At 40.7% G+C, this 277,408-nt stretch overlaps 7 protein-coding genes and 2 long non-coding RNA genes across 42 annotated transcripts; 4 read left to right on the top strand and 5 right to left on the bottom strand.

Moving 5' to 3' along the window:
• Positions 1–7,427: 7,427 nt before the first annotated feature.
• On the bottom strand, positions 7,428–14,527 carry ABRACL (ABRA C-terminal like). The gene is made up of 3 exons (XM_083607864.1): positions 14,324–14,527; positions 10,258–10,324; positions 7,428–8,896 (listed from the first exon to the last, which is right to left on the bottom strand). The coding sequence occupies exons 2-3, from the start codon at positions 10,316–10,318 to the stop codon at positions 8,712–8,714; spliced, it is 246 nt and encodes an 81-aa protein (XP_083463990.1). The 5' UTR covers positions 10,319–10,324; positions 14,324–14,527; the 3' UTR covers positions 7,428–8,711.
• Positions 14,528–20,821: 6,294 nt separating this feature from the next.
• REPS1 (RALBP1 associated Eps domain containing 1) lies at positions 20,822–56,712 on the top strand. Of its 15 annotated transcripts, none has more exons than XM_083607676.1 (20): positions 20,911–21,612; positions 28,563–28,686; positions 30,759–30,955; positions 32,482–32,623; positions 36,994–37,058; positions 37,605–37,767; positions 38,297–38,360; positions 39,281–39,435; positions 40,395–40,531; positions 44,446–44,526; positions 46,194–46,281; positions 47,493–47,594; positions 48,247–48,319; positions 50,043–50,161; positions 50,883–50,947; positions 52,291–52,473; positions 52,850–52,945; positions 53,091–53,196; positions 54,828–54,933; positions 55,450–56,712. In XM_083607676.1, the coding sequence occupies exons 1-19, from the start codon at positions 21,460–21,462 to the stop codon at positions 54,905–54,907; spliced, it is 2,193 nt and encodes a 730-aa protein (XP_083463802.1). In that variant the 5' UTR covers positions 20,911–21,459; the 3' UTR covers positions 54,908–54,933; positions 55,450–56,712. The 15 variants fall into 15 exon arrangements, with proteins under 15 accessions (XP_083463805.1, XP_083463804.1, XP_083463803.1 ...); XM_083607687.1 differs by having other exon boundaries at positions 20,913–21,612; positions 36,994–37,121; XM_083607684.1 differs by having other exon boundaries at positions 20,926–21,612; positions 44,449–44,526; positions 48,250–48,319; positions 53,091–53,239.
• Positions 54,665–85,249, bottom strand: ECT2L (epithelial cell transforming 2 like). Of its 2 annotated transcripts, XM_083607637.1 has the most exons (22): positions 84,826–85,249; positions 83,650–83,909; positions 81,071–81,183; positions 79,357–79,519; positions 78,250–78,502; positions 77,093–77,214; positions 75,527–75,627; positions 74,866–75,004; positions 74,398–74,566; positions 73,250–73,375; positions 71,922–72,014; positions 70,392–70,577; positions 68,886–68,989; positions 68,089–68,211; positions 67,073–67,284; positions 63,394–63,541; positions 62,279–62,352; positions 61,576–61,732; positions 60,644–60,709; positions 60,107–60,195; positions 59,254–59,426; positions 54,665–57,880 (listed from the first exon to the last, which is right to left on the bottom strand). In XM_083607637.1, exons 2-22 carry the CDS (start codon positions 83,866–83,868, stop codon positions 57,741–57,743), a joined length of 2,970 nt encoding a protein of 989 aa, XP_083463763.1. In that variant the 5' UTR covers positions 83,869–83,909; positions 84,826–85,249; the 3' UTR covers positions 54,665–57,740. The 2 variants fall into 2 exon arrangements, with proteins under 2 accessions (XP_083463763.1, XP_083463764.1); XM_083607638.1 differs by lacking the exon at positions 83,650–83,909.
• LOC310760012 lies at positions 57,890–63,371 on the top strand. The gene is made up of 3 exons (XR_014546682.1): positions 57,890–59,137; positions 59,237–59,318; positions 61,623–63,371. It is a non-coding gene; the product is annotated as an uncharacterized lncRNA (long non-coding RNA).
• A 1,245-nt stretch (positions 85,250–86,494) lies between the features above and the next one.
• On the bottom strand, positions 86,495–92,447 carry CCDC28A (coiled-coil domain containing 28A). 3 transcript variants are annotated; one of them, XM_083607856.1, is made up of 6 exons: positions 92,265–92,447; positions 90,160–90,361; positions 88,887–89,050; positions 87,935–88,089; positions 87,366–87,388; positions 86,495–87,017 (listed from the first exon to the last, which is right to left on the bottom strand). In XM_083607856.1, exons 2-6 carry the CDS (start codon positions 90,315–90,317, stop codon positions 86,963–86,965), a joined length of 555 nt encoding a protein of 184 aa, XP_083463982.1. In that variant the 5' UTR covers positions 90,318–90,361; positions 92,265–92,447; the 3' UTR covers positions 86,495–86,962. The 3 variants fall into 3 exon arrangements, with proteins under 3 accessions (XP_083463982.1, XP_083463981.1, XP_083463983.1); XM_083607855.1 differs by having other exon boundaries at positions 90,160–90,354; positions 92,265–92,441; XM_083607857.1 differs by lacking the exon at positions 92,265–92,447 and adding an exon at positions 91,315–91,460 and having other exon boundaries at positions 90,160–90,354.
• Positions 92,448–101,041: 8,594 nt separating this feature from the next.
• Positions 101,042–241,615, top strand: NHSL1 (NHS like 1). 15 transcript variants are annotated; one of them, XM_083607550.1, is made up of 10 exons: positions 101,057–101,146; positions 101,822–102,176; positions 199,361–199,513; positions 213,829–213,956; positions 216,398–216,469; positions 220,574–220,766; positions 226,159–226,290; positions 231,582–234,953; positions 235,469–235,598; positions 239,425–241,615. In XM_083607550.1, the coding sequence occupies exons 2-10, from the start codon at positions 101,849–101,851 to the stop codon at positions 240,074–240,076; spliced, it is 5,160 nt and encodes a 1,719-aa protein (XP_083463676.1). In that variant the 5' UTR covers positions 101,057–101,146; positions 101,822–101,848; the 3' UTR covers positions 240,077–241,615. The 15 variants fall into 15 exon arrangements, 14 of the variants coding, with proteins under 14 accessions (XP_083463682.1, XP_083463686.1, XP_083463676.1 ...); XM_083607554.1 differs by lacking the exon at positions 101,057–101,146 and adding an exon at positions 236,011–236,062 and having other exon boundaries at positions 101,581–102,176; XM_083607555.1 differs by lacking the exons at positions 101,057–101,146; positions 101,822–102,176 and adding exons at positions 148,647–149,534; positions 236,011–236,062.
• LOC310760038 lies at positions 199,617–203,397 on the top strand. Its single transcript, XR_014546712.1, has 2 exons — positions 199,617–200,307; positions 200,748–203,397. It is a non-coding gene; the product is annotated as an uncharacterized lncRNA (long non-coding RNA).
• An 875-nt stretch (positions 241,616–242,490) lies between the features above and the next one.
• Positions 242,491–250,214, bottom strand: HEBP2 (heme binding protein 2). Of its 3 annotated transcripts, none has more exons than XM_083607834.1 (5): positions 250,001–250,214; positions 249,615–249,690; positions 246,347–246,482; positions 245,765–245,945; positions 242,491–244,527 (listed from the first exon to the last, which is right to left on the bottom strand). In XM_083607834.1, exons 1-5 carry the CDS (start codon positions 250,048–250,050, stop codon positions 244,350–244,352), a joined length of 621 nt encoding a protein of 206 aa, XP_083463960.1. In that variant the 5' UTR covers positions 250,051–250,214; the 3' UTR covers positions 242,491–244,349. The 3 variants fall into 3 exon arrangements, with proteins under 3 accessions (XP_083463960.1, XP_083463961.1, XP_083463962.1); XM_083607835.1 differs by having other exon boundaries at positions 250,022–250,161; XM_083607836.1 differs by having other exon boundaries at positions 249,615–249,692; positions 249,996–250,157.
• A 6,620-nt stretch (positions 250,215–256,834) lies between these two features.
• SMIM28 (small integral membrane protein 28) lies at positions 256,835–264,722 on the bottom strand. Its single transcript, XM_083607858.1, has 3 exons — positions 264,696–264,722; positions 264,155–264,399; positions 256,835–258,018 (listed from the first exon to the last, which is right to left on the bottom strand). Exons 2-3 carry the CDS (start codon positions 264,263–264,265, stop codon positions 257,635–257,637), a joined length of 495 nt encoding a protein of 164 aa, XP_083463984.1. The 5' UTR covers positions 264,266–264,399; positions 264,696–264,722; the 3' UTR covers positions 256,835–257,634.
• Positions 264,723–277,408: the final 12,686 nt, after the last annotated feature.

The following is a 277,408-nucleotide window of genomic DNA, read 5'->3' as shown; positions in this document are numbered from 1 at the left end:
TTGTTGCTGTTGTTCTTATTGGTGCTTGCTGGCAAAGGCAGTGAACAAAACACAATTATCATGAAGCCAATAAAATATGCAGCTCAAAATGTGTTATAACCTGAAATGCAAGAAGATTCTATGTCTTCTCTTTGATCTACATGTTTATAATTTGCTTTTTCAATAAAAGATTATTTTTGCTGTTTCACCTGAGCCATACGTGGACTCAAAATCTTTTGAAATTAGTAGAGGAGTTGGTTGTACAATACAGCTCAATATATTTTTCATTACACCTTAAAATATATGTACTGTGGTTTTCAGCTAGAATAATTAGTTTTATGTGCAGGTATTAAACAACAACCTACTCTTGTTTACCCCTGCGATTGTCTTTTTTCAATTATCTGTTTAAAACCGCTGCCCAGTTGTAATGCCAATAAAGAAGTTTTATTTCTTTAGCACTGCTACTCTGTGTTTTTTATATCCAGACAACGCCACCTGTACCCTATCGATGGCAGGAAAAAAGCAGTTCTAGCTGCTGCTGAGAAATGATCTTTGAGAACTAATCCAGGCTAATCTTTCTGAAAATGCACAACACATTTAGGGGCCTACATGTCTGTGCAGATACTCAGCTAAAGCCTTAAATCTGTTGCAGACAAGCTTGCAAAGCATTTTTGACATATTTCCATATTAGAAGACCAGGGAAGAGATCTAGAAGATAGAGGCCCATTTTTTACTGTGTGTATGCAGTGGCAGAGACTTGCATTATTGCGAGCATACAATAATTGAGTTTAAAATAAATCCTTGCGTCCCTGATCCTATGAATCTACTTCAGCTGTATATCCACTGTTAGGGCTTGTACAAATCTTATCTTTCTAGAGATGTGGAAGCACTAATCCTTTGAAGCAGGCTTTTCTTTCACTAAACTCACTAGGGCTTACATCTGAGTAGACACTCACAGCAGGGAATGGCTAACGGGTGGTCCTCTAAATGTTAGGTTTCAACTCCCAAGAATGGGATGTGTGAAAGCAGTTCCAGATCTTAAAAAAAATTGCCATAGGGGGCAAAAGTCTACACTGCCAACACACACACACACCACCTCTCTTGGTGAACGCCAAGGCTCTAAAGTCTTTCTATTTATCTGAATATTTATAATCTGTAAAATATATATTCCCAAATCCTCCTTTCCCACTCCCACTCCCACACCCCCACCCCAACCATCCAAGCTGCAGCAGCAAATTAGCCATGTCAGGGATAATGGAAAAGAACGGGGACTTTGAGGATGAACACACACATGAACAAAATGATCCTTGACAAGTTGCAAAAATGTTTCAAAGGAGAAAGACATGAAAGAATCCTACTGAACCTGGTCAATTCAGTTCAAGGGCTGAGGAGTAAATAAAGATGATTACCTGAAAAATAGTTTTGCCATTTGCAGGCTGGCGCGAGTGGGCTGTGTTGAAAAGCACCTGGAGAACCAAGCCACCTGCCTTCGCCATTTGGAAGAAGTCTCACCCTAATCAAACCAGCAAGGAACGATTTTGTGAAAACTTCCATCCAGTGGTAAAGTTGCCTTTGTATCTCCTTTCACGTTTTGATCTGTCATCCTGCAATGTATATGAAAGTTCTGCAACATCTGTGTCATGTAAATCTCAGCAATCAAATAAACTTGTTTTTGTTTTTAAAAAAGATACTTTGGTGTATGCTCTGTAGTCTCTCCCTGGTGGAAGGCAGGGGAAAGAAAGGTTCCAGGCTAGTCATTTTTAAAGACAAGCCTCTCCAGTGCTCAATTTTTTAAAAAAAGATGAAAAGCGAAGTCAAGACTTACTGATTTGAAGGCTCATCTCTTTCCCGTCAACCAACCCAGCTACCTCAGCAGCAAGAAAGAGGCATTCTGCACATGCTCAAAGGCACTATTTTTATATTGACATCACACATTTCAGGGCTGAACATTTAACACAGGTTGTGGAGGAGCTGGTCTTTAACAGGTGTCCCACAATCACCCACTCAGTCTATAAATTAGATGAATGGGTCATAATTAAATTGAACGGTCATGGCTAGTTTGGCCTCTCTTATCAAAAGGCTTTTTTTTTCATTCCCTGGCACAGTGTTAATGATTAAAGTGCAGTAAAGACCACCCCTAACCTGCTGTCCAGGGCAAATGCCCTTACAACAACAACTCCTATCCTATCCAGGCCTGCATGAAGGAACAATACTATTGCAAAATGTAAAGTTTTCTTCTGGAAAAACATTAAATATTAAGTGTAAACAAACTAAGAAATAAAAATGTAATTATATTTGTCCTTGCATACATCAATTTCAGATCTTAAAATGTCCTCCTTTCTATTTATTAGACATACTCCCAATTAAAAGCTGCCTATTAAATACACACCTTGTACAACATAGAATTATATTATATTAGTCACTACAGTTAATAATGATGATGAAAGGGATAAAACCTTTTTTCCCCTCTGGTCTAATTTTGGCTAATGTATTCTCAAGAGGAATTCCCATATTTATTGTATGCGTCCCTGAAAATTCAGTTCACTTCCTTCCTGCTGTGGAAGGAAATATAAGCCTCTGAATTCCAAGAGAGTGATTGTTTTTAACATTCCCTAATGTGGCTGTTTATTTCTGCTTTCTATAACACCAGACTGTGCACCCCTCTTGTTAACAAAACAGCAATAGAGAAACCTTGCACATTTTTTCAGGTGACATTGCTGGATGAGATTTTGGAGATACATACCTCTCCCACAAATGTTTCTCAGAGTCGTCTACTAGGAGCTCGATATTTATTCTGCCCACCCAAAACTGGCACCACAGGGAAATTTAGAGCACCTGTCATGTCATAATACATAGTTGGTGTGTCACATATTGTGCAGAGTTGTGTAGCAGGGAAGAGCGGTGCTATAGATCTAGCACCCCAATGGTGGTGTCACTGCTGCATATCAGGACAGTGTAGGAGCAGAGCACGGCAACAACAAGCCAATCCAGAATTTCCACTGCTGTACCTGAACTGTCCCAACCTCACCAGTGCCCTGCCACGTCCCTGCACCATCTTGGTCTGGGGCAGCAATGCTGCTGCTCAGAGGACAGGTCCATGGTGGCGCCATTCCCTGCCAGCTGCTCCTGTTCAGATACCACTGAGGGAAGAACTAGATTCTATGAAGGTATCAGGGCTGGGATGTGGGTAGCAGTCTGAGGCAAACTAGGAGCCATGGGTTGAGCCAGGAGTCAGGAATGACGAGTAAGTCAGAACCAACAGGCAACCCAAGAGGCAGAATCAAAGAACAAAACAGAAGTTGGGGATACACCAAAGCTCAGGAAGACCACATGGCTCAAGCAAGGTTCAGCTTGGAACAGGAAGCACTTTATACTACTTCCTGCCTGCCCCGGATGATCCGTTTGGCCAGGCTGGGTGGGCAGAGTCAGACCATAACCTGCAGGTATTTCTCCAACAATCTGCCACCTGCTGTTTGGCAGTTCACCACACCAAGGAGAGCACACAAATTCAGCAGCTCCTGGCGGAAGGAAACAAGGGGTCCCTGTGTCTCTTTTCATGATGTCATGCAAAGGCTGGGGAGCATTTACAGGGATGAAACTGAGCCAAGCTCATTGGCTGTGGGGGTGGGGAGGTGGTTTGTGGCCAGTGCTATTTTTATAGAAAAAGAGGTGCCGGAACTCACCATGAATGCCTTCCTTTTTCTTTTATAATGGCCGTGGCACCCACCTGAAAGATGCCGGAACTGAGTTCTGGCTGAAAAAAAACCCTGTTTGTGGCCCAAGAATGGACAGGCATGGAAGGGGTTCAGTGGCCATACTGCTTGCTTGCTTGTGAATGTTACCCTGGAAGAGCATCCTACTCCTGCATTAACAACAACAACAACAACATAATATATAAAGAAATGTGGGTTGAGGCTGTATGTTTGTTTGTGTAATGACTTGTGACAGAAATATGACAGAAATAACTGAAGGGATTCTTGGTTTGGCAGAAGAATGGGCAAAACAGTATAAGGTGAATACAATGGAAATCAACATTCTTGGAAGCTAACTGTGAAAAGGCCAGATAAAACACTTCCTGGGATTGTCAACTGTGAAACAGCACCATTCAGGAAATGTAAGCAGAGACTACAGAGCACAGGACATTACAGCAGCAGCACCATCTGCATTATTTTATTTATTTATTTATTTCAACAAAGTATATACCATTTAACACCATAGTTTCTGAAACCATGTACAATGTGGTTACAAAAGAGATACAAAGAATAAAATCACTTAAAATTAAATTTCTTAAATGAGAAACGTTTACCTATAATCCCTGCTGAAATAAAGTAAAAGGCATATTTCATGAAGTCTTTGATTAAGGCAGGTAAATTTTATTCCATTTGAGTCATCCCCAGCACTGACAGGGGGGCTTTTCTTAGCCAAAAATGAGGGAGGCAGGCAGAATAAATGCTCTTGGCTGGTTTCAAAGCAGCATTTAAGAATGTAGGGGGTTATTCGTTAACCACTATTTTAAAACACACAAAATCTTTCCTGTGCTCAGAAATTTTCCAAATAGATTCTATTAACCACATTTCCTGTGCTCGGAATTTTTCCAAACAGATTTCAGCGGACCTCCAAGAGCATTTTTCAGATCTTAGCTGAGGCTTGAATCGATTGAAATGAGCACGGCTTTAGCCTCATGTGTGAAAACACCCCAAGTCTCCACTGTGCCTACTTCCTTCAGTAATTTCATTGCATTTATGTTCTCCAGGGACTACCTGCCAACCCACAAGACTGCTAGCAGTGAAACAATAAGAGAACACAGGGATGGGGGAACAAACATTGCATATACCAGCTAAAACAAGATGTTTCAGACAACTAAAGGCCTCTCAAGGGACTGCAATTGATTTACCCTACATGCGCACCGATAGCTCCTTGCTTTCTGGCAGTTCTTCTTATTTGCTCCCGCGGGTTTTCTACTAGCAAGGTTCAGCTCAACAAGATTTGAAGTCAAGTTATTGTTTATTTATGGAATAGGGAACTTGAATTTATGAAGGCTTCTTTAGAGCAACTCTGACAAACACATGACTAACACCATAGCCTTCCCCACCCCTGCAATTACACCTTCGCAATATCTATACTTTCTGCCTGCTTCTCAAGGATGGAACATTGTCTATGTGTTCCACTTCCATTGCACATGTTTATTCAATCCAGAAGGCAATAGCTGATTAAAAACTGCTAATCATAGGACATACATATCCTTGTTACCCTGCTCATGTCATCCTTACCACCATGCACCTTTCCCTTTTTCCTTCTCTTCTTATTTCTCTTTCTCAGCAGAGAGATGGAGCCTTTGAAAGTCTGTAACAGATCAGATGAAACTCAGGGCAGATCCACACCATACATTCAAAGCACATCCAACACATGTTTGACACCCATGACTTCCCCCAAAGACTCCTGGAAGCTGTAGTTTGTTGTGGGGGCTGAGAATTGTAGCTCTGTGGGTGGGAAACTACAGTTCCCAGGATGCTTTGGGGGAAGTCATGGGCTTGAAGTGTGCACTGGATGTGCTTTAAATGTATTGTTATGAGTTTGGGGGGGATTAGGCTGGATGCCTGGGCCCCCTTCTCATTACTGGACTACCCAGGCTAACTTCCTGGTGAGTTGATAGTCTGAGTGAACAAAGGGGAACAAAATAAAGGGCAACAAAGGTCTGTGTGAGACAGCAAATGGGTGCAGCTCCTCTCCCTCAATTTGCAAGTAGCTGGAAGGACAACGGCAGAGTTGGAAGCAGAGAATTGGAGTGATGTGAGCTAAAAGCAAAGCATAAAACTGGGAAGAAAGAGAGAGATAGAGCAAAGTATGACTGATGTTTGAATCCAAGGCTGTGGCTGTGGGGGAAGCAAGGCCCCCTTGGGGTGTTAATGCTGTTAACCATCGTAGGCTCAGTTTGTATATATTATATATACTATATATGCATAAATAAACCATATATCCTAAAGACACCACAGTCTCCGCTGTACCTCATTTCCAAAAGAAACACAAACCCTGAGTAATGTATATACCAGAAAATGCCTAGAATCCCTGGACTCTTGTACTGCTCAGAGACTGGGGTTGTATTCAACAGTGTGGTGTAGATCTGCTATTTGGGAGTACTTGCTAGCTCCCAGTGACCAGCTCAAGTTCCTGCCAGCCACAGGTCTAGCCTTTCTTGCGTTCCAGACTTGAGATCTCATTCCCACCTGTGGGCAGGTACCCACAGTACAGATCTGGGGCTGGAAGCACCACAAAAAACACTGACCCAAGGCACAGATCCTCATGGATCTTCATTATTCTTACACAGGATGGCAACAAATCAGAGGAAACATGTAGGCCATGGAGGTAGCCTATGATCAAATTATGGTTTTGATGGTATTTCTTATAACAACTACAACAAGCCACACCAGGGATCCTCCCCCCCCGCCATCCCAGTGTTGTAACATACTAGATCTGTGGTTTTTACAGTTCAGTTAATGAAAACTCATGTGTCTTGTTATTTAATTGGAGGGCGACACTTTTAAAAAATTTATTTTTATGTGAATGTTTTACCAGATTCAGCCTTCACTCTGGTGCTCCAGCCCCTCCCTGTCTCTGACACTTCCATATGCTCTATCTCCCCTGACTTCTGAAGCAGCCCTTTTTCTTCCCTCTACCTGCCACCCTTGGTAGCTCCATTTCTCTCCCCCTTATTTTTCCCGCTGCTCCACTCACGTCACCTAACATGGAGAGACAATATTCCTCAAAGGAAGGAAACGGCATTTTCAACTGCATGTGTGAATCAGCCCTGAGGCTGTTAATATGTGTGTAGAATAGGAGAGGAGGATCTATATAAAACAGAACAAGGTTCCTGTGCTCAAGTGTCTTCCAGTACTGAAAGAAATACATGAATACTGCTGAGATTTGAAGACTTGAAAATATTTATCGTAGAGCAGGGGGAAAGTTGAAACTTTTATTGAACCAAATTCTGCTGGTGCAAACATACAAAGTAAAGTCTCTCGAGTCAAAGCTAATTTATTTACACAGAGAAAGGATGGCAAAAATAACTATCATGTGTTTTTGTTTTTTTTTACTATTTTAGCTGGAGCTTTCAGGACTGTTGGCAAGCTTTCACAGAAGACCACTTTGCCACTGATTCAGTAGAGAAAGAAAGTGCAAAACCAACAGACTCATCAGTGCATTTCAAGTTCGTGACTGAACTATGGAGAGAAGTTCACCACAGACTTAGAAGGTAAGTAGCAAAATATGGGTGGTTACTGTACTGCCACTTCCTTAAAACTATTGGATATTCCCCCTGAATGTTTATTGGGACAGAAATGTCATATTAGTTCTCTGAACAAATGACACATGTTTGAAGAACAGTTCAGTTATCCTGAGCAGAGAAGTGGAAGATCATGGAATGTGCTTATAGAACAGTTTGGTTTGGTTTGTTTGTTTTGGCTGATTCTCCAGTACAACACTTTCTTCTTTCATGAGATGCTCCTCCCATCATTCAAAGCACATTTAAAGCGCACACACCCTCCCCAAGAATCACATAGCATATCCCTCTCAGATCTACAATTCTATGCACCCTTAAGAAACTACAATCTCCACAGAGGCTTCAGGTTAGAAAGAGGGAGCCCTTTCTCCCTTATACACTCATTGGTGTTCTCAAACAGACCAAGGGCAGGACCTCCAGCAGCCTCCAGCCTATAAGAGTCCACTCAATTTCCCTGGGGCAAAACAGGTGTGAGTTGCCCATTTTCCCAGATGGGCAGCACCGTCAAGTTCTATAGAGGAATCAGGCTCTCTAATAATTGTCCTACACAGCGGTCATTCAAAATGAAAGCATTGTGCAGTTATCTTGTTTATCGGGCCTCTAAGACATTTTCTATCCCTTGCACAATCCCTCTGAAGTGCTACAGGTCAGAAAGAGATACATCACATAAGACTACTGTGTTGTGCCTCTCAGATGTCACATGGGAAGAGTCTATTAAATACAGACTTTTTCAAGCTTCTTTGTGTGTGTCTGTCCTTCTGTTCTATTACTTTGTTTTGCCCAGAGTAATTGATGCTGGTTTGAAGGCCTCCTCCATTTGAAGGGTTGCCTTGTCCAAGCCTGGCTTCAAGATAAAGAACAGTAAGTGCCCTGAAGTTGCCCTTCAGGGCTTAGCACCTAGATAACAGACTGAGCGGTCTTCACTCCCCACTATGGTGAGAGGTATTGTATTTCTACTTAAATTACAGTAATTATTTCTAAATCTGCAGCTTTATTTATTTACTTGCTCATACACATCTGTGTCCTGGGGGGGGGGGGAACACGACAATATCTTAGTGGCTACCCTAGTTACAAAGATAAAAAAATAAAAGCAAAACAAAAAAAGAAACCAACATAAGCATGGCCACTGAGGATTCGTGCCTTTAGCTAGTAAACACAGCTAAATTATTTGTAAAATCTCCCGTTCAAACATTAATAACCATTTGGACAGCTCAAAAATGCAATACCTGAGACAAAAGAAAAAGGGAGATCATTATATCATTTTATCCAACACTCATTTGCAGTAATGCATTCACAAAATGATAGAAGGGAAAGGAAAGGCTTAGGTCCCCAAAGAAGTACATTCATTTTCATTATAAAGATATATAACAAAATACACGTTCATGCAAACTTGGCCTTGGTCTGAGAATTCTGTATATTCATTTGTCTGAAAAAATAACGAATGTAGAAAGCTATGCTATTCTTGCAGTAACAAAATGTCAACATTGTCATGAACACCTTGCAGAAGCAGCTCTCCAGGGTAACTAACAATCTTCCTTCGTTTTGCAGCTTTAAGAGTCCCCACCAAAGCTTCAAAAAGGTTGGCACATTTGTCATCAGCAAAGAGCACACCAAACTTCACACTCAGTGTTCCATCAGGATCTAGACAAAAGAAATATTTACATTGTGATTATAGACAATATTTTTATTTCATCAGGCATTAATTCATTGTGTTTTACATGATTTTCATACATGATTTTACACTTTTGGTCTTATTATTTTAGTTGTCCTGGTTTTTTGTGCTTTGTATGAATTGCTTTTACTTACGTTTTTGGAATTGCTGTAAAGTGCCTTGTGAACAGTTTTCATTTAAAAGCAGACCTGAAAAATACTTTTATGACTTTGGGATGTTAGACTACATACAGAGACCTTTCTAAGGATACAGCAAGTGTTAAAATCCAATCAAGGCTTCTAATTATTGGAATAGTCAGTCCAGCCTCCTGATGAGGTGATCACCTGGGTGATGGGCCATTAAGGGGAACAAAAAAAGTGGATCTGTGTGAGATGGCAAATTGGTGAAGCCTTTCCCCCCTCAACTCACAGGAAGTTAGAAGGATAAAAGCAGATTCGAACTCATGGTCCCTTCCAACACTTCAATTCTATGATTCTATATTGAGTACTATTAATACAACCCAAAATTTAGGCCTAGTTAAGCTAAAGTAACTCAGGAGTAACTGTAAAAACTCTTGTGACACCTTAAAAACTAAAAAGAAGTTATTATGGCATAAAGCAGGCATGGCCAAACTTGGCCCTCCAGATGTTTTGGGACTACAACTCCCATCATCCCTAGCTAACAGGACCAGTGGTCAGGGATGATGGGAATTGTAGTCCAAAACATCTGGAGGGCCGAAGGTTGAGGGTGCCTGGTGTATATCATCAATCAGAGTTGAAGGACTTTTGTCTTCTGGGTTTATGGGGGTTTTCTTGTTGTTATTCTGTCTCTCACAGCTACAATAAACCTACCATTAAAATTATGGACTGGTCATTTCTTCGTCAGAGGGCAAACGGGCAAATTTAGCAGGGGATCAAATACTTTTTCCCCTCACTGTAAACTCCACATTTAGGTAGCACAGAAGCCAATGCAGAACAGAGCTGCCATTGCCAGTGAAAGCCAAACACACATACTCTGCTCGTCTTGTTAGCATAGCTAGCTAGGAATTTGCTAGATCAGAACCCAGGAAAATGGCAACTGGATAAACATTTACTGGAAATGGGAGTTCTGAAGACACTTCCTACAGTACCTAAGTCATAGGTGAACCCCAAAACAGAGGTGCTAAAGAGAATTCTCCAGACTGGAACAAATTTTGTAACCGTATCCTATCACATTTGAGTTGTTCTCAGAAAGTTAAGTGCAGAAATCTTGACTGATGTGCATCCAGTCTCCCACGGTTTGAGAGTGAGGTGGATGCCTGAACCGTTACCGTCTTTCTTTCTTTCTTAACCACTAAGTTCCAGGTACTTACTTTTGGTCCCCAGTCTCCGAATCTCTTCAACTAAAAGGCCGATTTCATGTTCAATGTTCATTGTTGCCTACAAATGAATTATTTAATGAGTTACAACTTGTTCCATTCAGTTTTCTTTCTTTTCTTTTCCAGATCACACCACACTGGATTATTGTGGACTCAGCGCCAACGGCGGAGAGTGTCTCCATGCCACGAGGGTGCATGTGTGCATGGGTGCGTGTGTCCACAAACAGAGTCCACTGTGCCCGCCCAGCCCCTACCACCACTGGAGAAACAACAGTGCTGAGTGGCATGGCTGCTGTGCCCTCTTCGTGCCACCCTCTGTGGATCCGAGCTTTGCAAGGCTTCTTGGAGAGGGCAGTGTGGGAATGCAGCAGCCATGCTTCCCTCAATCCCAGTCTCATGCACAGCCTCAATTACAGCTGCATATTCCTGCATTGCAGGGGGTTGTTCAGGCTTCCTCAATGTTTTTGGCCTACAACTAGGGATTGTAGGAACTCCCTATAGCTAGGGATCCCATGATCCCTAGCTAGCAGGACCAGTGGTCAGGGATGATGGGAATTGTAGTCTCAACACATCTGGAGGGCCGAGGTTCAGGAAGCCTGGAGTAGTTGATCCTCAAGGTCCCTTCAAATGCTATGATTCTGTGATTCACCATCTTTTTACATTATTTTTTTTTAATTGGCCACCATTAACTCACTTAAATCCATTAATATCAGTGGGTCTACTTGGAGTATGACTTGAGCTGGATACAACCCACAGGATTTAAATCACTACTTTCCTAGACAAAACACAAGGAAAAACTGGCAGTCTTCTCTGATTACTGGTTCTAGATATTTTATGGTCCATGTGCATTTTGTGCTCAGGTTATTGGAATAAGCATTGTTAATTATGAGACCACAGGTGGTTTATTCCTGCAGCTCTGGTCTAAAATGGAGAGAAGTGCCATATTTAATTCCAGCATGGCTAATTAAACGATTGTATTCCATATGCTTTCAGAAAGGGCATGTGTGTGTGAACATGCATGTGTGGCACCCAAAGTGCAACAGGTTGTAATACATAGAACAGAATAGCTGTAATACTGTAACAGAATATCTGCCCATAGGCTGAGAAAAGGTTTAAGCGTTGCTGCTGAAACATTACTGTCACTTTAACGTGCTCCACACAGCACATAAAACAGCACTAGAGGAGCTTACCATGTGCATCAGGCAGTGCTTATCATGCTACCACATCAAACTTTGATGATAATTTGCTCTGCGTTAGAGAAATGACCCAATCTGTGTAGTAAGCCCTGAACACAAATGTTTCATTATATAGTAACGGCAGTCACATGAAGCAATGCAAAGTGAACATGTGGAGGCCAGCCATTAGTTTTATCTTTTTTGTTCCTCTGGTAGGAAAAGAGAAGTTGTTGTTTTTCCAAAAACAATGAAGTTACAGTTGATGGTGGAATTGTGTAAGCTGGTAGCGTGCCATGAGGATTATGCCACACATTACACAGCAGTAAACTAGGATTTGCCACTGAGAGTACAATCAGCAAAGAACTGCAATCAATGCTGTCTCTCTGATTTGTATACTTGTGGAATATAAGTGTTTCCATACATATTTGTCTCATTAGGTGTACATTTTAAAAAGAAACATTGCACACGAAGTGGTTTCACAGTTCCTCTGAAAAAAAGTGGAAGAGTAAAATGGCCAAACACCAAAAACATGATTTTATCATAGATAGGCAGGTGGTCACAGACCACAGCATCCTGACAGTGTATGCTGTAACATCACCACCTCTTCAAAATGTGCTGTGTTGCACTCCAATGATACTGACCCGCTGAAGCAAATTACTTCTTTGGCCAACCAATGGCATTTTTACTGGATAAAATTGTTGTTTGTGTATATGAACCGCATATCTGGATACAGCCCTAACATGTCCAGTCAGCACAAGGATTTCTGCTTACACAACAGAACTTTCCCTGTCTTCTCTCCTGCCCACATACCCCACACCCATCCAAAATCTGTTCTGGAGAGCTGGGGGAAATCCCAAAACAGATTTAGGGGCTGGGGGATTGAGTTTCATTGTGCCAGCAGAAATCCTTGTGCTGATGGAACAAATTAGTTGGATATCTCCCATAAAATTTCCAGAACTAAACCCTTGAACAGGAGTTGACAGACATGCAAGTTCTTCAAGAATCAGTCCACAAACTATTACTGCCCCCAGATGATGTTTCAATAGAGACATTCACCTTATCACTTTAACACTGAACACAGAACGTATTAGAAGCAGGACGGAGACTTTAGCAGACTGTCTCTTAATTTCCTGTCTGTTCACCATAACCACAATGGCTAAGAAACTGCAATATTTTCAGTTAAGAAGTAGAATCCTAAACATGTCTACTCAGAAGAGCCATTGAGTTCAATGAGACTTACTGCCCAGCAAGTGAGTAAACGACTGTAGCCGCTACACACACATGTATCCCTGTCATGATCCTGCTTCCACAATTACATGAAATGCAATAACAACTTGGAACAAGTATATTCCCAGCTGAAGACTGAAATACTTGAAATAGCATAAATGTGGCGGGAAGTGGCCAATGTCTACTTGAATATGTTTCTGTTCACACATTATCCCAAGGTGTTGAAAGGATATATTTATCTGAAAATTTTCACAGAATGCTATGGCATGAAGTTGGATCCCAATAGATCAGGAGGCTGTAGAATTGCAACTCCCATCTCCCCTGACCAGTGGCCATGCTATCTGGAAAAAGTGGAAACTGGAGCCTGGGGAACCAGAGATTCCTCACCCCTGCAACAGCTAAATGTTAGTGGGGGAGTTGACTTAGCATGCTGGTCCTAGGAGTGCAGGAGAGGCAGGAAATGGGTTGGTTGTGTTTAGGACCACAAATTCCTTTCGTGTGGGTTCAGCGCTCTGCAAACCAGCCGCTGAGTAACTTCCTTCCTGATGCTTTGCACACCCTAATTTGGCAATGTTGCCTCTGGGTTCAGATCACGCCAAGGGAGCCTTCCTCGCTGCTGCTGCTGCTGCTGCTGCTGCTGCTGCTGCTGCTTCCCTGGGCTCCCACAAACCCTCCTTTCCCAGGCTACCTCGGCAAAACAGCTCTTTGCCTCTTTGACCCCACAGGTCACACGCTGCTTTCTTTGTCATTTGCTTCCAAGAGCAGCAGCAGCAGCAGCAGCAAGCCCAGAAGGCGCGCCGCGCGTCAGCTCTTCCGTGAGGAAACCTGTGCTGGAGACTCAATGAGGAGACGGAGGCGGGGCGGACACGGGGAAGTGGGAACTGTTGGCGTGGAAACAACTCGCAGGCGCCGATTGGAGGAAAGCAGACGGCGGCGCACGTGCCGCCCCGGGAGCGAGCCTTGCAGCCCCGACCCCAGGCTTTTTTGCTTGGAAGCCGGCCCCACTCCGCCCACCCCAAATAAGCTTGCTTAGGAATGGCACCCTGGTGCTGCCATTATGCCGAGCATTAAGTCCCGCAAAGCATGTTGATTTATTTTATTTTACTAGGGAGAAGATCAGCCCTGATTCCGTATGAAACCAGCGCGCCCTTCCGAGTGCTGCTGTTGCATTACTGTATAGGGGTGAGAGCCCATCACAAACCCTTAGCAGTAGCAGAGAGGGTTTCAAAATCCTGATTTTTTTAATTATTTAATTTAAGGAAAGAGGGGAAGGAGTCTTCAGAGCCCTTCCCCACCCCTTTTTCTTAAAATAAAAAATAATATGTGCCGCTCACCGGCGGCTTCTTCCTTTCAGTCCCCAACCGCGTGCAGGTCACGTGGGGGACCCCGGTGCGGAAGTACTGCAGGTTGACACGCCGCCTCCTTCCTAAGCAGGGCCGGGGCGGGAGATCCCCGGGCTCCCCAAAATCGCCACTGGCTGTGATCTCAGCGCCAAAAACGCAGGTTTTACTTAATGGCTGCATGCACTCGCTTGTTCCCCCCATCCATGAGCCCCAGCTCTGAGTCGGCTGGCCAACCACCGAGCCCCTCCATGCTCCGCTGCCGCCGCCCACCACCAGTTGCCCACCCTCGTGGTGCGCCCTCATCTCCACGCTCACCTTGATCAGATTCCCCTGCGCAGGATTCCTTCTCCTCCGGTTTCTTTGAATGGTTAGAAAGGAGCCGCCTTCGGAAGCAAGGTACAGGAGGAAGTGTGGCTCTCGGAGGGAGTGTCAGAAGGAGGGAAGCTGCTGCCCCCCCCAAAAAAAGGCACGAGAATAGGGTAGGTGCCGCCCACAGGAAGGAACAGAAGCTCTCTCGGGAGAGGGAGAGAAGGGGGGGGCGAGCGAAACAGGTACAGAAGCCCTGTCCTCTGTTGTTAGTGTTGCGTGGGCAGACTCCATACCTGCGGGATCTGTTTTGGCCCCGCCAGAACCTGGAGATGCCCCAACCTGATTCAAAAGAATTTAAAGATTTGTAAGCCCAGGAATTCATTTTGAATACCAGAACACTGAACTAAGTCCACAGTCCTTCCACTCCTGCTTAACCCATATATATATAGAGAGAGAGAGAGAAAGAGAGAGAATATATATATATTCTCTATATATCTCTATACAGTATAGTGTAAGGCGGAGGGGGGGAGTCATTTTGTTGCTGCCATCCTTAAACTGGTGAGAGTCACATAGAGACCTACTGGTTGATCCAGATCAGCCTTCTGCCCAATGTAAAAGAAGGGATTTCAGCAGAAAAGCTGCTTCTACACAACTGTTCAGCGAACAGAAACCCTGTCATGGTTTGCCTCTGGCCACTCTGCTTCTATAATGGGCTTTGGTACAGGATTCACTTCTGCATAGTTCTGGGGAAAGGGTTTATTGAGTTTTCACAAGTAATGTGTAGACCTACGGTACTTTAGGTAAGGTGGGGAACCATCAATCCTGCAGATGTTACTGAACTACAACTGTGTTAGCCCCAGTAAGCATGGTCAGTGGCCAGGGATGATGGGAGCTGTAGTTCAGCAACATGGGGGGGGGGGCGCGGGTGGCAAAGGTTCTCCACACTTGAGATAACGGCTGGTTTGCACCTGTATGTTCATTATATGCTATGGCAGCATCAGTCAATGGTTTGCATGTACAAATAAAGAACTTTATACATCCAAAAATCATCATCAGCCTGGTGGAGTAGCCCCCCTCCCACTTTCCCAGGGCAGGGGTTCCAACTTGAATAAAATATTGGGGGGATAGGTAGGCCCCACCCTGCATAACTGATCACATGATGTGGTGTGCACACACCATTTGAATGGCAATGGAAGGTGAAGACCCCTTGGGCTCCAGGAGTTGGCTCCTATGTCCAGCGACTTCAGAAGTTACTGTGTGCTCTGAGAGAAGGTAGAAGTGTGGAACCCCAGACCAGGAAGCCTGTGCCGCCAGCTCTTGAAGTTGGCCTAAGAATATTTTGTACTATTTGTTTATTCCAGAAGTTTAAATTGTAATTATAATATTTTAAATTAGTGATGCATGCCACCCCAATCTCTGAGCAGTGTGGGATTCCAAGGGTTCGGTTTCCTTGGAATGAGGCAGAGACTGAGGTGTCTTTCTGATATATGATTTATTTACACATATATGCAACCTGAGCCTATGGTGGAGGGGCTCACAGCATTAACAACCTAGAAGGTCTTGCTTCTCCTGTAGTCACAGCATTGGATTCAAGCAGAAATCAAGCATGGCTGTCACTTGCTGGATTCTGACAGTAGCCTGCTTTTAACCCAGCTCTAGCTCACACACAATTTGGTTTTTGTCTTTCTCACTATCAGTCAGGTAGGGGAGAGGTCCCTTCCATTTGCAAATTCCTTTCTTATACCAATGACCAATACTTAGGGCCATTATCTCACCAAGAAATCCGTCTGGTTTCATCAACAATGGAATCCCCCAAACTCACAACATCTTAGGTGCCTTAGAAGAAAGGCAACAAATAGATAAATTAACCCAGGCAGACTTTTGATATTGTCTCAGCTACAATACTTTTCAAAAGGCTATTCCCAGGTTCAGCTATGACTTAACAGTTGCTGGACCTTCCTGTGGCAGCGAGCAAGTTATTGTCATCCAGAGGAGGAAAAAACTTAAACACATTGCAGAGTTCCCAAAAATAGACCAGAGGCAATTGTACTTCATCCAGCAGAGCTTTACTGCTACTGAAGGCAAATGAGCATAATGGTCATACATTCAGGTTTGGCACAGTCCATAAGAAATCCAGTTGCAGCAGACTTAACCTTTACCTTAACAACTTATAATATGACTAAACCTTAACACCATAGCATACAGAACAGAACACCACACTAGAACAGATAGATAGAAAGAGAAAGTGAAACCCAGGCTTCTTCTGGCTGTATTTTTATAGTCAGCATGACCTTGACAGAAAGAGATAAGAGAACCAGTTTAAACCAGCTGAAGCTATAACCCAAACATCATGAACTTTCTGTCACACAGAGAAGCTTCCAAAACCCTCTTGAATTAATGATGATGATATAATAATAATAATAATAATAATAATAATAATAATAATAATAATAATTTATTTATACCCTGCCCATCTGGACGCGGGTGGCGCTGTGGGTAAAACCTCAGCGCCTAGGACTTGCCGATCGCATGGTCGGCGGTTCGAATCCCCACGGCGGGGTGCGCTCCCGTCGTTCGGTCCCAGCGCCTGCCAACCTAGCAGTTCAAAAGCACCCCCGGGTGCAAGTAGATAAATAGGGACCGCTTACCAGCGGGAAGGTAAACGGTGTTTCCGTGTGCCATGCTGGCTCGCCAGATGCAGCTTGTCATGCTGGCCACGTGACCCGGAAGTGTCTGCGGACAGCGCTGGCTCCCGGCCTCTAGACTGAGATGAGTGCACAACCCTAGAGTCTGTCAAGACTGGCCCGTACGGGCAGGGGTACCTTTACCTTTACCTTTTGCCCATCTGGCAGGGCTTCCACAGCCACTTTGGGCGGCTTCCAACAAAATATTAAAATACAGTAATTCATCAAACATTAAAAGCTTCCCTAAACAGGGCTGCAGAACAGGAAAGATCACTACACATCAGATCAATACTTTCTGTACTAAGAAATGCAAACTGACAGTTATAGCCCACTTAAATTATAAATGCAGTTGAGACTAACCATGAACTCCTGTGTAAGCTAACTCAGAAGTAAGCCCCACTGAGTTCAATTAGACTTACTCCCAAGTAAGAGGGTATGGCATTGCCACCTAAGCCCCACTGATTCCAGGACTACTGATATAGACATCCCTAGGACTGCATTGGAAGTGTGTTTTCTGTAGCTCATTCTTCATCATATCACTTAAAACTTCTTACCCATTTTCCCTCCTCTTCTGTTTGGCCAAAATAGTACATTTAGGATCAGGGAAGTGGAGGGAGGCCTTTGGGTTGACTCTTAACAGCTTTCAGTCTACAGAGAAACATACAGTGGTACCTCGGGTTACAGACGCTTCAGGTTACAGACTCCGCTAACCCAGAAATAGTACCTCGGGTTAAGAACTTTGCTTCAGGATGAGAACAGAAATCGTGCGGCGGCAGCAAGAGGCCCCATTAGCTAAAGTGGTACCTCAGGTTAAGAACAGTTTCAGGTTAAGAACGGACCTCCAGAACGAATTGAGTCCTTAACCTGAGGTACCACTGTACATGTCCGAGTGAGGGATTTACACTATCATAGTTTCGTCTCCTAACATTCAAGCATGCAGGTTGGAGGAGTGATACGGTCCACAAAAATCTCTGTCATGTGATTATTCCTGACACATAGATTGGCTCTAAAAACATCTTGTGCTTCTATTCTGCTATTCGTGCACATGTGTTGTTGTATTTAATGAAGGCATGAATAGATATAAATCTCTTTTTCAAGCTAACTTAGGGCCGCACAGGGATGTGGATTTACATTACCATTTCAACCTTTACATGCACTTTTCCCTGTTGTATTAACATATGTGCTCTTCATGAAGTATTAGCTCTGTTTATGAGGAGTGATTGTAAAGGCTGATCTCAAGAATAGCCCCAACTCACACAATGGGGCTTCCTTTAGCACATATGATTGAGTTGTCAGGAGTCCATGAGCTACTCCTAGCCTAACTAGCATTCAGCATCTTCCCCAGTCCAAAAACCTCTCTCGTTTTTCATCTCACCTGCTTTGCCTTATTCTGAGCATGCCAGGCAAAGCAGCCTGCTCAGTTTCGGAAAAAGCCATGTGTGTTGAATCCCCATCCAAAAGGTGATCAAAGTGTCTTCCTTCCTTTTTGATTTGACCAGTGAAGGATCTTTGGTGCCTGAAGTGTGAGTCATCATTTTTAAGTTTATATTATATATTACCATTGCATTTGGGGAATGGAGCATAGGGGTGGGGGTGACTCTGGGTTTAGACAGCTTTCTCTGTTTACTTACTCATACTTAGTATAAGGCAGCTTCCTATGTTCTTTTGCAGAGCTCTTTGTACTGCAGCTTAGTAATCAATGGCCTTTTCTAATTCTTTATTTCTACATTCTGCAGGATTAGATCAGGACAGTAAAAGAGATGAAATGCTGTGATCCCTTTTAACAAGACTGGTAAACTGACAGCCCAAAAGGCAGATATCACCCCCAAAACACATTTAACATCTTCGCTCAGTTTCATTTGTAAGAAAAATAGGCAATGAATCTCCATATGCATTTTACTGCCAATCTGCTGCTTGAAGATACAGTGGTGCCTCTACTTACGGACGCGATCCGTTCCGGGGTGCTCTTCGCACCTCAAAAAGTCCATAAGTAGAGCATCACTTCTGCACGTGTGCATGACACGATAGTGCGCTCCTGCGCATGCACGAAGCACGCAGACTGGGTTTGCCGCATTCGTAACCTGAAAAAAACGCAACGTGAAGCAAATGCAACTCGAGGTATGACTGTATATGTTTTAAGGAAGCATATACCCCCCTCCTTCGTTCCTTCCATGTCCTCATGCCATCAAAGTGCAGGGGCTTCATAGTTATAAAGCCTTGATCATAGGTTGTGGTAAGTTGGTTTGTTCAAACTTCTGGAACAATATAATGTCTGGACAATATAATGGCTGCCTGGAATATAGTAGCTGGATTCCCTTGGGAGGAAAGGCAGGATATAAATTTAATAAATAAATCTGCCTTGTAGAAAGAGATGTAGCTTTTAGTAGTCTGAAGCTGCATTCCTGTACACGCTTACATAGGAGGAAACCTCACTGAACACCACAGAACTTACTTCCAAGGAAATATGTATATGATTGTGCTGTCAGAAGTTTATGTTAAAAATAAATAAATAGGGAGAAACACTGTAACAGTGTCTTAACTCAATGAAGCTACACAGTATGGCTAACAGTTTTTAGTTTCTTTCTCACACATCAAACCTTACTGTGAAGGAAGTTTGCAGTGCATTTTTCAGAAAACAATAGTTAGAAGTCAACAAGAAAGTTTCTTCCACAGCCCAATGCAACATTTACACTTTGGCTGCAATAAATGGCTGGAGGAAAATATTTCACAAGAGTCCAAGAGGGCTTCCACCTATGTACGTTATTGACAATGGGTTATATGGGCGGATGTTTTGCTTAAAACAGGAGCACAAATCCTAAATGATAGGGTCTAGACATGGGTGTAGCCAAGGGGGACCAGGGGGGCAGGTGCCCCCCTAAAGCAAGTAAATCAATAAAAATAATTAACTGAGGTTCTGGCCCCCAAACATAAACCCTGGCTATGCACATGGGTCTAGACCAGGGGTCAGCAAACTTTTTCAGCAGGGGGCCACTCCACTGTCCCTCAGACCTTGTGGGGGGCTGGACTATATTTTTTGGGGGGTGAACGAATTCCTATGCCCCACAAATAACCCAGAGATGCATTTTAAATAAAAGCACACATTCTACTCCTGTAAAAACACCAGGCAGGCCCCACAAATAACCCATAGATGAATTTTAAATAAAAGGACACATTCTACTCATGTAAAAACATGCTGATTCCCAGACCACCTGCGGGCTGGATTTAGAAGGCGATTGGGCTGGATCCGGCCCCCAGGCCTTAGTTTGCCTACCCATGGTCTAGACAAGAACAATAATACAGTAGCTTCTAAATCTGCATGTTGTTTCCCCAAATGTAAATAGGAGCCAACTAGTATTAAAAGGGCGGCAATGGGGATTTTGAGTTCACTGCAGTGGAATTCATGAAAGGCAATTCCTAAGTGACAATCCAGAGAAAACAAACAGAAACGAATTTGCGTTTTGTTTTCCCCAAATGTGAACCAGGGCCAAGCAGAATTTAAAGGGAGGGGGCGGGAATTTGAGTTCGCTGGGGACAAATTCACAAGGGGCAGGAATTTCCTCCACACTTTATATGTTCAAAGGATGCGCGGGTCACAGGCTTGCAAATAAGCTACATTCCCGCACTTTGCTCTGCTCTCTTGGCTTCAAAAATCACCAGGGCTCCAGCGCTGCTTCCGCTTATCAAACGGGACGGCGGCAAAAAAAAAACACCGGCCCCTATCGGTGTTAGGGAAAGTGAAAAGAGGCTGCAGTTGTCCCTCCACACCGCCAGGTGGGGTGGGGGAGAGGGAAACGCAGGAGCAGATTAATCAGCAAGCTGCGGGGGGGGGGGGGGACCATGCGTGACACACTACGCGCGTCAGCCTATTTTCGCATCCGGGTCCCACGGGCGGCTTCTGGAGGCGTTTCCTTCCCCCCCCCCCTTTTTTTTTTGCAGGAACAGAGTTAAGTCGGGGCCGTAGTTGCGCGCGAGTTCCGCCAGGCCGAGAGGGCGTGGCTACGTCCAAGGAGAGACGTCCGTAAAACTTTTTTTATCGGGAGTCCCTCACATACACACATGCGCGCGCGCACACCCCTTCTCTTCTTCTTCCTCCCTTTCGAACGCCACGCCCCCTTCCCCCTGGTGTCGCGGCGCTTCCTCCGCCTTCCCCTCCCCAACTCCTTTAAGGAAGGCTCCGCGAGATCAACAAGCAACAGCTGAGGCGGCGCGCGCGCGCAAGCGAGAGAGAGAGCGCACGCGCCCCCTTCTCTTTCCTTCCGACCCCCTCCCGACCCCTCCCCCTCACGGCCGTTTCCTCACGGAGCCGCCGCCGCCTCCAGCGGTGGCTCCCGCGCGTGTGAGCGCGGCCCCGCGTCCGTCCGTTTGTTTCCCCTGCCGTCCGTCGTCCGTCCCTCCGCCCCGCCCAGTGGCAGGATCGATTCCCGGGGCAGGGCCGGGGCCGGGCCGGGCTGGCGTAAGATGGAGGGTCTGACGCTGAGCGAGACCGAGCAGCGCTACTACTGCGACCTCTTCTCGTACTGCGACACCGAGAGCACCAAGAAAGTGGCGTCCAACGGGAGGGTCCTCGAGCTCTTCCGCGCCGCGCAGCTGCCCAGCGAGGTGGTCCTGCAGGTAAACCCGCCGCCGTTGCCGCCTCTCCCTCCCGAGACCCCCTCGATCCCAGGGGCAGCAGGCTCCGTACTCAAGGGGGCGGCGAAGGGGGTGGGTGGGGGTGGAGAACGCGGTACGTGCCCAGCTCCCCCCACACCACCGTCTTGCTCCGTCCCCCACCCTTCCCACGTTCACACGCCCACCCTGGGCCCCCTACTCGGGGGTGGCTGCGGAGGGTTTCCTGCCCCGCGATGGGTTGAGCTGAGGGTATTAGCTGTGGCGGAATACGAGGGAATGTTTTTTTTAAAAAACAAGAGGCATACAGAAAAACGTGGTGTTGGTGTTCGTGGGGGCTTAGATAGACTCTGGCACCCCCGGATGCAGGGGATGTTCCCCTTGGAGTATTCCTTTTTTCACTTATTACAACGCATAGCATAGTTACATACATAACACAGTGTATCCAAGAGGGTTTTGTCAATGGGCTGTGTGTGTGTGTGTGTGTGTATCCCATATTTTAAAATAGCAACGGAGAAAATGAGTGGTAAAACTTGTAAAGTTCAAGGTACGTGATTGCTGCTTGGTTTGTTCTTGGGAAATTTAGATTCCTGCACTGCAGTGGGTGGACTAGATGGCCCTTGTGGTCCCTTCCAGCTCTACAATTCTAGGTAGTTTGGGGACTGCACAGGAAACAACCTTGTTTGTACATCTTGGGAGGAAGTATTGAAGTGACCCTGGCCTGAAGAAAGTATGGAAATTTGCTTTTACGTACATGTGCTGCTAGGTGAATTTAATATTATTACTGTACTGCCCAATTTGGACAACACTAATTTTGTTGTATCAGTTCTCTGAATTGCAGAGCCTTGACACTTTGCTGTTGTGAAATTAAGTTTAGTGCAGCAGTTCTGTTTCCTGTTTTCTAGGAGCTTCCCTGATGGCCCAAAGAACTATGTGGTGCATGCTGAACTATAGTTGCTTCTTATTTTCACTTATGTGACTGATTCACTTTAATGACTTGGACCAGAGTGCTCAGTTGCAATAGCCGCTGTGGTTTCATGGTTAGAGGGTTGGACTATGGCCTATGAGCCCAGGGTTCGAAACCCCACTTGGCCCTGAAGCTCACAGGGTGACCTTGGGCCAGCCACTGTCTTTCAGCCTAACCTATCTCACACAGTTGTTAGGATAAAATGCAGAGGGGAAAGCCATGTACACCAGCTCAAGCTCCTTAAAAAAAGGATGATGTAGGAAATAAATAATAAGAATCATAATATAAGTTATTGGGGTAGTCCATGACTCACATAAGTGTCCAGACACAGAAATGTGTGACTTGGTTACCATGCTAATATTAGACACTAAATTGCAACAAGCAGGTTATTCTGAGACACTGGCCCCTCTCAAATGTTTCAGTTTGTCATTAATTTGCAATACACATGTTAACAGACATTTAGTAAAGTTCTTTAAAATGTATAGATTTAAAATGTGCACATGTAGTGGCAGGGTTCTCATGAGGAATACTGAGTTCTAGCTGGGAAGTAATGGCTGTGTTACATTGTTTGAGTATCGTTAAGTCTGCCCTGTGTATTACAAAGCTGTTGGCGAAAAGCACATACAGAGAAGCTATCATGTTTGTAGTGCTTCAGCTTGTAAAATATGGAGAAGGCCTTGAAGCTTGACGTAATTGGAGTTCATCTAATAGATAACTTATCTGGCAAACTATTGCCTGTTTGTCTCTGGACACAGATGCTATGTCCAAAGGGAGTCAGTCTTTAGTTACAGTTCAATGAGACCCACAACTACTATAGTCTGCAAAATGAGTACACTTGTGTATAATCTTCGTATAAAGCGCTTCACGTTCATTAGGAGCATTAAGTGCTTTGCTGTCTGGCTAAAAACAATATGCTGGAGGTGGAATTAAAAATCTTTATATTATTAAAACTAGCAGCACCCACTTGGCATGTTCATCACTGTTCTTTATAAGCTTTCATTTGTCAGTGTCTTGAAATGACAATTGTCAACATGGTCTATGGAGAGGTTTTACTAGAATAACTACTTTAGATCATACTGCTAACACCATCTCCTATGTTTCCTGATAATGATAAAACTGTTCACCCAGTGCTCCCAGCTGCCACACTGCTCTATGGAGCCTTAAAAGTTAATATTTCTGTGATGCACTACTCGTACATTAGAGAATCTTGGTCTGGATATACATAAAAAGAAATTCATGGGTCCGTAGAGGGTGTAACTCCATGCTGTACATCTTACAACACAATCCTGAGCATATTTACTAGAAAGAAAATTCTACTGACATAAATAGGTCTTATTTCAAAGCATGTGTACATAGGATTGCAGCCTTGGCAAAACTTTAAGATCTCTATGTCAGATTAAACGTGGTTTCCAGTATCTGGCCAAGTATCCCTGTATCTTTCCTTTCTCTAGTTTAAAAAAAATAAGACAAGGAATAGCTAACATGGAATGTTAAAAACATCCTATCAGTTTAACCATGTGTACAAGAAAGTAACTACTTTGCAATGTATACACATATATGAACATTCTTGTATTAGAGCTGTGCATTTACAGCAAAACTTACACTGCCATCAATTTTAAGCTGTATATGCAGCTTAAAACCTGTTGTAAAAGGTCATGTGTGCAGTGACCCTTAAAAGTGTGTGGAGGGTAATAACCTTGTCTTATAGGAAACAGAAGTAGAACATCATAGGATGATTTGTGTGCCCGGCAACAGGATTGCATCAGCAGTTGTACTAGTTTTAAGTCAAGACATTCTGGTTCAGCCTCTCTGCAGTCTGGTGTATGTTGTGAAGCTCATCTGAGTAGAATAGCAAATTAAACAGCTAATATCCAACTGCCCCACCAATTTTAGCAGGCCCAAGTGCTGCCTTAGTGACTGTGAGGATCCGTGTCCTAACTTAGCTGGTTGATAACTTTAGTCTCTCTGTATTTCTCTATATTTTTCTCTGAATAGCAAATGCTGTTTTGCATTTTGCTGTTAAATGCATGTGTGATGATGTTCCGTTCTTTGTATTTTTGTTGTTGGTTAAGCTATTTTAAATGTTAAGTGATTTTAAAATGCTGTTAAATAAATAGGCAAAATGTTCAGTTATCTGTCAGGATCAAGCTCCAAAGGAGGAAGCCCATTATCAGTACAAATGTAAATCAAATTAAGTTGAGAGACAATTGATGCATAAGATGTAAGTAGAATAATCTAGGAAAACTTCGGCCATGATTCTGTTCAACAGGAGTTGTAGGAAGATGGTAGGTAAGAAAGTTAAGAAAATAAGAAGAATCCTGCTGGATCGGGCCAAGGAGAGATGATTAAAAACCTACTTAGGCTGCTACTCTGGGCTTTGATCAGGCAGTTGAGCACATTCCCATAGAGCTCAAGAGCTGGTTGTGCCTGCAATTGCTTGACATGTAACAGTGAATTGTAAATAGGGTAACTAGAAAAGAAATACCAAATACTACGTATTTTTAAATGAGTACAAATAAGTTCTGAATTTCAGTAAGTTCAGTAGGTGAGCTCTTCCTTAATTTTTAACTTTTGAACCAGCTTATCTTTGACAGTATTTTTAGAAAACTATGTTACTTGTAGAAAGGTGGAATGCAGGTACATCTGGTGCAGCAAGTTTGTTTTGTTTTTAAAGGTGGGTCATGTTTAGCTGCTATTCATTGAACTGGAACGTTGATCCATATGTAAATGTATGTGGGTTATCTGCTATTGTAAGCAATAGTTCAAGCATTCTACTAATTCAAGCGACTCAATAAGCATTTTTAAAAAGTCTAGAAAACATTTGCATTATAGTGGATGGCTGTTAGCATGCATGCTTTACACACCTACAAAACAAAATCCAGAATGTGGAAAATCAAGTTGTCTCAAAGTTTATTCTCCTAAAGGAACTAGGATTACCATAACTAATGGACCCTAGACCCGGGCTATATCAATATATCGTTAAGAATCAGTTATGAAGTCCACATAACGATAACGTTTTGATAAAAAGGGAGAGGATGGGGGATTTGGGGGGGCCGGCTTCTGTGTCATAATAGGGAGAAATAAAGTGGGGAAGATTTAACAGTTGCTGCCTTATGCTGAAATGGGAGATTGGGTGGTTGTTGTGAGGTGAGAGTGATGGGGAGGGTGGGTGCTTGTCGTTAAGCAGTGCAAGCAAATACGTGTCTACTCAGAAGTAAGCCCTACTGAATTCAGTGGGGCTTATTCCCAAGAAAGTAGAAGTAGGTTTAGTTGAACTGAGTGGGGCTTGCTTACTCATGCATAGAATTGCAGTTGGCCCTCTGAGTGGAGGAGATGCAACTTGACATTAGTAGATTACATAAATTAGTCTTAAATTAGTAGAAAACAGATTAAATTGTTAATCATATGTAAGCTTAATTAATATTTTTACTAAACCTACTACTTTTGTAAATTTTAAATTTGCCCCTAAAACTGCCTAGAACATTAATATATTCTCCAGAAATATTTCATGGTTTAGTTGAAGCATGCCATCATTGAGTTAATTTTCATATAATTATATATATCAAATTTATTTTTGTTGTTGTTTTCTCATATTTGTATTCTCTGTGACTCACCACTGTATTTTGGATTGGCCTGGACTTGAATACCACCATTTGGCATCCAAACTCAAAACCAAAGTCTTGTTTGGATGCATTTTGGCTTGCCTGCTGATGAAAGTGATGGTTTCATCAGTATGTGGTGATTTAGACCTGTAACTTAGTAGCAGTTGCCAGGACATTACCGTGTTCGCCTCTGTGTAGCTCCATCTTATTTCATATATCGTGATATATTGGTATATGACAATGTTAGCTGGTGATATATCGCAATATTGAAAACCAAATATTGCCCAGCCCTAATGGACACCATAGATGGTACCTGTCATGCTTTATCTATGTCCTGCTGGGGTATTGCTAAGGCTGTCAAAATAATAGGGAAATGTACTGTAGTACCTTTCACAGAACAACATGCTCATTGTGTTTGTAGAAAACTATGGGAGGTATCTGGTTGGTAGTGTATTGATAGAATGTATCCATCTGCAGAAGAAGGCACACACACACCCAAATACCCTTCCAAAATCTGCTCCAGATGATCACTCTCACAGTGCAGCTTTCAGTCAGCAAATATTGGGGAAAGTTGTGACTGGTTGGTTGCTCATTCTTGATTGCTTCTCCTGTCAAATCCAATAAAACCAGATCCTACATATGTCCTTCCAGTGTTGTTACACTTGCTTATAGCATCAATAAAGATTGATATAGGTGCTAGTGCTAGCAGTAGAATAAAATTAGTTGTAGGTTTACAGTCATACCTTGGAAGTCGAATGGAATCCGTTCCGGAAGTCTTTCCAAAATGTTCGGAAACCAAAATGCGTCTTCCGATTGGCTGCAGGAAGCTTCTGCAGCCAGTCGGAAGCCATGCCAGACGTTCGGCTTCCAAAAATCATTCATATACCAGAACACCCACTTCTGGAATTTGATCATTCGGGATCCAATTTGTTCAGGAGCCAAGGTGTTTGGGAGCCAAGGTAGACTGTATTTTAATTTACTGCTCTATGGTTGGTAGAGAAGGCAGTATTCAGAGGTACAGTTATGGTTGTGGAACTTCCTAATGCTATTGCAGTTCTAGAGAGTGTGGTACACAGACCCAAAAAATCCTTTATTTCATGCCACAGCATACACTTAACTAATTTGCATGGTTACTGTTGCACACAATAGCTTTGTGAAGTGTAAGTTTTGTAGTATAAGCTATAGTTTGTGTACGTGACAATGTAATAAAATACTGTTGTGTGTGTTGTCAAAAATACATCTTCCCATTTACACTGTGGTATGTTATGTAGGTACAACAAATGGTAATTGGGTGGCATTTTTAACGTGTGTTTTTTTAAAAAAATCAGTCTTCTAATATTGTGTCTGGGATACCATTTTCCTGTCATATTGCATTAAATTTAACTTTTTTGTACCTTACATAGCAGGGGTTTCGTTAGTTATGTTTATATTAAACAGACAATGGCTACAGTCACATATAATGATGCCAGCAAACTATGAGTTGCATGCTGGTGCAGACAGCTTAAGCAGTCCCTGATTTGCTCCTCCACCTCTAGGAGTGAAGGGTTGCTTGAGTTGTGTGTACAGCCTAATTTAATTCACCATGATTTGTTGGCAGTATTTTGTATGGCTTATGACCCTTTCGTTTCAATATTCCAGTGGGGCAGCTCAGCACTGAGAACACTCTACAGTATATAGTTGAGTTGATGCTGACTTTTTAAGAGCCTCATCAAGCTACATTTGTCCCTAGCAAACATCATTATGCTACATACAGACATACATTTAACATTGTAAATAAAAAAAACCTCTTCCTCCCCCCCCCCCCCATTTTTAAAAAAATAAAAGCAGAATTGATTCTTAGGAGTTGAACTTTGCACAAGTCATACTTTGATTACAGTTGGGTAGAGCAGTAAGATAAATTTGTTCTGAGGAGCAGTTATGGGTTGCTGACTGAAACAAATATTCATATTGGTATCGGGATAGTGTCAGGAAGGAAAAAACAAAATTTAAGAGGAATATGTGAACAAGGACATGGAAAGCTAGGTGTTCAGTTTAATTTAAATATTGGCCACAGATTGCAATTAAAATGTAATAATACAGTACATCAGATGTTTAATAAGGGAACTGGTATTTGTTATAATGGGCAAGAGAGAGATCAATCAAAATTATTTGCCATTGTAGCAAACATAGTGAAGGTATTGAGAATGAGACCAGTGAAATTGAAGTGAATCACTGTGCAGGAGAATGAGAACATTTTTTTCCTACCATAGTTTAATAGAAAACTACTGCACTTATGATATTATAGCAATGGTATTTATTGGCAAGCATATATAGAGTACAGTGAACTACTGTTTCTACTTCACCAAATTTATTATATTCATTTTGCTGGATGTTTCGGTTTTCTCTAGATCATGGAACTTTGTGGTGCAACAAGACTTGGATACTTTGGAAGAAGCCAATTCTACATTGCTTTGAAACTAGTTGCAGTGGCTCAGTCTGGGTTTCCACTACGAATGGAAAGCTTGAATTCTGGTAAGCCTTGAAATAAGTATTGAAATATAATTGACTAGGTTATTAAAATATGGCTCTTGTCTGATACCCCTCTACCAGCATATACCACTGACATGATTCCTCTGATGTTTTCTTAAACATCTCTTCCTTTAAAGGAAGTTTCCTCTAATAAGAACTTTTCTTGCATGACTGTTTTTAATGCTGTTGCAAGCAGCTCTACTCTAAGGATAAAAAAATGATATTCCCAAAGTGGAAAAAACACCAATGTCCCAATTCATTGACAATTTTGTACTTTAGATGTCAGACTATATGCTTTCCTTCAAATAATAGTTAGGTTTTAAACCTATGGTTATATTCTAGGAGGTTTAGACTTCTGATTGAAAGTTAGAAATGAGAAGCTCTGAGATGGATGTCATCAGAAATTTCGGCTACTTAGGTCTGCCTATTATTTTCACTTGATCCAGTCTGCAGACTGTGTTAACTTAGTGTCTTTATGTCATGTGTAAAGGTAAAAATGAGATAAAGGAACTGAGGCAGAAATAAAGTAATGATGGCTGATGGCCTTTATACTCATTTTTTGTATCTGTTGGGACAGAAAAAATGAACTGGGTAATACCCAGGTTAGCACTCATAACACACTCTTTTTTATTGGTGTCAAAAATGTGGCTATTTACCAGAACAAAGAGTTTTGCGATAGGTAGCGTATACCAAGGGGCATTTGTGTTTCCTCAACAACAGGACTTAAGTCTGAGTAGCTAACTGCTTTTGAAACTTGAGAAGATGGCAAGAAGGTCTGCTATTCTACTAAGTTTTTTTTAAAAAAAAACCCAGTTAGCGTAAACAAGCTCTTTTCTTTGCTTAGAATGATCTTTTTTTAATCCTCCTCATGAGGAATAGTATGCTTTTACAACTCTGTATCTGTTGTTTAGAGATGTAAGTCTTCTGTTTGTCAAACAGAGTTGGCGTTCCTCTCTTTGTTACCTCACAATTAAGTTATTATAGTATTTGATGTTGAGGTACCACATATTAGTAGAAGCAGGTGCTGAAAACTGCTGCCTTCTCTTAGAGAAGTTGCCCACCTTGAACCTCTTAGTGCATTTGACCCATAGAACTTCAAGTGGTTTGGAGCTTGACATATATAAGATGAGCTGCAATTCAGAGCAGTACATAACTTTTATTTACTTACTATTTCAGTAATTTCTAACTGACACTTGCTTTTCAGAACTTTCTCCACAACTGTTAAGATAATTTTTTTAAAGTGAAAACAAGCTGTCAGCATTGCCATGGTCCTGTTGATCGCATAAAACAAGTTTTTTTGGGGGGAGGGCAGCTTCAGGTTGTATGCTCTCATTGCTTGGAGAGAGGTGAATATAAATATAAAAGAAATATAAAAGGTTCCTGTGGGTGTTGAAAAATATCTGTCTATGAAATATTTAACATGCTAATGTCCATCTGTAGTCACTAAGGTGAAAAATTCAAGTTGGCTTCAAAGTTTGAGCTGTTAAATTCCTGTTCTGGCGAGAATTCTTTCTTCAACTGAATTGTCACAATCTTGATTGCAATTTTGAATTATTTGAATACTCTATTGGTTTTATATGGTTAATACAGGGGTGGGTAATCTTTTTGTTTTCAGGGACCAAGCCTTTAGCTGGCCCCACCCCATAGGCCAACTTTGACAAATGGGTGTGGCAAGCTACCTGTCAATCACACAACATTGTTATGTTGTCACATGATTGGCAGGTGGGTTACCCTGCCCACCTGTCAAAACCCTTTGCCACTTAAAAAGCCTGCCATGCAATCAGAGCTTGAAAGGATGGGCAGGGAGGCTTGGAAATGCAGGAAAGCATTTTCCAAGCCTTTAAAGATCGCTCCGGCAGAATAAGCACCTGTTTCTTCATCACTGTGTGATGGAGCAGCTCCTGTCAAAGCCAGTGCCTGCATAGAACAGACATTGGCTGTAGCAGGAACTGTTCCAGCTTGCCACAACTCTCAAGAAAATAGCAACTCTCAAGAAAATAATATTTTAATGGGGAATCAAAACATTTTGTAACTTAAGTGTCTTATAATAATCATGTGTGGTGTTGTTTTAACAGTCAAGGACCTCCCCCTGCCCAGATTTGTCATGTCAAAGAATGAGCAGGAACTGAGGCATTCATCGTTGTATTCTTCAGATCCTGATAACCCATCCTCCTATTCAGGTGCGATTCCTCCCCCACCAGGTAGAATACAAGTTAAAAAAGGCTCTGTGAGCCATGATGTCGTCCAGCAACGTCCAACGACAGATCAACAGGTAATGAAATATAAAGACTGACTAATGTTTTTAAGTATCCTTAATGGTTTTTATATTGTGGTTCTGTAATTATGTTAAAATACAAAGGGCAGTGCAAGTTTAGCAGTGATTTATTTGTTTTATAAATCTGGCTCTGAAATCTTAGGGGAAGAACCTCCAGAACAGATTTATGGTGTGTGCGGAGGGAGGGAGAAGCCCCATTGTACAAATGAAGCTCATTCCACACGTCCGTACCCCATTTAGTGCTACGTTGAATTCCATCCCTGGTGCCAAACAGAATAGAATTACTTATTACCTTGTAACTTTGCATGTAGGTCAAAAACTAAATTTGCTGCTACGGAGTGCGTTGTCAAACTAGTCTTACAATTTTGGCTGCAAGCTGATTTCACAAGCCCACTAGTTTGAGTGTATTTCTTTTTTTATTATTTATTTAAGAGAAATTACACTATATTGCTTCATACTATTGCAGTTAAGTTACAACTAAAGCTCCTTGAGAGGTCTTGGTTAGTGCTTTAGGTCTTTGTACATCTTTTTTTCTTTACATGACGCACCCATATTCTAGAAAAAGGCTAGGATAAGCCAGTCTGGCCACTGCATTATGGACCAATTGAAGTTTCCAAGTCATCTTCAAAGGCATCCCCATGTAGGGGATAAGAAACATCCTTGCAAGAGTGGCCTTCTTTGGATTCAACCCTCTATCCTGTCATTTTTTTTCCAGACACTTGCATGTAATTCTGTCTAGGTACTCTTATTTGGAGAGCGAGATGTGATTTCGTTACAATCTTCATGATCATTTTTATAACCAGTACTATATTTTACCAGTAGCATTTTTGTTTGGTGGCAGCCATGGGTAGGTACAGTCGTACCTCGGGTTGAAGTTGCTTCACGTTGAGCCTTTTCAGGTTGCGCTCTGCGGTGACGGTTTCGCCGCTCGCGCATGCGCAAGTGGTCAAAATGACGTCTCGCGCATGCGCAGAAGCGGCGAATCGTGACCTGTGCAGACGTGGGTTGCGTTTGCTTCAGGATGTGAACGGGGCTCCGGAACAGATCCCGTTTGTATCCAGAGGTACCACTGTGTTGACTAACAATTTACCATGGCATCCAAAGTCTGCAAGTAAGGCCTGTCTTTCTAAATCTTTTATTTGTTTCCTAGTAATAGGAGCTTTAGAAATAATGAAATGGTTTCACTTTTGGAGATGATATAACAAGCGGAAAGTGAAACCAGTGAATGATACAACTGGGTTCTGATAACATACCATGTAAAAATAAGTGGCAAAACCTAATATGGCTAAATTACAAGAACTGGGTATTCATGCTGTCCCTATTTATTTTCAAGATTCATTTGAATGCATGACAAGTTTTAATGTGCCCACTAAGTTTTATTATTTGCCTTGCCCTTGATCTTTTTGTTAGTATTAAAATCCCACCTGTTCTTAAGAAAGAATTTGTTCTTAAAGAAAGTGGTTTTTAAAAGATTGTTTTAGGTACATAGTATAACATTTTTAAAACTTCCTTTGTTTTATTAGGAGTCCACATCTCCCGTTGTTTCACCGCAGCAATCTCCACCAACCTCTCCACACACATGGAGGAAGCACAGCCGCCATCCCAGCGGAGGAAATAATGAGCGACCAGGGCCTTTTTGGGCTCCCTTTAGTGAAGCACAAGCAGGTATAAATAAATGTCTTCTGTTACGCTTCAAGTGTTGCCTGAGATTGTGGGTTTCTTAATATAGCCTAGTAGTGCCCCATGTATGAGGCAGGCCACTCTAGGGAGGTACAGACTTGAATCAGGGAGACAAAAGTAATCCTCTGGCCCACCTCAGTATGTCCTGATCAGTGACAAGAGCAGCTTCCTTTCACGCTAGTAAAAAGTCAACTAGGAATGTGCACCCTTGCCTTTTACCTACCATCTTGCCCCAGTACCACATCCCATCCTTTATTTTGGTCTAAAGAATCATTGGTAGAATCCTGTTTTTTGAAAACTCTTAATTTCCATAAGATTTATCTTTGTGAGAATGCATCTGGCCCTGCAATATTATTTTGATCAGTTTTTGTTTGCTTTTGAGGGAGATACCTGAAGTGTTTCAGCTTCACACAAGACTGTTTTCTTTCTGGTCACTTGTGCACTAGAGGAGGCCCAAACATTTTATTGTGATAAGGAAATTCAGTAGTAAAAAGTTGCAAAGGCTTGTTAGAATATTTCAGGCAACAACAAGAAGGACATAAAATAGAATGTGTATTCTGTTTAATGGCGCTTCACATTAAAGCTTTGAACTGTGAATTTCATTGAAGAAGGCAATTTCAGGCTAACATTCTAAAGTTGGAATCTTAACCACATTTTTATAGCATCCAATGCTGTAGGTCACACATGATCTGTTTGGAGGAGACAAGCCCTAAGCCCAACTTCCCATGACTTAGCAGCAGCAGGACCAGGGGAAGAGTGAAGCAGCCACAGTTTTTGCTCTGTGTATCCGCCTGCTTGCTCACTTGTGGTTAACGATAATTTGACTTAATGTTACATGCTAGATGTGCTTATATGAACACTATTTGGTTTAGACAGTGACCAGAGGAGTAAGAGAGATGTTAAAATAGAGTGTAAACGCTATACTAAAAATAGCACACTATGTAGCGTTTTCAAAAATAGCTGAACCTTGAAAAAGAAAAGTAGCTAAGTGTTCAAAGCATTAGAAAATAAAGGGTATTTCAATAGACTTTTTAATGGAACCCAAATCAATAAAAACTACTTCTTAGACTGTCTTGTGATGTTGGACAATGTCAGGGAATATAGCACCACAGCCAGGAAGCACAAACTGACTAGCATCTAATGTGGTGAGCATCTTTGAGGAGGCCCAGAAGAAAACCAAACCTCCAAATAAAACTATTTTTGGTAGGCAGATACCAAGCAAGACCACGTAAATTCTGCACTAAAAATAAATCTGCAACCTGCCTAAATTATGTACTGTTAGTAAGCAATTTTGTCTTATTTTGTGTATTTTTTGCACATTTTCTCTTTGCATTATTTTTATCCATATTTTCCTAGCCTGGGTATGGGCAAGTACATTGAAAACTTGCATCTAGCCTCCTAAAAAGCTTATTCTGTCACATTGTGTGCTTCCGAGTTTTCAGCAGATATTGCCCATACGTTGTCAGGTCTAGCTTATGGGCACAAGAGCTGCATTTTATTTTATTTTTTTAAAAAAGGAGGTTGAACCTCTGTGCTTAGTACTATGTTTCATTAAATTATGTCATACTTATATCCCTCATACTGCTTCCGTATTTGCCAACGTTAGTATAAACCTTGGAGGCTTGATCACAATTGTTTCTTGATTTCTGCTTGAGAGTCCAGCTCTCCTGTTCCAAAGTATCTTTGCTCAGTTTTCCAGTCTTTGCATGCCTCACTTTTTATTTCAATTAGGCCTAAGTCTTAGGCAAGACCACCTTGAACTCTGATAACTTTATGGACAAATTTAATAATCCAGCTTTTTGTTGTTGACTGTTGTAGGATAATGAGGTTTTTATTTCTGCCAGAAAGTGTATATAGTTTCAGTAATCAGTTGCTATTTGGTTGTACCGAGAAAGCCAAAAATAGCAGACAGTTGAGAACTGCAGCTTGCTTGTGCTCCTGTTCAAATTTGCATTGAATAATTGTTGGGTTGATTTCTTAGGGCAGGATTCAACTAATGGGTCCCATCAGCGCAAGTGCTGTGCAAGGACTCCTCCCTCACTTATCCCCTGAAATTGACTTGGCACGGGGGTCAGGAGAACCTCCAGAACAGCACACAGCGAGAGCAGAGGAGAGTGGGAGATTGTTCCACCTGGCAAGCCAATGCTTGCCCTGACAGAACAGTCGCCTTATTGCAACATTGAATTCCCCATTTTAGGGTGATTTATCATTTGTGACATTCAAATTAGACAGTTTGGCTACGTGTTATACAAATATTCTAGAAAGTTCAAAGAAAGGTATTTAAGGCAGCCAGAACAAGGCTATAAAGCATTCTAATAAAGTGTTCCTTGTTGGAAATAGAACTTCTGGGGCATATTGGGGCATCAGTTGTTAACAGGGAATCAAAGGGCATTGCTTGTCTTGAGAGCTGGCAGTGAATCATGTCACCTCATCATTTGTCCATCGCTACTACTTCACCACTTGCTCCATCTGAACCGTCATTATTTCCATACTACTTAGATAGAAGCCAGAGCTTTTTCAGGTGTGGGTGGGTGTGTTGGGGATTATTGTTTATACATAAACTACACAGGCCCTACAGATTGGCAGCCATTTCAAAGTTTCAGATCAGCTGTGGTAAAGAGAGAGAAAAGTTAGCAAATAGCAGGGAAGCTGGACAGTAGTGACCATAAGGAAGACTACTATTAGGCCATACTTGAAGTAGTAGGGGGAAAGGCTTTTTCTGAGGAAGAAGTCTCCTTTGTCCACTTAGCAGCTGTTGCTGCTTTGCTACAGACTAGAGCATTTATAAACAGAGCCATTTTGAAAAGAATGGACAAGGTCAACTGTCAAATTTTGAGGTAGCGCTTCAGCTTTATTAAACACTTTAAACAATCTAATTACTTCAATATAGCGAGTTCATTTGCAAAAAGGTGTTATCATTAAATAGTCCATCCTACCTCCCCTCTCCTGAAAAACTTCAGTAGAACAGGATTTACTTTTGTTAGATTTATTAATAGCACTCTTCTGAATTTAATAATAAAAACTGTTCCAATTCTTCCTGTGCTGGTTCTAAAGAGGAAAAGGAGCTTCACATCTTTCCTTCCTCTACCAAAATAGACTCGTATTTATTAAAGAGGGATTAATTTTCCTTTGCACTGAAAAGCGTGACCTTTCCTAGCAAAATAATAGTAATCTGTAAGGTATTAATCTAGTAGAATTCTGCTTTTCAAAGCCTTTCCCCCATTAAAATACTTTTGGTGCTCTGTGTATAGTCCTGCTAAGTATATTCATGAGAATGCTAAACTTTTACTTGTGATACACAGAGATTTAAGTTCCTGATTTTTTGATATACTACAGTTAGTATTTGTCATCCTTTTCTGGGAAGCGCACAAGAATTCCAAAGTGCAGTGCTCTTTTAGTGTGGTAGTGGCCTCCTGAATTAAGGAGCAGGCAACAATGCAGCATAGAACAAGAGGCAGACCATAGTCAGGTTCCAGCTCCAATCTAGAATTGTGAAAATCCACTTTAGAGGTCTTTTATTGCATAAGCGGTATATGATATTTGTTATATAAAAATTTTCTGTGATATCCTGTAGATATTGGTCTGTTACAGGGCATCATAGCCACACCATGGTTTGACCATTAGAACCATGCCTTTTGCTCAGTTGCTCATTCCTCAAATGCTTGTATCAAATTCCTTGCATCGTAGTGTGATGGCCAGTTTGTTGCATTCAGATCAGGCAAACAAGTTTATCACATGGAGTAGTTTGTTTACTGAGTGAAAAGAAAACTGTCATTTGAACTGGGTTTCCAATCCTTCTTTGGAGATAAACTTTGCTTTGTGATAACCGTAATTTACCTAATTAAGTTGCAACTTCAATGGGTTACCATAAACCAGGGAGTAAGAAGGGTAATGGGAGCATTTATGCCTGATTCATTTCGCAGTTTACCAAGCCCTCGTTTGGCCTCATTGTCAGAATTAAATTATAGACCAGGGACCAAAGGGATGCATAGCTTCCTGCGTGGACCTTGTTCTGGGCTGCGGAATTTGTTTTCCTAGGTAAAGGTAAAAGCAACCACAGGATGGTTAAGTTCAGCCAAAGGCTACTATGGGGGCGTGGCGCTCATCTCACTTCAGGCTGAGGGAGCCAGCATTTGTCCACAGACAGCTTTCCGGGTACTGCTTCTGTCCCATTTTCCTAGGAATAGCACCCCACTCACATTAGCATCCCTCAGTTTTAGGAACATTTTGAAATGTGGCACTGCATTGAATCTAGAATCATGTGATCTCACAGAATTTGTCCCATGGTACCTGGTTATGACTTTTCTTGAATAGACTGTGTGGCAGTCTTGAAATTGAACTGTTTTGGTTTTCAGGCTCCTGTAATACTGGTGATCCCATGTGGTCTGGCCATTCACCACCACCGCACCAAGAAAACTGGGTCAGTTTTGCTGATAACACACCAACCAGTACTATTTTAGCCATGCATCCTGCTTCTGTCCAGGTGTGACATTTTATTGGTATTCTTTTGATTTGCTTCATTCCAATTAATGTCAGTCATTTTCATATTGTCACCAAAGATTCATGCCGTGACTCTAAATGTGAGTGTGTTTAAGATCAGTCTCTGATCTATTCTTCTTTACATAAAATAACCCCTGTCACTAAAGATTCTTGATCAAGCAAACCTTTTAAGTTAACCTGCCAGCATATGCAAAACTAACTTTCAGCTTTTCTTTGTCCTTATAATTATTTTAAACTATTCTTTGCATAGTTTTCATAGCTTTGTGTTGCTTACATGAATGTTGCTACTTCTATCTTAAGTATATTTTCAAAATACTTTCTTTAGAATCCCACCTAACCAGCACAAACTGGAAGACTTCTAAAGCTACTTCAATAAATAACTTTCATTTCCTTTCTTAGGTCAATATACAAAATGGTAGGCTATTGATACATTTATATAATGCTGAAGAAAAATGTTTCCTTTCAGGACCAGACAACAGTCCGAACTGTAGCATCAGTTACTACAACAAATGAAATTCGTAGGCAATCAAGTAGTTATGATGATCCTTGGAAAATAACAGATGAACAAAGGCAATATTACATAAATCAGTTTAAAACCATTCAACCTGATCTAAACGGATATATTCCAGGTGAGTTCTTTTAAACACATAAGTTACAAGAGTACATATTTTAGTTTCTTACTAGTAAAGACACTGGGTTGATTTCTAAGATTCTATAAGCAGAGTTGCATTCCTGGTTCTTGCTAATGGAAGGGAGAGGCAGGTTTTGCTGATTTCCCATGTGCCCTCCAAAATCTGTTCTAGTGGGTCGAAAGATCCTCTGGAACAGTGAGGCAAGCAGTGTAAGGAATCCGCTAATTTATAGAATCCTCTGATTTATAGAAAGGAATCTTAGGCACCAACCTCGTATTTTCTTGGACTTTATATACCATTTATATGCCATTATAGTTTTGTGATGAGTGCTACAATTATATTATTGCATACAGTATGATTCCAGATAATTTTTAAAGCTAACGTTAGAAGATAGAAATCTCTTTAGAACCTCACTATTTTCAGTGTTTCTGCAATACACTTATATTTTTTTCCTGCAATACACTTATAATCCTTCCAAGTTATAATTTTAGAATCAAAGTTAAACGTCATTGTTTTAATATTTCAGGTTCTGCAGCTAAAGAATTTTTTACAAAATCAAAACTTCCTATTCTTGAACTTTCGCACATTTGGTAAGTGTGAAATATAGCTAGGTTGGGGAAGTTCCTTTGTTTCAAATCACATTTCTTTGGTTGTGGAGCTGAAATGCCCAGCATTTAAATTATGTTTCATAATTTACATTAAAACATATCCCCTGCACTGTCAGTGTAACTTTTGCTGCAATCCTATACATGCATACTTGGCAGGCGGTATCACTGAACTTGTTTGCTTACATCTGAGTAGATGTGTAGGCTTGAACAGTTAGAAGTTAAATCAAATAATAAACTTTCATCTGACCTAATTTTGAAATAAAGCTTCCCTTTTGTAATATGGCTGTGCTATAAATCGCCATATTGCTGAATACCATATTGAAATAATATCATGATAAGTTTCAGCAAGGCAATATACCAGTGAACAGAAGGTGAACACTTAACAGCTTCCCAAGGGGTAGCTCAGCTGAACCGATACTTTGCAGATAATTTGCATTCAAATATTTTGAATGATTCCTCATGTTTTACTTAAAAGGACATTTAAGAAGTCTAGGCTTAACCCACCTCTCAATAAACTCACTTTTCTTGTATAGAATAGCAGCCAAACATTTGATTCAGCAACATTGTATGTAGTATCTTTGATCCCATGTTGCTCGCTCTTTCTTTTTTGTAACAGAAGGCTCCCATTGGCTGAAATGGGAAGAAGTGATTTTTGCCAATTCCACCTTCCCCTCTAGTCCCTTGTGCCGACCACCCATGCTATTACCTATGGTACTCCAGTTTTCTGGAGCAGATATTCAGGAAGCATAGTGGACCGTAGTGGGAAGGTGAAATTGCTGAACTTTGACCTCGTTTTAGAAGCAGAGTGCCAGACTGTGTGATGTGAGCTTAAAGCTTTCTCAGTAAAAGTGAAGTTCAATAGAAACATAGTTTAGAAGTAATACTTTCCCTCGCCTTTTCAGGGAGCTGTCGGATTTTGATAAAGATGGTGCATTAACACTGGATGAATTCTGTGCTGCTTTCCATCTAGTAGTTGCTAGGAAGAATGGCTATGACTTGCCTGAGAAACTGCCTGAAAGTTTAATGCCCAAACTGATTGATTTGGAGGACTCAGCAGGTATTTCATTTCTTCTGTAGAGTTTTGTTCCTTTAAAACTACTGTTAAAAGTAGGATGCCATTAGGCAACATTAAATTTACAGTGTAAATTGTACTAATTTAAGGTTGACTCAGAGTAGATTCATTGAAATTAATGGACTTAAACTAGTCATGATCATTCATTTCAGTGGGTCTGCACTGAGTAAAATTTAGCTGAGTGCAACACAAAGGCCTGTTAATAAGGAAGCAATTTCTTATTCTTGGGGTGGTTTTGTGTATTGTGAGTCACGGTTTTAGAGTCACGATTGAAAATGTGGTGAGAGATGGTGAGAAAAGTTAGAATGGACTGAACTTGCAGTATGATGCCTCAAGCTAGCAACTACATTTTTGTAGTCAAGGACAGACAGCTCTGTTCTTTGGAAACTATAAGTAAACAGATTCGAGGGTGTTTGATCTTAGCAAACTCATGTACCCAAAAGCAATATATGAAATCCCTATGATTCCACAAATAAGTTAATGAAAATTATATTAATGTTCCTGTCTGAGACTTTAGTATGATTGCTGATATCCCAAGGGCTGCCCTTGAAGGTTGGGACCTTTTGGAATAGAATTTCCATGAGGGTCTATTACTAATAGAGACTCTAGCACCTCTCCCAACCTCTGTAGGAGAAGAGAGATTGGAACTTTCTCCAGTTTGTAAATCCCGTTTTCAAGCTTATTTCAGTATCTGTCTTATTAATTTAAATTGCAAGAGTGTTGCTAGAAAAACCTTTTAAAATAGAATACTGTTACATTCCTTGAGCCCTGTAATTTTTAAATTATCACTGCTGCAGTGTATATATTTTGTAATGTGCATAGATAACCTTGCGTTACAAGCAAGCTTCTGTATTGATTGATACACAGAACAAATTATGGTTAGTAAAGCTTTGAATTGAAACCTAATTAAGACGTTAACACACAATTGTGCTTGACTTTCATAGTGGTTCCTGTTTCAGAAGCAGGGGATCAGTCTGGTGAGGTAGGTTATGCAAGTTCACCAGCAGAAGCACCTCCAAGCAAATCACCGTCAATGCCATCACTAAATCAAACATGGCCTGAGCTGAATCAAAGCAGTGAGGTTAGCAAACAGTATCTTACTTTGAAAGTTTCTTATTTTAAAATCTAATGTATGGCACAATATGAACTAGATGCCACTGTGCCATAAAAGCTGGCTTATGTACCTCATTTTGAGTGTTCACTGCATAAACTGAGCAGAAATATATGGCCTTGATCCTAAGCCATAATACATAAGGGTATATTTTGAGATTGTCAATAGGTGCTCAAACATTTAATTATTAATCTATACTTACTCGTAATCATGAAAGGTGGACTGTTCCATCGGTGATATGTCTTCTACTCAGCGTTAGGCCTATTGTTACCTCGGTGGCATAATTTCTTGACAGTAACATTGCCTGTGCAGAAGACCAAGATTGGAACAGGTCTTTCAGGAGGATCTCAAGTTCTCCAAACTATCCTCCTGAACGTCCTGAAAGCATAGGCAAGTTTTGCACTGTCAAGATCTGTTGTAAGCCAGGCTGCTGTTTAGGCTGCGAGAAGTAAAGCTACAGGGAGCCAGGCAGAGGGCCTTCTCGGTAGTGGCACCCACCCTATAGAATGCCCTCCCATCACATAGTAAGGAGATGAGTAATTATATAACATTTAGGAGACTTGAGTAAAATCCACTAGGTAAGAAATACATATTCTAACAGCAGAAATATCAGTTACCATTTACTATGCTATGCTGGCTCAATTAATAAGCATAATTATAGGGAAATTTTGATTCAAAGAAGGGCCAAAAATTACTATTGATTTGCCTAGTATGCATAATTATGGCATTGCTTATTGCAAAGGGTAATAATTAACAATAACAGGTGAAATTTTTAAAGAGTTGCCATATTACTGGACGGGTAGATGTCTTAATGGCTATTAGGCAAAATAGTTGCTTTTGGAATGTATGTGAGGTAGTATGCCTCGTGACTGCAAGTTACTGGTGTCAAACTAGAGATGGCCGTTATTTTCACACTGCAGTTGTGAGTTTTCAGAGGCTCCTGTTGTTCCAGCAGACCCTAAACTACTTTCTTGGTTGGAACCTACAGGGCAATTCCTAAATTGTTGTATATGTAAATCTTCAGGCATCCAATAGTAATTGGCATGTCAAGGTTCCTCCGAAGTTAGAAGCCTAGAGGTGAGGAATGAGTAAAAATACCCAGGCATATGATTTTTATTTAGTTATTTATTTCACACAATTGATATACTATAAGAAAATGAATTGAAAGGTGTTGCCTTGTAATCAAGAGATCAGAGGTATGTGAATGAGAAAACCAACAAAAAAGGGATAGTGTATTTTTTTTAACTGAAAGTAATACAGAATGCTTGACAAATACTACTAAGACTAATGTGTATTGGGTTATATTTCCAAAAGTTCTAGGACAGCATTTAGCACTCTGATTCTTTTGAATTATTAATCCTATATACTGCCAAATCAAAGTGTAAACAATTATGTAGGAAATTCAACATGTTTGCATTTCATGGCAGGCTTGAGGCCAGTTGAGTTTTTATGGACAAACGTATCTGGTTCAAATACTTGCTAAATCATGTTTAATCTTCTTGGAATGAACTTTTGCATTGTTTTGCTTATTTGGGAAACCTATCCAATTTTCAGATTACGATTTCACTTGCCTTTCTTTGAATTGTTTGGTTTGTTGGGGGGTTATGTGGAGATTGTATTTAAAGATGCTGTCATCCCCACACTCACCTACCTACTTAGAAAGTTAACTTATGTCAAATTCTTACACTGTTTTTAACAGTTAGGTCTTCTTGAGGAGTCTTGATTCTTCATTTTGGAACTGCCTCTAGGGTTGTCAAATTGATTTACTTTTTATTTTATTTAAAATATATCTACTGTCCAACATGCTAATCTGTCTGGCATTTTTAGGATAACAGATTGTGCTACTGTCTCACTTATAATTCATAATGCGCAGTAACTTACTCTTCATTTAACTAGATCAAATTGTTGTGAAATACAATGCTCTAAAACATCTAGCAAAGCAAGTTGAAGCAGTGTGAGAATATTTTCAGTAACATTACAATTTAATGTTCCTTTATAAACTATTTTATTGTCCACTTAAAAAGGTGTAGCAGTTAATGACCAGAACTTATTAATTGTTACTCTACAAGTATCACCAGTATCAGACAGGGTTAGGGCCTGAAAATGTAATACTGTACATACTGGAAGTCAGTACAATATCCAGAACCAGGGTCAACAAGGGATGATGATGAGTGACAGAAGTGGCCCCACAGGTAATTCAAGTAACAGAGCTCCCCACTAGATTTCTCTTCTTAGGTAGGAAACATTCTGTTTGTTGTTTTTTAGGTTCCTGATTTGATTGCCAGGTACTGACATACGTCACAAGCAGGATGATGATGTGGCATTTAGCAGCCATCAACAGAAAGCATTAAGATTTAAATCCCTGATACATCAGGCATTATCTTGGGTAGAATCTAAACAGCTGCTTAAGGTTCATTCCAATGAATTCTGCTGGCCTGGTGGGAACTTCTAATCTCCATGCCGTATCACAAACAGCCCACATGCATTCATGTGGCCCAAAAACAGCCCAAAAGCAGGGGAACTGCTTTTGAGGAAACATGTCTAGTTATAATGGATTATTATATCTAACATTCATATTCTTAGGGTATACAAGTTTTCATGAAGTATGTTTTTCTAAATGGACCATAATATTTCTGTATCTGGAAATATTATTTCTTATGATAGGAAGTTTTTGATTTTCAGAGCTAAGCAATATGTATGGCAAATCAATGCGTATTAATTATTTCATGTGCCCCTTATACATTTTCCCAGCCACATGTGATCTGTTTATCCCTGAGCAGCTGTTTATAGATAAGTGGGCCCATATTACTGGGAAAAGATATAAAGACCACCTGAAAGAGGTTGCTGAAGTGTTTTGGTTTGACTAATAAGTTACTCACCATTCCACTAATGTGAGATACATTAACACTGATCTTCTACGACGTAATCTGCCTTTCAAATCCTAGATCAAATCTTAATTTCTTTGATGCCTGGTTATTGCTATTGTGTCCATGTCTTTTTTTCCCTTTTCTTAGCATGAAAAACTGACTTGGCAGTTGTGTATTATGCCAGAGCATGTCCTGTATCTTGTTGAAATGATTGCCAAGGTGGACTTCCCTGTTGATTTACCGAGTTTGAACTTCTAATCCTTAGCATTGTTTCAATTATAAATTAAATATTTCTACACTGGTATAAAATGTACTCCGATTAGAAACATTTTTGAGGATTGCTTCAGGGATTGCATTGGCAAGTTGTTGGTAATTTTGTAAATGTGTTATCTGTAGCTTTTATTCCTGATTCATTTTGAGGTGAAAATTAATACAAAAATCCAGGAAAAATTGGAGTACACAGGGTTGTATCGAAAGTAAGTAGCACTATGTGAATATTCCATCAGTGCAAGGATTTTTGTTTGTGCAATGAAACATTCTCCCCCATCCCTCCACCAACTTGCCCCCCACATTTCCCAACCTTCTGTTGAAATTTTTAGGGTGGCATGGGATGGGGAAGGGGGAGGGAATTCCCATTGCCCAAGTGGAAATCATTGCACTGACATGGATATGTTAGCTAAATGCTGCCCACTGTAGTTACAGATGCAGCATGATCAGACATTATAAGAGGTTTCCATTGTCAGTAGCTTGATTTTGTTGTTAAAACATATACACTTACTTTCACAGAAGGGAAATCTCTTGATTTGCTCATACCCTATGCAATATTTAACAGTTAACTTCTTGGTAGCATTGAGAAGCCGAAAGGATGAAGCTCAAAATACATTTTTAAAAATGTGTGTGTTGACAGTTTTTGCAAATAAAACAACTGCCATTGCAACCTCTGAACTACCTTAAATCTTCTCCAGGAAACCTTTACTCCATCTCTCATGCTGACTTGTCTCTCCTCTGTCTGTTCAGCAGTGGGAGACATTTAGCGAACGCTCCTCAAGCTCACAAACTCTGACCCAATTTGATTCTAACATTGCACCAGCTGATCCTGTAAGTCAATCACTTAGCTTGCTTGTTTGAAATTAATTTTATTAACTCTGAATTTTCATTAATTGTATCTTGCCTGTTAATGCATGATTCTACAAAGCTTGGTGGGAAATGGTGGCAGAAGTCATAAATTTTATCTGCTTTAAAATTTATTGGAGGAATCATATGTATGCAGTATGATTCAAGTTTAATTATAGAACATTTTATGAGTTCAAGAAATAAAATGCAGTCTGTTCATTTTTTTTGAAGTATCTTCAGTGTACAGAGTGTGTTGAAATTCTTATTCATTATGGCTGTGACACTTTTTAGCTGCCTTGTGCTGAAAAACAGGATTGAAATTAGAAAATAAGTATGGTAACTTGCCAAAGACCAGTTTGAACAAGGACAGCCAAAGTCACATGCAGATCCAGTCCTTTCACCCCAAAGCCCACACATAAAGCCCTTTTTTATAGATACCATGTAATAGCATTTGCTAATCTTCATTTTTCTACTTCTCCTAAGTACATGCCACTGCTTTCATGAACACAACCACTGTCCTCTATGGACAACACCAAGGCAACAGGCGTTCCTTGTCTGTATAATGGCCCATATGTGACAGTTTGCCCAAGTCATATATACATCCTTCATTCTCCATAGTGTGGTGTTTCTCGCAGTTTTTAATTTCAGGTCCTCTAACAAACATACTCTGCCCTCATGTACCCCATCTCACTGAGAGCCATGTATTGGGCATGTGATGGTGCATAATCTTCATTCACTGCTTTGTGAATGACTCCCACACTGCCAGAGCAAAGCACTAGAAAGGAACATCTCTGGCTCCTGTATATTCTCTTGCTGTCTGCAGTTTCCGTAGTTGGTAAGTTAAATCTGATGAGAGGAAAATCAGTGTGTGCTGTAGTGTCTCCCTCAGTAGAACTGCATTCTCCCATGTGACTTGTCATACTGTTTTAGAAAAACGGTACTAAAGGCACAGACTTTTTTCTTTGCGAATGCAAAAGCTGAGCAGTAGGTAATGTGGGGTGGGCTGTGAAGCATCTTGGCAGGTGGAATGCAGCAAGTGGGTGGGATGACAGCTTTTGTAGATCCATAGTTTTTCTTGGAGGGCCAGAAGTGAAGGGCTGTTGCACTTGCATCCTGCTTGCCAGTTTTTTATGGACATCTGGCTGGCCATAGTGCGAGTAGGATGATGGACCTTTGGCTTGATCCAGCAGAATCTTAACCAGCCCTGTGTTACACGTACTGCTGTACAACAGAAGCAGTGTGCAGCACAATGTGGTCTAGCTGCCACTGTGCCGTGACTATATACTTTCATATATACTTCACCGTGTAAATTGCTACAAATTAAGGCACATGAGCTCCTGAACAACTTATTTAGAAACACATATAACCTTGTGCAAGCAGAATATTGTGTGCAAACTGCTTAAAGTGTTTGTTTAACGGGCAGCCAGTAAGCTTTGCTTCAGTGATGATTTGCCCAATGCAGATAAGCAAATGATAGGCTTCCATGTACTTTGCTAGTGAAAGAGCTGTCATGTACTGTTTTGAGTATCACAACAAAGTTGAAACAGTTTATTTTAGTATTCAAGCTTTTTAATGAAACTTTTGATTAAGCTATCAACTTTAGACCAATTAATTTTACTAAGCTAAGTTCAATTTATACCTCTTTGTCTTAGGATACTGCTATTGTTCATCCTGTTCCTATTAGAATGACTCCAAGCAAAATTCATTTGCAAGAAATGGAACTTAAAAGAACTGGAAATGGTAAGTTGTTAGGTGGTGACTTTAGAACAACCTCTACGTAGCTAAACATTAATTTTCACAAACATAATTAGTTATTGAAAGCCTATCAAACAATGTATTCATTTTTGTATCCATTGATATTGTCACTATGGGGTTCTTGAAGCCATTAATAGTTTTATTCTATTCCATTATTACAATGTCACATTCACATGAAATGCTAAACCGAGAAACAAGCGATTCATTAGCCACATTTAATTGTGTGAATGACGCTAGGGCTCCTCAGCTCCCCCAGCTTCTTCTCTGGTATGGCCATGAGATCATAAGGTTCAGCTTCTGGTTTTGACTATCTGCAATTTGTTACATTGGAATTGGGAAAAACTAGCTTGTTGAAACAAACCATCTTCAATCCGTGGTTTGTGAATCTGGCTTTCATAGTCAAAATTAAGCACAGTATAGGGACCCTACTTGAGGAGGAAAAGGGAGCAGGTTGTTGACAGGATCAAGTCTTTTTCATGTGCATCTGAACCAGGCCACACTTTTCTAGCCTGATTTAGCTTGCACATTTGTTGAGAAGCTAAAATTGCAAAGGGGGGTGGCATTGAGTAGAGCTCTATATAGAAGTGGCAGTATAAAAATACAGTAAGACAATGCAGACAACAAGTACATGGATTAATGAGGGTGCTTGAATAAAAAAAAATGTAATTGTGGCTTCTTATGCCATTTTTCTATAATACAGACTTTAAAACCCCTACAAATAAAAGACTTGAATGATACCATTTTATGTTGCATTTGAGCAGTTTTGATGTTCTTAAAATTATTGTCTTGTATTTTAATATTGTGTATTATTTATTCTTTTGTAAGCCACTCAAAAGCATGTTTTGATGAGTGGCCATTAATCTAGTAATAAAATAAAAAATGCTTTTTCTTTCTCTAAAAGGAACAGAGATTCTGTTCATGTAATTTGGCTTTTCAGTCTTCCCTTCCCTTTGCATTCCCCCAAAATCTGTTCCTGGGGATTGGTGTGTGATATGATGCACATGGATAGGGGAGTTGATATCCACATATACACATGTGTGGCCAGAAATGCAAGTTATGATCTTAGTTGTTCAAAATTTTTAATTTTGACATATTACTATGGTGTCAGACTTTGAGCATTAGGTGAAATTTGCCATAAGAAGAGAGGTAGACTAACTTATTGTTACTAATTAAATATATACTTTATTCCTTTTTAGATCACACAAATCCCACGAGTCCTTTACTTGTAAAATCACCTGATCTTGTAGAAGAAAGTAAAATGAGTTCATCTGCAAAATTTGTAGGAGGAAATACAGTTGGCAAGTATCAATGTTTTCTTTCCTAGTAGGGTGCCAGCCTATTTCATTTCACTGCAAATAGTTAAATGACTGTAACCCAATACCAAGTTCAAGATTTGGGGAAGTAGTACATTCAGCAGCTACCCTGTCCATCTATGTGCAGTGGAAAACCCTTTAAAATGCACATTTATTTTGTGTTTGAAAAAGGATGTGAAGCATCCTTCAGAGTTGGGGATTGAGAAGTCTTATTCTTTAACACACTCTAGCCACTCTGATGCCCTCTTAGACCTCTTTACACATACTTTAAGGATTGTGTCTGGTAGCTGCTAGCCAGTTGGAATCCATTCAGACCTATATAATTTCTCAGATCTTCAGTCAAAGTAGTGGAAATAGTAAAGTACATTTTTGCAGTACAAACCCATGGGTTAGTAGGTATTGTTGATTATTCCAGAGTAAAGGGATATGATCTAATATATGTGAAGAGGCCAGATCCATTGTAGGAAGATTCTGGTATGGAAACTTGTTTTGCTTATCAATTTTGAGTCACTTGTGACCAATATACCTTATTTATAGAAAAGTCACTTGTAAGTTTTATTCTGTAAGATTATTCTGTGGAATAATCAAAACATGATTAATCAACAAGCAATGTATGATTTTCTTTTTCTTATATCAGCAGATGGTTACAGCAGCTCAGATTCCTTTACTTCTGAACCAGAACATATTGGAAGCACTGTAACAAGACAAAGGTAATTAGATGCTTAAATATGAATGATGTTAAAGTAGCAACTCCTTTCCAAGGGTAAAGTACCCAGCTCCTACTCCACAATTTGTCCCCTCAGACACACAGCCTGGTAATCTCTAAAAGAAATTCATAATTCTAGAAGGAGTCAATTTCCTGATTGGTCTTTTTGTGTGTGTTTGTGTTGACATAAGAGCTGCTGCGTCACTTCCTAAGTCAGGCATGCCCAAACTTGGCTCTCCAGATGTTTTGGGACTACAACTCCCATCATCACTAGCTAACAGGACCAGTGGTCAGGGATGATGAGAATTGTAGTCCCAAAACATCTGGAGGGCCAAGTTTGGCTATGCCTGTCCTAAGTGTTTATTTGGTGGTATAGCAGTCTATAAGTTTAACAAGCACTTAGTGTTAAAACACTCACAGAAAAGTGCACTGAGTTCCAGAATAAAAAGGGTGCAGGGTGGTGCTTCAGTGATGGTCTCATTCAGTGGTGGTGTTCTGTTATACATAATTATTGACTACAATGCCTCTTGACACAACTGTTTTTGTCTTGTGTCTTTTCCTGGCTCCAAGAATATATTCTTAAAGAATTTAAGCACTCCTGCAAGCTGTATTCACTTACCACCATTGTTTAACTGTCTATTTGTCAGTCATAGAATAAGATTTCCTTTCCTCCATTCTGCAGCCTGAAGTGAGGATGGGCAACATAAAGCCCTCAGGTCAGATCCATGATCCATAGGGTGCTATTAGAACATTGGAAATATGTGTGTGTGCTGTTTAGCAAACTTCTAGCTTCCAGCATTGTGATGCAAACCTGTAAATTGCAAGGGCAGTGGAGCTGAGTTTTCCAGAATGCAGAAAGATCTAATGATATAAAACTATTTCCCGGTATTGCCACATGTACACATTCTTAAGTATTTATACAAGGATGACTATATTCTTTCTATTCTTTTGGTGAAAAAGGAGCTTGTCTCATTTTAGAGTAGAAATTGTTCTCTGGAAACAATAGGCTATCCATTTTCAAGCTGGTTTGATAGATCCATGCAGAAAACAGGCCCTATAATTTGAACAAGGTGACTTCCCCAGTCTAAACAAAATGAAAAAATTCCTTCCAGTAGCACCTTAGAGACCAACTAAGTTAGTTATTGGTATGAGCTTTCGTGTGCATGCACGCTTCTTCAGATACGCTGAAACAGAAGTCACCAGACCCTTATATATAGTGAGAGGGTGGGGAGGGGTATTACTCAGAAGGGTGGTAGGAATGGGTGATTGGCTGATAGGTGTGGTAAACCTGTTGACGACCGTGACTGCAATTGGGCTTACAGGAAAAAGCAAGGGGTAAGATGGCTAAAAATAGCTTTCTCATGTATAATGAGATCAGAATCCAATGTCTCTATTCAGACCAGATCTCTCCATGGTTTTAAGTTTGGTAATAAGTTGCAAATCAGCAACTTCTCTTTCCAGTCTATTTCTGAAATTCTTTTGTAATAAGACAGCTACTTTGAGATCTAGCTGATCTTAATCTACAAGTGCAGGTATCTTCATTGTATCATGGCTGGCAGATCACAACTCAGTACTTTTCAGTTATCTTCAGTAGTTAAAGTCTAGATGTCCACCTTCTTAAAGAGCAAATTTTACTGGTAAGGAAACAGTTGCTGTGTTCTGATGACTATATGGGACTCATGAACTACAGTTTGCAATAGACTTTCTGTAGTTCCATTGTTTTTCAGATCACATTCAGGGACGTCCCCCGACAATACAGCTCCACCACCACCACCACCAAGGCCTCACCCTTCGCACTCAAGATCATCATCTTTAGATATGAACAGAACCTTCACTATTACTCCAGGTGGGCATAGTTCAGATTCTTTTATAAAGTCAGTTTATTTTATCCTTTCTTAAGTTCAGGGTCACTTGGGTAGTTCTCCTTTCTGTTTAGAATGGTACTGAATGCTCATGATGTTGAGACATTTGGGAGGAAAGGTTGCTTGTTTCGGTCATGTTTGCAATCTTGGGTGGAGGACGGTGTTAATATTGTGTCCTAAAATATAATTATTAATGGGAACATGTTACACAAGAGAAATTTTCACAGTATGTTTCAGCAGAAAGCCTACCTGAAGATTTAGATCTCTCTCCTGTCAGCTCCTGTCTCGCTATTTTTTGTGGGAATCATCTGGAGCTGCAGCCAGTTTGTTGAAGTGTGCCTTACTTTCTCCTTCTTTCTGCTTGAGGCACGCCATCCTATACATGTTTGCTCATAAGTGAGACCCCTTAAGTTCAGTGGGGTTTACTGCTGAGTAAGCGTTCATAGGATTGCATTCTGCGTGATCAAGATTACATAGGCTAATCTGTAGGAATTTTTTGAGTCAGTAAACTTGCCCGAAGGCCTAGGTTTGGAACTTGCTGAGCCCCTTAAACCATGTAACAATTAAAATACAGCAGCAAGTGACTGCTGACGCTTGACCCTGCTTACATCCAAACAACTGCTTGTTTTAAAGTACTTAGCCAAAAGTTGTTAACACAGCTGAAAACATATTTAGTGTTCTCTTCTAAATATTACTGCCTTGTAGGTCAACAGCAAACTGGAGCGATTGCCTACCCCCCTGCAGTGCCTCCAAGACCTCCACCCACACAGGTTATTCTTCGATTTCTGTTGAAATTGTAAATTAATTGCATCTTTTTAGTGGTGGTACCGATTTCTGTTAATAATATTGTAATAATCTCTTCATTGAATAGTTCCATCTCAGAACAGGGAAAAATGAAATGAAATAAATGTACAGGAAAATGATAATAAACAAAAACTACAGAATCCATAAAAATAAGTCCAATAAATATCCTGAACAATTCCATCATAAAACAGGGTAAGCTAAGCTGCAGTGAGGACAATTTTCAGTTTAACCAAATATCTGGCTAAAGAAAATGGAACATCCAGGCATGTAAAATAACCTAATGGCATTTTGGGACGAGGTGATTGGCAAAATTGACAAAATCATCCACCAACACATTACAAAGATCCGAGAATTAGCCATAGTGAATTTGTTTATGAACCTGGACTTGATCACAAACCTTTCTTTAATAAAGGAGCAAATTTAACATCTTGGTACAAGATATGGCAAATATCTCTCACTGAAAAAATAACCGATAAATTGAGAATGGTGAGAGGAATTAAATGCACAGATACTTTTGTGAGAGAATGGTAGAAATGTATTGCTTTCACAAACATGCCAGAAAACAAAAGAAAGGTCTCTAGCGTATATGCTAATTTATGGATATCATCATAATTAGATTTTATTTGTAGTAATACTGTCAACATTTTATGGGAATTGTCATCTAGAAATCATAAGCAGGGACCTGTCACTTATTGAATTCTTAGTTTCTATTCATCTACATCCGTCATGTTTTTGTATTTCACAGGACATTATGTTCCAGGTATTCTGGAAAAAGGATTTTAATAATTACTTTAATAGTAATAAGTATTAAACAATCATATAACCTTCCCACCACAGTTTGCATCTGGGGCACCCCTTTCCTACCTCTTTGTGTGAGAGACAATGATGGCCTCACTCTGTGCCAACAGACTCTCTCACTCTGTGGCTTCTGAGCAGCTTAACAACTTTTACCCCTGTTCTCCACCCTACCCAAGTTGTCACACTGAGTGGCATGAATCATTGTCTACATGCACCCACAGCAATAAAATATATATAAAAAATGTTTTTCTCTTATATGTTTATATGGAAGAAAACAACTAGCAAAATAAACATATGTCACATACATGGTGACAAATTATCCGGAATGTCTCCCCCTGTCATCTTATAAATATTTGCCTTAATTCAAATATGCATTGAATATTTAGGTCAGAAAAGAACTCTGTTTACTTGGTTAGTATCCAAGCAAACTTTCTTATCTGAGCGAGTTTTTACATTAGTAAACTTTTTAAAAGTACCAACATAATCTGTGACATTGGTTCTCTTCCTGTAGGCTGGAGCTCATGTTCACCGTTCATCAGATGCTGAAAGTCTAATAGCACACACAAGTACCTCACCTCAGCAAATACCAGAACAGCCAAACTTTGCAGATTTTAGCCAGTTTGAGGTTTTTGCTGCATCAGGTGTAAATGAAGAAGAGGATGATGAAACTGAGAAACAACCAGAGGTTTTGCAGGTTAGCATAGACATTATATCTTCTGGCTATATTATCTGAGTATCTGTTAATTGCTGTCCAGTTATATTCATGTGGTAATGTTGAATGCCATTGCCCAGTAGACACTTGATAGTGTCCAGATCTGTTTTATCTGGGAAAGAGTGTAGCTGGCACTTGAAGAAATATAAAAGCCTCATACAATAGCGTTTCTGAGGATTCTGGTACTTCTCAGTGTGATCAGGCTGTTAAAGGCTTCACTTTTAGTAGTTATATGTGAGCTTCCAGAGTGTGGATTTGGCTTCAGTTTAAGTGTCTGATCTCATACCCATCCCCAAACCTGAAGATTATTTGAATCATTGCTTGCCATGATGCATTTTTGAGTTATTTCTGTCTGCAGGTAGAAAAAACACCTGATTCTGCTGGGCCTCTTAGAGTTGCCAAAGGTGATGGAAGACTTGAAGACAAAACAGTTTCTAGTACGCCTGCAAATACGGTATGTAAAATGTGCAACACGAGGACAGGTATTTCTCAACACGAGAACTGGGGTTTTTAATTAACTAATCATTAGTAATGATTAAAACTGAGTGCTGGTGAAGTTTATTGCTGCATGTATTAAGACACCCTCTATAATCTTTCAGGGCAAAGGTACCACGCCTCTGGCACCGCCACCAAAGCCTATACGCAGAAGGCCAAAATCAGAAGATGAGCTGAGACCGGAAGCTGAGGAGCAAACACAGAAAACAGGTGTCATAGCTGCTGTTCTTGCTTCACAGCCATCTATTCCTAGGTAACCCAAGATGTGTATAAGTACCTCTGATAACAAGGCATTTTCATTTTAAATAGAAAATATAGCCATTAGTAGCAAAGTATCTATGATATTTGAACCATTGAAATGCTAAGTAAAGCCACTGTGAACAAACTTGAATCCTAAACACAGTATAGAGTTTTAGAAAACTCTGATGCACAGCGTTTTGCATTATGTTACAATCTGCAAGAAATGTCTTTCCATGCATTTATTAAAATAGCATCAATAATCTAATTTCAATATTAGGTGTACCATTCAGTCTGTCACACTCTTGTTATAAACATGGCTGCATGCACTTGACAGTTTCATGGGTTTTCACTAAGCAAGAGAATTTAGCATTCTGCAATGTTCGTCAGAGACCCAAGGGGGACTAGTGAGGCTACTTTGCTGACCAAGGGCTTTGGATTTAATTCCTTATAAAGATCCCTCTCCCTTCCCAAAGGCTGCTATTTATTGTTCTACTCCCAGGCTAGTCACCATGTCCTTCTCTTTTCCCTCTTTGCTTCATAACCAGTCCATGCTAAAAATATTCAGAAGCCATGCGTTTTAGCAATTGAAGAAACCAGTGGCTACATTGCAGCAAAGAGGTTGGTTGCAATGTACCCCTGGTATGTGTATGATTCCTGAGCCTATGGCTGATGGGAATGAAAAACATGAAAGCATCAAGTGAAAAAAAATGTTGTTTTAGTTCTTGAAGGCTTAAAAGTCCAACTAAATTCTATGCAATCAGTGAAGGCTGAGATTTCTGTATGCAGTGAGTATTTCATTTGACCTGGGAGGTGTTCTAAGGGGGTAATTTAAGTAGATGGAACTTTGCTGTATCATGAGAAGTGTGGTGCATTTTTGACTTGGAGTTTAAACCAGCCTCAGCTTCATCTTTGACCTGCAGTATTAACATTGGACTACATGTGCAGGGCTGTTGTAAACCTAGCATCTCAGCACAGCTCTGCAAACTGTAGGAGGCATATATTACAGATCTAGTGACACCCCTTTTGTGTGCATGGCTGTTTTGGCTCAGAAATAAAATAGAATATTATGCAAACTAAATAGATGGTTATGCATTGCACACAAATTGAGTATTAGCACTTTTTGTGAGGCCTGGGTTGCTTGGCAGAAAGAAATGTACAAATCTGGATACAAGCTTGAATTTGCAAGACAGCTTAATTCAGTTCAACCTGCGGTACAGGAAACATGCTAATTGATTCTAAGCTAGTAAAGAAAGCCATGGACCTGCATAAAAGCATAGTCTTTGTATGCACTGCCTTAGTTTCAAATAGCTTTGAAGCACAAGGAAACTTCAAAGGGAGTTTTGAGATGCAATGCAAGGGAAAACCTGGGAAGTGTCACCAGGTTCATGCAACGTTTGTTGTAGCTCTGTAGGCTGTGGCCACTGACAGGAAAGGATGCCAGAATTCACATTTTTATTAATTGACGTGCAACTAAATAATACATTAAAGAAACTAAGGCATTGAGTAAAGTAATTAACTGATTTCAGAACAACTTTCTTGAGCCATTTGTCTACAAATAATAAGCACTTTCTGAATGTTGTTTCATGAACTTATCTCTTCAGATCGGTGGGAAAGGACAAGAAGGCTATTCAGGCATCAATCAGACGCAATAAAGAGACCAATACCGTTTTGGCCAGACTGAATAGTGAATTACAGCAGCAATTAAAGGTAAATGACATTTTTTTAAAAATTAAACACACCTTTTTTCTGACCAAATCTTTTGATTGGTTACCTTTTGAAGGCCGTAATCTTCAAGTTTTCCAAAGTAAAAAACCTTTTATCCCAGCTTTCAACATAGGCCATATTTCTGATCACACCCCACCCCAATCTTTTGGCGATTCTGCAGCTTCCTTCATGAAGCAAAGGCAGGGTTTTTGTTTTGGTTGCTGATATGAGCCAAGTGTCTGCTATTTTAGTCTTCTCCCCCAGCCCCCAGACACATGTGCACACTTCTCCCCTTAAAAACAGCAGAAAATAAGTTGATTTAGATTTAGAAGAATTCTCCATGGCTGTTTATATAAAATTATTACATAGTTTTGAGGATGTAATAGAGTTTTAACGTATTACAAACATTTGTGCTAGCCTATAGTAAAGATTACTGTAACCATTGCAACTAAATGTATGTTTGTTTATCGTGATATCTCTTCATTTGTTTTATATAAATGGCAAATCTTTCCTTTGTAGGATGTTCTTGAAGAGAGAATTTCGCTGGAAGTTCAACTGGAGCAGCTTCGACCCTTCTCTCACTTATAAGCCAATTGCCATTAACTGTGAATTAATTAACTCTGAAAGGGGAAATTGGGTAAAAGGCCTAATTAAAGACCCATATGTTCAGCTCAGTGCACTCTTAACATTTTTTTGTGATTGTTTTGTCCTCTGTCCACAGTTGTATTTAAGTAACTTTTATAATTTTAATACAAAGAATGGAATAATTGTTTCCTTGAATGTTCTATATATTGGCACTGCCAACCTTCCCATTTTGTTGGGAGGGCACATTTTTAATTTGGAGCGAAGTTTGTACAGCTTCAGTGGCCTAGATCCCAAACTGAACTTGATTACCTTATGAATTTTCTATATTTCATGTCAAAGATCATGACTAAAAAACATCCCAGATATCTACTTTTTAAACACAGAAGCACATGCTTTTACACACCTTTCTTTTGATTGTGTAAGAGAAGGTTAACCAGCTGTGGTCATCAGTTTTTTCTTTCCCGAGTCACACTTTGCAACCCATCTGAAATTTCAGGCAGCCATTTTGATTCATCTTGCGCCTTCCAAGTGCCACAAATTTCCTTTTTTTTGTTTTCATACTACCTTGCCATACCAAATGCATTTGGTTGTCTTTTCCTCTTTATGTACTTTGTATGTGGCCACAGCTTGACATTTGTTTCAATGTTTCCATTCATGACTGTCATTTTTCAGCATGCACGTAAGTGCATACCTTCTGTGAAAGGATTGGGTGTTGATCTCTCTGCCATGCACATTTCCTGAACACCACCCGTAGTTGCATGCTTTGCACATTTACCCTTTTATTAACTGGCACATCCAACAGACTTTACTGTAACACACTATGGTCAATAAATGTGTCAGTACCTCAACTCTTCTTTCCCAGTCCCCTGAAAACTATTTTTGTTCCTCAGAAGGTTCGCTTCATCTCTCCAAGCCTTATTCTTCTGGCTTGCAGACAGGCTTCATTAACACAGTTTCCTGAGTGTATCCTGCTATTCAGGTTGATGTACTGTATTAGGATTTGTTGTATATTGTATAATACACACCTTTTGATCTCATATGTAAATTTGCATTAATGCTGACTAACAGCAGATATTCTATTTAATGGCTTATTCTGGCTGTGGGATCATAGATGTTAAACTGCATGGATGTATCTCAGCAGAATCAGAACTAGCAATTGTGTGATTTTTACACCAATAAAACAGCACAATATTTTAACTTGGGTGAATCCTTTTAGTTTGGCTTAACACACTGAATTAGGTTGCTTTTCATGAGCCTGCAAATAGGATTTTGCACTGAGTATTTGGTTGTGAAGAAACCATAATGCTAAGACTACTTTGGCCACCATGTTGGCCAATTGGCTTGCCCAGCCAGCAGAACAAACTTAACACTCACACAACAGGATTCCTCCCCTTCCCCTCCAGAGTAGATTTTGGTAGCATGTGGAGCTGAGTAGAAAGGGAAGTCCACTCATGTGTATATGGGAGATTTATCACCCTAAATCAAACATTAGGGAAAAGTCAAACAAAATAAAAAATTCATGGTATGTGTCAAAGCAGGAAAGAGACTCAAAGCAAAGAGTGAGAAAGAATAAACGTTTGTAACTACATGCATTAATAGACATCTAACAACACACTAACAATTTCTATCTACTGTACAGCAAGAAAAAATACTAAGTCACAGCAAATGTACTTTACTGTAGACAGGGGCAGGGAACTAGGTCTAGCCATCTGGATCTCTGGCTTCCCCCATGCTACAGAGGAAAATTCAAGCCTAAACAGGGTTTGAAGTTTCCACCAATCATCTGATCAGTGCTGACTTCAAGCTCCACTTTCTGCAAGGGGCAGCTACACAGCTGATCCCAGCAACTTTGAAGTCATCACCTATCAGCTCTGTTTTCTACTGATGTACTACTATCTACAAAATTCTCAATGGGGGGAACTCAGTAGCACAAGCAATCCCAGCTGGCTTGCTATTGGCAAGCTTCCCTTACCAAGGTGCAATCAGGAGTGCACTATTAAGGCTCCGGATTGTGTGTTGGCAGTTTTGTGTCCATTTGGCCCTCACCAGACATCACCCATGACATGAAGTGTCATGGAAACAGCCTCACTGGCCAAATGAGGCCCTTGGCCAGCCTGATTTCCCCATGTCTGTTGTAGACACTGAACAGTTACCTTTTTCTTTTCGGAGCTGCATGACAGTTACAAGCGGCGGGAAGGTGAGGTAGTAAATAAAGCTGGGAAATTTCAAGAACAATTTACATTATCTTCAATATTGCAGATAATTGCCCTTTGCAGTGCAGAAAGCCATATAAACTTGTCATGGTCCTCTGTAGAACAAATCATTTGACACCTGGGACTTTGCAGAAGAAAAGCATTCTTGATATCTGTAAAAATAATAATAATCTGATTTCTGAAAGATTATAAATGAGGATCAGTTTTCAACCTAAGACAGAAGATCATGTAGCAATATGTGCAGTGGTGAAAGCTTGACCCATTTATGGCGTTCCATGCATTGCATTCCCTACAGAAATGGTGACCTGTAAAGCAGGCCTTGTTACCATTCAGTAATACCTTTCTTATTCCACTACTCAATTAGTATTGCACTTTTTCTCACCCCTGGTTTTAGTCTGCATGCAGATACTGAAAAAGGGAAGTTTGTACAAAGTGGTTTGTTTTTCAAAGTGAATCATTCATTGACCAGCAAATGCATCTTTCCACTGCAGCGAATAATGTGGAGATTTACAGCATTCTGTGTTATTTCTGACAGGCATTGTTATGTTACCTGTGTTAACACAGTTTGTATTCTTGCATTGCCCTGAGTTGTTCTGATGGAAGGGTAATTTACCAGAGGCTCCTGGAGGGCACAGAGCACCTTTGGAATGGAGACCCCAACCATAGTCCACAGGCAGAGCCATGCAAACTTCCTTCCTCCTGCAGGAGGAGCCAACACCATCTCCCAGACCAGCTGTACCAGTGAGCCAGGGTCTGTTCACTTATTAAGAAAAAATTAAGCCCCTAATCATTTTGCTAGCCCCTTCTGTCCTTTAAATATAGGGATTACTGGGGCTGCTCAGCATCCGTTAGAAGAGCAATATCCTGTCCTTGCACAGAGTTTTGAGAAGTTTGCCTGGAGCAGCAGCTTCCACAGATTTCGAGGCATTCAGAAAAGTTGTTGTCTATACTTGCTGGTATAATAGTTCTTTCCCCTTGGATCTAAGGATACTGAGCAGCTATCTTTCCTAAACATGCATTCGGATTGTGGACCTCACCATGCAACATTCTTAGGTATTTATTTTCTTGGTTTTAAAGTAAGCAAGCACTTGGAAAGCCTTAAGACAGTAATGGAGACTTTCCAGCAAAGGCATTCTGGAGCTTCTGTGGATCTCCTAGAAGAAGCATATGATAGATTTTTTCCATCTCCAGAAAACTATGATGGATTTCTGAGGGCAACTGTCATTAACACAAGCTCCTATTGCAGAATTCACCTGCTGTTAGGCAATCAGCTTTGGCAGAAAAAGAATACCATCTCATCTGCACTTGATACAAATTAACCTCTATTTCCCTAACTATTGCAACTGGTTTTAATTTTAACAGAAGCTCAAGAATATCCAGGTGACCCTGCAATGCTAGCTAAGTATTTGGTATGAGGAGTCATTTTGTTACAATATTACAATTTTAATTTGAAATACTTTTTTTTAAAATATCCTAACAGATTTTGTGCCATGTTTATATCATTTTAGGGTAGGAGAAAACTCACATTTGGAATCTGGAATATCTTCAACCAGGAGTTGATGAAGCGTTACCACTGCCAAGAATTGGTGAGTAACATGTGAGATGCGTTCGAATGGCTTGTAAGAGATGCTGCGCTGTGAGATAACAAGTATATCGTTGAAAAGGAAGAGGCTAAGATCATGGGTGTGCTCATACAGCCTGCCAAAATTGAAAACAAAGGATTAGTCTTCCATGTTAGACTTCAGAGAAACTAACACAGATATTAATCAGTAGTATATTAAGCTTTTGAAAACGTTTAATTGGAAAAAAAATAAAAAAAATCAGTAACCCTGTACTTGTTAAAGTGTAACTCTTAATTCAGTGTGCTTATTTAAGTCTCAAGCTAATTTTTCTGCTAATTTTTCAGTTTTAAGCATTAGAACTTGTCCTGCAACACATTCCTGAAAGTAATGGCTCTTTCTTAGGGGATCAATCAATAAGCCAATGGCTAATAAAAATATATATTTTTTCTGTTAGAAGGAATGATCTCTGGGCCACTGATACAATTAAAGTAATACCCAGAGGTAATTAGAAGGCATTAACCACAGAGTGTCCTGTCCCACCCAAAAGCTTAGACTTGATTGCCGGTTAGTTCATCATTAGCACTGTTCATTTCTGCGGAAAGAATTCACCCAGTTTTGTGCAAAGAAAGAAAGAAATCAATGCATCTAAGCGGTAGGTTCTCCTTTATTAACTGAATAATTCATGTGCAAACAATTCATAAACATAACAGTCCTCAGCTACAAATAATAAACTATGCAAAACAGATTTAGCAACCAGTCATTGAAAGGCACCCCTCATTTTTCTTCCTCTACCCTCCTATTATTTTATCTATTTACCTGAACGACATATGGACTCTCTCTGAGCAGCAGATTAGCTGGGCTACATCTTGCATCGCAATTAGATACCTATTGGCTTTCAGTAACTTCTGTGGATTAAACATGAAAAGATTTAAAAATATTTGGATAAATTTGGATTATTTTTGTTTAGTTGTCCTCGGCTGCTGATGTATGTTAAATCACACACTTCTGTTAAACATCGGGAGGAAGGTTATACATGTCCCTTTACCCCAATGATGTGCTTTGTATCCACGAAGGCACACAGTTTCACAGACAAAAATTGCCTATGCAGCATATTCTATCTCTTAGAATCAGCTCTTCCCAAATGCATTTGGGTTCACTATGCCATAGCCATGTGTTCTTTTAATACTTATCTTGTGCTTCATTTTTGACGAAACTACTACTTTTACAAAGTAGTTACTTTTCCTTTGTTATTCACAAGCACAACCTACTCCACGGCAAATTATTCTGCCTTTACCACGCAAATACATGCATTTCCTCTATATCACACTACGTTTGTCAATACAAAGTACTTACAGGACATCCTTGGATGCGTCTTTGTGTAGTTAATATCTGATCATCTCTGCCAACGTTCAGTTTTAGCTAGAAATTTAGTGTGGTAAACATAAGGTGAGTTAGCTTCTGAAGGATGAGGATGAAAGGAGAGATCTTATCTGTAATGCTCTTAGCCAAACATCCTTCAAGGGCGCTCCCATAGGTAGCTCCCCATTTGCAAAATGCCCTCTCTGGTGAGATGTGTCTTGTCTTACTCATCATTAACTTTCTGGAGGAACTTTTTTAAAAAATAAATGTTTACTCAGGCATTTGATGGCTGAAAGATGCTTTTCCTGGCAACCTTGAAGTAATTAGTTGTGAGGGTGTGTGGATGTTTTTAATTGTATTATTTACGATTTTAGTGTTTGCTTCCCTGAGCCTCTCTGGGAGGGAGGGCAGGATAAAAAAACCTCCAACATATCCTGTATTCCTGTTTGCAACATTTAAGGCAGAGAGAGGAAACTTATGTCCTCAAGACTCCAAAACCCAGCAGCTCCAGCGGCATCTGGAGGAGCCACAAGTTCCCCATCTGCCCCTGCTGCCTTCATTACATACCTTTAGGTGCCAGATGAAAAAATTTCTATATAACCAGGCCTTGAGCTGAATTCTATGGCCTTTTAAATGTGTTTGCAGGAGGGGGTTATTGGTTTGTTTTGGTCCTTTTTTTATTATGTATTTTGTGTTCTCATTTTGTATTTTTATGTTGTGAACTGCCCTGTGATATTTGAATAAGGGGTGGTATATAATAATAATAATAATAATAATAATAATAATAATAATAATAATAATAATAATAATTAATAATCCAAAATCAAAACTTGAATTATGTTGGCTCTCCCCAATCTCAACTTACTACTGAGTGCCTTAGTGATCCCTGCAAGATCGTCATGCTAAAACAAATGTAGTAGACAAACCTGATCTAAGTAATCCTTGAACTGTTTCATTTGCTTAATTGCGGGAGTCAGCTCTTCACGGTCAGTGTGTTCTGGAGGAGTGTGAAGCCTCAGAGCATACAGGAGCGTGACGTACTCTTCAATCCTCTTAGATGGGCACAACAGAAATTCTTGGAGGCTACGTGTTACATAGATGCACTTAATCCATGCTTTAATTAGAAAAGTAGCAAATTGCATTGCATGTCCCAAGACCAACAAAGGTATGTCAAGCCATATCTTAGGGGCCTAGTGTAGCAGGTAAGACATAGGTTCTGTGGGTAGGAGGTTCACAAGTCCAGGAAGTAAGCAGTTTGCCTGTTCTCGATGAGGTTGCACTCTTTTTGAAGGGACAGTTACGTTGAAGAAACGGGTGGCAGGGAACCCTTAGGCCATGGGGTAAAATGCAGCCCTCTAGCCCTCCCTATCGGGCACTCAAAACTCTCCTCAGGCCATATCCCTTATGCTCCCTGCTTCACACCCTCAGTGTTTTTGCATGGCTGGAATGTACCTTTGAACTCTTTGCTTGTCTAGATGGAGAATAGAGACAAGTGTGTACATAGTAACTAGCCTACTGCACAAAGGTAAAATGTACATATGTTGCTCTGCCCATTTTTGCCTCTAGCATATACAAAACACCCATGCTTTGGCAGTGTCCTCCTTCCTGTTTTAAACTACAAGACTTTACCTTCTCATAGTGGTAGCAACAGTCTTGTCATGTCTCTTCAGAAAGGCACGAAATACTGGAATAGTCTCCCTGCACTGTGAAAGCAAAAGGTTTTGACCATCAGTGTGATGTAATCCATAAAACTATGGACCAAATAAGGAGCAAACAGCAGCATTTCCATAACCCAGTTCTGTGGGCTGCTGTGGCACACCTTGTCCTTTGCCTCCAGCACTGAGGCAGACTTAACCTTAGACTCCGGCTCACAGTGGTGTCAGCATCTGGCAAGTAGCTGCTCAGTAAATATGGGCAGCCCAAAGACATTTTGGTAAGGCTGTGAAGCTGCAGACACCTCTTGTGCTTTGGGGTTTAATCAATGTTAGTTTTACACAACGCAGACCCACTGAGATTAATGGACAAGCCTAATTTAGGCAAGTTAGAATGTACAACACTTAGTTTCCCTTTCAATATTGAAAGTTGAGGCTGGTGAAGCCCTTTCCCACGATGCACCTTGAACTGTTGTGACACAAATCCTCAGGAGGATAGGGCTCTGAGATGCCAGATTGACAAGGCTGAGTGGGAAGGGAACTTCCAAATTACATGCTTTGTGCACAGATTACTGGGCTATTGCACTCCAGTATTCCCAACCCCATTATATCATACAGTAGAAGAACACAGCCTAGGATCATCATGGAAATTGCATCATGTTAAGACTATCTACAGGGCATGGTGGGCAGAAAGCAGTGAAACAAATACGGGCATGTAATCCAGTTTGCATAAGGTAACTTTATTGTTTTCCTGATTGCATCTAATTTTTAATGATGGAAAATATACCAATTAATATAAAAATAAGAACTAAAATCACAATAAAACAGGACTTACTCAAAATTCAGACCTCATTCATTTCTAATAAACAAACATTCTTATAACCGATTACTTGCTTACGAGATCTAAGCTTTACTTTTTCTTTTAACAGAATATAGCATAAATATACTTTCCCAAAGATATTTAAATGCACTTTAATATTTAGTTACTATTTGTTGGATGCTGTTTTGGATAGGGAGATATGTGAGCATGGCAGTTTAAAAAAATAAATGTTACAGTGGAAGGAGAGTCATGAATGTTTGGTGTGTTCTTACCTTGTCTATAGTTTTCAGAATTACTGCATAATTGTTGAAGAAGTTTGTGTATGTTTGAAGTTGCTGGCAAAATTGAATGAACAGGTCTCCTAATTTTTGGGCTGGGTTCCATTCATTAAGTCTTTGTGTTAACTCATCTGAAAACCACCTGTGTGAAACAGACAGAAGGGTGTTTCTCTCTTCCTATCAGGTTCCAGGCAAGTTCCAACAGATAGTGATGATGACAACATGTTTTCCTGCAAGCCGAGTGACATAAATACCAAGGCTGCAAAGTTACTGTGAAGTTATGCTGTTGTCTGGTCCACCCTAGGCATCCAGCATGAGTAACTTACTATATAGGTATGTTCTGTGGTAAGCTGGCCATCCATAGCATCTTCCACCCACAAGCACTGAGAAGAATTTCAGCAGACAATCAGAAATATGGGGAACAAGGTGAATGAATAGGATTTACACCACCACTTTACAAGCTACGAAGCCCTTCTAAAACTTCAATCCTATGCATGTATACTTAAACATTCATTCCAATGTTTTAAATGGTACATTGTCCCAGGTAAGTGTGTAGGATTGCTTCCTGACCTCCCAAGTGGTTACAATCAGATCTTGTTGGCCTCAAGTCTCATCATGCCCTGCCTGGGGTTAATGAAAATTAGAATCCAGCAAGAAAGACATGGAAAGTATAAGGTTCTTTACTCCCTCAGTTACATCAATACTGTCACATGCGGTGGCGCCATTTAGTCACTTCTGATAATATTTCTGTGTACAGTTCTGTGTTTGATTTTTGGGGAGTCTTCTGCATTAAATCAGCTGTAATAAACATACGTCCTCCTATAAACCCTCAACACATTTGATAACTTGCCTAACCAGCCATTTGTTAAGTCTTTAAATGTTCCAGGCAGACGCCTCTAGGAAATAAGTTACATCATATGTATAAACTGAGTCCTTGCCAATAGAAACTTGTCTTTAAGGGTGCAATTTTCCACTGGGCCACGGGAAGCACAATCAAGGAGATGCCAGTACAACGGGGACACGTGAGGTTGTTCTCATACTATCTTAGCAATGTTCTCATATTGTCTTATGCCTACAGCCATGTCCATCCTACAGAGCCAAAGGTGGCTTACTGGGGTCTCTCCAGGTGTGGCTGGAGTACAATTACCATCAGAGGTGCTACCGTCTCTGGAAGATTGAGGGGACCAGACACAATGTTCTGACATTACACGGGGGCCCCTCTGAACATTAAGGGGGGGCACAGTGCCTCAGCCCCCAGGAGCTGGTACCCTGGATTACCACCATCCCTGACCACTGGCCATGCTGATGGAAGTTGGAATCTATCAACATCATCAGTTGGTTAGGGAGTGGTGCTGAGAACGCTAAGTTTGCCAATCTGAACCCCATATGGCAGATGTTTTCAACCTTTTCAAGTCCACAGCTCCCTTGACCAACTACATTCTTTCTGCGGCACCCCTGTGGGGCTCAGCAGCCCAGTTATGTCACCCCTTGCCTGCAGAGTTGGCAGACTGTCACCCTTTTTCAAACACCCTCCCTTGTGTTCCCTCAGCCTCCTCTCCCCTCTCCTTGGGAATCCTCTGGGCAGCTGCTGCTGCTGCTGTCCCTGGTCTCTGAGCTGCTCCCCCTGCCCCCAAAGAGAGGTGCCTTCTCACACTGCCCCGCAGGGGCCTGGGAAGCACCCCCTGGCCAGCCCTAGAGGCACCATTTGCCTGGAGAGCTTGTAGCCAGAGCTGCTGCAACAAACAGCTGTGCAAGCCTTTGGGAGGCGGAGACACAAGAGGGCACCAGAGGAGGAAGGAAAGAAAGAGGGACAGAGGCCAGGGATGCCTGCAGCACCCCTGACCATCATTCAAGGCACTCCAGGGTGCTACAGTACACTGGTTGAAAACCACTGCCATGTGGGACAGCTGCATATTCCTGCATTGCAGAGGGTTGGATTAGATGATCCTCAGGGTCCCTTCCAAATCTACAATTCTATAATCATCTGAAGAGGCCACAGGTTCCCCAGTCTTGGATTTATTTTTAAATTTTTTTGGTATAAAGTTTTGTATTACTATTTTATAATGTATGCAACAAAACAGACATCATAATAATAACCACAGACAAAAATTCAAAGGTGAAAATATACATGTAGAATGAGTAGTTTGAACACCAGCTAAAATACTGAAGTCCAAGTAAAGACTATCAGCTTTATCAGATCATCAAGTATAGTTCCAGATTTGCAAGGCTTATGATGACCCCAGTCTTGTTTTTAGCTAAATAACATTAGTTCCTGTACTGAATGAAGCTCACAGCTTCCCATGGCTGCTTTTCTCTTGTTGGTAATAATGAAATTCTGTTAAATGTGTCTACAAGTATGTCTGGTCACAGGTATATTAAATGATCCATGTCTAATAATTTCAGAAATTGTTGTTGTTTAGTCGTGTCCGACTCTTCGTGTCCGACTCTTCGTGACCCCATGGACCAGAGCACGCCAGGCACTCCTGTCTTCCACTGCCTCCCGCATTTTGGTCAGACTCATGTTTGTAGCTTCGAGAACACTATCCAACCATCTCGTCCTCTGTCGTCCCCTTCTCCTTGTGCCCTCCATCTTTCCCAACATCAGGGTCTTTTCCAGGGAGTCTTCTCTTCTCATGAGGTGGCCAAAGTACTGGAGCCTCAGCTTCACGATCTGTCCTTCCAGTGAGCACTCAGGGCTAATTTCCTTAAGAATGGATGCGTTTGATCTTCTTGCAGTCCATGGGACTCTCAAGAGTCTCCTCCAGCACCATAATTCAAAAGCATCAATTCTTTGGCAATCAGCCTTCTTTATGGTCCAGCTCTCACTTCCATACATCACTACTGGGAAAACCATGGCTTTAACCATACAGACCTTTGTTGGCAGGGTGATGTCTCTGCTTTTTAAGATGCTGTCTAGGTTTGCCATCGCCTTTCTCCCAAGGAGCAGGCGTCTTTTAATTTCGTGACTGCTGTCACCATCTGCAGTGATCATGGAGCCCAAGAAAGTAAAATCTCTCACTGCCTCCATTTCTTCCCCTTCTATTTGCCACAAGGTGATGGGCCCAGTGGCTATGATCTTCGTTTTTTTGATGTTGAGCTTCAGACCATATTTTGCGCTCTCCTCTTTCACCCTCATTAAAAGGTTCTTTAATTCCTCCTCACTTTCTGCCATCAAGGTTGTGTCATCTGCATATCTGAGGTTGTTGATTTTTCTTCCGGCGATCTTAATTCCAGCTTGGTATTCATCCAGCCCAGCCTTTCGCATGATGAATTCTGCATATAAGTTAAATAAGCGGGGAGACAATATACAGCCTTACCGTACTCCTTTCCCAATTTTGAACCAATCAGTTGTTCCATATCCAGTTCTAATTGTAGCTTCTTGTCCCACATAGAGATTTCTCAGGAGACAGATGAGGTGATCAGGCACTCCCATTTCTTTAAGAACTTGCCATAGTTTGCTGTGGTCGACACAGTCAAAGGCTTTTGCATAGTCAATGAAGCAGAAGTAGATGTCTTTCTGGAAGTAGATGTCTTTCAGAAGTAGATGTCTTTCAGAAATACTGCATCCCAAATCCCAATCACGTCTACTTTGTTTAGAATTCAGGCCTTAAGTGTTGGGATATATTTTTTTTCAAGAATCTAAATGTGCTTCAGAACAACCAGTGAAACTTACCTATTCAGTTGTAGGATGTTCAGGATATCAGAGAAGATTGTCTGAACATTGGCATAGCTTAGGATGACTCGATGTGAGGCCAGCGCGGCCTTTAGCGGTTTAACATAAACATCTCGTACAATTTCCAGCATGTTCACATAGTTCTTCTCACTTAAGAGAAGTTCTCTGGCAAAGCTTTTGCGCTTCTCTATCTCTTTATCAAGTTTGCTGGTCTGAAAGCCCAAGATACATTAGAAACAAATCAGTAACACTTTTTAAAGGGGTTTTGTTTTGTTTCAGTAGCTGGGATATGATCTGAGTATATTTAAAAGTTTTGATTATAATTTTCTAAGGGATCCCAGTTTGTTATTAAGGTAAGCTAAATATATAAATAAGCAAGCAGAAAAGAAGACCATAAAGGTTTGTGTTACCTGAAAAGCTTCTTAGTCTGTAGCGCTATACCCATTCACCTGGAAACAAGCCCCATGAACTCGCTGCAGCTTACTTCTAAGTAATGTATAAGACTGCGCTGTTACTTTGTTCTCACAGGTAATATCATTAAATATTCTTATGCTGCTACATAGATTTATTCTGAGAATATAAACTGAAGCTATTCTCAAACAGATTCAGAAATACACTTGCTTTATAGCTACAGAAACAGGCTTCATTTGTATTGCACCAGCTAAACAACAGCCATTGCGGCTGTAAGTTTCTGTACTCAAAAGTCACTCATCATCCCGTTACCAATTAGAGCACAGAACCTAAGTGGGAACACTTTTTAAAAATATAAAATTATACAATGTTTTTCTCCCAGTCGTGAGATATGAGGGAGTTAATAACATATATTAAAATAAAACATCAAAAAAACGCTATGAACATCATTGTACACGTGAACTCAAACTACTTTATATGCATTGCTTCACTTATCTTAGAGCAAGCTGTTCAATCCTGTCCAAGAACAGTGTTCCAAAACAAAACGAGGAAGTATTTGAAGAACTATGGAAGTTGCCCAAAGCTAACAAGCGGCTCTTTTGTACCTTAACTGACAGACCAAGGCTTGCTTCTGGATTGCTTTCAGTTGTCAGAACCTGGCTTTTGAGTTCTTCCTTTTTATTACATTTCCTCATCAGGAAGCGTGATAGAAATTCAAAAGGGTTTTCCTAAGAAATCATAAAAGGTTAACGTATGGCAGTATGCATGCCACCCCTTTCCCAAGCATAGACAGTCAACGGTCATATCAGCTAATAAGAGATAAACTGTAGTCCGTATATCACTTTTAAATTAAATTAGATTTGCACAGTCCCATAGCAATAAATGGAGGCTGCACAACAACAGTATTTCATGGCCTGGTCTGATAAAGCAGCCTCCTGTGCTTCAGTTAATAGTCAAGAGGATTTTTCAGTTCAGGAAGCACTCAGGAGGCTGAGTGCCACAAAATGGAAAGGAAAAACAGACACCCACACACCATCCTCAGCTATCTCTCAACAATAAGTTCAGTTCAACTCCACGCCCCACAAAATTTTAAAGAAATTCTAAAGTGCCCCAAGAAAGAAGCAGAAAATTGAAACTCACTTCTACAGGTGAATAAAAGTTTTGAGAAACTGAAGGCCAGGTTTCAGCACAGCTAATAAAAGTTTCTAAAAAGAGGAGACCTCTTATCCATAAGCCTGCCAATTAGGGTCTTGGCAATGAGAATATTCTCTGCTCCCACCAATGTTACAGTCCATTAAATTGGCTTAAATACAGCACAATAGCCTCTGGAATGGGAACAAGCTTCAAAAATCAAAACTGAGGGGCATAACCATTATACTTAAATAGAATAAGCTTATCTTACATCATTTCCTCTTGAGAGTTCAACTAATCCTTCAACCAAAACCTCGGCTATTCTTTGCTTTTCTTGAACATCTGACCAGCTCACAGCATCGAACATAATTTGACCTGCACATAAATAGTTACACATTAGTCACTTTTAAGATGCAACAGACTTGCCATTAAAGATGGAGTCAATTTTATTTCATCTATTTATTTTGGACAGCTAAGGGGGATCCACAGCAAACTAGATTATCTGATGAGGTGTAGCATGCAATTGACAGCAAGGCCGACACAATTGCTCTGGCTAATCATCAGTTCCAAGGCACCAGCTCACTGCTCAAATGCATTATGGCATTGGTGTTGCAGCTGATCATATGCTAGCCAGAGCTTTCCACATGACCTAATCGCTGGTAGATCCCACCATGAAGTGATGCTAACCTTTCTTAGGTGAAATTGATTATCTTTCACTTTAGTACCCAAGGAATGAATATGACCACATCCAGCTTTAATTGCACTTGTCAATCAAGTAGCAGGAGTAGGTCAGGACCTTCAAGAACATACAAGACTTAAATTCCACAAACTTCAGGAACACCCAGTGTATTCAGGCAAATTACGCTGCTGTGCAGTCCTACATACAAGTAGGGGTCAATGACACAGTAAGTACACAAACTTACTTCAGCAAACAAGCCATGTGTCTTTATGTAGCAGAGGAAAAACACTGGATTGCTTTCGTCCTCAAACAGATTACACTAAACCCTGCTGCTAAGGAGGGACATTTCTCATAATTTCTCATTAATCTATTTGACCAACTTGAGCATATTTAGGAATGTAAGCAAGGTAACAAAAAACAACATTTAGGCTGCCTTACTGACTCCACCTGATTATATGATACTGTATTTTGGTTAAACAAAAAACCAAGAGTCAGCAGATATGGGTTAGTATCTTTGAACAAAAGGGTTTTTTCCATCCTCTTGAGTGGAAATTGCAGCCCAACATATAAGATGCATTTTAGGCTTAAGCATCTCACTTATAAGCAGTGCACACAGGCAAGTTTCCTCCGAAAAGAGGAAAATATGCCATCCAGGCTAACCATGATCTAGGCCACAGCTGCGGGAAATTCCCTTATTCCAGCGCTGTTTCCTGCTGCTATCCCAGTTTGTTAGATATCCCGTAGACTGTCCCTGGGAGGTGAGGCTGCTGATCCCTTATTTTCAAATCTGAAAGTTGACAGCTATGATCTAGGCTAGCCACAAATACAAGCTCATTGTTCATGATTGGGACTTGAACGAATGGGACAACCACGAAAATTACATAGATGCTCCTCATAGTTTGCTGTGTGCACATGAATTCTGTACTTGAGAACAGAACATCAAATAAGAATTGAGCCATACATATATTATGGAATAGGAAGTGATCCTCAACAGTCTCATAAAAATGCTGAATTTCAGGTGCATGGTATAACCCTTTGCAATAATTCTAATATTTCTAATTTAAAAGTTACTTTGGAGGCAACAGAGAGAGAAGTTACCAAGAATCTTGCCAGTCATGTTCTTCTGCAAATCACAAAAATAGGGTCTCAGGTTTTTCCTGACAGCGTTCAGTGCATCTTCCAGCAATTCTGTGAATCTTAGCCACAATTGCAGTTTTGCTTCAGTAAAGTAGATGGATGGGGGAGGAGGACTATCTTTCTGGTTTCCCAACCACTCACTGAGAACTATAACGACACAGCAAGTTATTCCCCATTCTTTGGGTTACTCTGCCACAGATTTCATATTTTTTTTCTCCAGCAGGGCGCATAATGAGAACACAATCAGCCTCAGTTTTACAAGATAAAACCACCTGTGTTAATGATACTCAACTGGACTTTTAAATCCCACAGATTTGTACAAACTGGAGCAGGGGCAGCAGGCATGGTGCCGTCCAGATGTTGTTAAGACTCCAACCCACATCAGCTCCAGTCAGCATTGCCAATGGGATGGCGGAAGCTGGAGTCCAGCAAAATCTGGAGGGTACCACATTGGCGATCTCTTCTTAGAGGAATAGATTAGCCAATATGTCTGCTTTTTGTGAGCACAATGTACAGTGATACCTCAGGTTACATATGCTTCAGGTTACATACGCTTCAGGTTACAGACTCCGCTAACCCAGAAATAGTGCTTCAGGTTAAGAACTTTGCTTCAGGATGAGAACAGAAATCGTGCTCCGACGGCGCGGTGCCAGCGGGAGGCCCCATTAGCTAAAGTGGTGCTTCAGGTTAAGAACAGTTTCAGGTTAAGTACGGACCTCCGGAATGAATTAAGTACTTAACCTGAGGGTCCACTGTATTTATCAAACGTATTTAAGAAAATAAACAGCTGCTAATTGTGTTTGAAAATCACACCAATGCTGCATATACATTAAAATGGATGGCCCAATGTCTCTTCTCTCCAGTCCCCACTAAATCAGCTGTTGAGACACTCACCACTATAAATACAGTACTTGGCCAAGTGTCTAAGCAGAGTTTTATCAATAAATGGGAGAGATACGCAGCCATTGCTTTTATATGCAGCATTTTTATTATAATACAATGTATGCTTTACACTCAAGTTATTTCTGAAATGCCATTACTTAACAAGCAATAACAAGCAATTTAATGGCCTCCTTTAAATATGTGTGTGTGTGTGTGCACATAATATCATGTAAGGGAGAGGTGGTGGGTATTTACAACCATAAACTAAATATATATGAATTTGCCTTCTGCCAAGACAGAGCATAGGTGCATTTAGCCATGCCATGCCTAATTGTGATTTACCCACAATGTGCAAGCTCTCAGTGGCCTCACCCTCCTAAAGCCAAGGCAACATTGCTCATTGCAAGAATCTGTGGCGGTGGAGATTACAAATGCATTTAAAAGTTTGTCCATCCTTGCTTGTGATGGGATGCCAGCATTTCTGCTACAGCCTCTGCTTGTGGCCAAGTGACCACAGGGGGGATAGGATTGGCCCTAATATATCTAAAATATGCATTGAAATCAGATACTTTATGCAAACTCTGCATATGTATAGTAGTTTTCACTTACTGTGCTGATATGATCCGGTTGCTATTCCTGCAGGAGTTCGGAAAAACAGTCCAGTTACATAAGACAGCTGGGAAAGGACCTCTATTCCTTCCTCTGCAAAATTACATATTTCATATTGGTCATGTAATATTCAAATATTTTAAAACTGCTTTTTGGCTACAACCAGCACCCCAGGGTGGTTTACAACACTAAACTTCAATATATTAACAATGAAGAGTTGGATCTAGACTTCATCTTCCGCAGACAGAAAGTGTCCTGTCCACTGAAGGCTTCTACTCTATCGCAGACATCCCTCTGTCAGAAAATGGTGGCAATTTTCACAAGCGCTTCTACCTCAGCCCAACCCACAGCACAATCTCCCATCCCAGGATATGTCAATGCAGGAGATGTCAATGATTGCTACAGAGGGCAAGGGGAAATCAGCAAAAGTCACCTCCATTTGCCAGTGGAAGCAAAGTCTGCATCCAACCAATAGATTATATAAACCAGCATAAAACAATTTTTTTAATAGTCACAGCTTACAATTTGAATGAACTAGAAGCCTACCAGAATGAAACCCAGACAGAGAAGGAACTGATCTAACCTTCCCTGGCAATTATACATCACTAACATATAAAACATTATAGGTTTTTACTAGTCTAGTGGCCATGAAAATCTAAACTTTGTTAAAATCTTCAAGAGGGTAAGAATCTACCCATTTATCAGTCAGTAGTCAAGAAGTTGCTTGTTAAAACTTACTCCAATATCAGTCTACATTGCCTAGTTGAAGAAGTGAGGCAAGATAGATTCATTGACCATTTACAGTTTTCTTAACTAATCCTCTAACATTGCTGCTATTACATTCAGGACATTATTTCTTCAAGTAAAATGGAGAACTGGGTTGCTGCCTCACTCCCCACTGGAGAATACACTTAAGGGACCTTGGGATGCTGTTTCAAAGTCTTGGCCAGCTTAGGAGATGACACACCAGTAACACACCCAAGTATATCAGTTTGCGTCATGGTGGACAGGAGGTTCCTGCCACTCCCATCTATGTTATTCCTTTACACAAGCTGGGAAAGTATCAGCCTGGATTTAGGCCAGCCAATGTCTAGATTCTCACCCATTGTCAAACTTTCTGAGCTGTAACCAACAAATACTTCAGCCATTTTAACTGCCAATTAATCCTACACATAGTTCTTGCTCCTACTCTGTGTGGTGGGAACAAATAATGCTGTGGCCACTAAATGAGTATAATTATATGGATGTCAGAGAATTGGGTTTTCTTATTGACTAGACTTTTCATAAGTAACATAGAAGGACCAGCCATTGCCGCCAACAGAACTGACCTGAAGCTGCCAGAGGGACAAAGATGTCTATATAACCACCTTCCTGATGCATCACACAGCTTCTTAACTTTGCCCAAAATTCTATCACCTCAGGTTTAAGAAGGTTCTTGGTACTGACGCTACAACCTTAAAGAAATTAAATAAGTCAGAAAAGTGAACTATCCATTAGGATTTTTTAAAAACACATCTATAATGTAATGTTATATATATCATGCAAAACATATCTCACCATTTTTGTTCCCTTTTATGCACCTGTGAAAACCTTTTTAAGGTTTAATCAAGTCTATGTTGTCATATAAATCAGTCATGTATATTTTTAAATTCTGTTGAATTGCATTTTATTGATATTTTACTGTTTTATGCACACCACATGGGGCTTGCTGTTTTTATTAAGTGATCTGTTTTTTAAAATAAATAAATGAATGAATAAATAAATAAATAGCATACCAATAGTATGAACAAATACCTCATATCATACATAAATACATCATAGATTATGCCATAAACAGTAAATATTACCTAATAATGAGGCACCAACCTTTTTGCAAGTTGGATAAACTGTTGTGGGCACCATTCTGTTGGTTACAACACAATGCTTCTTGCAAGCCTAATTTCAGTGGGGGGAGGGAGCCCTGAAGATCCCAACCAATGAAGACCTCTGTGGGCAGCTCTGTGCCAATGGGCAGAGTGTGGACAAGCCAATAAATAGAAACCAATATATATAACCAATAAATAGAAAAGCAGCAAAGTGTATAGATAACAACTGTATTCCTTTAAGGACATCTTATTAAATGTATACATTGGTAAAATATTGGACTGGAGGGGCATTTGCAGGGGTGAAGTGCCAGTATTAATCATGTAAACCGTTCAGACTTCTCCTTTTAACAGTTGTATTTCATATAGCACTTGCCACCTTCTCTCTGAAGGAACTATATTCTGCGAAAATCATTCTGCACATTCAGAACAATGCGCAGGTCAGACTTTCTTCGCTTAATACAACATATCTCAAAACAGGCTCCTACTGCCAAAGACTTATTAAAGTAAAGGAAACTTGCTAATTTCATTTATTTTCTCCATGCAATATTGCTCTGCAATACCAAATGTGATATGCTCAGTTCAAGTGTTTAACTACTTTAAGTGAATCCCACCTTGAAGCAGGTTAATTCCTCTGGAGTCTCCATCAGTAATAATCCCAATACTCTTTGCCATTTGGCCACCCAAGGCCTTTCCTACACAATAAAGGAGGCTTTCCAAGGTTGTGCCACTATGATCATATACTACAGGAATCACTCCAGGCTTAATACTGTCCACAATCATCTAAAAAATAACAAAGAAACACAATACTGAATAGAAAAGTAACAGCAAAAGTGGAAAACATGGATGGAAATTGGTCTTTGAGAATTATACTAATGTTAAGGTACCGGGCTTTTCATGCATTACGCTAAGTTTAAAAAACCCTGTTCCTGGTTATTTGAACATTGCGTTACTATTTTATGACTAAGCATTAAAGGAATTTAAATGATATTCAAACTATTATTCAGATTTTATGAATCGTTCAAAACTACTGTTTTACAAAGTCCTAACTTCACTTGCTGTAAATAAGACAATGAGAATACCTCATAAGCAGGAACATGGGATGATATCAAGATAAGACGTAGCTGAGGGGAATGTGTTTCATTAGGGTCCTTTTGTAAAACAGTCCGATGAAGTCTGTGAGATAAGACAGGAGCAGAGCAGCTGCCATCAGCCTTCTTTCTATAAGAATACAAGTGAAACTTAAGGTTAAAGTGACATAAAGAATTACTGGTTTTTAATGATAAATACACAGAATGAAAACATGAGATTACATATGCTAGACAGCCATGCAGACTGGTTGCAGAGGGAATAAGAAGGCACAAAGACCCATTGCCAGCCTACATTTTAACAAGCCCTCAGTAGGACCATAACTCACACACATTTTGGGGTCTGGTCTTCCTCACATTTCTTACTTATAATTGTCTCTCAAATGTAAACACAGTCAAAAATTCACCAATATGCCTCTATCCAGGCAAGACAAAAAAAATGCATTTAGTTCGCATTTCGGATTGCACTAACAGCTAATTGCTGAATTAATTTGTGCCACATGATTGGGACTTTTCTATTCTTAACATGTGATACCCCCCTTTTAAACATTTTTCTTTATTCAGTTTCAGTGTGAACATAGATACAGATTATGTGATATTATTTTTAAAAATTGTGTATTAAGACAGATATTCTGAAATCTCGAATCCTGCTTACGTTTTTGGAAGTATCTCAGCTTCCAGACCAATGCATGGCACAGATTTAGCATCTGCAGAAATATGTTTGAAAAGCATTTCCTTCGGGGCAGGTGTTCCATTCTAAAATCATTGAGAGAAAATATTAAATGAGAAAGAGCAGGAGGTGGTAGCACCCAGTTTAAGCATCAAGCTTCTATCCTCCATCATGGGTGATGAACATTCTGTTTATCAGGTACCTCCCCATTCTTTCTGCCGGTTCAGATCCCATCTGTGTCTATGGGAAGCTGGGATTCTCTCTCCTACCCCAAGTGTATCACTTTACACTTAAAAACTGCAATTGGATCTTTCTGCAGTTTCTTTTTCAAGTACATGCAGCCGCAGAGGGATGCCAATTGGGTCAACAATTATTCTGCAGCAACATTGAACCTGGTTTGGTGTTTTTATTGGAGACTCCCTTTTCCAACTCTGCAGTCGAGCTTGAAACTGACTGAGGAGATTCAGGAAAGTTAGTTTCTCTCGGTCTAACCAGCCAGGATTGCTAAGAGGTTGAAATCAAATAAGTATATATTATAATCTTCCCCTGATTGTGATGTCTGTAGTCATATCAATCACTGAATCACAGAATTCTATGATTCTCTCATAGAATCGAATAAGAGGCCTTGTTAAAAGAAAAACAAAACCCCTGTATGCTAAACTGGGTTCCTCAAAGCTGTAATTTGAATAGGATATCAAGCAATGCTTTGTGGTCATGGTAGTCACAAAGGGGGAAATAATGTGAAATATTTACAGTCTCCAATTTATTGGGGAAGTGGTATTGGAATTTAATTGCAGAGACAACTCTTTTTTTTAATCATACATTCTAGATTTGCAACCTTTAAATACAGTGGTACCTCAGGTTAAGAACTTAATTCGTTCTGGAGGTCCGTTCTTAACCTGAAACCGTTCTTAACCTGAGGTACCACTTTAGCTAATAGGCCCTCCCCCTGCCGCCATGCTGCCACCGCGTGATTTCTGTTCTCATCCTGAAGCAAAGTTCTTAACCCGAGGTACTATTTCTGGATTAGCGGAGTCTGTAACCTGAAGTGCCTGTAACCTGAGATACCACTGTATACATATTAGAGATACTGCCATGCTTTGAAAATTAAAAGGAAGGAAATTCTGCTTCTCAGATTCCAGGTGCTAACTTGTGAAGAAGAAAAGGTACTTTGTAGAAGCTTGGGGGGGTGGGGGGTTGCTGGGCAAGATGCTATTACTGGTCTGCCCTCCATCTTTCCTGCTGCCTGGACTCTTCCTCTGGGTTAGAGCAGCACAGATTTCTCCCAAAGGGGGGAAGGGCAAATCAAGCAGAGTCACTCTTCCTTGTGCTGCTTCCTCAATGAGGGCAGATAAACAGGCAGTGTCAGCAAGGAGGAAGGGCAGGAGGTCTGGGGCTTGGCTGGCGCCTCCACTGCTGGCCTTCCTGAAATGCATTCTTCACCTATTCAAGCACTGAGCTTCATTCATGAGAACTGACAGAGACAAGACTCAAGTCATGTGTCACTGAAACAGAAACAACAATAGCAACACATGATGGAACAATAAATACCTTCATTAGAAACAATGCTGCTGCTGATCTAACTCGGTCATAGACAGTCTGGGGCAACTTTGGTTGAAATCCAGATCTGTAAAATCCCGAGTTCCAAGGTGGGCGAGCTTTGATTAATTCCTCTGAAAAGGACCATTGGGCAATGTTGTTTAATCCCAGATGTTTCAAAAGGCACATAACATTCTGAAAGCTACCTGTGTACATTTCCCCAATTACTGGATGATTTCAACTGGTTCAAAAAGTTTTTATGCAGCTGGGTATAGATTGTAGCTAAGCTAACCTGAGTTGCTGCACACATTACAGACCTGAATAGAAGGTATGTACATGTTTGAATCCATGTGCCAACCTCATGTCACAAGCACATGCTTGTGTTTTTTCACTTCATATACCTGTAGCATATATGCATGTCAGAAAACCACATCTAACAAAACCAGAATTCCACATATTCTCATATTTAATTTTCATATAAAAAGTATAACAAATGAAGAATACTATTTATTAAATTATTCTTTCAATTTTTTTTACTGTAATTGTTCAGACCATTTGCTTCTTTAGGGGTAAACCACTATGTAAACATTGCTTAGAAGGAACACCACTGTGGTACAGGTACACCATTAAAAATTAAGGGTTGTAGCCAACAGTTGCATGAGTGGAAGGCTGCTTTTGGAAGTCATCTTGTCCTTCCTGTCTTTCCTGCTGTAGCCCTTCCCAGGGGATCAAGAGGACCTGCTAAACATTGTAGGTTTGCAGAACAATTGTCCAAAACTGGATGGAGTAATATCACAGCAGAAGCTTTTCAGAGGAACAGGGGTTGCCACTCATGCAACCTCTAAAGGACAATCTAACAACATCTACCCTGCAAGTCCCATTGAAGAAAATGAGAACTGGCTGAGAATACACCCACGCTCTTGTGCACAAGCCTTATTCATCACTGTGGTGCTCTAACTTTCTTAGCACTTTGCTACATGTGTCAAGAAACAAGATCCATCACACAACCAAACATTCACTGCTTTCCTGTGTAATATATTATTTTGCTGGTTTGCTTTGTTTTGTTTTTTAAATATTAGTCCTTGGAGGATAGATTTATGATGCAATCTTATGTCTGCTCAGAAATAAGTCCCATTAACTGAATCAAGTCACAATTTCTTCCAACTTACTTTTGCATACAGTCAATCTCTCTCTCATAATTTTCCGCAGACATCTTTCATGTAGTTTTTCTTTTTGGTCTTCATTTTCTGGTTTAGGTTCACTCAGTGTTCCATAAGACCCAGCAACTTCCCTCGGAGTTAAGTAATCCAGGTCAGTTGCACAAGCAATATAATGTTGTTTCCAAGCACTATATTCATTTTTTTCAGGAAAGTATGGTAGAAACCATCCAAACAAAATGCATTTTGGCATCCACAGACAATCCTTTTGAGTAGGGAAGTAAAAAACAGAGGGTTGTTTTCAAAAGGAAAATGTTGTCTAAACATCCAAGAATCTTAAAGTGTGACTTATTTAAAAGTGTGTTAAATCCACTTTTCAGGGCGCACAGCCCCCACAAGGTGATTTTCAATATTAAAATACTCTCACATACAAAAAAAAGAGAAGCAGCAGAAGATTTTTTTTCCAAGTAAGTACAATTAAGCCAAATGCTACCTTGACTCACATCTTCAGAGTTTATACTGAAGTCCAGGATCATACAGAGAAGCCCTAACTTTCCAGGGACTACACATGTAGGGAGCCTACTTGAGAAGAAGCAGGCTCCCCAAGTGGGGCAATTTCCCAACTTGCAGAGGGCAACAATGATAGGGGTCAGAGATCTAGCATGCTCATCCCCACAGCCCTCCCTCACATGTGCAATATCCCAGATATCCTAAATGCCCGAAGAGGACTACAGTGTTCTTGCACCAAACACAAAATGTAGTTTTGGCTCTGGTGAAGATCATATATACCAAGGATGAGGGCCACATTCCCTTCTGTGCAACTGTTTGGAGGCCACATGGAAGAGGGCAGAGCAATGGATGTAAATGTTATCTTTGTACAGTAGACTAGTTTCTCCAAACACTTCTCTATCCTTGAAGCAAGAAAAAGGCATTCACGTAGGTTAAGGACACATCGTAGCAAGGCAAAAAACAGGCAAAGAGGATGCAAAAGGGATGGCCAGGGAAGAGAGAGAGTGGCCAGGCAGAGTGCATGTATGGTGAGAGTCCCAGGCTTGAAGAGTCAGATTTGGCCACCAGGCCTGAGGTTCCCCCCAGTTGAGATACAGACCCAAAGCTTACCTGTTCACTTAAGAACTTCCAATGCCAGCTGACTTGGGCTGCTGCACAAAGGTCCTTAGCGTTGAGAAAGGAGAATATGTACAAAGATATGAAACGTGGCAGTACAGTGGTGAAATCCACTTTGGTCACTGGGATATTCTCTACAAACCATCTTTCAGCAAACCTGTGAAACAGGACAGGCCTAAGTGGGTGGTTATTAATACCCTCTGCTGAGGTTCTGATCACCACCTTTCAGGAACTATGGAAAGATCCAGAAGAATTATTGCCAGGAGACTCAGGAGAATATAAATGTGATATTGGCCGTGTTTGCGTGGCACAGTAAGCCAAATGAAGCCAGACAACATCATAAGGCAAAGCAAATTTTGTGGGCCAAGGTGGAAAAGGATCGAGCAGGAACAAAGCAGCTACAAGCTCCTCTTCAGGAAACTTCATTTTACAGTGGTCCCAGTAAGTCATAGTTTGGCTTACTGTGTCATGCACAGTGGGATTTGGACTGGATTCTGATGTTGGGTGAAACTGGTTTTCAGTAACTCTGGATAAGAAGACATAGCAGTGTCTGAACTTCCAGACATAACAGACAAAGCATAGTTTTGATTTCTCTTGTCTGCTCAGCACTTAGTTTCATAAGTTGCTTTCCATCTCTACAATGCTGCAGCCTCTTGAGGCAGAGCAATCACCTTAACTGTGGTTTGTCAATGGTCTCTGAACTGACACAACACCAATCCACAGTTAGCACAAGCTGTAATTTACAAACTAACTTCAACACAGTGGTTTCAGGTTCTGGTTTGTCGTCTACAAATAAACCATGGATTGCGGGCAAGTCTGGGTTCAGACATAAAAGCAAACTACAGTTTGAAGTTATGTCTCAACCCAGTCATTGCGGGTCACGGCAAAAACTCTGTAGGTATTTATGACACATACACCCCACTGTTCCCTTGAGAAGCTCAAAGCAGCTTCACTACATGCTTGTGGCTTTCTAAATTTAAGGCTGCTTCACAAGTTACAAATTCACAGAAGACCATTTCTGGAAGAATTATTAGCACTACTGTATGAAGCTTCATGGCCAAAGCCAAATGCAAGCTTTGGACTCCTGCTTATTCTAATCTTATAGAGAGGAGGGATTTCTAGCCCGCCAGAACTACAAACTCACATGTTGAACTACGAACTCACATCATCCCTTATTATTGGTGTTGCTTGGCTGAGGCTGATAGGAGTTGGAGTAAAGTTTCCCCAGCCCAGTCTTAGCAGCAGTTTTTCTGTCGTGCAAAAAGAAAAGAAAAAGGTCCCATGTACTGGCCATCGTTATATCTTAATTCTCATATTTTACTGGCCATGTGAGAGAGACAGATTTCTCAAAGCATTAACAGAAATAAATAGGCATTTTGCATTGTTTAAGAAGGCTGCTATGCTTTATTGCAAAATTGTTATAAACACAAAAGTTGTTTTCTGTCAAAATGCATTTCACCAGGCAGTTCTGCTGTTGTAATACATAGGCCTTAATTTTAAGTACCCATTTGCAAGAACACAATGTGGTCTCAGCTCCTGCATTTGGATGCGTACGGGTAAGTGTTTCGCTTTCTGTGAACCCCGGACAATGATGGCATTGGAGTCAGCCTGGCTTGAGTTAAAGATCCATTTTGCCGGAGGTGTACTGTGGAGCCTATTTTTTCTTTTCACAAAACGCAGCCTGGGAAACAACTTGTGGCTCACTTACTTCAGTTGTGACTTATTGCACTTGATCAATATGCCATGGAGAAACTGCTTGCGCTGCTTGTCCGTCCACAGGTCAAACCAGTGACTTATCAGTCTGACTCTTTCCTGAAAGAGCTGGGGGGGGAAATCACAGGTTTCTCTCAAAGGGCAGCTCCCACCATCACACAGTGTTTTCCCTGGCACTCATCTTTCACACCCTGACATAAAGTCATCTTTTGTAAACTTCCCTTTCATTGGGGATTTCTAGGAAGTGCAACTCTGTGGCAAGAAAGCACCATTATGAAATCCCGTCAGTGTTACTGTCCCATTGCTTCGAACTCAAGGAGCATTCAATCTCTTTTCTGAGGGAAGAAGAATGAGCCCCATCTAATTTGGACATTAAACATCTTTCCTTTGAGAGTGTGCCTGCAACTGCCACATAGACACAAAAAAAGAGAAAATCAAATAGGCCTTTGTGTGGAGGTGATTGGGGGACTGGTGCAATTCCAAAAACAGGGCCCTCTTTCCCTCCAAAATGGAATGTATGAAATAAGGTACCAGAAAATACATATTGAGGCATCTTAAAGACTGGCAGATTTATTACTACGTAATCTGTCATGGACTGCTACTACTAATTTATTATTTATACCCCACCCATCTGACTGGGTTTCCTCAGCCACTCTGGGCACCTTCCAACAAAAACACAGCAAAACATAAAACATTTAAAACTTCCCAATTCAGGGTTGCCTTCAGATGTCTTTTAAAAGTTTTATCTCCTTGGTATCTGAGGGGAGGGTGCCACTACCAAAAAGGCCCTCTGCCTGATTCCCTGTAACCTCACTTCTCGCAGTGAGGGAGCCAGAAGAAGACCCTTGGAGCTGGACCTCAGTGTCTGGGCTGAACAATGGGGGGTGGAGATGCTCCTTTAGGTATACTGGGCTGAGGCAGTTAAGGGCTTTAAAGGTCAGCACCAACACTCTGAATTGTGCTTGGAAATGTATTGGGAGCCAGTGTAGTTCTTTTAGGTCTCTTGAGCATGTGCTGCTTCAAAACGTTTAGCCTACAACAACAAAAAACGTTTTGGGAACTCTCAGCATTTTCAGTTACATATTTTAAAATCACTTCCCATTGTTTTTGCTCACTTCCTAAACTAGGTCCATCACCAATTGTCAGCCTAACCTACCTCGCATGATTATTGTGGGCAACTGGCTAAAATGCTTTAAAATGTTTTAAATGGTTCTAATTTTGGTTCCTCTGTTTCATTTTTGTTGGGTTGGTGTTAGTTAAATGTTTAGTTGGGGTTGGTGGTTACTTTAATTTGGGTATACAGTGGTACCTCGGGTTAAGAACTTAATTCGTTCTGGAGGTCCGTTCTTATCCTGAAACTGTTCTTAACCTGAGGTACCACTTTAGCTAATGGGGCCTCCTGCTGCCGCTGCGCCACCGCTGCACGATTTCTGTTCTCATCCTGAAGCAAAGTTCTTAACCCGAGGTACTATTTCTGGGTTAGCAGAGTCTGTAACCTGAAGCGTATGTAACCTGAACCGTCTGTAACCCGAGGTACCACTGTAACTGTAAACTGTTTATTATTGTTATTGGTTTTATTGATTTCTTGGTTTGTTTGTTGCTTGTATAGGATACCTTGTTTTTTAATGTTTGATGTTTTGTTGTGCTTTATATGTTGTAAGCTGCCCAGAGTGGCTGGGGAAACCCAGATGGATGGGTGGGATATAAGTTTTAAAAATATAAATAAAAAATTATTGTTGCTGTTGTGAAGAGACAGAAGGAGGCATAAAATGGCTGCAAAACGGGACTTAGTATTTCTATCCCCTTTAAAGGGGTTAAAGAACATGTAAAAACCTGCAGTTGGCAGGACTTTGTTTCTCTGTGGGTGAGGAGGTTACTATTTGGACCCATTCTGAGACACAAAGAGTGAAACATTGGGTGGAGACAAAAGAGCCAAGGACTTGCTCCCAAGGGAGTTTTCTGGCAAATCCTCCTTCCATATGTTTGCATTGTACAGGCAGAAGTCGGGAGCTATTTGGTGCAGCCCATTAACCTATGAATACATCACTGATGGAAGTTCCAATAGAAATGTCTGAGCAGATGAGGCTGCTGTAGAGACTTAACTTGCACCCATTGGGACCTTTTCTTACTGTAGGTGGATGTCCGTGGGAAAGGCCTTTATTTCTTTTATTTGGTTCTCAGTAACAATTATAGCAAGTAGATTATAAGTTACGATGTAGATACCACTTTTCAAAGATGCCTCAGATAGTCCTGACCTGCAGCGGGCATCATTGTTGACATTTCATAACTTAGCAAGTGCTGTGATATTGCACTTAGTGAGTGGGGATAGGTTTAGGCAAGGCCAAGGATTAGTGGTCAGAACTCCTGTCACTCCAGAATTTGAAGGCATCAGCTGGCAGGCACACCTATGCAGCAATGACATCAATATATATCTGAAAACATGTAAGTCCTTCCTACTCAAATTATGAAAGTATGAATCAATATGCAAGGGTGTGTGTGTGTGTGTAAGCTTTAGGAGTACAATGAAGGCCGAAAGCACAACGATTAAATGAATTATGTGTGACTGCAGCTCACCTGATTGTTAAGAGATTTGTTTTCAATAGGTGTCCAAGTACTGAACCGTGTCTTCAAAATTTCTGTAGTCTGATTTTGATCCAGGCTCTTTGTGCCTCCTGCAAGCAACCCTAAGCTTTCCAAATGCCATTCTTTAACACTGTGTGGTGCGTGTATTGTGTCAGCTGTGGTCATTGTAGATCTTTCCGTGGCTAATAGCGCTGCAGCTACACACTTCATACAGACATGCTTAAAGGCCTAGAAACAGAAGAAAATAAACTCTGGGTTTAGAATTTCATTGAACTATGTATCTGAGTCACATCAGCCTTGGGGGCCACAACTCTTTATTATTTTTTTCCTGAAAGAGACCAAGACTACTGTAATCCTAACCTCACATGCCTGGGACTAAATCCCACTGAATTCAACAAAACTTACTTCTCAGTAGACATGGTTGGGATGGTGCTGTAACATGGCTACCCCTCTGGAAATCATTAAAGCATGTTGCTCATAAAAAGGAGGTACCAGGCATTGATTAAAATGGGGCAAAAATATAACGAGATGGTGGTTTAAAACCCTCTTTTTTAGAGCTTGAAATTGTTTTCCGTTTGTTTCAATAGCAAACATGTATTTTACTTCTATGATCAATTTAATATTCCGTACAGTTCCTTATACTGTGTCGGTCTCTGTTTCCCTCTATCCTTTGTTTTGTTGTCTTAGCCAGGTTCAATCCCTGGCATCTGGATAGGGTTGGGAAAGATCCCTGCCTCAAATAGTAGAGAACCACTGCCAATCAGTGTAGACAGTATTAAACTAGATGGACCAATGGTCTGACTCAGTGTAAGAACGCTTCACTTGTTCCTAGAACATGGCAGAGATGTGCTAGATTTTTAACCTGCCAAAATTCATGCTTCAGCACCCAAAATCAATCTCTCGGCTCCGTCATTATTCCCACTGAGCTTCTCACATTTTCCTCCTTAGCCATGTTACAAATTAATCCTTTGTGCACCACTCTATTAGTGGCACATACTTTATTTTTTTTCCTTTTTTCTTCTGGAGCCTGCCATATTTCATAGGTTTACCGGAGGGTGAGAATATCAGCTCCTGCAGTTTTTAAAACACAACCAAGCAGAACAAAATCTTGTCTATTTTACCACCTCCACCCTATAAAGAAAAACAGGGAACAAGAACAGTATTTACCTCAGTAGAATATCGTTTCTGGCCCGTGAGGAAGCCACTAGAGACCTGCTGTATGAAATGCAAAACTGCTGCAGGATTGGCTGAAGGTCAGTACTTCCTTAGATCTCCATAGGAACCAAAGTACACAACACAAGGCACTTTGGGCTTACAGCCAAGAGGACTGAAACAGGACCAAAGGAGAAAGCTTCTTTTATCGTTCTGGGCTAATTCTGACTTGACTTACACTGGCATAGTCAGTTGAGCTGTCAGCTTACATTTCTTAGGATGTCACCTTTACTTTTGGAAGGGCTCCAATGCATTTCATAGAAATCAGCCAGCAGAAATCAGCAACTACACACGCAATAATCATAGACTATCTAGCAGAGGTGTTAGAAGAATGACTAAGATAATTGATGTGAAGCACTTTGACTACAATGCATCTACATTTAAGTCACCTTTTCCTTGCTTCTGAAGAAGAAATAGATGTATATAAAAAGAAACTCCTTTTTTATCTGGTGCATCATTTCCATAGCTTAACTGAAATTTGTTGGCCTGTCAGAACCTTTGGTACAATACTACATTAAAAAAACCAACATCAGAGTTTTATTCAAAAGTGATTGTATAGGTTTTCTTCTGTTTTTGTATTTTGATATTCTGCAGTTTTGATGAAGGTTAAGAGTTGAAAAAGAATGAATGTCTCAAAATAAGTTTCAGATCTTCATGGCAGAACTTTATTTACACCTTGCTCCTGGTGTTGCTGAGTGCTTCTTACTGGAATTATTAGTTCCTCATGTTAGCTGTTGTTCTTGGACTAACTTAATCAATTTCGTGGCTATGTTTTCATATTTTATTGCTTGAGTTTTTTTTTTTGAAAAAACGTGGGACATAAGCTTTTTAAAACAAAGAACCCAAATGATCTTCAGATTCAGGGAGTAAAAACCAACCATGAGCTAAACAAACTCCTCTAGCAACAGATTTGGAAAATAAAACAATAATTTAAACACAAACTGTATGTCATGGACTGGCTGGATGTAGAGAAGTGATAAGAGGCACCCGCTGGGGAACCCCCAGGAGAAGAAGACTCAGAGCCAGCGGATTGGTAGTGGGACAAGAATGAGTTGTCAGAGGGGGAAGACTCAGGAGAGGGGGTGTTCGAAGCTGGAGTGGCATCAGGGTTTAGTAAGCAAGAAGAATCTGTGGCAGAGTACAGTTCAGACTTTGAGGCTGAAGCAGAAGCTGGAGAGGAAGGGAGTCATGAGGCTGCTGAAGAATCCAGGGAGTCTCCCCATCCTGCTGTGACCAGCTCCCCTTCCCTGTGTCTCCAAGAACACACAGAGAAATGAAAAGTACAGAACAGAGTTTAGTTGTGTGCAGACGTGGTTTGAGATTGTGCAGGAAAAACCCAGGAGAAGAGAAGCCTTAGAGACGGGTGGGAAGGAAGAGACCTTTAGTCCTTGCAACTGTGTCATCGGGGCAAGACCTCCTAGGAAGAGACTGCTAGGCCTGAACTTGAATAAAGTTTTAACTTCACTGACCTTGGGTGATTTATTGTTTTTTGTTGACCTACGCCCGACTCAAGCCCTGATACTGCAGTATAATACCTCCCCTTGCCCCCCACCAAAATAAGCCACACTTAAAGAACCTCTCAGTGGTAGACATATAAATTGTTACTGTAGAGAAAAACACTAGCAATCTTTAGAATTATTTTATTGCCGAAATAAATTAAACACTCATTTAACAGCATCACCCGCAAAAAGACACACAGGAACGTCTAAGCTGATTGTCTGCACTGTGGGAAAGCAACAGGAACACCACGCTCCATTATTAATTTAATCAAAGTTGAACATATTATATTAAAAATCATACTTATATAGAACTCAAAATCATCCGAACACTCAGCATAAAAACGCATTTTCAAGTTTTCCAAACACTTCACGGTAGATAAGGCAGTAATACAAAGCATAGCAGCAAGACATGGTCATCCTGTACCCTAGATTCCAACCCTGACAGATATGCAGAACTCGCATCTGCTAAGAGGAATGTGTGAATATGTTCACTTGCATATAAATACTTTGCTGCAGAAGCAAGAAAGAGAGTCCACTGGAAATGAAATAAGACACCCTGGGTTTCCGAAACACAAACAAAGACAAGGTGCATTTTAGCTTGTGCTGGTATTCGGAACATCTTGAACATCTGCTAAATGAAGTTTTTGTCTGAAACAAGCAAGTTAAGGAACTGCATCTTACAGGATTGAACTATAAAAACATAATTTTTTCCTAGTATTATACGTACTTTGAAAACAGCAATGTTTAAGGTAATAGCAAGAAAGGCAGAGTATTATTAAGAAGCCACAGGAACATAGGAGAATATGTTTCATGGGTTTGTTAATCTAACACAACCTAAAATAAAAGCCTTAAAATAAAACATTTGTTTGAGGAGTTGAATTGATGTCAAATTGTTTAACCTGGATTCATCATTACAATTTGCTTACGAACTAAGGTGTACAATTTGGGCAATTAACACTTGCTTCATCAGCATAGGCCATTTCACAAAAAGGATACATAGAGGAATTCAGTTCTTCCAGCTACAATGCAAAAAAAACAAAAACAGAGAATCAGCATGATAGTGATAAATTAGCCAAGCAATCAAGTTTCAGTTAATTAGATCCAGTGTGTCTCTTCTGCAAGTTGGAGGGCTCCTTGCATTCACAGAAAGGACTGAGATCCAATGCAGTCTTCCACTGGAGGAAGGCTGATTATACCAATGATATGAAAGGAGGTGCCCTGGACCCAAAGGCTTTATAGATACCAATCAGCACTTTGCCCAAAAGCATTTTGGTAACCAATACAGATGCTTGTTCTGGTTCACTGCAAAACTAAATTCAGACTTACTGTAATTATTGTACCATTTTCAGAATTCTTCTGGTTGCCCAAGCTTAGGCTTAGACAGCAATGGAATTAGCCAGCTTCAGAGTTCTATTCAGTCAAGCATGGAAGTACAGTGCTTAAGAAAACTAATCTTAGCATCTATAGATGTGGCTCTTATTGTTACAAGAACTTCCATTCAGCTCTTCCCAATTTCTGAATACAGATGTGACTGTGTAGACCATCTCCTCGTTGTTTATACTTACATCTGACAGCAGCCTATCAAGATTGGAGTCACTAGCTACTTTTCTCTTATCTTCAGGAAGTTCTTCCAACTCCCCATAAAGCTCTAGATTCAAGCGGGCCAGCTTCTCCTGCATTCCTCTTACATGTTCCATTTGCTCTATGGAACATTCATTTCCTGAAACAATCAGAATGCAGAAATATCAAAACAAAGTTCTGTCAAAGGTAAAGGAATAGACCATCTCTTCTACTTATTCCAAGACAGTTGTACCTTGTTTGCCAAATGCCTTGGAACTTGTACGTTTCGGTCCTGAACTATCGAAAAGCAGAAGTGAGTGTTCCGGTTTTTGAACAATTTTCGGAAGCTGAACGTCTGACCCGGTTTCCGATTGGCTGCAGGAGCTTCATGCAGCCAATCAGAAGCCACACTTTGGTTTCCGAACATTTTGGAAGTCGAATGGACTTCCGGAACGGATTCCGTTCGACTTCCAAGGTTCGACTGTATAAAAGAATTAGAAGATTTACACTGGCAAAAGTATGCAGCATAAGACAATACATTATAGCTCTACAGTACAGTACGCACACCTCTGGTTGTGTGTCTTTCAGGATGTGAACGCGGCAAACCTAGAAGTATTTTCCCGGGTTTCGCCGCGCGCACATGCACAGAAGTGCTAAACCGCACCGTGCGCATGTGTAGAAGTGGCACCTCTGGTTGCGAATTCCTCAGGATGCGGCCGGACTTCCAGAATAGATCCCGTTCGCAACCGGAGGTACCACTGTACTTCGAAGTCTGGCAATAGTACCATGATCTGCCCCCTCTGCTACAGATACCCATATTTAGAGAGAGAGATGGTTTAGTGAAACACCACCTAAGTTTTAAGAGATCTAGCCAACACTTAAGACTTTCAGCCATATCCTACACTTTCACATGTGAAAGAAGGGCATGTTTGTGTGGAGAAGTAGCAGCCAAGTTACCAAATGCTTGAAGTTTGCCAGAGTGGAAGTCATTCAGAAGACTCAGAAGTCCTTTCTCCATCTCTTGAACATCTGATACATCAGTGAGAAATGAGTGCTGGATTGGAGCAGACTGTGCTCCTTTGCTTTCTGCTCCTGGTGCTTTGGCTTTCTCTTTCATGCCCCTGACAAAAAGAAGTTATTTAAATTATTACCATCTTCTTGGCGCTCTCAGTCTTTTTGCTATCTTGAATGTACAATGTGACAAATGCCTTAAAGAAAATATCATCCTGGGACAAAAGCACAAATAAATTAACGAATGATCCATTATGCTATATCCAAAACTAGTGTTCTAGTTTGCAATTCACAGTATCAACTTATGAAGGTAGTGATATGGTTATCTGATTGTACAAACAGCTTCTCTAGATTTTACATTTCATTAAGAAAGAAAAAGAGCTCTATCTGATATCATGCAAAGATTTCATGGAAAATTCCTAGCTAAGAAAGACTGCATGCTAATTTCTGAATTAGAGATAACTGCTTGAATGACAAGGATTTATCTCCTTAAAAATGTTTGACGAATTCTAAATGGAAACTTTTTAAGGGTCTCATTGTTTTACTGAAGACTATCCAAACCATGTGTTAGATTTTTTTCTAAAAAGCATTCAACAATCCACTATTTCAAAAAACCCTGTATCATAAAATTAAAAGTAGCCTAACAACAGACCTCAGAATTCTGAAAATGTGTAATATCTGCAGTTTAAACAAATTTTGAACAAGATCACATGGAATTAATCAACAGTGCAGATTTCATGTCATTAGAAACAAAGTATTTGCTTGAGGAAAAAGTACTGCATTTAATTATTACTCAATCTTATGAATTGATATTAGGTGTAGGATTGTTATTTTTCTACCTTCTAAATTTGTTTTTTGTATTTCTGGGTTTTGTTACTGTTTTAGTGAATTTATATTATATGCTTGTATATAGTCTTGGGTGCCTTGCTGCAGGAAGATAACTGATAAAACGGTAAAATTCTCTGAAGTACATTTAGATTGATTACTTTTCCCTTTTTCTGATTTTACTAGAACTGTAGTACAAAAAAGCAGTCACTGAAAATCCAAGTCTACACATGTGGCTCGCCGTGCCGTAGGGACAAATAAAGAGCCATTGTATCTAATGACGTTTACTGTAAGTTGGTGTAAGATTGCAGCCTAAATCACTTCTTTAATTTTTTTTCTCTGTCCTCAATTTGGCCAGCAGCTTGACAACAACAGGAAACATATGAGCATTTACCTTTTAAACTTTGGTTTCTGTGAAGGTGGCTGTGGTGCAGGGTTTGAAAACACTGTACTTTTGCTAGGAGGCACAGAATTTTTCTTATTGTTGACCACTTGAGTGACATGGGAAGTGGATGATTTGGGACTTCTTCTCTTAGTTTTTCTTTCTTCCATTTTGACAGATTGTTGGTACTATATGGTTAATGCTTCTCTGTGCTCTGAGGAGGAAAGATTAAATAATATATAGTGTTATCTGTGCCACTGAAGAGTATGGTTAATATTAACAGATCAATTTTAGAGTATTTTTACTTATACTTAAAGTTCTGTGAGGCACTTCCAAGAGTGCAGTCAGGAAGAAAGATACAAACATCTCTTATGTGCATTTGATAAAAAGTAATCCCCATTGTTCAAGGTTCTACTTCCAAATATGCATAGAATTGGAATGTTATGCTTGCAAGCTGGCTTTAGCTTTTGTGTGGCCAATGCCATTTAATAATATCTCTGCTTGAAATATTTTTTTAATAGGTAACCTATCAATCACTATTTTATAGTTAAATAATTATACAGGGAAATATATGTTGCCCAAATATGACCATATTTTAAGTGTCTATGCAATCATAGCATGAAAAATATAAGTAACTAATAATTAGCTGTGCACACGTTCCTACAACTGTATCCACCACAGCAATATACTTTTATTATATATTGCAGTTACAATATTTACCTGGAATAAAGTTCCATTGAACTCGGTGGGATTAGCTGCTGAGTAAATATACATTAGAATTAGGCTGCACATTTCTAAGCTAATACTGTACTAACAGATTCAGAAAAGGTTGCATGACCACCTATTAACACTCCAATTATGGTCAACTGCAGGCCACCTTATCTATCTGACAAAGGAGGTTTAGGCCATAATAAAATTATATTATTCAAGGTGCCACTAGACTCTTCTTACTTTTGTTAGGACAAACCAACATAGTGACTCTTCTGGAATTTGTCACTTAGTTGACGTGATGCAAATCTTGTCAGTTGAATTACATCTGATTAATATTGCTAGAAGAATATTTTAAAGCCTTACTAACGTTCATAGACAGCCTAATGCCAAATAACAAATCTTAACAGTGTTCCTTTACATTAAGTATTGCTCTGTTCTGCCTTTGTGAGACCACACCTGGAGTACTGTGTCCAATTCTGGCCACCACAATTTAAGGATACGGACAAGCTGGAATGTGTGCAGAGGAGGGTGAGACCAAGATGATCAAAGGTTTGAAAACCAAACCTTATGAAGAACAGTTGAGGGAGCTGGGTATGTTTCGCCTGGAAAAGACAAAACTGAGGAGATAAAATAGCCATCTTCAAATATCTAAAGGGATGTCACATGGAAGATGGTGCAAGCTTGTTTTCTCCTGCTCTGTAGGACCTGAACCAAAGGCTTCAAGTTACAAGAAAGGAGATTCAGACTAAACATCAGGGAGAACTTTTTGGTGGTAAGGCCTGTTCAACGGTGGAACAAACTCCCTTGTAAAGTGGTGGACTCTCCTTCCTTGGAGGTTTTTAATCAGAGGCTGGATGGCCATATGACATGGGTGCTTTAGCTGAGATTCCTGCACTGCAGGGGGTTGGAATAGATGACCCCCAGGATCCCTTCCAAGTCTACAATTCTATTACTGTCTGATGAAGATGGATGGTCCAATTTGCTGCAGGGCAAGCAGTAGCGTCAGGTAAATCCCTTTTAATAATAATTTTTAAAAGGCAATTAAAAAACACCAACTCCCTCCTGGCATGATATTCGTTTAAAAGCTGAGGGGAGGGGAATGCAGAATTTAAAACAAAGTTGCTGTTCTACGAGAGCGGGGCAAAAACACAGGAAACAAAAAAAATCTCATCTAACTTAAAGTCAGCACTTATTCCCAAAACTGCATATTTTAAAAATATGTTTAAAGAACAGATCAAAGAACACTGGTAGAGCCTTTTATCACATCTAAAATATCGGAGCGATAGAAATAATTTCCGGCTGTTGGAAGGCCAATTTTGCCACCTTTTTCCAAGTAAAGCTCCAAGTAAAACTGACGGAAGAGAACGGAAACCAAAATTCTTCCCCCCTCGCTAGATCCACCTTACCTGGGAGTTCACATTTGTCCGAATTGAAGCATTTCAGCCTGATATTTACGGAAGCAACATCCGTGATGGTCATGTGACCTGAAAGAGCCTCACGGGGGCGTTCCCGTGCCGCGTGATAGTTCCTTCGCATTTTGGGAGTTGTAGTACGATTTCATCCCAAACGGCATGTTTCTGTCGAGAGAAAAAATACATTTCCCACAATCCATTTCGATAAGAGGGGAAATAGGCGGGGCGCCGAAGGTGTTTTACAGGAAGGCCAAGGAACGCACGAAGAAAAAGGAGCGAGGAGAATGAATCGCCTTTTCATATAACGCCGTTCGATGCGGGTAGCGGGCGCGGCCTTCAACGCCAAGAGACTACAACTCCCGTGATCCCCCGCGGCAAAGAGAGAGAGACTCTATTAGGAAAAGCAGCATGATCCTGGAAGGGAGAGGGAAGTGGGCACGAGCCCTTCCTCTGAGAGCAGCGCTGATTGGCTTTGCTAATTGCGGTTGTCCATAATTGGCAAGGGCGGGGCGCGTAGGTAGGCTCGCAATAAGGACGGGCCCTTGATTAGAGAAAAGGGAGCGCCCTCTCAGGCGGAAAACGAAACGAAAGGAAATGCAGAGATTTCAGTTTTTGTTCTTGTTCAGGGGCTGCGTCGGCTCACCTGCTCTGCTCCTCAAGCATAGAGCATTTAAAAAAAGCTCCAGAGTGTTGCTGCTCTTTCTCACCAGCACAATGATGCACCCTTGACCTCTTTTTCTTTCTTTCTTTCTCTCTCTCTCTCTCTTCCGTTGTGTGAATTCATAGCACTCCTCTCTTGCTTGCTTCCAGCGCTGCAATAAATATCCTGATCGTACGCATGTTCACTCGAATGCATACCCTTCTGGATTCAGTGCCAAGCAGGTGTTTAGAGCCAGTTCTCCTACGCTCCCTTACACTAACAGGAAGCACTGGTGTTCAGTTACCGAGTTGCTGCAGGAAAACCCTGACGATGTCCATCTGTTCCAAGATTCAGTTGAAGCATCTAATTTTTAGAATGAAAGGTGAATGTGAGCGAAGGGAAATGGAACCATCCCTCTCCTCCTCCCCGTCTTCGCCACACGCTCCATTGCTGCGTACACTTTTCGTCTCAGGCTGCCCCTCTTTGGTATCAGAGCCAGCATGGGGAGAAAAGTGCCTGTAGGGATGGAGCACAGGGAGAAGATGGGGCAGAGTTCACTTCCCCTCCTCCACAGGCACCTTTTCTTACAAAAAAAATAGACTTATCCTCGTGTTTTATGTGCATGGGGCAGACAGATAAACATGTGGCTTTCAGTTTGGCTCATCTGTGCTCTTAAGCAGGGCACTGTAGATTCCAAGTTAGTTGCAGCTCAGAATTTGAAACAACAATGCCAAATTCATGTTTATCCTGCTAGAGTGGGAAAGGAGTATTACTGTCCAGTATGTAATTTTGGGTGTAATTGTGGCTCTCTATGGAAATGATTACTTAGAATTGTCAACACAGTTCTGGAAATTGAACTTGTGGTAGGCCAGTGCTCAGGCAGCCACTTCACTGCAGTCACAAATTATTGCCCTTTACTTCACCCTGCAGTAGCAGAAGTGCATTGGATTTTAAAATGGAATCTGTCCCAGTTAATGATAAACCTTATTATGATAGCGACACATCAAGAGATAAACTGTGAATTAAATAGTTGTTGCAAAGATAGCACATACTATAGTTTTGAGTTGAAGTAAATGTAATGAAATCTATTTTCCAGCTACACACATTGCTTCTGCCTAAACACTTGTTCAGATTTTTCCAAGTGAAGTGACCCAACCATCCCCAAGTATACTGTGGAAGAAGTAACTTCTGACTTGGTGTATCCCTAGATGCAGCTACCACTTTCCAGCAGTGGTTTTCAGGAGGACAGTGTCACATTTTTCAGCTGTTATGCTGGCATCAATTGCTACTGAAAAGTGGCAGTTGTTCCAGGAAGCGCAGGTCAGATGTTAACTTTCTTCCGAGAACTGCAGGCTGCTCTTTGTGGAGTGATTTGTAAAGCCTTCTGAAGTGGCCCTGAGACTCATGTACATGGTGGCCACCCTACCCATGAGGCAAGGTGAGACTACAACCTCAGGCGGCAGGATCTACGGGGTAGCAGATCCAGTCTCCAAGGAATGCCTTGTTTGCTGCTGCTGCCACCGCCACTGCCATGCACTCCTTGCTGCCTCCTCAGCAGTCCCCACCATGCCACCTCTATAGCAGCCTCTTGGCGAATAGGAGGCACTCTTGGTCTCCTCCCACAGCATGGGACGAAATGGTGGGGGCTGCCCTCTGGGGATTTCTGGGCTCTGCACCTGGCCAGTGTGTTTTAGAGTGAGCTCCTTCCCTACCCATCCACAATGACCTTTGATTCCCATATGGTAATGTTGAAGTGAGTACCATCCTCTTGTTCCCAGTGTTGATCTTTATTCCCTCTTTGTTCCTGATGTAGATCTTCACTCCTTCCCTGACGGGAGGAGGGGCGGAACAGACCATACCATTTTGTGGTTTGCCTCAGGTGCCAAAATGTCTTGGATTGGTCCTAATGGTGGCCATCCTAAAACCTTCTATTTAGTGTCCCCCTCCCTACCTGTGACAAGCATGTTGTATTCAACCACAATCACACCCAGGGTGAATCTTTCAGTACTCATTGGTAAGTGTCCAACACAACCAGAAAGCCAAATCCACAACTGACCTGCTACACTTCGGGGGATACTGTTGGGAGAGCAGTGTAATCGATGCATGCATTTATCATTATTATGGGCCTGTGTTTCCCCCTGCTACTTCGGCATTACAAAGAAAACCTCATAAAACACCGATATGGGAAAACATCAGAGAATGCTGTAGCTGATGTTGCCTCATTGAGATTTGGAACATGTTCACAGAATTTCTGTATGACCCCTGAGGAACAGATTTACCTCAGCATGTGTTGAATGTAAGCTGCTGCTGTTTCTCCTTGTCTTTCTCTTTTGACAATTAAGTTTTCTTGTAGCAGCTTTATTTCTTGTTTCTTTTTGGTGTGTTTCCATTGGACATGCTGCTGCTGGTTTGACCACTTTTTGTCCACTCAGCAGTAATAAAATATGCTTTCTCTCTTAAACAGGGCCTCCTAGCTGGCTTGGTACTTAGTGTCCTCCACTTCAAAAGAAAAGAAAAGGGGAGAGTAGAATGGGAAACCTGTAGCACCTTCAGGGGAGTGAACCTGAAAGACTAGAAAATAATATTAGACTTCCAGGAAAAAGGAAAAAAAAACATGCTTGAATGCATGGGATGAGGTCATACTTAATTGCCTTTACTACACATTTGTCCCTTTTCAAAGCTTTTCTTCACAACTATAAACATTTAATCTCTTTTCTCTCACACAACAACACACATAAATCCACCATTTAAAAGTCATTCCAATACACATTTAAGACCTTTATCCTATTTTAAAGGATAATTGCTTCATAATTCCTTCCTCATAATAACATATTGATTTCAATGTTAGGTAAAGGTAAAGGGACCCCTGACCATTAGGTCCAGTTGTGGCCGACTCTGGGGTTGCGGCGCTCATCTCGCTTTATTGGCCAAGGGAGCCGGTGTACAGCTTTCGGGTCATGTGGCCAGCATGAGTAAGCCGCTTCTGGCGAAACAGAGCAGCACACGGAAACACCTATTTATCTACTTGCACTTTGATGTGCTTTCGAACTGCTAGGTTGGCAGGAGCTGGGACCGAGCAACGGGAGCTCATCCCGTCGCGGGGATTCGAGCCACCGAGCTTCTGATCGGCAAGTCCTAGGCTCTGTGGTTTAATCCACAGCGCCACCTGCGTCCCATTTCAGTGTTAGCCAAGGCAAAATAAAATGTCAGATCTAGTCAATATACAACATAGACTTGGATCTTACATTGCTCTTCTGGGGTCCCCCGCCCCACAATTCTTTATTTCCCCCACAGCCTCCAGTGCCACTTCCTGCACTGTTCCAGAGGGTGCTAAACCCTCTAGGGCAGATTTCCATGGCTGCATAGGGAAGGCTGAAATTGCTTTCCCACCCTAGCTCTGTGTGAGCAGAATTCTGTTCACAGGAACGTAGCATCCAAGCCATAGTGTTACTGACAAAAATCCACACAGTGTATCAGCAGTAACTATTGCACATGTAAAAATAATGTAGTTTCATTCTTTGACCAGGCAAAACTTAAGAAGCCTCTTGAGTATTCATAGGTCAGAACAGCTTAAGTCATGTGAGGAGGCCTGATCCCTATGCAAGTTTCTGTTCTATATTAGTTGCTGATGACACCCAGATCTATCACTCCATTCCATCAGAATCAGGTGAGGCACAGAAGCAGCTGGATCAGAGCTTGGAGAACAATAACAGGCTGGATGAGGGCCAGTGCACTGAAACGGAATCCTTACAAGATGGATGTTCTGTAGGTGGGTACATGACATACCTACAGACCCCCGCTTTACATATTTGGAAACCCTCTTTCAAATCTAAATAGAAGATATATAATGCTGCTATCTGTGTTGCTTCAGCCAACTTATGAAGCAGTGTCCAAAAAATAAAATGACATTTCAGTCGTTCAGAGTAAAATGGAGGATAACATTTCTTTTCAACAGATTCACTCCCATCTGATTGAGGTGAAAGGTTAAAGATGGGGCAGAGACGAAGGTGCAGGGAAGAGTGCCTAACTCGTTTTGCAGGATTAAAGACACTCCCACTGATAATAGTAATAATACTACAGCTGGTTTAAATGACATGAACAGTGGAAGTAAAATGCAGTAAACTAAAAAAAAAAAAGGGGGGGGTTAAATCTAACTAAGTCATTGTGTGAGTGGAACTTCTCCTCCCCATCCTCACCTTTCAGGCCCACTCCCAAATCAACTCTAGAGGGTTTTGGGAAATGCCAGAGCAAATTTGGTAGGGGGCACACAGGAGAAGAATATGGAAAGTGAGTTCCTCTTGTGCAATTACTTGGTTACATACAACCAGGACTGGTCCACCCATGAGGCAAGGTGAGGCAACCGCCACAGGTGACAGGATGCATCAATTACCGCTGCCGCCGCCACAGTAGCAGCAACAGCTGCAACGCACTCCTTGGAAGCCAGATCTGCCACATCCTCTACAGCAGGGGTCAGCAACCTTTTTCAGCCATGGGCTGGTCCACCGTCACTCAGACCATGTGGGGGACCGGACTATTTTTTTTTGGGGGGGGGGGAAATGAATGAATTTCTATGCCCCACAAATAACCCAGAGATGCATTTTAAATAAAAGGACACATTCTACTCATGTAAAAACATGCTGATTCCAGACCGTCCGCGGGACAGATTGAGAAGGTGATTGGGCTGCACGCGGCCCCTGGGCCTTAGGTTGCCTACCCCTGGTCTACAGCTTTCCCAATGCTACCTTGACATCAGCCTCTTGGTGAAGAGGAGGCACTGCCGGTTTCCTCCCAATTCCTAAGGAGGAAATGGTGGGGGCGGTCTCCTGGGCCCTGCACCTGTTAACCATCCCAAGTCTTTTGAGCTTCATGTAAATGTTGGGTGAATGGCCGACTATTTTTCTGCTGAACATGTTCTGAAATTTGTCATGCAGAGTGAAACAATAATTAAAGAAGGCAGCTTCTACTGCTGTATCACAATGCCATGTTGATTTCTAGTTTCTTCTGATTACTGCATTGCAATGGGTTCACCAGCATCTGAACTTGCAAAAATCTTTTGCAGTCATAGACAGAAAATAGGTGGTTGCTAGGCATGCACCCCATGAGTCATATCAACTGACCCTAAATCTATTATGTACTGTTTGAGGTCTTCCATTCAATGTTTTGTTACCTAGAACTAGATACTACACCAGTATAAATTAATGAAGTACACTATTCAACAGCAGGGCAAGCACTTGCCATTCATCTTTTGTTGATCTATGGGACTCTTTTCTTTGTGTCTTTAATTATTTATCCCCCAAAGTTCTTATGGAATAATAGCTCTTTGAAAAATAAAAGAGAGATTAAAACTTGAATTTGTATTCCTAGCCTCTCCTGAACACTGTGAGAGTGGGGGATAGGATCACACTTGATCCCTCTTTCACTTATGTAATGCAGCTGCTATGGTAAGTAACACAAGGCATTTGCAGCATGGAACTACAGTCTTGAATCTGGTTTAGCCTCTACTGTTGGCTTGTTTGTGGACATGCAGAAGTGGGGAGGTAGTAAACTAAGTTATTTTAAAGTCCAAATTCAAAAAGTTTTAGAAATACTCTTATAAATTGAACAGCCAATGGTATTATATATTACTACAGTTGAACTGGACTGTCATCTGCAACAACTGGCCTTCAGAGGTCTACTGCCTCCAAAAGTATACGGCATACATAATATTAACCATTCTGAATTTTGCTTTGACAAATTTATTTTAATTTATGTGATGTCTGTACTAGAGTACACTTAATGTATTGAATTTTAATATTTATCTATAAGTATTTTATACATACATGTAAACCTATAATGTGCTAGTAAAAGCCATCAAGGACATAGGTGGTTGATGCTAAAGTTCTAAATTAAGCATCCTGTCCAGGAATGGTACATTTTGTAATAAATTTGCTCCCTGAATGGATAGATCAGTATCCCATTTCATACAATCTTAATTTCCTGGCCTGTGAAATCTTATAGTGGAGACCAGACAGGTGAGCGTTTTCCCCTCAGTCCTTGTAGAAGTGGTAGTTTGGCAGGAGTGGAATTCTTAACTATTAATGAAGCAAAGAGAATAATTGTTACGATCTTGGAAAATCTTGGAGCAGACCTACAGAGGGACTGGTTGGCACCATTCTGGCTCCTGCCTGGTCTGTGTATGTTTTCTGTCTGCATCAGTTTGTTTGTCCAGTGAGATATTTCCCTGCAGGTAAGAGAGTGCTGATTGCAGTGTTGGGTACTGTTTGATTGCTGGCTGAGTGAATCCAGCTGGGGTGTGGGCCAGAGCCTGCCTTGCAATATGAACAGGCTCTGTTGTGGGCAGCAGGGTCATTTAGCAAGGAGGCACTACCCAAAGGGATTGCTGTTTTGGGTCATCACTTCAGGGAGTAACAGGGGTGCTCCCCACTGTCAATCAAGGTAAAGAATTATAGGCTCGATGCTGTGGGAGACAGGCCTGTGACCCTCACTTAGGGTGAGAGTCTTCTAGAGGGGCAGTGTGGTTTGGTGAGGTTCCCCCTGAGTGTTAGACAGAGGGAGAAGGGTTGAAGTGGCCTTACCATCTTTCTCCTGACAGTGTGGCATGTGCTGGGCCTAAGTGGCCCTAACTTCCCAGTTATATATGATGTTATTGAATGACAGTGTAAAATGTGTCTGGGTGGGCAGGTAGCGGGGAGTTGCCAAGATATTGCCCCAATTTCAGTGGCAGTGGGCAAGGGAAGGTACAGTTGGGGTGGAGGAGCTGAGTCTGACCACTATCTGAGGCAGAGGCTTAGGTAGAGTCATAGAGTTGGAAGGAACCCTGAGGATCTCTAGTGTAGTTCAACCCCCTGCAATGCAGGAAAATGCAGCTGTCCCTACAGAGATCAAACCTACAACCTTGGCGTTATCAGCACCATGCTCTAACCAACTGAGCTATCCAGCTGATATAGGGTCGTTATTCCTTGTTCTAGTCTTCTCACTCCTCTATAAGTTACTGGTAGCTTATCTGCTGAGTCCTATGGTTTGGTGGTACTGTTTCCAAATGTCAAATTGGTCCATAATAATATAGGACCATACTCATCCGTCCAGAGGCTGATCTGACTTGCACAGAGACAAGCAGAATGCAACCAGGCTCCTGCTTCTTGATCTCTCTTTGGCTTTTGATGCCATTGACCATGGTATCCTCCTGGATCAGCTCTGGAGAATGGGATTTGGAGGCACCCTTAGCAGTTTGGACTAGTTTACTTGAGAGATCACCTTACCTCATATATGCCCACTTAACCTGTTTGATCTGCAGAACTGGCACTGTTACAGGTGCCACATAATACTTGTCCCACATTTGTAAGAAATTAATCTTTTGGTGTTTTGCAACTCTTCACCTATTGACACCAGGCAGTGCCTTCACTGTACTCTTTTGGGAGCCTGCTAAAACCACTTTTGTTTAGGCAAGCCTCTCCAAACAGGGAGAATGTGGGCATGTGCTTTAATCTGGTGTTTAGTTTATAATTGGTTTTTTTTTTTAAAGTTTTAAATAGTAGTTGAACTGTTTTTACCAAGTAAGTTACTGTTTTACTTTTTTTTTTTTAAACTGCATTGCAATCAAATGATATATAAATCTTGGGACATAAAAACAGTAATACACAAATAACTAGATTGGGGCAACTGGGCTAGTACGTTTGGGTGCAACTCGGAGTGTGTTGACTATTCTTTGCTCCCAGCTTGCAGCGGGACACAGTAACACAATCCAGCTCCTAAGGCTCCAATCTTATGTCAATTTTTTTCCCTGGGAGCAAGCTCCGCTGGGTAAAGAGTTACTAGGACCGTAAATAAATACTGCGAGAGAGAGAAAAGGGGGCGGGAGACGAGAAGCCGGAGAAAACGTTGAACTGCCACAGCAGTTGCCTCCGTGGCCGTTTTGCCCACCGCTCGGTTCCTCCCAACTTTATGCTCTTATCTCTCTCTCACCTGTTACACAAAGCATCCCAGTAGGTGATGGTGGAGGGGTCGGGTGGGCAACCGTGTTTTAGAAAATGTGATTATTTGGGAGCCAGACGATACCTGCCGTGATTCTTTCTGCGTGCGTATGTGTGTGAGAAAGTAACCCTCGGACACCAAGCGGCGGAAAGAGTGAATGCAGGCAGAGAGAGAGAGGGAAAAAGAGGGAGGGAAGAGTTCTACCTTCGGCTTGCTGGGAGGCAAGGAGTAGCTGGGGCAGTAGCTCCAGTTTGGAGAGCTACAGGTAGGCGGCGGCCTTTATTATTGTTCCCCCCCCCCAAAAAAAATCTTTTCCCAGCTTTCTGTGGAGCCGAGTTCTTTTGCGCCATCTCCCCTTCGGCTGCTTTCGTTTTTCCGGGTTGGGAGCGTTTTGGAAAAGCGAGAGCAGGGGATCCCAGGTGACCGCGGGGGTGGGTCGCCTTTCTTCTTCCCCCCGCGAGCTTTAGCTCTCTCCCTCTTCCCTCCAGCCCGCGATCCCGCGCGCTCTCCGGCGCCGCTTCCAAGCCCCCTCCCACGCTTCCTCCGGGGGAAACGCGGCTCCTTTTCCTGTTCCTCCGTCTCCGGCGGCGAGCGAGAGGGGTCCCCGGCTGGATCTCCCCCCCCCCCCGAGCCAGTCAGGGCAGGGCGGCCGTGTTTCCCCACCCCCTTTCCCCGTGCTTTTTCTTCCTGAGGTAGCAGCACCAGCGGCGGAGGAGCCCGCGGGGCGAACTCGCTCGCTCGCTCCCTTTTGCAGAGAGGCATTGCAATGTACCTGTGGCGCCTCCTCTTCGGCCCCCCGGCCGGCCGGGCTCACGGCTGCAGCCCCCGCGCGGCCTCAAACAACTACTGAGTCTTCTAGAAAGAGGCAGGAGAACAAAAAGGAGAGGCTCTTGGACTTGTGCGTGTGGTGGATGTAAGTTTTGCTCCCTCCCCTCCGCAGAGCAGCCTTCGCCCCAGAGCCCGCGCGATGCCTTTCCCCCTGAGGACGGTGTCGCCGCTCAGGCTGTGCCGCCTGGAAGAGGACGCGGCGGCGGCTCCGAGGGACAAAGGAGGCTCGCCCGCCGGGCGAGGCGGCGCGGAAGGGCTCCTCTTCGGCTCCCTGGAGGAGGTCTGCTCGCACTCGCTCGTCTCGCTCCTCTGGCAGCTCTCCGACCTCTCCCGCTGCGCCGGCGACGTCTTCGGTGGCATCCAGACCCAAGCGGACAGCCTGGGGCGGCGCAGCGCGCGCCTCCAGCACCGCCTCGACTCCCTCAAGGCTCTCGCCGCCCGCCTGGACCACCGCAAAGTCAAAATCCGTAAGTCTCTCACGGGGCTGGAGGGAGCCGGGAGGGCGCGGTGGGCGGCTGCCTGGCTGGCTTGGCGGGAGTTCAGACCAGGCTGTGGTAGTGGGTTTGCCCTGGGTCGCCTCCTAGAGCCCCTCGTTGCCGTTTTGTGTGACGAGAGGCTGGCTGCAGGGGATGGGGAGGGGGGCAGCAAAACGGGTGGAAGTCTCGCCTGCAACCATAGGGGCCAAGGGGCCGGGGTCCCTTTGCCTCCCCCCCTAAAATATTTAAGGAGACTGCTGCCCCCCCAATTGATGAGCCCTGCCATTCAAATGGTCTGCGTGCACTGCGTCTTGTGCTCGGTTATGTAGGTTGAGGCATACGTGGGCCCTACCGTATTTTATCCAAGTTGACACCCTTGCCTGCAGCTGGGAATTGGAGGGCAGGTAGACCACCCCCTTCCCCACTTTGTGGTGAAGAACTGAGCCCCCTCCCCCAAGAGTCGGGCTGGGCAACAGATCTCCCCAACTGGACCTTTTTAGTGGGCTGTAGGGGTCAGGCTGGCGACTCTTGCAATCGGTGCAGGCTCCACGGGTTTGGCTGCATTGCTGAAATGCTCTGCCTCTCCCAGGCAGAAATCTTACAGCAAAATGTATTTGGAAAAAAACCACACACACACACGGGTATTTCTTATGGAGTTGGGCGTTGGCCAAAATGTTCTGAAATTGGAGTCTGTTCTGGGATTAGAGTCTCTTCACACATTAGGGCAGTCTGCACAATATGGGTACTTGGTCTGTGTGCATTCAGTGAGCTACATTTATATATGTTTGTCAAACATGATTATCTGCTTGCCGAGTGCATGCTTGAGGTGTGATCATAGTAGAAGGCTTTCTTTTTTAAATCAGGAAAATCTGGCCAGCACCCTTGCACATCTGCGTGCTGTGTGTGTATGTTTGTTTTAAAGAACAGTGGAAGGAAAAAAAAGGAATGAATCACTGACAGTTCAGATTCAAAAACCATTTGTGTTGCTCATTGAGAAACTCTTTCCAGTTCTTTTAACAACTTCTCAGATGCTAGTGGAAATGTGGTTCTTGTTTGACCTGATTAGTTCAGAGGAAGCTTGCTTTGGTAATGTTATAATTTGAGGAGTGTCTCTTTCATGAATTCCCTTGATAAATCAAACCCTGAGCATAATAAAGCACATTGTTTTGGAAAACGTGTAAGTGGGCTTGTAAAAGTGCATTCAATCTCTCTGTAAGAACATTTTTCACTTTAAAGATGCGTTAAGTCTCAGTATTCCCTAAGAATGCTGCTCAGTAAATTAAGAACACATTAGGTGCAACCCAGGTATGTTTACCTTCATTTAAGCCCCCTTGAAATCATTAGGCAAGGTTAAGTTGTGCCCAGTCATGGAAATCTTTGGGCAAGGCTAAGTTCTTCTTGATAGGTCTGTCACCACAGACAGTTTCACAAGTAAGTCTTAATTTCAGTATATGTCTTCTCCATGTTAGATAGAACCATGCAGAATTTACTTTGAGGATGCTCAATGCTAGATTGAGCTTTGCCAATGGGCACACATATATAGGTAGCAACAAGGCTTGATTACTGCATCAATTTTATTCATGAGGCTGCCTTTGAAAAGTGCTTGGAAACTTCAATTGGTTCAGAATACTGTACTGCAGCCAGACTGTTCTCAGGGCCTTGCCTTGCAACAGATTTCTCGGTACTATACATAAAAGATCTATCCTAGCTGAAAGACTTAAGCCCAACACATTTAAAGTGCTAAACAGTTTTTAAATCCCCAAATAATTTGGGAAGTCCTGGACGAGTCTGCCTGTAAACTGAGATACGCAACTAAAGGTCTTCACTGGGAGCTCCCTCTTCAGAGGTTGGTCACTGGACAGACTCTTTCTATAGCAATAGGATTCACTTTCTACTCAGGCATGCTCACCTGGCACAACTTGACCTTTATTTGTCTAATATTATTTTGGTTGTAACTGTATTTCTTATTATTGGATATCATTGTTAGCACTGCTGAACTCATTTTTAAACTACTATTGTTTATATTGTCTTGCTGTTTTGAACCAGAGTTGTAAAATAAAATAAAAAACTGCCTCGAAGACACTTACAGTGGAATGGTTGGATAAAAAGGTTTTAAATTTAAAAAATTGGCTTCAAAAGGTGGTGTGAAAAATCTGCCCAGCTGTCCTTGTTCCAACTTCCATTCATATATTTCAATGAATAAACCTACCACTCAGAATACTTCATTGTGTGCCCTTCTTGATCTTGCCCATTGAAAAAAATAGTACCGTAATTCTAGTCAGGCATCACTGGCCACTACTTACCTTTAGGGTTCATATGTTGTATGTACTGAATTAACAACATACAGAAGTGATTGATTTAAAAAGTGCTCTTGATTTAAAAAGTAATCTTATACACACTTTCTTGAGAATAAGTCCCATTAAATATAAAGAGACTTGCTTCTGAGTGTGCTTACAAATGCATTACTAACACTTTCCAATACGTTGCATTTTTTCAATACATGTTCCTTGATCAAATGTATGTGTATTAGTGCTTTGCCTCATACTAAATGCATCTCACCATGAAATCCGCCCCCCACTCCTTAATTTTACCCTCTCAGACATTACCCACATTTAGCAAACCGTGCTGATGAAGTAGTTTGCTTTTTATGTGTACAGGTTATTCAGAGTTCCAAGGCAAGCAAGAAAAAAAATTGCATGATCCATGGAGTTCTGTTTGTTTTGAAAAGAGAAAGCTCCCATGGAAATATTATACAAATAATATTACCGCTTGGTGTTGGGATAGTGCATTTTGACTGTTCAGGGTAGATGCAAAACAAGTCGTACTTCCTTTGTGTTATCGGAGACCCTGCCATCCAAAGTTCAGAGGTAGAGCATGACAAGGTTTTCCCACTGTAAGCTCCAGCCTTATTCAAGAAACTGTTAGCTCCTGTGTGCAGTGTTTGGCATTTCCTGCTAGCTCCGTGAACAAATTTTCAGTCTCTGTGTGTCCTTTCTTCCCTTCCCCCTTCTCCCTTCTGCAGTTTTGCTGTTTGTCCCACTCTGTGAAAGGAAGGCTACAATGGGTGAAGGGTAGTGAGCTCAGGAGAGTAGAGGAGCTTGTTTGTCAGCTTTTCTGATGGGTATCAGTTTTCAGCCTTAATTTGCCACATTAGCTGTTTCCCTTTCTTTACACTAAAATTTGTGTCTCTGTTCACTTCTTCTTAAAATATAATTCTCTTTTTATTTCAATTTGTTGTCGATTGCAAAACAATTAAAATGATTAAAGTATTACAATACAGTCCATTAAATTTGACATAAATTTGTCCCAAACAAACAGTTGGGAAAGTCAAGAACAAACCTTGGCTTTAGCTCATGGTTGTTTGAGCACTGGTTCAGAAGTAACATGGCCAGCTCACAGTTCATGCACCATCTAATTCGCTTAATCATGGCTTATGGCTCAGCCAAGGTGTGTTAATACGGCAGTGCATTAGTATATTCTCTAAATTCAGGCTATTAATGCATATTTTCCACAAAGTTGTCTGTCTTACTTTATTTTAAAGTGAGATAGGGGAGGGAGAGTTTGAAATATACCTGCATAATGATCTACACTGTCATAACTTGGATTGTTTTAAATGTCATATGTTTGATTTTATTATGATTACATAGTACTGGTTTATCCTAGCATACAGTTGCAGTATAGGCAACTTGGTTGTGCTTCTGCTTGTGCATCTATCTCTTGCTATTCGACCAAATTTATATTCCTTTTTAACTTTTGAAGTTTGTAAACATTCCCTGTGTTAGTTTTAATGTATGCTGTTGGTCCTAGGCTTACCTATCTTTGAGTTACGGTCCTTATTGCTTGTGGTAGATGCTGAGAGGAGAAAAAAATGTATTTGAGGTTGCTGAAAGCCAGTTGACATTCTGCGAGGTCCCGCAGTTGTGGTTAAAATAGTTCTGTTTCAGCTATGGACATATTGGGAATAGCATCTTCCATTTGCATTTTCAAACTGACACGTTGTTGTTGTTGTTGTTGTTGTTGTTGTTGTTGTTGTTGTTGTTGTAAAAGTTGTTTCTTGGAACACTCATCCATTTCCAATAAATGACTTTTTGTGTGTTTCTCTGAGAATACTGAAGCTGGATTGAATTTACTTATAGAGTCTTGAAAGGAAGTATATAATAGAGTCTACTAAACTTAGTTGTTTTTTTGACTAGGAACTTGGAGATCCTATTGGACCCCTATTCCCCCCCCCCTTCTCTTAAAATTATAATAAAAATACCTTGAAAAACATGGGTTTTAAATGAGATGTTTCTTCTTGTATTTGAAACCTAGAAATCAGTCATTCTACAGGACGCTGGGTAGGATGCATGATTTATTTGTGTACAAAATATATTATGGCTATATAAACATCCTTTTCTGTAGGGAAAACCCAAGTAAAGGTAAATGGTTCTGCCTGTTCACCCATTCTTGCTAGATACTTTTTATATAAATTGTTGGAGGTTTACAGAAAAGCTGCTTTTTAAATGGATATTTCCTTTTCTATTTATTCCAGTGTCATGCAGTGAGATGACTAGAGCTCATATGTCTTCCATACTCACCCAGTGCTAGGAAGGAAATGCTGTGCAATGCAACCTGTGACTGTTTTTGTTTTATTTGGAGTCAGCTGTTTCCGCAGAGAAGATCCCATTTGGCTCACTGCATCTCTTGCTGCAACAAAGAAAAACACTGTGAGAGGACTTTCCTGTGTTGTTAAATTCAAAACAAAAAGAAGCAGGGGAATGGAAGAAGAATCTCTTCTCTATGCCCATCCTCCACAGCACTTCCTTTCTTGTAGAAATTTGCTTGTAAAAACACTCACACAGCGCTGAAGAAGATTGTATGGCATCTGCCATGCAATATAATTCAGTAGAAAAACAACTATTTATATTCTTCTGTATCCTTGCTCTTTTGCTGTTTAGTCTTGTCCATTTCCCTTTGAAAACTCTTATTGACATGGCTATTGAGCATGAGTGAATTATAGAATAATAGAGTTGGAAGGGACCATGAGGGTCATCTAGTCCATCCCCCCTGCATGCAGGAATCTCTTGTCCAACGTGGGGCTCAAACTCATAATCCTGAGATTAAGAGTCTCATGCTCTTTCGGCTGAAGTATGAGACACAGTTAAAGTCAAACTAATAAGTGGTCGTTGGAGATGCCCCATAGGAAGGGAGCAACAGCCTGATTTTAACTGTAGGAGTAATATTCAGCAGTCCTGATCTTAAATCCTTCCTGTAATGCTAATATCTTAGAGCAGAGCTTTCCAAACTTGTGTGTTGCAAAACATTAGTGTCTCAGCTGCAGTTTGAAGATGTGTCATGTGAACGTTCCCATGCTCCTCCTGTGGCTGAAAAGATGTTAGTTTAACCTCCAGTTTGCTAGTAAAACTGAATTAAGGTAAAGGTAAAGGGACCCCTGACCATTAGGTCCAGTCGTGACTGACTCTGGGGTTGCGGCGCTCTTCTCGCTCTATTGGCCTAGGGAGCCGGCGTACAGCTTCCGGGTCATGTGGCCAGCATGACTAAGCCGCTTCTGGCGAACCAGAGCAGCGCATGGAAACGCCGTTTACCTTCCCGTCGGAGCGGTACCTATTTATCTACTTGCACTTTGACGTGCTTTTGAACTGCTAGGTTGGCAGGAGCAGGGACCAAGCAATGGGAGCTCACCCCGTCGCGGGGATTCGAACCACCGACCTTCTGATCGGCAAGTCCTAGGCTCTGTGGTTTAACCCACAGTGCCACCCGCGTCCCCCAAAACTGAATTACTGTGTCACAAAAGGATGCAGGTCTAAAAAGTGTGTCACCAACATGAAAAGTTTGGAAAGCTCTGTCCTAGACCCTCTGTAGTCACTAGAATTGGTGCTCTGAATGTAAGCTGCATCTCTATTCAACTTAACCACAAATTACCTGGAGAGCGTGGTGCACGGTCCAAATTACATAAAATCATTTATTGCAAAATCTCAGTAGAAACAAGAGTTCATTGGACACTTAACAAGCTTCTATATGTCCTTAATCTGTAATTATATATTAAGTGAAAGACTCATTATTTGTTGAAATTCAGCTTTTCCTATTGATAAAACTTTGCTAAAAGCAAGAACAGGACAAAAGGTTGCATTCAAACAAAAACCCTTTCCCAAAGGGAAACTGGTACAAAGCCTTGCTGCACTGAGGCAAGCCTCCATTTGAAATTTAATAAATGAAGATTTGTACAGAAATGCTTTTATTGGCTGAAATGTGAAAATGCATTATATAATATTCATCTTGAACACAGTTTAATAAGTTGTAAAATGCTTCCTCAAGAGCTTCCATTAATGTACAAAATTGTAGTTTCACCCAAAGAGGCTGGATGTACTTTTTTTTTAAAGCAACTGTCCAACCCTCTTAATTAGCAACCCTTGATTTTAGTCCACCTGTGTGTGACATGATGTTAAATCCATTTTTTTTATCAGCAGTTGCAGATACTGATGATTCCTGGAATTGCAGCAGGCAAGGAGGGGAAACAAATTTTGTTCCTTCCCTGCTATATCCAACTATTGAAACTGCTATATGCTTTGTGAATGATTCTACTTTTAAACGCTTCTTGCCACCTTCTGTGATCCTGAGATAAAATCAGTGGTTCTCATGTGTGCGTGGAATGGATATCTGTTTGAACAGCACAGTGGGATGTAATATTCCTCTTTTACCCTCAAAATCTGCATTGGAGTGTTAGGAGACTCACTGGAACAAATTTAGGAGATGTGTAGGGAGGAGGAGAGGCAGGAGGAATTCTTTCGCACAAGTGAAAGCCTGCTCATGTGGTGTTCGGTCCTGCTTTTCTCCTCAGGAATTATCAGTTTTGTTTTGTTTAGTCAATTAGTCGCGCCCAACTCTTCGTGACCCCATGGACCAGAGCACGCCAGGCACTCCTGTCTTCCACTTCCTCCCACAGTTTGGTCAAACTCATGCTGGTAGCTTCAAGAACACTGTCCAACCATCTCGTCCTCTGTTGTCCCCTTCTTCTTGTGCCCTCAATCTTTCCCAACACCAGGTTCTTTTCCAGGGAGTCTTCTCTTCTCATGAGGTGGCCAAAGTATTGGACTCTCAGCTTCAGGACCTGTCCTTCCAGTGAGCACTCAGGGCTGATTTCCTTAAGAATGGATAGGTTTGATCTTCTTGCAGTCCATGGAACTCTCAAGAGTCTCCTCCAGCACCATAATCTAAAAGCATCAAATCAAAGAAGACGATAAGCCTTTTTTATGGTCCAGCTCTCACTTCCATACATCACGACTGGGAAAACCACCTGATGCTATTTGCATTTTTAAAAACAGCCCTGCCCATTAAATGCAAATACATGTTTAATGTCACGTGTACTTTGGCCTCAATAATCGACACATTGCATTTTATTTAATTCGTGTCCCTTCCCACTGTATGATAATATAGGATGATTGAGGACAGATAATTTTAAGCACAGTCTGCATTTTAATGCAGAAATTAATTGAACTGAATTGATTGCATCTACTTTTCAGTGTCTTGAAAAAAGTGAACTAGGAACTTCTATTTTCTGTTAAAAGTAACTCCTTTTCATGTGGGGTTTTTTTTTTTTTTTTTTGGTCAGTGAGTACTTATCAGGAATATGTAATCAAAGCCATGTTTTTGGTTGCTGTTGACAGATCATACCTAGCTGCTAATTACAGCAATAATTAATGGGTGTAGGTAGGGAACAGGTCTTACCTTTGGCTGTCAGGCACTTATTATATGAAATATTGGAGAATATTACCTGGGTACCTGCAAGTCAGGTATAACAGGTGTGGATTTACTTTTGAAATTTCTGCTGTCTCTTACTTGGGAATGGAATTACTGTATTTATGTTTGAAAATGCTGTGCTTTCTAAGGGTTATTTGACAAGGTTTGAGATGATATGCAGTACTTGGAGTTAGCCCTGTTGAATAAAGGAGTTTGGTACATAGATGTGTAGTATTGTGGCACTGTCTGTTCAGATACTTTTCATCTTTGTGCATGGAGAAATGCCTCTGTAACAGGTGTGGGGAACCTCTGACCTTCCAAATGTTGCTGAACTACAACTCCCACCAGCTCTAGCAGGCATGGGATGATGAACGATGTAGTTCAGCAACATATGTCAGGTCAAAGGTTGCCCAGACCTTTGTAGTAACTAAATGCAGAGCTAGAGATATGAAAGTATTTTGCCTTTCCAGATCTCAGAGTGGTATGGCTTTCTTATCTCTGATAAAAAAAATATGAATTGTCAGATGTTTGCTCGTCTCACCTATATACAACATTGGAAACAGTGGTGCAAGGGAAATGCACGTACTGGTACAGTTCTCCTGTCTTCAGATATTTGTTCTTATTGACTTTTATTATGGTTTCAAATGTCTTGACACCTAGGACCTTCATTAATCATAGAATCATAGAATTGCAGAGTTGGAAGAGACCCTGAGGATCATCTAATCCAGGGGTCAGCAGCCTTTTTCAGCCGTGGGCCAGTCCACCGTCCCTCAGACCATGTTTTGGGCCGGACTATATTTTGGAAAAAAACAACAAACGAATTCCTATGCCCCACAAATAACCCTGAGATGCAGTTTAAATAAAAGGACACATTCTAATGTAAAAACACGCTGATTTCTGGACCGTCTGCGGGCCGGATTGAGAAGGCGATTGGGCCGCATCTGGCCCACGGGCCTTAGGTTGCCTACCCCTGATCTAGTCCAACCCTCTACTATGCAGGAGTATTCATTCAGCTGTGCCATACAGGGACTAAACCTGCGACCTTGGCATTTTCAGCACCATGCTCTAACCAACTGAGCTATCCAGGCTGAGTCAGTGTTAGAGACTACTCTGAATGACCAATATATTGAAAACAGAGGTATCCAGCTGAGTAGGGAACAAAACAAGTAAAGAATGTGTTTTTCTGTCAGTATCAGAATTTGCAGATGTGTGTGTGTGTGTATTCTTATATGCAGCAAAAATACAGATCCTATACAGTACTATAACAAATGTGGACTTACTCTTCTTTCTTAACACCTGTTCTTAAAACATTGCTACTGTCTTTTGAATGAGAAAATATCCTGTTTTCTCATTAGTCATACAAGGTTTAATTTAACTGGAATTGCTGAGCAAAGTAATCCCAACCAGGCAGAATCATCAGGAGAAGAGATATATGCTGGCACATCTTTGTGTAAATTAAGCTGCATCATAACTGCTCCTGGCTAGGGAAGGCATGGAGGCAGTGTAAACATTCATTTTCTACCCTTCCAGTGACTCTTGTGGGTAATGTAAATTACACCAGTCTCCATGGATGAAATCAGTGGATGAGATGAGTTAGGAGGCATCATAACTTTATGTATCTCTCTCCTCACCCCCGATGAGCCCATTTCCCACCCCTGACACACTCCTTTTTGCCCTTTGTACTGCTGCAAGATGCCAACTTGACGCCAGCAGGGCTTTCTGTCAGCCAGTACACTAGGGTAGGTTGTTTATGCCAGTTTAAGGCCAGATCAACTGCTTTGGAGGGCAGATAATTCAAATACCAGCCTCTTCCACCCAACATATATGGGGTTAGAATTGCACTGTTAATTTTTGTTTTATAGTTCTGCTCCTTGTTGCGTTCTGGCACCTGCTCCAGGTTTCCCGCTTGGATTAGTAATAGCTTTGGTAGCAGATGAAATCAGTTCAGAGGGAGTTCAAGAGGGCTTAGAAGATGGCTTTGTGGGCTTATCAGTTGTTTCAGTTGCATAGTAGAGAAAAAGCTCAAATTACTGCTGCATGCCCTGCCAACCTCATCTTTTTAGGGACAAACCGCATTCTGTCAAATCAACCTCAAAATATACAGATAATAACTTGCCTGACTATTTCATTAAAAACAAAACCACAGCATTTTAAAACAAGTTAATAAAGCATATTGGTACTTTAAAACATCACCATTACAGTACATAAGCCAGTTAAAAACTGGCAGCTATGGTTGTGAACACTTATACAAATCAGGTATATTTTTAGTAAGTGATGAAGGCACACTACCATTGCTGCCTGCCATATTGGTAGTGAGGAGGAGTTTGTTCCATAAAATAGGCACCACGGTAAAGGCTTCCTGCCTCTGTGTTACTGCAAGATGGAGTTTCCAGGTTGCAGTATGGACAACAGAACATCATCTGAAGGCTGTGGTGATCTATCAGATCTGTATGTTCAAAGGCATTATTTTCGGTTACCTGATTCCAAGTTGGAAAGGGCTTTATATTTAATAACAATATCTTTTAAACATGGCTTGGTGCCAGTCTGGCAGCTCTTTCAGCACAGATATTATATGTGTGGACAGCCGGATTCCCCACTTAGCACTTGCTATAGCTTCTGATCGTCAGGGTAGTCCCACCTACAGTAGTCATTACAGTTGTTCAGTTCTGAGGTTAACATGCATGAGTCGCACTGGTTAAACCAGGGGTAGCCAGGATAGTGCCCTCCAGATCTTACTGGACTACAACTTTCATCGACCCACCCAGTATGGCCAAGGATAAATAATGATGGGAGTTGTACTTTAGCGGCATTTGTAGGGAACCACATTGGCAACTCCTATAATGTTTTACATATTGAGAGAGAGATGCAAGTTTCTTGTGTTTCAGAGAATGAATATCTTGCTTGATGCACAGAAGGGTAAGGAATATGGGAGATACGTGCAAGCAGCCACCTCTCATTCCCTACAAAGCACCCTCACTTGCACACATGTTGGGAAGGAGACAGGGAAAAAATGGCTCTATTTTCCCCTGTGCTGCTTGTTTGCACATGGACCCCCATGCTTATTTCAATTATAGCAAGCCAATTCTGTTGTGACACAGTGGTGCTCAATTATTTAGTGACTGTAGGAGCTAAAACCCAAAATAAAGCCCGTGACTTGAAGAGATTCTAGATCCACAAGAGAAAATAAAAACAAATTGGATTGATATAATTAAATAGGGTGGCTGGTGTGCACCATATTTTTTAATGTGTTTTAACAGTATGGTATTAATATAATGCCTGCTAGGCTCCATTTGGTTTTTGTGTTGTTACATTCAGCACAAAGAGTAATGAACAGGGTGGGGAAATATATTAATGAGGACCAGGAGGCTTCTATACAAATATGTACATGGGAAACAGATGAAAGATGTGATAGGAAAAACAGGCTTCAGCTGCAGCTCTTCAAATAACAGAACCATCACCCCACCCACTTTCTCTAGGTATTAGCATCATACTAATTAGCACCCGCATAACAAAACCTGTCAGGCAGGATTTGTCAGAGTAATGCTCATAGGGGATAGTTAGGCTAAGGCCTCTGCCCCTTAAATTGTCAGGTGTCTTCTGATCCTTTGCTAATAATTGCCCATTGGCAAAACAGCATCAAGCATTTTTGCTTTTCTGCTTTAAAAAAATATGTATGAACTAGGATCTAAAGATCTTTTTTGCTAACTTGCTTTGGCATCAGATCCCCTCTATTAATCATGCAGCAGGCTTCCATAGTTTTGCAGGTTTATAATATGTCAACTTGAAATTTTCTGAGGTGAGCTTATTTGAAATGCAATAAATCAAAGGGTAGCTATCTTACTGTGAGGAGGTTTCTTTTTGGAGGAAACATTTTAAACATTTATATACTGACTTTAATGATTTTAAGGTAGCTTACAAAAAATAAACAATGTAAGACAAACATATATGCTTGTCTTCATAATTCTGGGCATAATTATAATTATGATAGGCTGTTACCTGAAAATATATAGTGGTACTCTATAAATAACAATATTTGAAACTGTCCCCTAGGAGTTTTGAGTATTTTACTTGGCTTTCTGGTAATCTCTGACCCTAATTGGCTTGCTTAGATTGTTGAATATTCCAGAAACTCAAGAATATTCAGACAACTGCTTGCAATCCAGTTCTATGAGGGAAAGCAGATGAAACAGTTCAGCAAAGACATCCATTGTTCTACTTCCTCATGCTGCTGTCAGTTGCTTTGTTAATTTATCTGTTAATACTGTAGCCCATACATGATTATGGGCTAGGACACAAGTAGCTTAGTGCACAGGTATTCAACCTTTTTGGCACCCCTGCAGGGCTCAGGAGTTCAGTTATGTCACCCATTGCCTGCAGAGCTGGCAGCCCCTCCCCCTTTTCGAACACCCTTTTGGAGTGTTCCCTCAGCCTCCTCTCCTCTCCTTGGGAGTCCTCTGGGCAGCCACCACTGCCACCCCTGGTCTCAGAGCTGTCCCCCCCTGCTCCAAAGAGAGGTGCCTCCTTACACTGCCCCACAGGGGCCTGGGAAGCACCCTCTGGCCAGGCCCAGAGGCACCATTCACCTGGGGAGCTTGTAGTCAGAGCTGCTGCAACAAACAGCTTTGCAAGCCTTTGGGAGGCAGAGATGCGAGAGGGAATCAGAGTAGGGAGGGAAGGAACCCTGCCCATCATTCCCTGCCCATCATTCAAGGCATCCCAGGGTGCCATGACTCACTGGTTGAAAACCACTGGCTTAGTAGGTTGGCTGAGGTTGGGAAGAGATCTTGGGGATCATAGAAGGCCTAGAAGCAATGTGGCTAAAAAAGGGTGTCTAGTAAGCAATATACTGAGAAATGTGAACCAGAAGCAGGAAGGGTAGGTGAAGGAAATGAAGGCTTCAGGAAATGGATAAAGGAGATTGGGGGTGGGGTGGGACTCAGTGTCTGGATGAGTGTTTATGGAATATGCAACAAGGCATGCCTAAGGCTGTGAAACAATGGCCAAAAGGTTTAGGGCAGGATTTGAACTTACTAGCCAAGTCTCTTTGGTTGCAGACTGCTCATTATTCTAATACATGACTATTACAGCCAGGTCAACTATAGTCTGCACTCTAGAAGAATTTAATGCATATATTTGTCTTACACTTTTTTCTAAAACTGTTTGGCAGCTGTTAGGGAAACTGACAGGCACCATATCCCTCAGTCCAGCCTGCCAGGCCTGTCCCAGCAAACCTCACCCACCTGCTAGTCATCCCATTCCCACATCAAAATTTATGGAGATTGTCCCATGTAATTTATGGAGATAGAGATTAACTCTCAGATTTCTGATCTTGGTGCTAAGCACCACAGCTGTAAGTTTGGACCCAAGCCCTCTGCCTGCCCTTTTAAAATATATACTGTAGACTGAAAACGGTTTTTGTTTCAGAAGGTTGAAAAACAAACAAGCTAAAAGGTGTTTTTTTTAATGCTCTGGTATATGCTAAGACAGATTAAATTCACTACAGCTGGTCTTAATGTATGTTTGGTTAAATTAGCCAGCATATTTTGACTTTGCACCTTTAAAAAATCACCTTTAAAAATCTAGTCTAGACAAGAAATATCTGACATTGTTCATTGCATCTCTGAATGTCAGCTAAAAGGGCAGCAGAGTGGGCCTGACCTGTTTTAGCCTGTCTGGCGAATCAAATGCAGATTTATTTATTTATTTATTTATTTATTTAAAAATATTTGTTTTCAAGAAAAACTAAAACAGCAACACTGAATGCATGTAACTAAAAATAGCTAGCTGCATACAGACCTGGCTTCAAGATCAAGTTTGAAGCCTAGATGTAGCCCAGCAAGACCACCTCAGGTAAAGTAGCAGATAAATTGAGAAGTCTGACCGTTCACTGTTCACTGTTAGAGATTAGTGGCATTCTGTTGTGTTTTTTATTGTGTTTTATAAACAAGAATAATATACAAACAAGTATACCAAGTTTTCTCATGCCATTTGTATATCACAAAAATAGCATAATAAATGTGGAAAAAGATCTACACCATATGTTTCATTATTAGTGGTCCATGTACATGTTCTTGGTTCATAACGAAAGTACCTCTAAGTTGCTCCTAGTAAAGCTCAATCGTAGGCTGAAAACCTTATATTTATCCTACTAACCTCCTTAACCTTAGCATCAGTCTAACCTATTTCTGCCCTAATACTGAAAATTAGAGCCATTATTCACTTAGTTTTTGTCACTTGAGTCTGTATGTTTATTAGGGTGTTTGCATGGTATTTTGTACTAAAGTCTGATGAAATGATGAAAGAGGAGAACCTTTTGTGAAGACAGATAAAATTTTATACATGTGACTGCTAGAAAGTAAGAATTGGACTTTAATACAATCTCATTTGGCAATTATAAAACAAAAGGTCATCTAAAACCATCAAAGGTTCAAATGAAAAATAGCGGTAGCTTCCGACCTTTCGAAGATGAGCTTAGTACAGTGTGTTTAACACAAGTGAGATTAAATGCTGATATGTCAGAAAAGTGGCAACTTAATCAGAGCAGTGAACTTAAGGCATTTGACTGTGATCCTTCTGGAACAACATTAATAGAAAACAAATTTTGTGGACGGCATTGTGCAACACTAAAATTTAAAAAGTTGGCAACTATCTAGCATGCAGCATGACCTTTTAATTACTCACACAGATAGCACACTAAGTTGTTATTCATTCAAAGAGAAATTCATAACATCAAGTGAGAGCACCCATTACCACATGTATAAAGCGAAACTGGTGGTTAAGGCAGCTGTATTTGATGTTCTCTCAGGGGTTGTATTGCCATGTGGAAGAACTTAGTATTTTCTGATCGGGGATAGGGAGAAGTGAACAAAATTGAAAAGTTTGTGAAGTTATTTCTAAGTTTACTAGGTTATTCATATAGTTCAAAGCTACTTTTCATTCCTTATATATATGTTCACAGGACAACATAATTTGCATAGGTAGTTTACATCTCTGGCAAATAAGTTTCTGTAATTTGTAATAGAATTTGTATTGTGCTAAGTCGAGGGATGTGGGTGATGCTGTGGGTTAAACCACAGAGCCTAGGGCTTGCCGATCAGAAGGTCGGCGGTTTGAATCCCCGCAACGGGGTGAGCTCCCTGCTCCTGCCAACCTAGCAGTTTGAAAACACTAGCAGTTTGAAAGTGCAAGTAGATAAATAGGTACCGCTCTGACGGGAAGGTAAACACTGTTTCCGTGCGCTGCTCTGGTTCGCCAGAAGTGGCTTAGTCATGCTGTATGCTGGCTCCCTCGGCCAATAAAGTGAGATGAGCACCGCAACCCCAGAGTCGTCCGCAACTGGACCTAACGGTCAGGGGTCCCTTTACCTTTAAGTACTGAATATAATGATTTAATTCATTTGTAATGCAGGTTGGGGGAGACTAACTAGAGGCAATTTTATAAATGCTGAAATTTGCGTATGTCTTTCCCTCCCCCCCCCTCCAGGACCACTAGCTCAGATTTGACCTAACATTCAGACATTTTATTTTACTTTTGTTAAAAATAAATCTGTTTGTATGGTTTAACTATTTTTAAATGCTGTTATAAATAGTAAAACAATTCAGCTGTGTTAGTCTGTTGCAGTAAAAAAGACCAGTGCCTTGTATTAAAAACAAGACAATTGTTGCAGGTTAAGCTCTGCTTGTGAAAGCTTAATGCCACTGTTAGGCTTTTGTTAGCCTTTAAGATGCAACAAGACTTTGTTTTAAATATAAGGATTTTTTTTAAAGTGCAGTTTTGCTGCAGTTTTGCAATCTGTACATGGCAGAATTTTTAAAATCCTGCAAATAAACCCAGATATTTAGTTGATAACTTCTAATGTTGAAGGTATTGAATTAGTTTCTCCATGTGTCTTGTGATCATTAGCTACCAAAAATCCACTTGCCGGCTCTCCAGGGGCAAGTGTTCCTGGTTGTCGAGAGAGCAGGATACACAGGTACATACAGTTCACCTTTCCTGAGCTGTCATTGTGCTGTGGTTTGCACAATAAACAGCAGAAACCTATTCTGAGAAACTCTTGTCATTAAAAAACCCCACAAATATTCTCTAAGCATAAGCACAAATTAGATAAGACACAGCTCCAAGCTCTCTGATTGTACCAGATAGTTTGGAAAAGAGGCAGGGTTTTCATTTCTGCTGGTGCATGGATAAAGAAAGAAATGGCAGTGATAACTTCGTTGCTCTTTCTCATGTGCAAATTAAAATATATTGTTCAGATCCTAGCCTCTGGCACAGGAGAAAACAAGGTTGCTCCATCTTCCATGTGACAGCCCTTTAGATATTTGAAGATGGCTATCATACCTCCTCTCGGTCTCTCTTTACCAGGCTAAACATACGCATTTCCCTCAACCATTCCTCGTAAGGCTTGGTTTCCAGACCCTTTATCATCTTGGTTGCCCTCCTGTGATGTGGACATTATACTTCTGTTGATGCAGCCGAGAAGAGCATTAGCTTTTTTGCTGCTGCTGCTGCATCACACTGTTGACTCATGTTAAGCTTGTGGTCTACTAAGACCCCTAGACCTTTTTCACATGTACTATGGGCAACCCAGGTGTCCCCTATCTAATATTTGTGCAGCTGGTTATTCCTGCCTAAGTGTATTTAAAGAGCTTTTAGCCACCCCTCCTCAAGGAGAGAGGATTCTCAGAAGTGAGAGGGTTGAGGGTACAGATTTGATTATCTGAAAGCTGACCCATGCCAGGCCTTGATGGGTTCCTATGTGTACCTGCAAAATCAGAGAGGCATTCCAAAGCTGTGTGGTCTCCTGCCTGAAAGAGCTTTGAGTGCTGTATACACACAGTATTTTGCTGTGAGGCCCACTTTTGTAATTCCATGTGCATCCATTTATGATTTGGCCAGTGCTTGGTTTTTGGAGTCAAACTAATAACTATTATTAATTACTCTTATGTTCCATCTATGCTCATATAATACTGTAGAAGTAAAAATACAGGTTCCAGCCCTGAGGTACATGCAGTATAAAACAAAACAATCTCTAGAAACTGACTGAATATATGTATAATGTATTGTGAGGTAGATGAAGTAGATGAAGTTATTTAAAACAAAACCCGATTCACTTTTATATTAATCTTTCATGGGCTCGTTACAACAGTTTTATAGGATTGCTCTCTGTATAATCTTATTCAAACACCATTTTTGCTGGTCCTGTAAAGTTAATTAATGTGTTTCTTCTAACTCCTCTAACACCATTAGCCACAAACCACCTGGAGCATTGGAGAATTTATCTGCAACCATTTCCAGGATGAGATGAATGGTCCGAGTCATAAATCCTGGAGACTGAATGAATGAGATACCTTTTTTTATTGTCAACCAGAATTGCCTTTGTAAAGATGCTAGTTTTTTAAGTGTCTTAAGAAGCAATTTCCCAATTTTACTATTAAATGGCTATTGAGAAAGATTTTACCAGAAAGATTTTGGCACAACGGCAAGTTGCAGGAAGCAGGGAGTAGAAATATAGTGGTATCTTGGGTTAAGTACTTAATTCGTTCCGGAGGTCCGTTCTTAACCTGAAACTGTTCTTAACCTGAAGCACCACTTTAGCTAATGGGGCCTTCTGCTGCTGCCGCGCTGCCGGAGTACGATTTCTGTTCTCAACCTGAAGCAAAGTTCTTAACCTGAAGCACTATTTCTTGGTTAGTGGAGTATGTAACCTGAAGCGTATGTAACCTGAGGTACCACTGTAAAATAACAGTTTTCCAAATGGAGATACGAAGGCAGTGGAGTCCCCCAAGGATCGGTATTGGGATCTGTGCTTGCTAACTTGTTCATAAACAATCTAGAGTTAGGGATGAGCAGTGAGGTGGCTACGTTTGCTGAAGGTATGGAATTGTTCCTGGTCCTTAAAACACAGAGAGATTGTGAAGAGCTCCAAAATTATCTCTCCAAACTGAGTGAATGAGCAGTAAAATGGCAAAGGCAATTCAGTGTAAACAGAAGTAAAGTGATGCATGTTGGGGCAACAAAAATTAATTTCACATATACGCTCATGGGATCTGACCAGGAATGAGATCTTGGGGTTCTAGTGGATAGTGATGTTCCACGTCCACTGTCAGAGGCATCATGCCTCTGAATGCTAGTTACTGGGAATTGCAGGTGGGCAGAGTGCTGTTGCTCTCATGTCCTACTTGCGCTTACATAAAAAAACCACACTGTGGTACTTATTACAGGAAAGGAAAAGAGTTAACAGGATATGGGAATGGGCAGAATGTGGTGTGGGATTGCTGGGTTGTATTCTTAAATGAAGCTTTTTTGTTTGTTTGTTTTATTGTGTGTGCGTGTTTAATCCTGACTCTTAGGATTGGAAGAGCAAACTGTCTAATTGCGTAACTACAAAAGCAAGGAAGCTGACAAAGAAACAATAACAGTATTTTTGAAAGTACAAATAGATTTCTTCCTCTATGGAATCCCTTCTATCTCTCATTCAATTGCCATTTCAAGATTACTGCCTGAAAATCACTGCAGGATGACTGGTTCCGAATGTTTTCAGACAAGAACATTAGCCTTTAAATCGGTATGTAAGCTGCCTTTTAAAAAATAAGTGAATGAGCTTGTGAAATAGCGTATTGGAAGCTCAAAATAGGCTCTTGTCTTTTAGAGGCACATCTAATTCAGAAACGGCATCAACATAATTGTCACGATTTTCATTTTAAAAAGAGAGCAAGAAATCTTGGCAAAAGTATAAAAACTTTCTGTTGGTTGCCTGGCTTGCAGCCTAGTGCTAAGTATTTTCTTCTTGGATTCCCCACCAAAGACAGGAAACTGAATAACAAGTAAAATGCATTCAGATTGCACAGGAGATGCACCTTCACTTGCACATGACTTAGATAAGGAATGGAATAAAGTATGACATTTGCGCAACAAACTCCAGGGAAGTAAGACATTAGATGTGGTGAAATCCAGGTGGTACATTTGTTGATAGCCAAGTAGTACTTTTATTTTATTGAGAACCAGTATTCTGTTCTGCCCTTTCTTAATGTATGCCCCCTATGTCAGAAGTTGCTTGGTGGAAGTACTTTTACAACTTGTCTCTAGTTGCATGCCCAGGTGCTCTGAGCCCTATGACACACATCAAATAGGTACTACCCCAAACAGATTGCCTTAGGAAGAGTGCTGTGGCAGCCAGCCCCCATCTGGGAGGGTGGGTGGGAGATCTGATGACTGAGGCGCCAGGTGGAAGGTTGGGATTCCTTTTATGCTCGGAGAGGATAATGTGTGGCCTTTGGGCATTAAGTTGCTTCAGGTAATTTCTGTTCTGTATGTTACTCACTATAGGCAGCGGTGTCCAAACTTTTTTCAAAGAGGGCCAGATTTGATGAAATTAAGGGCTGTGAGGGCCGACCAAAGTTGTTGACCTTTTGTTAGGATTGAAGTTGTTGACCTTTTTTAATGTTATTACCCCAAAGTTGTTGAGGATTGAAGATGTTGAGCTTTTTTTAGGGTTGAACTTTTTAAGTTTTTACCCCAGGAAATAGGAAATAAACTGCCACAGGGGCCAGATTAGACCAAACGGACTTTGGACATGCCTGCTATAGAGGATAGTAGAATTCCTTGGAGACTTTGGTTGTCCTAAAAATATCCTAGACTGCATAATATCCGTTTAGCTATCCTTATCCATTTAATATCCATTGAAATGTCCTTCTTTATATTTTTTTGCTGTTTGTCATAATCTTTACACTCTGTGTTGTGTGCAACATAGCACTAGGTCACTTGTTTTGTCAGCGTGAGGATTTCTCCTTGCACAAGGGAATGTTCTCCACCTTTCCTCCTTCCAAACTAGAGGAGAAGCGGATCTGGGGGCAGTGTAGTGCACGTGGAGAGAGGAGGAGGAGGAGGAGAGATAAAGTGCCGTTGTGCTGGCAGCAATCCTTGCCATAGTGCTTTTATTTGGTCAAATACAGCCTGATCTTTTTCATGCTGAGTTCAAAAGTGAAGTTTTAAAAGTGTGTATTCTTGAAACCTTCGAAATATTTATTTAAAAATGGGGGTTCTGAGGAGGAACACATTATTTTACTGTTTTAAGGCCAGAGTAGACATTGTGAAAATGGCATGGGATGTTCTGTGAAACTTTGTTGCCGAAAATTATGCTTTGATATTAGGACACTGGCAAGTTGTGCTAATCATTGCAGTGGGAGAGGGGGAAACTAGATGTGCAACTCTCATTCTTTGGCTGCAGGCCTGTGCTTATCACAATGTCGAGTTCGGCCTTGAGGATGGGTATAAAGACAGTCTCTTGTTCAACAGCTTTATTGTTAGAAAAGGGATTTGAACTAGCATAGTTAACAGAGATATATATAAAATCAGAGGTGTACTTGTCTTTTTAAACCTCTGAAAGCTATATGTATAGAGAGAGCTTTCAGAGATTTAAAAGACAAGTACACTTCTGATGATACATAGTTTTTTGTGTATGCTTTGGGATTTAATTTTGGGATGCTTATCTCTGAAGGGCCCTTGTAGTGAACCAGCTGCCTAACTTGTAGCTTATTTAATAGATACGTTTCTTCAGAACAATGCTTTTAATTTATTACCACAGGAAGACTTGGGAGGATGTAGGTTCCTGCATAGGATCTGTGTTGTGCACATGCAACAGAGAATGAGGAAGTAAAGGAAGGAAAGTTAAGGCCAAGAGACCCTGGTATCCTTTGCACCTAAGAGATGTAGTAAACATGCAGTTTCAACCTTTCTTCTTTGTGTTATAAAGCTTTGATGAGCGCAAAGGAAGTTTACATGTCCAAAAGTGAAATGGATCAGAACTAGAAATAATTAAGAAATGGCTTTCTCTTCCTGGGCACAAGCAGTGCTACCAGGCCCAGAACAGATGCCTTGTAACTTAGAAAATTTGTTTGGAAATGGTTTTCATGGTTATAATATATATATATATATATATATATATATATATATATATATATATATATATATATATTATTATGCTGTTTAATATGATAATTTTTAAGCTGTTTATATCAGAGACAATAAAAAGAAATGTCAGTATCAATTCATATAAAAGTACCAACAAGAACATTCAAATTTCATAATTAAGTAAAAACAAAACTATGGGTTGAATCTAATAAAGTCATTGTGCAAGTGGAATAACTTCCACCAATGCTGTGGATCTCCAAAACATATCTGAGGGTGGGGGAGAAGGGGGAACCGAAGTTCTGTTGTAGGAGCGGACACCATTCTGCTCAAGCAATGTGTTTGTTGGGTACAACCCTATATATCACAGATAAAGCTGAGTGGTATACAAAGAATGAAACATTAAGAATCCAAATCTAGAAATGCTTGCGTAAACATATGTTTTCAAGAGGCATTTAAAGGTCATGAGTGTCTTCTACTGTCTCACATACTTGCCAAGTGACAGTCCTCTCTCTGGTCATGGAACAACCAGACCTTGAACTTGGCTTGATAGTAATGGGTGTATGGGATGGCCTCAAAGACAGATTTGCCAGGAATGTGTGTTAATATTCTAGACCTTGAACTCTTTGCATATTTTTAGGTTCTCTATATTATTTTCCCCACCTTGCTTGCTTTAAAGGCTTAGGAACCATTTCTGGTTTTCTGTATGCATAGGTTCAGGTATCGTGAGTGTTTAATTGCTGCCTTCCCCCCTTCTTTGCCTTGTAAAATATTAGAACTGTGAATATAGTAAAAGAAGAGAGCAAAGCATAAAAAACTATACTGGTGGAAAGGAGCTATATTAGTGTTGATTTTTTAATTCAGAAAGTTAATAAAGAATGCATGTGTTTCTCCCAACCTATTTTTTGATTATTTGATATTCTTCTCCAGTACATCAGTTTAGTAATTTGGGTGATTTCCCACATCTTTAGTAACTATTCTTGTAAGGTTAGGACTCTCTTACTTTACAGTATTGTAATGGTTATAGGGGTTGCTCGTGCGTAAGTTGCCGCCACTCCTGGCTAGGTTACCTGGTTGAACCCTTACTGTCTGGACAGCCCTTCACTTCGTGGCTGTTTCAGTCGCTGGCAGAATCAGTTCTTTGACGCCAAGTCTCCTCCTACTCTCCCTGCGCGGAAGTCTTCTGTGCAGGGAGGGTGTGGGCAGCGGAGCACCCGTGCTCTCTCCGCTAGTCTCCAGTGAAGAGTCCTGGAGCCTCCTCTCCAATTCCCCCATCTGCCCCCCTTCTCCACTGGTGTTATGCTGATTTCCTTCCCCAGCAGATGGGCTGCCTCTCTGCCTGCTGGGACCCTCTCCGGCATCCCTCTGGAGCCTTCCCTCCGCCTCTGGCTCCGATGGCAGTTCCCTGAAGCTGAGCAACGCATACCCTTGCTCTGGGGTTGGGAAGTGGGCTCTCTATTCTTGATCCACTGAACACTATTTTAAAGTTCCAGAAAGTGTAATTCAGAATTTAAATAATGTTGCTTCGGGACTTAAGACTCTTTGTATTAGGATGCTGAGATTCACCTGATCTAATGGGGAGGTCTGCCATCTAGTGGAATTGAAGTGGTGCTTACAAACACATGGGAAAAATAGGCCCAGAATTATGAATGAAAACCTAGCTGCATTTCTTGAGTCTAAACTTCTTTGTTTTGTAAAATGCTTTTTTTGTAATAGCACAAATGCAGTTGCACAAGGCAAAGTAATGTTACGTTATTTTGTACCTTGGCTTGGAGGAATTACTGTATGTTGAATCAGCATGGTTGCCCCCTAATTATAAAGTGGTATCTGAGCCAAAATCCTGAGGTTATATGCATAGAGCACCCTTCACCAACCTTTGATATCTTCCAGATGTGGCAGGCATATGGTTGGCAAAAGCCAGGATAGAGAAATGGGAGGGGTGGGAACTGGTTTATAGTGGGAGGAGATAAAGGGCAAGTCAGGTTGCATCCTGGCATGATGTTGGTTCTCATTCAAGTGAAGAAAAAAAATGCTATAAAACATTATGAAATGACCCAGGGTGTGTGTGTGTGTATGTGTGGGGAGTCTTACACATTTCTGTACCCCATTTTGGACAGTTATAATCTCAAGAGTTGAACAAGAACACAAGAGCTAGATTCTGGCTTGAAGGCTAAGAAATGTATTTGTTTGTTTTATCCTATTGCCCCATTGATCTGTGAAGCTGTTGCCACAACTGGCAGGCTTGGTCTAGCTTACTTTCTGGCTTTCTAAACTGATCACAACCTGGTATTTCAGAGTAGGGGGGGGTGTTGTTGTTTGGTTCCCTTTCTCTGCAATCATGATTTGCCTACATTGCAGTGTTGCCCCCACTACTTCAGATTTCACATATTATATATACACATGACACATAAGCAAAATAAAGTTAAAGGGATGCTCTCGGGGACGCCACTGGAGTTGCGGGGCAAAACTATTTCTAACCCTTGTTGGCTCTAACCCGTTTACAATCAAGACTGTAACGTTCCATCTTGGATTATTTTTCAGCATATTTGAAGGCAATGGAATGTTGGAACTGGGGGGAAATGGATAGACACACAGATACTGGTAGCAAAAATCAAGAAAGAAGAGGCTTTCTTAAAAGTTTCTATATTATGAGTACTGACACATTTCAAAACAGGACAATCTCTTAAGCTGAACCAATATCGATAAATCTAAATTTCATATTTGGACTATAAAATTCTTTCCATATTGTCTGTTCAGCTATCTGTTTTCAGATTAATTGCTGCAGAAACCTATTGGTCATCCAGTCAGGAAACCAGCAATTCCGGACCATGTAAGAATTTCTGAATAAAGGAGACAAAATATCAGGGCTTTTCACTATTGGTTCATTTCCAGTTTTGTTCTGCTCCATCAGCTAGGTGGCAAGTTTTGTAGAGCTGTTAATTTTGCTCCTGTTGTAAACGTGATGTTTCAGAAATACTCCCTATGTATATTTGTTTGCACATGTGTTTTATATGTTTATGTAAGTGTATGTGGTTTGTGTAATATTTTCTTTGTGTGGCTAAGAATATTTGATGCCTGGCCTGTTTCCCAAGGTGTGTGAAGTGGAAAGTTCTGTTAATTTTGGACAGGTAAATTGTAATCACTTATAGATAATTTCAGTGTTAGATAATCATGCTATTGTTCCCATTTACCCTTTCTATGTCTCTTTGAGTTGTACATCTTGAAGACTATACATTGAAAAGAAAAACAATGGAGGTTAAAATATAATTGTGGTGTATGTATTATTACCACAAATTATAACTAACAAAGATAAATTGGTTCGGTATGGTAACGTAGTTCTTGGTGTGCAGTATTGCCCATTGAAGATGATGGTGGAAAAAAACAAATGATTTTTAGTGTAGTTGAACTTTACACTTAGGCTGGAAATGCATATTATGGGGTAAACATGGGTCCCAAGGTTAGTACATGGGAAGGGGGGACCTTTGCAGAGGAGCTGTGAAGGCTATACTTAGGCATTGTCATTCACTCATTTCCCCAAATCTTCTGCCCTTGTTATTTTGTGAAACAAGAATTAGACATAGCCTGAAAAATTGTAGAGTCATCCAATATATTGCTTACTAAAGACTATAGGATCAATCAGGTTTTATCAAAGTAGCCAGACAGAAATTGAGCATAGATTTTTTTTTTGTTAACTGAAGTTTAATGAAATGTGAAGTATACCTAATCAATTGGGATTGTTTCTTTTAATAAGCACTTAGTTCTGCCCCACTGCTGCCGCCATGTTAGTTTGACTTTATCTGGAAGTTCTCAAATCTTCAAACTTCATGGAACTTTTCCCATATTGATTTGTGTAATGTAGAATTTGTGTTTAGAACACATGTTCAGTTCACGTAATGTTGGCCAGTGGGGAAAGGTAGCTTTCAGGAAAAACTACCAAAATGATCTAATTCTAAACTGTCATTGAACCTGGAATTAATCCTTGGATTATTTTTTTTAAAAAAAACATATTTTGTTAAGACTTTACCTAATACATTACACACACAAAACAAACTAATCTAAACAAAAAGAAAAACAGAGAAGAAAAGAAAAAGAAGACTTTGTATTCTTCTTTATCTAATCCTTGGAAAATTTTCTAATGGTTCATCAGAAGGGGCAGCTACTTAGGAGAGCCAAGGGTTCCTGAGATGTGGATGCTGGGCAGGCACAAATCATAATAGTTTGGCAGTTCAGACAAAATGACAAATTGCCGAGGTGGAGAACTGCTGTGCACAAGGGATAGAGAAAACAGAGACTTGAAGGATGGGAGAAGCGAGAGCAACAGCAATACCAAAAGGAGCTTTGAAACAACCACCACCAGCAGCAGCAAAGAAATCCTAGACAATGTAGACTTATGGTGGGATAAAACAGAGAGCTTTACATAAAGTAATGGCACATTGGAAAGACCCTGGGTGGAGGAAAAATAGATATGTAAAACATATAATAGTAATCTAAAATGTCATTAAGCCTCATTAAGCCTGTATGATGAGAAGATATTTCACCACCTCTAACAAAGAGCCTCACTAAGCTTTCTCTGGAAATTTAAATAGACTTGGGAAATAGGACACCATGTTTGCTATTATTTCTGAATGAGTAGTTGCCTTAACCTAGCCTACTTCACAGGGCTGCTGCTGGAAAAAAATGTGGAAAAAGAACCATTATGTTTCCCTTGGCTTACTGAAGGAAGGGTGAGGGGAAATGTATTAAATAGATATTCCATTGTTCTTTGTCTTGAAGATTCTACTTTCTGCCTTGCACTGTGATAGTGATTTCTTGTAGGTTAACAATTGGTAAAAGCAGCGGGCCCTAGCACTTAACTGTCTGTGGATGGTATGCTTCAAGTCTACTAAATTTGCTTTTTCAGATGTAAGGCAGAAGTACAGATTTTCTTTACAAAACTAGTAGTTGACCTTACCATTTGGTGAAGTCTACTTTGATCATTTTAGAAATAGATCAGCTACACTGGATGTATGCCAGGAATCTAGAAAATTGCAAAAAAGCCTATGGGATCACTAAGGGAAATGTTTATGAAGACAAAGAGCTCTCGTTTCCAAAAAGCAATAACATTCCATTGTAAATGGAATTTTCCCGTTGGATGTAGGAAAAAAAGTCTGTCAAAATTGAAAACATTTTTTTCACATGTTAAATGTGGTACGTTAATAAGAATGTTTAGAATTTAGATTAACAAAGTTCTGAAACATATAATACATATAGTTTCTTCTGGTATTTCACAAATGTGGAAAGGTTTCTAAACTTTAGAAGGCACTTGTATATGCTTGAACTGTATTGTGGGGGGAAATAAGCAAGTTCAATGCACTGGGCCCAATTCAGGGTGTGTTAGTACTAGCGTACAAGCCCTAAATGGCTTGGAACCCAGCTACCTAAAAGAGCACCTTCCCCAAAATCAGCAGTCTTGGATCGTATAATTGGCAGGTGAGGCCTTATTGATAGTGCCTTCACAGGGGGCTGGCCTGGTTGGCAGTGACCCAAGATAGGACTTTTCAGTGGCCATTCCCTTTTTCTGGAATGTCCTCCCAGCGAGGTGCATCTGTCTCCCTCATTATTATCTTTCAGGCGAAATTTGAAAACATTTGTGCTTCCCCGGCATGGCTGAAAGTTCCTGTTTCAAGCTACCCAGAGATTGCAGGTTGAGAATATTTCTGCCACCCTAGACTCCTTCAAGAGGAAGGGCTGGATTTAAAACGATCTTATAAATAAAATAAAACTGCTTTGAGGTTGTTGAGGTTTTTTGTACAATCAAGCGGCATATAAATTTTATGAAAAAAATACCGGTAAATAAAATTGTGGGGATTTAAAGAAGCATTAGAATAAGAAGGTCAAGACATAGAATAGTTTTGTTTTAAATATAAACACTTACTTGTCCTGGTCTTTTAAATGACAACTTTTGGTTTCAGACCATTTAGACCACCAGTCATATGTACCTGTTAACTGAGTAGCAAGAAGTGGGGTAATTGTGCAAGGGGAAAGGGAGATACAAAAAGGGGGAAAGGGAAGGTGGGGAAGGGGAGCCTTGCCTACTATCAGCTGTGGCCCTGCTCCTACCGCCCCCCACACTCCCTGATAATTATCCCTGAGGGATGGCTGCCCTCAGCAGGGAGGAAAAACTGCATTACCTTGTTTACACTCACTGCATATATGTCAGAAAGTTTGGCCATAGAGGCTATGAATATGGCGCATGTTAATTAGAGCACTATTTTACTTGCTTTTTAGAACTGGGAACAGTAGCCAAACTTAAGTTAAAAAAAACCCCAAAAAACACACCTTTCCACAAGGCTCACATATCTGATAATGTCTTGAACAGTAGGATGAAATTCCTTCGGCACTGATGTATTGGTGCAATGATATATATAATTTTCACATTAAGCGCTTTTGGATGTGAATTACTATACTTCCTCACTTTTTTTTTAAAAAAGTAACTCATAGAACAAAAGAGGCAGAGGAAGCAGCCAGGAAGTACAGTATGAAGTGCTCTACATCCTTGATCAGTTGCTTTTATTTCCTGGTGGTGGCAGCTGTGACTGCTTTTGAACAGGATAATGAGCCAGAATTTATTCACTTCATTTCAAAGGCTTTATTGCTTGCTTTTCAATCAAATAATCCTCGAGGTGGCTTACAGTATTTTGCAATAATACATAAGATGCAAGATGACAAATGATTGTGAACGATCTATTGCCTGTTTTATTGTAATTCTTTTTGGGGAATTTGCATTAAGATTAATATATGTGATTTGGGGTGGGGTGGGGGACTAAGATATGGTAGTAAGTGGTGGTCCATATTGTATTTCAGTGATCTTACGTGGACATGCTGCATTTTATTTACTGGTAAATTTTTAATGTATGGATTTGATTGTTTTATTTTGTATTGGTTTTAAATTTTGTTCACCGCATGTATACATTCATATTATGTGGTATAAAAACAGAATGGATAAAATAAATATGTTTCCTATCTTCAAACTGTGGTGCACCCTGAATTGAGCAAAATTAGTGTATTGTTGCTTTAGAAGCAATAGCAGCTGTACTGGCCTTTTTGTCAAGCTGTTGGACATTAATCTCTCACTAAAACAAGAATAAAAAGAATGAGGATTTCAAAAGTACTGAAATAGGCTCCGCATATTGATCTTCCTTTTCTTCCTTCAGGCAAGACATCTCAAAGTCCCTTGTAAAGCTTCATCTGACTGCAGTTTTTAAAGCTGCTAACTGTAGACATAAATAGCTGTCGCCCGCATTTGATGAAACGCTGTTGATGAACATGACAGTGTGTCCCCTAAGGAAAGTTTTTATTGACTCAGATCAAGGGAACATGGAAGCTGAGATTGGCATCAGCATGGTGGTACATTTATCCAGCTCTGTCAAGAGCTGCCATTGCCACAGCAGGTGACCTTTGCAGCTGGGCTTTGCTGCCCCTTGTGGTGAGCTGCTCTGACTGCAGATTGAATCTCCTCTGACTTCGCTTTTCTCATCTGCCTGTTGTTATTCCTGGCTCTTTTTCTTCCTACAAACCACACATTGACAGTGTTACACTGTCAAGAGCTTGACAGGGAAAATTAAGAAGCATCCATTTGAAAGACCAGGTTTACCTGGGCGAGAACTTCACATCACAGGAGCAGTTTGCATGTCCTAGAATCATAGATTCATAAATTGTAGATTTAGAAGGGACCCTGAGAATCATTCTAGTCCAGCCCCCTGCAATGGAGGAACATGCAGCTGTCCCATACCGGGATCAAACCTGCAACCTTGACATTACCGGCACCACTCTCTAACCAACTGAGCTATCTACAACTTCAATGTAAGATACTGGAGTGGGTGTGTTCAGCTAATGCAGAAAATACAAATAAATCATTTTTGTGAATAAAAGGAAAATGCCAAGAACTGCCTTGTCTGGGCTTGCATTAGATTGTCTATGTATAGACAAGCACGCTCAACGAAATGTTTTGTCCTTTTGTTGGGCTATTGTAATGGTTTTATTGTAGTGGATGTCATCTATTGTTATTGTTCTTGTTTTTTATAATGTTTTTTGTGTTTTTATCTTGAGAACTGCCTTGAGATCTACAGATGAAGGGCAGTATACAAATTTAATTAATAAATAATAATAATTACTAGAGTCACACTTAGGCCCATTTCTAATGGATTCCTGGGGATTGGTGCTTCCTGCTGTTCATCATAGTGGCCCTCCATTTTGCCCATCACCTGGCAACGCCAGGATCATGTTTGCAAGATGTAAACCAATTTTTTAAAATGAGGATTTAGGTCACAGGAGAAGGTCATAATCTAGTACCTGTTTGCATGCAGAGATTTGTACTGGACTGCTATCTATTTGTTTTCCTTGCAGGTGCTTTTGTAAGTCTTCCCTTGTCCCCCTTCAACCAGTGAAAATTTGGTCTTTTGCAAATAATTAATTTACATCATCATCATCTATTAATTAACTGTATCTCACTGTTTTTTCCCCTTTTCCTTTTCTCCTTTTTTCAGCAGGGTTTTCTAAATGTTCATTGACTGAAGTTTTTGCTATGTTGAGGAAGTCTTAACAGATGTAATAAATCAACATTCATAAAAATAATATACAGAGCAATGTTCAGTTGACATAATTGACACAAAGTGTGTATCCTTCCAAAGCATCAAGGCAAGCTTAACAGCAGTTTGGATTCCCTTGAGGATTGGGGAGAAAACACTGTTTGTGTAGAGACAGCACTGTTTCTGTATAGGCAGCTTGGTATGAAAGGAAAGTTCAGTAGCTTTTGCTCATTCATTGTGTCTTAGAAAACAGCTCTGCCTGCCAGTTGTTTTTTTCAAACTTTGAAAGCATTAACTTCCATTAACTCTGATAGTGCTGACTATCTGTAGCTTGCTGTCAGTGAAGAATGTGTGTGTTTGCTGTGTGAGAATTAATGGTGCATGAAATTAAATACGCTAACAGGTTTCCCCCCCTTCTTTGATACTTAAATACGTGTGGCATTTAATTTTCTTATCTGTTTCTAGCTATAGAAGGCTGTCTTGTAAATAGCCACTCAGCTGCGGGGTGGACCCTTCTGTGCTCAGAAGGGTTACCATCTTTTCTCCTCCCCATCCCCGACCCCAAATTGATTGATACAGGTATGTGAACAGAAAGGCTAGTGAAAATGTTCTGGACTCATCACTTCTGTGGATTTATTCGAAGGGCGGTATAAGCAGGAGATTAGATCTAATATCTTGACCCTATAATTTATCCACTATACTTGAGTCATAATCTTCACTGTTCCAGTCCAACAAAAACAGGCCATTTCTTACAGAAGGCAAGCAGATTGTTTTCCTCTCCTCCTGCAACCTTATTCTCCTTTACCAGAAGAGTAAAGCCCCACTTGAATTTACTTTCAATCCAAGCCATGCTTACTTAGAAGAAAATTTCATGGCTAGATTCAGTGGAATTTTAGGAAATTTCAGGTATTAAGATTGTAACCTCAGTAACAAAACAGAGGAGCGGGAAATTCATTGTCTTTACATTTTAATGAGAAAGCTGTCTGCATGATTATGCAAAAGGCCTCTTAAAGAAGAGACATTGGTGGTATAAACACTGCTTAAGTAGACATCTGCTCACACAACTGGGACTTCCCCTCTCTCCCTCTGCAGCCCCCCCTCCCCCAATAGCTGGGTCTATGTATTACTTGGTGCTGCCTCAGTTTAGCTAACTGCTGGTTGAGCAAACTAAAGCTCTCCTTTGCACTTAGAAGTTTCATTTTCTGCTAGTGGTGACTCTATAAATATGAGGATACACACTAATGTTTATTTTATATAAAAACATTTAATTAAAAATGCAGTAAAATGGCTACATACAAATTCAATAAAACGGACAATACAGCACAAAGCAATGCATACCGTAACAATAGCAGTTCCAGAGCAGCTCAAAAAACTATTTTATTTTCTCAGGTTTTAGTTAACACATTGTGTCTGGTTTTTTGAGATGCACACTAATGTTCGACTAGAAATCCCATTTAAAAAACTTTTGTATGAATGGACAACAAACTTCATGAATAGAAACAACTGCTTTGCATTTAACAAGTACATGATGTAATGAAGATCAACCAGAATAAGACACTTATCATTTGCTAGCAATATTAAGAGGGTTTAATGGCCTCCATAACTCTCACATACTTTAGTAAGGTTTGTGTCAATAGAGGGTTTAAGAATTGTACTGAGAGTTTCAAGATAATGAGCTTAGATTTACAGCAGAGCCTAATTAGTTTCAGGATTCCTGTATTAATCCATTCCATATGGAGAAAATTATAGCGTGAAGTATGAGTAGAAGCTGTTAAGAAATGAAAGTGTGACATATTTTCTTAGAAGAACGTGCTGCATTTGATTTCTTGGTTCTTTTAGAGCGAAACAAAATGGTATTTAAGGTGTTTCATTTGCCATCTTTCAATTAGAACTGGAGCTGGCAATGGGAAAGCATCTTAAAAGTGATTTTGAATGAACATTATTTGAGTGTAGTATTCAAATTGCAAATTATTTTACATATTTGTAAACATTCATGCATTATTTAGGCATGATCAGGTGTGCAGCGAGAAGATAGAAAAATGTACCTTCATTTTAACACAGTGGAGCTATTTACTTACATAACATAATTCCAATGATATTTTCAGTTTTCTTGACTCTTTTGATAGCAGATAATGCAGGAATACTTTTTTACATGAAATTTGCTTAGCCAAATGTATCTTTTGAGTCTGTTTAAGAAATAAAATCTAATTTATTACAGTTTTATCATTTCCTGCCTCCAAGAGGTTCAGGGCAGCACTCTAGCCCTGTGTGACAGAATACAGTAACTTTGTTTGCATACAATACCAAACCATAGTTTTGTGCCTCATGACCAAGCTGTAGTGAGCCTCGGACCCACAGTCTTCTCCTTCGCCTGTGCAGCCAAGAAAAGTTAGAAACTTTAGCTTTTTATTAAGAACAGCTTGCTGTACCATCTGGACCCGGAACTGTTAGTTTAAAGAAGTTTATTGCTTCAGAAACTATAGTTCCAAGTCAGTTTGTTTAAAACTAACCAGTTAGTGTTTACCATTGCTTGGCAGTCTGGACGACACAACAGTGGTGAACCACAGTTCCAAACTCATTCCTGTTTGCTCAGGTTGCACTAAATTATGGGTTAGCTGCATGGCATGTGAAACGTGGCACTGAGAGAGAAGCCCCCAATTTTTATAGTTTGAATTTGCTTCTTCCTAGTCTCAGTCCTTCAAGCCCTCTTCAGGCATTTGCCTGGACACATGAGGCAGGTACAGTGGTGCCTCGCAAGACGAAATTAATTCGTTCCGCGAGTCTTTTTTCATCTTGTGATGTTTTTCGTCTTGCGAAGCACGGTCCGTCGCAACTGCGCCTCTTCAAGCGGCTTTAAGAAAAAAGCGAACAAACTCGCAAGACGTTTTCGTCTTGCGAAGCAAGCCCATAGGGAAAATCGTCTAGCGAAGCAACGCAAAAACCGAAAAACCCTTTCGTCTTGCGCATTTTTCGTTTTGCGAGGCATTCGTCTTGCGGGGCACCACTGTATAGGCAAACTAGGCCCTCCAGATGTTTTTGAGACTAAAACCCCCATCATCCCTAGCTAACAGGACCAGTGGTCAGGGATGATGGGAGTTGTAGTCCCAAAACGTCTGGAGGGCTCAGTTTGCCTATGCCTAACATGAGTGCTACAACTGTGTCAAGAGAGTGGGGTACAGATGCTTGCTCTGTCTCCTATATCCCCATGTATGGGTATCTCACAGACATTAGTGCACTGAGATGTGTGTTCAGCTTAGACGACATGGAGTCTTCTAAGTACAACCAAAAGAATGCACATATATTACCCCTTCAGACGTTCCTTCTAAACACATGAATGTCTGAAAATAAACTTCACGTGTGGGGATATTGAGGAGATGAGGCAGTGACCTTTGTTCGTTGTTAATTGTTAGGAGAATTTATAAGATTTATAAGATTGGAAACCTACACATTTTGGAAAGTTATGGGAATTTTGCATCGTGACACAGCTATATAGTCACTAGGCATTACATAATTAGCTGTGTGTAGGATGGTAGACATTCCATATTAATATTTGCCAGATGTAAGGAGCTGAGGAATTATGTGTTGGGGTATGTATGGCAGGTGCATATTATCTGGTTAGTGTTGGGGTTTTTTAAAAATATTTTTTCAGATATTGCATTTCTACTGCTACCAGCTTACATGATAATTGAAGCTGCCTGTCAAAAGCAGTCTAATACTACAGAAATATTTGGATATTCCTTAATGGCTTTTCTGAGCAAACCTTTCATATTTGGGGGCAGAAATTTCTGGCATGTGAAGGTACAATTCATATATATTGTGTGATTCTCATGATTAGGAACAGGACAGTTTTGCTATATTAACACAGCACACACATTCCAGAGTTTCTGTTTTCATTGTATCCATTACAATGCTTTCCTGACCATGGTATACCCTAGAAAATTTAATACTGTTCTAAGCTTTTAAAAATGAGTTTTCAGCATGACTTTATAATCCTAACAAGCATATCTGTTTTCTTTAAAGCTTTTGCTTTCCAAGACACATTATCCTTTATATGCCTATAATGTTCCTAAATTTCCTGAGATCTTCCTGCTGAAACAGCCACATTTTAGACTAAAATCTTAGCTGATGTGTTGATAACCCATAAATGTCATAAATCAACTGGGGAAGGGGGGATTAAACACTGCACGGTGTTTCCGTGCGCTGCTCTGGTTCGCCAGAAGTGGCTTAGTCATGCTGGCCACATGACCCGGAAGCTGCATGCCGGCTCCCTCGGCCAGTAAAGCGAGATGAGCGCCGCAACCCCAGAGTCGTCTGCGACCGGACCTAATGATCAGGGGTCCCTTTACCTTTAAGAGAATCAGAAGAGATGAAGAGTTGTCAGCACTAGTTTGGGGTTTACTATCACAATATTGTTTGCTTTCTTAATTACATAGAGCACATCTGTCCTGTGTGTTTATTTGCATGATGCAAGTATCATTGTCTTCAAAGGGAATTACTAGTTGTTAAGTAATTACAGCACCTGTAAATTCATATTGTGAAACACAATGGTTCTGAGGCTACTCAAAAGATTTCAGCAATAGCCAGCAATCAATGTTGCCAATAAGATTTGGAGTTAAAAGATTTGTACATAGTTTCTGGAAACTAGAAAGGAAATAGGTTTCTGCTAAATTTCAAGAGACTGTTCCAGAAAATTGCAGTATCTAACTGGCTGCCAATATACAAACCAAACTTCTGCAGTATTTGTCTTGGCTTCATCATGCTCTAAACTGGGAAGCAGCCTAGCTGTGCTTCCTTCTTTGTGTTCATTTCTTGCATCGTATTTGGATACAAAATAAATCTAGTTTGTACAGGAAAAAGGATGTTCTCTAGCATAATATAGCCAAACTTTTAAAGAATTTGTTAAAAAGCAAGATTGCTTTCTTTATTTTTATTATTTTTTAAGGAAGCTGTGGATTGCTTGAACAAACACGTCTGGATTTGATTAGACACTTTATCCTTCTATTGGATGTTGATAGAGTAAGATTTTGGAAAGATTGATGCAGCTCCCTGTGTACATTTTTCTGTCCTTCATGTTGTCTACATGGCTTTGTTTTTAAACAGTGTGAAATCTATAAAAAAGAATGTGTTATGTGTGAAGAACAAAAGTGTGCCATTCATGGTTGTAAAATGGGAAACCACTTCTGAAGTTTGGATTTGATATCCCGCTTTCTCACTACCCTAAGGAGTCTCAGAGCGGCTCACAATCTCCTTTCCCTTCCTCTCCCACAAGAAACACTCTGTGAGGTGAGTGAGGCTGAGAGACTTCAGAGAAGTGTGACTGGCCCGAGGTCACCCAGCAGCTGTGTGTGGAGGAGCGGGGACACGAACCTGGTTCACCAGATTATGAGTCTACCGCTCTTAACCACTACACCACACTGGATCTCAATACTCTCAAGTATCCCAAACAAGGTAGTGTCTGCATTTACCAGGCTCCAGCTATCACAACCTCAAATAATTGTGGAGCACAATAAATCTATGTGCTATAACTGGATTGTGGACCAGTGTTCAGAGGATGTCTCTACTGGCGACACTGGATATTGTTCAATTTCATAAATATGCAATTTAAGAATATATATATGCTTTTGAAATACTGCAAGTTAAAGTGCTGAATAGTCAAATAAAAAGTGATGAACTTGCCCATGTGAACCAGCCTTTCACCTTGATCAGATTTTGAGAAATCGCACGTCATTAATACATGGTTTGTGAAGACTCATCTATACCTCTTTTTATGTGCACATATTATATCTTAGATCTAAAAAATCTTGGATTTTCTTCAGGTGCTTTGCTTAGTGGTGATAAGAAGTGTGTGTGTGTGTGTGTGTGTGTGTGTGTATTTTAAAGCACATTGTCATAATGAAGATACCTGTATTTCTGTATTTGTGCCTAGAAGCTACCAGTTGTCTGGTCTGAAATCCATGTGGTGGTACTAATCTCAAACTAATTTGGGAGCTAGTGCTTGTAGAAACCCATAGTTAACTGGGGAAAATTTAGGCAAGAATTCCCATAATTATAAAACATAATACTGGTGGAGCCTTTCCCATTGCGGTTTTTCAAAGAAGGGCTTTGAGTGTAGAGCTCCTGTATTTTGTTGGCATTGAACAGTATCTTTGGATTGATAAAATCCCCATTGTACATAGTGAGCAATAGTGGAGTTGCTTTTTGTATGTGAACATTTTTAATTTGAAGAAGTTCATAAATAAAACATGTGCCTTGTTTGCAAAATAATCATTTTGTAAGAATACTGACATAAAAATACCAACAGGGGCATCACCTTGCTTGTTGTTTTGTTTCTCTTGCACTTGTCAGTTAAACATACATTGGCATTTTAAATATGTCTCTATCTGCTGCCTCCCCCCACACTTTGCCTGAAGGTAAATTTTTTATCTTCTTGTCTTCCCTACTTTGGAATGAGTGCTTGTAATGCAGAAAGTTCCCCAAATGACTCCCATGAAACCTGTGTATCATTTATCAGCTTGATCACCATTTTGTAGGAAAACAAGAAAACATGTCATTCAGTACAGTCTTATCCTGCAGCCAAATTATTTAACTCCTAATGTGTCCTTCAGATTACTTGTACTCTGATTTCAACAAAGAAAATAAATGTTAGCTTCTAACAACCTTCAGAATTTGGGGTAGGTGGCAAAATGAGAATGAGGAAGTGTTTGTGAATCAAAAGATCTAAGAAATGCCAGTCAATATTTTATTACCATTATACAAAATGCATAGGAGACATAAGAGTGCTTGTCTTCTAAAGCAAGTAAGCTTGTCTTCTAAAGCCCCACTGGGTTGAATTATCATTGGGAATAGTGTGGGATATGGCCCTGGAGAATTCAGATGAAGGGACAGTTAGCCGATATTGTTGACAGGTATCTCTCTTATGTGAATGGAGAAGCAAGTTAGAATCCAAACAAAAGTTCTCAAAGGAAACTAGCTTGGTACAATGGTACCTCGTGTTACGTACCGTCCCCCTTACGAATGCTGCAGGTTATGTGCTCCGCTAACCTGGAAGTAGATGCCCCTTGTTATGACCTTTGCCCCGGGATGCGAACGGAATTCGCACTCCGGCGGCATGGCAGCAGCAGGAGGCGCCATTAGAGAAAGCGCGCCTCATGTTACGAGCGGTTTCAGGTTACGAATGGACCTCCGGAACGGATTAAGTATGTAACATGAGGTACCACTGTACTAGAGAGTTGCTACACACACACACACACCAACTGGCATGGCATGGAGCAGACAGTCAGGGAGAAACTCTCCAGTGCTTTGTTCTCTGTACTGAAGCCTAGACAACGAGTGAACTTTTGAAGCGTAATCCTTGTTAGTAAAATTAAAAATATAAAGCTGACCAGTGTAGTATGTTTTCCTCAGTGGAAGAATGCTCATGAAGAGGTATAAAAAGTATACATTCCTGAGAAACAAGGCGGCAAGTTGGAAAGTCAGAGAAATGGTGGATCTCTGCTTAAATGCAAAGCTGTGGCGATGGCAGAAACAAGACCTTTTTGGGGTGTTAATGCTGTGAACCCTCCCATCACAGGCTCAGGTTATATATGTGTGTGAATAAACCATATATCATAAAGACACCAAAGTCTCCACTGTGCCTCATTTCCAAAAGGAAACACAAAACCTGGGTAAGCCTGGAACCTCTGGAATTTCGCACCGCTCAGAGATTGCAGTGATGTACAAAAGTATCATTCTCCTTTTTTATATATAAAAAAAACCTGTAGTTTTTAGTTTCTGTAAAAAATAAATAAATTTGGTGGCTTGTAACAATAGAATTGTAATGTTTGCAATGTTACGAGCCGTGTTCCTATAGGTGACTTTTTTTTCTTTAAAGTTTCCACCCTATTGGTCAACAACATTCAAACCACATGTTCCTTGATGCCTTCTTAATTATAGAAACTAAAAAGGTTAATATTGTGCCTTCACAAGTAGCATTTTGTACTGAGTTTCATTTTAAACATGCTGAGTTAAGCATTGTGTGTCCTGCATAATATGAAGCAGAAGACAGTTCCAACATATAAAACAAAGGTGTTTTAAAAATTGTGCCATACTGTTATCTGCTTGATGTTTTATACAGAGGGTGAAAATTACACAATCATCTGATGTCCATTCTTTGAGAATGGACATGAAAGTTAACTTCCTTTCTCTCTCTAAAAAAACATCCAAAACTCTTTCCTTTTAGCCAAGTGTTCCTTATAAAGAAAGGGAGAAGTTATTTGTGGTTAAAAGGACAGTTTGCTGTAGAAGATTTCTGCATTATGAAGCCGCAACCACATCCACACCCAGTCTTGAAGAACATATGTGGAACATGATACACTAACTCAGCGGAGTCTTAGATGTGGTACTTTCTCTTGAGATTGTTGTTTGGAGAGGAGCCATGTTTGAGTACAAAACCCCTCAAGAGAAATCCGATTAAATTTAATCACTAGGCTGGCTGAAGGAGTTGGGGCTCAACAGTCGCTGAACTCGGGGTCACTGGCAGGGAAAGCTTAAAAATTGGACTGGAACTCTTCATTTATGCTGTGAACATGTGCACCTCCAAATGAGCACCTCCAAATCTCTGATGAGATAACAGGAATGGGATAGGGTCATTCCTTTTCCTGTTGATTCTTAGTGGCAAATGCTTCTTCTTCCTGGCTTCCCCTCTCCCCCCTCCCTCTCCCCCACCCCAATTTCTAGTTTAGGAGCTTGGCAGGAGTGGAGAATGTTTTAAAATGGACCTTGGGGAAGATCAGCTGGCAGGACTGATTTTAGGGGGAGGTGATCCAAGTTATGAGGTTTTTAAAAAACTATTTTTAGCCACTCTATGTAAGGATAGGGTAGAAGCTGGTAAGTTTTATTTATTTTTACAATGTACGGTATTTTTGTTTGTTTACACCTCATAATATAATAAAAAGCAGTTAATGTTAAAAGAATAAAAAGGTGATAATGATGTTCAGTAACATTCCCTAAAAACTAGATAAAAACAGAATGATATATATCACAGATAAAATTGAGTGATGTACAGACCAGAGAATTAAAAAAGAAGCGTCTCAGAATCCAGGAAAGCTCTGTTTTCTGTAGCACAAAGTATCTGAGCCTTTCATCTGTATGGGCAAGTCAGTTGTTTCACACTGCCATCTTGTGGCCATACCTTTCAATTTAATGCCAGATACTCTCTCTACACTAGGAAAGTGGCAGCCTCTGACTTTTTATATATATTAGGAATATTTTATGAACAGTTGAACATGATTCAGAAGCATATACAGGGTGATTCTATCACTGTTTTCTGTCGGTCTTTCTATTTTCAATGGAAGTCTTCCAGAGAGAGGGGGAGAGATGCATGTGAGGTGTTTATGTGAGATGGGGAAGTCTGTATGAAAGTGTCATCTGTGAGAGAGAAGAAAAGACGCACTTGGGCAGGGAGCTAAGGGGTGTGTGTCTCTCTGTGTGGTGTTTGAGGGAAAATATGTTTGTGAGTGTGTGTGCAAGAGAGAGGGGGGATGTTGCCACTTCATATATTTTTCCTGGTGCTGAAAAATTTCCCCTGTTGTTTATAGACAGCACAGCATGTCTCTCTGTGTAAATCAATATTTTGTGATTTCCACAATCAGGACCAGCAGAACATAAGTGACTTCTCATGGCAAGCATGAGATGGTCTAGAGAAGTGGCAACGACTATGTTCTCTAGTTTTCTGTAATCCTGCACCACCATGGCAGCCATGTTGTGTTGCGTTGTCTTCCCGTCCCCCACCCCGCCCGCCTCCATGGCAGCCATTCTGTGCCTGGTGCTCACAGGACTAATTCAAAGTTCAGAATGGTCCGAAAAGATTGGCAACTCCAGGTTTGGAGTATTTCTTTCCTGGTTCGTATTTAGAAGCTGCTTTCACATGTCTCCAGTGACATACGTGAAAGTATCCATAGACACCCACAAACAAGTAAAATATCTTCATGCAGCCAGGGTGGGATACAAATGTGTCCACTGCAAAATGGAGAAATAAATATCTGACATGAATATCCTTTCTGCTCCCCCTCTTCAGTGGTGGCTCAACATTCTAAGTCAAGGTAGAATGGTAGTATATGTGGGGGTGGTTGGGAGGAATGGAACGGAATGGAGAGGCTAGGGCCCTGAACAGAAGCAACCCACACTGCAACTTTTTGTTGCAGACCTGCCACTTATGACTTGTACTGCATTGCAAACCTGATTTTTGAATTAGCAGTTCCACGTTAGGATTCATTTAGATAATTGACTGAAAACACATTGAAAGACAAAATGGTGTGTGTGTCAGCTTGTATGAAGGAGAGCTGGGGACACCTCATCCACCCGCCCCAAGGGAAGGGCTAGAAGTTGTGCTGAAGCTGCACCAGCATGTTGTAGCCGGAAAGGGGTGTGTGCATGGGGGAGCAGCCCTGTGAGCTGCTGGACAGGGAGAAGGAAGACGCAGGAGGAGATGGTGGCAACTTCCTCCTCCTCCTGCTGCTGCTGTGAGGCAACCCGGAAGGCAGCAGAATACGGCCCCAGCCTTAGCAGAGCCCCGCATCCAGCCTGGGTAGCAGCCCCCCCCCCAAGTTCAAGAGACGGAGCTTGAAGACCTCACCAGAGCAGCGATTCCAGAGGCCGGACAGGGATGCAAAGGTGGGGAGGAGACCTGAAGACCTCCAGGGGTGAAAAACCAAAGAAGCTCTTAAGGAGGGGAGACGACCCCCCTCGCCGCCTACCCCAGGAGCCCAGAGAGAGAGAGAGGTACCAGAGGAAGGCAGCCCCTTCATGTCCTCCCTGCCGAGTGCTTTGCCTCACAAATGCCTGTTGCTCTCTCTTCCCTCCAAAGGCGGTGGCCATATGGCGGGTGGGGCCAGAGCAGTGGGTTAAGCAAACACGCTGGGAGGCAGAGGACTGGGCCAAAAAGGAAAGCCAATGGTGGCTGAAGCAGGACAGAAAGCCTCGCTGGCACACACACAGACACACAAAACAAGAAAACCGGGGGTGGGGGTGGGGGTGGGGTGGGTTACTTGCTATATGTGCAGGAAATTCCGTACACGTCTTAAAATTCTAAAATTCCCCCAGTTGCCATTTTAGATGTCCAATTTCCATACATGTCTGGAATTTTCCGGACATACGGCAAGCCTAGGTTTACTCAACCATTTCCCCACTTGCTCACAGATGGTTTGGGGGTGGGTTGTACTGCTATATCATCAGTTGTACTGTTTGGATAGCTGCACTTCTAAGCAGTTTTGGGTCTGAATGTTTTTCTCATGAAGCAGTGTCTGATCAGTCATGAGTTAGACTTGTTTTGGACAACTATTCTCAACTTACAGATACTGTGTAAAAAGCTGTGCCTAGTAACCGGACAAATTCTTTCAGTATTATTTAATGTGGCTGGACTATGTCCCTTAATTGGCTAAGAATGAATTCTGATATCTGAAGAGAAAAGGCTGAGGAAGTGGATTATTTATGAGAACGTATGATCACTATTTTTTAAAGCAGACTGCCTTAGGGAGCAACCGTTTTGAGTCTTTTAATTGTTCAGCAGTTGCTGTGCTGAGTCATCAAGGATGAAATTATAAGGATTGCAGGGTTAAAATTAGCATGAGAGCAGTTCCAAAACACAGATAAATCAGTGTCTGTTTTGCTCACTGAACAGAAACTTTTAAAACCTTAAGCTAAAATGTGTGGGGAAATATACTTTGTTCATAAAGAAATATTAGAGCTGCCAAGTAAAATACTTGTGACTTTTTTTTTTACATAAATACAAGGGACAGCATATATGACAGGAGTGGGGAAAATGTGGCTCTCCAGATGTTGTTGGTCCAGGATTCAGTGTGTCTCCATTCTTCCCAGCCCCGCTGAAAGAGGCAGTCATTAAACTGCTTCTTAAAAAAAACATCCCTGGACCTGGCCAATATGGCCTACTATCGCCAAGTCTCAAATCTTCCATTCTTGGGCAAGGTGATTGAAGTTGCTGAACAACTCCAGGCACGCCTGGAGGATGCGGACCATTTTGATCCCTTCCAGTCAGGATTCAGGCCTCATCATGGGACTGAAACTGCCTTGGTTGTGCTGGTCAATGATCTCTGGCAGGCTAGAGACAAAGGTGAGAGCTGTTTCCTAGTTCTGCTGGATCTCTTAGCGGCTTTTGATACCATCGATCATGACATCCTTCTGGACCGTCTAGAGGAGCTGGGAGCACTGTTATACAATGGGTCCACTCATTTCTCCTGGGACGTGTCCAGAAAGTGGTGTTGAGGGATGAGTGTTCAGACTCCTGGGCTCTCAATTGTGGGGTGCCTCAGGGTTCTGTCTTCTCCCCCATGCTTTTTAGCATCTACATGAAGCCACTGGGAGAGATCATCAGGGGGTTTGGGCTGGGTGTTCATCAGTATGCAGATGATACCCAGCTCTACCTCTCTTTTAAATAAGAACCAGTGAAGGCGTTGATGGTCCTGTGTGAGTGTCTGGAGGTGGTTGGAGGATGGATGGTGGCTAACAGGTTGAGGTTGAATCCTGACAATACAGAAGTACTGTTTTGGGGGGATAGGGGACGGGCGGGTGTGGTGGACTCCCTGGTCCTGAATACGGCAACTGTGTCCCTGAAGGACTAGGTGTGCAGCCTGGGAGTCATTTTGGACTCACAGCTATCCATGGAGGCACAGGTCAATTCTGTGTCCAGGGCAGCTGTTTACCAGCTCCAACCTACCCGCAGACTGTCTTGCCAGAGGGGTGCATGCTCTAGCTAGCTCCCGCTTGAACTACTGCAATGCGCTCTACATGGGGCTACTTTTGAAGGTGACTCGGAAACTGCAATTAATCCAGAATGCGGCAGCTAGACTGGTGACTGGGAGTGGTCGCCGAGGCCATATAACACCAGTCCTGAGAGATCTTCATTGGCTCCCAATACATTTCTGAGCACAATTCAAAGTGTTGGTGCTGACCTTTAAAGCCCTAAATGGCCTTGGTCCTATATATCTGAAGGAGCATCTCCACCCCCATCGTTCAGCCTGGACACTGAGGTCCAGCGCCGAGGGCCTTCTGGCGGTTCCCTCATTGCGAGAAGTGAGATTATAGGGAACCAGGCAGAGGGCCTTCTCAGTAGTGGTGCCCGCCCTGTGGAACGCCCTCCCATCAGATGTCAAGGAAATAAACAACTGTCCAACTTTTAGAAGACATCTGAATATTTGAAGTTTTATATTAATATATTTGAAGTTTTATATTTGAAGTTTTATTCGGTTTTTAATGTTCTGTTGAAAGCTGCCCAGAGTGGCTGGGGAAACCCAGCCTGATGGGTGGGGTAGAAATAATAAATTATTATTATTAATTATTACAGTGGTACCTCGGGTTACATATGCTTCAGATTACATACGCTTCAGGTTACAGACTCCGCTAACCCAGAAATATTACCTCGGGTTAAGAACTTTGCTTTAGGATGAGAACAGAAATCATGCAGCAGCAGCACAGCGGCAGCGGGAGGCCCCATTAGCTAAAGTGGTGCTTCAGGTTAAGAACGGACCTCCAGAACGAATTAAGTTCTTAACCCGAGGTACCACTGTACTTCAGTAGCAAAAAATGATAATAACTCCTTGGCCCATGCCATCTGGTGGAATGGGTTTGATGGCTTGAATGTGCAGGAGATGCTGTATCCTCAGAGACCTGGAGAGATTGCTTGGGAGCAGTACAATGGAGAACCTCTCTTGGGGGTCCTGTTAAAGGTTAAATGAGTCATTGGATTTCAAGTCTTCAGTGGGAAGGGGTGTGTATCTTTGGGAAGCTGTGATGGTGGCTGTTTCTGGAGGGGCTGCAGCAGAGGCAGCTACTCTTCTTTTACAAGTTTTTAATTGTTTCTACGTGTGTTAAATACGTTTCTCTTTCATTTTTATTTATATTGCTTTACCACTTCACTTTTACCACTTTGCTGTCCTGGGTTCCTTTTGGTAAGAAGGTTGGGGTAGAATGTTAGTAAATAAATAGTTCCTTGGTTACAGGAGGAAGGGGCCCTTTTGTCCCTGGCTCTGATCTCAGCCTGGCCTAGCTGATGGTCTAGTGTGGCCTTGCAAAGTCTTGAGGCATTTCCTCCCCTACTTCCATGGGTGGAGTCAGGGACTGACTGGGGAGGGACCTAGTGATTTGTGTGCAGATCATTGGACCTCTCTCCCACCCTCCAAACTTAGACTTGCAGTTGTCCCACAGCCATCTCAGAAACCACTGTGGCCAGTATGGGAGGAAGCCTGAAGGAGTTGGTTAGAGTCTTGGTCGTCTCTCATTCATGTAGCTCTCTGGATTGCTGCCTGAATGATGCTGACTAATATGGACACTGCTACTGCACAGCTGCTCAGTGGGTGTAGGAAAGCGGTTGGAAGATGGCCAGTGTCCTTCAGTTCCTGGCTTCATATGCCTCTTATGGCCTGGAAAAGTGCCTGTCCTCCTCCTTCTAGTGCTCCAGAACACCACTTGTACAGCAAGGACTGGGTGTTTATTGCTGGTGTTTTTAAGTGTAGAGAAGTTAGGATGAAGGGGTCCACTGTTTTCAGGCTCAGCTTTTATTCTTCTGGCCTGTTGGACTCCTGGAAGAGAGTTGGAACTGGAGTGTGAGCATTTCATCATCTAATCTTCCCTTTGTTGTCTTCCCTTTTACTTTCTTTATTGTGATTCTCATGTTAGATACCTCTCACCTTGAGGCAGGAAGTCAGCTGGCCTGGATGTCATGGTGGGAGTTGCGCTTCAGAAAGATACTGGGGACTGTTTTCTGGTCCCAGAACATAGTTCCTTCCCCATCTAGCTGATCTTGTTCACTTGTAAAGAACAGAAATTCACTGTTAAGTATGGAATTTTGTTTCTGTATATTACTCCATTTTCTTATATACAGTTTTACAGCCCTGTGTTATATTGTGAAATGGTCAGTTAGAATTCCTAGGGCATAATCTAGTTAAAGTTAAATACTCTTTGGTCTCACTGATTTCAACAGATTTAACATGTGCTTAGCTCTCTCACTGAAATAAATAGGATGTAAAATGCATGACTGGCTGGACTGCACCCCACAGACTGTTGTGATTCCCTCCTCTTGGGACTATTTGTCAGTACAAATAATATAATGTGGGATAAATCCAGTATTTTTCAGTTTCAATTTGTGTAAATTACATTTGAGAAGTAATGAGATGAAACTGACATCTTTCTAGCAAAATAAATTTCATTTAAATTTGAACAGCTTATCTCTTTTCTCTACATCTACATTAAGTTTTTATTGTAAGAGAAAGTGTTATGAAATAAAATACGGACTACCAGGTACATACTCTGAATTGTAATTTTTGCTTCATGAACAGGTACCGCCATGTAACTGCTGACCTTATCACAATAAATTGAGTTAACCTCCTCTTCCTCAAATAAATATTATGGCAAAATGACATGGTGCTTTAAAATAAACATCACATCATATCATTGCTTTTTGTGTTGCAGAAATGGGAGAATTCTCAGTTGTTAATCCTAATTTTCATGTTCAGTTCTGTTCATTTTATCAAGCTGTGGCATGGAGCCAATATTAGTATTTGGAATATTTGAAGTTTTGATTTCTACCAGAAATTAGGAATTGTGCCTCTGAAATTTGATTGCCACTTAATTTTCCACTTTCTCTAGATTCTTATCCCATAAATTGAAGTCATCTAGAGATTATTATGCTACAATCTGTTAACTCTATTATTTGAAGGAACATTTAGTGTTGTTGTGTTTTAGTCATTTAGTTGTGTCCGACTCTTCGTGACCACCAAAGCACGCCAGCACATTTAGTGTAGTTTTGTTAATTGCATTGCTATATTTATTTGCAGGTTTCAGTCAAATAACTTAATATGCCATGTGCTTTACTTCTAGGGGTGTAGAATTTTTTTTAGTGGGGTGTATGTGTTGCCTTCAAAGGGGACAATATAAATACAGCCTATTAAATTATTTACTGAAGACAGTTGGCCAATCCATTGTTCAAGGAGCCAAAGGTCATTTTGGTGTGCCTAGCTGATTCATAGGTAATCTGATACAGTACTTGGCTGTTTGTTTCCCAGGCAGACGATGAACTTTATCCTTCCATTATGAGTCACACAACTGTAACTTTACAGGGGAGAAGGAATTACTTCTGAAAGGTGCTGAAGAATACGTATGCATGCTGAAGTAATGATGTCTCTCATGAGACAACAATTGCACCATAACCGGTGCCCCTTCTTTGCCAGAAATGCAATTTTTTTTTGTCTTTTGCTGTTATTTGTCAAGTTAGATTGCTTTGTTTTGAATTAAAAGCACAGGGCCTGTAGTCCTGGAACTAGTCTTGCACAAGAGGATTAATTATTCTTGGTTTATGTGAATGGAGGGTGGGGTGGGGTTATTGGTTCTGTTCTGTTCTTGTTTTTATTATGTATTTTGTGTTTTTATCTTCTCTTTTTATGTTGTGAAGCACCCTGAGATCTGTGGATGAAAGGTGGTATACAAATTTAAATATTAATAATAATGGAGTCACCTAGTGTTGGTTTCTCATGCTTACAGAGTGAATTAGTATCATGTATTGCGGTTTATGGGGTGTCTTCAAGGAGTTCCTTTTTGAGCTATAGTGCTTTTGTTGACAAAACCCCTAAATATAAATCTATTAGCTCCGTGGGATCACATTCTGAGAAAGTGGTCAAAATGTATTGGATCTTGCAATCCTTGGCTCTTTCATGGGGGGATGGGGGTACATTGGAATTTTGTGTTGTTTTCTCACTCTTTTCATGCAGACTTCCTCCAACAGTTTCAGGAAAACTGAATACAATGTGCTATATAGAATTCAGTAGTTAATTAGCTTTCTTATCAAACATTTAATCTAATTTAACAATGGCAATCCTATCTGTGTGCTTCTGTAATGAAAAGTGAAGGTGTTTAAAACATAGCATAAGTGAAATTTGTAATAGGAAAGTATAGGAGAAAAGTCATGTATGTAACTGTATATTGAAAACTTCCTGTTTGTAGCTTTCATTCTCACCACCAGTAAAACTAGCAGTGTTTTACAGGCTTATATCTCTCCTATGTGTAATGTATGCCCATTGTAAAATAAAACATCATGTGCCACTTCAATTTGAGCTTTATATTGCTCCTTGTATAAGTTGGCTAAGGTGCCCTTGAGTTATCTTCCCTGCTCAGAAGTTTGCACTCCTGTTAGCTGTCTGCCACAGAAAGGAGGAGTTTGCTGCTTCTACAGCTGTGCCTTTGGGGGGGGGGGAGAGAGAGAGAGAGAGAGAGAGAGAGCCTATCATATTTCACCCTAATCCTAAGCGATTGCTTTAGCCAGGCAGTCTCTTTTATTGTTAAAGAGAATCCTTCTGAAGATTGTTCCCCAGGCTTTTCATTTAAGGGCAAACAGGATGGACGGACTTAAGAATCAGAATGGCAGTGCCATTTCCTTGCAGAAAAGAGAAAGCTGTTCCAATTTGTATCCTGGTCTGGCAACTTGTTAGCAGCATGTACATCTCCCTGATCCAAGAAGCTGGTTTTTTTGTTTAAAGAAAATGTGATAGAAGAGAAGGCTGGATTACAAGCATATCGGTGGAGAATGTTACTGAGCAGAGGAGATGGACTTTGGTTGAAACCTGGAAAAAACGGAAAGCTGTGTCCCTCGGTGTTGTGCTTCTACACAATCCTCATCTGAAGGTTGTTTTCAGGGTGCTGTGGTGTTTTTCTTTCTTCTGCTGTGTTTTGTTTGGCAGCTCACAAAGTACTGTAGGCAGAAGCAGCCTCCGGGAATTGTACAGGCACAATTGCTTGGTTCTGTGCGCCATGCAGATTTAAACAGTGCATGTGTTTTCTTTAAGTTTAAAGAAACATGGTTATTTTATATTAGATAAAAAGAAAAAGGAGAAGGCTACGAGGGTGGTTTTGAAAGTTGCATATTCCAGTGGATTTATTTATTTATTGGGGGGAAAAATGAAAAAAGAAAGTGCCTCAAAGTCATTCCGGTTGAAACCTAATCCAGGATCCCTCTCGCGTGCTGTGAGCTGGATAAACTTCTCTACCTTGTCTAAGCAGACAAAAAGGCTGTTTCGCAGCGATGGTGAACTCACATCTATATGTGGGCAGCAGGTAGAAGAGGATGAGAGCTGGACCTACAGACCCCAGCACAGAAACGGTGATTTTTTTTTTTGTTTTCAAATATGCAGTTAATCATTTAATTGTATTATTGCTTATAATCTTTTACTTAATTAAATCCCTTCCCCCTCCTTCCGTTTTCCCCACATGCTGCCTTTCATTTGACCTTTTGGTCTCTGTGGCAAGTGTTTCCTCATAGTGTATCCTTCTGCTTTGTAATATGCTACTCAAAGCCCTCATTCCCACCAATCGGAAACAGTGTTCTCATATCAAGGCTTCTTAACATGGCAGCTGTATTGTGATAACTGTCCAGCCCATAGCAAGGAGTTGCATAGAGATTCACAACTGTATAAATGGGTTAAAACAAAGCAGAACTATGGTTTTATCAAAGTAATTTATTTTCCATACATTTTTGGAGTGCATGGGGTGGTGGTAGGGCTAGATGGATATGTGTAGAACAGAGATGAACAGAAAGCTTGTGCACGTAAGGGTGGGTGTCATAAAGCAAAAGGTAAAAAGGATTCCCCCCCCCCTTCTCCACCTGTTGTAGGGGCATGAAATGTGCTGCAAGGCGGGAAGAAGGGAATGGGCATGTATATGTTGATAATGGTGATGACATAGCAGTAGTAGCTGCTGATCTGCCTGTATTTTGCTATGCAGATATATCATATATTCTGTGCACTTCTGCAGACAGTGAAATAGACTTTTTACACAGCACGACCCTGCACACTTATCACCAGAAGCACCCACTCATGTTGTATCATACTGTTGTGGTGCACTCAGCTTGTGGGGACTTTATCACCTGATCCTCCTCCTAGTCCCTTCTCGAACCCTAGCTATATACCAGTACTTCTATCTTACTAATCATATGTATTTTGGAAGTATGCCCGATATTTAATCAGAACCTGGAAGTACAGATGCATGAGGTTCATTGCATGTTGAAGTAATCATTATCCATTTTGGCAGATTTTGAAAGAACATACAATCCAGTGCATTACCAACTAGTCCATCAGATGGTGATGGATTGTCTTCCTGATAGCCTTCTGTGCTTAGCAGGTGATAGTCCTGTTGGATGCAGCTTGTTGACACTTCCATTGGAAATAGTAGACTCCATAAAAAACCAGTGAGCAAATAGCACACCAATCCTCAAAAGTAGGTTTTAAAAGGGTGCATTGTGGGTGGTAGTAAGGTACTTTTATAAAGTTTTCGTGAAGAACAACCTCCTGGATCAGACCAAAAGTCCTTTTTTAAAAGCATCCTGCTCTTGGTGTAGAAAGTGAAAATGGGAGAACATGTTGTTTTAATGCTGCATATGTTCGTGAAGGGGGCCTCAGGGCAGCAAGAACCTTACCTGGATACTGGATTTGGCTTTGGTAGTGGTGTTTTTTGCTCTGAAGTTTGTTGTTGTACTTTTATGGATGGCTAATAGAAGTGACAGGGATGTGGGTGGCGCTGTGGGTTAAACCACAGAGCCTGGGACTTGCCAATCAGAAGGTCGGCGGTTCGAATTCCCCGCGACGGGGTGAGCTCCCGTGGCTCAGTCCCAGCTTCTGCCAACCTAGCAGTTCGAAAGCACATCAAAGTGCAAGTAGATAAATAGGTACCACTCCGGCAGGAAGGTAAACGGCCTTTCCGTGCGCTGCTCTGGTTCTCCAGAAGCGGCTTAGTCATGCTGGCCACATGACCTGGAAGCTGTCTGCAGACAAACGCCGGCTCCCTCGGCCTATAGAGTGCGATGAGCGCTGCAACCCCAGAGTCGGCCACAACTGGACCTAATGGTCAGGGGTCCCGTTACCCTTTAGCTAATAGAAGTGCCAGCAAACTGCACTATTCAATTTCTGAGATGATTATCCCCTTCTGTGTCCCTGTTAGGTACTCTTATGGTCTGGTTTTATTCTGTTTTGTTCCTCTCTTGTTCAACAGATCTGAGTAGGGGTGGGAGAGAGTAAGTTTCCAGTGACAGCTGATAAAGTCAGACCTGAAATTTCAGGCTCTGTGACCCTTGGATGTCACTCTTATGAGTAAAGGATACTGTGAGGGTTTTTTTAGTTGGGACGCACCCTTTAATTATGAGTGCTCTCTTCTTAAATACATTCACCATTAGTCCAGCCAAACCTCAGTAATCATACACTGAAACTGAATTAGAACACAGCAAGCTAATGATGCCTACATTCTTGTCCCTTTATGTGAAGCTAACTACTCAATTAGGTGTGATTATCTACTGAGCTGCCCTGTGCTATGTTTACATTTGGAAGTTGAAAAGCCTTTTAAAGTTTTGGCAGTATGGAGAGGTGTTTGGTTAAACCTCACAAAACGATGGGGCTCCCAGGGGGAAACTTCCAAGGAGTAAAGTGGCCTGGCAATGTGTATTCTGTGCAGATTAGTCTGCTATAAGTGACTTGCACTGTACCAGGGCCAATGTGAAATTCATTGCTACTCCTTGCGAAACCTTTGGATCTTTACTCAAATCGGGTTAAAAACTGTTGATTATTTTCAACAAAAGACATTAGCAGCTGGCCAATGTAAATAAGGCTGCATTAAGAAAGGAGTTCTTGCTTAAGCATCTTGAGAGTATTTTCATGGCCCAGGTTTGGACCAATCACAAGTACCTCTATATAGGAACATTACATGGAGGAATCAATGTTTCATGGACACGTTTGCAACAGGATCCTAGACTTGTGTCCTGTGCACTGATTCATCAGCAGAAAACTGCAATAGATGACTAATCTTTCTCATCTGCTTTCTCATATGATTCCTTTAAAAGGTCTGTTTGTGAGCTCAGAGCATTATGTTACACAAGGGCCCTAAGGCAAGTCTACCACACTATGGGAAACTCCCAGTGTAACTTCGTTGTAGTCCTGGCTGTAGGAAATTCCCAAGTCAAGCGGAAAAACCTTAGGACTAGAGTTGGTTGGGTAAAGAACAGCAACTCCAGATGAGAATGGCAAGTCTGAGTAAAGCATGCAAAGGTGATGGGAGGTTATTTCTCTTGTGAAAAATAGCCAAAAAAAAAAAACAAAAACAAAAACACCCAACCCATGTGATATAGTGGATTTGGTGCATGGAAACTTGAAAGTTCAAATCCACACTTGGATATAAAACTCGCAGAACCATAAAACTAATAATTGGACTGCTTTTCAAGTCTAATTCACTTCAATGTGTTGTTCTGAAAATAAAACGGAAATATAAGGAAATGCACACATGCTCTTGAAAGAAAGATACATCTACAAATGTAATTAATCAATCTCTTCCAGTGTTCCCCCCTTTGAAGAGTTCATATATTCTGAACAAGATCCCCATTCATGGGACTGACTGCTAAGTTGCAAGCTAGTCTTAAAAAATAAATAAAAACTTTGGCATAAATGAAGGATCAACAAACACTTGTCCCTCTTTTTAAAGCACCCCAACACTGATTGTGCACTGATGCTTGGCGTGCCAATAGTAGTAATAAAAAAATAGGTACATGCACCACTTTTAATTTGTAGTGCATTTTTTCAGATTGTATGAATAAATTATACATTTGCTGGAAAAAAATGTTACATTAGTTTTAGTGCTGATTGAGAGTGAGCAAATTAGTGCAGCTGCCCTCTGCTTTAAGAGTTTCCTATATACAGTATAGAGAAAGCATGGTAGGCAAGCCAGTGTTTGCTTTAATTTTCTCTTGACAATTTTACTGATTTTGGACAGAAAACTGTGGCTTGAATTTAAGTTCAAAAACACAAAAATTGGAATAGGGGAGAGAAGGAGACAATTTATTCAAGATTTGCCGGAGTACTATGAGGATAAACCCAGTTAATAGCTTATTTACTTGAACACTGCTGCTTCAATACTTCAAAAATTGTATATGGATCTTCTGTAGGCAGTTTACTTTTTTGTTTTTAATTTTAAAGGGATATCAAAACAAGTGTTCTCATGTGTAATATGTTACACATCGGTATGTTATGTATTGTCCTAGTAAGATTTATGTTCTCTCTTGTTCATTACAATTCCTCTAGCCTTTCTTGCAAGGCCTAGTTTTTCTTTTAATGAGCATTCACACAGTCAGACAGTGGGGGGGGGAGGGGTGTGTGAACATAGTGCATTGATTTTGATTGCAGCATTATTCTACACTCGACTTATATAAAATAAAGAAGTCCATTGTACAGAGCACAGTAAGGGATGGGAGGAGAGAATCATTTTCCCCCTGTAATTGGACAGCAACTATAAAAGCTTGAATCACTTGCAATAATAGAGACTGCAGTGCATGGCAGATTTTTTTTTTTAAATTAGGTTTGGGTTTTTTTTTTAGTGTGAAGCAGGGGAAGGATAATTAAAAAACTGGATATGGGTTGGACCAAGTGAGTTTGTGCACTTGATTTTGCTTGTAATATATCTGAATTATAAGATCTATAACTGAATATTGCTATGGACATGTAAAAGTCTATGGCCTATAGATGACAATCTTTTACATTCATTTTGTCTCGTGCAGATAATATAAATGTACCAGGAAGCCATGGAGAATTGCGGTTTCCATAAAATCTGAGATGTCTGCTTGTGACAGTCTACATACAGTACTCCTTTCTGAAGAGAATTGTTTCTTGAGAATTTAGTAAAATTTGACATGGTTTCAAGTGCTGCAGAACTGTGAAAAGGGAGAAATAGGTTGCTGTTGATAGCCATTGAGATGAATCTTTGGGCTAGTGGTGGGGTAGGGAGAGGAGGCTATATCTAAGCTATTTTATGTGGTATGCAATTAGTAAACCGGAAAAAATGGAAACAGGCAAATTTTTGCAGAGCAAAAATAAATACACCATAATGACTTTGCTTCCCTTAATCAAATGTATGTGTAATGAAATCAATCCAACTTGTGTTCTGTGTTAAGCACTGGTTAGAGGTATCTGTTGGCTGCCACCTGCTTTATTTAATACAGGCAACAACCATTTTGCACGGGGGTTGTGTTCCTGACCCCCCGCATGCATCAGCAGAGCATGTAAAAGCCTGCTCCTCCCAGTTCCACACCCTCCCTGCTCTGTCCTACCCGCATTACACTCCCTTTCACTGCTGTTTAGAATATTGCTTGTGTTGTAAGACTTCCAGGTACTACAGTGGTACCTCAGGTTACATACGCTTCAGGTTACATACGCTTCAGGTTACAGACTCCGCTAACTCAGAAATAGTACCTCAGGTTAAGAACTTTGCTTCAGGATGAGAACAGAAATCGTGCTCCGGCAGCGTGGCGGCAGTAGGAGGCCCCATTAGCTAAAGTGGTGCTTCAGGGTTAAGAACAGTTTCAGGTTAAGAACGGACCTCCGGAACGAATTAAGTACTTAACCCGAGATACCACTGTATATGACTTCAGCTACTGTAATTGCTTAAGGTCTTTATGCAGGAATAAGGAGTCATTGGTTCAAGATGAAGAACAGCTTTTATATTCCCAGTTATATATCCCCTTTTATACTATATCTCCAGATGTAAAAGTTTCCTGATACATCTAAACTGGGAATATGTGAGTTAAGCTCTTACTACAGCCCTGGCATGGAAACTGAACCAACCCATGATTTGCAATCCTGACTTGAAGTAGGAGCTTAAGTCAGTTTTCAACTTCAGATGAAATAGAAACTGGGTTAAAAGTGAGAGAAAGGTAAAGGAAAAGAGGAGAGGTGGTTTTATTCACAGTAGACCCATTGAAATTAATGGACTTAGTCATGCTCATTAATTTCAGTGGGTCTGCTTTGACTAAAACGTCGTTGAATATCCCCCCCCCCCCCGTGCTTGTTTGTGGTCTAGTAAAGTATGGTGTAGTGAACCAAGATCATTGCATCTGAACCACACCTTTAAGTAAGACCAGTAGTTAAAGATTCAGCAGTTCTATTTGCTTTTCTCAGTGTGCCATTGTTGTCTGGTGAAGGTGATGAGCAGCTGGACTTTGAAGCAAGTCAGCCGAGTACACCCCAAAGTTGGGAGGAGAGCCTAGGGAGTTTTTGACAGCAGCATGGTGGGGTTCAGGTTGTTTGGTGGAAAACCCTGAAGATGCTTGGCCACATTGGCAACCTTCTACACTGCCCTTTCATTGTCTGAATAGGGAAGATGAGCAGAGGATGGGGACAAGGAAGGTTGGCCACTGCTGCCTGAAAGCACTAGGGGTGCCTTCAGTAAGCATCATCTCAAGCCAGCACACTTACCAGCACACCTACTTCTCTGCCAATTTTCTCCTGGGTAAAAGCCGTGGGGGCAGGAGCTGGTGGTCAAAGAAGAAGGTAGTCAGGCATTTGACAAGTGCTTGTTCAGCAAGGCCAGCTGAAACTTTTGGATCTGTACATATCGATAATAAGCTACATAAGTGGATTATAACAACTATTGGAACTCAATTCATATGTGGTTTCTGTCATTAAGTTGTAAATTTAGGGAAGTACATAATGTTGATAACAGCAGGGATGGAGAACCCCCAGCAGTTATTGGACTCCAGTCCAGTCAGCCGCAGCCAGCATTCCCAGTGGTCATGGATGATGGGAACTGTAGTCCGGCAATATTTGGAGGGCCACATGCTCCCTCTCCCATTTGCAAAACTGTGTAGGGAATAGTTTTGTCTGTCCCTCCTTCCCTTATGTGCCCACACCCATCTGATGCAAATTTCAAAACTCAAATCATTTTTAATGCTAGCAATTGCTTAAAATTCCAGAGTAATAAGTACTTGTGGTTTGGTATGCAATGCCATAATCACATGGCTAGTTTGGATAATTATGTTGTATTGACAATAAATGTTAACTTAGACATGCTAAAACTATGGGTTAGGCTTGCGGTGGTTTCAAAGAGTATATTTCAGTCTTGATTTGGACTGTTATCAGCATGTTAAATTTGGAATATGCTTGGAAAAAAATATCCTCTCAACTAAATTAGCAGTATTAGTGCTTTCCCCTCATATTTTTAGAAACTGGCATGTCAATACTGTTCTCTCTGTGATTTATTCATACAACTGCTGGAATTGGGCACTGGCATTCCAAGAGTTTTCAGAATTCTAGGAATTTTTTTTTTTTTAAGCTACCGTACTTTTAGGTTGTATCTTAGCTGGACATAGTGATTTGTTTTTGTTTGATTCCTTTGAACTTTAAGATTTCTTTCAAAAATGTCCCTTAGGAGAATGCTTGAGTATAAAAATTCCTATATAGAAATATTCTGCGTATAGATCTGATTTAACTTGTTCTTAGCTTAAATTGCAGTCATGTTGATCTTAATAAATTTGGGTGTTAGGTAGAGCTGCTGTTCTGTGTGTCTATGTACAGCTGTCTGCATTTTTGGACTCTCCTTGGGAGTGTAGATAGCTAGCTGGGCAGTCATAATGAGCTCCTTTACTTCAAAAAAAAAAGGTACTGCTATACCACTGAGCATTGGTATGGTTGTTTAATGACTGGATGGCCCAGGGAGACCAATATGAATATTATTAAGCACTAGATATTTAAGAAGAGCATGATAGGCAAGTAATTTTTAAGTGCCTCCATGTTGTATGATTAACTTTGTAATAGCAGTGGGTTTCTTGGCTTTTCCAATGTGTGTTTGTGTGGTTCACCATTAGACATGTGATAGATGGAGCACGTCTATTTGCCATACGTTAAAGTATCATGCTTTTAAATTGGCAGGCCTGATTTAATGATTACCAACTTAAATCATGTTCCCCTGCTGGAAGACACCACGGTCAGGCACAGTAATATACTTTGCCTGATTAGCTGCACCTGCTGACCCATCCCCAGGGCAAAAGAAAGGCCTTTTCCTGCTGGTATAAATCTCAAATGATGATCGCTGTCTCCATTTCTTCCTTCCCTTGCATTTTTTGTCTGCTTGCCCTACTCTTTTGGTTTGGCATGTGTCTAAATATAAATGAGGTACCGATATATGAATGGCTGTGCTTTTTTGTTGTAGTTATGCATTTAGCAGATTTGGTAGATTACTGTCATACTTTTTCTTACACTGTAGTTAAGTGCAGTTAAGTCATGGGAACTACTCATCCATAGTGCCGCCATCTTGCCAGAATATTACCTCAGCTTGCTTTTCTCTCATCCATCACACCACCACGTCCAGGCTCTCCCAATTCAGATGTTATGGAGAAATAGAACTCGGTGTCATCAGCATACTGATGGCGACTTGTCCCCAGACACCAAACAACCACTTCTGTGGCTCCATATAGATATTAAATAGCATTGCAGATAAGATGGTGCTCTGCAGTACTCAGTAACACAGCTGCCAGGGAGCTAAAAAGCAGTCTCCCAATGTAACTCTCTGGACATGGTCCTGAAGGTAAAATTGGAACCTCTCAGAGCTAGCCTAGTATTATACCATAATTAATGGTATGAAAATCTGACAAGCAAAATAAGAAACAAGAACAAGGTTGCATTCCCCCTTCTTTGCTCTCTACAGGGGTCATCTCTCATGGTGACCAATCAAACCCAATCCCATGGCCAGGCCTCAATCCAGATTGAAATGGATCTAAATAGTCTGCATCATCCAAGAATGCTTGTAGCTGCCCCATCACAACCCTCTCCACCACCTTCCCCCAAAATCGAGTGTTTGTGACTGCAATACTTGTTCCAGTCTAAGGGGTCTATGGCCAGTTTCAAGGCAGCAGGGACCCTTACGCAAGGAAGCATTAACCGGGCTCTGGACCCAACCAGTCAACCGTCTGCTAGATTTAGTAAGCCAGGAGAGACTGAGGTCAGAGGGCATGTGGTCATATGTATTACCGCTAGCACCTTATCTACATCATTTCTCAATTTCACTTCAGCCACATAAATTAGCCTAGCACATTGGTTGTCAGTTAGCGGATTGGAACCCATTACCGGGTCACAACCTGACCTCCTACAATGCAGATGTATGGGGGGGGGGGAAGTAGGAAATGAATCCTTTAATGCATGTTTGTGTTAAAGGTAGGCCACAGGGCTGAAACATTAAAGGCTACTGCTAGCATGTTCAAAACAGGAAGTCATACAAATCAACATTTTAAAAAGATCGACAACAGTAGTACTATGACAACTTTAGTTTCACTTCTATAATGTAACAAAATTACAAAGTCCAAAATGCAGCATTTCCCTACAAACAGAACATGGGGAAGAAGAAACTATAATTATTCTCTTGTGCCTTCGAACTTGGCTCAAAATTTCACCATATCTACACAAATAGGGAATGCCTTGGGCTGAAACTCACAAACCTGTTTGGAACTGTGAGCTTGCACATACCTTTCTTGACTTAAAGCTCTCTGAGGCATTACCCTTTGTACGCCTGATGGCTTTTGTTTGACCTGTTCTTATTTAAAAAGTGGTGGGTAGTGGCAGACCTAGAGGCTACTTGTGGGAAAAGGGGGTAAGTTTAAGTTGGATAGGAATAGAGAAGTCCTAATGATAGGTCCTGAAGGGACGCAGGTGGCGCTGTGGGTTAAACCACAGAGCCTAGGACTTGCCGATCAGAAGTTTGGCGGTTCGAATCTCCACAACGGGGTGAGCTCCCGTTGTTTGGTCCCTACTCCTGCCAACCTAGCAGTTCGAAAGCACGTCAAAGTGCAGGTAGATAAATAGGTACCGCTCCGGCGGGAAGGCAAACGGCGTTTCTGTGTGCTGCTCTGGTTTGCCAGAAGTGGCTTAGTCATGCTGGCCACATGACCCGGAGGCTGTACGCCAGCTCCCTCGGCCAATAAAGCGAAATGAGCACCACAACCCCAGAGTCGGTCACGACTGGACCTAATGGTCAGGGGCCCTTTACCTTTAATGATAGGTCAGTCGATAGAGCACGAGTCTCTTAATCTCAGAGCTGTGGGACCTACCTTGGGTGAAAGATTCCTGCATTGCATGGGTTGGACTAGATTATCCTCGTGGTCCTTTTCAAATCTACAATTCTATTATTTTACTACCACATCCCAAAATATAGACACATCTATGCATATCACTACTTTATTTATTACCGTCCCTTAACCCTAAGGTACCAGGTCTCATCCTCACCATACAATTAAAACACATTTCAGACAGATGGCTCTTCTCAAAGAATCCTAGGTAGTGAAGTTTACCTATCACAGGAGTACAGTCCCAACACCCTTAACAAACTACAGTTCCCAGGATTCTTTGGGGGAAGTCATGTGCTTTAAATGTAAGATGTAGATGTGACCACAGTCTTTTGGACTGAAATCTACTGTATCTTTATACCATATATTTGTTCAAAACTATATAATAATATGAAAACCTTCAGGTTTCACTTTAAGAAAGCTGTAGACAAAGAGCATGTTATTGTTGTGATGTAGCCATAATTGTGGTATGGCCACCCAGAATACTAAACCATGTTTCCTTGCTATTTGCACCTAGTGGAACTTCCCAGATACAGTGCACATAACTCACAAAGAACACCCAAGCAACTCAGGAAAGCCTGGGCTTATCAGCTGCCAACATGTTCTGTTCTATGGGACATCCAATCAGAAGCTGGGATGGCTTCTGTAATTCCAGGATGTCCCGGTCAAATCCAGGACTGTTGATGGGTATGCCATAATAGTAGGTAGTGGATGAATTTCTTCAGGGCGTGGAGATAAGACATCATGAACTCTTCAACTACTGCAAATCAGGCTGGTCACAAAAGCAACCCCACTGTTCACACTAGTGTAAAGGAGCTGGCCTCTTTTTTGAAGAAGGGTTTCTTCAGTCATTGCTAAAATGTTTTTAAATACGTATACTAGTCCTATAAACTTCATGTATGCATACCTGTATAATAGAAAACAACAACACTAAAATCCACAGTTAGTTACCTCACTGTGACCAAACAAAAGCTGTTGATGGTGATAGATAATTGCAGGTCATGTTGAGCATGTTACCAAGGCAGTTTTTATCCTAATTTTTCATCCTCGCAAAAAATCTTACTGGGTTTTAGGTCTCTATTTTGTTCAGTTTTTATTATGTTACATTTTATGCTCTAAACATTCACTGTCATTTCACTTATGGATGGCTACTTAAAGATTTGTTCTGGTCTTCACAGCTTCAACCCAGCTTATTGTCTCCTAGGAACATCATTAATGTGTTGTTTATTTTTCTCTTCCAGGTAATTAATGAACACATTTTTAAAAGACTGGACATAGCCAACTCCAATGGCTCTGATCCAAATGCTTATTCCAGCACTGTGTGTTGGTGCATGTGCAAACTGTAATGTTTTGGACAACTTCCCAGAGAAGTAGCATGGCGAATTATCTGTACTTTTCCTTTCTTTTTTAACAGCATTAAAGTCACAAGAAATTATTATTATTTTAGTAGCCCTTCACATATCACAGCAAATAGTCCCCATTACAGCACTAACCCACGATCACATCTCAGAAACCCATATATTTTCCTGTGCCCTTTCTGCTGTCACAGTCCCAAGGCCCACATGACTGTAACTACTTCCACACTCCCTCTTCTGACACCACTGGTTTCAGCCAACCTCTGAGTAGCTGAGAGGGACAGGGGAGCTGCATTCATGACTATAGAGTCTGCTTCAGAGTCTTCTGTGAGAAACTGATGCTTCTGCAGATGGAGCATAGAAAGAAGGGTTGTCGCGAGAGGATTTTCCTGGTATGTCCTCAGATGTGTACCTTTGAATGTTGTGTTGAAATCTTCCTCCTTTCTTTGGTTCACCAAGGTTCTGGAGTGGCCTTGTGAGATGGTGTACTTGTTTTTATCAGTGAATATCTCAATTTGGAAAAAAACGCGTATTGATTTCCCCTAATAAAACAATTTGTGCTTTTACATGCATGTGCACTTTCTAGTTATATAGAGGGCCATTTTGTGGGAGTTTTCACAGGGCTGCCAACTCCTGAAGTTTTTTTGTGAGGAAAGCATGATTCCCACAAGATTTGGATAGCTTTAAAATAGGATTACACTAACTCATGGAGGATAAGGCTATGTTTTCACGTTCACTGTTGGAGGCAATCTGCCTCTATATACCAGTTGTAGGGACTCGCAAGTGGAGAAGAGTGTTGTTGCCGGCTTTGGAAAGGTGTGTGGCCTTGGAAAATTTCATGATCAAAATACCTGATAATGTAATTGTTTTATTCCTTATGTTAAACACTTTGAAGGTGTTGGTTTTTTCATCCTCAAGCGGTATGAAAAGTTTTCATTATGATTTTTTTTCCATTGTGGTTCTAAACTTTAGTTATAAAGACATGAACATTCTGAGGTATATGGTAATATCATAGAAACGGCTCATATATACACTGTATCACTCATTAGTATTATGTTGTATAGTGCTTCTTTTGGGGCAGAGATGGGAGACAATGAATGAGACTGGGAATGGGCTTTAGTAGGTAAAAATGGGGAGGGAGGCAGGCAGGCAGTAGGCAGAGGAAAAATTAAGTATCCTTTCCCACCTGAAATCATACCCATTGCCTCATGTTGCACAACTTTTCATAGAATCATAGAATTATAGAGTTGAAAGTGATCCCGAGGTTTATCTAGTCCAGGTATAGGCAAACTCGGCCCTCCAGATGTTTTGGGACTACAGTTCCCACTATCCCTGACCACTGGTCCTGTTAGCTAGGGATGATGGGAGTTGTAGTCCCAAAACACCTGGAGGGCTGAGTTTGCCTATGCCTGATCTAGTCCAACCCCTGCAATGCAGGAATCTCAACTAGAACTCATCAAGTGGTTGGCCATCCAACCTCTGCTTAAAAATCTCCAATGAAGGAGAGTCCGCCACATACTGTAGGCATCCATTTCACTATTGAACAGTTCTTACTGCCAGAAAGTTCTTCCTGATTTTTAGTCAGAATCTCCTTCTTGTAACTTGAAGCCATTGGTTCGGGTCCAAGCCTCCAGAGCAGGAGAAAGCCAGTTTGCTCCATCTTCCATGTGGCCCTTGATCATCTTGGTTGCCCTTCTCTGCACACATTCTTAAATTGTGCTCCGCAGAACTTGACACAGGACTTGAGGTGTGGTCTGACCAAGGCAGAATAGAGCGGGACTGTTATTTCTTTTGACAGGGACACTATACTTTTGCTGAATAGCTTTCACTTTTTTTGCTGCTGCATCACACTGTTGACTCTTGTTAAGCTTGTGGTTTATTAAGACCCCTAGTTCCTTTTTGCATGTCCTGGCAATCCACTGGCAATCCAGGTGTTCACCTTCTTATATTTGTGTGGCTGATTCTTCCTGACTACGTGCAGAATCTTACATTTGTCCCTAATGAAATGCATTTTGTTAGGTTTGGCCCAGTTTTCTAATCTGTTAAGGTTATCTTGAATCCCAATTCTATCTTCATCATTGGCTACCCCCCCCAATTTGGTGTCATTTGCATGCCCTCAATTCCTTCATCCAAATCCTTTAAGGTAAAGGTAAAGGGACCCCTGACCATTAGGTCCAGTTGTGGCCGACTCTGGGGTTGCGGCGCTCATCTCGCTTTATTGGCCGGGGGAGCCGGCATACAGCTTCCAGGTCATGTGGCCATCAGGACTAAGCCGCTTCTGGCGAACCAGAGCAGCGCACAGAAACGCCGTTTACCTTCCCGCTGGAGCGGTACCTATTAATCTACTTGCACTTTGACGTGCTTTCGAACTGCTAGGTCGGCAGGAGCAGGGACTGAATCCCCTGTTGCGGGGATTCGAACCGCTGACCTTCTCATCGGCAAGCCCTAGGCTCTGTGGTTTAGACCACAGCGCCACCCCAAATCCTTTTTAATGGTGTTGATCAACAACAGCCCCACTTGACTGCTGCACCCCACTTGCCACTTTTTTCCAGGATGGCAAGGAACCATTAGTGAGCATGAAAAGAAGGCTCTACCGCTATTTTGTGTAGTTTCAACTTTACTCGGAGAACAAAATGGCTCTTCTGTCTTTTTTTAAAAATTTTTTTTGTTATCACAGATATAGAATACCGCCAATAAAAGAAGTACAAAAAAGTCAATGAAACATCCCAAATCCAGTTCAAGGCATAATCAACAATATGCAAAAACAGTAGGCTAACCTGGGACAAACAGTGATTTTTAAAGTGTGCCTAAGTTCCTGTTTGGGCTGTGCCTAGTTCTAGTATTTTCACAGGACACCTTAGGTTTGCAGGAAACCATTGGTGACATTCAAGTGTAATAACAATTGGCTCTTGATTGTTTGTTTTCCTTACTTGCACCATAAGCCTCTCTGTGTGTGCTCACATGTATACAATATGAAAACTAGCCAAATAAAGCACTTCAAAAGTAACACATTCCAGAGCAATTACAAAAAAAAGTTACAAAGAGCCAGAATTTGGCAATTCATAGGAAACTGCTGAGGTAGATTAAGGGTGATTTATTTTTCCTGATGCTGACCAGTAGATGAATATGAGCTGCTTTCAGTGCGAAAGCGCTGACAAGGGAGATAAAACAAATGTATTTAGGTTTGTACTGTGCTAGGCGTGGTTGAAGAGGCGCAGTTGTCTTTCTCTCCCTTCTTAAATAGAGTGGCTGGGTTCCCCCCCCTTTTCCTTTTTTGGAATGAGAGGAGGTGGGAGATGGGGACGTTCCACAGTGTTGTTTAGAAATCGGTGGGTTGGGCAGCAGCTTCCTATAGCAGCAGGAGTTGGCTCGCTGCCATGCTTCTCGGCTGTGCGCTTGAATGGGGAGGACTGGGGAACAGCTGTACCTAGCACTGGTGCACTGCACTCTCTGCAAACAGGACCCTTTCACTTCCCTCCATGGAACAGTCCCAGGATGTTTTGCCTGAAAGGTAAGGGGACTTTTTGGAAGTTATGCAACTCTCCTGTATAGCTGTTGCTGCCCGCCCCCCCCCCGGCAATCACAGGCTAGCAGCCCTCTTTTACAACTCTCAGAAGTTTATGAGAAGTTTAATCTTTAGTCTTGTTCTTGAGTCAGAGGGCAGCACAGATCCACATAACCCTTTGTGCTTTATTAGCAGGGAGAAGACTCGTTCCTGCTTGGAATCCTTCGAATGCTATGTGTAATCCTTTCCCATACAAAAGAGCAAGCTTGCTCTGTAGGTTTCAATTTGCTGAGCCTACCAAGCATTTGAAAAAGCATTGTCTGTGTTGTAGGAACTTTAGGAACAATTTATTGGATGAAGCATGTGCACTGACCATGCTAGTTAATAGGATCTGCCAGACAATACCTTCATTTAATTATTTTCAAAACAGTATGTGGTCTAATGAATGCCTGGAGAGAATGATGAAATTTTTTGTCATTATATAAATGCAAAACCAAACTATGCCAGTTATTTCTTTTCATGGTGAATGTTGATAAGTGTGTGAATGTGATCAAGGACAGAGGCAACATTACTACAAGTTAGTTTCTTTATAAAATTTGGTATTAACTTTGAGTCTTATTTTAGATTAAGTAGTAGCGTGCGCGCGCACACACACACACACATACACACAGTATGTTCACCTTTCTTAAAACAATCCTGCCCAAAGTATATGTGAATTTCCTTAGGCTTGGTGTTTCTGCTATTGGAATAATTCAGAGATGTGTAATTGTTAATAGAAATCAGTGGCTCTTCACTTTAAGTGTGTGTTTTTTTTGTTGATGTGACTAGAAGTAAAGATAATAATTTTTACAATGCACTGAATTCAAACTTATTTCAAAATATAACCAAATTACTAGTTAAGCTACTAATAGAAGCTCTCTTTATGTTTCTTTCTGTGCTAACAGCTGTATATTATATATGATGTTTTCAATGGAGGAAAATATTATTATTAATGACCAAGAATTTCAGAATTCCTGTGTTCATTGTAAGCTAGGGCATTTCCACATGTTCAGTGGGATGTGATGCATATTGTATATGTATGTGTGTGTGTGTGTGTGTGTGTGTGTGTGTGTGTACACACACACACACACACACACACGCACACTGCCCTATACCCAGAGTTCTAAGGGCGGTTCACAGAACAAAATAAAAAAACAAACCACAAAATATATAATAAAAACAGTCCCCCCAAAAAACCACATACTTGCCTTCATTTCTCCCTAATTTATACCAATTTGCATAAAGCATTATTAACTGATGATCTCAGAATGCTAAGTCATCACAGTTGTTGCTTTTTTAAATACATTTTTATTGTTACCGGATTATTTTTGTTTATTTTAAATAAAAAGAAAACACCTCTCTTTTCTTTATTGGCCTGACCTGAACCCCTAGCTACACTTGCAAAATGTTTGCACAAGGATCCATCTGCACCTACCTCTTTAAAAACAACACTTTTGTTTGCTGCATTGGGCACTTTAAAAGTGTTCACGTATGCTAATACTTGCTCCTTTGTCCCTTAATAATGTGGCCGGGGACCTCAGACTGCTTTCAAAGAGGACCAGCAAAGGCAGCAGGAAGCATCAGTGATTTGTGCTTCCTGTTGTATCATCTTCCCCACCCCCCACCCCTCATCAGTGTTTGCAAGGAATCTCTTGCATCTCCCTTAGCAGGCTCTTTCCCACAAAGATTGCTGTAGGGAAATTGGTGGATAGACTGTTTGCAGTTGGAAATGACGGGGCCTTCATTATGGTATCCCCCCATGTTGCTCTTGCCAGGTAGACACTCTCATAGTTGTATTTAAAATCCCTGTTCACCGGGGTAGGGACGAGGACGTAGGTGCCAATGAAGGCCTCCATGTGCACCCACAGGTGCAAATACAATAACATATGTATTTTAATCACGCTCATTAGCAGATTTAGTAATACTGTAAGCTTCAGCTTCTGTGAGGGGATATTTCACACTGGATATTGTAATATACTAGCATTTCTACTGGAATGCTAGGGCTGTCTAGATGCTAGAATTTAAAATGTCTATACAAGAACCACGTGGGACACGGGTGGCGCTGTGGGTTAAACCACTGAGCCTAGGGCTTGCCGATCAGAAGGTCGGCGGTTCGAATCCCCGCGACAGGGTGAGCTCCCGTTGCTTGGTCCCTGCTCCTGCCAACCTAGCAGTTCGAAAGCATGTCAAAGTACAAGTAGATAAATAGGTACCGCTCCGACGGGAAGGTAAACGGCGTTTCCATGCGCTGCTCTGGTTTGCCAGAAGTGGCTTAGTCATGCTGGCCACATGACCCAGAAGCTGTACGCCGGCTCCCTCGGCCAATAAAGCAAGATGAGCGCCGCAACCCCAGAGTCGGTCACGACTGGACCTAATGGTCGGGGGTCCCTTTGCCTTTACCTTATACAGAACCACAGCTATGCTCCCTTCTAAATGTTTACTTTGTGTAAGGTTTGTTATTATTCTTTGTGAAAAAGATTGATAAATACTATATTTTTTTGAAATCAGGCAGCTGAATAGACTGGATTAGGGAGAATGCGAAAGGAGAGTTGAGGTGAAAATATTCTTTTATTTCCAAAGTTACTTTCAAGTAAGGTCAGATTAGACACAGTATGTTAGCCAGGGTTGAAGAGAGAGCTTCTATTTGACTAGATCACTTAATGACTTCATGGTAAAGAAAATACAGAGGGTGCTGTAAAGAAGGTATGCAAGCTCTGCGACTGCACTTAAAGACACATATGCCACAGCCTTACATATTTTACAGCTGTGGATTTGGGGAAGGAGGACAGGAGGAATATTTTTCTGCTAATAATAGTAAGAAGTTATGTTGGAGGCCATCCCTGAAAAATCCAGAGCATGTGGTTATTGCTCCCTAGAGGAAAGATCTGTACTAGAAATGCTGATTTATCATCTCTCTTTTTTAAAAGACATCAATGACTTGCTCACCAGTTGTCTCGTGTGTAGTATACATGTAAGGACATTCCTTGGATTCTTTTCTTGGCAATGTTCTTAGCAAATATGTAAAGTTCAGAATCAGAAACAGATTTCCCCCCTGATGTCTCAAAGCACATGCATTTCCTAAGTCAAGCTAGGCAGCTTGTACTCAAAGGTGCGTTATTTTGTTCCTCCTAGGATGAAAGAGAATAAAACCGTGCCTGCTTTTATAGTATGAATCCCTCAATTTAAATTTGTGGTCATATTTTAATTATGCTAGGATTAATGAATCCAGTTGTGCTTCTTGTTCTCAACTCAGTAGTAAATCTATAATTGTTGTTAATATCAAGGCAAGGATTGCAACCAGAGTTTTACTAGCAAATAATTTATTTTGGACAACCTATATGAAAATGTATTTATTGGCACTAAAGTTTTCAGATGGATGTGGCAAGCTCTTCAGTTTCCCCTTCGCTATCATTTATCACCATAGTTTTAGCTCAAATATACTGTTTATATAATCATGTTAGACAGGCTCTTCCCTTGTAGGCTTTTCAGTCCATTTGCTTACTTGATGGAGAAAATCTGGAGTGAGAGCATCTTGGACAGATGACTGCCTATCTTCTCCTTGAAGACCTTCAGTGAAACCCACCACTGCCAAAAAGATTCTCCTAATGTTGAGCTGAAATCAATCCTCTTGTAGATTAAGCCCATTAGCCCTGCCCTCAATGGCAGCAGAGAAAAAAAGTATTTTTGTTCTTCTGTGTGAAAGCTCTTCAGGTTTTTTTTTTAAAAAAGCAACAATTTTTTTTCAATTTTCAATAACAAAAACAAACAAACTGAACAAATACAAAAGTAAGGTAAAAGTACCCCTGCCCGTATGGGCCAGTCGTGTCCGACTCTAGGGTTGTGCGCCCATCTCGCTTAAGAGGCCGGGGGCCAGCGCTGTCCAGAGACACTTCCGGGTCACGTGGCCAGCGTGACGAAGCTGCTCTGGTGAGCCGGCACCAGCGCAGCACACGGAAACGCCGTTTACCTTCCCGCTATAAAGTGGTACCTATTTATCTACTTGCACTTAGGGGTGCTTTCGAACTGCTAGGTGGGCAGGAGCTGGGACCGAAAGACAGGAGCTCACCCTGCCGCGGGGATTCGAACCGCCGACCATGCGATCGGCAAGCCCTAGGCGCTGAGGTTTTACCCACAGCGCCACCCGCGTCCCTAATACAAAAGTAAACACACCCAAATTTGTAAACATAATTTGTTACTCCACATTTAGATATACTACAAACAGGCATGCCTTTCAAGTATCAGAAGTTAGTGTGTTACCATGTTCTCTCTCAGTATTCTTCTTTCTTGAGGGCAAGAATGTTTAATGTTTCCTTGCAGGACATGTTCACAAAACAAACAATTTTCATATAAAGAAACAGTACTCTAGGGGAATGATTGGGAATCTGTGGACCTCCGAATGTGATGGGGGAGTTGTCATCAGCCCCAAACAGTTTGGCCAGTGGTCAAGACATCTACATTCCTGCTCTAGAGCATACAAATTTAAATTTACAAAAAGAAAAAAGGAGGGCTAGAGGAGCTTTAATTCCTGCAATTCCTAAAAAGTCTTAATGTGATCTCACATATGAATAAAGCAAGTTCTTATGGTCGTGTTAATTATGTACAGGTCAAGGAGTTTTATGTACTCATGTCTCTCTTAACTAGCAGCAGTAGCTTCTATTTGCAGTGACTGTGGGACACATTTCTTCACTCCTCTCAGTCTGTTGCTGTTGACATTTTGATGGAATTTTTTGGAGGACAGGGCTGTGATTTAGCAGGTGGGTCTTAATTGATGAATATTTCCCAGATCTCCAAACCAGCACCAAGAGCAGTGCTGTTTCTAGGTTTGAGGAGCCCTTGGGCAAGAAGCTCTCAGTCTTATTACTTCCTCACTTGGAGAAGTCAATCCAATGCTAACACTTATTTGAGTAGACTCATTGAAATTAATGAACCTGACTAATGTAGCTCTATTAATTTCATTGGGTCTACTCTGAGTATAACTTAGTTGGATACAACCCAAGGTTTATTTGTGGTTTACTGAGTGTGAGGTGGTTGTTGTGGTTTTTGGAGAGCAACAAATCACAAGTGCTGGTTCAGACATAGCAATAAGCCAGTCACTCCACGGCTTGTTTCTCTGCTATAGGAAGGGAGCATTGACATGGAGGAGCTCATGTTGCATGCATTAGCACACAGTTCTTGCATGGCTTCAAATTAATGTTGATTTGCTTAACATTAATGGCTTAGCAAACAAGGGAATGGTATCACAATGCTGATGTTCAGATTTGGTAGCAGGCAGTTACTTACTGTCACATTCTATGGTCACATTCTATGTCACATCTTATTTTAAAAGTAAGTGTTCTCACCAGAGCAAATGCCATAGAAATATGTACAACTGTTCAATCTGTAGGTATGGGAAGAATTTTAGTACCGAAGTGAGTGTGAAATTTCAAGCACATAGTTTAAATAGTGCACACACAATCTTTCTTTTACAGGCTTTTAAAGGCTTAACATTATTGGGCATTGATTTATTTGAAATGTTTCCTAACTGCTCTTCATCAGAATTTTTTATTAAGTGTTGGATTACTAGCAGTCTCAACAAAAAAACATCTTTTTCACAGTATTGCATGCCAAAGGCAATATTTTCTTCAGGTGATTTTAATGGCTTAAGTTTAAACATGACTTTGATAGTGCTGCAGAGTTCAGGGGTGCCAGACTTCTAATCCCTGGATCCAGCAAGTGTTAAAAGCTAATCAAGCCAGGCTAGCCTCCCGGTGAGGTGCAGAGCCAGAGTTTGGAGTTGAGAGTTGAGCAGTAATGTGACCTAGATGTAAACTGCTGGCTTGAAAGCCAGAGAACAATGTTCAATTTCTGTTTGAATCCAAGGCTATGGCTATGGAAGAAATAACACTCTTTTGGGGTGTTGATGCTGTGAATCCCTCCATTATAGGCTTACGTTGACGTATAAATAAATCATATACCATAAAGACACCACAGTCTCCACTGTGCCTCAGTTCCAAAAGGAGACATGGAGCCTGGATAAACAGCTGGAACTCCTGGAATCTCACACCGCTTGGAGATTGGTGTGGCATGCAACAATAGCAAGATTTTGATATTATAACTGTTTTCTTTCTTTATTGCCACTTCCCTTACTGCACATTCACATTAAGCCGCCATCACATTAAGCCACATTCACCATTTAATGATGGTTTACTGAGAATGTGCAAGGTGTGTATGCCCATTGCTGAAAGCCTTCACTGCATTATTCCCCAATTCCAGGTGCTGCCATGCCAATGGGAAACAAGCTAGAGCCTCAAACCGGTCTCATAATTATGTTTTTCCCCAAACAAAGCTTGAGCAGTAACCAAAGTTCTGCTTTTGTCTTACTGCTCACGATTTGTTTGGGGGTAACAAACATGAGCCCAGGTTTAGAAGTCACAACATACCAGAATCTGGCTTGTTTCCTGGTGGCATGGCAACATAAGTAATGGTGGGGGGATGCAGTGAGAAGGTTTCAGCAGTGTGTGCCAGCAAGCACACATTCACATTAAACTGTGGTTTTCATATGACATGCCAACTAGGCCATTGAATAGGAGTGGATGAATTGGTCTGTCTCCAGTACTTTCAGACATGTTTCACCAGTAAGGTCTGTTGTATCCCGTTTGCATTTGTTGTTTCTTGAAAAAATCTGCATGAAATAATGCTTTTAAATACATATCTTTTAAATACATTTCTCTCAGGATACGTTTCTAAATTGTTATTGAGCTAAGAACCAGGTCAGAACATCCAGGAAGTGTAAGAGTAAGTGGATAACTAAGTTCTGATCTAAACATTAATCTGTGGTGTGTGGATCAAGTTCTGTTTAATCAGAATGTGCAAAGATCTTGTTTGTGAAATATCTGTAATATTGAAAAGTTATAAGGGAGGAGAATGGCATTATGCTTTGTATTTATGTTATGTTTACTTCACCTAGAGGTTCCCTGGCCCAAGTCCTATATTTAAATGATTTGTTATGCATTCAACCCTTTTCAAGGAGCCCATGGTGGTACCTTAGCATCAGTAAACATTTAAGGTAGACAATGCTGAGTGACACTGATGTTACCAAAACTACCTTGTGAAGCTTTGTGTCTGTGTGTGAGAAAGGGGGGTTTAAACCTGTATTTCCCATTCCCAACCTAGCATGACATAAAAAGGTAAGTTATAATACATTTAGATAAATAAAAACCCAGCTGCCTTTTCAAACTTTTCAGAATATTTTTTTCTATGAAGCTGGATTAGAAATATCAATTTCTTTTTGTTTTGTTTTGTTTGCTATCAGGTACTTAGGAAATTCTGTTATTGTCATATAAATGCTGTTATTTAGTACAAACAGTAATGTCGCAGCCAGAGATACCCTAACTATAACCTGCTGATATTATTTGTTCACAATTACATAGTTACTGCCCTAAAACCATTGCCTCTAAATGCTAGGGACCGCTGCTCAGAACTGCAATTTGTCATAAAGCCTCACAGTGTGCATCGACTTAAGAGAGGAATTGCAGAAATGACAGATAAATGCTATAATTCATAGCAAATCATGATATGATACACTGCTGTGCTGCATTCGACCTCTCGAGTGCCTTGATCTGTTTGCAGGTTTTTGTTGGTTATCATTGTAGTTTAATTTAAACTTCCTTATTTGAAATATATTACGCAGGATGCCTTTCAAGCGGAACCAGTTAGCTTCTTTTATATTGATTACATTGCTGTGTAGTTAAGACGAGATGGTATGGTGATGGTTATTTGTAGGAAGTCACTGGGTTTTAACTATCTGTACTTTAACTGGTGACCCCTGTACCATATAGGCAACGTGCCAGCAGGAGAACTAAGATACAGATTTCATTAAGCTGTAAATAGTTTTGTTCACCTTTGCTGTCCAAAGTAAGATGATAAATTATTCCACTTGGCAAATTCAAAACAGAGCTGTAAATAGAAAAGAACTGGAAGTAGAAGGAAAAGGCAATGTGGTAGACAAAAGAGAGACCTTTGTTAGTCCAGTGCATTTTGGACCCTACTGGTTCTTCTTCAGGGAAAGAAATACAGATTCAACATTTAGATGTGCTACTGCAGTTTTTCTTTTGCTAACTCTGAATCTGTATTTCTTTGAAGAAGAACCTGTAGGGTCCAAAACATGTCACACTGATAATGTGGTGCCCTCTGCTCAATTTCTGTTCTCATCCTGAAGCAAAGTTCTTAACCCGAGGTACTATTTCTGGGTTAGCGGAGTCTGTAACCTGAAACATATGTAACCTGAAGTGTATGCAACCCGAGGTACCACTGTATATAATTTAGTTACAGTGGCCTCCCCGCATGCTAGATTTGATGGTTTGATTATTTTCTTGTGAGGAACTCAAACTATATTCTTGTTGTTCCTGTGTGTGGCAATTATTCTGTTCATTTTGTTTCTTCCTGTCCTTGTAAGATGTCTTTCTTTTCCCTGATTGTTGCTGTTATGCTTTGGGCAGAGCTGATATCCCATTGTTGTTCCAGAAATTTCTCCATTGCTCTGTCCCGTGGTTTGTTGTTTTACACTGAGAACTTTAGCAAGAGCTGCAAAAGTCACTGTGCCCCAGTAAATAAACGGTTGTCACCATTTTCCCTCTCAGCCTGGGAAGAAGAGTGGTCTGTCAAACTGCAGATGACTCAGTAAAAACCTTATCAGTTCTTTGGCAGTTCACAGACTCCTTTCATTCTTCCTTCCAGCTGAAAATATGTGAGCAGTTATGCTTCCAATTAAATTAAATTCCAAGTCCTCTTAGCATTATTCAGTTCACTTCATAAATAATAAAGGATGGGGAAGAGTCAGCTCTAAATTTCCATCATAATCCTTTTGCAAAATAGAACTTTCCTCCTTTTTCCCCTTTTTTTACACACACAGTTCTGTTTGATTTTATATTCTGTGTTTATAATCCCATTTCTTCCATCCTCACTTGTACAAATATAATTTGAACTAACATTCAGAGGAGGACTGCTGAATCATAAATGCAGAGAAGAAAACTTTAAATAAAGAAACCGTAGTCTCCCCTCTCCCCATCATCTTTTTCACCGAATGAAGTCTTATCTCAAGTTCAAACCTTAAAGTCCTTGCAGTTGGTTTGTTCCACAGTTTGTGATCTCCTGTCTTCTAGAATGCGCCTGTACTTTAGTCCAATTAAGCTCTAATGAAGTCACTGTAGAATCTCTGCTTCTTAATGGTGGCGTTGGAGGGTTTTCGGCAGGTTTTGTACCCGGCGCCTCTCTGCCCCTCGCATTCCATACCAGAGCGAGAGCCAGGTACCGAGACGAACTGTGAGTGAAGCTCCCTCCCCCCCCCCCATCCCTGGGGCAAATTTGCAAGGATGATTATCCTCAATCATCCTTGTTTTTCCTTCGCCAATGATCTTCCGCTGTCATGGGGGCTGCGGAACCGGAAGCCCATCCAGAGATCTCGTATGGATGTGTCCTTCATTGTACACTTGCACATACACCAACACTAATTCTGTTTTACCTCTCCTAAGATAAACCTTGCAAAGGAACAACATTGCAACCCGTTCCTCCATCACTTGTGTTTCCATTCAGTGTCATAAGACCTTAATATTTGAAGAACACTACATTTCTTAAACAGAGTTTGGCTTTGGGGGCAGATATAGCTCCGAGGACCTTCTGGCAGTTTCTTACTGCGAGAAGTGAAGTCTGAGTGTGGTGCTGATAACGTTAAGGTTGCAGGTTCAGTTCTCATATGGAATAGCTATACATTCCTCCATTGCAGGGAGTTGGACCAGATTATCCTCAGGGTCCCTTCCAACTCTACAGTTCTGTGATTTTACAGGGAAGCCGGCAGAGGGCCTTCCTGGTAGTGGCATCCACCCTGTGGAACACCCTCCCATCAGATATCAAGGAGATAAATAACTATACAACTTTTAGAAGACATCTGAAGGCAACACTGTATCAGGAAGTTTTTGATGTTTGATGTTTTATTATGCTTTTATATTTGTTGGAAGCTGCCCAGAATCGCTGGGGCAACCCAGTAAGATGGTCGTGGTACAAATAATAAAATAAAATAAAAATAATAAGAAAACAAATAAATAAAAAAATAAACATTGATGTTTCAGTTCATGTCAAACAGGGCATCTCCCTTTGGCTCTTTTAAATTGTTAAAGGGATAGTGGAAGGCTGGTGAAAAAGGAGGTGATGCTTGCTTTTGGTTACCAATGGTAATCCAGGATTGTAATGTATCTGAATTGGCAGGCTAACATTGCTAAACTTGTCTGAACTGTATCTGAATTGCTAGTTAAAGCAAACTGTAAATTTTGCTGCTTTTCACTGATGTAAAGAATGCTTTGCTCTCATAGTGCTAGGATGTACCAGCCTTAGCAGCTTTGTCATTCCATTGTTGCTGTAGATTAGAGACATTTCTTTTTTATTTTTGGCAGTACATCTTTGGTCCCATGTTTTTCAGATGCCTCAGCAGCTGCATGGGATGGACTGAAATCCTCTAATATCACACACATAATGGCTTTTGTTTCACATCAGCAACAACCTTTTTTTTTAAAGAACGTATTTGTTTACTTTTAATTTATAGCCCACTATATCCCAAGGGCTCAGGACATGTGATCTCAGTTTTAAAAAGTGGGACAAGCCATAGCTCTGAAAGACATGTAACATTACAGTCCAAATTTGGTGAAAACACAAAAAGGAGCACACAGTAAAAAAGATGGGAATCAAAACTTAAATGACATGTACTATTTTTAGTAGCATTAGGAAATTTCCTAATGTAAAGTGTTCATCTAAATACGTTCAGGAGCCTGCCTGCTACTGTGAACTTTGCATTATCAAGGTTCTCAACTGTGAGGAAACTTTTAAGAACATAGAGATATTTTATTTCTACACCATCCTTTATCCCAGGGTCTTTTTGGTTGAATTTATCTTCGTTTTCTTGGAGAGTTTTGATTAATCAGCAAAAAAAATTTCTGGATTAAAGAACTGAGGCACACTTAATTCTTAAGGTCAAAAAGACATATATGTGTTCTCAGCTTCCAGAAAAACTGGTTTTATGACTGCAGGATAGCTCTGTTAATATTTATTCCCAAAGCTCCATTCTTCCTTTATCCTTTCAGTCATGGATCATAGTTAAGGCCATCTTCGGGGTGGGGTGGGGTGGGAGGTGATAATTCTGGGGTTCCCTCTAGCCTCTAAGCTATAGCATTGGATACAACAGAAAGTCTGTCCCCCTCTCTTGAGATGTTGTTGTAGAACATTATAATTAAAATAATAATAGAAGGGGATTGAGGTGGCACGGCCAGCTGCAATGTACCATTATGTGTGGTGTAGGATCACATCCTAAGTGAAGTTATGTTGGTAATTTTAATTTTATAATGTATTATAGAATAAATGCTTATTGAACTGCTTATTTTATTATGTAACCTCCCCTGGAATCATTGTGGGATGAAGGATGGTGTAGAAATAAAATATCTCTATGTTCTTAAAAGTTTCCTCACAGTTGAGAACCTTGATAATGCAGAGTTCACAGTAGCAGGCAGGCTCCTGAACGTATTTAGATGTACACTTTTAGAAGTTATCACCAGACTTTCTACCCACTCAGCATGGGAAGGTTAGGAGTAGTTGGGAATGGATAATTACAATTGGGACCATATAACACCGATCCTAAAGGATCTTCATTGGCTCCCAGTGCGTTTCCGAGCCCAAATCAAACTGTTGGTGCTGACCTTTAAAGCCCTTGGCCCAGTATATCTGAAGGAGCGTCTCCACCTTCATCGTTCGGCCCAGACACTGTCTAGCTCCGAGGACCTTTTGGCGGTTCCCTCACTGCGAGAAGCAAAGCTGCAGGGAAACAGGCAGAGAGCCTTCTCAGTAGTGGCGCCTGCCCTGTGGAACACCCTCCCATCAGATGTCAAGAAAATAAACAACTATCTGACTTTTAGATGACATCTGAAGGCAGTCCTGTTCAGGAAAGCTTTTCATGTTTGATGTTTTACCGTGTTTTTACTGTTCTGTAGGGAGTTGCCCAGAATGGCTGAGAAATAATAAAATTGTTCTTGTTCTTCTTGTTGTTGTTGTTGTTGTTACAATTGGTGCTGCAAGGGATAGCACTCTTTTAAAAAGACCAAGTCTGTAGTTTGTGTGTGCTCCTGGATTCACCACTGACTGTGGAAGCCCTGGTAGACTTGGTAGCCAGGAGTGCGTTTAGTCCACTTTGGCTGGTATGCCAGCTACAGCCCCTCATTTAGATAAATGATAAATCATCGATAGGTATAGTTTATTAGACCATGGCTTTGTGTCATGTGTGAACACTGCCCAGCATCTTAACTATGATTTTCTTACTGCCAAAAAACCCCCAAATCTCAAACCTAACTGTGGTCTGAGTCAGCACTCTTCCTAAACTATGGTCTGTTTGGTGAGTGTCTGGGGTGAGGTGGTCAAAGTACATAGGCACGAGGCAAGAGTAGTTGAGGGGAAAACAAAGTTTGAGAGAAACAAGGTACAGTTTGTTTGATTGTCAGTGGGAGAACTCTTGGTTTATTAAACAAACTATAGCTTAGTGTTATTTGTCAACTGGGCCTGTGTGGCAGTTTAGTGATGGATTAGTGGGCACAATCTAATACAGCCCCTCCACTAATCCAGTGGATATTATTTGAAGGTGTGAGTACTTGTTACTGTTTTATCTGCGATGGAATTATAATTTAGAGATAATACAATTCTGAATATAGGAAATCTTCACCCTTTTATTAGGAAATGGAATACTGAATATTATTATTGGCATGCTCAGGAAATTTACAACTTTGCTATGGATTTTGTCTTGGAATCCCTGGGAGTATCGTCTAATCCTGGCTTTTACACTTAAACCGTAGACAACATGCTAAACCTCTTTTGAGTCTTTCTGTCTCATTTTTTAATAGGGATAATGCCTACCTCCAGAAGGTGCTAAAGGATTCATTTGCTCAGTATTTATAAAATGTTTTACAACTCTATTTGCCAGTAGATTTAACTAGAATCAATTTAGTGGATTTTTTTTTTTTTACGAAACCCTGATAAGTATTGTTAAATACTTTCATGTCTCTCACCTCATTCCATTTTTAATAACTGTGTTCCAGTCCACACAAACACATTTTTTAATGTTGGTTTTCTCTCTTTCCCCACCTTTCTCTGTAGTAAGAAAGTTGCAACACACTTCTGCAATGTTCTGATATTGTAGCTCTCTGTACTGCAGTGAACATTGTAACTTAGCTTTAAATAAGCTTTTAAGATATGGCCATCTGTGTGGTTGTACCTGTTGTCCAAAGAGTAACAAATAATCTGGGATAAAGCTTAAGAGAAGCATCAGAGTTCAGCTGGAAAATAAAGAGGCCAGTCTAAAATCCGCCTTGGGTGGATGTTTTTACAGGTCTGGTGGATATCTTCGGGTCCCAGTTGAAGCCTGGATCTGGGGCTGAAATGGCACCTGCTTACGCAAATCAGTTCAGATGATTTTATGCTAAATAGCTCATTAATTGGATTGGTCCATTTAGACCAAACTAGCCCAGTGAGAAGGGAAAGATCTGTAGTGCACCAGAAAGGGCAAGATCTTTAGTGCCTCTTTTTACCAGAAACGTTTATAGATAGGTTATCATCACAAGTACCAGGGATATTGTTTGGAGCTGTATCTTAAAATGATTGCCTATGTACACTGCCTGCCTTCTGATCCAGTAGTTGGTTGCCTGCACAGAAGTAAATGGCAGGCCAGCTGTGATGACGATGAAGAACTTCTTCCACTGTATTCCAACAAAAGGGAGATCAGTCACACTAAGGTCCATGAGCACTTCAGGAAAAAATGGCTGAGCAAAGACAACGGTACCTTGTGGCCAAGTAAGATTGCATTGTGTCTTTTACTAAAACAGTTAAAGCAGGGTGTTTATAATTTTTGTTCTGGATATAGATAAAGTGGGTTTTTTCTTTGGCAGTATACAGTCAAATAAATTTCAAGAGATGTATTGTTTAAAGTCATAAATAGAATGCCTTCTAGAGTGAAGACAAAGTCTGTGATAAAATGTTGTGACTTCACCATTGTAGAAAGTCTGCTTCATCTTAACATATCCATATTTTTATTCCTTTACAGCACATTGTAGTTAAATGGAAATGTGTTTGTATTAAAATGTTGAATGACTAAATCAGTGCTACTCCCACTCAGTGTTTATGTAATATAGTTTGGTGCCATGAGGGTATCCTGTATTTCCAGTAGGGAAAATAATACTGGAGTCATAATAGCCCTTTTGAAAATAAAGTTTTCTAATCTTGCATTTGTTTGAAGCTAGGTTCTGTTAAGCATCATTGTTTCTCACTTTTCACTTTGCCTACCCAAGCAGGGACCCTCACCTGCTTAGAAAAGTGAGAGAGAGAGGAAAAACAAACACTATGTATACTGTAAAGGGAACTTTAGCTTTGTATTTTATTTTTTACAATGAGTAAGTTAATTCACCAGCGGCTGGATTTTATTTTCTCCTTTCCATTCATTCTGATATTCTGTAGCTGGTTGTCAGTTACTTAAATAATATAGTGCCTTATCTTGTTTTGCTTGCTTGCTTGCGCGCGCGCGCACACACACACACACACACACACATCGCTGCTCTTGGTACTCCTTTTGAGGGGATGGTAGATAGTAACAACCTTTGAAATTATGCTTCTAAAATCAGGTGACCAAGGAAGCATTTAATAGGAAAGTTTGACAGTGATGAAACTAAAAAAAGCACAGCATTACTGATTTCTTTGACCTTTAAACTGTTCTCATTTAACATTCAGGTACTTTAAATGTAAACTCACTTTATAAAGCAATTACAGTTGTTGTGTACCCTTATTATGAGCCAAAATATGGTAACCTTTCACTAGAATTATAACTGTCATATATTTAATTGTCCAGTGTTTAAGCATTCAAATGCTTAAATAGGCATGTCCTGCTTTATTATAAATATTGTTGTTTTTGTTTTAATGATGTCACTGAGCAAGTTGAATAGTTTTGCTTTAAAATGATCAAACCACTAGTTCATATATTAATGTTTCCCCATTAAATATTGTGTGGAAAAGTTATCCCCAATTCCTCAGCATGTTTTTGGAATTTCTGCAAACTTTCAGTAGGTTTAACTACCCTCTTCCCTGATTTAAAATCTTAAAATAGTATCCACATCTGAAGAACAGATTCAATTTGTTATTGCAGAAACAAATTATAAAGTGATTTCCTTTGGGAAAAGATAGTCGCTTTCCCAATGAAATTTGCTAACATTGTTTTAATGAACAGAACTGCGAAGTATAAAGTAAGATCTACGAGCAGCCTAAGTGATTTCTGGATGCAATATGTGAATATCCTGGCAGGATTCTTATTCTCTCTCTTTCATTTTGGCTTTGTTTCTAAGCACTGAAGAACAGAAACTTCTGAAAGCTTTAATTAAGAAAAAAACAACCCCAAAACAAACCCCTGAACTCCCAAATGTCCCAAACATAAAACAAAAATAACTGCTTATTCTCATTCTAGGCCTAGTAGCAGGTGCAAATTAGATAGAAAAATGGACAGAATAGGTCAATATGGACTTTGAGAATGCTTGAAGGCAATGTTAATTGTAGGAATGGCCATTCCCCTTTGACCTCAGGGTCGCAAACAGTCCCTGTGCATCTGTTGTTGCCTGTGGCTACTGGTTTTGCATTCCCTATGGCCATATTTTCTTTATGCATACAAGTATTTGTTAGGGATGGTGGTGGGTGAGAAAGCTACGTACGGCATGCTTTCGTTTTAAAAACCTGGTGGCTGAATCTTAGTGATAGAAAAGTTGGGAGAGGATCAGTAGTTCATAACAATAAGTGGAGTTGGCCAGGTATCAGTCAGCTTGTTTGAGAAGCTTGGTGGGTCCATGTATTTTTAAGGCTGTCTAATAAGGAACAGGGTTGTAGAGTGTGAGTCTTGTACATAAAATGAAAAACCTATCAAAACAGGTTTCCAGTATTTTCAGTCAATACATGATTGCCTAAATACATGAAGCTATTGGTTGCACATAGCATGACTATGTTGCATTCTCCTCCTGTTTGAGTTGAAAATTCATTCCTTATAGGTAGGCAGTGTACTGCCACAGTCCAGCGGTGAGGGCGAAACAGAATGGAAGCAGTAGGCAGGCAAAGTGTCCTGCTAATATCGTTTTCATCATTACTTGCACGTCCACCGTGACACACAAACCTAGATTGACTGCTGGCAGATGGCCAGCCGTAGTACATAGTCAAACAGTATTTCATTTCATAGAGGCATATGTTTGTCGCCGGTATTTGTTCAGTATAGATTTACGCAGCTCTCTTAGGCAAGGTCTTTCTAATAGAATGTATGCCATTTATTGTCGAATTAGGCGATTCCAGAGCTTGATCAGTCAGTTGTTGCAGGTAAACTAGATTAACTGCTTCAATAGTTTTGTAAGGAAGTGAATTAATAGAGGAAGGGAAACCTTTTTTTTTAACTGAGAAAGCATTTTACTTTTATTAGTACAGTTTTAAATGCAGTATCAGAAACCTCTTTATCTTTTATTTCGTGTTGCCCTGCAGTGTCCTTCCTTCTTTGCCATGTTATTTGATCAAAAACATTTTTTATTAATCCCTTCAAATGAAGTATGTTGAGAAAATGGAATAAATGCAAGGATGCTCATATGCAGTTCGGGACTATTCTGGGCAGAAGTGGTAACTGGCATTTTTGTAAATAAATCATATTTATTTTATTTTATTTAAAAGGCTATGCAGTGAAAGGTTAAACCATTGCACTATAATGCAATGAAAAGTTGGACATTCTAGCTTTACATTGCTTGTTTGGTTTTGTATGCTTTCAATGTGATGCATCCTCCCTCCTGTGCTCCAAAACCATTACCAAGCCTGTGTCCCCCATATATTGTTGGGCTACAACTCTTCTAATTTCCAGTCTGCATAGCAAATGCCAGGGAAGATGGGAGGTAGAGTCCAACAGCATCTGGGGACCCAAGATTGGTAAAGGCTGTTCTAGAGGATGCTCTCTTGCTGGAATGGCAAGTGTGAGATAGAAACTGTTCTTGTTAGTTGTGAGTGTCATCCTGTAGGAAGCGGTGAAAGGACAGCTATTTCCCTTCTTTTCCCTAATGCAGTGGCTCAGACAGGGTGGTATAGTTATTCCCTCAGTGCACGTTGTTCCATTCTTTGGAACACAGCTTACCATTAGCCTGTTCCAGGAACCCTCTAATGGCAGGGAAATGAAGGTTTGTCTCCTCCCTGCAATCCAATAACTTTATCCTAGTTGTTAATTATGATGGACATTTTGCTACTTTTATTATAAAAGAATAATTATAAAAGAATTTATTACAAAAGAATAACAACTGACTAGACTCAATGGCAACGGAAACTGCTGAAAGTGTATGTATATCCTACTTTGTTAACTAACTAGAGAAAACATGGTTTCCTGAGTTTGCACAGAATGCGGACAGTGGTTTAGTCAAAACTGAAAGCAAAAGCTTTCAGTCTTTCGTCTTTCACACGAGAAGAGAAGAAAGGGCAGCCAGCCAAAGGTTTATAGCAGCTTGTTCCAGATCATCTAAGCCAGAGCATTGTAATCTGTTTAGTTTAATCACCATGGAACCAGTGCAGGTTGTAATGTCTGTTTGGAATTCTACTTCAAGGAACTGAATTCCAGTCCTCCTCATCATAGATCTCACTGGTCAGACATAAATACATGATGGCCCCAATTCATTGAAGCTGTCAACTCAACTTGGCAGCAAATGTGTGTACTCTCCCATTTACTCTGCAATTGCTGCGCATGAGGATTTGGTTAGTGCTATCAGCTCTGACAGTGATTATTACTATGTGTTGGTCAGAAAGTGCTGATGAGGGAGAAGGTGCTTTGATCCCTTCCCTGATACAGAAATCTGCCATTTATGATGAATGAAGCATAAAATCAGCACCAAAAGGCAATGCTATTAACAAAAACAAAACTATTGCAGCTCTTCAAGTCTGGATTTGAGTGAATCTCCAAGAGCATAGAATTCCACAATTTTGGAACTGTTACTAGGAACACCTCTCTGCTTATGCATGATAGACCTTATGCATATATGAGGTTGCCTTTGGACATGACACAGAGGGGAAGCCAAAACAAACCTCCTGGAGGCTGATTGATGTTTTGTTGTGACTTCAAAAAAAGTTTGGGGAAGCTTTTCACTAACTGCACACGACCAGCAGCAGGATTTTCAGAACTGTGAATGTTTCAGGTAGAACAGCTAAGAGCACCCGACTTTCTTTCTTTATCAAACCATTTGACAAAAACAAGGAAGTTTTGACAACTATCGCAGAAACCACTTTCCCTGATAGTAGTGCCACTTAGAGAAGTGATTTACTAGCAAAATGGTAATCTTAACACTACTGTATATTTTGTGTAGTGTAGTAACCACTTCTTTGCTCTAAAAAATAATAATTAGCCAGGCACTTTCAAAGTCAAAACATTTCTCATAACAGAAAGGAAAAAGCAGGAAAAACTTCAGTATTATGGAGTCAGCAAATAACCTCAGAACTTAAATGTTTCTTGAAGGAATAAAGCAATTTTATTTCTTTTCCCACACCCAAATTCAAATATTGTTCTGTAGTTCATACATTTCCTGCTAGACCAAGATAGAGTGTGAGGTTCCTTCTGTATATTAAATAGTAGGCCCCCCCCGCAGGAAATAAGTCTTCTGCTATCCCATATTTGCTTTCTTTATTGACACCCTTTTAGAAGACTTAAAAGGATTGGCTGCAGTAAGCTATCAGTTCATCACAGAACAAAAGTGGTTAATCTTAATTTGTCTAATTAGCATCTGATATGTGGACCAGCTGCTTCCTTGAACAAAAGCAGATGATCAAACCATCTTATTAATTGCATATTAATTCTTGCACGCGTCTTAACCATATGGGAGACCTCTGTGAATGTACTGAGGCAAATTCATTATGAGAGCTGGGGAAACGAAAGAGCAATTGTATCTTCAGAGAACAGTGTAGGGACCATGGAAAATGTGTGTGTCATCCTAACATGACCCATCTGTGTTTCCTGTGCTCTTTGTTACTAACATTGAAAACGATTTAAGAATAAAGCTAGACAACTGAAGCGACATGTGTGTTTGATAGCTGCAGTTCTGTGACTGGGGTACCTATATTATCTCACTAAGTTATTCTTGCTATACTCCAAAGAAACCTTCCTTATTTATATTACTTAGATGGCTAAATTTGTAAGTCAGATATGACCGCCGATATCTTTTATTGGTCTTCGTTTACGAGTTTCTTCAGTTTTAATTTTCAAACAATTCTAGAGCTGCAGCACAGACTGTGGACATCACAAAAAAAATTGGTTCAGCACAGGGGTAGCCTATGTGCTCCAGGTGTTGAACTCAGCCCTAGCCAGCATGATCAGTGGCCAGGGATCATGATGATTGTAGTACAGCAGCATCTGGAGGGCACCTTGTTGGCTGCTCCTGATTTGGGAAGTCATGAATGAACCTAGCCCCTTTGCAGGCTTGGAGGCTTCCCCTCCTCGCTATCTCCTTGTATAGCTGGGAAGAAGCAGTTTAGAAGCTGTTCTGCTTTTAATTAAACATAGTTTGCCAGATAGACCAGGTCTGTGGTTGATGTTAATTATATTGAGAGCAATTCAATGTCACAATAACGTGATTGTTCTGCCAGAGCAAGCATTTTGGCTTGCCAGATGGAACGGTCCTCCTTTCCTCCCCCCTCACACTATTTCAGGAGTCTTCCCGAATTCCTGCCCCCCCCCCCCCCGAGCTGGTTTTGGGGCTGGGAGGCGGGGGCAGGAGAAAGCGCTGTTGCACAAGTGGAAGTCCCTGTGTTGAGCTACACTGATAGGACTTGTTAGTTGAATCCTTCATAGTTAGTTCAAAACAGTTCAGCATCAGAAACCATGGTTTGAAGATGGTTGGTTTTAAACTGACACTAGTTAATGTTACCCACGGTTTGTCAGTCCAGATGTTATTACAAACCATGGTTGACCAGAGATGCAAATAAAACTTTACCGATTCCTCCAGGCCACCAGGAAGGAAGTAGCATGCAAGCCTTGGAGGAAACTAGGTTTGTTTGTACCTAGTTCTTGCAGCATGGTAAGCCAAACTACGGCTTCCTAGGACCACACAAATATTCTGGCTCCTGGAACAGAGTTCACACCTACTTTGCTTCTCTCTAGTCCTTTTTAGCTCAGCGCAGCATGGCAGCTAACCCAAAGTCTGGCTTAGCATGTCATTAGAACCCAGGCTCATGGTTAAGCTCTCTCCTTATTAACCATGAGCTGTGAGCTGTGGCCAAGTTTTGTTCTTGTAGAAGTGCAGTGTAACAGAGACATCCTGCCTAGCACCACACACATTTGGATGTTTGTAGTAAGCTATGGTTTGGCATAATGTTGTGTGCAGCCATTGTCTGCATACAACCATAGTGATATGCACAACGAAATACATATATTGAATCTGGTGGATGTTATTATGATAACCATTGTCACACAAAAATGGTTCTGCGTGTTGCAGCAAAAACAAGACTGTTGAAGCCCCTTAAAGGCTAACAAATTTTATTTTTTATTTTTTATTAATTACATTTATATCCCACCTTTTCTCCCAGGGGCTCAAAGTGGCACACATGGTTCTCACTTTTCCCATTTTATTCTCACAACAACCCTGTGAGGTAGGTAAGGCTGAGAGTGAGTGACTATTCCAAGGTCACCCAGCAAGCCGAATGGGGATTTGAACCCTGGTCTCCCAAGTCCTTGTCCAACACATTAACCACTGTACTGCAATGGCATAAGCTTTCATGAGCAAGCGTGTGTATCTAAAGAATGGTCTCTATTCCCCAAAATCTTACGCTGTAATAAAATTGGTGTTTAAAGTGTCAGTGGATGGCTTTTACAAAACATATAGTGTAGTTGAGATAAGTATGAATGGTGACTCTTTTTTCTGGTTTCATTTTGGCTAGTAAACAAAAGTTGATAATTTTGGTCAGTTCAGTTAAGAACATAAACATACAATGGAATTCAATCTTATAAAAGTTTGCCACCTAACCTAGGCAGCTTACGATTCAAGACAAAGCAGAGCAACAGGTCTCTTCCATTAAAAATATAAATAATTTTTTTTATGGGTTCATCCTCTGAATACATGTTCTTTAAATGAAATCGCTACTGAAATATTACACTATGTTTTCATTTAATGAATTCTGAGTAAGAATATGGTTATTAGGAGATAGTTGGCTCCAGCTCCTAAAGTATGGTATTCTTTTCTCGCCACCAAAAGTAGCTGTAACTAAAATTAGGCTAGTATGAGTATCACTTCAGTGCTGTAACTCACATCAGAGTTACAGGTTCTTCTGGTGAAGGGAACATAATATTGTTTACCTTTGTCAGTAGAGACAGAAAGATAAACTGGAGAGTACTGTTTCTGTTTCCTGCAGATGGCAGCATTTTGCCTTCTTGCAGGTATTCCAAGGCTCTACTGCTTTGGGAGGCAACTAATTATGTTTTTCTCCCACCCCCAACCATCTGTTTTGATTTTTTGACTAAATAAAAATGTCTATTATACCTAATTCATATGTTAGCTTCTTTTGACAGTTCTTAAAATCATTTTGTTTCAGCACAATGTCTTCACAAAGCGCCATGGGGGAATCAAGGCATCCATATAGTTTTCTGATCAATGTTTTCTGCTCTTCCCAGATCAATATTTCTAGTGGCAATATTTCTAGACCATTTTATTTCATTTTTTTGTTGCTAATAAAACAGATTTTAGCTATTCACAGCAGACAAATATATAACATTGAAATGCTGCCAGTGAAATATTTAGGTTCCTGATTTGCTTGAGTGAAGCAGTATTAAGGTGGGCCTCACAATTTTTTGAATTTGTAGATGATACAGCTAAGAGCAGTGTCCTAGCATTTGAGGGTAAGGAGGTACATGTTGCAGTAGGGATTAAAACACTTCTTTAGCTCTTAGTCAATCAGTGCACAACACAGAATCCCAAGTCTTCACATTCAAGGAAAAGATGGGTGATCACATGCCTAATCATTGTTCTTTGTCCGTATAGAAGAAGCTGAAGAATGTTCACAATCTCAAAGCGGGTTGCTTATGTAATCCTAAAACTGGCAATCTTAATGTTCAACATCCCAAATGCTGAGCATAAATGGTTGCCACCAGTTGTAACCAACCAGCATCTTTTATTTGGTTCATTACTAAGAAAAATGAGTGCTGCACTTAGGCAGCTGCTGAACTTTGGCATGCCTCTTCTCTCCTTCCTAACGACTGAGTGTCTGCTTCTTGTCATGTGTGACACTACCCTGTGGAAAGCTGGGCACCTCCTTCAGTACCATCTTTCCATGCTCAGAAAAAGGCATTACATTGCTTAACTCTACTGCTTGTAATGGCAAGCAGCATCAGTATAGAATTTAAGAGAGAGAAAAAATGTGAATTAATTTTTCCACAACAGCAGAAGTATGATTCTTCTACCAACTGAACTTCCAGGGGACCAAAGCTGAAGATAATGAAATTAAAAATTAAGTAAAGTGTGTGTGTGCAAAGTGCTTAAAAAAAACCCCTGTGCCTATGCTCAGGAAAAAGGAATAGTCTGGTGAGAGAAAAGGGAGAAGAGTAGAAGTGATGCATCTTCTTTTTCTGGACCCTATCATGATCCAGTGTGAACAGGAAATAGAGCCATCCAAGTCCAAATTAAAATGGAAAGTTTTATGATAGGGTGGAAGGTTCATTAAAGTTTACAACCAATAAAAAAACAGACCTATCTGGGGAAAGGCCTTTATCTGGAAGCATCAAGAGATCAGTCAAGGGTAGAGGGTGTTTTAATACAAAATATTTTTCTTCCATGTTAAGCAGTATCACTGAGGATAAAATTGTGAGGTGTCTAAAATTATAGAAGCGACAGGGCAGGGGTCTTTGTATTCAGAAATTGCAACCCCAGTGGCTTTAGAAAATGGGGGGGGGGGGACTTATTGATTGGGTGGGATTACCAAACACACAAATCTCTACTTAAAAGTAATTGGGATGTGTCTGGAACTCAGTGCTATACTTGCTCAAAATGTTATTGATTTCAGGAATCCATCAACTGAAGTGCCCCAGGCTTAAAGCTACTTTTAGTGGCTGTAAGGAATGTCACTGTAGTGACTGTAAAAATTGTGTACAATTCAAAGAATTTGTTAATTGGACAAATAAGGAAAGTAGATTCTCCAAGATTTTTACAGTTGTAATACAGTATGCCTGTAACTTACATGCATTTAACTTGTGCTCATTCAGCTTTACGTGTTTGGCAATTTTTTAAAAAATAAAATAGAAAGGGGACAGAAAGGGGGTGGGTATCTAGGGTGGAAATCTTTAGCAAACCCATCCGCCATTTATCCCAATGTTCTTTTGATTATACACGGTTTTGGCTTTAGGCGTGATCCCTGGAACGTAGCCCTCACGTAAGTTGCAGGCTTACTGTACTTCTAAAGGAATCAAATATGTGGCTCAGTGCCCCTGCTATACCATGTTTGTGGTGATGCCAATGAGATAAAATGAGGATATATGAGTATAAAAGCTGTGTCAGGAATTACAGAAGAACCAATTTGGGTGTAGGTTTTTAGTTGCTAAGCTCTTGCAACGATGACCTGCTGGAATAAAAAGACTTCAAGATGAAGATGAGCCAGAAGTTGCTGGTCCAATGGAGAGGCCTTGAACTCCTGCCTTTCCTTCCATTATAGCCTGATTGAATGGCTGTTCTAGATGAGAGTTGAAGGAAGCATCTGATGGAGCTGGTCTCTCCTCAGGGCTTTAATCTTTTTGGAAAACCTCCACAGAAGCAGCAGGCTCCCTGATACCCTTCAGTACATGGGAAGGCAGCATATATGTCGGGCATAGGCAAACTTGGCTCTCCAGATGTTTTGAGACTAACATTCCCATCATCCCTGACCACTGGTCCTGTTAGCTAGGGATGATGGGAGTTGTAGTCCCAAAAACATCTGGAGGGCCGAGTTTGCCTATGCCTGATATATGTGATGGATAGTCGTGGAGCTATCTAGCCATCTCTGATTTTTCCACCTGTGATTCTGATTATTTGAGCAGGAGAATGCCTGGATAGTGTTAGGGAGACAGTAACTTGCAATAGGGCTTGCCCAGTGAGCTCATTTTGTAATTGGAAAAATTATGTCTTTGTGCTTTAGAATGCTATTCACACTGATGCTGTGAATAAGGTAAAGGAGCACCAGCTTTTCACACATCAGTTACAGGAAGCCCACAATTCTGGGCTGTTACTGGTTAATTTTACCTAAGGGAGTTAGTAATTCATTTGTATTGATTGTTTTATTGACTTCTTTATACTGTAATCAAATTTTCTTCTTCTAAGGTCATTTCTCCCTTTGACCTTACAGTAGATTTCTTAGTAACATAGCTGGCTTTTCCATGTGCTGCTGACTCAGATGTTTTCTGTTCAAACTAGACATATTAATTAATTGGCTACTTTGAATAGCATTTAATTAAAATCTATTTTTGTATGAGAAAAGTACATATAAACCCAAATTCTTTTCTAATAATTGCTGATTCGTGCAGTTATTTGTCCTATTGACATGAAAGCGGAACCACTCTGAAACTACTTTGCATGCACAATGTGCTATCGCCTGCTGTATTTTAGCTAACTTGTCCTTCAGCTTATTTGTAAAAAAGCACTCATCATTGCTTGGCAAGATTTTTGTGTGAAGTATTTGCATAAAAGCTCAGGATTTCCAATAGTTTCACTTTGTAAATATGTTGGGTTTTCTTTTTTAAGTTAATACAGTACTCAAGATCATGACAAACTTACAGTCATGAATATTAATTGAATGCATGGTTATGCCATGGAAACGGAATTGTTTCATTCAGTTGAAATGCAAATACCCTGTAACAGTTATTCATACTAAATTTGGCCACTATAAAACAGTAATTTATTATTTATATCCCCTTCTGTCATGATCAGAATCCAATGAGATACAAATCCACATTCATTTGTGTAACCTTTCACATTTTGAAAATTTAATTACCATAATTTGATAACCCGATCTTTAGATTGAAGGCTTGTAGAACAGTTTACATATTCTAAAATAAAAAGTGGCTACTGAAACTGAAAGAGCAGCAGTCAGCATAAAATCTGAAAAAATCTAAAAGTTCTAATAAAAGGCCTAAAATGGGTGGAGGATGTTTGGCTATACTGGAGGGCTGCAGGTTTCCCCTACTCTGCCCTAGGCAAAAGAACTTTTAGCACTACAGAAAACCCTTACTAAATCTGACTTTCTATGTGACCACAATCTAGCCTAAAGATACTATTGGCTTTTGGATCAGCTACTTTGGCCAGTTTCAGTTGTTTTGCTCTATGAATGCTGACATTGCTATTGAGAGTAAGCACAAACATGTGTTCCAACAAATTAAGCCAATGGAGAAAATGTGTCCAAATTCAGGGGGACACAAGTAATGGTATCATGAGTAGGAAAATGTCCATCCTGCAGTTAAGGAGGCAGTGATTGAACTCTTCATCTTTCCTAGTGGACAGTCTCAACCTATGTTCCTTCTTAGGAAAACAAATTGGGAATATGGTTGCTGCACAATTCTAGGCATTATTGGATAACCTTCTTTCTTGACCTGTTTTTAATCAGGATTTCAGCTGACTATGGAACTAACACAGCTTCGTTGCACAAAACTGTAATAGTAACTTAATTAAAAGCTTTAATAAACTGGGTGGTGAAAAAAATTAAAGTTCCAAAGGCCTGCCCAAACAGTAGGGTTACTCTGGATACTGTCGGCTGTGCTTGAAGTAGCAGTTACAACCTGAAGATTACTATGAAGATTACTATGAATACAAACCCTGCCACTCTGATAAGTATGGAAAAAGATGAAGGAATCTCAGAGAGGACAGTCATGGCAAGCAAAGGCTCTGGGCAGGTGGCACAGGTTCACAACAGAGAGAGCTCTGTGCTGATTCAGACTTGGCACAGTTTAAAACTGGATTAATTTGAACATCCAGCAGATATTCTTCAAATTAATCTGATTCCAAATTAGATAGGGAGATGTGATTCATTGGTGATGTGAACTGGTCCTGAAACTTACAAAGTTACTATGAAGGCTTGGAATTTATACAAGATACTCTGTATGTTTGGTAAGCGAACATTTACTGAATGTAGGGCAGATTTAAAGTTTATGACATATAAATTATTTCCACATTTGAGCCAAAATGCATTTGTTTTTTCTGCATGGCTCAGGGGTGGATGGGACAAGGGTTTGTTTGTTTGTTTGTTTGTTTGTTTGTTTGTTCCATTTCCTATCCCAAAGGCTTGGGTTGGTCAAACGCAAAACTGAGATCCTTATTAGCATCTGAACTCCACAAAACCCTGTTCCTTGTTCTGGTGGTGCTTGTGGGGGTAGCTCTTAATGGTAGAGATATAATGAATTAGAAAATAGGGGAAAGAGCTAATCAATATTTATTATGTTGTGGTCTAAACAAGATTGTCATAATAAGCTCTGTTTTCCCTTTTTAATTTTTTTAATGCTTCATTGTTTCTTCACAGTCTCCTTTCTGCTCCTCAGTTCCCAACCTCCTTCCTGGAGTCTTCTAGTCTCCTGTGTGCATGGATAATGAGGGAGCTGCCGTTACCTACTTAATAATCTTTGTAAAGCCCCACTTTATGCATAATTCTCGCTTTGGATTAAGTGGTGCACAGGTCTTTTCCTTTCCTTTACAGCTGTTAAGAGTAAAATAGGACTTTTTTTTCTTATTCCTTTCTGGATCCTTAGTTTAATTATCACTTCTTAGTAACCAGAGAAGTATCAAGATTCAGGAAGGCTGAGATTGCAGAGTTGAAAGAGACCATTGTGAGTGAGCTGAGTTCAAGATGGGAGGGCAGCTGAATTCATTGCCTCTCGGGACTGTCTTTGTGGTGGGAAGTCACTTTTGTTCTCGAGGAAAATGCCAGGGGATGGCTGAGCCTGGCTGGTTTGAAAGGAGAGAAGAATGCCTCATAATTTATAAATTATTTATCATTCCTTCCTGTAGAAGAACCGTTTGATGGCAATATCCCAGTAAAGCAGGCTGATTGAGTTAATTGAATCTGAGCGTAAGTGTGCAGGGCTCGATGACTTTTTTGTACCCTTTTTTTAGGTTCTTGCCACAGAACTAATGGAAGGAAGTGTAATTTCTAAAGACTTTGAAAGAGAGCTCTTGAAAGTACTAAAAGTTGGCAACCTCCCACATGTGAGAAGGGGTTCAGTGTTTCCTAGGATCATACCCTTAAATAGTTTTCTTTTGCTGTATCATTCCATGTGTTTAGGGAATCTATGGACATAAATGCACCTATGCCAAGTGAAATGTGCCTGTTTTTAGTCCCTCATATGGCTTCTTGCTCAACCTGGCAAATGCTTTTGCTTTGTAAAGAGCCTTTCGAAGACCTAAACATTTTAATGTACATGCAGCATAAAATCTTTTAAATATATAGCAAAATTGAAAGCCCCTGTAAGTTCACTGAGTCTGACTCTCAGATAAGTATACATGTGATTTTTTTATTTAGGAGGTCATGGTGCTGCAAATAGTTCTGATTGTATCTTCGTCAGAAACATGTGAGGTAGGTTTGTCTGTGAAATAGTGACTGGCCCAAGGTCACCTAGCAGACCTCATGGTTGAGTGCTGATTTCACTCGTGTGACCTTCCTACACTTCACTACACTGGCTCTCAGCCTTAATTTGTAGATCTGTTTTTCCATTTGCCAGACACACTGAAAAAGCACAGATGTCTGTCTGTTATCAGTGTCTTCTTTTTTTGGCGTGGGGAGGACTTTTTCTTTTAGACTTCTAATGTTTGAACACACCTCCTTATTCCCCCCTCCCCCCCCCCAATGGATTTGGGAACGTAGATTTTCTGAGATTTCCACCACTGGTGTTTTGGGATTGGCCAGTTATGCAACTTTATTGACTTCATAGTATGTATTATAGTATGTATCTATTTTGATAAAGCATTGACTAAACCTTGGAACAGCCTTCCATGAAATTTAGAAAAGGTTGAATCCAGCAGTTACGTTAATAGAATTTAATTTCAGAATCACTGGGGCTAGACTGGTTGATTAGTGATGAATAGATAACTCAGGAACATTCAGTTAATGTCTTCACCCTTGAACTCTTTCTGTAAAATTGCATTCTAAAATGTCATTCATGTTACTTTTTAAAACCATATTCGGAATCATGTTTTGAACAGCAGCAATAGATAGTATAAAAGTTTTCAAATTCTTTACATAGTGCAAGAAGGATTCCTAAGGAGTCTTTGTAGCTTAATTTGAGGAGGGTGGAAGGATGTTTCCAGTTGTTTCATGGCTAAAATCCTTTAATGTGATTCTGATTGTCATGGACCAGGTCAGCTGGAAACATATATTCAAAGAGGGCAATACAATGGGCTGGGGGGATGGGTGGAATGCATGCTGCAGGCACACCACATAAAACTGACCACTTATGCCTCTCCTGAAATGTCAAGCAGTTCTATGTAACATGTATATATCCTTAAAACTAGCAGCACTGCATTTGTAATTAACAGCTGAGATAAGTTTTGGTAATGACAACATCTGTACAGCTGAATAGAAACAGTCTGTTCTAACATCTCATCTCAAATGGTTAATTTTGCTGATAGGAGAGTATTATGGTGAGCATACCTTCAAAGATTCAGTGTGTTTCGTTCACATTCCCCAAACCCTTTGGCCCCTTTCAAGGTTTTCTCCCCCACAGCACCATCTTGGAATTATTTATGTTACTGGGTTACTGTTTTCTCGATAGCAGGATAGAGAGTTAAGGACAAGAGGATCTTCTTCCTCCTGAGCATTTGCTCAGCTATGCACATAATCCGATCTAGTGCTGGGTCACATACTTTTCTCTCTAGCAAATATTGTAAAAATAAATAAATAAATAAATAAATAAATAAATAAATAAATAAATAAATACTTTGTGGCCTTGTTGCATTCATTTTCCAAAGTAGCATGTAGGAAAGGTTGCTATTATGCCTGTTGATAATGAAAATTGCACACGGAGATGAATTGCCCCCCAACTCAACAAGTGTGTTCCTACAGCTAAGAAGTCAAGGATTTGAACTCTGGTCTAAGTCCATTCCTTCAGAGTACATTGTTAGAACAATGTGACTTAAGTGTACCACTTCTGATTTTAGCTTCTTAATCTTCTACCTGTGATTTAGCAAACAAGGCGCACAGGCGATTCAGCCTCATTTAATGCAAATATTAGTCTTCTTGCTTCATGATAGTGCTTCTGAAACCAGCATAGAGAAAACTATTCATGAAGTATTCCTTCAGCATAGAAGGAGTTGCATGCCAAAGATTAGATGGTAATCTTCCATATAAATGAGGAAAGACAAATACAGCTGGTTTTATATACAGTGGTACCTCGGGTTACATACGCTTCAGGTTACATACGCTTCAGGTTACAGACTCCGCTAACCCAGAAATAATGCTTCAGGTTAAGAACTTTGCTTCAGGATGAGAACAGAAATCGTGTTCCTGCAGCGCGGCAGCAGCGGGAGGCCTCATTAGCTAAAGCAGTGCTTCAGGTTAAGAACAGTTTCAGGTTAAGAACGGACCTCCGGAACGAATTAAGTTCTTAACCCGAGGTACCACTGTATATGTTTTTTATCATTATTTTGACTGATATCATTTAAGTTTGACTAGAACCTATTATTTACTGTTTAGCAATATTATAATCCTGTTTGTTTTGATACGTGTCTTTGAGTTAATGGAATGTTACATTTCTTTAAGGTAAAAACATATTCAGACCTGCATGAAGTTCCCGTTTTTTGTGCTGCATAGACTAGTGACAGGGGCCAATGAATCTGTGTGCTTTTATATTGTTTGACTTCTACAGTGATGCTCAACCAGATGAAATCCTTTCCAGGCAATCAAATAAATGTGTGCAAATGATCTTGGGTAGTCAGTGGGTTTTGAGGAGTGCACTTCCTGAAGCTAACTTCCCATTAATTTATGCTAAAAGTAGTTTGTGACATTAAATGCCAAAACTGCGTTCAATTTTCAGACCCTTCAGAACACACAACATTGTCAAACAGAACTATTTTTATTTCTCCTAGATGTCCTCTTGTAGAAAAGGTTTATGCATTTATTTTTTTGTTCTGTGTACCAGTGATTTTTGAAAAATCCACTGAGGCTGGGAATGTTTCCCAAGAGCATCTACTCCATAGATCTGAACCTATGTGGCCTCCTTTGGAAAAGACTGGGCAGGCCGGCCCCTGCTGTTGGGGTTTCTTTGGAGAAGTGAGAATTCCTTTCAATGTCAAGCCAAGACATTGCTTAGCCTTCCTTTGAAAGGGCAGACTGACTTCTTGAGCCTCAGCATTCTCTTGCAGGCATGCCCTGCTGAGCACATTGAAGCTGTAGTTAGCATTTTTCTCTCCAAATATTGTAAATCATTTCTAATGGAAGGAGATAGATGTTTTCATTACAAAGGCTCTTTGCCTAGCCCGTGAAAGAGATTTTTTTTTACTTACGTGTCTAGGTAACGTGTTAAGTCATATAGGCTTAGTAATTAAAGTACTTTTTCATAGCTTCCTTTAAGTTAGCTTTAACAAAGCATGCTAAAGAAAGAAAGAAAGAAAGAAAGATGGTGTGTGTTACCCTTCTTCTTTGCCACCAAATTTGTAGTTAATGGTGGGAAAAGGGGGGGAGGAGATGTATGACTCGAAAGCAAGGTGATGTGAAGGAAAGCCCCGTCCCTGCATGTTGGGAACAATTAAAATGCAGTCCTTAAGAGCTTGCTAAGCTTAAATGTTGGGAAAGAGGGGGGCAGGTTTGGAAAGCAATAGTTGAAAGTCTCACTGTCCCAGGCAAGTTAAATTCTGTATATTCATCGGAGAGGGTTATACAAAGCATGGCCATGAAAGCATCCACTTCATATTGTGTCCTGTGGAGGATTTTGAAGATCCTTTGAGAATAATGGCAAGGGAAATCACTTAAAATTACTCATCTTTCTTTGTGGAGTACAACCTGGCGTGGTAGGAAAGGGAGGTGGAAACTGTTGATTATTTGCTAGGGGGAGGGGACAGAGAGGGAGACATGCACGCATGAATGAATGAATGAATGCTGAAGCAGAAATCTCCATCTTGCTTCCATGCAAACATGAACAAAGATTGGCTCCCCCCCCCCCCCCGCGCTCTCTATGTTGTAACTGGCTGTTGCAGACACCCGCATTATGTTTCAGAAGGAAGCTTTCAGGTTCAAGGACTGTTAATGGTTTCTAATCGCTAGGACGTTCCCTGCAACTCTGAGCTTGCTCTTAAAGAAGAAACAAAAGGGGGGAGGGGTGGAAGCAGGAGGCAAAAAGTTAGTAAGGGTTGCAAGGACTGTTGGGGAAGCTCTGGAAATTAGTTTCTTGCATTGTACCCTTGCTTTCTATGGGATCCAAACTGCAGGAACACAGCAGGCTTTTCTGAAATGGTGGTGTTTATCAATACAAAGCTCAAATCGTTAATCAAATTTTTCAAGAAAAAGAGTAAGTAAATGTGGCTTTTAAATCTGTTTAGATATTTTGCAGAAAAGCTAAATCATGTTGCACAAATTTTAAGTAATGTGCTTTAATTTATTGAATTGCATAGCATTTTTACTTTGCCATACTTTGGAGTGCGTAGAAGCAGTTTCTTTAAAGGAAACTGCTGAGCACCTGCACTTTTTGTTGTTGTAAACTTTTGAATCCCGAGTCTGCTAATTTTCTTTGGTCTTCCTGAGAAAAGTAGGGGCCCCTTTCATGCAATAAAATCATTGCAGAGCTTAAAGCTTTTGTTTAGGTAACTTGATGCAGGTAGTAGATTTGTGTGCTGTAATGTTTATCCAGCTAAAATCTTGTTGAGCCCTCGGCTGCACCAACTATTGTGGACATTCAGAGCCAGCTACAGGCAGAAACCTCCGTCTGGATCCTTTGCTTTATTGCACTGGCGCAAACTTGCAACAAAACATTTTTTTCTACTAACACCCAGAATGATTATTGGAACAGTTTTGAACAGCAAACTGATCTTTCTTTAAGTTGCTACCAGTCTGCAGGCATATTTTCTGTTAACAATGATACTCTTCCTCTTGCCCAAAACAAAATTTGGGGTTAAGAGCCTAGAGTCCTAGGTACTTATTTGGCATGCCGGTGGGGGGGGGCTCAAGATAATTATGCATGTAGCATCTGTCACCTTCCCTGTAAGTTATTTTATCCCTGGCAGTAGTTTAATACAGCTTTAATTTTTTTCTGGAAGGCTGAGAACGATTGCATTTTCTGTTCATTATCTTTAGACTTTGACCTCTGATTAGGAAGGACAGCAAAGACAGTCCTGTATCATGTCAGCATTATCTACCTTGCCGCATGAAATGTTCCTGATCATTTTCAGTGTAATGAATGTAGGTGCCCATAAGAGTTCCTCAAGCGCATCCTGCTGAGGATGTGCTTGATGAGCTCCAAGGGCAACAATGTCATGTTCATACTCTTCATAAAGGAGGGACTTGTACTTAGATATAGCATGTATATAGCAGGCATAAATAATACATAAGAACTAGTCCATACAGTTGGCTCACTGTGGCAAAAGGCAGTGATTTCCCCCCATTATAAAATGTTTTTATATTTACCTGTATACTTCTTTAGCATACAGAACTCTTATTGTGTAGGAGCATGTTCTGTGACCATTGTGTGCAATAGCAGGAGACATTGACTCTGTCTCGCAAGTGCCTCTCATCTTGAGTCATCCTACATATGGTTAAGTCCCCCTTACCTGATATCTAAAGGTTGAGGGCATTGCTGGTTTTTTTGAGCAGTTTGGACTTTGCAGAGGTAGTGCTGTTTTAACAAGGCAAATAATAAAGTTGAAAAATCTCTCAATTCAGGGCAATAAAGGGATATGGTCTCAGTAATGAGCAACTAAGAGGCAATGAAAATCAGGCAGGGCAGTGAGGTAGTAACTACGGTCTTAGGTAAGTTCACATAAACTTAACAAGTGCTTGGGGGTGTGTGTGGAAGCACAGATGTAAGGTTTGTGCTTGGGAGAGCTAAGAGCAAAGAGAACATCATGTGGGCTGAAAGCCAAATACTGCCTGGGTGATAATACAGATCTCCCCTCCTTGATACACTTATCACTTTCCTTTATGGCCACCACAGAAAAAGGCAAAATGCTACTAAAAATTGACCATGGTGATGTAAGCATATGTGTGCTTTAATTTGGCACAGGTATTTCCAGGTATTTCTGTTAGGTGGTATGGGACAATATGAGGGTAGAAAGGAAGAACTTCCACAAGAAACCAAAATGTAATCTGAAGGCAGCAAAAATACCACTGTTCTGTTTTTGCAGTTTGCTATATAAATATAATAATGCAACATTAGGAATGCAACCCAGGTTACTTACTGCATTTAGATTTAGAAATTGCGGGTGGTATTCCAACTAAGTGGGAGACCTATTTAAATTAATTAACTGGGACATTTTGAGTACCACACTGCACTCCTCTCCTTAAATTACAGTATTAGCAGCATCCTTTTCGTTTCTCTTCTAAGTCTTTCGTCATACCTTTATCATACAATTATCCACTATACACCTTTTTTGTATAAGCAGGCCACAAGTAAGAACCCATAAGAAACAAAACCTATAGTAATTATCTGGGGTGATGTTTCCTATTTCATCATCTGAGGTGAAACGGGAAAGTGTAACCCTACCCTGCTTCCACCAAAGCATCCTTTCCTTGGGTCATGTGGCAATGCACAGCAAGATATTGTGAGGTGTGGGCAAGGTCGCGCCAGAAGCTGCCACTGCTGCTTCTCCACTGGTGGGCAGGAGAGCCACGCACCTCCTTCCCGGAGCCTGGCACCTTTTAACTTGCTTTGGGAAGGCAGTGCAATGAGTGGAACTGGGCATCAAATTTTGGCCTCCCCCACCCCCATGATACAAGGCAGTGTATGGTCCATGGGTTCCCTGTTGAAGAACTCTTGTGGCCTACTTGGTATGAAAAGTTGGGCTGACCTGAACTGAGGTGTCATCGCTATGCTGTTGCTATCCAGATTGGATTACTGTTAACAAAGTCTAAATGGGCTTTGGAAATTACAGTGGTACCTCGGGTTAAGAACTTAATTCGTTCCAGAGGTCTGTTCTTAACCTGAAACTGTTCTTAACCTGAGGCACCACTTTAGCTAATGGATCCTCCCACTGCCGCCACGCCATCAGAGCACGATTTCTGTTCTCATCCTGAAGCAAAGTTCTTAACCCGAGGTACTATTTCTGGGTTAGCGGAGTCTGTAACCTGAAGCGTATGTAACCTGAAGTGTACGTAACCCGAGGTACCACTGTATTCAGAAACTTCAGTTGGTGCAAAAAGCAATGATAATACTGATTTATTACTTTACAGATCATTTCATTCCACTTCTCTTCCATCTGCACTGGCTTCTAGTTTGTTTCTGATTACAATACAGTTCAGAGTTCTGGTTCTCATCTACACATCCCTAAATGGATTGGGACCAGGATATCTGAAGGACCACTGTCTCCCATGTGATCCTCCCTCCCATGCATTCAGCATTGGAAGTCCTGCTATGTGTCATGCTGAGATCTTTGTATTTTGTAGAGCTTTCAGTATGGTTCAATGTCTTTTATCCAGTGATACAAGCTTCAGAGAGTGATCTTAATTTTCACGTTTATTTTTCTTGTATGTGAGAAACAAAGCTAAAAACTTGGAAACTGCCTAATAATGAATCTGTAGTTGACACCCATTCATTGTTACTAATGAACTTACATAATGTAAAATTTTCTGCAGAAAAATAAAGCATTAAAGTTTCTGCCCATAGCTGAATGAGGAATCAAAGCCTGTTGATGAGCAGGGTTCTTTGCAATCCTTGTGTGGTGCTTTGAAATCACTTCTTCTTCTCCCCCCCGCCCAACAACGGACAACCTTTGACAGGCGGGGTAGGAGAGCCCACCTGTCAATCACCTCTCATCATTATGACATCAGATGATTGACAGGTGTGTTATCCTACCCATCTGCTAAACATAGGCCATGGGGAGGGGGCTGATATCTGATCCGACAGAGCAAAATTCTCCCCCACTCCTGTTGTAGAGCATAACTTCAGGTTAATAGCAGCATTCCTTTCTAATTTGACTCTCTCTTATTTACAGCTGTCTCCAATCTAGATGAAGAGAGCAGATGGACAGTCCATTACACTGCACCCTGGCATCAACAAGAGAATGTGTTTCTACCCACCTCAAGGCCACCCTGTGTAGAGGATCTGCACCGCCAAGCCAAGCTGAACCTGAAGTCGGTACTAAGAGGTAGGAAGTTGACAATAATAACACACCATATCATTACATATTTTTTTATTTAGCAGTAAAACTATGTGCCTGCTTGCATCTGCCTGCTTTCACAGCCCTGTGACCTCTTGTACTTTTATCAAGGAACTAAACAAGTCAAAGAGGGAAGAAAATATCACACCAGTGTTTCAGATGATTATACTCTTCCTGCTGTAAAGTGGTCTCCATAAAACTTATTTATGCAACGTGCAGCTCTAGTTGGTTTCAGCCAGACACAATAATATCCTCACAAGTTCCAACTGTTGCTGAAGAGGAGGCTGGAAAAGAAAGTCTGAGGAGCCATACTAGAAATGAGATTAAACCCATCCTGCTGATTACAAGTTTCAGGACAATCTCTGATATATGGAACATGTGGAATCAAACAAAGCAGTTTAAACTTTTGACATTGGAATATTCTGATTTTAGAGTTCAGGCGTAAAGTGCTAAACAAATATATTAGGTCAGTAAATATATATTTGTCAGAGTGCATACTGCTTCTGTCCTTTCTTCTCAAAAGCGTCTGAAATATATTAGTAAAAATAACTCAAGCTAGGTTAATCCAATAGTTCATAAAAAGTATGATTGCATTTAACCTGATTTGGGTTTTTTTATTTTAAATCATACGTTTTTGGGTGATATGGAGGTATGTTCAATAGAGGGGGAGAGGTTGCCAGTGACAGCTTCCCTTTGAGGCAAGATGGCTAATCAATAACCATAGAAACAATGTAAAATACAAGATAATAGCTAGCTTTTATGCTTGTTCCTGCTTGCATAATGTCAGGGAACTGCCATCGGAGCCAGAGGTGGAGGCAAGGCTCCAGAGCGATGCTGGAGAGGGGCCCAGCAGGGGGAGAGGCAGCCCATCTGCTGGAGAAGGAAATTAGCGTAACACCAGGGGTGAAGGGGGGCAGATGGGGTAATCGGCGAAGGGGCTCCAGGACTCCTCGCCGGAGACCAGCGGGGAGAGCACGGGTCCTCCGCTGCCCACACCCACCCTGCGCAGAAGACTTCCGCGCAGGGAGAGTAGGCGGAGACTTGGCGTCAAAGAACTTCTTTGCTGGAAGAAGTTCAAGAAACGCCCACTGACGGATTCTGCCAGCGACTGAAACAGCCACGAAGTGAAGGGCTGTCCAGACAGAAAGGGTTTAACCAGGTAACCTAGCCAGGAGTGGCAGCAACTTACGCACGAGCAACCCCTATAACCATTACACATAAGGTTTTAATTTTAACCTTGCTGCAATTTCCCATTTAATAAAAATGCACCAGAGGTCGGTTTCAGACCTATATATGTAAAATTTGCAGGCTCTTTTGTTTTCAGTAAATATTGATTCTCCATCATCAGTGCATTCATATATACCATTGCTTTTGTTGCTGCAGGGCCCCAGTATCTCTGATGATTCATTAGTTATCCCAGCTTATTGGTGCATTGGTTTTGCAGACTAAGGTTGGAGATGTGTTTCTATACTGTCCTGGTTCCAGACGTAGCTTAGGAAGCAATGCTTTAAGTGTTTGAATTAAATCCCAGAAGACATCTGGTTAGCATGTAAAATAAACAAATTAAAAGATAAATCAGCAGACCTTCCTACATGTTTCCCTAATCTTATACAGAGAATAACATGTTATTGCTCAGGCTTTGTTTTTCCTATGATTCATTGGATCAATATGTTGATGAGAAATATGGGTCATCCCTTGCTGGTGGTTAATTTCTGCTGAGAAGATTACTTGTTTTATGTATTAATCATATGTTCAATTAATGGCCTGTTAAGCAAAAGGGAACCATTTAATATGAGTAACAGTTTTAGCCCTGGATTTATGTTGATGCTGAGATGTGAAAATTATATCAATTCAGAATAATGAAATAAAAGATAGGCAAGAGGCAGCATGGTTAAGCTAGGCTGCCTTGTTTCCAAGGGAGAAAATAAAATCAAGACTGTTTGCTAGCGCTGGTAGCTATACCCATTTATTCTTTATGGTTTTTAACTATTTGAAGCCATTCACAGTTCATACGCACCTGGCTTTGGAAAATGTCTGTCTTTCAAATGCTTTTTTGAAGAATTGGCGAGGAGTCCTATGCAATGAAAATCTTAAAGAATATATTTTATACATAATAGTTGCTGGTTCCATGCTGAGAAATGGAATCTATTGAACTATAGTTGTGCATTTAGTCGAAAAACATTCTGCTGGCTGTGAAGTATGTAAGAAAAAAATTTAACTAGATTCAATAGTTGTGACCTGCACAGTGTTAGAAACTGAGATTTGAAAGCTAGGAGCTAAATGGCACCTTAAACCGAAGTTATGGGCGCAATAACGGAATGTGTGGCACACTTTTTTTTACAACAAGAATCCAAAGCTGACAATGAATGAACTGCAGCTAAAATATTATGCTCGTTTTTCACCTTTTTCACCTTTTGTTAATGGGTTCTAGAGCCATGGGACCACCATAGAAAAGGTCTCCTGTGTCATTCCTGGCAAACTCACTGCCCTAAGTTGGCCTTGGTTGCTAAAATTAACTTGTGAACCAGATAATATGGATACAGGTGGCCCTTCAAAAACTGTTTAGTTTATAAAATTAACATTTTGAATTGGGCTCAAGAGGGCACTGGCAATCGGTGCAACTGGTATAATAACGGTGTTACATAGTCCAAATGACATGCCCTTGTCAGGACTCTGACAGGTGCATTTTGAACCAGACGAAGTTTCAAAGTCATCTTCAAAGGCAGCCCCACATAGAGCCACATGGAGGTTTCTTCAGAAAAGACTGCCGTTAATGTACCAGACAAAGCTGAGAAAATGTGTTCTGGCCCTCATGTGGCGTTCAAGAGAGCGGGACTGGTCTTTAAAATGGAGTGCCACTCCATCTAGGACTAGCTGTAAACTGTCGTGTACAGGAGATAACCTCCCAGTTCATAGTGTCTCCAGTTTGCTTTGCTGTAACCTCTGCTTGTTCACAGTCATCCGCTTCTGCATAATTATAGTATGGAAAAATTTCCTAAGTGGAAATGTCTGTGCTCTGTATTCTCTCACCTCACATGATAATAGTTGCTCACAAAAGTACATGCTTGGAGAGAATGGCTGGGAGTCTCAAGTAAGCAGAGCAGTATTGCACAAACTAGTTATACATGAAAAGAGCATCTGTGGTCTGAAATGATCTTTGAGGAAAACCTCAGTAAGATGTTGGACCCTACTGGTAGAATGGGATAAGCTGCTAGTTGTAGCAGCTGCTTCCTCTTACTTCTGTCAGGAGAAATGGCACGGTTTTGTTTAGTCTTGTATGCAGTGCATTTCTAGCTCCTGTCTGCTGTTCCTGTTTCTACAAAGAATATTTAGAATGTGCTGGTTTAAATGTGCACGCATTTGTTTTGTTTCAACAACACAGCTGCTGTGTGATTTTCATCCCTTGTTCAGCGTCGCAGACAAGCTGATTGAATGCTTAAAATAAAAAAAATCCAAAGATTAGAGAAGAGAAGGAACACCTTGGAAATCCAAGTTGAAAGTATAATACATTACCATTTTTAAGCACATCCTTTATCTTATTCTCTCACCATTCTCTAAAGGAGAAAATTCAAGGAAAGTGGTTGAAAAGATGCTATCAGCATGACTCAGGGAACCCAACAGGCTTTCCAGTGGCATGAAGCTGAAACAGGCATTACAAATGATATTTGTTAACAGGCTGTCACTGGGGAGCGCTCAATGTGATTATCTCCATTTGTCTTGGGCTAATTTGGATTTCTACAGGGATGTAATCTTAGTACACTTGTGGATGATAAATCACGATTGCTTCAGTCATGCCTGCTTATCTCTACATTTTGCAAGCTGAAAGACAGAAAAGAAAGGCCTGTGCCTGACCCTTTTGCTGTTAACCGAAATAGATTTTTTAAAAGAAAATTCCCACAAAACTATTTATGGCTTTCTGTCCAAGTCATTTCATAGAATCACAGAACTGTAGAGTTGGAAGGGATCCCGAGGGTCATATATGCTGCTATGCTTGCATCCTGCTATGCAAGAATCTCAACTAAAGCATCCATGACAGATGACCACCCAACCTCTACTTAAAAATATCCAATGAAGGAGAGTCCACCACCTTCCGAGGGATTCTGTTCTGCTGCCAGCTCTTATTGTCAGAAAGCTCTTTCTGATATTTAGTCAGAATTTCCTTTCTTGTAACTTGAACCTGTTGCTCTATCTTCCATATGACAGCCCTTTAGATATTTGAAGAAGGCCATCATATCTCCTCTCAGTCTCCTCTTTTCCAGGCTAAACATATCCAATCTTTCCTCATAAGGTTTGGGTTCTAGACCCTTGATCATCATGTTTGGGCTTGTCAATATCCTTCTTAAATTGTTCTGAGCAGGACCGACCTAACAATTCTGTTGCAGATAATTCTAGAGGAGTGTCTTCCTGTGTGATGTGATTTGAAAAAGGAATCTGCCATTGGCTGCCACTTTCTCTTCACTTGAATACATTTGGGCCAAAAAGGTGGCCAGTGTGTAAGCAGTAGCTTTCATTGGAATCTATTGAATAATGCTTGACAGTTTTGGTCTCAAATGGACAGCACTCTGTGATAAGCCTGTGGGGGCCCCCCCTCTATGTTTGAACAGAGATGAAGAGATGTTACATCTGAAAGATTGTGATAGTGGTACAAAGAGCTATTTTGGAAACAGCAGGAACTCTGATAACCAAAAAGGTGAATTTCTTCTTAGCCATGTGGCAGAGTCCTGGCTGCATGCTTGGTTCTCACATGTACATCAAAGTCAGTTAGATTGCAGAACTGATATATATATATAGTTGAGTTACGCCATTTGCATGTAAACTGTTCTGTGGACAACTAATTTCCTGTTGCCTTTGGGAATGTAATGATAGAAGAAGAACAAGCATCTCTTAAAAACCTACTTGCCTACTCGAGCTTTCCTGAACTCTTGACTCTAATGGTTTTGTTTGTATGCTCCTCTGCTTTATTTGTAACATTTTGTTTCATTTTTTAAAAGGTTTTTTTCTGGTAAATTTTATTAAATGTTGTTGTATTTTTATTGTTTTTATGTAAACCTCTTAGGTACACACACACACACACGGACAAAATTGGCAAAATCAGCTAAATTCCGTTAAACCAAACATATTTCAGTTAATCTGCTCTGGCAGTACATCTGTTGGAATTCCTGACTCAGTAAAAAAAAGTAAAAGGGTTTCCATTTCCAAAACTACACTGAACTGTATTATTGATAAAGTTCATGAACCTGCTTTATAGTCCATGCTGGCTGTTTTTCAGCAACAGTCCAAAAGCTGCTGTGGTGTTTCTCTCTAACGTCTTTTTAAAACTAAGCTTGACATGGAACAGTCCTTGTGATAACTCCTTTTTGCAGATGATATAAGGGGTTTTTATCTGCAGAAATGGGTCCTGTTCCAAGTCAAATGCCTTCTTGTGTGGCTCAATGGCTGATGCTTGCCTTATTTAGACTGTGATACAAAAATAGAACCTTCATCAGGATCTAAGTGAGAATTGTGTTTTGAAGTCCTGTTATGATACAGATAGCTGCAGAATCTAGTTGTGTTGCCAGCTGCTCTATTCTTCCATAGTATGCATTGTTGATAGATTCTAAATGTCACTTTCAAATGTCATAATTAATTTCCAACCCGTCATATGGATCAGTAGGATACAGTGCGGTCGAGATGCTTGTAGCTAGGCAGATTCTATGCAACAACAGTCCCATTAGGAGCAGAACACAGGCTGCTGGCAGGTCATATCAATTCAAATGATAAAACATAGAAGAATTTAAATATATTTTAGCAGAGTACTGATAGGTGTAGACTTTGACAGATGAGAGGTTATGAAGGTCCTGAAGACTACCGGGTGCATGTGCATTTATGTTCTGCTACAATCTACTTGTTCTTTCCTCACCACCACCACCATACCCTTAGCTGCTGGCTCTAGCTAGGTTTCAAGTCAAGAGAGGCAGGTTGGATAATTCCAGTCTAAGTCAGATGTCAAGGTAAACGGTGTCACATCAGTCGTACAACTGCATATGTGCACTTTTTCTCTCCTTCAGGCAATGTGTGAGACCATCATCTTTTGGTGGGCATCTTGGAACATGAAATAAGGTGTGAAGTGAGTTTTCTGAGCTGTTCCATTATGTCCCCAGGTGGTATTTGAAGTTGGGCAAGAGCCAGTATTTGCTTCTTTCTACCTAAAAGACACGGGTGGCGCTGTGGTCCAAACCACTGAGCCTAGGGCCTGCCGATCAGAAGGTCGGCGTTTTGAATCCCTGCGACGGGGTGAGCTCCCGTTGTTCGGTCCCAGCTCTGGCGGGAAGGTAAACGGTGTTTCTGTGCGCTGCTCTGGTTTGCCAGAAGTGGCTTAGTCATGCTAGCCACATGACCTGGAAGCTGTCTGCGAACAAATGCCACCTCCCTCGGCCAGTAAAGCGAGATGAGCGCCGCAACCCCAGAGTGGTCCGCAACTGGACCTAACGGTCAGGGGTACCTTTACCTTTACCTGAAAGATGGTCTGAATTAGCATTTGCAAATTTATTTCATGTAGACTTGGGCCCCCGGGTCTTGTTAGCAATGTCCCTGGTGAGCAAAACAAGCTTTGAAATTCCACTGAGATCTTGTGCTAGAATGACTGCTGTATGAAAGATAGGCTCTGCTTCTAATTTCTTTCTCCTGAGTCTCATGAACAGTTAGGCCAAGAAGTCAACCTGAATTTAGCGAAGCTGATCATTTCAGGCATACAAATGCTTGCCAGTAGGTTTTCATTCTTTACCTACTTCCGGACATGTGCCAGAACAATGACAGCTCCTATATGCTGTTCTACCTTTCTCTTTTTTTCTAGTCTGGATGCTGCCCCCCCATCCGGCCACTTGGAATCAGTTCCATACAGATCCATCTGCTTTGCTTATCAGTGTGCCAGCAGAAATTACTAAGTGCCAGCTGGCTTTTTAGTTCTGGACTTACACCAGTCTGGAATTCTAGTGAAATTGTTTCTTTATTGAGATAAAGGGGAAGAAATGTGATTTGTGGTTTTCAGAGAAATGAAATAGTAAACTGCTTGGTTTTATATGAAGGACAATGTATAAATGAAATATTCAGACCATGGACATATATGCAGCCTTTACACATATAAAATTCTTGAAGGAACTGAATCTGCCCAAATGTCAGAAATGGAATACAGGATCAGCTGAAACATTGGTCTGATTCCATTAGTAATTCTGTCAATTAATACTAAAGGCAGATACTGTAGGAACATCCCCATGGGGTGGTTCCAGAAGTATTGAATAATTCTATGTACTTTTAAAGCACTGTATAGGGTCATAGAATTGTAGAAGGGTCATCTAGTCCAACTCCCTGCAATGCAACATGCACCCCCTTCCCATCTAATTGAAATCATACCAGACCCTGCTTAGCTTTGCAAATGTGCTAGCAGGTTTTTTTTTTTTTGCTGCACCACAAAGAGGACTGTAATCAAGGATGTTAATTCTCTGTTAAGTAAAAACTGTATATAAGTTTCTGCCCTCAAGGTTAAGCCATGCCCTGCAGTAACAGAGTATTTATCTGACTCCTGTACAGTATCCAAATGGTCTATCTCTGCTAATCATGGAAAAAAGCAAGGCAGATCACAGCCTTTGGCAACTGCATGTCCTTCTTGACTCTTGAAACCTATCCAGCATGGCACTGACTTGAAGGTGTATCTTTTTAGCTGTAAATACTAGAAAGTAACTGGATGCTAAGACTTCCGAGTAGGGTTGTGCACCCAGTGATTCGTGTTCAATGTGATTGTTTGTATATACGTGTGTGTGTGTGTGTGTGTACACACACACACACACACATACACCCCGTATTTTTCGCCCTATAGGGTGCACCGGCCCATAGGGCGCACCTAGTGTTTTTTTTTGGGGGGGAAATAAAGAAAAATATTTTTATTTCCCCCCCCCCCCAGGCGCGGGGCTGGGGAAGCCCGAGCTTCCCCCGACCCCAGCCCCCAGAACAGGCTGCTATCCACAAGCCTTGGGAGCCCGGTGGGAACTCCCGCCGGTCTCCCCAGGCTTGCGGATATCTGCCCGAAGCCCAGGGAACGCTGCTCAGCGCGCCCCTGGCTTCGGGATGCAGGCTGCTATCCGCAAGCCTGGGGAGACCGGTGGGAACTCCCATGGGCTCCCAAGGCTTGCGGATAGCTTCCTGAAGCCTGGAGAGAGAGAGGGGTCGGTGTGCACCGACCCCTCTCGCTCTCCAGGCTTCAGCGAAAGCCTGCATTTGCCCCATAGGACGCACACACATTTCCCCTTCATTTTTCGAGGGGGAAAAGTGCGTCCTATAGGGCGAAAAATATGGTATATATATATTGCCTGGACTAAATGTCCATGGGGAAGATAATGAAGCATCACTCCTCATAGCTACAACCTGTTGTTAGAAGCTTTCCATGTTCAAGAACTGGAGTAGTTTAAAAACAGCCACATTGCTGTTATTTACATAAAATAAAGTTTTTACTGACACGTGCATCTGTTATAAAAATGACAAGGGATGTGTGCATAATGGGCCACAGGAAAAATTCAACAGCACACTCTTCCAAGGTCTTCCAAGAGATCTGCATTGGCTCCCAGTACGTTTCCGAGCACAATTCAAGGTGTTGGTGCTGACCTTTAAAGCCCTAAACGGCCTCGGTCCTGTATACCTGAAGGAGTATCTCCACCCTCATCGTTCAGCCCGGACACTGAGATCCAGTGCCGAGGGCCTTCTGGCGGTTCCCTCACTGCATGAAGTAAGGTTATAGGGAACCAGACAGAGGGCCTTCTCGGTAGTGGCGCCCACCCTGTGGAACACCCTTCCTTCAGATGTGAAGGAAATAAGCAGCTATCCTATCTTTAAAAGACATCTGAAGGCAGCTCTGTTTAGGGAAGTTTTTAATATTTAATGCTGTATTGTTTTTAACACTTGATTGGGAGCTGCCCAGAGTGGCTGGGGAAACTCAGCCAGATGGGTAGGGTATAAATAATTTATTATTATTATTATTATTATTATTATTATTATTATTATTATTATTATTATCAGTGCAAGTATTTCAGCTTGTTAAAGGGAAATATCTCCCATGCTGTTTTGGGAGTTTTCAAGCACTTCCCGTCCCCACCCAAACCAATTTAGAGAGGGGGTGGAGGATGCATGGAAGGAGGACAGAGAGGAAGTCCTATTGCACTAGCAGGACTCATTATGCTGGCTCCTGGTTGTGCATCTACATAGTTGACCCCTGCCCTATTTTTGCACATAGTTTTAAAGCAAGAAGGTGGCTAACCTGTGAAGCTCCAGATATTGGACTACAACTCCCATCATCCCTGACCATAAGCCATGTTGGCTAAGGCTAATGGAAGTTAGAGGTACAACAGCTCTGGAGTGCCATGGGTTAGCCATCCCTTCATAAATCATGGCGTAGCACTTATTTCCACAAAAAGGAAAGAACCTTTAAAACAAACTCTGGTTGATTTCTAATCAAGCCAACTTCAAAACATGGGTTAAGAATGGGAAAGCCAGATGGATCTGACCAATGGCCTGTCTAGTCCAACATCCTGCTCTCACAGTGACCAACCAGATGCCTGTGGGAAGCCTGCAAGCAGGATCTGAGGGCAACACGAGTCCCCTTCCTGCAGTTTCCAGCAACTGTTATTTAGAAACATACTGCCTCTATCTGTGGAGGCAGAACATACCCAGCAAGTTTAGTAGCAGGGCTGCCACATCTTGTCCTCACCCCCACAAAGCCTCTCTCATTCCTGCCCATGCATGTAATGCTAAATCATGGGTTAGTGTTACATGTGAATTAGGCCATAGTGTAGCCCTGGATTTTTAATATGAGAACCATATAAGGAAGCACTTTATAATGGTTTGTAATTCACACTACTACTTCATATATATTGAGCGTTTGTATGTTAAACCAGAAAGTCATATATAAGACCCTTTCCAACGCCTCTTAGAATTTGACAAACAACATAGGAAGGAATAAGTAGCTTCAGATACCAAACTGACAGAAAACTGGCAGTGAACCCTAGGGCTGCGAGGGAAAATTATAATTCCTTCCCATTCTGATTATCTTCCATCTTTTTTGCACCCCCTGTCTTGGCCTGCCTTTCCAAAAACTACCCAGTTCTTTAATAAGTAGCCTCCTCCTTCGGGGTGGGGGAGGGTGAGCAACACACTAGGGATAGTACAGCCATACCTTGTGTTGCTTTAGGTTCATGTTGCGTCTTTCCGGCTTGCGAACCCGGCAAACGCGGAAGTGTATACTTCTGGGTTTCGTCACACGCGCAGAAGCGTTCTGCATGCTTTGTGCATGTGCAGAAGCGTTCTGCGTGCTTCACACATGCGCAGAAGTGCTCTATTGCACTCTGCACTTGCACAGAAGCACTGCTTTAGTTGCAGACTTTTGGGGGTGCAAACGGCACCCCAGAACAGATCCTATCCGCAACTAGAGATACGACTGTATTCAACTAAATTTTACTCAGAGTAGCCCCACTGAAATTAATGGCCCTAGCATAGTGATGTTCATTAAGTTTGATAAGTCTACTCTGAGTAGCACTTAGTTGAATACTGTGTTAGGCTTGTCAAAATGTTATTCTTTGAGTTGCTCTTGGAAACCTAAATAATATCTCCATGATCCTTATGCTACAGAAAGGTCCTGTCTGTTTTGTTTTTGCCATGCTTTGTCTTTGTCTTGTTTTTAATGATGCCAACTTGCAGATTTTTAAAGGCAACAGCTTCTAGCTCTGCAATAGAGAGGCTTGTTTGGAAGGGAATCCTGTGATCTGCTGCATAACACAAAAATTTCAGGAGTTTAAGTGTGTGTGTGTGTGTGTGTGTGTGTGTGTGTGTGTGTGTGTGTAGGTGTGTAGGAGCCCTTGAACCAGTGCAGCTAAGGTGTGCCAAACCCAATGTTGCATAGGTGTAGCACCAAATACCTGCTTCACAGACACCCACAACCAGCAGTGATGTAACATGGTCTGATCTATGGAGTCACATGCACAGGGACGGATCATGTGTCTTTTCTAATTTTCCCACATACATGATTGCTACAACTCACAAGGCACTACATGGCTACAGGTGTGCATAAAGAGGTCCTAAAAGAATACCTTGGATTATGTGCTAACATACTTAACTAGGGATGCGGGTAGCGCTGTGGGTTAAACCACAGAGCCTAGGACTTGCCGATCAGAAGGTCGGCGGTTCGAATCCCCTGAATTTAGACAAGCAGAAATCATACCTTAAGAAAAGAAAGTCAGTATGACTTTTAATAGCTGCCTTTTTGCTTTTGTTAGGTGGTCATACAGCCTCTGGCATCCTTTGTTATAATAATCGTAATCTTGTATAAGATTCTTTCTGCTAAGATATTCTGTATCACTTGCTATATGCTGTCTTTATTTAACAAAAGATTACTTTGAAGTCTAGAAACCTGCTGACTTTTTTGCAAGAACGTCTCAAGTTTTCTGTATCGTTTTAAGAGATAAGTAACCATGTAACATGATTTCAGGCGATGAGAAAACAAAAACCTGGTTATCTGCCATAATCTTGCACTTCTGAATTTAATCATGAAGTTTGGCATTATACTCTATTCAGAGCACTGCAATTAAAAACTCTCTTTGTTACATGGAATTCAATTCCTGATCTCGACAAAAAAAGAGCTTTCTGTTTGTAGAAATAGACGTATAGCATGTTTTAATTTGTTTTTCTTCACCAGTGATTTCTTGCTTTTGGGGAAAGCTATGGAACTAGGTAATAGAGTTGCTGAATAAATTTAATTACAGAAATATTGGGTCTGAGTTTGCTAGACTTCAGGTTCTTGTAAGAGCAAAACTTTCTGGAAAGCCAAAGGATATATCTGTTTCCAGGATATACTTCTATTCAGCCATTTCTTACAGAAAATTTATTTTGAAATATAATATTGATATTCTTATATGGTAGTTCTGTGCTTTTGTAGAGGAAATATCACAATGTGCATTCCATTAATTACTTAATGCCAAAATAGGTTTCTAAGCAGTTTAAGATGTATAAAAATCAATTAAACATTACTAAAATGCACAAAGTAACAATTTTGTTAAAACAACACAGCAATTAAGGGAGGAGACTAAGATCAAGAGTGTATTCTGAGTTATTTCCTCATAGGATTACTTTACATGCCCCTGATCATCTTTATTCTTCTTTGTACTTGTTCCAATTAGCTGATATCTTTCTGCAAGTGTGAATGGAAGAACTGGCTCATACTGCTGGATGTGTAATTCAGATTAAATATTATGAATTTAAACAGGAAAAAAATTATTTGATTCACAGGTGTGTTTTTTATATAAAAGAAGTGCACCTGTTATGGAAGTTTTTTAAAAATATATATAAAAACCTTGCTTAAACTATTCAGAATATGTGTATGTATGAATCATGGTAGCATTATGATATGATCTGTATTTTACAGATACAATTTAATTTCTTGAAAATTGATGCTTAATATATTTTCCACTCTGTGCTCCTGACAGATTTTCTGGAAAGGTAAAAGTAACAGTTGGACTAGGCAGCTTAGCATGTTCATCCACATCTTGAAGATTTCATTTTTCCCTTATGTTCCAGCGTCTGTTGCTCTTTAGCTGTATTTCATTGAATATCAATTAAGGCAGAAGACAGCGATTGGGAAACAGCTACAGTAATGATAAGGATTTTTATCTAATTTTAAATTCAGGGTATGTTGTTTGGAAGTTTCATGGAAATATTATTTCAGTTGAATCAGTTTCTCAGCAATTCCTATTTATTTTGAAGAAGGCCGAGGATTGTTATTTTGATAAGTGTTTTGTTCTCCATTGGGGGGAAATGTTAGTTTTCTTCACCCCATGGAAGGAGGTTAGCTTAGTAGTCTTTGCCAAAGCTGCTTAGCAGATGGTGATTGTGCAATGAGCAACATCCCTACTCAGATTTAAAGCATTTTATGGGGGTCTACCAGACTGGTGAATAAGACCCCTATCGCTAGTGTTCTTCTCTCCCTATATCTCGTGTTTCTAGCAATCTTCCACCTAAATGGTTCAGTAGACAGCCATCTGTCAATCTAGACCACAGTTTGTCCATTTCTCTCCATCAATTTTGACAACTTCTGTTTTGAAATAAGTAAATGCACACGTGCCTTTTAGGATAACACATTCCCTGTTACCCTGTGTAAAGTAAATACAGTTTTACCTTCTAAATTGTTCAAAGAAAAACATAGTTTGGGTTCGTACTGTGTTTCCTTAAGTCTATTTTTCATAAAGTGATATAAATGTGTCTACTGATGACATGTAATATATTAACGTTTGATGGTTTTGAATCTAGGACTACTTTATAGTCTATAAACCATAGATAATTACATTTTGGAGTAGAGAGATGTATGGGTGACAATGGAGAGGTCACACTTAGTCTCCAGGGTTCCAAAATGGCTCAAGACTCTGGGGTGTCTACTTCTGCCAAAGAATCAAGATTGAAGCAGAGCAGCAGACTATGACCTTTAATATGTATTATATGCATAATTTATGTATTAAATATGTCCATTAAAATATGCTGGTTTTTTATGGTAAAACCCAGAAATGTCTTTGAACTGGAAGGGGCGGGCAGCAATATAAATGTGGGGTTCCAGTCAGCCTAAACAAATGTGGAATTTGGAGCAGAGTTTAATATTCAAAGAATGTCAGCATGCATTTTATATGTGACACGTTTGTTGTTCATTCAGCTGCAAAGGTGGGTTTGAAAATGTGTGCCTGGTGGAAACTCTGAAGCCAGAGTTTTTTGCTTTAGTCTGCATATGTTGGTTTGTTGAGGCCCATTTTCCACCAGGGAGGGGCAGTCTGCCAGGGGGCACATACCTGTATGATAGGTGGAGACAGAGCCAAAGATAGGAACATAAGGAACTGCCTTTCATGGAGTCAGACCATGTAGCTCAGTGTTTTCTGAATGGCAATGGTTCACCAAGGTTTCAGATTAGGGGTATTCCCAGCTCTACTTGGAGATACGTACCATGAATTGAATTTAGGACCTATGAATTTGGGAACTTGAGCTATGACCCTTTCTGAAGATGGATGTACTAAAGTTGAAAGTGGAAAGCAGGATATAGAATACCCTGTTTCAGTTTTCATCACGGCTACCTCAAATTAGAATTCCAACTCCAATGCAGATTTACTCAGAAGGACGCTTACTGGGTTTTAGGGGGTTGCATGAATTGAGTTTGGGTACCACATGTTGCCTGCAGGCTGCCTACCTTGGTATCTAGCAACCAAAACACTAATGTTTATTTTTTATTTCTCTCTCTCCATGATGTACAGAATGTGACAAGCTGCGAAGAGATGGCTATCGAAGTTCTCAATACTATTCTCAGGGCCCAACTTTCTCATCTTCTTCCAGTGCAATCTGCGGAAGTCACCACGATGACTATGAAGAAATTGAACAAAAGGTGAGGTACCAAGCACCCTAGGAAATAATGTAGTATAATGCACATATAAGCCAAAATCAAATCAACATAAAACTATAGAAGTGCAAAATAGAACTGTGCAAAATATTTAGAAAATATGAGCCTTTAAAGCTACGCTGTTTTTTAAAACACCACCTATAGTGTGGCTCAATTCAAAGAAGAAAATTGCAATGCAAACATCTCTGGCAGGCAGAAGTACAGATTTTGAAACCGGTTATATTAGTGTTTGCTGTTTTCATGAGCAAATAGAAAATAAAGCCATTATCCCTTTGTGAACACTAGCTTTGTTTTTTTTGTTTTTTAAAGTGTTCAGAGTTCACCTTATATTTTATTTCAGTCATTTTATTTCAAGCAAGCTTGATGTGTTCAAAGTGGACTTAGTGCAGTTAGGTTCTCTGGAGGAAATAAACATTGCACTATGTCAGATGTTTTGTCAGTGCAAGCATTGCAGCTTGCCAGATGGACCGTTCCCCACTCTCTCTCCTTGCCCCATGCATTATTCTGGGGGTTCTCCTGCCCCTGAACCAATTTCAGGGACCTGAGAGGGAGGAAAACCAGAGTGTGCAGGTGGACGTCCTTGTGTGAGCGTCCCCTGACAGAACTCATTAGTTGAATCCTTCCCTCTGTTCTAATTGTGCATTTGTTTCTTCATTGTGATTTCTGTATAGTATCCACTTGAGTAATACTTGTCCCTTGTGCAGGAATCTGTTATGTGCACTGTGTTTCATAGCTATCAATTCCTTATCCACCATCTTCTTTCCTTTCTCAGGATCAGCTATGAACTCATAGCATATGTATGTGCTCAACCACTCAACCACTGGCCCTGTTCTCATACATGTGTGTACAATATATAACAATACTTACCTACCTTAAAGGGTTATTGCAAAGATACTGAAATCCTTGAACAGTAAAGACAGCACTGTTTGGATGAGAAGTTGTTGTTGTTTGCACCCTTCTAGCTCATTTAACCTTGAAGTTAAAGGCTGCATAATGATACTTAAAAAATAAACAAACACAGATGTGATGCATTTTTCAATAGCCTCCTCACTCCACTCCTTCCCTGTTTGTCTTCAACCATGAGTGTGTGCACTTCAATATCCCACCTGGAGAGGGTGGGATTCATGCATGAAGATCTTGAGATGGTATTATTTACTTTCAAGTAAATGTATTTAGAGCTGCATTGGTTTAAATCCAAAAAAATTATCTTAGCTAGTTTTTGGACTATGATTTTTTTAGTATTTATAACAGAAAATATAGTGCAATGTGCTCAGCAAGTCAGTATTTCTTAATAGTCCTGCAATTTGTTCCTGTGTAGGAGAAATTATTATATATGTGTTATTTGCACAATCAGTGAAATATTAAAATTGACTCAATAAGTGGCATTATGAGGAGATTATAGAATTGCTGAGGGCTAATTTATAGTGAAATACTACCTAATATTATAAGCAAAATGGCATTTTCCTTGAAAACTACCTTCCCATAAAAATTATCTTAGAGTGATATTCCACTTTTCTTTATTTTGATATGGTATGTACTGGTGGATATCAGTCCTCAGTCAAAGACACAGTGAGATGTACTGTTGGGTGAGGCTGTTGTTATGGTCCCTCTAGAACTAATATTGTGGAGAAGGGGGGAAGCCTGAAGCTGAAGGAGGATTTGCAGAGAAGTAACTTGGTATCTGAGAATATTTGTTCAAAAAACAGCAGTAATATATTTAGGAGAAGTGTTAGCCTCAAGGGTGGGAGAGGGGAGGTTCCTTCCTTCTCTGTGTCTCCTTCCTGAGATGGTCACAGAAGGAGGTCTTTCAGGGTTCTTGTTGCCCCAGAACTTCAAAGGAAGGGGAAAATGAGCATTTGATGTAAATGTCTAATGTGCAGTCCCTTTGCAAGTCCGGATCAGGATGTAGATAGTATGAAATACATCTACTTGGGACCCTAGAAATTTTCTGGAAATCAGATCAGATGGTTAATATGACTGACTTCATGCATATTCCTGTAATTTGGTTCATACTGCCCACAGATACTTCTGTGGGGATAGTTTGGGGTGGAGCCATCTTTTTAATGTGCTAAATGGCCCTAATTCAAGGCAGCATTTCTGACATCCTGTACTGAAGCATATTTCCCTATCGTGAGTCCACTGAATTGGCTGGTTTTTGTTTTTGTTTTATTATTATTATTTAAAAAACCCTTTGATTAAAACACGACAAACTAGTATGATATTTCCCCCCTCTCTCTTCATCACTTAAGCATGTTTTCCTTGCATGGAAAATTGATGTCTTCAGATAGCAACTCCTCTCTGCTTTCTGAAATTATGTTTATCTTGTTGCTATGTTTACTGTGTCTGTTGTGTCTTTTTATGTGTGTGTGTTTTTCATTCTCTTTTCTTTGCCACTCATTCACTTTCTTTTTTCTCTCACTCAACAGTCTAGTCTGTTAGACTGCCTCCCTCAGTCTTGCCTTAGTGCCTGCTGTTGTTTGATTCCATGGAAGATCAAGGTATCTGGCTCCAAAATGGGATCATCCAGCTGTTATGTGTATATACAGCTTGATGTTATTGTGATGCTAGAATATTCTCAAATCTTATTTTAAAATTTTCACCTATTGTTGATTTCAATTTTTCAAGATAAATCTTGTGCTAACATTGTGTGCTTCTATCCTTATCTCAGTAGTTGTCAATCTAGAACCCTCAGTTCGTATATTTAATGGACTAACTCCTTTTTTGCTGCTCATACTTTGTTAATGTTTTCTGTTCTCTGTGAATAATTACTAACTTTACAAACTGTTATAAATGTTCTTTTAATTTGGATTGTTGTGCTGTTTTACTATATATATATATATATATATATATATATATATATATATATATATGAGAAATGGAAAACAAAACATCTTAGCATTGAATCCGAGAGTGACTGTGAGTGTCTGTTAGGTTTCTCTTAACTCACACGTTTTACGACAGGGGTGGCTACCTTCCAGTTCAAGGGCCTAATCCAGCCCCGCCCCCCATTTTTGTCTGCCCCTCAAGACTCCATCAACTTTTGCAATGGTTGCAAATGTAAACTTTTTAAAAAAGTAAACACAGCATTTGGATGAATGGCATCCAGGGTCTAGATGGGGATGCAAGTTATCCCCACTGTGATAATGAGATTTATCATTTGATGAGTGGGAAGAGGATGATAATCCCTGTTTACTGGCTTCAGCAACCAAAATGCCACTAATCTCATTTCTGAACATTCCTTTTCCAATCCTTACTATATGCCTTCCTCTACTGAAAACAAATAATGTTTTTCTTCCACTGTGTTCTATTCAGAGATCATGTAGAAATCCAGAAATCTCAGATGACAGTCTTAAAAGATCAGTTTACTGAAATGAAACCTGAAACTTTTAATAACTGCTATTATATTTACTGAACAATCCAACCATCTCAGTATAACACTGGGGAAAATAATATTTAGTAATACAATCAAGCATGAAGACCAAACTGTGCTACTCTTTGTAATACATAAGAATAATATTAATTTCGCTTCCTATTCATTCTCATTCCTTTTCTTCTAACACTAATCTTTGGACTGAGTTTTAAACCACCACAAATCTGCATACTATTTGGTTTCTTTATTATAGGCTTTGTTGGAGCAACGAATTCAGGTTGCTGCTTATTCTGAAGAGTTGTCATTTCCTTTGGGACTTGTGCCTGCCTTTGAAATAGTCATTTAAGAACATATTGTTACACACCACCCCAGACTTCGCAGCAGTGCAAGATTCCAGGGGTTACAGCAGAGACTGTGGTGTCTTTATGATATATGGTTCATTTACAACCTGAACCTACAATGGAGGGACTCCCAGGATTACACTCCAAAGCGGGTCCTGTTCCTCCCATGGGTGTAACGTTGGATTCAAACTGCCCACCCCATTCTGCTCTGACCCACACTTTACAGCTTTGAAACTGCTTTCTAAATGCAACTATTTTCCCTTCAGCTTACATAACCCCCCACTGCAGTTCTGAAACTTCCTCCTCGCTACTCTGGCATTGTCTTTTGCTAACTACCCAGAGCCCAGAGTGGGGGGTTCACCCCTCTCCAAGACTTTCTTGATGAGTCATCATTCTGTTTTTGCTTGCTTAATGACTAGGCCATTCACAGGCTCACCTGGCTATTTTGATATAAATCCAAGCAGCCAAAAACTCTGATAGCCTAACACCTATAACAATATTCAAAGAGTGGATTCTTCATTCCCAGCTGTTGGGGAATACAGCCAGAACACAGGAACTCTCTTGGGCAAAACTAGGGACTGGCAAGGTGGGGGGGCCGCATCATGGGATGCATCCATTGCAAGAAGTTAGTACAGTCGTACCTTGGTTCTTGAGCACCTTGGTACTCGTATGTTTTGGCTCCCGAACGCCAAAAACCCGGAAGTAAGTGTTCCGGTTTTCGAACATTTTTTGGAAGTTGAACATCCGACGCGGCTTCTGCTTGAGCGCTGGAAGCTCCTGCAGCCAATCGGAAGCTGCACGTTGGTTTTCAAACACTTTCGGAAGTTGAATGGACTTCCGGAACGGATTATGTTCGAGAACCAAGATACAACTATATTGCACATGCACACCTTTCAGACATGCATAGGTCTTAGAAATTCCAGATCTCATGTTTTCAGGATGTTGACTGGTAGATAGTGTCAAAGCCCTACCTCAGCTGCCCCAACCATAAACATCTACAATTTTATGATTCTATAATTAATTTCACCCTTGGCTGAGATACTTTTGAAAGGTTGTTTTCCATCAGGGCTGAGAATAGGGCCAGCTGTGAGTAGTTTCCCCCCACCAAGCAATCCCAGGACCTGGAGGATTTTTTAATGCATTAAAGCAGGCATTGCCAACCTGGTGCCCTCCAGATGTTTTGGCCTACAACTCACATTAGCCCCAGTCAGCACAGCCATTTGGCTGGGGCTGGTGGGAGTTCCAGACCAAAACATCTGGAGAGCACCCAGCTGTGCACAAGAGAAGGAAACAATTGTTGCTTGGGTTGTATCAAAATGTTTGTATGCACTAAAACTTGACCACCATTTGGACAGTGTTTTGTCAGAGTAGCTGATCTGACTATTTAAATCAGGCATAGGTGAACCCGGCCCTCCAGATGTTTTGGGACTATAACTTCCATCATCCCAGACCACTGGTCCTGTTAGCTAGGGATGATGGGAGTTGAAGTCCCAAAACATCTGGAGGGCCGAGTTTGCCTATGCCTGATTTAAATGGTCTATTATTTATTGGCCATCAGATCAGCTGATTTATTTTCCCATGTGTCAAAATTGTGAATTTTGTTTGTTTTGTATAACTAGGATTCAGACATAAATTTTCCTGTCTGCCTATGTATATGATTTGTTTTGCCTCATGCCTCACAATTGCTTTTAAAATATGCTTTATTTGCAGTTTCCTTGAAAAAGAAGGAAAGTTATATAGTATACATTTATGTCTCTGTCTCTTGTCGTGTTCGAAGAGCCCCTGGTGACTGGCTAATGGCAGCTGGGTTTCCAAATACAATACACTGGGTCAACATAACATGACAGTTATTCATTTTGACAATGTCAACCAACCAGATAAAAAGTAGGTTACTGGGGCTTATCACACAACACCATGCTTGAAGTATTACTCCCTTGGCACCTGAGCCTAGAGTAAGCTTTTTTTCCATGTGTAATAGTAAGATAAACAAAAGCCACACACTAATGAACCATTGCATATCATTTTGGTTTGCATTTCTATCTCTGTGACTCAGACCTTTTAAAAACTGATTTGGTGGAGTCACACTTGCAAATTTCCCTTTTGTACAAAGGAAGAAGATGGCACAGAAGGTTTCTTATCCTAATACTAAGGTCAGGGATACCAAAAGAGGGGCCATTTCCCCTAAGATTTGGTCTTTGCATTGAAGAAGCTCTTCTGACATTTCAGTTGTAAATGTTTTACAAGATTTGTAAATCCGTTCTTTCATATTTGGGATTTTTAAAAATCCCATCAAAGTAGCCCTAGAGCATATTTTTAAAGAGTTTGGACAACTAGAAGCACTGTATTTTATAGCACTGTTAAAATTCCTACTGAGAATAGTGGAGTTCTTGGTATGCCATTAACAGACCAGTATTAATTCCTATGTTTTATATGTAAATTTAGTATATGGTTCCGCATAATGTCCCTTTTTTCCCCCAATGAGAAAAAGAGCTATGTACAAGTTTAATAATTAGATTTTATGCATGTTTACTCAAAAGTATTCTGTATTCATTAGTACTTACTCCCAGGTAAGTGTGCATAGGATTGCCTGTCACATTGAATTCAATTCCTTAACAAGTGCTTAATTGGGTTATACGTTTATTGATTTTTTAAAAAAAAACTTATTGGATGTTGGATGAAATCGGTTCAGTATTTGTAATTACTGCTAAAGAGGATGTACAAACTTTTCCTCATGTACAAATTGGAACAAGGTCTCTCTAATTCATATTTTGCTAGAAGTAGCCAAGGCAAAAGCATCACAACTGTTTTGAATGTTTTAATTCATATTTGAAAGATAAAGAAGTAAGATAAATATATTTGCACTGAATTTACAGTGTACTTTTTTTTAATAGTGTTCGACCCCTTCTCCTGAGGAGGAGAAGCTTATTAGCATCAAGAGACCCAAAACACCAGTTTCAAATGAATTCTCTGATATCAACACTCAAACAAATTGGACCAAATCACTTCCATTGCCAACACCGGAGGAGAAAATGCGACAGCAGGCTCAAGCAGTCCAAACTGATGTTATACCTATTAACGTAACTGGTAGGCTTTTAATTTTGTTTCTGTGTGGTGAGAAAGAGCATGGGATCTCAGTTCGTTATTGGTTTTTATTTTGTCTGAAAATACGTTTTGCAAACCGTTGTTCAAAATTTATTTGAAATACTGATGAAACTTAAAATGAGAGGCTGATTAGATTGAAAGTACTGGTTAAATTACTACCCCACTTTTCAAGAGCAGGGTTCTTTGCAGGAATTATGAAGAATATCGGTAAGAGCACACATTCAGCCTTAGATCTTAAGTTTAGTGGATCCCTAACAAAAGGATTCTTGTGGCATGGTCAAATATATACTGAGATTTAAAAAGAGCACAAAACCCAATATGCTTTCTACAATAACTTTCTCTTAAGATTTTAGGATCTTTGTGCTTTTCAAACTATGAATAATATTGAGAAACTTGCCCAAGCCAGCAGATTTGCATGCTCATCTGTGGCAAAAAATATTGTTGTAGGGAATATTCTTCAGGACCTTTGAGATGAAACCTATGTTAACCTCTTTCTCGGTCACAACGAAATGCTCTGTGTTAGCTTCAAAGATGAAATGTTCGTATTAGAAATGGTTTGCTGCTATATTAAGCTTAAAAGGTTTCGAAAAGCCTTAAATAAGATCCACTTACAGTATGTGAATATCCGCCTCTTTTGTACAATGACTGTACTTCAGTTATCCACTGGAGGAGGAAAGTGAAATGCAGAACTGTACTACTGTTCCATTAACAAAGAAGATTTGTCTTTCTCCTGCAGCATGGTTGTTCTTCACTGGTGCAAAAAGGACCCCAAGAGCCATGGCACAATTACTAAATTACAACCGCATTGCCACATTCCAGCTGGTCTGAGGCACAAGAAGTTAACTTCAGTTATGCCGCATAGACTTCCATTGTGCTTTAGGCTTTCAATTAGATATTTTTGATTACATTGTTAAGGCAGCTGACTTTATTTCATTAATAATCACTTAGCTTGGGCACGCCTTTCCCCTATGTGATTGCTAATAACCACTTAGCGCTGGCATCCATCTTATTTTAGCAAGATTTTCAGTATAAAACAGTTGCCTGGGATAAATAAGAAGCTCGTGAAAGTAATTAGAAATGCAAAATGAAAAGATATTATTGAATGCCACAACTTAAAAGAGAAATGGTTTTGTGCATTTAATTCATTACACAAATGAATAAGCTGGGGTTCCTCCCAGTCCAAGTTGCTGCCTTTCAGTTGCATAGATGTTAAAAGACAGAGAAATAATCAGTATGCTTAATCATAAGAGCGCAGTATATTTAGAAAAGTATGCTGTTTAATCTTGTTTAACACTCAAAGTATGTAAAAACAAAAGGTTGGACATGAGATGGGTGAAAGGTGGGCAATTCAATGGATATACTGAAGCTGAGCCATATTGCTTTACACTTTAGAAACTGAGGTTGCATTGTAAGCTCAATTGAACACAGTGTAACTTCCTTTTGAATGACAAAATTTGCAGTGAAATATCCTCTTTGATATTGACTTAGTTGGGAGAGGAAAAGGGGGGAAATATATTTTAACCATATCTTTAAATTGATGTAAGCGCTAGAAATCATAATTTTGTATACTTTCTTCTCCCCTCTCCTTTTTTTGAAATGGCAAGGTAATATTTTTGGCTGTCTAAACCAGCAGTAGTAGATTGGGCTATTCACCACAATAAAATATTGATGTGTCTGAAATAAAATATCAACCCTAGATGTGCTTTTTAATAAATCAAGCGCCTTTTTAAAAAGATTAATTAATAATGAACACAGCCCACAACCTTTCACTTGGCTGCACAACAGATGAGACCTGCTTTGGTTTCGTTTGGCAGCGCTCTTTCAGTCGGACAGATTGTAGTACTGTAAATCTGGCGAGTAACCTGAAGGTGCTGGGGCATTGCATTAATCTGAAAAGCTGCTGACTGGCTATCCATGTTTGGGAGTGGAATTAGTTTCTTGGGTCATCAGGAGCTGAGCTTGCTCTGGAAGGGATAGACTCAAAGTTTTAGTCTTTAAAAAGCATATGCTGCCAATCTATTGAACACCATGCTCTAATTGTTAATCCAGGAACAGGTGGCGTCGTCGGGTGTGGTCTTACCCAGATACAAAGGAAGATAATAGGAGCTGATGCGCATCTAAGTCATAAATAAAAGATAAAGGGCTTCATTCTGCTAATTACTGAAACACAGACTTACGTACCATTGGCTTCATTGGGCTGTTCCTTGATGAACAAGATAAAATTTAAGCAAGTGCATAAATTGAATTATGGCCAGAGAAGGCTACTGAAAAGGTTGTTTTTTAAAAAAACAAACCCACCGCAAAAATTAAATACAGGTTTATTTTTAAAAACTAAAACTTTCAACCAGTTTTTGCACACAAGTTTCCTAACAGGTTTTATTTGATTTTGGATGAATACAGACAGTGGTTTACCAAGTGGTAACTTATCAAAGTATGTACGCAGAAACTTGGTAAACCACTTACCTGTAGCAACCTGCTAAATGGTGAGGATAACTTTTTTATCACATATGCAAGCTGAGTCAGAACTCTGGTGAAGCAGAAGAGTGGTAAAAAGTATCCTTACTATGTGAAACAATATTACTTCCTTACCAACTAAAGAATAATACCTATAAATATGCTGACTTAAAAAAATTATTTCTGTACAAGTTGACTTTGTGCCACCGCTGATACAGATTTTGGTACAAAATAGACAACTTTGCCACTATTTCCATGTGCATGATGGGGCTTTTGATCCTTTTCCCTACAAGGCTTAGTTCTTATCTCTCAGGGTCTAAGCTACATGGTGAGCTACTCAGAGGAGCTTCAGTAGCTTTTCCAGTGTGACATAGGAGGGCTGCAGTTCAGCGTAATAATTAAATAATTAACCCCCTGGCATGCCTAATAGCAGGCCATTGGTCTGAAACTCTTAATTTTATAACTCCCAGTTCTCCTCACTAACCTCATCTACTATTAGAGTTTCAAAGGTTTCACTTAACAAGCACATTGTATCTTTAAACCCAAATATGATTATTCAGGGAAAACCAGTTCTTTTCATTTGGCAACTAGGGATGGAACATTTCTCTTCTAGTCTTTGTTCCTGTAATCTAGAAATGTCCACGTGCATTGTTGTATAATTTTTAAAAGTCATTTTCCTTATGCCATACAATCTAATGGAAGCGTTCTGGTCCAAGACTCCTAGGACGTCACATATGATGCGCACAGCAATGTCTAGCAAATACCAAATGCACTGTTCAATGAGAAATAACTTGGCTATCTAGATGTTTAAAATAGAATTCGGAAGAATTCAAATACCTACCTTTTTTCCGGAAAGAAGTATCGTGAAACAGAGCTTTTCCTAAAGACACTTCTATGTTTAACCGCCCTAAGGATTTATAGGTTTGAGAAGAATATTATGAATGTTCAGTTTGTTAAGGGGGAGAAAATAAAATGAGATTTTAAATTCACTTGTATGTTTTAACTAATTTGTAAAGCATCTCAAATGACAGAAGAAGCAAGATATAAATTTTAAACAAATGGAAATGGCCAGGTTATTGATTCATTGAAAGAAGTGAATTTGTTTGAAGCTGTTCAACCTGTAGAAATGCTGCTGGGTCCAGATATGATACAGCAAATGGTCAACTATAAGGCTTTCTTGTTTTGCATGCACCACACAAACTTTTAATTTTGTTGACATCCAGGTGGGTTCAGTTAATTGCGAAAATGCAGTATCACCCAATGATAGATGATGATGATGATGATTATTATTATTATCAATTCATATACTGCTTACATGCCAAAATTACTTTAAAGACTAAATATAGCCAGGGTGCAGTTCTGTGACACTGAAGTCTATATAGAGAATTTATGTTCAATAAATGTTACTGGCATTTGGCATGGCTCTTTGGTACCAACCAAAAAGAGACAGTGGGACCTCTGTCAGGGTTTCACAGCATGATGGAGCTGTTTCCATCTGCATCAGTCTCTCTCTGTCTCTTTCTCCCCCCCCCCCAATATAATGTTGTATTTAAATATAGTAAATTTTCAGAGGTAACAGACATTGAATTTTGGCTAACCTGAAAGTCAGAACATTGTCTAGACTTAGCCGTGTTTGTTATTTAATATTTTAGTTTTTCTCCCACTGTTCCAAATGTGCCCAAGGCTGTTCACAACACTGCTAACGTAAGTTCACTGCAAAATACAGCAGTGCTTACTTTAAATTTCAGTTCAAATTGTTTGTTGATTTTAAAAATACCTAAGACATTCAGATATTATAAAACTTCATCGTAGTCATATAATAAATAATCTGCAATCAGTTCCTCTGAAGTTTCAAATGCAGGGGAAAGTAGCCAGATTTCTTATGACTGTCAGTATAAAAAGTTTTGCATGCAGAGGTATCATCTTACTTATGCTTGGAGTCTGGGAGTTTCAAAAAACTAAAACACACATATAAGGGCCTATGTTAGGTGTTGAACAAAAGAGGCAGTCTAGGGATGTTCTTAGTGTCTGTCCACCCTGCTGCTTAACAGCAGCCAGAAACCAAACTTTTTGTGTTGTCATCCCAGTTCTGCCAATAGAGGTTCCTCAGGCATATTCTGTTTTAACTTTTGAAACACCTCCTGAAAACTTTTCCATGCTACCGAGCTAATGCAGTCAATTAAGAAAATATATTTAAATATTAAATGATTTGTCATTTTCCAAATTAACAGCTTACAACAGTGGAAAAAAGAGAACCACAGTCCCTCAGAAAATATCTTTGTAATAGTTCTGATGTTTTTATGAATAGTGATATACAATTTTTAAGTAAATAAATAAGCAATGAGGTCTCAAACCTCTGACATCATTCCAGGAACCCACTTATCCAAACTGACCTCCACACCTTACATCCACTTCCATTAGCTTCATATCTGCCTCATGTCCATTAATTTAAATTAAACCTCCAATTAAGTATATTTAGGATCGTCGCTGAAGTCATTAGCCATGCCATGCCAAGCCACAAGAAAATGAATAAATACTTATTCAGTACATTTCTCAAAAACAAGAGCATAAATTCTCTCTCCCCCATTCCTCAAAGTTCATAAGAAGGTAAGCTGGGACATAATGTAACTATAAATGTCCAATGTTGACATTAATGGCTCACTGATATGTTTAGATTAAATGAAGATTTGGTCTGATGAGACAAATGTATTTGATAGGAGCATGCAATCCCTTCCATTTTAAAGCCTTAAAGTGACAGTATGCTGTATCTTTTCCTTCTATGTATATCCACTCTGTATGACTGAGCTAACATCATATATTAATGCCTTTTCTTCATTTCTATAATAAGCAAGTGGAAGAAAGTGCATGATGTCAGCGTGCTTGAAAGTAATGGTGCTTTGCTTGTTCTACTGTACATCAGGGGAGAATTTTGACCGCCAAGCCAGCATACGGAGGTCTCTAATTTACACAGATACTGTGGTAAGGCGGCCGAAGAAAGTGAAAAGGAGAAAGACTATTACAGGAGTCCCTGACAACATCCAAAGAGAGCTAGGTATGGCTCATCAGAACTGTATTCCATTACAATTAATAATTATCTTGCTTACTGTGACTAAACTCATAACATTTACCCCACGCTCATGAAGTCAATACAGTCTGATAGCCTATTAAAAGTTAAAATGAATGTATGCCTGACCACCAGGAAAGAATAAATAGTGTATGCTTAAACCGATCATTTTGCCCATCTGGAAATTAAAGTCCTGTCTTTTTAAACAAACAAACAAACAAACAAACAAACAAACAAACAAACTGAATTTACTGAATGCCATGCAAAGCTGCAATTTTCTGAAATCATGTACTGGGACAGTAAAAATCTATAAGAATTTTAGGGTTGTTTTTATTCTCTTGGTCTTAAAGATATATCTTACAATTACCGGTAAATTTGAGCACGTCAGTCTCACATTTCCTTCATTCTTCACTGAAGACTGGATTTTACTAGGAGGGGTACTGCTGTCTAAAATTGGTTCCAGAATCTCATTAAAAACTTCCCCACTTACCATCTGATCATAAGTCTTATCAGTCAAATGGCTCAAACATTTGTGAAATGCTATAGGAGAGTCCATATTTGGAACATAAATATTCACTACGCAATTATCATATTTGAGGTCTTCCGGGTTTGTCATTTGTTTAACCAAAGAACTTAACCATAAATAACTTTCATCCCCAGCCATTCCTACTTGGCAAACATGAATGTAATGGGCATAAGCTAAGGCCCCTTTTAGGCTAGAGCCTTGTTTGTATTCTGTCACTTCCATTTTTCCCCCTTTCCTAACAACAACAAAGGTGTAGATAGCTTTTATTCTCTTCATAGCCAACTTGAGACAATGATCTTCCTGCTTGTTCACTTGAATGCTTAGTAGACATTCTAGGCTCCCTGTAATCCTGCTTGAGGCATTTAGTTTGCATATTCAAATAGCTGTGGCATGGCTGTTTTGAAGTCCATGTATTTGTGGCCATCTCCCAACATGGAAGCTTTGATTTTACACCATGGCACCACAAACCCACATTTAGGAAGGCTTGTGCTGACATACTGAATTGCTATGCAGAAATTACTTGACATACAGAAAAGCCCACGCACAGTGCAAGTTACAGTTTTCATCATATGTCTTAGAAGTTTTATTGGTGTCTGCAATGGTGAAATGGTGCCGGTGAAATTCTGCCCTCATTTGGCATGGAGTCATGCCAGTTGCATGCAACTTGATGGCAGTTCCATTGGGTTGTGGGACTTAAAGGAACTTCCTATACATTTTTTCCAGCCGTGATGTCCTGTGTTCCTTCTGTAGCTTTGGTGTAGGTGAGCTCCATTGGCCTACAAATTAGTGCAGGCAAACCTCTGGTTGCTCCTTCTCCTCTAAAACCTCTACCCACCTGACCTTTGGTATTTGAAGAACCCAGTAGTCTTTTTTCTGACCCCAAACTCCATTATATTGGCAGCTACCACCCTTGGCTCCCTCTCTTGTGCTTGCATGCTTGCTTACTCACATTCAGAAGAGACAGTCTGCAATATAACCATCATAGCTCTGTGCTGGGTTTTTCTGGCTAGTGTAACTTATCTCCTTGTTTTAAAGGGTACTGGGAGGGTATTATGGACTGCACTGTTGGACTTTATCCTGTAATTTAAAACAAGTAAATGATATCCTCCATGGTGTTTTCCTATCCTTCAACATGGAAGGAGCACAACACTATTTGGGCTACTTGCCCTAGCATTAAAGGGCAGGGTAAGGCCCAGTATTGCAGCCAAGAACTGAAGGGAAACTGGCAGTTTGCAATTTGGCTACTTCTTGAGGAGGATTGCTCTTCAACACTAGCAAACAGCAATAGATATCTTATTATACTTTCCTAATTAATAATATCTTACATAATTTGGCATTTAATTTTTCTCTTAAAGAATTTGAGATGAATCTCCGGTTTCATAATCTGTCAATATGAAAATCATAATTTCCCTGACAAGTTCTCGTGATTTCACATACAGTTGTGGTTCGACTCGCGACGAGAAGGTGAAAAGTGAGGCGGAATGGCTGGCGCAGCGGTATCTTAAACCGCAAACCACGCCCCCTACAAGCCACCTGGTTGGGCACTTACCTGTGGGCGTGGTGCGCCAGCCGGGTGAGTGGGGCAGGGGGCATAACGCCCCCTGCGTGACGCAGAAATCACATCCCACCCACAACACCTCTACATGAGTAGAATACAGTGGTACCTCGCAAGACGAATGCCTCGTAAGACGAAAAACTTGCAAGACGAAAGAGTTTTTCGTTTTTTGAGTTGCTTTGCAAGACAAATTTCCCTATGGGCTTGCTTCGCAAGACGAAAACGTCTTGCAAGTTTGTTTCCTTTTGATTTTCAGTGCATTCCTATGGGAATCCGTGCTTCGCAAGACGAAAAATTCGCAAGACGAAAAAACTCGCAGAACGAATTAATTTCGTCTTGCGAGGTACCACTGTATTAAAAGTATCCATTTATGCCAGAAATGCTTTTTGAAAAACATTACGCTACAATATATATTTTAAAGTGCTTTGAGTCTCTTCGAGTAGTGAAAAAAAATGCTACAAATAAATACATTAGTTTAAGTACATATTTATGCAGTAGTTACAATGATAACTTGGAATTTAGTAACTGAAACTTAACTTATGGACTGACAACTTTTGTTGTTGGAAAAATCTGAATTTGTATCATATTCAGGAAACTGATGACATTAGAACATCACCCAGAGAAGGTGTTTATTTTCAGTTACAGCTAACATTGACTCATGCCAATCAATATAAATAACTTACAAGTCCTCTCTTTCTTACTTGATTGGCCTTTGTGCCTATAGTCATTTTGATAAAACTCTGAGAATTATCAAGCTGCTTGCCAGCATTGAAGGGACATAATGTAATTTCTCACTTGAGCCCATTGTGGTAGAAAAAAAAGTCTAAAGGTCAAATTCAAGCTGCCTTGAAGTTCTAGCTAAAACCAAACTGACTTCGCTGAATCAGGGCTTCAGTTTATGCTTTTTGGAAAACTTTAAAAGGAGGCAAAATGCACAAAAACATGTGTAAAGGTTTGATTTTATTTGAAAGCAGGTTAATGTTTCATAAATGGCATTGTCCTTAACTTTCCCTCCATCCTCCATTCTCTCCGATGCCAGTGTTTTGCTGTATGCCAAGAAAAACAAGAAGTGAATATGACTTAAACAGCTATTAAATTTTATGGGGAAGAATGACCTTACTCTTCACAGTCCACTTGCATTCAACAATTAAGAGAATTGAAAGGCTCTGGGAAGGGAGCTCCTTATCTGACATGCCATAAAAAACCCGCAAGAGCTGCTCAGAAGCAAGCAGTCCAAAATGGCTGCATTTTTCAATGGTGGACCTGCAGCATTTCAGATACCAAACTTTCCCCCACCTCTTTTTTACATCATTGTAGCATAATTTGGAGAGAAGAAAATGCTATTTTAATAGAATTTCAGTGCAGATATATATTTAACAGTGCAGTGATCTCAAGTGCATTCAAATCAGTGACTTTCAAGTTTGTTGAGGTAATAATAAAAATAAAAATAATGGTGGCAAACAACATTCCTTGAAAGGCAGCTCACTACTACTGATCTCCTTCAGCAATGGACAACAGCAAGAGAATGTCGGTTCATGGTTTGACTCTCAGTTCATCATTGGCAATGATGAAATCAGCATTCCATGTGAACTGTTTGTATGTACTTGGGCATGATTCTATAAGAACTTGTTTTCTTCGGCAGGAATAAGAGCATTCTTCAGCCGATATCACTGACCTGGTTCTTTCATCATTTTAAACCATAGTTAAGATTTAGCGTATAACATGCTGGTGCACAGGACAAAAATCTTGGTCAATTTGCACCTTCCCCGTTCCTAATGTTGCTTTGCTACTGGGAGCTAAGCCATGGTTTGGCTCATGGTTTGTTTGGGAAAAACAAACCACTAGTCCCCTTTTGGACATAACACTTAGATTTACATGAAACCAGAAAACTTCAAGCAACCCACATTTTAAAAATGTGGAGTATTAAAAAAAACCCCACACAGGAAGTGTGCCTGTCAGTAGTTAATTGGCATTATAAAATCATCAAATCAGAAGGCAGGGACAGCCATAAAAATTCAAATATGGGCGAGTGTAGACTGCTTTGAATGGGGGACTCACAGCTAAATAATGCTCAAATGTGGACAAACCCTTTAACTATGGTCGAATGATGTGCAAGCACTTGCCATTGGGGAAGGGGCAGCCAGAAGACAGGAAGTTTGAAAATAATTTTGTTAATTTAATATTAGATTTGCAAGTCCTCCTCCTGTCACTGGTCAACTTGAAAGAATGAGAGTTGGATTTGCTGTGAGATGACTCTCTTGCAATTCTGTCTGTACCTTGCCTTGTGCTTAGTCTCCCTCCACCTGCATCGCAGACAGAAGCCATTGTCTAATTAGGCAGTAGACTCTGCTTTAGTAGGTGAGCAACACTATTCTCCCTGCCTTTTGTTCTTTCTCAAAGAACAATGTAGATGTTGCTATGCTAAGTATTAATACATAGATGAAATAGTTCTTAGAAACTTGGGCAGGCCTTTAGAATTTCTTCATTTAATGTGTTTAAATATATTTCAATTTATTCCTTTAAAGAGGTCAGTGGTTTTAAAAAGCAATTGTTAGCACTTTATTTTTCTCCTGTGGTATAGTGCAAGGTCCCAAAAATAAACATTTCATGATTCAAGTAGATAATGATATAGAAAAATAGTGTGTGTGGAATTGCTTGAATTTCCTGGAATCCCATGGTGCTTTTGAATAGAAGGTGCAGCAGTCAAGACATAGTTTGCAAAGAACAAGGACTGAGACACGCTTTGCTTGTTCTTTATTTTCTTCATTTTTCACACTGGGGATAAGGTAATATATTATATATATGTAACATAAATAAGTTCCTGTACGTTGTGACTTAAATTATGGTCTGCTGAGTGCTACAATAGCTGCAGCTGCTATTATTTAAAGTGAAGTGTGCAGGCAGCCTAGTAGGATAGTATTGATTGTTCCCAGTTGGCCTTTAGCCTGTTGGTTAGGTAATAACAGCTATTCTTGTCTATCAGGGGTTTTGTTTGTTTTTTATCTGAGTGACGTGACTGGAGAGTAGTCCTAGTTTGAATGTAAACAGACCCAGGTTCTTATTTATATTTGAAACAATGAAGCATATTTGAAACATCCAAGGAAACAACTTTTTGATACATGCTTTGTTAATGAACACAGGAGCTTAAATGTGAAATCTTGATATGTATAATAATTGTTTTATTTTAACTTCCAACAGTTGGCACTGGTAAAAACGACTTCCGTGGCCATTCATTATGCGTCCCTGACCACTATTCCACGCTAGGAAGGCTTGATAGCTATCACTCTTCCATGCAGCAGTCTGACACCAAGGACTCCGGCTGTCAGACGGAGGAAGTCAAAGTGGTGCCACCTTCAGTGAGGCGAATACGTGCCCAGAAAGGTCAAGGAATTGCAGCCCAGATGTCACAGTTGTCCAGTTCTTCTGGAAACATGTCTGTAATGAGTGATTCCGCTGGGGTTGTGTTTGCCTCCCGCCTAAACAACGACCTGGGTTTTCATAGTCTACCTCGGTCTGGGGCAAGGGTGTCCCTACAGTTCCTGGAACGTAGACATAGCCTGTCTAAGTCAACAGAAGGTGGAGCACTGTCACACCAGATAAGCAAACTGCAAGTGGATGATAGCATAGACCACATGAGGAACAACAGTAGGACAGGTATGCTTCAAAGGCCAAAGTCCCAAGAGGTAAAGGGCTCTGAGAGTGACCAAACAGAAAGTCTAGCATGCATGGTCTCTCCACATAGTATGTATTCAACCAGCATTATACCAAATGCAACCCTATCATCCTCTTCAGAGGTTATTGTGATTCACACCACACAGAGTGCAGGCGCGATGGATAGTAAAATCACCAACCCTTCTTCATATACAAAACCTAGAGACAATCTTGTTGTCAACAGCATGGTAGGCACAAAAGATCAACAGCATTCCTCTAGTGGGACCTGGAGTGAGACCAGTTCAACACATCACTTGCGTTCCTCAGACACTGCTGTTTCATCGAATGCTGCAATGGTGCTCAGTCTTGGAGATTCAGGAGTTTCTCTCAGCGGTGCAGGAGCTGTGGAAAATGTCCCTCAAAGTATGACCTACAGCAGTAGGAGTAATCTCAGTTTTCCAACCCACTCTCAGGACAGTGACAGTAGGAGTGAATCAAATTACTCTGTTGACAAAACACAGAGCCAGGTCCAGAACAGCACAGAGCACTGTGGTTTGAAGCGCTCTGGAAAGGAAGAGGTGTTGTTACACAAACTAAACTGTGCCACTCCAGGCTGTTCCACGCCTGTGAGCAACCTGAGTACCAGCAGCCTTGAAAGAGTCTCTGCCAAAGAAGACTCAAGCTCTTTATATTCTGTGGACCATGATGGCTATTACACTTCCATGCACATGGACTCGGGACTCAAGTCTGGCAAAACTTGCAATAGCAATAACGGCTTTGGAAACCCCAGGCACAGTGTCATTAATGTGTTTGATGGCACTGAGAAGAAATCTCTGGGAGACTTGTCGAATTACAGCGACAAATCCCTCTCACGAAGCATATCCTTTAAAAAGGCAAAGAAACCGCCTCTGCCGCCATCCCGAACAGACTCTCTTAGAAGGATCCCCAAGAAGAAAACTCAGTCCAATGGGCAGGTATTGGATGACATGTTGATTGCTAGCCTCCAACACTCCCTACAGTTGAACCTCAAGTGCAAAAATGGCAGCTCACCATCTCAAAGCCCCTGCAGTGATTATGATGACCCTTGGGTGCTACGCTCTCGTAGTCAGAGCTCGGTGAGCGCCAGTAGCAGCATGATGTCTGGAACAGGCCTGAACATGTACTCCATCTGTACTGTCACACCCTCCCAGAGCGAGACGAGCAGCATCAGGTCAGAGTATGCTGACCAGTGGGGCTACTACAGCGATTGTCCTGGGATGCCAGAGGATCAGCTGAAATCCCCAGTAGTTCATTCGGCTAATGCTGGACCCAGGCTAAATGATTATAATGTCAGCCGCCTTAACGATGGGTCAAGGGCTTCTACACCACAGGTGCCCAGCGGGTTGGCCAAACCAAAGACCACTTCTCCAGAAAAGCCACATAGGGTTACATCACCATCTAGTGGGTATTCTAGCCAATCCAACACACCCACAGCAGTTACACCAGTGCCTGTCATTCTGAAATCTATGTCAACAGGAAACGGGAAACCCAAGCTGAAACCTAAAGTGCCTGAAAGAAAGTCATCCCTTCTGTCTTCGGTTTCAGTGTCTTCCTCCTCCACATCCCTCTCTTCTAATACATCTGCTGAAGGGAGTGGGAGTGTGAAGAAATCTGACTCTGGCCCAAGCTTCCCTCTGGTTTCGTCTCCAGACTCTTCTGAGTACCTTCTTCCACCACCACCACCTCCCTCAACAGATGTTATGGATCTGCCGCCTCCCCCTGGATCTCCCAACTTCCCACCGCCTCCACCAGAAGCGGTTATAAACATATCGTTTTCTCAAAGTATCCCATGGTTTAATTACCTACCGCAAGACCCTTCGTTGGATCATTTCTCTCCCTCGTCACCGCCTGTTCCATCTCCTCCCCTTCCACCTCCTGTCCCTACTTCAGTTCCTCCACCAGCACCCCCCTTGGACCCCAAACTCACAAAAGGTGCATACAAAAATGCACCATGTTCTTTCAAGAAATATAATCAGGAAGGTTCTTCTCACAGTACAATAAAGAGAGCATCCTTGAAAAAGGAGGATCCCGCCAGGCCTTCAATGCCTCTAGTAACCACCCAAGCACTGCAAATGGTACAGCTGAGGTCCGTGAAGAAAACTGTGGTGTCAGAGGTTGAACAGCCAGTTGAATCTGCTTCTGACATAAATTCTCAGGAAAAATCAACTGATGTGCTTTCAGGACAGCTGCCTATAAAACCAGGTGTATCAGTAGGACACTGCGACAGCCTGGAAGAAGGTGAAGTGAAACCCCATGGTGCTTTTGACAATACCTTTGTTTACAGTCCCAATCAGAGATCTTACCCAGGACTCTGTGGTAACTATGAACTTTCGAGTGGTACAATGCCTGGAAATGCAGGCAGTCTAGCTAATTCCTTTGCCAGTGATTTGCCACCAGCCAGTGTTGAAGAAGCAGCACAGGGTTTTTGCTCTGATCTTGCAAGCTCATCTCTTGAGGGACAGCCAGGATGTCTCCACAAGCCTCAGGGTGTATCGCCAAACAAGAAGCCGCCACCTGTTTCAAAGAAACCCAAACTGTTCCTGATTGTGCCACCCCCACAACCCGATGTTACAGCAGAAAAAATAGCTGGAGTGGGTGAAACAGTCAGAATCGCTCCAGGGGATGCTGCCATTGCACAGTACAGCCAGGCTGAGGATTATCCTACAGATGGACTCTGCTCCTATGAAATGGACTCTGGCAGCCTGGTTCCAGAAGGAGGAGCTGCAGGTTCCACCTCCTGTGAGACACTGGAAGTCAGCATTTCTGTGCTGCAGCCCAAGCAGGAGGAGCAGCCTTGCTTGTGCGAACGAAGCAGTTCCAACAGAATTGGAGACAGTGTCTCTAGAGGAGACAGGCATGCATCTCAAGGGGATGAAAGTGGTAAGTCTGTTTTCTATTTTCATCCAGTATATTTAGTGACTAGACCTATTTGGGAGGGGGATAGGGAGGGCTGCAGCATTGGCATCAGTGTAACACTCTCGGTGCAAATGCATGCAGATCCTAAGGGAAATAATAGAACTTGGGCTAATGGTGTGTAAAGAATCTGCACTGCCTTCTTTATTTAAGGAGAACAATTGTCAAGGGGGATTTCTCAACCAAATCTCTGTTGTGTTGATTTTTAAACTGAGACAATAATGATGGCCATGGGGTAGGGATTAGGGAATCCAGAAATGTCAATGTTATGTTCCTTGTAAGCAAATAAATAGCTTTGCACAGAATGTAGTTACTCAAAATAATTTTGTTGTTGCCATCAGTAAAAAGGCAGAAGCATGGCTGTGTTGTGTATTTTTAGGGAAATTTACAGTCTTTATTGCCCCGTCGGCTACTTAACTCTTAATTCTTCAGATATTGCGAGTTTATAATCCCACATAATTTTCTTACTTATTGCATTTTAGCTGATGGGTTTGAATCAGATGCAGCAAACAGCTTTTTACTGCAAAGCCCTAGTTATGGAGAAGACAGTGAGGTGGTGGCAGTGCCAACCAGACCAAGGACTACTGAGGATCTTTTTGCAGCCATTCACAGGTATTGTTTAATTGCCTTATTTGTGTTGCTTTATCCATTATCCCTTAAGAGTTTTAAATATATCTTATATAATATGTAATGCTAATGATTATTATTTTATTTTTCAAAAAAAATTCACTTTAGTTTCTGGTAATATGTAGTTAAAATAGATTATTCATATATGCACCTTTCATTGCTTTGCAACCAACTAATTCTGAAACTAAACTTTGCTGGCAGCAAAATCAAGTTTGGTAAAATTGTCAGCCTCTGGCCCTTCTGTGAATGTCAAGTGATCCCTTGTTTGTATTGTACTGTTTCTCTCAAATCTGCTTGATTTAACATATACTATTGCTTTCTTTGTGTATCTTTTTGTTTTCATTTCCTCTACCCTCCATTCTTTTCCCCCCTCTTCTCTGCTGATTATATGGTGCAGTTTGGGACAGAGGCTCAACTCTAATGCTTCATGGCAAGCTTGGCTTAAACTGGCAAGTAAACATGATCTATCCGTCATATGGCAAAACATATGACAGTAGCTGGATTATAGATTGCCATAATCCAGTTGAAGATGAGCTATTTCTGTGACACACTGATCTGTCGTTTCGAATGTGCAATACAGACTAACCCCAATCATTCTCTCCTGATTAAAGGAAGGGAGGAAGTTCAACGGATGAACACATTTCACAAGGCTAAACAAATGCAAATGAATCTCTACAAATAATTATGGTTCTTTAGACGATATCTTTGATTACAGATCTTCAGAATGCAACCCATTTTTAAAAATACTTTAAGATACCTTTAGCTAGAGGGGGCAGACAGGAAATGCCCTAAAAAGAAAGTGACATATCTTGACTTGGAATATCTAATGTGTGTTACTGGTGCCACCTTGTGGTGATTTTTTTCTCTCTACGAATTGGAACATCTTTGGGGAGTGTAATTGAAAGTGGCACAAATATGTTCTCATTATGTTATGTGAGTATAGGTTGGGAATGCTCTGTGTTGGGAACTTTGGGTCATGTTTATATATTGTACAGTTTATATATTGTAGTGTTAAATATTGCAGGGTAGAAAAGTTTTGCTTCTAGGATGATATCCTTTCATGGCAAACAATTGTGCATTTCAGAGTAACGTGTTTCCCACTACCCTACATATTTCCCATTACTAAACATATATAGACCAAGACTGAAGACACCACTCAACTAGTTCCAAAAGGCACTGAAAGGAAGTGAATTGCAATATGGCACAGGAGTTTGCTATATTTAGAGAAAAATAACAATTCCCACCACACATGGCAAGTCCATGGGTATACCTAAATAACTCTTGGATTCAAGAGAAACATTCATCTTTGTGTGGGAAAAGAGCAGTGTGTATATGTGAGACACAGATTGCATTTGTGAGTAGGGGAAGAGTGTTTACATTCTTCTCTCACCTTCCTCCCCAGTCTTCCTTGTAAGAGAACAAATAAGCCCTGACCATGTTGACTACAAAACTGGCAAACATCCTTTGGAAACACCTGAGATGTGATTGCACAGCCACTTTCAAATTAGATACTGAGTGAGGATACATCCCATGGATACCGACATACATTAACTGATAACACCACAAGCTGGTGTTTACTTATCATGCTGTTGGGTCTCACAGTGCAAACTTCGGCTGTGAATGTCGTATGAAACTTCCAATTATGACTGGAGAGAATCATAGAATAAAATAACGTGGGCATAATTTTATAATGTAGTTATGTCCCATAGTTTTCAATTGTCTTTAAGGACATCTAATTTTCTATGGATGGTGTTCTTTGTTTTTCGCAAGGGGCTTGGTCTGTATTGCACAATTATACAAACTGTGTATTTTGTGTGAAATGTACATAAGAATAAGTCCTGAAAACATGTTTTTACTAGTTACATAGTACTATATATCTTTCATCTGCTGACCCCAAAATTTTCAAATTTATCTGCTAGTCCACATTCGTATAGCTCTCATTTTTCTTCTGCGTTTTAGGAACATAGGAAGCCGCTTCACACAGAGTCAGATATTTGTTGTCTACTCTGGCAGTGGCTCTCCAGGATTCCAGTAAGGAGTCCTTCTCAGGCCTAGCTGGAGATGCCAGGATTTGCACCTGGAACCTTCTGCATGCAAAGCCAATGCTCTACCACTGACCTGTGGTCCTTTTGTGATCTTAAACCACAAGTTGATCTCATTCTCAGTGAACTGAAATAAACATGGAGAAGGTGGTCCTTCCCTTCCCCTAATTTTTCTTGAAATCCCAGCTTTGGCTTGGCCATTTTCAGTTTGAAAATGATTTTATCGGTACCCCAACCAGGGGTAATGAACATAGCATCCCCCATCCAACATGGCCAATTATAAGGGATAATGGGAATTGGATTCCAACATTTTGGCTACTGCTATGCTGGTGGCGCTGTGGGTTAAACCACAGAGCCTAGGACTTGCTGATCAGAAGGTTGGTGGTTCGAATCCCCGTGACGGAGTGAGCTCCCGTTGCTCGGTCCCTGCTCTTCGAACCTAGCAGTTCGAAAGCATGTCAAGGTGCAAGTAGATAAATAGGTACCGCTCCGGCGGGAAGGTAAACAGCGTTTCCGTGTGCTGCTCTGATTCACCAGAAGAGGCTTTGTCATGCTGGCCACATCACCCGGAAGCTGTACGCCAGCTCCCTCGGCCAATAAAGCGAGATGAGCGCCGCAACCCCAGAGTCGGTCACGACTGGACCTAATGGTCAGGGGATCCCTTTATCTTATTATGCTAGACTTTACTGGAAACTCATTTTCAGTATAGGCACGCATGTCTATATGCATCATCAAATAGTTTAGGCATGTTTATTTTAACCCAGGAAAGTGTTTATCCACTTTCCAATATTTGTTTGTATGCAGTATCTCTGCAACCCCCCTTTTAAAAAACTTCATAGTCAGTTATATATATAGCATTTAAATAAATATAGAACAGCCCAGCCCATTTATGTTCTCCCTCTGGATAGGCAAAGGGGCACACAATAGTCCAAGACTCTTGGGTTGAGGTTTCTTCCTAGAGACTGACAAGTGAACATACTTCTCAGTCTTTTCTTCTAAACTGTGAATCTACATAAGGCTTTCTTCAAAAGTGATATTATTTTGTTATCAGTACCATTTTTAAATGTGTTGGAGTGTTTGGACGGCATTAATATATGATTGGTGTTAACTTGAAAGGAATACTACATGTACTTTACCATCTTTGTTAATCACTTACCAGCTCCTTGTTTTATCCTATACACTTTCTGATTTCCCCTGTATACAAATTAATTTGTTGTTTTTAAGGGATGTCCTTTCCCTTCTTTGCAGGTCAATGCAACTGCTTTTAGATGAAGCTTCAGAGTATGCCCTATGTGCTAATTACTTTTGATACAGTAAAATGCTTCTTATGTTCCTAGCTCCCCACAGAGCATGTGGATTTCATTTAGGCTTCATTAATTTCACGCCCTTTGGCAATTTCATTTGGAACACCTTGACAAGTGTAGCTAGAATATTTGGAGGACGCTACTATATTGGAAAGCTGTTTTAATTAAGAAAATACAATTTAGCAAGATTCAAATATTTGCTTTGCAAAATATTAATGAGAAAAGAAATATTGTAACTTGCAAGTAAATTGGATTAATTCAGTTCTGTACTGGAGAAAACAGTTCAGAACAAGACTCCTGTTATCAGAATGTCACCATTCCTGTTTCCAGTATCTTCCTACTAATTTCTGTAATAGTTTATATTCATCTGCTTGCTTGTTACAATATTCATATGTGAAATAGGAAAAGCATTGAAGTGAGAGGCTAATACTGATTTTATGTTTTTCTTCTACGTTAAAATCATAGATCCAAAAGGAAAGTCCTTGGCCGCAAAGACTCTGAGGATGATCATACCCGAAATCATTCGCCGTCACCCCCTGTTACACCCACTGGTGCTTCTCCAAATCTGGCTTCCCTTAAACAGGCAGGATCAATTCAAAGAAATATTCGCAAAAGTAGCACCAGCAATGACAACTTCAAGGCACTACTGCTTAAAAAAGGGAGCCGTTCAGATACCAGTTCTCGCATGTCAGCAGCAGAGATGCTAAAAAACACAGACCCAAGGTTTCAAAGAGCCAAGGCAGATTCTTCCTGGGAGCCCACTGACAGTAGCACAAGTTGTTCTCCTACCAAGAGCAGACGGGCCCAGGAAGAATGGGCCAAGAGCGAAGGCCTGATGCCAAGAAGTCTGTCCTTTTCCAGCGCCAGGTACGGCAGGTCTCGAACCCCACCATCTGCTGCAAGTAGCAAATACAATGTTCGAAACAGGATCCAGAGTAGCCCTATGACTGTTATCAGCGAGGGAGATGTGGAACCATTTGAACCTGCAGAAAGCAGAACTTGTAGGTCTTTAGACGAGGAACAATTTGATGTGTTTGACAGTGATGAAATGGACATTAATGAAGATGTGGGCTCCAGTGAGAACAGTACAACTCGCCCAGACTTGATAACTGGTTGATACAAAATTATTTTAATGAAATATGTATGCCAACAACTGAAAAAAGGGTGAGGATTAAGAAGGCACTATGATGTCACAGGTTTCATAAGGTATACAAAATGATCCAGACTTAGCAGGAAGCCCTAATCAGTACAATTTACTTCGCCAAGTATTTAGAATGTAGTAATTGATATGCTACAGTACTGATACCTCTATGTGGCTCGATGGGATGCGATTTTTAGTTTAAATGGATGTGACTTTTAGTTTAAATGGAACTAAGTCAGATCAGTCCATTAAAGCATTAAAATCCTTTAGAAAAAAAAAACAGAAACTAATATTTTCAGATTCTGGGTTGTGTGTGATTTTTTTTTTTTTTAAGAGTGTAGAAAATTAAGCCTACAGAGAAAATGGGGAGCTTCTGTGGTACAGGGTGGCAGCAGCTTTCAAAGTGTTATATTTATGAAACCTAGTAATCTCTTTTGAGCAGAGAATGATAGAATATGTGGCCTAGTAGTTAGCCGTGTTGGCTGTTGTCCCACTGTTTCTTCTAGCTTGTGTAGGGGGTCCTCTGCTGGTCTAACCATGTCATGATAGCATAACAAACAGGCTGACCAGATTCTGAATTCCTGTTTTTTAAAAAACGCAATAGGAAAGAAGCACTATTGTAATACAGAAGTGGCTGCTGTGTGGGTATATTACAGTCCATCTATTGGGTTCTTAAGAAAAAAACCTCATAGGTGAATTTGTTTCTTTGAATGGAAGTTATGATGTCCTATAGAAGACCTAAAATAAATGGCTGCCGATTTGTAAAGAAGATGTAGGTAAATCTGGGATGGGGTGCGGCATAATAATAATAATAAGCAAATGGCCATTAACTTCTCGATTTGAGAGCTTATAGTATATAACTGCAAATGGTACCCTTTTCTTTTCGATTAAACTGGGAATTACCAGTTTTTCTTATATTTGTCAAAATGGGAAAGTTTTAAGCAACATATCACTTGGAATATTGAAACACTTGCTAACTTTTGGTTACCAAAGAATACACTACAATTAGTTTTACTTTTTTGTCTACAGTCAGCATCTCCTTGATATGGGAAAATAAACTTAACAATTTAGGAGACTTTGCTTAATTTTATTGAGTCTTTACCAGTGTGTTTAAATATATAGATATATATATATAACTTTCTTATTTGTAAAGAATATAACTGATAGCTAAAATATCAGCTGTGATTTTGATCACAGGATTGTTGGGTTTTTTTGGAAAATGAATTTTGAATAAGTTGCTAGTCTTCTGTTTTTATAATGTTTGTACATAATACAAGTTCTTGAGGTAGCCTTTGCCCTACCAGTGTTGGACTTTTTACATTTTTACATTTTTTTAAAGAAAAAAAACAACCCTCCTCTATGTAGATAATTTATTTTGATGAAAAACACTTGGCTCTTTTTCTCTCCATCTCTGTTATTTGTTAGTTCTATAAATTTTAGTGGCCTTCACTCAACTCGAGAAGGGGATGGGGACAATCCTGTGACTGCGTCAATAAACAAGGCTGCCATTTGTCATCTTGTGGCTAGACTTAATAATGCAACACTTGAAAATCTGGGGGTGCTGTTATACTGAATGCTAGCCTGGCAGAGCAAGGGTTTGTGGCAGGCTTGAACACGAGGAATAGGTAGGTCTGAACACATGCTTATGGTCTTACTAAAGGGGGTAAGAATTGATCAACCACAAGGAGGCATAGATGGGATTGAGCCTGCTGGTCAAAATCCAAAGCCCCTAACACAGTTTTCTATTCAAGAGAAGCTCTTTGTGCAAATATGGTGATTTCCCATTAGGTGTGCCAAAAGTTAGACTCTCTCAAATAGGAATGGTATCTCCCTGTGTGTAAACTGAGGCCACTGGATCACAGCTATTAGATTTAGTGGACCATGCCCTATATAGTTCCATGACTGAGCCTCTGCTTCCTAAGCTGCACAGCAATACGTTTTTTCTGCTCTCCTTGCTCAGGGAGGAATTCAACATCATACTCTTCTCATCGTTCCATCAACACAAGCATTTCTGTTTGCCAAACAGGAAGATCCTGCCCCCATCTTTGCACCCCATATACTCTTCTGGGGGTTCTGCTGATCCTCCAGAGTGGATTGGGGGAGGCATGGGGGAATGAGGAAGACCCCATTGAGCTAGCAGGGGCTTCTGCTAGTGTGCTGCATTTGTTGAATCCAGCCCTAAGTGTGTCTAATGGTTGTTTTCAGGGAACTGCACAGTTGCCCCTCTTCTCTCCTCTAACTCATGTTGTGTCCTATATATTCTAAAACATGTAAATTGTTACAAAGTAAGGGGGGAATTGATAAATGAACACTTTTTGCTTCCCAAAGCCTCATGTTTATGGATGCTGGAAAAATACACCATTATGATATCCTCAGAACAAAGGAAACTATTTTTTAAAAAATTAGTTGTATTTATTAATGACAAATTTTATTGGCGACAATGGGACACATTATTTATATTATTACCACTGAAATAGGCAGCTTTGTAGCATTTCTCTCTGCAGCTGAATAAAGCTGCTGGTTTCTGTTAGAGCAGGTGCTAAGAAAACATCCATTGTGTTTTCCATTCATCTGTCACAGCTGCTAGTGTAAATAGATTGCACAGACTATTAGCATCTCACATTAGCAGATACATTAAGTGGCAAAAATTTTTTTTAAAGCTAACTGTATAAGAAAGTAACAACATTCAGCCTTTCCTGTTAATTCACACGTTCCCATAGATGCTATATCTTTCTAAAGATTGACAGCCTGTCAAAAGGTTTCAAGTCCACTTTAAAGCTCATCAGTGTGTTCAGTACAAGCGCAAGGCTTTTCTGGCTAGCGACATTTCAGAGCTTAAAACTTAAATGTGCAAGTAACCACTACCCCTTCATATTACTTTTGATACGTCTTCACGTGTGTGATCTATTTGCTAGGAGCAGCACTACAGTTTGGCAACATCAGTATCAGAAGTTTTCAGTGTCAATTATTTGATTTAACATTTTGGTTTTACAAAAGTCACACTTTATACAACTTTAAAATTATTATATAGCACCTTAGAAAATTCCAAAGGCGAAAAGCCCTCAAAAGCCTAATAACTGAATATTTTAATGTGCTGAAAATTACACAGTTTGTCCATTTAATATAAAGTATTGGAGAATGGGCACCACATGTTGGCTTCCCCATGAAAATATGCCCATGTAAGTGGCTATTCCAGCACCACCCTCCAGCTGACCTACGCTGCATCTTCCCTGTGGCAACATGGCACATAGGTTTCTGTGAAAGATCTCTTGATGTATCTATAATGTGAGAAGGAACATTAAGGCAGGCACATGATTGGTTGGAGGGCCATTTCCCCCTCCTTTCAAGTGCCCAAAGTCAAAAACTTAAAACTAATGCCAGCGTGATCTAAATTAGTCTCAGTTTAGATATCAAAATGGTAAAGGTTTTAAATGATTCCTGTAACTTTGAGAAGTAATATGGATAAAAATATTACAAAATATTATTTAAAATATTACAAAGGTTACAATAAGCCCCTTTTCCCCATTAAAGCATCAGTTTTCTACCCCAGAATCTGATTACTGAAGGGGCAACAATGGAGGTCCTTAATGCCCTAGTAATTAGGCCATTGAGACCATAACTGTATTACAGGACATCTGAAGAGGCCTGGCTTCCTTCCTTTTGAAGTGGACCCTTTAACTACTGTTTTTAAAAGGCTGCAGTAAAAAGGAACATATAATCACAGAATTGGAGAGACTGAAGGGACTACGAGGGTAATCGAGTCCAATTCTCTGCAACGCAGGAATCTTGTGCCCAACATGCGTTAGTTAAAATCAGAGATCTGTGCATTCCTACCTTCCACCACCCTAATCAACTGAGAACTGCTTATGTCTTGTTTCCTACCCATGCCTTAGGAGTATGGAATCTGCATAGCAGTTTAGAAGCTATAATGTTCCCATACTGACGTCAGTGGAGTTGAGCCAGCTATAAGGACAGAGACATTGCCTGCAGAAAGAGACAGTTTGGTCACATGTTCACTCTGATGCATGGCTGCACATGCAGCCACACTATAGCAACCTATACAGCCATCTTACATTTTTGTAAACCACTTGGAAGTTTTATTATATAGTTATATATAAACACTGCGAAACAAGTATTATATTGGCACTGATAGATATTAAGGCAATGGGCTAAGTAGGAAAATATTAGGAAATATATTTAGTTAAGGACACTTATGGTTATTAAGGCTATAATCTGAATTGTTGAGGTTTTAGCTTTTCCTGATAAGCCAAACTTCATTGTGTCTGTTCAGCAATTTAAATGGACTATCATAGCCAGCAGTATAATAGACCTTTTCTTGAAAAGTTTTTCCATCCCGCTTCAGACTTTCAGCAAGTGCCAGTATTTCATCCTGGTTCTTTTTAGCATTGGCAAATCCTCCAAAAGATCTGTTGAGAACAAAAAAACAAAGTATTCTGTATGTATTGAGACTACTGTTTTATGTTCTAAGTAGAACACCTGTGTACGTGATAGACAAATGTAGGCAAGCCACATGGAATCAACATGCATAAACCAGTATTAGTAAATTTTTCTACCTACGATGGTCCAAATCAGTGATTTAATTTATATGTAACTAAATTTATGTTGAGGAAACAAGAATCCTTTCCATTTCATTGCAGAGGGATTCAAAGATTCTTGCTCTGCAACATTCTCGTCTATACATTTTGAAAGCTGCTGTGTGGCAACTGCTCAATCTCCTTCTACAGGCAGGGACAGCAGTAACATATGGCCTGCATTGTGGGAACATGGGAAACTCTACAAGCCACTTCACATGCATGGCTAAATCCTGTGACAATGCCACTGAGCTTGAGTTTGGGCAGTAATTTCTTGGACACAATGTTTGTGTGAACAAGTGTAGCTACATGGAAGCTGTCTACACAGCGGGTTATGATTTTAATAACTAGTGTCTCAAAAAAAATCACTGCAGTTCTTTTGCAACCTGGGCCAGGATGGAGCACTGACATGAAGGCACCAGTTCATTCATATATATATGAATTTGTGGAGACAAAACCACCCATCACAGTGTCTCCTCATAATGCAGACATTGATTTCCAAGGTTTTTTAGAGCCTGTCAGTATATATAAAACAGCTTTTAATGTCACAGACACTACATATGTGAGCAAGAACATGCAGGCCCCAGTTTTGAGCTCACTTTTAAGGGAAAGAAGAAATGAGGAGGCACTGGAGAAAGCTCTTGTTTACACAAATACATTTCACCAGGACTGTGTGGCTCGCCTGAAGGGCAGTTTGGATTTTTACAGCTCCACAAAGCAGTAAGAACTGTAGCAAAAATATTAATGGAGAAAATGGCTCATCTTCCCCATTAAAGCATCCAAGAAGGTTTATTAAACTTCTAGTTTCAGCAGTTTTTCTTTCCAGTTTCTTCCACCTCCCATATCTGCACCTTCATGAAACACATAAGACCGTGACACAATACAGTTACCACAAGGTGGCAGTCAAAGTTAGCAGACATTTTCCAAGATAAATTACAAAAATGGTGTTGGCCACACGGAGGTAGTCTTGGGGTTGATGGGAGTTACAGTTCAGCCAGCATGGCCAATGGCTAGGGAAAGTGGAAGCTGTAGTTCTCCACACCTGGTGCAGGTTATAGACACACATGCTTACCTGACAAACACAGTAATTGCTGGCCTCGTTTCAATGAAGACATCTGCCTCTGATGGCTTAGGTGGATTTGCCTGGTGTTGAGGTGGCACGTAAAAAGAGACGGTTGTTGTGGACTCACAGAACGGGCCAGCGCCTGGCTGCACATAGCATGTCACTGGAGCTGTCATGTCTATCTTTACTCCTGCAAGAGGCAAGATATTACTAGCTACACTTAACACATTAACAAAACATTACAAAAGAAAGGATGGAATAAAACAGGAATAGATTGCTAAGATTGTAGGGGGTATGAAGGAAGCAAGAGCATCTCTCATCCACACCAGAGTGATCAGGACCTCAACCTAAAAAAAGGCTTAACTAGATGACATCACCTGTGCTTTCCAACACTAAAATTCCTTTGGGATGTTGGGTTTTTAGTTAGAAATTTGGATTCTCTCTTTTACTATTTCTCACATTTCCCCACCAAAAAGACACACCTGAGGTATATTTTCAAGAAGAAGAGGAAGAATGTGTGCTTAGTGTTTGTTTCCCGCCAAAGGGAAGCTGATTTCAAGGGAAACACAAGTAGAGCAAAACACACCTTACCTTTTTCATTCTTGCCCTTAATATAATTAAAGAGCTTAGTAAAACCAGTATTGATAGCTGAATCCCAGTCCACAGTTTTAACAGATGTGCAAACCCATTTGGCTGGTTCATACTGTCGAATTTCATAATCAGAAGCCTTAAGGGGGGGAAAAACAAAAATCAAGACTTGTTACCTGGTAATTTTCATACAATAAACTCTGCATAGATATTGAACTCTTTAAAAGTAGGAACCACAACTAAAAACGAGTAAATGAAAGTGTGTTCCCTATCTCTAGACCAGGGTTGTCAACCTGGTCCCTACCTAGTGGGCATTTCAGGATTCTAGGTGGGCGGTAGGGGGTTCTACGGCACAAGCTGAATCCTCCTTCCATCGAGCACTGGTGGGCGGTAAGGAAATTTTATCATTAAGAAAGATTCATTAGTGGATGGTAGGTATAAAAAGGTTGACTACCCCTGCTCTAGACAGAGGAAATGCCTATCACAATGCGTATTGTGATAAGGGCTGTGAATTGTTACAAAAACACACAAAACCAATCTCCTCGATTTTATCTCACTAGTCATTTACCCATTGCTATTCTGCAAACTGATCCCATACACACTCCTTCAGATCAAGAGCTTAGGGCCAAAGTAGACTCTATATAGCAGATGCAGTTTGCTACTGCTTTTATTTTCATGAATAGTAGTAATAGGAGGTTGCCACCCAGAGCAATTGAATGGGGGGGGGGGGGAGGAGGAACTGATTAACTTTTTCTCCTCTGGTCAGTTTCCCTTTCAAAATGGCCTTCCTGCTGTTTTTCCGACTAAATAGTGAAAGCTCACTGTTCTCCATGATGGAAAAGCAGCTTGTAGAAGACAATTTTTGAGTGGGGAAATTACCACTAACCCCAGGCACTGTTAATCCCAGGTAAACAAGTCATCTTTGAGTGTCCCAGGTCCTCTCTTTTTAAAAATGTATTGTCTGGTCCCAGGGTGGTTGTGAGGGTGAAATGGGCAGTGGGAAAACTATGTTTGCCACCTTGCAGGAACTATGGTACATAAAGAGTAGTAAATAAATAAAATAACTTTGTTATTCTCAGTGAATCTGGGCCTCACTCCTGATATGTATATTTGGGGGCAGGAGATGCCGCAGAGCTTAGCAGCATTGAGAAATAAGGAAGATGGTAGCGGCAACAGTGACTGCAAACGCTTCACCCCCAGCACTATAAAGGAAAGCACTGGGCCCACCAGCACAGCTGCTGAAGAACTTTGTAAGTATTTGAAGGTGTTTCTGCTGCAGCATCACATGGTAAGGCCAGGTTCAGCCCTTAAGTGTATTTGGGCAGGAGGAGGAGGAATAAATGTGCCACAGAGTTTTTTCTTCATCCATCTTGTTGGAAGACCACAATCTGCTTGACTGTTTGGGTTGCCACTGGAAGTTTTGCATGGCAATCAATGGTTTGAAGAAAAAGTGAAGCAGTAATCAGGGAGCCTGGAGGAGACCCAGCTGCCCCTTAACAGTTGGGGCTCCCTTAATGCAAGTTGCCTTCCTGGTATGTTTTCAAGGGACCAATGACAAATCCTGGAGAATATTTACTTATTTATATCCCACATTTTTTCATAAGGTTTTCCTGCTCCTTAATTACTTCCCACAACAGTCCTGTGAGGGAGGTTAGGCCGAGAGGCAGTGACTGAACCAAGGTCACCCAGTGAGCTTTATGGGGTGACTGGGGATTTGAACCCTGGTCTAAAATTTGTTTGAAGTATAGGCACTCTGCTTTTTTGTGACTGAGTCTTTGAGGCGGTTTATAAAACCACTAACAATGATCAAATAAAAACTTAAATTAAAATTCATCCAGCCACACGGCCAAGTAAAAGAAATAGCAGAAGCAACATGGTAATTTGGAAAATCCCATGAAAGGATCTAAAAAACAAGAGCAGGTGCCAGCTGAATATTTCTGAACACTCAGCTCCCCCCACCACCATCACCACACGACCCCATTTCTCATGAATAGAGAGGGTGGGGAGCTACTGCATTGTGCTCTCAGATCTTTTAAATACATAGCAAGGCCCTTGCAGAGGGAAGAGGGTTACGTTGTTGTTCACCCCAGCGGTCTTCCCCTCCCCAACCCCAGCAGATTTTCTTTTTTAAAAAAAGTTGGGAGAAATGTTACATGAGCTTGCTGTTTACTTTGGCAATAAGTAAGTCTTTGTGGGAATTGAGCACCAATGTTGCAATACTCAATCGGATGATCCACTTGAGAACAGGAACCAAATATCTGGCTGGGTATCTGTAAGTGCTAGCTTTCCTCTCACAACACCTTAGCATGCATTTCTCCCTCCTTGCTTTCCTAGCCCACTGTTTTCCACCTTCAAAGGCTGAAGACCACACAGTTAGAAGGCTTATAAGCCGAAGTTTGCTTCTACAATCCTTTGTCCTAGAAGAGCTCAGCATTAAAATTTGTTTCTGAACACATATATTTCCTGCAGCCACTGATGATTAAACATGTTAAGAACTTTTAAACCTGCAACATTTAACATTTTAAAGATGTATTTGTAAATATTTATTTTTACCAAGAAAAAATGCATGGTGCTCAAGACATATTTTCTGGAATGAAATGAACAATTTCCTAACATTTAAATCTTCAGAAATGACTGCAGTATGTAGCCATGTTAACAGAGTTCAAACTTCAGGTTCTCTCAGTAATGCAAGGTTTTCCTTAATCAATTACATAGATTTAAATAGCAATCTGAAGGTATTTTCAAAAATAATAATAGGTTAATCAAACTCATTTACACTGTTGCATTACTCAACCACAGTACCTCATAACTTTGCTTTCAAAGCACTCCTTGCACATTTAAAAAACCTTTTACATCCACCTACTACATATGTCAATACATAGACAAAATGTGGAGTCAACAGAGGGGCTTAGGATAATACCCAGGGGAGGGGGCAATGCTATATTAAATTTTGCCTGTTGGATATTTCCATGTTATTTTCCCAGGGATACTTGCATTAGTTCTTGCATCTTCCAGTGAAGTCTTGCTGAACCCAAAATTTAGACTTTTTGGCAACAGTGATATTTCCAGCTGCAATAGGGAACCCCTGCTTAGGTGTCGCCCACTCAATCATATATTTAGTCAAGCAATTTGTGTTTAGGACTCTGCTCAGGAACGTGTGTATGCATGTGTGCAAATCTCTTCCCCTTCCACTTACTGGACGCGATCAAGGATTAAGCGGAAAGTCACCTTCCAGTCATTAAAAACAACAACAACCATAAACGCTGGTCACCTGGTTTGGCAGGGCTGTCCATTTGGGCATCTCCAGCCCAGTAGAGAAGAGGGCTTGTTTTATAGTCTTCAGCATCCTGGGTGGAGAAAAGGAACGACGTTAGAGCTTCGCTTCCACGTTCTGCATGTGCACCTGCACATCTCTTCCCTCAGGGCCGGTCCCTTTGTATTCAACGGGGTATGCAGAAAGGCAACTGGTGCAAACATTTCCCCCAGTATGGAAATGTACTGCAAGAAGCTGCGCCTAGCATTATTTTTATTTTTTAAGGCGCAGCTTCCCTAAAGCAGAAACCAAAGCGCAACCTTCGCAATCCCTCCCCCCTTGCCCTTTCAATTCCCCCCGCCGCATCCCCTCTACCCATATTCCCCTTCGCTCTCGGCTCCTGCCTTTCTGTCTGCCGGCAGCACCTTCCGTCTCTTCCTCGCTCTCCTTGCATAAGGCCCCGGCGCCTTGTGTAACAACATTTCAGGCGACGCTCTCCGTGGCGTCGGAAACACCCAGGGCGGGGAGGGGAGGTGGCTTGGGACACTATGCTGCGAAGGAGGGGAGCAAACAACCTCCCCCCCCCCCTTGCAAAGTTGTGAAGAAGAGCCGCTGACGGCATTATGGGGTGGGGGGGCACTTGGCCGCCTTTCCAACCAGCCTACGAGAGGCGTCCGGATTGGCTGCCCTCAAAAGAGCAGCTTCGCACGTGTGAGAGGGTGCGCGCGCGCGAGCGAGGGGTGGGGAGCGAGGAGCGAAAGCGGCTGTTTTGCTGGCGACGGTGGTGGGCGGGGAACGGGCGCGCGCTCCTCCCGGCCCTGCAGTGCCGCTTGGTGTCAGATGCTGCTTGTTGTGCTGGCTGGCTGGCTGGCCCCCAAGCTCTTGGGAATGCGGGAGTGAGCTAATGGCAGATTGTCATATGCCTCAAGCGGGAGGAGGGAAAAGGGGGGGGGGGCGGCCGAGATGACAAGGGCCCTTTGAAAGCCGAAGGCATTCGCGCCTCTTGGCTCTCTTTTCCTCCCACTCCCAACTTTGTGAGGAGATGCATCGCCTCCTTTAGGAGCGCAAATGTGCCCCCCCGTACTATAGAATGTGCGGGGGCGCCTTGTTGGCTCGTGCTCCTCCGCATATTCTCATATTCTGAGGCTCCTCTGTGAGGAAAGTGGTCCGCAGAAGCAGAAACGCGGGCGAAACTTCTGGCAGGCGAGTTGCTCTCGGAGCGACCCGCAGAAGCAGCACTGACAAGTGTTTTGTGGATTGCAGACCAAAGAGTTTAAGTTTTCAACACCCTCTCTTAAAATGCAAAGGGAACAAGTGCCCCTCCTGCAGAATTGCAATTTTTTTTTTTTGCGGGTGGGGGTGAGAAGCAAAAAAGACTTTCATAGTTCCCTGACACATTTAGGGATGAGCAGCATCTCCACATGCTAGGAATGTTCTCCATAGCAAAAATGGACCAGAGCCCAGGTATTTATCGGTTGCTTTCTAGAAATGAAATGGTTGAACTGAAGCTGGTAGCTCCAGGTAAGTAAGAAAAGTATAGCCCAGGAATGGAGAGGTGAAAATATAAATTAATTTGTGGCATTGCAAAATCACCAACTGTCCCTGTTGCGACCTTTCAGATAAAGATGTAAACAAATAAGATCTAGAAGTCGGCATAATGGTGACACACACTGCAGAAATCAACCCTAGTAAAAATTTGCAGTTGCCCACTTGTGCAGTGAAGCCAATAGGCAAAGCCTTTATAACACTATAAAAGGCTTTCCAAGCACAGACACAGCAGCCAGGAGCTGGGGAGGGAAAAGATCATCCTTTGGTAAGGAAGACTGACATGGAATTAGAACCAGTGGATACAAAGTCGCTGGTATATTAAGCAATTATGTTGCATCTGCTTTCATAAATGAAGGCCCAGACTCGAATGAAAATCAGATTTAGGGAGAATTAGTTGATGCAGAGATAATATCTAGAATGTGGATTTTTATTTCCCCCCCTAAAAGGGTTGGATGCTCTTTAAACTGTAGTTGCTCCAGAGGTATATGACACACATTTCAGGCATTAAACTGGCTAAACCTCTGACAAAAAAATGTTTATGAAGGTCACATAAATGAGGCCCGGCTCTGTAATGTGATCAGCTCTGATAATGATACCATACGTGGTGGAAGAGGGAGAGGAGAACAAGGGAACATTGTTGCATAATCATCATTGCCTGCTTAAATGAAATATCACATACTGGTGTGGCGTTAAGCAGGTCTCTTCTCCCATCTGCTGTTCGTGACAGTGCTAAACTTTCTTGCAGTTCCACAGAAACAGCACAGTTGCACCAGTGTAGCACCTTACCCCAAAGAAGACAGCTGTACATCTGCACCAGCGATCCTCTGTTGCTCATGTATTGCTTTGTTTTGTTCCTCACAGTCAATATCACTGCATGGAAGGTGTATAGTGTGGAATCCTGGCCCGAGATAGGTACTGCCATGATTTTCACACCAGATCGGTACATTAGGACTGAGCTACTTGAAGAAGCATTTATAGCCATATGAACCTCTGGAGGTCTTGAGACTGGCCTCAGCGGCTCTGCTTATGGATCTTCCATTTAGTACGATAGACTGACAGGCTCACATTATAGGGCTTTTTCATTTTTTGCTTCCTGCTTATGGAACTTGTTCCCCCGAGAGTTGTGTTTTGCTGCTGCCCAGAGTCTTTTCGTTTTGGTTTTTGGTTCAAGTAAGCTGCGTGTGGCAGTATCTTGTGCTGGGAATCAGGAGGCTGGTTGTGGTGCTTTTATATGGTTTTATTTATTTTCTACTGTTTTATATTTAATGAGATAAATTATGTAATGATTTTAATTGTGCAGTTAATCATCATCATCAAAGCAATAAAGCAGCATTATCATTAATTCAATTTATACCCTACCCTTCATCCCGAAGGAACTTAGGGCAGAAAAATCCATCAATAGTAAGCAAAGAATGAAAGAAAAATTATAAAAGCATTCTAAAAACATTTACAAGAATAATCTCAGCCAGTGATTTCAGGGATCTCAGCTGGGAGCAGTATCTTATTTGTCATCAGATACTTGGATAAACAGTAATGTTTTTAAATTTCTCCTGATAGTAATGAGGGAGGGCATTCTACTAACAAGGAACCACCACTAAGAAGGCCCTGTCACATGTCAACACTAACCAGGCAGTGCCCACCAACAAAGCCTCATGGAGTTTAGACCTCAAACAGCTAATGAAGTGGTACGCCTATGTCCACACGATGCCACTTCAAATTGCAGATGGGGGCCTCGCGTGAATGAATTCTTCTTAAAACAAACCCCACCCCATAGAAAAGTAGATATCACAGAGAAGCTTCTACCTTAGCTTTGTGCAAGTTTTCTATGTAGGTGGATTGATTTTTTTAAAAAATGGAGGGACATTCAGTCATGTGAGCTCCTGCTGGTTGTCTCAGGCTAGTTTATGTGAATGATAGACTAGCGGCAGCCAGGGGACCAAGCAACCTTTTGGAGAGATTTGTTGCCCTAAAGCTTGGACTACTACAAGAACTTAGAAAGGAGTTCTGAACAGTTAAATTTATCACACAACTATTCAATTATCCTGATTCTGATAATGACATTACTTCAAGTTTCTGTTAAATGTTATGACAAAAAATACAACAAATACTGTATTTTTAAAAGTTGCATAGTCCAGCCAAGGTTTACTGCTTCAGCTGCTACTTGTGATAACAAGGTCACTACCTTTTCTGTACCTTTGTTCTCTTGTAAAGTAATTTGTCCAGAGCAAGTTGGGGTTTTCTGAAATTCCTATTAGGAAATGACACATGCATGCTTTAATCTGAGAGACTGAAAAAGTCACTATATAGAATTAAGGCTGCAGCTTTTGTATTCCTTTTTGTGTATCTGATGTAAAAGTTAATTAAATAGACTGAGAGATAGTTGGAGATTGGGAATCAAGGGAGGGGAAAGCAGGTTCATAAGAGGCTTACTTTTGACCTGGTCTTGTTCTCTGTTATTACTTTGCATCCCTGATTTCACCCTTCTGTATTGCCTCCTCCCTGTTAAGATGCTCAACTGTGCTGGACGATGAGTAATGTTAGCTTTATGGAACGGGTTCTTCTCTCACATCTCATCTTGCACAAAAGCTCACTATTAGAATTGCCAGTAATAATTGCACCATGCCACAGCTGTGACTTCCTCTGGGACTAAACCAATCTAGAAATGAAACTTCAGCAAATCCCTCCTCCTACATCACAAAAGCAATATGGACAGATTCTGAAGAAGGATCAATGGTTCTCCTTTGCAATAAGATTTGCCACTGCTGTGTCCACAGTTTGATAGAGAACAGAATAGGAAGAAGATGATTAATGGCCAGAAAGAAAACTGTATTTCATCATTTATATCCTGAGTAGTCTTGCATGAGCTTGTATCAGTGACTGTGGTATAGCAGCTATCATGTCAACTTTGAAAATGGGAGACCAAGACAGGAGGGAGATGGCAGATGTTGAGAGGTGCATCAGTAGTTCTCAGGATCACCTGTGCTCTAATCTACCATATGTAGACTATCACATGTTGCTAATTCACAGGACCTGTGGCAGATGAGGAGGTCTGAGCTAGTTGTGCTAGTTTAACCTGCGTGGCTCTCACAGGCCATTCTTAAGTTCCTATGCCAACAATTTAGGAATTCTTACCTCTTTGGAACAAAACTAAATTTTGCTGCCTGCGTGGCCTTTCAGACAGATGTATGGAAAAGCATATGAGCCTGGCCTTTGGAGAGTTTGTAAGTACACCCATTTTAACTTACTAAATGTGCGTCCTTTTACTATGCTGGGGAAAAAGAGGACTGTTTGGAAAGATGCATTTTAAAAGTTTTAACAGCCTATATTTCCACACTTTACTTTGCTGCATACTGTGTAGTTTTAACTCTCTGCTGGAGTTCTCTCACCAAAGAGTACTTGCCCCAAACATAGATCTTGGCATCCAGGAATTTTCTTTTATACCATTTTCCCCTCCAACTAGCATGAATAAGGCTTATTACCATTATCATTATGGAATTTATTACCTGCCCTTCACTAGCAGGTCCTGGGGCCAGTTACAACAATTTAAATTTGAAAATTAAAGCAGGTTAAGCAGTTTGTGATCACAGGAATAGGGTGGGTCTTGAAAAAACACATCTCAAAAGACCAGGGTGAAGAGATGCATCTTCAGCACTTGCCAAAAGCTCTGTTATTAAAAAGCCGTCTGTTCGGGGCTGCCACAGAGAATGCCTTCCACCTCCGAAACTTCTTAGGGAGGTATAACTACCAAAAGGGCTGATCAAAACACCCCGGATGATCTGTAGAGAAGGAGACATGTCTTTCAGATACTTGGGGCCTAAGTCATTTAGGGCTGTAAATACTAATGTGAGCACTTTGAATTGGGCCCAGAAATGAACTGGCAGCCAGCAAATAATAAGAATAAATATTATTCTACACAGAATTGGGCTGGATGTGATCACTTCAGTCTGCAAGGCTGGGGCACCAATATGATGGTCCACCCACAGAGATGGAAATCAATGTATTCCTTAACACTCTGGAGGATGTCTGGCACTTGCTGAGACTCTCATCACACTGTGAGATGCGTAGAACCACTGACACAATTCCTCCTGGGTGCCCTAGCTATTGCTATTGACCATGTAGGTCACCTTAGTACACTAGTGATCTCCATGCAATGAAATGAGAGGGGTGGTGGCTAGGCAAATGACAATTTATTTCATGGTTGTAGAATGTTAGGCTTCCATAAAACAACTTAGTTCAGTAGAATGTCAAGAAATGGAAAGTAAACCTTTGTCAGAATTGCAGATTAGTGGAAGTCTGACTGTATTAGTTTTCCTCAATATTTATTACTTCAATGCACTACCAAATAATCCAATTCGTTAAGCCTCTGTCAGTTAGCTTGGTTTTAAATAAGATTGGCCCCCTATTGACCTCCAAGTGCTCCATAACAATTATGAAGAATAAGTAAGGAACAAGGCTAAAAACTGTGTCATGTAGGTCATATGCTGATACAATGTTAGAATAATCTTACGGTGCTGGTTTGATAATGATGAAGTGAAGCTGAATAACTCATTATTTACTGGCCCATTATGAAATGATTTCTCTATCTGGATTCAAGTTTACTTGAAACGGGTGTGAATGCAGTACCCACATAAGTCATCAGCACCCACATAGGTCATCTGAGGTAAAACTTAATTCACCAGGCAATTATTTGTCCCTGGTTCAATGCACATGGCCATGTGAGGTTGTCGTTATCAAATAAAAACTTTCCATTAATCAATACTGCATTAAAGCTTCGGGATGATATCCAACTGACTATAACTAACTTTAGATACCACTGCCAGTTGTGCAAATTGGCCTATGAAAACCATGAATTCAGCTATCTTGTTAGTTACTGCATATTCACATTTATGAATATGGCTGTGTAGACTGCCTTCTCTCTCACTCTCTCACACACATTATTTGTCCCAAACATCAAGAATCTTGAGCTGGGGTATTGTTTAAGGGATTGGTGGGGGGTTGTTGCTGTTAGTGATATATATATATTGTATCTTTATTTTAGCTCTTATTGTGATTTGCGTGGAAGTTGTTCCAATTGGTTGTGCATTTTCTGATGTTTTGTTTATGAATACTTTTGCTGTGTTGTAATTGCGTATTTTTTCACATTGTAAGCACCCTTGAGCATGCTTTGTACTGTGGAAAGGTGGCATAGGAATAAAATTATTGATTGATTCATTGAAGATTGGCACAAAGGGTAAAAATTTAAATGGCAAGAAATCAAATACATAAGGGTGTAATGTGACCAAGAGATGGGAAATATAACACCGGGAGTGGCATGGTTGCTAAAACATACTGACTTTATTCTGCAAATTCTTATAAAGGGAAAAAGAGAATATATGCTATTCACTATTGATGGCAATGAAAGCTGAACTATCCTCATATCCAACTCCCTAATTAACTGCACACAAACCCTGGACTGCACATTCAGATATATCCTTGACAGAGGTTTGTTTTCATTTCTTTATGAGTTTTATCCTACTCTTCAGCCAAAAAGAGAGCTATCTGGCACTGTAGCACCATCGGATGAATTATAGTTTATGTTTCTGTGCTTACCATCTATCCCTATGCAGACAGAGATATATTATGTCCCGCCTTTCTCCCAGTGCAGGACTCATTGTTTGAAAGGGGGTGGGGAGCAGAAGCAAACTAAAAGGTGATTTAAAAAACAAACCTTTATTTTTTTATTTAGCTAGATTTAGTCCACCATACACTCAGAGCTGAATGGTTACATGACTTGTGTATTCTTTAATTAAAAGTATAAAACAACGTGAAACCGTTCTGTACACTCTGTAGACCCTATAGCATTGCTGCATTGTTGTGTCATTACTTGCCACAAGTCTGTCTTCCATAGAAGGCCTGGACCTTTCTGGGTCGTTTTTTACTTGTATTCAGACTTCACAGCTGTCAGAAGAACAATGGAAGGCCTTTAGCATAATAGTAGCCCACTGCCAAACATAATGATGGTATTAACTGGTAAATAGGCATCTTCAGCCCTCACTTTTCAGATTCATGTTAAGTGTCATTGCAGTCTCTATTTTCACTTTTGACTATTCGTTAAAATCTTCAACAAGTTAGTGCAATTTTTTAAAAAAACATGTTAAAGCCCTTTCAGTTATTGGTGTGTGTGTGTGTCTCTGTGTAAAAAAAAATCTCCAGCATAATTGTTTTTTACCACAGCTGCTACAGTCCACGTTGCTCAGACTTAGCCTTCCAAAACACCTCTGCTTATGTCAAATAGTGCAGAAAAATCTGAGGAACAGCATTAATTTCATAGTTGTCTCCTACACAGCAATCTTGTAGAGTTTTTTGTTTTGTTTTCTGTGCCGTTTAAAAATGGCGTAATTAAGCATATTAACCGGTCAAAGTTCCTTTATGATTGTAGCTATTCCCTTGTTTGGAGTCCCCCCCTTCTTTTAAACCACGAGACCTGCAGCCATAGTTATTTCCATAGGTTTTACTGCTGTTTTGTCTCTTCGTAAGGAGGCACTGGGTCTTGAAAGAGCTGGATGTGGTCCTCTTCCATTGAGGTTTTCATGGTAGCCTCCTCGTATGACGGAGGCAAGCATACAGTGAGAAAGGCAGTTTCAGGGAGGAGAGTGGAGTAATGAAAGCTCTGCTCACTGCTCCAGGGCAGCACTGAGAGAAAGTCAGTCACTTCATGCTCTGGAAGGGACTCTGGGAGGTCAATGCTGAAGATCTGAGCCTGAGGGTTGCGACGTCGGCAGCGTCTGTAAAGGAAGAGCAACAGGAATGCCAGAAAGAGCATCATGGTAGCCGGCAGGATGATGCATAAGAACGGTTCAATATCTTCTTTGGTTGAGCTTGTTTTGTGCTGACTCTGAAACAGCAACCAAGAGAAGAAAAATGTATCAGGCATTTGGGAATGCCAACACCCCACTTTATCACCAGCTCAGGTTACAGCACAGAAACAAAACCAGGTTGCGCTAGAGGACATGAAGAAATAACTACTGGTTATTCTACTAAAAAGGGAGTTTTAATCTTGCACCACAAGCAATGAAATATAGCAGGTCAAGAAAAATAGCAAGGCACAATCCATACCAAAGTGGAATCTAGACACATATTAAAAATGCTGTGAAAATGCTTTTTTAAAAAAACCGTTTTGAAAAATATATTGAATTTGCCATAGCTCACCATCACCATCTAGTGTCACATTTGTATAATGCACTTTACAGCACACTTAAATGTTTTGTTTGAAGCTATATAATTGGATTCCAAGTTAAACATTTCTGCACGGCAATTCTATGCATATTTAATCAGACATAGTCCTACTGAGTTCAGTAGGGCTTAGTTACAAATATGTGTATAGAACTGCAGCCCCAGGTCTTGTTTCAATGGGAAATGAGACTGCTGTTGAGCATATGCCATAGTTCTCTATTGAAATAAAAAAAATTTAAACTGCTTCTGTAAAGAGCTTTCTGCCCACAAACCCAGAAAATGTCCCATACTGCTATCTTCTGGAGGTGTGCTAAACACAAAAGGCCAAATGATGCACCTCTGGCATTCCCAGAGCTGTCCAGAAACCCATTGGATCCACCAGCCTCCGAGGGCAAACCATCCTAATAGGTCTCCCACTTCTGCATAGCCGTAGTTAGGGGGTGGTGAGGTGGACCCCTGCCAGGGGTGCAGGCAATGGGGGGGCGCAAAATTGGCTTAAAATATGTCCATAAAGATAAATATTGATTATTGCTTCATAGGAAATGGTTTTAAATAGAGGGTGAATTGAATGGGTGGAAGGGGGTTGGGGTTGGAGGAGAGGTGGAAAGAAGAGCTAATTTGTCTGTGGCAAGGGGGCGCAATCTGGACGGTTCTGCCAGGGGTGCAAGATCACCTAGCTACGGCTCTGCACCTCTGCTGGGGGGAAAGGGTGCCGAAAGCCTAAATCCCAACAGGAAGTGATCTGACCATGACAAGTCATCTACACCATTCCTCTCAGTCAGTCCTGGTACAGGACATGTGTGTTGATGTCTGACAAGGACGCCAGTATTCTGTGAATGCACACCTACTGTTGGGAGGGTGTTCCAGAGTACCTGACCTGTCCACAGAACAGAATAGAATTCTGTCTATCCTCAGAATGCCAGCTCACACTCGCCTAAACAACCTTTCTGGCTGAGAGGAGTCACATTGAGGATACTTGTCAGGGCAAATGGTCCCAAACTGCTTTGGTTTTCCATTAATGCTCAGCAACCGGCAATCCTCCTGTAGGCAGTACCTCCTGGTATTTAGTACAGTGGTACCTCAGGTTAAGAACTTAATTCGTTCTGGAGGTCTGTTCTTAACCTGAAACTGTTCTTAACCTGAAGCACCACTTTAGCTAATGGGGCCTCCTGCTGCCGCTGCACTGCCGCTGCATAATTTCTGTTCTCATCCTGAAGCAAAGTTCTTAACCCAAGGTAATATTTCTGGGTTAGCGGAGTCTGTAACCTGAAGCGTATGTAACCCCGAGGTACCACTGTACTATCAGAGTGCAGAACATAGAGGTGATGCAGTGGTTGCTGAGAAAACTTAGTGACCAATGAAATAAGGCATAGAGAGACTGACAGTAAGTGACATAAACTTAGAGGAAAGTCAGGTCGCAGAGGAAGAGGCATTTGGAAATAATTTTGAAGGATAGCAATGTGGCTTAAAAAACAGGAGGGATAATTGTTGATGATCTTGTATGTAATAAACTGAATGAGGGTGGGTTAAGGAAAGACCAGGGAAGATATATAGTCTGGGTGAAGGATGCTATTGATGTTTCTCCTCGCATTTGTTGCTGCACAATAATCTTAGACCACAACCCCTAAGCGTCATGACATGTATATAAGTTCAGCTGCTTTTGCATTGCTTTCCTTCCCATATATAGAAACAAGTCTGTGCTAGCACTCTAGAATACATTGGTTGTGTCTAAGTGCACATTCCATTCGAACAAATGTCATGCCTTCAAAAACCAATTGATAGCATTTGGTATGCCCAGTGCCTGATTGTCAATTCCATATGAGAAAATATACACAATATTACCTATGATGAATGCAGCTGTGTCTGCAGTGCATGTGATAGGAAGCCAGTCACAGCTTCCTGTTGTGTGTGCACATGGTAAACACACGAGTGCTCATTCCTTTTCAAAGCATATATTCAGGACATTCATTCCTAGGTCAAGGCAGCACACAGATATCTTTATCGTGTGTGTGTAATTTCTTTTGGAGTTCTATTGCAGTATTGTATCAAATATGCACAATGTGCACTAAGAAGGAAAGTCTTCTCCTTGCTATCAGAGTACCTTTTGCACTTACGCATCATGAAATCAAGACAGCATGAACGGGGCTTTTTTTCAGCTGGAACTCAGTTCCGACACCTCTCAGGTGGGTGCAATTGCCATTGTAAGAGAACAAGGGAGGCATTCAAGAACAGTTCTAGCACCTCTTTTTCTAGAAAAATAGCACTGAGCATGAACATTCCCACATTGCACTAAGAACTCAATATAGAGAGGGGAAAACTAGTGCTCATGGTTGTTTTTGAGTAAAGTGCTATAGACTCATTTGCTATAGACTCAGTTAAAAACACACATACAATGAAGTAAAATCACACTCATTTTAATTATCATTTATGGGAAATTTATAGAAATAGCAGAATAATGAAATTAATATTGATTTAAGGTTTGGTGCCCACCAAATTTTATTATGCACCAAGAATGAAGCAGAGATAGCAAAGCTGTGATGAAGAAACCTTTGGCCTTGGGTCATGGTGAAGGAAGTGGGAGTTTTAAAAGGCTTCAATTAAAAGTATGAGATGGGCATCCCCACCTGATCCATGTTCAACATTTATAGCACATTGTAATACCACGAAATTGCAAAAAAAGAAGTAGTAAATAACTGGCACAATGAATTGTGAGATCAATTACAGTTTTCCTTAAAATAAAGGCTTTATAATATGGTTGGTGGTAGTGGGGAGTGGTGGATGGGATAAAGGAAAGCTGTGACTTTTCTCTTCCATTCCATTTTAGTACAAATTGCAGCCTAATGGCTGAATCACAAACAGGATGCATTCCAAATGACTCTTAAGTGCGCCTTCTACCCTCTGTTTTTTTATACCTCACTAGGGAAAGCAGAATCAATATTTCCAAATGCGGGAGCAGTGAAAGCATTTGTTGCATAGATTTTCAATATGAGTCGTCAGATGTGTTTGAATATTGTATGCTTTATAGATGCAGAAAACTTTATCATAGGCAGCGTGCTGATGACTGAAAATGTTGCTTTTGGGAGGCTGATATAATGGAGGCTGGAGACAGATCATATTTTTTTCAGACAGAGTGGGGAGGGGGAAATCACTGTGTGGAGTGCGATAAGTACACTCATTCCACTTAAGAACTCTGGTAAATAGATTTTAGTGAACATTTGCAGGCTTTTGTATTTTTCACAACTCTACAAAATCATATGTGACGCTGTGGAAAAAGAAATGTGCATGTACACTAAGAGAAGCAATACCTTTCTCAAATATCTTTCACTTCTTAAAAAAAATAAAATTGCCTGGGTTTTTAACCTAGGTTCTCTTTCATGAACCAAATCTTATCATTTTGTGCTTTCTTTATTTTACATCAGGCACCCCTCCTAATACTTTGCGTAGCTGTCAACTTTTCCCTTTTATTGTGAGGAATCCTATTCGGAATAAGGGAATTTCCCTTAAAAAAAGAGAAAAGTTGACAGCTATGATACTTTGGTTATGCTTTTTGGTTGACAAAATAATTTGGGGAAAATATATCAGCGATAAGAGACATGTCATTTTGGTAGAATAAGCTGAATTGCCCAATTTCCTAATATTATCTATTGATATAGTGCCATCTCTGTACATAGTACTTTACAAAGAACATATGTGGCAGAGGTTTATAATCTAAAACAGGCACAGGGAAACAACAGAGGAAGAGGAGGAAAATGGAGGCAGGGGTAGGCAAGGGAATAATATTTTATTATTTCAATAATGCATACTTGGACTTAATTACAGTTAGGAACAGGCTAGCTGCCAATTATTGTTTCTCTCAGTTTTTCCTTTTTCCAGCCTCAAGTTCAGTTTACCACTTTTCTGCATTGCTTTTTTTAAAAAGAAAACCCTCAAGAAAATTTGTCAGCATTTTTGTGCAATTTTTTTTCCTAATAAGCACATTTTTGCAAGAAATTTTCCGTAACATAACACATGCTGTGTGTTATTTTTATGAACACGTGGTTTTATGCACATGTTTCCCTAAGGTACAGTGTTTCGTGCACATTTTTGACTGGAGAACTGTATTGCAAAATTCTGAGAAGTGCAAATTTCAAAGGACAACATATTTTGGTACATGTATTGTTTTGGGAAGTGCAAATTTGCAACTGAATTACTCTACCACCCCTAGGTATGGAAATATATAGAGACTAGGAGCTATTAGCTGGTCACAGAATTATAATTCTACGTATTATGTAATACTCAGAAGTGACAAACTAAAAACACATGCAATTCAAACTTTTCTCTAATGGGAACTCCTAAGCTAATGAATGGGTAGGGTGCACTTTCAGTGAGGGGAGAGGGTAAGAATTCAGATACCATATTATATAGTGTGCTTATCCCCAAGTCTGCATGGGACTCTCTGCTTTTGCAAGTTGTTCTACACATTCATGAATGTATTAGTCCTGTTATGGAGGTAAGAAAAACAATTTTATTTCTTTGTTAACTAGTTTTTCCTCTGAAAAAAAATCTGCTTGTGTGACCACTGTGAGTAGGGGGCTAGTTCCACTTGGAATTAATAATTAAAAGCAGAATTGTGCGTAAAGCGGAAATTGTTTCATTCAAAAGCAGGAATGATTTGTGTATGCAAAGGGCAAGATTTAATGTGATGTGACTTTTAACAGAGGTCCAGTCCACATATGCACATTCATAAATCTCATTGACTTTCGCATCAGGTAAATGATGTGAGTATGCTCATGAATTGTCACATATTTATCACCACAGGCAGAGGTTCTGTATCATTCAGTGGCAACTCAGACCCAATATATTTCAAAAGTACTAAGTACACAATATATTTCAAAAGTTCCACCAAGTGAATGGAATCAAGTGTTGGTGAATGAAAAACAAATGGATATGTGAACGAGCCTAGAAAACACCACTTATTGAATATTTGCATTTAACTGAGGGGTGTTTTGGTTGAGGCGATAGCAGCAGAAATCAGTTTATTGTCATATACAATCTATTGTTTTGGTCCTGTCACAAATGGATCTACTCAGTGGGACTTACTTCTGAGTAGGCATGCATAGGATTGCACTGCTAATTGACTTAATTTCAGACATGCTGGTCTAAGACAGATTTATTTATTCAGCATGGTTAGTACCTTCTATAGGGAGTGTGGACAAAGTTATTTCTTCTGTATTAAATGTTTATCCTTGGATATTAATTTACTCCAGGGCTAAACGTGACCTTTTAAGTCTCTTTCATTATCTATGAACTCTCCCTCTTTACATTCAGGGCAGTGTTTTCATTTCTGACAGGCGTCTCCCGCTCCCTCCCCTTGCCAGTTCCCTACACTCTGTGAAGTAATTTGCACAGCTTAGAGAATAAGAGTTCAGCACTTCAGTCTAACATCTGTGGAAGGGTTTGCAGAGACCCGATGAAGGGAGATAGAGAGAGATTTGGGGTGGGAGGAGAGACAAGGAGGGATGCATTTTGAAAGAAAACGACAGATGAAAGAACAATTATCTCATTTTGTAACCCATTATCAGTTTTGGACTAAACTTTTAGCATCTCTGTCTACATAATGCCCTTTTCTCTCAAGTTGTTGAACAGAAAAACGAGGCCCTAGAACAGAGAATAAAATGAAGATTGCATCTCCCCACCCTTGAAAGTCAGCTTATCTGATATTACATGGTCCATATTCTATCAAAACTGTCTTTTAGTCATCTCCCTTAAGAGAAGAAATTGTAAATTCTTGAATGGAGCAGAAAGAGCTGTGTACAGACCTGTAGCTGTGTTTCCAGTAATGGGACACCTGGCTCACTAGTTAACCAGTCATAGTTTCCTCTGTCAGCGTGTCCAAATTTCTTCCAGCTGCTGTCTAAGAGCCACCTCATGCTTTCATGAATGTTCCTCGTTGTTCCGCTTCAGTTTAGGTCCTTTCTTTTTGGTCTCTCTTAAACGGTGCCCCTTCTCCTTACTCTTGACACAGCTGGAAATGTCTCAGCTAAAACCCATTTTGAAATTCTTCCTGGGTGGAAGCAACAACGAGAGAGAGAGAGGGAGGGAGAGAGAGAGAGATAGCGAGGTAGCACAGTAACCAAATGAATCTCAGATGCTCCTCCGTCTTCCAACTCAATCTCTCTGGATTTGCTTCAGTGGCCTACATTACCAGAAAGCTGGCATCAGGTATCAGGGATGGGACAGCATTCTTCTGATTGGAGGGTTGCTTGCATTAGGATTATTAAAGGGGAATTTGCATAAGAATCTGAGACCACATGCTTCTAACTCTGGGTAATTTTCTAAATTTAGAGATTTAATAAATACCTTTTGGGGTGGGGGCAGGGAGTAATCCATGTTTAAAAGAGAGAGAAGTGCTTGCACCTCTACAAAGTAATAGTAGTAGAAGTAAAAACAAACAAACAGTCACATTTTGTATTTTCACTTGGATGTAATGTAAATAGCGAAAGAGGTTTCTGGGTAGGCAGGCAAGGGCATAAGGCTGAAAGGTGTTCTGAATTATTTAGGAGTATTAGATGTAGATGTTAATGATAAATCCGCAGAGAGGCTGCTGCCAGAAAAGGCTTTGGCCACAGAGAATATATGATTACTTTCAATAATGGTTAACAACACATCAGCTGTGCTTAATTCTGCCCTTGCTTTTTAGGATAAACATCATTAGGCCTAAATCGGTTAGTGTAATTATTTAAAAAACAAAACAAGAACAGCTCTGTTCACAGAAGTATGTAGAGATCAGCAGTGCGGTTTTCCCCCCTTTCCTTTAAAAGTGTTATCGGCTTATGGTTCATGTTGTCATCCCGTTACTATGATGCTAGTAATTACTTTAAAGGTAGTAGGAATAATCTTCCTTCTTAGAATGCTTTCTTTGTATAGAAATATCAGTGAAAGGCATTAGAACTGCTATTTTTTTATTCCTTGTTTTGCGGGTGTTCTGTTCCTAGTTATGTGAGCGTGTCTGAAGAGGACTAAAGTTGGTTCTGTTTGATGCCCTAAAGCAATCTTGCAATCTTGACAACGCTCACCTGGGATGATAGCATTTTTTATCATTTTTTTTTTAAGTATGTAAGCACCCCTGGTTTGAATGATTAAACAGGGGACTACTACTTAGCTTTTGAAAAGAGCTGCTTAAGGCAGGCATCTCCAAACTCGGCCCTCCAGCTATTTTGGGACTACAATTCCCATCAGCCCTGACCACTGGTCCTGTTAGTTAGGGATGATAGGAGTTGTAGTCCCAAAACAGCTGGAGGGGCAAGTTTGGGGATGCCCGGCTTAAGGGGTGCAGGGCAAGCTGTGTGGCCCACATAGTTTTGTCCTCCAACTGAAGGGGCTGGTCAAGGGATTCAGGAGACATGCCCCAGAGTCTGCCACTGGTGACGTGCTCCCTACTTACCAGCACCTGCTTTCTCACTCTGCCTCATGGCAGGACCAGTTTGATGTCCACTAAGAGGAGGATTGCAGAAGTAGCTGGATGTTGGTAGTGAGAACGACATGTATGTTGCGACTCTCAGCTATGTCGAAATGTTGGTATGCAGTCTGGTTATATGCATGAAGGTGAGAGAGGTGGTAGAATCTTGTGGACTGTACCACCTTCAGACTGCAGGTGAAGGTGAGGGTAGCACTTCAAATGTTTCCTCACTTCCCCTCTGCGCCTCCCCAAGGGCTCCCCCCGCAATAGATCTTCACACAGAGCTGTGTTTATTTTTTTGTGGACAGAAGCATTAAAAATGTGGTGCTCCACTTGCAATTGGAACATCATAGAGTCTATTCTGCCATGTTAGGACTCTGTTTCCCTACTGGCCATCACAGTCTTCTTTCGTGCATGTATATTCTTGTCTGAATATGAATAAGGTTAGGACAATTGGCTGTGGCTATTTTAGAACATTAGTTGTGCAATTTATCAGGCTTCATTAGAAACAGATCTCATTGAGTTCAGCGGTGCTTACTCCTAGGCAAGTGGGCACAGGAATGCAGCCTAAGTAGAATTTTAAAGGTGTTTGGCCCCCTGAATTTATTGCTTGGCTTGAGTTGCTTTTGTGCCTAAGTTGTGGCAAAATAATGTGTTATTTCATAATGGTAAAAAAACTAATTGAAAAGTGGTAAGTGGAGAAATCAAACTATTTCCAGCCACCATGGAAGAATCTCAGTTGATCCACAATATTGTTAAGGAAAAGTATCTTTTAACAAGATAATTTTATAAAGCTATGAAGCAATCTTTGTTTAAAAGTCAAGCAATGTAATGTCCTGTTTCAGCCTGTGTGAAGATCTGAACCACAAAGCTCGTGGACAAAGTAAACACTGGGAGCAAAAGCTATTTGTAGTACAATTTTTTGTACAGGAGATAACTGCAGAAAGCAATGCAAAGAACACACACACAAATCCATCCTTCCTAGCACATAGCGTGTCTTGTCCAAATAAAACTGTTGCCTTATTGTTTATGGTTTGCTTTACTGTCCTTCCTTGTATTTCCCTAGATTAATTCTCAAACTACATTTTGCATACTGCATGCTGCGAGTTTTCTAAGACCCTGCCTGATTGTTTTCATGTCCAAATTAAATACCCTTGTACCATTTTAGTACTGTATTAAAGAGCATAGGAGCTTTGTCTAGGCTGACCCATATTCTGCACCCTCTCTGAGACACGATGTCTGTAACACTATTTTGCCTCCCCTCCACACACCTAGGTTTCCAGTAGCAGTCAACCTTCTCCCCCAGGTATATTTATGCAGATGAAGAAGCATGGTCATTCTAATCTTCATGCTGGAAAAGCTATTAGGGTTTTACTTTTTCATCTCATTGTCACACATGGTGGGCTCTCTATATGGCCACTGTGCTTTCTCAATCTTGAGAAGCGGCAATATTTATTTGGGCAGCTCCATGACTTTTTGCCTGGGGCTCGTTTTTCTCCACCCTTCGGCCACAGAGGTGGGCCCTCTGCTTTTTCCCAATGACCTTCAATGTGTAATTTGCAGTTTAATATAAAAGCCATAAGTAAATATGTCATAATGAATAATTAATTTGCTGCTGAGTAGTATTATAGTAAGAAGCCAAGGTATTGCCTTATTTATTTGTTTTCTTTCCCATCGTTGAGGCTTCTCTATTTGCTGTGCTTGCTGCTAGCCAGCTGGGTTTCTGCCATGGCGCCATATCTTGTCTGCCCTTTCCCATTATTGCAGCAGAAGGAGCACTCACTCCTAGGACAGCTATGTGGGAGATGAGAACAAGGTGCAAGCCTTGGTTCCAGAGAAGGACCCCTACATTGGTTTATTTTGTGCTTCACTGTTGTATTCTGCCAGGAGATCACTTGATGTAAGGTGGGTTATAAATATTTGAATAGGTAAAAAAGAAAATAAAGGACATTTTAAAAATCGATAGCACTTCTGATGGATGTAAAGGCAAGGTAGGCAACACTTCGCAAGAAACAGAAGGTAGCACCCTCTTATTAACTGAATAATAATAATAATCAAAACAAAAACACTTGCTCAGTTAGACTTGCATGCCTGTCCTATAGGATAAGGATTGGTGACAAATGTAACTCATTCTGAATTTTCCATGCCCCCATGAGAGTACTTGGATAAACCAGTTTATAAGAAAATGGACAGGTTGTGCAGCAGTGAAAGACAATTCTAATAATATATAATATAATATAATATAATATAATATAATATAATATAATATAATATAATATAATATAATATAATATAATATAATAATATAATATAATATAATATAATATAATATAATATAATGCATTTCCGCTTCTCTCATGTAGCTTCTGTACAAACTAGGGTTAAGTACAATCATTTTACTGTGCCTAGCAATTATCTTTTAAAAGTAATTTCTTTTGCATTAGGGTAGATCCAACTGCACTGGACACAAGCACATTATCAGCAGATATAATTCCATAATTGCATTTTATGGAGTCTTGAGAGCTGAAATTGGAAGAATTTGAAAGGAAAGCTTGCCTGAGAATACAAGCTGCTTGGGCAGAAGAAACAATACTATATAATTCTATACATTTGCTTTCATTGAACTCTGCAAATGATATATGGCACACATTTTTGCCTTAAGTAAACCTTCAGATTATTAAACAAAGGAAGGGGAAGTGTTCCCTGCTTGTGTTGTGCTGCCTGGAATGGACTTTAAATGTGTACATACACCCTAAACTGAGGCTACTACTTTGAAAACAGAAGGGAAGCATTGTAACTCACAAGGTGTGAGGGCTACACTATTTGCCTTGCCTCTGGCATTAAGCTGTCCATGTCTGGACGTCTGCAAAAGAGAGCCATATAGGTTTCAGACTTAATGGTCTCACAGGAACCCTCTCTTTAGATAGTAATGCAGTATGCATTTCCCCCACTTGCATTAAAATGTGTTAGTCAGCCTTGCTGTTTGTGGGGCTGTCCTGCTCCTGCTGAGTGGGGCCCTGTGGCAAAACTGCATGCGTAGGCTTCCATGGGATAGGAAACCCTGTGTGATTGGAGTTCCTCATTCTCGGAAAGCCTATCCAGGTAAGCATCCCAAGCTCAATAGGGGAAAGGCTAGCAGCAGCAGCAGCAGCAGCAGCAGTCTCTCATACTTGTGGTGCCCCCTTTACCTGTGGAAAGAATTAACAGGTTTGTATGACTCTTCCAGGGACGCTGTGGTCTAAACCACTGGGCCTCTTGGGTTTGCTGATCAGAAGGTTGGCGGTTCGAATCCCCATGACAGGGTGAGCTCCTGTTGCAGTTTGAAAGCACGCCAAAAAAGCAAGCAGATAAATAGGTACCGCTCTGGCAGGAAGGTAAATGGCATTTCTGTGCGCTGCTCTGTGGACAAACACCGGCTCCCTCGGCCTGTAAAGCGAGATGAGCTCTGCAACCCCAGAGTCTTCTGTGACTGGACTTAACTGTCAGGTGTCTTTTACCTTTTTAAATGTCTCTTCCAATCCTGTCTACAACTGAGAGAAGTTCCAGATGCACTGTAAAATACTAACGTTTGCACCTGTAAAACCTCTAATGCTATATATGACTGGAGTAGGGGCAGGAGGAGGAGAGAGAAAAACCCTTTATCTCTTTCCTGGTCCTTAAACTCACCGGCCTCCCCAGGAACCTGAAGAACATGGTAATGCTCCTGCTCCACACTATCAAGCACTATGAGCACCAGGGCCAATTGGTGTGTGTGTTTCACCCCCCCCCCCAAAAAAAAACCCCTCGTAAGTCAACAAAGCCATGTGAAGTGGGTCAAGGCTTTATAGGATAAAATTCAGACATACATCCAGTCTTCCCCACTAAGCCTTGTAGGCAAATTCTAGACAGAACTGGTAATTTCTTTTCTTTTTTTAATGTCCATTATGAGTTGGAACAAGTCTGTAGCTTAACGAGATCCTTTTATCAGTGGAGAAAATGCTGCCCTCAAAGCATTAGTGTCCAGTTGCCTAGATGTGCTATTTCCTCCTAAATGTATTAGCTTGAATTTTTCCAGGTTGAATCTCATTTGGTTAATTCCTGCTATTTGTCCAATCCCTTTAAGTCTGCTTCCATTTGTTTTTCTATACTTTATGTGTTATGTAGCCCAGTCTCCCTCTGGGTTTGTTATTATACATGGATTTACTTAATGTGCTTTTAAACATCATTAGCGGCAATAGTTCGCAAAACAGGATGCAACCTGACCATTGCATGACCTCAGCATGAATACCCTTTAGCCAAACTATGATTTCTGCTTTGCTTGTAGCGAGAATTCTCTGCCCTGCCAAAGACTGTTTGCACGACCCCCTGACAGAATCCTGCAAGGTGCTTTCTCAATGTAACATCCATCTGAAAAACATGATCTTTTACGTATTTATTTTGAGACTATGTTTTAAATACCACCAGATTGTCTTTATTAGAATTCTTGGGCTGGTTTACGCTATAACACGTAGCAACAGCCAAAAGCACAAATAAAACTCATCAATAAACCATAATGAACAAAAAGCTTTAAATAGATAACAAAAGTCATGTAGCTAATATAGCAGCAAATGTCCCATTTGCCAGTTAAAAGGCACATACCTTCCCCTCAAAGGCATCTAAAATTAAAATGTTTTTATCCTTTCTCTGAAATGTCCTTTCTCTGAAAAAGAAAGCAGATTTATGGCTTTACTTCAAGTGGCCTTTGTGATGTCCTTTCAGGTGCACAAATAAAGACAGAGATCAGATTTCTTCAATATAATGTTTCGTTTATTTTATAATTGGAGGGCAGTTTTAGCGTTGATTTTATCATGGCCCTGTTCTGTGCTGGCTCCCACACATGCAACTCCCACCTGCTTCTGGCAGAGGGTTCACATTCCTGCATAAACCACCCAAAGAGTTTCCCTCCAAAACATAACAAGCCTCTTAAAGAGGGATCACCAGAGGTGTGTGTGCATGTGTGCAAGGCAGGCAGGGAGCATGGGCATAGCCAAGGGGGTGGGGGCAGCTGCTCCCCAAATTAATAAAAATCAATAAAAATACATAGCTAATTGAGGTTCTGCCCCACCACAACAAAAGGCCTGCTCCCCAACAAAAATCCTGGCTACGCCCATGGCAGAGGGGCTGTTTAGTTGATAACATACATTACATCACGCACTCCAAATGGTCTGGGGAGAGGACACTCCCTTTACATGGTAACTTGTGTTACTTCACTTATTTCAAAATGTAGCAAGCCAGTCCTGTACATGCTTTCCCCATTGCTAATTTTACTGAGGAGGGCCTCTGCTGCAAAGTCCTCCTAGACCAGTGGTGGCCAAACTTTGCCCTCCAGCTGTTTTGGGACTACAATTCCCATCATCCCTGACCATTGGTTCTGTTAGCTAGGGATAATGGGAGTTGTAGTTCCAAAACAGCTGGAGAGCCAAGTTTGGCCACCACTGTCCTAGAGTATACCACTGGGTCCAAACTCACCGAATAGGCAGATTTTATTTATTTATTTTTTGTTATAGTATTTCCCGTCATTGTGTGGGAAAATATCAGACTGCTAGTTTTCACCTCTTTACCTTGTTCTTTGATACCTAGGGTGTTTGTTTTCAGGTCCCACCCTGTCCCTGTGGACACTGATCTGCTTTAACTTTTTAATTCTGAATTTTAGATTCTTGCAACAGCTGGACCAGCTGGTGAAGGGCAGGCGATAACAATAATACACTTTAAAAATCCAAAGTGTAATCCTCTCAGCTGGTGCTCTGCTGCTGAAGTACATTAAACTTGAATTGTTTCGAAGCAGAACACAACTTGTATTTTTCAGAACTCGTGAAGTAGCTGCTCCTGGCTTATTGCATATCTGCAGGCCATGTTTCTTAGGAGAAGACATATTCAGTTGCTTCATTAGGAAATGGATATAAAGCAGTCAGCTGCCAGAATTTAAAACAAACTATGGCTTAATGTGAATGAGTTCCTGTGGTGCTGTTCCTGTGCTCCTGCTTCTGTCATGCCAAGGACAAATCAAGGCACCATCTCAATTGTCATGTTATCCTAAACCAAGCTCCTGGTTTGTTTTTCCCAAACCACAAGTGGTAAGATAAGGACAAACGAAGGTCCTACCCTTATTGTGCCACTGTGTGGAAAGGGTGTCCACAGTAAAGACCTGTGTTTGTTTATAGCTATATGGTATTCCCCATTAAAAAGTAGAGACATCACCTTGCCAACAAAGGTCCGTATAGTTAAAGCCATGGTTTTCCCAGTAGTGATGTACGGAAGTGAGAGCTGGACCATAAAGAAGGCTGATTGCCGAAGAATTGATGCTTTTGAATTATGGTGCTGGAGGAGACTCTTGAGAGTCCCATGGACTGCAAGAAGATCAAACCTATCCATTCTTAAGGAAATCAGCCCTGAGTGCTCACTGGAAGGACAGATCGTGAAGCTGAGGCTCCAATACTTTGGCCACCTCATGAGAAGAGAAGACTCCCTGGAAAAGACCCTGATGTTGGGAAAGATTGAGGACATAAGGAGAAGGGGACGACAGAGGACGAGATGGTTGGATAGTGTTCTCGAAGCTACCAGCATGAGTCTGACCAAACTGCAGGAGGCAGTGGAAGACAGAAGTGCCTGGCGTGCTCTGGTCCATGGGGTCACAAAGAGTTGGACACGAAGAGTCGGACATGACTAAACGACTAAACAAAAAAAAAATTCCCCATCATTTGTTTTTGTTTTTGTTTGTTTTGGCAATTGTCTATTCTGCTGTTTTTATTGTGTTAATTTTTATGTAAACAACTTTTATTAATTTTTTGAAGAGAGAATACAATAACAGGAGATAACATTCTTAGAAAATTACAGGGTGGGTTTTTTTTGTATTGTATGGCTTCATTGTGGTTCATTATTTGAGTTTCAACAAAGTTTCTGACCAAAGGTGTTGCTGTTGGGGAGACCCCTGCCTGAGAGGCAGGATGAGGGCCGAAGAGTCTTATGAGCATGTTGCCCAAGGCCGCTGTGCCAAAACTTGCCTTGAGATTCAAGGATTCTGGCTGCCAGCCAATGCTCAAACTACTGGAACATCATTTTCCTTTCTAAGACCAGCGAGAAACAGTAAGCAAATGGTCTCTGCATCCAAGTGAAAGTTTTTGAATTGAAATGTGCATTATTAAAGAGAGCCTTCGGTGGAAGACTCTTGGGGATTCTAGCTGCTGATTTAATTTAGCAAAATCAGAGGTGGAAAAAATTGGTCCAAGAGCACAGGAATGTGTATTACCACTTCAGGAGGCGGTTGTCAGCCCAATACTTTGTCAGTGGAGCTGTTGGGGCACTCTTCTTGGGTTGAAATCTTTGGCCAAACTTGTATATTCATGTGTTATGAATTCTTAGTCTTCTAGCCTCTGAGTTCAATTGGGTTCATTTCCAAGTATGTATGTATAGGACTGCAACCTTAGCTGAGGCTGCTCAGGCTTATTTTTCTCCTCCAAGGGACGCTTGTTTTAATAAAATTGGACAATTACTGAAGCTGAGCATAGACAAAATACTGACAATGATGGTGATAAAGAGAAAAAATGATAGCAGCAACTGATACCTTTTGAACAAATATTCTTGAATGTACTTGAGCAGTAGTTTCTGTATATACAGCTTGTTTCTAGGAAGTTCCAAAATAATTGTGCAGAAACTTGTCAACAGATTTTCTGCTTTCCAATATATGGTGTTTGTGAAACGATTCATGAGGTGACAAGAGTACATTCCAGTTGCGCTTTTCTAAGAATGGAATTAATTCTGCTTAGTATTAGCTACTGTTTAAAGTAGAGCATTTTTAGGTATTCTGTTGCCTTCATGCAGTTTAACAAACCTGTTATTCTACTAGATTCTGCCTGTGGTGTTTCTACTGTAGAAATGAAAGCTATTGAAACTCAGCTCATTCTAACACAATGCTCTGTTCAGCTGCTTTGGTCAGGGAACCTGGGGGGTATTATGGAACAAGTTGCATTGTGTTTGCTTCTTACCTTGTGGATGGGAAACAAAAAATACTCTGCACCATGATGTACTGAGGAGCATGTGCTAGTCAGATGTCATGTTCAGCTACATGGAGTATGCTTTCTTTCTGTTATATTTCAAAACGATTGTTGCATTTAGCACTGGACTCCCAAACACTAGATAGCAAGAACACCTTGCTTTTGAAGTACCGTATTTTTCGCTCGATAACACGCACCTGACCATAACACGCACATCGTTTTTAGAGGAGGAAAACAAGGGAAAAAACATTCTGAATGAAACAGTGGATGTATCATTTTTGTGCTTCATGCTGTGGCCACAGACATGTGATCTGATGGTGAATTTGGGGTGACCCAATGCAAAAATCCTGAGAATCCCTGTGGATCCATGCTTTGTAACCACGTTTTTGCACCATTGCAGCCCCAGGCAACAGTGGGTGCGTGATTTGGGGGGGGGGCAGGCTGTAGCCATGGACATGCTATGTGATCTGATGGTGAATTTGGGGTGACCCAATGCAAAGATCCTGAGGATCCATGTGGATCCATGCTTTTTAACCACATTTTAAGTGGGGAAGGAAGGAAAAATACAGAATGGACAAGGAGCACGAGAGGGGTGTGCAGAGAAGCAGCTGGCTAAGAATGCAGGAGAGGGGTATAACGGGAGGGAGGAAAGGAAGGCAAAAGTTTTCCCTCACCTACCCACCCAAGCCAGCCAGCCAGCGCTCTCTCTCTCTCTCTCTCTCTCTCTCCCCCTCCTGCATGTTTTCAGCAGCACCGGAGCACAGAGACGACACTCTGCTTTCCCCTCTGCTTGCCTGGAGGGGAGGGGCTTTCCCTGCTCTTTGTTCCGTTTGAGCAAACACAGCAAGGAAACAGAGGAGGGTGGGCAGTAAGACCCTGAGGCAGAATGCAGGAAAGCAGCCACTTCCTCTTTTCAGGTTTCCCTTCTCCGAGACGCGCGATTTGATTTTTGCCTGATTTTTTTTGCCATTTGGCTCCAGGGACCACACATTCGCTCAATAACACGCACAGACATTTCCCCTTCCTTTTTAGGAGAAAAAATCTGCGTGTTATAGAGGGAAAAATACGGTAGTTCTGCTCTCTTCATTGCTGGTGGAAACTTGCAAGAACTGAGCATCCTTGCCAGGCTATTCAACATGCACCCCTCTGAGTAGGTAACTGGAAATGACAGCTAGAAGCAGATGGTGTGAAAGCAATATGAATTAAGTCCAGATACTCTGCTTCTGCGTATAGCAGAATGTTCCTTCAGCCTTAGTGTATTAGGGAAAGGTTTACTGCTCAGATATTCTCATTTGTCAAAGACTAAATTCTGACATGAGCAAGCCTGGAGATGGTTTGTTTATTCTGCATATCATTACGCATCCTTTCCCGATGATTGGTTTGAACAGTTAGAGAAGTATTTCTACTACTTTTATTTATGTTTTAAATAGTACTTCTTACATATAGGGATGGTGAATAAGAGTGGTGTGGCTTGAGCAGGTGGAACTTCGTGCCATCATTTCTGGTGGAACTGATATGCACAAGATCTAGAGTGATCCAACAATTGTTTTCAAGTTTTCCTCTTCCCTCCCTGCCACATTTTTCCTTTTGTGTCATGTCCTGACACAATCTTTGTCAAGGTTGGGGTATGGGCAAAAGTCTGGCCCAGAGCCAGGACCAAAGAACAATCAGATATGAAGGCAACCAAGAGAAAGGGTTCAAGAACAAGCTTGACCAAAGAGCAATCAGGATCAGAGGGCAAATCGGAAGGCAGGAGCAAAACAACATAGCTGAAATCCATGGCTCCCACATCAGATCCCTTATTGCAGCTGCCACTATTGTGCTTTTTCTGTGTATGTTCAATGCTCACATTCCATGACTTGTTATCCTGTAAGTATTGTTTTATATTTTGATTTTATAAAGATTTCTGATCAAGTCTTTTAGTCTAAAACCTTTGCTGTCAGTGTAAGACCTGTGAGAACCCAAAGTGGTGCTTGAGCAATTTCACTTCCTTATATTGCTGGGATACTGCCTGGTTGGTTTGCTGATATCAAAGCATGGGTGCTTCTGTGGTTTAGTAGTAATTTCAGTGAAAACGTATGTCTTAAAATAGTTAAAATTCCCTTCCATTTATAAAAGCTGTAGAACTTGCAAGTTACTCAATACCAGGGGTTTCTCTAGCGCATCTTGAGAAGTTGTTTGTTCTATTTTGATCTGGCTGCTGAAATGATAAGGTTTTTGGGTTCAAATTTTGTGGAGTGGGGTGTTCTGCAGATGCTGGGGTAGGTGCTTAATATGACAACTCTAGCACTGACTTCATGACAATAACAAGGAATTTATAAATAAAAAAACATATGGATTGATTGAAAAGGTTCGGCAAAGTGGTCTCATTAATTTTAGATAATGGGAAGTTTTGTTCCTTTGTTAATTAATGAAAGTTACAGCAGTGAATTATTATTTTTTATTCCAAGCCCCTTTCTTCTTGTTTAATGAGCTCACTGATCTTGCTGAAGGAGACCTAAACCTTGAGATTCTTATTTTTTTTAAAGGAATTGGAACTACTAAATTTTTAATCAGTGCTATTTCCATGACAAACTTTCTGACCTCAAGCCAACAGATGCAGGAAGCGCAAATGTTCTTTGTGTAACTAGAAAGGAAACCTGATACAAATACCTTCCATTTCGTGGGAGTGATCCACTTCACAGACCACGGCTCTCGACAGTCCACTGCAGTTGCTGACACACCCGCGAGGCCTGAGAGCAACCACAATGAGGTGCCATGGACTTTTAGAGGGGACAAGTGGGTAAAACTGTATTGATTTTGTAACATAAGGCAAGAGACTAGATTATCGTAATTACACTGGGCCTCTGAAAAATATATGAAGAAGCTGTAAAATGAAATGTCAGGAAGGTTAGTAATCACTCGGGGAATGAGCCAGAAGAAAATCAAATGCTGTGTAGTCTTGTTGGCTACTCTGGGTATTCAGCCATGCAAATGATTTCTCAGAGATGAAATTTTTTTGCTTCTGTTATGGGAGTCCTTGACATCTCCAAGTGTTTTCAGAGGCCCCTATACAGAATAGTACCTCATAAGGGCCACATTAGTACAGTAATCACTGTAACCTTGACATGCCTTTTATTTTTTTAAAAGGAACTACTGTATGTAGGTGGGAAAGGGGAAACAAGTTAAGCGATGCACCCCTTTAATGTCAGCAGCCAACCCCATCATCTTCCGCTGACCTCCATTTGTATGTTTACAAATTCTGCTTCCTGTCTGAATAATATTCTTGCACAACTTCATTCAGTATGGTCCTCCCTTCTGTAAAGAAAAGTGGGCAGTGCTCTTCTGAACAGTGCAGTTGCATAAGTCAAGCTGTCCTTAGGTGGAGAGAAAGAAAATCAAACTCGCTCAGATGAGAAATCTATAGATAAAGCTGATGGTGATATACAACACAAGTTTTAGGTCAGGCATGGCCAAACTCCAGCTGTTTTGGGACTACAATTCCCATCATCCCTGACCACTGGTCCTGTTAGCTAGGGATGATGGGAGTTGTGGTCCCAAAACAGCTAGAGGGCCAAGTTTGCTTAGGAAGCGTGGGGGTGCAGCCTTCCCAAGATTGAGCCCCC

The sequence above is a fragment of the Podarcis filfolensis genome (assembly GCF_964270895.1).
Source record: "Podarcis filfolensis genome assembly, chromosome: 3".
Taxonomy (NCBI): Eukaryota; Metazoa; Chordata; class Lepidosauria; order Squamata; family Lacertidae; genus Podarcis; species Podarcis filfolensis.
Note: the sequence above shows the minus strand (reverse complement) of the source record. Positions and strands in the feature narration are given on the sequence as shown.

What these genes read in the sequence shown, in the direction of transcription:
- NHSL1 (XM_083607550.1), top strand. Translation starts at nt 101,849, where the DNA reads ATGCCTTTCCCCCTGAGGACGGTGTCGCCGCTCAGGCTGTGCCGCCTG. An exon ending in CCACCGCAAAGTCAAAATCC is followed by an intron (nt 102,177 to 199,360) that starts GTAAGTCTCTCA and finishes TCTTATTTACAG; the next exon opens with CTGTCTCCAATCTAGATGAA. An exon ending in TGATTCCATGGAAGATCAAG is followed by an intron (nt 216,470 to 220,573) that starts GTATCTGGCTCC and finishes TTTTTTTAATAG; the next exon opens with TGTTCGACCCCTTCTCCTGA.
- HEBP2 (XM_083607834.1), bottom strand. Translation starts at nt 250,050, where the DNA reads ATGCAAGGAGAGCGAGGAAGAGACGGAAGGTGCTGCCGGCAGACAGAA. An exon ending in TGCTGCCGGCAGACAGAAAG is followed by an intron (nt 249,691 to 250,000) that starts GCAGGAGCCGAG and finishes TTCTCCACCCAG; the next exon opens with GATGCTGAAGACTATAAAAC. An exon ending in TAAGGGCAAGAATGAAAAAG is followed by an intron (nt 245,946 to 246,346) that starts GTAAGGTGTGTT and finishes TGCCTCTTGCAG; the next exon opens with GAGTAAAGATAGACATGACA.
- ABRACL (XM_083607864.1), bottom strand. Translation starts at nt 10,318, where the DNA reads ATGAACATTGAACATGAAATCGGCCTTTTAGTTGAAGAGATTCGGAGA. An exon ending in TCGGAGACTGGGGACCAAAA is followed by an intron (nt 8,897 to 10,257) that starts GTAAGTACCTGG and finishes TCTTTTGTCTAG; the next exon opens with ATCCTGATGGAACACTGAGT.
- REPS1 (XM_083607673.1), top strand. Translation starts at nt 21,460, where the DNA reads ATGGAGGGTCTGACGCTGAGCGAGACCGAGCAGCGCTACTACTGCGAC. An exon ending in TCTAAACGGATATATTCCAG is followed by an intron (nt 37,768 to 38,296) that starts GTGAGTTCTTTT and finishes TTAATATTTCAG; the next exon opens with GTTCTGCAGCTAAAGAATTT. An exon ending in AACAACCAGAGGTTTTGCAG is followed by an intron (nt 52,474 to 52,849) that starts GTTAGCATAGAC and finishes TTCTGTCTGCAG; the next exon opens with GTAGAAAAAACACCTGATTC.
- SMIM28 (XM_083607858.1), bottom strand. Translation starts at nt 264,265, where the DNA reads ATGAGGTGGCTCTTAGACAGCAGCTGGAAGAAATTTGGACACGCTGAC. An exon ending in TACTGGAAACACAGCTACAG is followed by an intron (nt 258,019 to 264,154) that starts GTCTGTACACAG and finishes TTGCTGTTTCAG; the next exon opens with AGTCAGCACAAAACAAGCTC.
- ECT2L (XM_083607637.1), bottom strand. Translation starts at nt 83,868, where the DNA reads ATGAAGTGTGTAGCTGCAGCGCTATTAGCCACGGAAAGATCTACAATG. An exon ending in GTTGCTACCACTATGAGAAG is followed by an intron (nt 61,733 to 62,278) that starts GTAAAGTCTTGT and finishes TGTAACACGTAG; the next exon opens with CCTCCAAGAATTTCTGTTGT. An exon ending in TCAAGGATTACTTAGATCAG is followed by an intron (nt 60,710 to 61,575) that starts GTTTGTCTACTA and finishes CTAAATTTCTAG; the next exon opens with CTAAAACTGAACGTTGGCAG.
- CCDC28A (XM_083607856.1), bottom strand. Translation starts at nt 90,317, where the DNA reads ATGGAAGAAAGAAAAACTAAGAGAAGAAGTCCCAAATCATCCACTTCC. An exon ending in CAGAAACCAAAGTTTAAAAG is followed by an intron (nt 89,051 to 90,159) that starts GTAAATGCTCAT and finishes TCTTTTTGTCAG; the next exon opens with GGGCATGAAAGAGAAAGCCA. An exon ending in TGGCAAACTTCAAGCATTTG is followed by an intron (nt 88,090 to 88,886) that starts GTAACTTGGCTG and finishes TGATTGTTTCAG; the next exon opens with GAAATGAATGTTCCATAGAG.